Genomic DNA, 288,358 nt, shown 5'->3' on the forward strand with positions numbered 1-288,358 from the left:
TTATCTTGCTGTCAGACGGCCTTTTCAGATGGGAAATTGCTGTTAATGTAAGCCAAAAATCGTCATCTCTAAACCAACCAAACTCCATGTGTATAATCAGTTATTTTATGTTGAAGAACACAGGAGTTGTTTCTTTACCGCTGCTTCAACTGGTTAAATAGTTTGTGTTATTGTGTGACTTGTGGATTTTTGAAAGGATAGTTCAGATTCACCAAAGTCACACAATAACACAAACAAACTAACAGAATGAGGCAGCAACTCCTGTGTTCTGTGAAGTAAAATCGCTAATTTCACCAGTGGAGTTTGGTTCAATGGGAGAGAGCAATATTTGGCTTCGAGAATGAGAAGACACTGTCGGGTGGCAAAGTAAAGCAGTAAAAATATTCTAGGTGTAGTGTCTTAAAATCATTGTACTTATTTTTTTAGGTGGCTAAAATGTTTTGTTGTTGTCCCTGTCCTCCAGTTTTCTTTGCTTAGTTTGTGCGCTGGTGGTTCTGTGTGCTTCTCACAACTGAAGGCATGCCGACTGCCATCCACTGTAGATAGTACCCTAATTATCCATAAGTATCTTATACAAACCCACTTCAAATAATCTAGACTTTCTCTTTTACTCGCCAGCAGCCCAGATTGCCGAAAAATCCACAATGAGGACACCAGTAGAAAAAACACAAAAAAAACCATCACCCAGGTTAATACACTCATGCACACACAAGCACAAAAATCTGTTTAAGCAGAACCCGTTTCATTTCATATCTCACTGATTAAATTAGCAATAAACTGACTAATTGGTGGCTCCACCTTGTGTCTGATAGGTACAGCTGGCCTGACGAAGCCTGATGGCAGTGATCGCTGTAGAAAAAGTGGAAAATCTGAGCACAGAGGAAAACTTTTTCATACTCACTTTTTTTCTTTTTCAGTGATGGATGTCACATAATTATCTTTCCGTAAAACACTGATTTTCATGATGGCTTTACAAAGAAATGTAGTTTATTGTGTGTTGAATAAAATCCACTCAGGGGCTATAAATCTTCTGCCAAACCGTCGTACCCAAAAGCATCACTCCTGCACCATCAGCGTGATGTTTTAATGAATTTCTTGCCTCTTTGCTCGTCCCCTCCGGATGTTTACACTATGTTTCGTAGTTCTGACAAAAGATTTAATTAGTAAATACCTCATCAGTCTGTCCAGCAAACTTTAAAATATGCAGCTGACGGGCAGTGAAATGAATAACTTACAGGCTCTGACTGTGTCCCCCAGTGGTCGGAGCCCTCAACATTTTACCTTCTGCCAGGCGTCACTGCGAGCGCCACCATCTGCTGCTCCAGGTGGGGGCGATCATGTGCGTACAAGGTGGCCGTCTTATCACCCTAACGACCTTTACACCCTGCAACACACACACACACACACACACACACACACACACACACACACACACACACACACACACACACACACACAAGCAAATGCACACTTAAAAACGGCAGTCCTGGAGATGAGGCGGGGAAATATTCAGCGTCCTCACTGGCCGGTTAACGATCCTGCGATGAAACTCAGAGCTCGTTAACTTGTCCATTAATTAACATGTTTTAATTGCTGCGGTGATGCATGGCGGCGCCACACACCTTTAAGGCAGGCCTGCCCTTTGAGATGATTAATCTTCAGGAGAACATTCATCCATTAGTTTAAGTTGCCATACAGCACGTTTTTCCCCATGAGTCATCTGTCACTCACCGAGGCTGTTGATGTTGCTTCAAATTGCCGTCTTTTTGTATCGGGAGTGTTATGTTTTTTTTTCCATCCATCACATTCACAGGAGGAAATCTCGGCTCTATTCTCATCCAGTTTTTGTACAATGAGACATTATAGCAGGCGCAAAGTGGTATTGATTAAATGCTACCTTTACTTCCCAGCATTTTGGAATCATTATCCGCCAGCACAGTGTTTAGAGGTGGCGTCTTTTGTGTGGAGAATTTCGAGGGATTTCATCTTCCAATAGTCAATGTTCTTATGAGAAAGTTTTAACCAATAGAACTGTGCAGCTTCGGTTCATCTCCAGCCGCTGTGACTGTGTGTGATTATTATTATTACTGACTGTGCCCAGTCAAATTGGATTGTACTTATTTCCAGGGACAAACAGATCTTTCAAAGTTTGTTTCCCCGTCTTCATCTTTCCCTTCTTTCTCCTTGTTTCTGCCTTGCCTTTGACACAGTCCTCCTTCCTCACTTCTGCTTTTACCTCCGACCCATCTGATCATCCGACTGCTTGTATTTTAATATTTCATTTCATTTCAACAGCCTCAAAGTCATTTTGATGCTACACTGACTTATAATGGTGCCTCTGTCATTCTCTGTACCCAATATACCATAACATTAATATCTGAAAATGTGCACAAGGTTTTCTGGCAATAAGTCTCACTCCACCAACTATGTCACTGATTCTGATGTCAGATGATTTTATATGAAAAGTAGTTTTCCTGCTGGGCCTCGACTCTGATTTACAGTTTCCTGCTGGAGAATAAAGTAACTGTAATTGTAAGTTAGCCGCTGCTAACTGTAGCTTCAGTTAGCTCAGTTAGCCAGTGGAGCTCAGAGGACCATGGGAATGTCCAAACAATAGCTGCTTTAATGCACATTTTGAAATATATTAAAATGCTTATGGAATCAGTTTCAGAAAAAAAGTTTGACCCTTGCTTGAGCTGTTTTTTTTTTTTTGCCTTTTTGTGAAAAAGAGTTAACGTGCTTAAAGGACCAGTGTGCAGGATTCTGGGGCTTCAAGCAGCGAGCTTGTAGATTTCAAACATGTCATGAGTCCCTTACCTGTTCGTAGCATGTAGGTGAACCTAAAGTTACTGTGAAACCTGCACAAAACACAAACAGTCATATGTAAAGGCAGTGTTGGATTTGTCCATTCTGGGATTCTGTAGAAACACGGTGGTGCAACATCACAGCCTCTCTGGAAGACGACCTGCTGTAGATATAAAGGGCTCATTTATCTGGTTACTGTTCTTATTATCTGGTGAATATACACAAAAGAAAACATAATTATGAACATTACATTTCATTTCTGCTGTATTCTTATTTATCTGTCTAGCTAATGGAATGGAAATACTTTTTTTAAGAATAAGTTCTGATGTAGGGAGCCCTTAACTCATATGACTGACCTGTTTCCACTCTGTGAGAAGAAGGAGAATCAGTTTCCGCTGTCATGAATAAAGCTGACATGAAAGAATAATTACAGTGCAACACAACTGAGAAAAAAATCCTGAAGACCTGTCTTCATTTTCTCTTGTAGATGTCCAAGGTGACTTTTTTTTTACCTCCTTTTCTTTGAGGTTTTGTTTCTGGGTTTGTGAACTCTAATTCTTCTTCTCTGTTTTTTATAACCATGTGTAATACTCTGTTGACAAAACTAAGCCTTGCATGTCGCAGCTTATTCGCTCCAAACATGTTGATGGATGCCTAATTTGTGATTCTTCTTTTCTTTTTTAAGTTCGCTTCGCTTCAGATTTGCTTGACAATTACATGAAAACACGGCTACTGACACTCACACAGACACAAGCCTCACATTATGATAAATTATATTCCTATTTTAAAATGCATATATTCATGTTTATAAAATCATGACTGACATACAGAACCGTTTATTCTCTTTTTACCTACTTTTCTTTCTCATTTATTTACACACATGCACGCACACACACACACACACACAATCCCATTTTCACCCCCCTCCATCATCCTCATTGCTGCTCGTCTCCTCTTCTCTCTCTGATGCAGTCGGGCTCAGAGGGGGAGCTGGATCTCCTGCAGACTGTCATCAGCCAAGCCCTCACCTACACACACACACACACACACACACACACACAAGTTTATACAAATACGCACACAGACAACCATGGATGAGCCCACACACACACACACACACACACACACACACACACACACACACACACACACACACACACACACACAGTGTCCCTCTCTTGCCCTCCTGCAGATGCCAGCATTAGGCAGCCAGCTCTGACTTTATTACCACACCATGAGATCAGATTAAAGGATGTTTATTGTCCTTCTCTCTTCAAGGTCCTGAAAGTCCCGATCTCAGTTTGACTTTGCCGTCTGAAGCGTTGCATACTTTAAACATCACTTACGGATGAAAATGAAGCGGTTCCTCATAATAAAGACCTCGCAATGGCAGACACACCTCACTCGTCTCCGTCTGGAGAGGCTCAGTGGGCGTCTGTTCGGGACAGAACTCATTTCAAGGAACACACGATTGAGACATCAGCATGAGCCCTTCTGTGTGACTGGACAAATGCCTGCTCACTGGACTGTCATCGGTCTTTGAACTAAAAAGTTTGTGGACAATCATTCGAACAACAGGTAGAACCTGTCTGAGTCATTACAATAAAGCTTTTTCAGATATTTTAAAAACTTTTGCATATTTTCATTAATACTTTTGCCTATCATGTCGTGGTTGCTACTTCTCTTTTTCTAGAAGACTATTTCCTGTGTTGGAAGGTTCCTGAAGCGCGGGGTTGAATGTCGTGACTCACATGTTCTAATCAGATAAGTCAGTGTGGTCTGATGTTCTTTGAACTGCACTGATTCAAGGTTCAGCTCCTGCTGTTCCACCTACAGTTGTTTCTTTTTATGGGGGAAATAAGCATCAGAACTCCATCCATCTAACAGGGAAATTTACCTAAACCTGGTAAACCTAAACCAAAGTGTTTGTTTCCCAGCTGAAAATACCATACTGTCTTCTGACGAGTATGTCAGGGAGGCAGAGATGCTTTGGTTGCTATGATCTGAAACATCCATGGAAGTAATGGTTAATTTATGTGTTGCAAATACCCAATTTTGCAGATAGTTGTGTGTACCTACAACTACTGAATTTAAAGATGTCGGCACAAGATAGAATACTTGTCCTGCCTCTAACACACTGTGATTGGACACCTGGGTAAAAAGTGCCAGAGCTTTAGCCAAACTTAAACTTTTTTAACCCTTGGCGACCAGAAAACATGAAGGGACTTGCTCTTATAGGCAAAATTCAGCAATTGCTTATCCCCCTTTTTCAACCACAAGCAAGTCAGACATGTTTTTCACCTGTATGTCTCACGCAACAGAAAAACCTTAATTTTTGTCAGTGCAGCTGTTTGCATCCCAGCTGTGTCTGATGGGCGTAAACAGGAGCTGAAGCTTTTATTCAGACTTCAAGTTTATTTTCCTAACAATACGTGAGCCCAGTAAAAAGGCGCTGAAAACTTTATCCACATTTTGTAATCTAGGCAGAGCAGACTGTGCTCCACACCCCGAGATCAGCTCAGTCTGATCTGGTTTAATCCCACAGATTCTCCCTTCACTTTACCCAGCAGCTGGTGAGCAAGACATGGAAAGTTCCTGGACTTTATCTGCAGTATTTGTTTGGACAAACTGTACATTTACTGCCAGTAGCAGCTTCACGGCTAAACTTTAATCCCTCTGCTCTGATCTCCAGTACCAGTTTGCTCTGAGCACAGCCACCTGCACTCTTTTTTTCTTCATCTTGTACATATAATAGAGAAATACTCAACAGTAAAATGCAATTACATTTATTACTCAGTCAAAAAGAGGCCCCTACATCAAAATCTCGCAATACAACCTTATGTAATGATAAATAAATCCCCAGTCTATGGTTCACTGGTGGGCCATAACGGGGCAAAAACTGTTGTCAGGTAAGAAGAATTATGGTATATTAGAGCTTAGGTTTTATTTTCATCAGGTGAGGTAACGTTGTGCTCACCAGTGTAATTGCTGCGATCACAGAATGAAAATAGGGGCAACAAACTCAGACTCAGTCAGATAATCATAGAGGTTAAACAAACCTCCAGGTCAATGAAATTTATTTGGAAGAGAGAGCAAAGGCAAATGGTAAAATTACAACCCACACCGTCTTAAATGAAAAACCAGAAATAAACAGTCATTTTCCTTTAACCTTTCTTTTCTTTGAGTCTGAGTATCTCTCTCTGTGTTTGTGTATGACTCAGCTGAGTCAACTCGGATGGATGCAGCAGGGAAAAATAAAAATAAGTCTAAAGCAAGCTGGTAAAACCACACAGTCAGTTTGTGAATATAACATTTGCAGTTGTTTAAAAAAAAAAAAGTATATATTTTTGATATGAAAATATAAGTTTTTCTTTCCTGTTTTCTTTAGTAGGTGAAATTATGATACTGCAGGAACACACACACACACACACACACACACACACACACACACACACACACACACACACACACACACACACACACACACACACACACACACACAGCCTCTGACACACACTCGAGTTGTCGTCTGGCCTGTGGAGCTGCAGCAGCGCTCATCTGGATCGTGGCATTTCCCATCCCATTCTATCCTCATTGTAACAAACCTGAGTCCCGCTCAGTCCGCTCCATTGGATTTCTGTCCATTCCACTTTGCTGTCTCTCCCGCAGTCCGGTCCACGCCGTCCAGCCCAGAGTTAAAAAAGAGGCGCGACAGCTGGCCAGTAATTACACTGCTGGCCCCAGTAATGTGATTTATTAGGTCAAGCTGCAGCAGTGAATAAGTCACTCAGGCAGGTAGTCAGAATGAATTCTCCTCCCTCCTCCTCCTCTGACTGGAAAAATCACTGCAGCTGGCACCCTCTAGTGGAGGGAACACAGCAGTGCAAATACTGGTCATAGTCAAAAAATATACTTCATCTGCTGCCTTTATCTGAGAGATTACCTTTGATGTAAGGTGATGAAGCTTATTGATCACTGATCTGAGCAAGTAAGATGAGTTCTTACAGCATAAAGACTGTAAGACTCATCAGGGGAATAGATTGCATGACAGGAGATTCAAAATAAGGAATCAAAACCAGAACAAAAGATCTTACAGATGTCACTATCCTCACACTGATTTGGTTCATGTTTGAGTTTTTATACCAGATGAATGCTTTTTTTTCCCCTGACACTCTCAAGAACTTTCTCTGAATCCAGAACTAGCAGAACCAGACAAGATCGGCTCCTTTTTTTTTTGTTTTGTTGTCACAGAAAAAAAAAAAAAAAACAAAAAAAAAACACTAAAAGTTCTCAACTCAGGGAGGATGAATACAATTCCTTTGAATCAAAAAATTGTGATTTTGTCAGTGAAAACAAAGTAAAATTGTGAAATTCTCCCTCAAAAGTTGTAAAGCATCAATGCTCAGTGTTTTTCTGAGAGTTAGAAATAATAAACAATAACCAGGAAGCCCTGAAATGCACTGCAAGAAAAATAAATCATGGCCGGACAGTTCTACAGCGAGATGGTGAACTGATTGATATGAAAATTTTTGTTGAATAACTTGCAACTGGAATTAATTGCAATGGTCTAATTTCATGCCCACATTAGCTATGTTTCTATCAACGCACTTTGAATATGTGCACCAGAAACGGTTGATGGAAATGGTGAAATTTGAAAAAAAAACAAAAAAACATTTAACTCTCTCTCGCTCTAATAATCACAGAATGGTAGTGGATGGAAACAAGCATTCATCTGTATTTTCTTGCCAGTTTACTTGAAATTCTGCTAAAATTTGTTACATATTTTGATGAAAATATGCTCACTGTTTGGTGTACTTAGTGAGGTGCTTTGGTAAATCCTAATGCTACAGTGTGAAAATTGTGCTTCCAGCTGTGCGGCAACAGTTTGTATTAGAGACGTTATTATTTGTAACAGTATTTGTTCAACCAACAAATGTCATGCATTGTTGTGCTTTATGAAAATTGAAGCTGATTTATTATTGGCATCGGATTAATGATGAAAAATGTCGATGAAATGTCCTCATCCTCTGACTATATTTTTCATATCTCTCTATTTTTTTATTTTTATTTTTAACTAAACTGAGTTACCACCTCACTTTTAACTGAGTAGAACTTCAACCAAACCTGAAAAGTCGAGCCCGAAAAGGCCCAAGCCCTTCAAAATTCTGTCCAAAGATGACCTGAACCCATTCCTCATTAGCATAATTTCAGCCCAAGCCTTATTTTTCTTAGGAAGCTTCCCTCTATGTACCAAACAGTAGGAACTGGCATGGACAGGGACAACACATGGGGGGAATTTGAATTTGCAAACTCCAATATCCCTCAATAACTGAAGGATATTCAGTTCAAGTGTTTGACCCTTTCCTGTTAAACATCATGCACACAAAGACAGCTACAAGTTCAGTGTGGAAGAACTCGACAAGTCTCTGCCCTGAATCAGCTTTGGATTAATGCTCTTTTGATTGAATGGGAGCAAATCTCTGCAGCCAACTTCCAACATCTGGTGGGAAACCAGAAGGATGAAGAATTACAGCTGCAGATGAATGTTTATGGTGATACTTTCTGCCTCCATATTTTTCTTTTTTTGTTTCACTGTACCCCGCTGCCTCTCAATCATCACATGCTCATTTCACGTTGCCTCGCTGTAATTAGAGATGGATCATTCATGGTACATTTGCGGTACCACACAGGCCACCGCACCCCATCAGCTGCATGATACTTCAATCAATGTTAAATCAGCTCATAGCTTTCGCAGCAGCAGGAAGGGTCGGAGGTCAGAATGAGCCCGGCGCAATATAAGGTTTTCAATCATACCTGTGTGCGTGTGTATGATGAAGATAAGTATGACACATGAAAGACTATTATTCATGTGAGTGTGCATGCAGAAGTGTGTCATGAACAGGGTTTCAATTACAGGCATGTCGGTGTGTGTTGGGGCCTGTCACATGAAGGTTTTGATCATATATGTGTGGGTGTGTGTCTGCAGGTTTGTGCGTTAAAAAGAGTCTGTCACTAGATGCTCTTTTTCATTTTGTCGCCAGGAGGCCGGCGAGGAGCTGATGGGGAGCGTGAACTCCACCCAGGCTGCCCTCCTCTGGTCAGTGGGAGGATTATTATCTGCTCTGCCCAGTTAAAAGGGGAAATGTGAGGTCTTTATTGCACCATAGCTCATAATGACCACAATATTATATCTGCAGCGGGCTTGATAGGTTTATCGATCAATTCACATGATTCAGTGGATGCTGTGAGTACTGGCTTCCAAACTGCAGAGTTGGTTAAATTGTCCACGTTGGAATAAAAATAAATCTGGTGTCATGAAATTTATTTACAGTTTATTCTGATTGAATGTCTGCTTTAATGGGATTCATTTTATACAAGACAATCACATAACATCATCTAATATTAATTTATCAGTTTGTATGTTTTAATGTTGTGAACTTTTTACGTACAGATATCCTTTACAAAACTTCCGTGAATTACTTGCACTGGTTCCCACTGTATTTAAGGATTGATTTGAAAGAAAGAACTTTTAACCCTGTGAAGCCTGACACATCAAAAAACTGCTAGATTATTTATTTATTTATTTATTATTTTTTGTATTGGACCTGGCAAAATAAAGAAAGTCCATAAACTTTACATATTTTTTTTTCTATTTATGAATTTATGAAAACAAAACAAAAACAAATATTGCTCAGTTTGGCTTTACTTTTCAAACAGGAGCCTATGTACTTCACCTTGTGGTCAACAAAAACTATAATAATACAATTTGAACGGGTCAATATAACATACAAATTATGATTGCTAAGGAATTGTTTTAGTGAAAATAAAAAAAAAACAAAGTATTAGTAAGAGCTCACTTGCAAATAATTGCTTGCAACATCCAAATAATTAAAATGAGAGCAGGCTGCATATATACACACATAAATATCTCAATTTCCACTCTAAATTTATCTTAAGATATTTCATTCTTTAATTAAAAAGTGTATTTGAGATTGTGGTAGGAATAATGCAGATTGCATCATGAAATTTATTAGAATGATGATTGATTTCCTTATTTGACACACATTTTCAACAAGATTTTATTATAAAATAGGCACAAAATATGAATAATAAATATTCATATTTAAATATTATCAATAATAGAACTTATTCTTACTGTAACATTTTCAAAAGATTTCCTGCCAAAAACTTGAAAATGATTAGGTTAGTTATAAACTAAGATATCAATGCAGTTAAAAGTTTGGGATCAGCTTTTATGATTCTTTGTCATATTTTAATTCTTTACACTCTCTTTTTTTAATCAGAAACTCTTGCACAAATGAGAAAATTAGCAGCTCAGCCTTTATTTTAACTATGTGCAAAAGCTATGGAATACAACCGAAGCTATAAGAGATGCAAGATTTGTGAACATTTTTAAAAAGTCAGTTGAAAACCTGTTTATCCAACATTGTCTTTAGCTAACTGCAGCTCTTTAATTTGACATTTTATGTCTTCATTTGTTCTTAGCATACATGCCTTTATCTTTTCTTGTCCATTTTGTTTGTTATTCATTTGATTGCTGGGTTTTATTGTGCAGTTCTGTTAGTTGTTAATTGTCTCTTCACTTTATGCATTGGCTTTGGACTCAAAACCCAGACTCAAGGACAGAGCAGGTGAGGAAAAATTTAAGGCAGAGGTTAGCGGCACACAGACAATCAGTAAAAGCAAACAAAAAACAAAAGTGAAGGAGCAGACACGTTTGAAAAATAAAAGCAAGAGCAGAGGCTGGACCACTGTGTGCAAGAGGACACAAAACACGAGCAAGGAGCCTATTTATCCTGAGAGACTAATGAGAGAATGAAGAGCAGGTGTGCAGGTGTGTGTGTGGGCGTGAGGCGCAGGTGACTGGAGGAGGTGGAGTCACACTGAGGGCTGCAGCTGGACTGACTGAGTGACAGGATCTGAAATGACAGAAGAAGTGTTGCTTAAAAGACAAACATCACAATATAACACTTAATAAAACTACAGTAAAAGAACTATTTGATAGAATAAGAATATAACAATCATCATGACAAGCCTACAATTCAAGATTATAGTACATACCTATTTTTCTTTACTATTTTCACCCATTAAGATTCAAGTTTTACGAACAGTGAGACAGATTAAAGTTTTAAGTTTTTTTTTGCTCAGTGAACACTGTCCGTGTCTCACTATAAAATAAATGTCATAAATTTAAAAAAGTGTTTCTCTGTACCTTTTAACTCATTCAACTTTTAACTAACCAACTTTTCCTCTATCAGATAATTTCATTTTGACCACCTGCCACGGTAGCAAAATCTAAAATATTGATGTGGTGAAATGAGCACAAAGTTTTTAAAAGTTGGAAACAAACTTATTCATTTCAAAGAAAAGATAATGCAGTAAAGATCTGTTTCTCAGGTAACAAATTTTATTCCAATGTCGATTTGCAGCCATTAGATTTGTTTTTCCTCAATTATTTGTTTTATTTGTTTTTAATAGATGAAAGCATAACAGATTAATAATTGATGTTAGAAAAATGAAAATGTAATTATGTGTATGTGTTTTAAGTGCAGGACATAAAAGACTGAGATGGAACAACTGTTCAGTTTCTCTTTGAACTTTCATATTTTGTTGATTTTGGAGTCCCCTGTGGACAGCAAAATATAATGTCTAAATAAAATCGTAAAATATCTAAATAAAAAACTCCTCCTGCTTATTTTTTTAACTGGCTAACATCCTACTGACTGTGGGAAAATTGCAAACACAGTCAATTTCATCTGATTTCAACGAGACGCTGATCTGGTGGCAGACATTGAACGTAACTACAGAAAAATAGCCGACCTTCTCACGGATGGTCTCGTAAACTTATATAGAAGCATCAGTAATAAACTGAGACAGTTTCATATCCAGTTAGAAACTCCCTGTAGTGGCTTTTATGCAAAATTTAGATGCTCAAATATGGTTAACAGTCTGTTCTTTATCCACGCATGTAAATAATATTTACATTTTGAATTTGAATTTGAGCGAGGTGTGTGCGCTGTGTTGATGCTGTTGCAGGCCAGAGTTGTTGCATAGTTTTGTAGTTACTTGAGCCTCACTGTCGACGATCTTGTGATGTGTGTGCAAAGATTTCATTCAGTTGCATTTATGAAATTTTGTAGACTGTGCATTCTGTGATGTCAGTTGTTAAAAAATGTTATGAAATATTACGTACACTGCTTTTAGAACTAAATAAATTATTATTGTGACAGTTACAAACAATGTTGAGGCTACAGTCAAGTGTGCTTGTGTGCAAAGTGAATACATGCACACTAAATACAAAAAATCAATTTACTTTGAGGCCAAAGCAGCTCAGATCATGACATTAAAGATGCTAAAAGTGTTTCTGCAGAGAGATAGCTGTTTATTGAGTTTCAGCTATCAACTATGCGTTTATTCAGTCAATCCAGCAGTCAGTCCATCAATCATACAGACAGAGTCATTTATTAAGTCACCAAAACAGATATAAGCCATCTAGTTCCTGCCTAAAGTGCACTTGGCCAGCAGCCTGCAGACACACGAGGCTTTTGCACATTTTCATTAATGAGACATCCAAGTTTAAAAGCTCTCCAACTTTGGACAGCCAACATTTTAATAATGTACGAGGAAAATGAGTGCCTCTTCAGAGGTGAGTCCCCACATCTGTACTCTCACGCTGAATGCCAAGTGACAGAGAAAAAAAAAAGGTGGGAAGGAAGAAGTCGAGGGGAGTGCAGATTAATTTACTCTCAGAGTGCTCACTTGTTTCATCCTAACAAGTTCCCGCATTAAAGGAATTATCGCCTTCACAGGATTCCTGACACAAAGTGAAGCTCGCTTTTTTTGAGGAAGGGAACACGGCAAGAACGCGGAGTAACTGACGAAGTTTGCAACTTTTGTTCCAAAATGAGCGATCCACTATCAACGAATGTAACACCTGCAGCCGCTGTCATGAAAATCAGACTTGTCGGAGTCGTCTCAAGATGTTTGCTGAATAAATATTTTAAACACTTTGCTGTCTCAGATTTACACCACAGGTTTTGTGCCAGACTTCAGGAAACTTCAGGAAGAATTTACTCAAACTATTTTCAATTAAGAACTCCAAATAACATTTTCTCACTCATAAGAAACTCGCTTACCATGAAATAGGGATATATAAACTTTTACTAGGCTTCAGTTTACAATGTTTAATGTTGCAAATACTTGCATACTTGCTCAAAATGAATGCTGAATTTGCAGTTTATGGACAGTGACAGAAAGAGTCCAAATGATCCACAAATGATTTAAAATGAGAACTGACAGCAAAAGATATACAATTGCAAGAAAAAGAAAGAAAAGCAACATAAGGATCATGAAAGGTAGGGCAGAAACAAACATATAAGGTCAGTGCATGAAAGAGTTTTGAGACACTAATTCAAATAATTCTCCAACAAACACAGACAAGCAGGATTTTGAAGAAAACAGATTTTTCTTTGGTTTGCCATGGCTGACTGTCCTTGTTTGGAGTTGGATGGTCAGATTCAACATGTTCAGTCTGTGTTTGTTCATATTTGATGAAGCTTGATCAGCTTTCAAACAGACACTCACCCTCACAGTACACATGATGCATCTGAAACCTGTCTGAAATGAAAAGGACAGGCTCTGGAAGGTCCTGGAATTTTACATGAAGATTAATCAAGAGTTGTTTATTCATATTGCCTGCATGCCAATTTGCTTTCCAGTTGGACTGTGATCTGATTAAACTGGCCTAATTGGTGGTCACCTGTTGCCAAAAGCCTCAAAGTCAACATTTGTTAGTCCGCTGCAGAGATGCATGCTCCTGTAATTAGTATACTGATGTCTTAAATGTGGTGCAACCTTTTCAAACAGCCTGTGATAGGGGAGAGCTGAGACAAAAGTTTAGAGTAACCGTATTTCATTGTGAGCAACATGTACATGTCCCCTACCAATACCAAATGTTTCTGAAAAGCTTGGATAAATGAGTTGGATGCAGTCAGACTTGGAATTTGGTGTTGTGCATTGTTATTTCCCCCCCTCTCTGGCAGGACAAAAGTAATCCAACAACAACAAAAGTTTTAAAAAAGTAAGTGATGATACTGCATGGATGTTTCTGAGCTCCTGCTCAGAAATCAGGCAACAGGCTGAAAAATCAAATCTGAGGCGTCAACATGAAGGACTGTCTGTTGGATACAAGCACAGAATGATCACACAGATTTAGACTTTATTGTACCCAAAGGGAAATTCCTTTCCATAGCAACAGACAACAAACAACACACACACACAACGTATGAAAGACAACAGTATTCACTCAAGTTCAGTGAGGCCTGTTATTTAGGGCAGCTATGGCTGCAGGGTTCAGGCTTTTCCCAAAGTGAACCCTTCTGCACCTCGGTGCTCTCTACCATCGCCCAGAGGGGAGCGGGGTAAGATGTTGATTGAGTGTAATGTCCTTTGCTGTTGTGGTTACAATGCGGGTGGTGGCCCTGTTGTTTAGTGCTGCAAGGCTTGAGTGTCATCCTGGTAGCGGTATCAGTTATGCATGTGAGTTTTGCCTGATTAGTAACTGATAGGAGGAGGTGGGGGGGGGGGCACATTTCGTGCCCTTTCATGGTCCTCAGAGGATCAGTCCTAAACTAAGATGGTGAACATTGTAGACATTTAATACCTACAGGGCATCAGCATATTAGCATGCTACCATTAGCATTTAACTCAAAGCAACACAGTGTTAATGGTAAGCTACATTTGTTAAGTAGCGTTAAGAAGCGATGCTGAATATTTGAAATGCTTTCAATAATAATTTTTCTCAGTGTTGATACTCTGGTACCAGCTGTGCTTTCTCACTCTCTCTTCTCTCCATCAGCGAGTTGACACACACACCCCTGCAGTTCCCACATAACCCCGCCTCCTCTCACGTGCTCAGAGTGCTGTCTTCCTCTTGGTGCTCATCTTATTTGCTCCAATTGAATATCCGATGTCACGTTATAGCCTTGTTATATTATCTTTAAATAAAATCTAAAATTTTATGCCCTCAATTCTGAGATCCTTTTTTCCCCCCATACTATCAAAAACTGTATCAAATATTGATATTTTATCATATATTATCATTTTGGTTGACGTTACGCATGACATGAAAACACTGCAGACCAGAGTAGCGTTTCGTAGTGAGAGTGTGGTCGAGTGAACGGCAGAGAGTGAGCATGAATGCAGTGGTACAGAGGAAAAAGTGAGCTGTGATGATCAGCTCCACCTACACTGAAGAGGACCTATCAGCATTTGTCTTGTTCTTGTGCCATTAATTAACTTGTAAGCCCTCAGATTTACCCCACGATCCCTTGGAGGCCCCAGTTTGGGAACCCCTACTTTACACAAGGTTGCACAATAAAAATGATTTTATTCCTCATTTTTAGGCTCTGTCTTAAGGGAGAAGTCACATCAGGGATAAATGGAATTAAAGATGTCAAACAGGCCTTGTGATCGACCTAACCCATTACGTCTCTGTTCCTCAGCCTACTGAGACCTCTCAGGGGCTAACTAGGTAATTATACGGTCTTTTGAGACAGTCAGATTCAATATTTTATCATTTTCTGGTAAAACACCAAATACTTCGCAGCCACTCAACATACCCTGATAATTATCCAAAGGAAACCACCTGTGAAAGTGAAAATTGCTCTTTTATTCACCACTTTTGCCTCCAGAAGTACAATGTGCTTCATTTTTGAAGCAGAAGCCAAACATGTTAATAACCCATGTCTAAAATGAAAACTCAGAAAACTGACTCTACTAAAACTCACTCTAAGTTGAGATTTGACTGAGTGCTAATCAAACTGTTCATATTGGATGAAAGGCTTTATTGTTATTAGTGCAGAGGTTATCAATTATTAACCGTTCTCTCAAGAGTCTGCAGACTGCAATTTGAATCAATAAAAAATCATTATTTTAGCTTATTTCTCAGAGAGCGGCCGGAAAATAGGATTGAATCAGTGCAATCAGCTGATCTATGAAAGAAAAAGCTCCCTGCAGCAGGCTGACAGTGTTACACTGTTATTAGACTCAGGTAGAGGCTGCACAGACTAATGCACTCTCCAGACATCATTAGTATTATCAGGAGAGGTCAGCCATTTGGTTTGGGTCACGCACATTAAAAATTACAAACTGTCATGCAGGTGATAAAATAATTCACTGGATGGACGCAGTAATCCAGGGACGAGAGGTCACTAACCTTTTTAAATTATATGACTTGTGTAATCAGGCGAGGTGTTCAAGTGCATGAAATACCAGATGTTCATCTGGCCGGAACCAAAAGGTCACCAGTGAAACAAAATACATTAGGCAGCACACTACAAATTTTATCTGAGTATAAATCAGTGATATAATGTACATATTTGTGGGTTTTTGGAGGCAGTAAACAATAATCAAAAGACCTCAGTTACTAGAATGAGTGTCATGACAGGGTTAAAGGTTAAAACAGAGGGGTTCCCTGTTGACTTCAACCACATCAGACCTCAGGAGCTTCTCCTAATCACAGCCTCTTTCAGCAACCTGCAGCGAGAGGACGAGGAGGACTTGAGAGGAGGAAGCTCCTGCAAATCCAGGATATCAAACATGTCGGCCAGCGGTAGGTCCTGCGTCGGAGGAGGGGGAGATGCAAGGCTGCAGTCCAGTGCTCTGCTTGACGTGGAGTTGAACACACCGGAGCCTCCACTCGACCTCCTGCTGACAAGTGACCGTTGCTCCCGTGAGGAACCACAGATATTCAGGCTGGGCTGAAACAGCGCCAGGTTCTGGAACTCCTGAGATGATGGAGCCAAGCCACAGAAAAGAGGGATTGTTGCCCATTAGTGGAAAACAAGATTAGCAGGGCTGCTGCTGGTCATTTCGGTGCCCTGTGCACATTGCTTGGTCACAAATCCTTCCAAAATATCACATGAAGACACGAAGACCTTAAGTAACACCATGGAAAAAAAATTGTTGCTACCACTGTTCTGGTGGATTGTGGAGAGACCCCTTAGTGTCAATAGGCAAGCAACCCATCCTCTGACTGCTCTGGGTCTTTGTAGTTTGTGGTTGTGAAGTTTCATGAGACTGTGATTATCCTAGGGGTCACTCTTCTATACAGAGAGGTCAAAAAACGCTCTCACTACAATGAAATGCCTACTTTAAGGACTAACATCATCATGCATGTATACAACTGGGCTCAGTCCACAAGACTTTCAGCTTTCCAGTCCAGAGTTGGCAAAAAATAACACATTTATACTGCATGCAAAAAACCTTGCTGTACAGGTTCAAGTGGGCGTATCTCTAAAGGAGAGAAGATATTTTCATTCAGCTATCTTGAGATGAGACCCCAAAACATCCATGCCAGTTTTTACCTCGCCAGACTTTAGTCTACCTTTTGAGCTCCTTTCTGACAAGCTGTCATGTCACTGTACCAACAGAATGACTAAAACATAATATAATAATAACAGAAATTTGGGACTTAAAAACTGGATAAAAAAGTCTGACTGTTTCTGACAGCACCTCTGGCAGACAAACACAACCCTGACACATGCGCAACAATTTACTCTTCTTGTAAAACACAACTCTTGTCCAGTACACTGCTCTGCTTTGTTCAACATCAAGTTTCCTTACATACAGTTCATTTTTTGGTAGGGACAGTTGAAGAGATGACAGGAAAGGCGGGTACAGAGAGACGGGATGACACACAGCATATACAGTTCATTGATTACTTAATTATTACTTGACTAATTTTTCAAAACAAAGAAACAAACTTTGTATTCTCTCAGCCATTTTTAAAGCTTATTTTCCAGAAGACAATTTACTCTAATCTCTTTCGTGTCTTTATATTTGTGACTAATTTGAAAGTCAGTGTGGTTGATGTTAACACATCCAGCCCTTAACTAAATTTCAAATTATTTTCATGGAGATCCTGTTTGTTTGGAACGAATATAACCCAGCGGCCCCTACAACAGCTGTTTCAAGTCTTCATTTAACCCCCGCAGACTCAAAGAAATTCAGCATCTCCCTCTTGAATAACAACATCTCTGAATCGCCCATTTTCCCAACACACACTGTCTCATTTCCTTCATGTCTAAAGGAAGAAACTGGTTGATTTCCATTTGTTTTTGTCTTGGTGTTTTTCTTCATATCCTTTTCCATGTGAACACGTTAACAACTACAGTGCAGCATTTTGTGTCGTACAGAAGAAATCACTCCTTTCACTTGTATGACACAGCCTTTGCCAATATATCTATTTATATATGATATTAAATAGCAGTGAAACATTCCTGCAGGTGTATCAGAGATCTGAAACATCAACAATAAATATCCTTTGTGTCAGATGCTATGAAAGGTATTCAACATCCCAGAAGAATGTTTTTCTTGACCCACACACTTATTTGAACATAATAATTCCTGGAATACATTTAACACACAGTGCAGCGGTGCGTTCAAGATGTCAGTTTTCATTTCACATCTTTTCTCAGCTCTGGACATCTATACCCCCCCAGGCACCACCAGAAAACTCACTATTTACAGAATGACAACACCTTTATTTGACCACATACCTCTCCTTGCTCAGTGTTTGATTTATGATCTCTTCTGCTTATCGTCAGGCAGCTTCCCCATCATGAGGTCCCGTCATCCCCTTCGCCATGTGTCACTGGGTATTGTGCTCCGGCGCTGTATCGCTGACATGTCTCTGCTCCACTGTCACTTGCACTTGGCAAGTCAAGTCTTGCTTTGATTGCTGGTTGTTCAGCGCTCAGAGGAGTGAGTGGTGTGACATCAAAGACTGCGAGTCACTCTTTTGCAAGATGATTTGATAGCTATCATTTTCAGGTGGGAAAAATACCGAAAGTGGCAAGGAAATGAAAGTTTAAATTGAATTGCATTGAAGAATTGGAACACACTGCTGAATGTGTATTCAGCACCAGTGAAAGAAGCTGGGCTGCTTGTTCCAATCCAAAATTAAAGAATGCAAAAGGAAAAAATGGAAAAACTGATTAATTTTAATCAGAAAATATACTACCTCATATTTTTTTTAACAATATTTGGTAGGAAAATGTTCCACCAAACTCCACATAAATTGTTTAGCAGCATGTGTCATTTAGTTCTCAGACAAATGTTGTCAAATTGGTACGCTCCATTTCCATCCTCAGTCAGACATTGCCTTCACACAACCAATTTCAATTTTATTTTCCCTGACTAATCACTGGAAACAACCGCACCCGCCTGAATCTAATCTGTGTGTAACTATGCCAACACAGCCAGCTGTTTTTTCCAGGGTTTTAAGAGATGCGTTAAGTAAAGATAAATTCTTTTTGTGGTAAAGATTCTGTTACTGCACTGCCTTTTTCAGAGACATACTTTAGTGTCCTGTTTAGCAATAACGTGAGAAAGGTTCTGACCAAACGGCCGCCATTTTGTGCCCTGCTTGGAAATGAACCAACCGCCTCTACATCACATTTTATTTCATTTGCTGGCAGCGCTTGTCAGCAGCTTGTAAATGGTTGACAATGCTTAACAACAGCTTGACAAAAGCCTGACAAAAGCTTGAAAATGCTTGACAACAGTTTGTGAATGCTTAACATGAACTTTATTGTTATTAATTCTCCTTGGCTCCCCCTTGGTTCCTTGGTTCCTAGGTTGAAAACATTTGACACTACCTGGCAAAAGCTTGAGAACACTTTTCAAAAGCTTGACAACAGCTTGACAAAACTTGACAACAGCTTGACAAAACTTGACAACAGCTTGGCAATGTTTGACAACAGCTTTACAACACTTGACAACAGCTTGACAGCAACTCTACAATACTTGACAACAGCTTTACAATGCTTGACAATGCTTAACAGCATTTGTAAACAGCTTTACAACACTTTGACACTTTGATGCTTGACAATGACATTATTCCTGCCCTTGGTGCTGATTGGAACGATCATTTTTAAACTGAGAAACTCTTGAACTCCAGAATCAGTCAGTTTGGTTGAGTTTGCAGATTCAAAGGTCTGCATCCAGGTAAGTGACTTAAGCCAATAAAATAAAATAAATTATCTTTATTGCCTATTTTAAGCATTATACTGTTCAGAAATCTGAGTTTTAGATCTTTAGACCATTTGAAGTCCTAAATGTTGTCTTCAGAGAGGCCTGAGTTGGACTTGTTTGACGGCGTCTGCGGTGCTGTTTAACGTTCAGCTCAGGCTCCGGTTGAGGGAGTTTCCATAGAGACTAATAGAAAAAATAAAGATGAAAATCCAATGAGGCTGAAAGAGAGCATCTAACCCATCTCATTCCCTGAATCGTAACCTTTTCACTCTCCCTCTCATTCCTTCTTTCATCTCATACAGTCTGCTTTGCTAAATTCATCTCTGTGGCAGACCTACTGCACCCACTGACCCCTCAACATCTCATCTCCTCTATTGCAATAATATAATAATATAGTACATTTTAGAGATTTTGCCCTTTTTTCATGCTGAAAACTGCAGTGAGAAGCACTTTACTTCCATAAATCATTACGTATTTGCCCAGCCAGTCTAACTCAGTTTTACATTTATGTGACACTGGGTCAAGCTGACCGCCAGAAATCATATAAACTTTCATATCTGAGAGGAAAAACACAAAACAACTTCAATGTTTACCCAAACAGCACTAAATATTACACCAGTGCTACCTAGATAGTGAATTGATAAAAGACAAAGGGCTCCTAATTTGCTAAGTCACATTCACTTCAATGTTTACAAGTTAAAGAGGTCACCAGGACAAGTAGTTATTTAGAAAAATTAGAAATTAATTCGATATCACTGTTAACCTTTCCTATGGTGTCCTGGAAATATTTTATTATACATTTTTTTTAGACTTACTGTCATTTTTGATTAATCTGCTGGTCAACAAGTTTATGTCTCACACTTTGAAAACCAGATAACTATAAAACACACTTTGGTGGTACAAAAGTTTCTTTCTTGTTCGGGGGTCCGGCTGCTCGACCAGACTGCAAGACGTTCGCCACATTTTCGTCTCTCACTGCCACATCTCTTAGATTGAGACAAAACACCTCAAGTTGGCGAGGAATCCACATCAGCACCTGTCATGGCGGGTTCAAGTGGTTCAAAGACGTGTCTTATGTCAGAAAGTCTCCACCCACAAGAGCAAAGTTTCAGAACTAATCTCAGGTACACTGGGCAGGTTCCTGCAGGGTGTAAAAAGGAAAAACTGTCAATTCTGCGGTTTGTTGCTTCGTTGCACAAAATACTACAAACAAAGTGTTAAAAAGTAAAAGGAGAGATTTCTTTGCTTGGCCCGACAATAAGGTGAAACTGTGCTGGTGGTGTACGGTAGTTACGACGGGTCCCACAGTAAGCTGTTATAACGGGCCCTGTTACACCCTAGTTACTTGCTGTGAAGCGTGGGTTGCATGCACACACAAAGACACACATATTTTACAGTCGAATGAGCTACTTAGGCGTGGAGGGAAGGACAGGTTGTGACTGACAAGACCCAAACAGAAAGCGAATGTGTGTGTCTGCGTCACTGCTTTCAAAAGTTGTCTGTTTCTGCCTGTGCAGACACAAGAAATATGGAATCTCAAATGCAATAGCGCTTCGAAAATGCTACAATTGCGTGAACGCTAGGCATAAATTTAGCAAAAGTTATGCATTTTATTGTGGATGTAGCCATATTCGGTGGGTTGTCAGTCAGAACTAATAAGACTTTACTTTGTACCATAAACAAACAAACAAAAAAAAATAATTTTACGTTCCTGTGGATTCAAGGCCTGCAGAATCAATGACATCTTTTAAATCAGTTCTCAAAACTTATCTTAAAAAAGCCTTTTCTTAACTCTTGCACACCATGAAAATAAAGTAACTGCATACCAATGCAAACACAAGCGAGAAACAGTCAGAACAGACTGAGTTGTGGATGCAGGGGATGTAGTCTTTTAATCTTTTGTGTTCAGTTCAATGGTGCATTTTTAAGTTAAACCCTGAAACGCAGTGCAGATGTCTGATTCCAAATCTTTTCTCCTAAAACAAAGAATGCCGACTTATGACAAGTCTATGCATTATGATTTCTACAGGTCTGAAAATGTAAAAATTAACCAGTTAATATAATAGAATTATATTAAAATATAATTGTGTGTATTAAATGTTTCTTTCTGATTTTTTATCCTGTTAATCATTTCATGACCTGCCACTTTCAAGGGAAACCACAGGTTTTGTTAACAAAAAAGAGCTTTAACTCTATGAGAGAATCTCTAGATGATGGTTATTCACTTGATGATCAAATATTGCCACAACTGATGGGAATGGAAAGTAAAAAATATCAGATCCAGGTTGAGAAAGATTTGATCTTTCCATCTATTTCGTCATTAAATAGACACAAACACGGGCTACTTTCAAAGTCAGAGTTGACATCTCAATTCTAGTTAAGTATAAAGAAATGAAATACTGTGAGACAAAACAGACAAAGACATCAGGGGAAAGATGAGAGGAAGGGCAAAGATAAGGACAAATAGCGGGAAAAAGGGCTTTAAACAGTGATGAGGAGAAAATACACGTCTTTATCTATCAGTCCTTACCTTTTTCTTTCTCTCTGCCTCGTCTTTCCTCTCACTTTGCCTCAGCCTATCTGTCTATCAGCCATTTCTCACAATCAAAAACATCTCTTCTCACTTCCCTCTGACTCTCCGGGTCTATCTTGGTCTCTTTATTTCTGTCGTTCCCTTTTCTCCCATCGCTCTCCGTCGATCTATCTTGCCGAGCCTGTCTCCGTCTCTCTGCCTCTGCCTCGGCCTGATTCTCTCTCCACTTTGTCTACCCGCGATAAAAACAAAGAACGGCATGTTTTCTTTGTGTTTGATTCTTCTCTATATGGCACCAAATCATATCCAAAGAATACATAAATATACCTTTGCCAGGAATACGATCTCAAAATAGGATTCACACTCTCACAGAAAACAGTGCAGCACAGTAGTTGTCATCTGTTTTTAGTTGCATTTGTTGGCAGGTAGAGACGCAGCTGCAGGAGTCTCAGAGAGTATGTGACAAGACTGACAATCATATTTTACAATGAGATAAATATAACCATTGTCACATCTAGTATACAGTATGTGTTGGGGAAAATTTGGGCAGAAGCCGTTTTGAGAGGTAGTTATACTAACATTTTTTTTTTAAGCAGAACTAAAGAGCTACACAGATTTTTCCAGGAGGAGTTTGTGTTTTTTTTGTGATTCATGAAAAAGTTGCTTTGTGATCTCAACAAAACATTTTGTCCTCTTGTTGAAACTGCAGGATGATTGTGAACAGAATACATTTTCATCTCAAACACTTTCTCATAATCACGTATTTATTTTTTTGATCAGACGAGAAAAAAAAGACAGCTGCTTTCTGTGATCACCACAAAACAAAATAATTACATTTATGTCCTTCAGCTTCAGTGGGTAGAATATGAAACCGTTTAAAAGAATTTATTACCAAGTTAGTAACTGCTTAACTTTTTAGAGGAGAAACTACTGTAAATTTCAAAGCAAAAGGATGAGATCCAATCAATCTGGTGTCTGTGATGTTGAAAGGAGAAAACAAATGGGTGATGCCTGTTTTGAGCCAATGAGTTTGGCATTTTGGTCGCTGCCATCCTAGTTTTATGGAGCCAGAAATGACCATATTTGGTCATGATTCAACATGCAGCACAAACACAATGAGAAAGTTCGTTCTAGATCTGTGGTAAAATGGTTAAATGATATTTTGTTAAAAACAAAATTACAAATGTGTTCAAATCAAGCACAATTATGGCAACCCCAATTCTAAAAATGAGACACTATGAAAAACAAACTTAAATATTGTTTTTGTAAATATGTACTCACTCTGAATTTGATGTCTGCAGCAAGTTTCAAAGAAGTAGGTTCAAAGGCAACAAAAGACTGGAAAAGTTGTGGATTTGAAAGTTTGAAAGTTTTTGGTAGGTATGAAAGGTGCATCCTTGAAAGGTGGGTGTGTTAGTGGCCATGACATGGGTAACTGTCACATCTGTCACATCAGGATTTGCGTATCATTGCATTCTGTTTTTATTTACATCTTCCACAGCATCCCAACTTTTTTTTTGGAGTTGAGGTTGTATTTCTTTCTTGCCTTTTGTCTTTTTCTCTGAGTTCATTGCCGGGCTACTTCACCAAATGTATTCTTTTGCCTCCACCTTTTGAGATTTGCACAAACTCAATAAATAAGTTTTTATTTTTGCCTCTGCAGCAGCCTGAGCTTTAAGATATTCTTGTATATCTGAAAATTTCATGACCAAGAGAACATGAAGGTCAAACTGAGGACCAACTTCACGAGGGAGAAATTGTATCTGACCACTTGTAATACGGACATCTTAATTAGTATGATGAACCATAACTCATCTATTTTTAATATTTTAGTTCTAATTTACTATTCATGCACATGAGCACCTGTGGAACTGTAAAGGTTTCACAATCTTGCAATGACAAGAAATTAAATCTGGACCAAGCAGCGGGGCTACATGTGAGTTATGGTTTTTAATGAAACAGTAACAACGTCATCATAAAAAGTGGCGTCTTGGGTTTAATTTATCACTTAATATCACTTTGAATATATTTAAGGTAAAAATCAAAGGCAGAATTAGGCAGAATTCCAACAGTTAAAAGCAATAGGAGGTAACAGGGATCCAGAAAATCTACGATTTTTATTATTAACTCCTACTGAAGTGTATGCATGTAGGGAATATTTTATATAATATATTTATTAGATTTAGTTTGGCTACCATTGCCACTGAAATTTTTTTGGACCTTCAGCAACGTTATTTTCATCCCTAAACTCAGCAGAAAGTTTTACCTAAACTTATACGCCCTTCAAAGCTTCTTTTGTCTCAGACATTTCAAGGTTTCTTAAATTATTGTGACGACTACTTTCTTTCCAAGTAAGGTCAAATGTCTTCTTCAGCAAAATCATGGCAGAATATTGAATTTTAGAGACAGTCTGTGCCAGACACCCTGGTGTTCAGTTGACTGCTATCACGTGGTAATTATTTCTGGAAATTGGGTCCAACAAAAATGAACTTTCCTGAAAGGCTTCTTCAGTCTTTTCTTCCCTCATCTCATCCAGCTTTCCACCGCTCTCACCAGTCCTATGCTCTCAGGTTTCATCACTGATATTGACTTCCAGGTATGTAACATCAAGTAAAGTCTAAACACCCAAAGCGTTCCTGAGCTTCTCCTCAACTGTCAGGACAGCAAACAACCTGACATCAGTTTCCCAGAAAGTAGGACGCAGTGGAGGGACAGAAAAGGGATTTTTCTTTTTTTTTTTTTTTTTTTGAGCTTTTAGACACGCCCAATGGGTCTCATTTGTCAACTTGATCTTGCTCGTTTCCACTGAGTATAAAATGTGGTTGTAGTACCGACTCGCTCTGCATTTGTCAACCGTGTGACAGCGACAGGTTTGGGAGTTTGGCACCAAAATGAGACATGAGGTATTTCAAACAATCCCGTCTGACTTTGAGGGTTTATTCTGGTTCTTTTTAAAGAATCATCATGGTAAAGTCCTCTACTTCACTTCACAGGCAACTCATGACAAAGAAGCTGTATTCAAAACCTTTTTTCAGTTTGGAATATCAACATCGTTGACTGATCTTCATTAGGACAGATACAGTAGGAATAGACTGATTACAGCTAAAACTCTGTGTAGACGCCTCACATTTATTGACTATTGAATGATAATCCTCAATGATTTCTTTGTGGCTCATATCATATTTTTAAATACACTGCCTGGCAAAAATCACACACTAATATTTTGTTGGATTGCCTTTAGCTTTGATTACGGCATGCATTGTTTCAATAAGCCTTTGCAATGAAACATGCATTAATGCATTAATTTCTGTCTGCAGATCTAAAAGTCTTCTTCAGCACATCTCAAAGATTCTCAGTGGGGTTCAGGTCTGGACTCTGTGGTGGACAATCCATGTGTGAAAATCACATGTCTCATGCTCCCTGAACCACTCTTTCACAATGAATCCTGGCATTGTCATCTTGGAATAGGCCTGGGGAAGAAAAAAAACATTGATAGAAAAACCTGCTCTTTCAGGTAGTGAGCTGACCTCATTTTTTGGACACATAACGTTGCAGAACCTCGACCTGAGCGACTGAAGCAACCCCAGGTCATAACACTGCCCCCACAGGCTTGTACTGTATGCACCAGGTATGATGGGAGCATCACTTCATCCACCTCTCTTCTTACCCTGGAACAGGGTGAATCTGGACTCATCAGACCACATGACCTTTTCCCATCGCCCCAGAGTCCAATCTTTATGCTCCCGAACAAACCGAAGCCTTTTGTTCTGATCAGCCTCACTGATAAGTGGTTTTCTTAAGGCTACACAGCTGTTTAGTCCCAATCTGTTGAGTTCGCTTCACATTTTGTGTGTTGAGATGCTCTTACCTTCACTATTAAACATAGCCATGAGTGCTACTGTTGATTTTTTACAATTTGATTTCACCAAATATTTAAGCCATAGTCCAACGAAAGATAATCAACTAAAATAAACTGATCTGTGCAACAGGTGAATTTAGTCTGACTATCTGTTATATCTCAGCTATAGTCAAAGTCTATCTGTGTGAAACCTGCCCCACATGACAATGATGGTTCAGGTCATATATACGTTGTTTTGGGAATCTTTGGCAAATCATCTATTCTATCATTTAGGTATGAGGATGTCTTTTACTTTCTCTTGTTTTGTGGGTCTTGTAATGAGGTGAGATTGTTATCTCATTGTTGTCCTGTATGCTCTGAAGAACAGTTCAAACCTTGTCAGCAGCTTTATCAGTTTGTTAGTTGTAAATGAAATGTACCGCTTCAACACTTAAGGTGATATTTCAAAAAAAAAAAAAAAAAAAAAAAAGACAGAACTGTAATTACGTGCAGGAGGATCATACTCATAAATTAATATTAGAATGCATTTCAATAATTAACATGTCTGACTTTGGCAGCACCGTTTTCTTGATGCTTTCCAGGGCCTGAAAACTTCTCACACAGTTGTTTGCTCTACAGGATCAATGTTCTGCTCTGCACTCACCTTTAGGGGAAATGCAAAGCATAAATAATTTGTGCAGTTATATTACTGAGCAAAATAACATTAAAATAAAGTACTTCAAAATAAAATAGGGTGAAAAAACCCACATTCAGCTCTGTAAAAACTGAATTTATTGATCCCTGTAGGGAAACTGGGTAACTGTAAATTTAAGATGATGTCTGGAGAGCAAGAGAAATGCAATATTTTAGCATTAGCAGCCGTATGAAACCTTTCTAAAGGCAAACTGTTTCAAGTTGAGAATGTAAACTCACTGTGTCTTAAACTAGTTCAAACACTTCCAGTATGTTTTATATATTATGTTCTGAACATGACAGATCATTGTGAAAATAACCTGCAGACCTTTAGCAAAGATAAAGCTGAAACAAAAATCTCTATTCCACTGCCTGAGCATATCCTGCTTGATAAATTAGATTTAATATTGTGGACTGCTTGTTCGCAGTGACGGAATAACAACACAAACAAAACCAAACACAAATGCTGTAAGATGCATTTTAGATGAGTATGTGAATGTTAGCACAGGCGGTGGAAAACAAGGTGTGCTGCAATAAATCAACTGATATCATAAAATGCCACATGTTAAACTGTAAAACACAAGTTATGTTAAGGAATAAAACTTCTGTACTCCCTTAAATTTCAGTTCATAAGGTGAGTACAGGCTTGTGAACATCTGTTATTTAAGTATGGTTAAGTTTAGGCACAATTCAGATATGAGACAGAATAATTGGAGCCTAAATTTAATGGGCAGCCAGCATCGAGGAGCTTAAATTGAGTTGTAATGTGATCCAGTGATGTGTTCTGTCTTCAATAAGTTCTTACCACGTTTCTGGACAGAAAGAAAAAAGGTCCGATCAGGTTCACTGAGGGTCAATAATTACTCTTTCTGTTCCCTTGAAAATTGAACTAATGAGCTTCCACGAGAAGACAAGATTTGAATGTCAGAGATGAGGATGAAAGACAGAAGAGAACAATTTGAATGCATTTCTCATCTGAGGCAATGCCAACTGTCTTCTGCATCAAAGAAGAAGTGGAAAAAGAGGATAAAAGGGAAGAGCATCTCTGTTTAATCAGTCTGGGGAACCGCTGGAATATTTCCTGCCGTTTTTCCAGTTCTGACAATTAGAGGGGAAACTGACTGTTGCACTAATCCAGAGGTTGTGTGGCAGTGTGACACGTTCAAAGACTGCGTTTCAGTATTAATGACTGACTTGAAAGGTAAATCTGACACCTGCAAGGTCAATTCAGACTTAAAATCCAAATAGCCGTTGCACTCAGATCTAAAAGCTCTAAATTCACTTTGACAATGGCTCCCATTCTCTTAAAGGAAACTACAAACCTTGTACAGGTAACACCCTCTGATGTACCTGCTTTTAACTACGTGATTGTGGCTAAAGCCGCTCGGCCGCACTGAGTGGATCCACGTGTGTGTTGTGGTGTTCAATACGCAGACTAATCCGACTGAGCAAGTCATTAAAAGTTCTTATCATCACTTTCTCTCAGGATGAGAGAAACATATTTGCGTCTATCATGTGGACCTTGATTTAAGGGCCAGACAGACCGTCTATGTGGCCGTTTTTTCTGCCGTAATCGCCTGAAAGTTCTCAAGGAAGATAATTTGTTTTCAGTGAAAGATGATTAGGCCATAATCTGCCCCATAGTGGATAGACATTTTTATCCTCCAGATATATGAAAAGTATGCAAACAAGTACATGAACAATGATGCTGTTGTTGCAGTATATCAGAAACTTGCAGACTTGTGGATATCTCTTTTAAAGGAAAAGTTGAAAAATAAGTTTATTTTCCTTTTCCCAAGAATTGGAAGGGAAAACCATGTCTGTGTATTCATTATGGAGCTGAAACTCAAAGCTAATTAGCTTAGCTTGGCATAAAAACTAGAGGCAGAGGGAAACAGCTAGTTTAAAAAAATCTACCAGCACCTGTCCAGGTGGCAATATGTTTTTTTCCAGGATGGCAAGGGCCCCATTCTACCACCTACCTATAACCAACACAACCAAATGGTCCAAACCAACGGAGGCAAAGACTACAAACCAATCAGAGTCAGAGTAGGGAAGGTAATGACTTGCCATCCTGGGGGGAAAAAACACAAGCTCTGGGATCTTGGTGTGGCAGTGGGTTGCCAGGCAACCAGCTAAGAGACCAGGAAGTCACTGCAAACTGCCAAGCAAACTTCAGAGCTTGTTGTTTTTAAATTTGTGTTTGATCAAACAAGATACAACATGTTAAGAAGTTAACTTTTTTAACTTAGAGAATGACTAGCTATTCTCCTCTGCTTTCAGTCTTCATGCTATGCTAAGCTAAGCTAAGCTAAGCTAATATACTCTTAGCTCCATTGTTAATGCACTGACATGAGAGTGGTGGCATATTTCCAAACAAACAAATTTTGTTTAACTGATTTTACATTTACTGAATTTTCATTTTTGGGTGAACAAACTTTTAAGTTTTTTTTTTAAGATATGTACATGATATATACAAGTTTTAGTTAAAACAAATACATGTCATGTAAGGTTATGCATATGAATCTTTTATATGTAAAACATTTCTGGTCCAAATATGAATAAAATCAGATTTTCTTGCAGGGCCCTTTTACCACTCCCAAAATGATGAGTTAATGAAAAACATAAAACATCCTGTGGCTCTTGTCACCTCTAACAACAGACTCCCACCCCAAAGACTTGTTCCAGTTAAATTTTCTATAAGTTGTGCAGTCCTCTGAGCAAAATTTTCAACTTTACTTTTTTCCTTCACTGCGCTCCTTGTTGTATATGTAATCAGTTGATCCTTTTTTGCTTCTTTGTTTACTCGATCAAAGTGTGAGCTTTTTTATATATTAATTAATTAAATGTATAGTTGCCTGCTGTATGATGAGTTAATATTCAGTGCAATCCTGTTTATATGAATTCACTTTTTGCTAAAATTCGTCCAGTTTAACCCCAATGTTTTTTATCTCGCAAATCACCAAAACTAACTGTGTAACTTTGAATCCGGTGGGATTTTGAGTTGTGTGAGTGTCACTATAAAATTATGAAACAGCATTATTGCCAGATTGTTTATGATGAGGCAATCATGTGTCATGAAGTGCCAAAAGTCAACCAATCAGGACACCAGGTGATTTCACTGATTAACGCATCATCAACCAGACAGGAAGAAGTAATCAGTGAAATCAGCACCTGGTGTGTGCGCGTCGGAATGAGAACCTGCAGAAAGTGTGTGCAGACACACTGATGTCGCCGTGTTCTCTTCTGATTTTATGGAAATCTGACAGACAAATAAACCTCTTCATTATGTGTGTGCGTGATGCAACGCGCCTTCAAAAAGATGTCGGGGCTGTGGAAGTCTTCCAGCGTGTCCCGAGGCTTATGGAACGCAGCGGAGAGGCGTCCTCCGAGTCATCGCCGCTTATCCTCCTGTTACCTGTGTTGCCCCTGGATACGGGGGCGATCTCTTTTCTTCTCCTCCCATCATGCCCTGCCTTGTATTCCAGGCACGCAGGAGTGTGTGTGTGTGTGTGTGTGTGTGTTTGTGTGTGGCAGTCAAGGGCGTGCACACACAAACACAGCGAGTGGAGAGTGGCATACAGACACACACACACGTTTAAACACACACACTCACCTGAACACATAAGACAGACACTCACATAAAGTGAATGAATATACTGAATCAACACACACACACACACACACACACACACACACACACACACACAGACTGTCAGGTTGTTGCATCAGAACAGACTCCCCCTCGTGTGACTCATGCCAATGAAGTTAACTCCATTCAGATGAAGAAAATGTGTGTGTGTGTGTGTGTGTGTGTGTACAGTACAGCTCTATCTGTGAAAGCCCAGAACATGAATTCTTAATAAGAACATGTGTGTGAAGGGCTGGATTGTGGTTGATATCACAAACCGCAGGGAATGAGTGTGCACATTAGCATGCACTCATTTCTGTGTGTGTGTGTGTGTGTGTGTGTGTGCGCGCGCGTGTGTGTGTGCATGAGACTAAGTTAAAAGCAGAGAGCAGCAACACGAATGTGAGCGAACAGATCATAGACATCACAGATTTAGATGGCAGGATGTGAGGATGTGTGTCAGAAGGATTAAAAGCAAACAGCACAGTTAGATCTCATTATTTTTTCTTTTTATTTGAAACAAACATAATTGTGAATTGATTGTTGTTTTTTTTCCTGTTGCTTAAAGTGATTGAAAATGGAATGAAAAATCAATAAGAAAAGAAAATGAAAATGGACAGAAAAACTCTTTAACTTCAACCATTTGTTTTGTTCCTCTGGCTCAAATTCAAAAGTGCATTAGCATTTTCTCAGTTTTTCTCTTCACTTTATATCACCAGAGGGATTTTCAAAGATATCAACTTCTTAAGACTCTTTGTTGTTTGGTGATCGGGCAACATTAAATCTGCAGAAACAAAATCCCTTTTCTTTTTTTTGTCAACTTGAGGGCAGGGGAACAAGCTGCGAGGACAACAACTTTTAAGTTGGTGTGAAAACACTTGAATTTTTAAACGTCCAGAAGCCACAGTATCTTCCCTTTGGAGTCACATTTCTGACCTCCTGGTGAGTCCAAATCCATTATTCAATCTCTTTTAGCTTTGTTTTTGGTCTCCACAAACTCCTGAGGGAGATAAATGGCTGTTTAGCTGTTATACGTTTGCTGGTTAAATGCTAACTTTGTCAGTCTGCTGTTTTGTGCTGAGCAAAGAGTGTACAGTGTACACAGATTTTCACTCGAAGAAAACTAAAAGAGATTAAAACAGTTTTTTTTTTTTTTGGTACCAGGCTGTAAGGAGCAGCTTCGTTTGGCTCTCCACAGGTCCACCCACAACCCACCTCTTTACCACATTTTGGAATAGCCAGGAGTCAGCTGAGTCGGGCACTGCCAAGATGGCAACGGTTGGTGAAATCACACTGAACTTCACATCTCATCAGAGAGACTGCATCCATATTTTATACCATCTACACTCCTTTCTGACTGTCAACAGAAACTGATCATCTATAAATTTCATTAAGTTGAATTCACAGCAAAGCTGTTGACTGTGAGTCTATGTTGTCTATCAGCTTTTTCCAGCTCTTTAATGAAGCTAAGCATAAACAGAGTTAAATATTTAAACCCAAGACTCCATACTTTCCAATAAAAGTGTTCTCAATATCTTTTGCATCATTTTATGCACATTTCTCTCATTCATCCCGACTCGTTTGGTAGCTTTTGAAACTTTGGGATCTTTTCTTATAATTGAAAAGACATGGTTTTGGGGATTTTAGACGACATTTGGCTGCACAGCATGAATTTAATGGCCACCAGCGAGTCAGTGAGTGTTAAGAGATTAAAAAAAAAATATGGCCATTAATCTGTGAAAAAAGGTAAACTCTGCAGCACAGTCAAATGTTGTACAATGTTAAAGAAGAAGCATTGACTGTGTCATCATGGCTGCCTGTGAGGATGTGCAAAGAAAAAAAACAACTATAGATTACGAATGGGAACATTTAATGAGATGACAACATTTCCAAACAGCTGGCAACACAGTGGTGTTCTAATGCAACATATGCTGTTTCCATCAAACAGATAATCAAAGTGTTTGCTGTTATTATGATTGCACCTATTGAGAGAAGATGGCAGTTTATGAAGCCCTTTGGCGGCGTTAAGGAAGATGCATATGAAAGAAAGGAGACCGGGTAAAGACTGATTTTTAAGTGTGTGTGTGTGCACGGGTGAGGAATTGTACAGTAATAGTGGGAGCATCGACTGTGTGTGACATTTAAATAATCCTCACGAGTGTTCGTGGGGACGTGCGAAGAAAAACAGCCCAATAGATTATGAATATACCAACATTTAATGAGATGACTGCATTTCCAAACAGCTGGCATCACGCCGTGGCATTCTAATGTAACATATGCTTTTGCCATCAAACAGATAATAAGTGTGTGCTGTTATTCTGGTTGCACCTATTAAGGGAGGATAGCAGTTTATTAAGCCCTTTAGGGCTGCAGGATGAAGACAGATTTTTTTAAAGGAGCTCCATGTAGTGTTTTAATACCAATTAATCGTTATGACAATAATTATGGGGTTAGTATGATTAAAGAGGGCGCATAAAACTATCATTACAAACACTATTTGCCTCTAGCGACCACTATATTTACAGCACAAACATTGTACTAGTCTACCATTTAAAGGTTAGGCCCGTCATTATGTTTTTCTCTTTTCTTTTTTGTTTGTTTTTGAGGTTTTCATATGCTGGTAATGTTGCTTGTGTCCTCAAATGGGAAGTGTTAACATTTAGCATATTTTTCCAAATCCCTTCTGAAAAACATTTTGGCTTGTCACCCTTGTCAGCAGAAAAGAATGCAGATGAAGTCACCCTTCAATAACCGAGAAGCAAAAAGGCAGCATGAACTGCTAGCTTCATTATGTCGACATTGATTATGACCAATCGGTAAGATTTTCTAGCGATCTAAAATTCATTTTCCGTCATGCAGTTGCATAATTTTATATGCTAATGTCTTCCCCCTTATCTAATTCTTCCCATCAAATGTTCTTAAGATATTTTTGAAAAAACAATATTAAAAACATACATGCAGGAAATAAGACAAAAACAAACCAAAATAAATGTTCAGACTGTCAATGAGCAACATAAATTACAGGCAGCAACAGGCTTATTTAATCCTACTCCTATTATATTAACCCAATAACCTAAATTGATCATATATTCCCACTCCATCCAGCCCTCTTTATACTTCATCAACACCACTTCAACATGAAGAATTTCTTTGTCCATTTATTTGAAGTGTCTGATATTTTTACTCTCCCCACAAATTGATTTGCACATGCTTTTAAGATTCTCAAATTATACCTCCTCTCTCTGTCCATAAACATATGACCAAAAACATCCATCTGTATTTGGCTGAAATTTGCATTATTACAGGCACTGTGCACATGAAGAAAATGTCTTTAGCTACGTATTTTTGCAGCTTGTTCTCATTCAAAGGTCTTCAGTTTTTTTGTCACACTTATCAGTTATCTACAGTTTTAAATTATACAATCTAATCTTCTGTCATCAGAACAGACAGGCTGTCTGTGTGGCTATTTTCTCCCTTTCACATTACAGGTACACTATAGGTAATACACATTAGGCAATATGTTCTCTGGGACATTTCTGCAACCACAACAACTGCAGAAAACAATGAAATGTGGTGTTTCCAGACATGCAATAATAACTCAGTCTCAAATCAAACCTAAACACATAACTAGCTAATCAGCAAGGGTTTAACTAAACAGCCTAGAATGAACAAGCAAGATAGTAGCAGTGCTGCAGAAACAACATAAAAAGGAATATATTTGCCATCTAACTATCATTAATAAATGAAGTTCTGTAATACTCTCGGGCATATATTAATATAAAACTTGACTGAGAGAAAATGCTGAACTGCACTCCAGCTCAGCTATGCATTGATCATATTTTCAAAGGCTTTGTTTTATTATTGGTGAATGTTGTGTTTGTTTTTTTTAAACAACCCAAAAAAGAAGACAAATATTTTATCATTAGAAATGTATTAATAATGTTGGCAAAAGTGAATTCACAAATAGGGAATCATTTTTTTGTTGGTTTTTTTTGGTTGTTGTTTTTTAGGAAATAGAACAATATATTGAACTTCTTTCTTTTTCTACAAACAAAAAGGCTGCTAAAACTGTTAATTTAAGTCTACACTGTCCCATGTAAACTCAATGTTTGCTAATAAAGAGTTAAAGAAAAGAGAAAATAAATTGTCAGTAGGGATTATTAGGAGAGGGAACACCACACAGTGTATTTATCTATTTTTGCTGCCAAAGTTCATTCATTATAAAGCCTTTATTAACATAAACCTTTATAAATGTTACCTGCAGTAGCATCCATCTCAATGATATAATCCTGCTGATTAACATGATGGCGCTAATGTTGCAGGTCCAGGTCAGATGTGCGTGTGTGTGCACATGCATGTGTCCCCTCAGAGAACTGAACCTGAACACACCACACACAGCTGTAAATCAACGTGACCCAGAGCTTTCACGTATAAATCACACACACACACACTCCTGCTAATGTATGATGCTTTGAGAGGTATTTCATACATCACGTTAGTGCGCGCCTGTGTATATGTGTGTGTGAGGCCATTTCTTCCTCTGAACGACTGTCTACCTGATCATTCTTCACTTTAATTTACTCTGTGATCACCGACCCTCCTGGCACTGACGGCTGATGGGAAAAACGTCCTCTTTATGAGCGAGTGTGCATGTGGTGCAAATAGCTGGTGAACAAGGTCAGTACGGGAATGTCACGCATCTTTGGAGCTGCTTTGTGCACAGGGGCATTGTCATGTTGAAAGAGGAAGGGTACTTCAGAGTTGGAAAGTCATTGTTGTCTGAAATATTATTGTATGCTGTAGCATTAAAGGGATAGTTTGGATTTTTTGGACTGGAGTTGACTGAGGTACTTAAACCATATTCAGTGTATTACCTACAGGAAATGGTGAACAGCCATTTGCCAGTTGATTCCACCAAGCATAACACATCTGCACCACGAGTCTGATCCATCTTCTGCATGGCTGCAAGCCTCACCACCATTGTTTTAGAAGCATTTCAGTAGCGGAGTGTTTTGCCTGCTTGATTATTTTTACTTGCTCAGATTTTGTTGATTAGGTTTTCTTTCCTTGGTCTTTGTTCTTCTACCATGGATAAGCAGGCTATAAAGTTAAATAGTTTCTTCTCTGTCTGTCTTTGTGATCATGAGCGTGATCGTGTGTCTGACTTCCTACCCGTTCGATCTGCTCTGTGCTCGTGGACGCGGCATCCGTGAAAAGTAGACTTGGCACGTATCTGAAGCGGAGCGGAGAGCAACGCACCAAAACAAAATGAGCTGCAGGAGCAGACAGGGACAGATGGGGACAGTAGGAAACCAGATGTTTAATTGACATCTATAAAGAGTCGACTGGGAAAAAAAACTCATAAAAATGTGGACACTTTTCAGTTGTTGTTTTGAAATGTAAACGCTGACATCAGAAGCACGCCCGACCACAGACCAACCAGTCAAATATAGCCGACGTAGGTGATGACAACAGACGTAGGTATGATGTGTTAAGGTCTTCAGTCTGTTTGGATAATTGTAATGTGAAACCAAAAACTAACTTAACAAAACTGAAACGGTGTCTCAAAAAATGGACCTCGGTTGGTGTGGACTTCTAGGTGTGAAAACACCCTCAGACACTTAAAAAAAGTCATATGTTCAATATCATTTTAATGTACACCATTTTCAGGATATTATACCTTACCAGTTACCCTTGTGTCAAACAACTTTTTTTGATGGGAAACCGTATAACAATCTCTCAAAAACAAATAGACTCCTTTGACAAAAGCAATAATTTTACCTCGCAGACCACAGAAGTTGCTGGCTTAACGTTTTCTTGACTGGTTAGTTAATTTGCTTTATTGTCTGACTTTTGTGCTTTAAAGAGTTACTTTAGATTCACCAAAGTCACTCACTGACAAAAACTAACCCACGGGTTCTCAAAGTTTTGATGACTGAGTTTTAGTCAGATTAGGGAGCCAGCAGATGACTGAGGGTGATTGTGATTGATCTCCTAATGGAGTTTAACATTAAATTCTTTGAGCACAAAAATTCACCTCATTTTATTTTCAAATGGTGGCTTTTCTATTTTACTTTCACATTAAACTGCAGAGTCACACTGATGAACTGATGACACAGTGTAATTCCTGCCACATTAACGAGGTGCCACTAGTTGCCATGCAACCAGCATCCTTCTCCTTTCATTCCTAACCTGGCAGACACTTGTTTTAAAATAGAGAAAGTATTGAAATGGAATGAATGTCATGTTTGAGGCTAGCACAAAACGTTTCTGAGGGCAGCTGTTGGCCTGTGGGCCGCAGTTTGAAGACCCCTGAACTCACAGATCAAGGCAGTGATGGACGAGCAACTCCCATCTTCTGCAAGATAAAATTGCTGCTTTTGTCAAAAGAGTCTAGTGGCTTTAGAGAGAAGGACATTGGTTACAAAGAGGCAAAGACCCTCCCCTTCAGGTGGACCGCCATGGGACATACATACATTTTTTATTTACTTATGCTTTCCCCGATTTGTTAATTCTAAATTCATATTTAAAATGTATTTAAACCCTTTGGTTATATTGTTTTACAACATTATGTAGAAAGGGCTTTAATAGATAAATAATTGATGTTGAATATGAGACTAGGTTGCACTCAGACTGTGGTGCCCGAAGGACCAAAAAACAAAAAAAAAAAACCATCAACACCAGAAATCTTTCCAGAAATCATGACCAAGTTATACTCAAGACAATCCACAAACCAGTTTCATGCAGGAACTACTTTCTCTCTATTAGAAAGAAAGTAGTTCCAGAAGATTTTACCATAGAAAGAAAGTAGTTCCATATGACACTGGTCACATGGTCTGTGGATTATATTGAATAACTGGATCATGATTTCTGCAAAAAGACGACAGTGTTGAGTTTTTCTTTTTTTTTCTTTTTTGTTGCTTTGAGGACCACAAGCTGCTGTAGTTTCATTATATTTGAGAGAAGGCAAACATCTCTATGGGAGCAATATCTCCAAAACACGGCAGCCCACAGCAAAACAATCTAAATGGATACATAGCACTACAGGGAAGAGAAAAAATATGGATACATTTTTGGATTTTGGGGTGAACAGTGTCTATTAAAAGGTGTATGACTTTATTTTGCACATTGCAATATGCTGCACATTCATTGTCAGACTGTTTGCACTCACATAAAACTGTACAGCTTCTTCATCTATATAAACACACTTAAAATAATATTTTTAGTACTATGTTTGTTATTATGCAGCAACACGTCACAGCAAACTCCTTGTAAGTGAAAACCTACTTGGCGATAAAAACTTTGTTTCTTTTTCACTCAGATGCAGCGGTGCTTTGAGCTAGATGCTAACAGCAGTATGCTAACATGCTCACAGTGACATTAGCTAAGATGCTAATGTTGAGTTGAATGAAGAGCAACTCCACAAAGGACAAAAACATAGCTGCACAGCCTTTTATGTAACATCAAAAACGGGGGTGCAGTTTTTTTGAACAGGTGACCACATCCATCCATCCATCCATCCATCCATCCATCTTAGTTTAACATTTTTTGCATGCTAATGCTAACATGTCGATGTTTAGCAGGTATACTGTTTAACATATTCATCATCTCACACATTTATTTCAACAGGCAAAAGCTGCATTGCATTACAGCTGTGACTTGGCCACCGAAGCTGATCGCAGCCATTCTGAACAATGCTTTCGATTCCACCAGAACTTCAACTTCAAATAAGCGCCCGGCTGCAGATCAAGGAACTGCAAAGAAAATTTAGTCGGTTTTCAAAATAAGACATCCTATGCAGACTTGCGATCATTTTGCTGCTGTTTATGCTCCCTTAACTCCTGTGTTGTACAAAAATAAAACATGAAAACGGCTAAGAGGCTGAACACATTTATAGGCACTGAATCTACTGAGGTCTCTCTGACATAAAGGGTTTATTTGATGACAAAAAGGTTACAGATACACGGTGTAAATTCTATGTATGGGTGTGTATTCTTCGTCACTAAACATTTGCTAAGGTCAGCAGGGAACACATTATCACATGGTGGCATTTAATGTATGTGCAGTATAAATGATTGTCACACCATGTCCATTAAGCAGTTTAACACCAGATCGAGCTGCGTCGTAAACGTGACTCTGAGTGCTTCTGGGGAAAAAGCTCCATCCTGAAGAACTGTAGCCCTGACATTTTACTGCCCTTCACATAAGAATGTAGTGAGTGCAGCTGCTTTTATCACACACATGTACGCAGGTATAAACCCCAGGAGAGACGTTACAGGAGACATTAATCAAAGAGCACACACACATGCACGACAGCAGAAATACAGTGAGTTGCTTTGTGGTAAAAGCTCATTTAGAGTCGACACGTTTGAACTCCTGAACCTGCCGACTAATTATAGGACTGTAAACCGGCAGGCAGAGTAAGTGTTAGAAGGTAATTCCTACTGTGTAAGAGGAGAAAGTGTGTGTGTGCGGCTGATTGTGTGGCCGTAGGACGTTGAATTGAAGGAGAAAGAAAAGTGCGTGTGTGTGTGAGATTTATCCATATCTGCCGTGTTCCTAATACAGGCGGCACTCAGTGGTGGCCTATTGTTGGCAGAAATGACAACCGGCTCTATCTTGCCCCGCAGACAGAACGAGAACTGAACACTGTCTCCTCGCTTTCTTTCCTTCCTCCCACCTTTCTCTTCTTTTCTCCTTTCAGTCCTTATTCTATCAGAATCGCTCTCTTTAACCGGCTTTTCCCCTCCACTCTCCACCCCCTCTCTCTGTCACTTTCTCTCTCTTCTTTACTACATCTTACTTTCACTTTCTTGCCTTTTGTCCCATTTTTCCCCCTATTTATTCTGTCTTATTTAACAGCCAGAGCCTTATCTTTCCTTTCTTTTTCCTCCTGATTTTTAGCCTTATCATCATTTACCTAGCACTATATATCTTTTTGGGACAGAGTAATGGTTAATTTAGCTCCTTAGCTGTTTGTAATCTTGGATTTTAATGACATCAAGTCAACTTCTAACACAGACTGGGGCCACAACACAAAAATGTCTCATTAACCCTCTACGGTACAGTGTTGCCTTCAGGCACCATGCCCATTTTTGGCCTCACACACTCACATCAGTACAGTACATCCTTAATTATGGTGCAACGCTTAAAAAAAAAGAGAGCAGTGTTTCAGTTAGTCACTTGACTCTCTGGAGGTCATGTCGAATCCTTTTTCTCCGCCTTCCTTGCATGGTTCAGCTCCCTCATCTCTCATAATAAAAGTGGTCTGAAAGGGTCTTTTTTTTGTCATTTTACAATCTGGAAAAAATTATTCACATTAAAAGATGGAGTACCATGACAACCACTGCAGGGGGTGTGGCCTCGTGGCTCTGTAGTGTGTGAGATATCAGAGCCAGCGCTGTCAAAGCTAACCAGCCATGAGCAGCCGCTAAAAGACTTTGACAGTCACTATAAAGCGCATCCAGGCCCTTTGTAAAAAAATTCTGTGTGGTAGGTTATCTGCATTAAAGCTGAGTGAACTGTTAAAGGCACAGAGTGTCAGTACAGAGCTGTAGCCACCGCTGTGAAGTTAGCTTGAAGTTGGATATTCCAGAAGAATTCACTGAACCTGTCTGTTGAACATCCAACTCAGAACTAACTTCACCACAGTGCCATAGCCCTACTGTTTATCACTGAATCATCCATTGAGGGAGAGGATGCAGTCCGGTGGAGCTTCTACAGCTGTCAAAAGCATCCAAATTCAAAAATACTGAGTAGAGGATTAACAAAAAACAGTCTAATTTGGTTGGTGAGGAAAGCTGCCATCACATGCGTCACCTGCCGCCAGATAAAAAGTCAATTGCAATAGTTCGGTTTCAACCAGTGGAGGGCAGTTGCTGTGCATTTTTACAACACGATACAAAGAATTCAAATACTTTGCATTAAAATGTCAAGATCTGGACCTGAATCAATCAACAACACTAAACACCTATATGTGTATTACAGCTGAAAGAAAGTCTTCTGGGGGTTCAGCTAATCTTTAATTAATGGAAAACTGTTCAAGTGTAAATGTTTCCTTGACACAACACTGTACCATTATGGATTCCCACCATGACATTTTGATTTTGTGTGTTTAGGGTGCAAAGTGCATTGATAGCTATTTATTTTAACTCATAAGCAGTGAACCAAAGACAGCAGCAACACAACAACAAAAGGTGACAACATTGTCTGTCAGGAAAGACACACCAGGAAACAGAAAACAAGCATTTAACTGTGACACAAATCATCAACTGAAATGTGACCCACCGTCTTGTTTGAGGTATGATGATGATTTGGTTTGATTTGATGATTTGAGTTTTAATGTAAAGTTTGCTGAAATAGTGTTGCATGTAACATCCAGATAAACCAACTTATGAAAAGACTTTTTTTTTTCATTTCTTACTGGCATCATTTTAAACTGGTGAGGCATGTGAAGATTTTGCATTGAACTGTAATTAATTTTATTCAAATTATAAACAACAATGGCCTTTTTTCATTCATTTCTACTATGGTACAATGTTGCTTTAAGGTAATGCACCCTTAAATGTATTCCTGAAAATGTCTTTTAATTATGTTTACTTGGTCTATTTTAGCATCATAAGCCAATTTTCTACTTTTTTGTAAATGTCAGTGAATAACCTCAGTCACCAACTAATTTAGGGATGACTTGTTCCTTAGGTACGAAACTGTGAAAAGTGACAAAAAGTACGTCATTCACTTTTTGTCAGCTTTTATTTTAGACCCCATCTACAGAGTTGCGAAGTTGGAGGAGCTATTTCAGGCAATAAATGTCCAACTCATTTAGACAATATTATGTGACTCACACTTGGAGCACTTCTGAAGCTTTCAAACAGCATTAAACTCTCCTGGTTGAATCATCAGTACAAAAGATGAAAGACATGTTCTAACACAAATGGTTTTTCTACATTCAAGATAGAAAATTACTGTAAATTCGTTGATAAAAAAAAAAAAGTCACAGGTGCAAGGCTAGATAAAAAGTTAACATCGACTCCCAAGGTACCTTTTTGGTCAGAAACAATCACAGGACTTGAAATTCTTTTCTTTGTGCTGCAGCAGAAACAAATATTATGTTGTGAATTCACTATAACCCTGATTTTTTCCTCTGTCTGGTTTCTTCACCATTGCAACAATGGGGGCTGCCACTCATGGGTATTATAGTTTTTACAGCAAACAGAAAATCCTCAACTCTCAGAAACCAGGTTGAAATAATTAAAACCAGTAGCCAGAAAGCTCAGGGGTTGGTACATAATCCAGGACACTGCATTAAAACAGAAAATTTTGAAATGGAAATTTAGAGTGGTGAAAAACACTTCCAGAACCAGTGGCTCTTCCCAATTTGCAACTCTTTGAGTTCTTATAGTCACACCAGCATTTATTGTTGTGATTGTTTTGACCAGAACTCATGTAATCACCACTACTATTGTACCTTTGACCTGTTTTAGTCTTGACAGTCCTTACCTTTGAAGGAACTGACCCTTCGCTAAGTCCCACCTCCAAATAGCAACTGTCCAATCATAGCTTATCAACCGTAACTAGAGCTGTCAAGCTTTGCTTTTGTCTATGTTGAAGGTGTGCAGGAGGCTCTGAAATTAGCGGTACTCTGCATTTCATGAGTCTGGAGTAACTTTACCTCCAGACAAACTTGTTAGATCCCACTGCATCTGCATTTGTTCTGTGGGGGTTTGAGGAGGAGGATGTGGGCCGATGCAGAATCAAAGTGGGTCGACAATGATGCATCTGTCTCTGGATCACTGTCTCAGGTCTAAGCCGGGTTAGCTTAGCGCTTATCCTGACTGTCTTCCCCGAATGTGGTCCGGCTTGTCTGGCTGGGTGACCCGTCTCAAAGTCTGATGCACTAATCGAGTCCCTGCGCTTCCTTTTCCCACGTTAATGAGTGTGTTTCTGTCATCTATCATCTAGACATACCTGCTGTCTTTCACCATCCAAGCAATGTTTGCTGAGATGTAAGCTAGCTTTAGCCTCAGTCTTTTAGCATTAATGTTATATCATGTATGCAGCTGTCAGGTAACTTTACATTGACAATTTCATAGGGTTCTTGTTTTAAAATGTGTCAGATGGAAACATTAAAATGTCCGCTGGAGACAGACTTTTTGGCCAAGTCAAGGAGTTAGCATTAGCTTACATCAGCCAGCTTCACCTATAAAATCTGCTTGTGAGTCATTATTTTAGCTGACAAAATCCACCGTCATCAGCTAGAAATGAGAAGCTGCTTTTGTTTACATCTCTAAGGAATCAAAGACCTCGTGTTTCAACAATTACTCCCAATTTCAATGTTGAATTTGCCACCGTTATCACCATAAACAGCATAAATGCTGTGCCAGAATGGAGAGTTTGGCAGGCTTAGCAATAGTAACTATGGAGGGCTGGGCTTAGCGAAGGGTCGATTCAGAATCAAAAACTTCCACAAATGCTTCATGCCATGGTTTGCATGCAGTCATGAGACAGTGCTGACGGTGCAAATATGTTTGCTTGAATTAATTTTGAAAACATTTTGGCACTTTCTGGTGCGCCTGTGCATTTTAGTGCATTTCTTTAACAAACCCCAATTCCAAAAAAGTTGTGACGTTGTGAATAATGCAAATAAAAAATCGATTTCAATGATTTGGAAATCTTTTTTAACCTCTATTTTGCTGAAAACTGTAAAAAGACAAGATATTTAATGTTAAAACGTCAAAACAGAAACTGTCTTATTTCATTTCCTACCATTATGGTACAATGTTACTTTAAGGAAACACACGGGCAGTAAATGTCCAATTCATTTAGACAATATTATGTGACTCTGTGTTGTTAATGCTGCTTTCAAACAGCATTAAACTCTCCTGGTTGAATCATCAGTACAAAAGATGAAAGACATGTTCTAACATAAATGGTTTTTCTATATTCAAAATATCAGATTCTTTGATAGAAAAGTCAAGAGGTACAAGGCTAGATAAAAAGTTAACATTGACTCCAAAGGTAACTTTTGGTCAGAAACAATCATAGGACTTGAAATTATTTTCTTTGTGCTGCAAAGAAATAAATAAATAATATGTTGTGAATTCACTGTAACTCTGATTTGTTCCTCTGTCTGGTTTCTTCACCACTGCAACAACAGGGGCTGCCACTCATGGCTGACTGACAGAAAATCATTATTTCTCAGAAACCAGGTTGAAACAATTAAAATTGGTAGCCAGAGCACAAAGCTCAAGGGTTGCGAGTAAGTAGAAAAAAGAACCAGAACCATTGGCTCTTCCCAATTTGCAACTCTTGTAGTACTTATAGTCACACCAGCACATACTGCAGTTCATTTTGACCAGAATTAATGTAATCAGCACTGTGAGTGGATTTGGTCAATAAATGTATTTATGTAAACCTTTCATAGAGCTAAACTTCGGTAAACTTTGACCCGTAAAGTTGTACCTTTGACCAGCTGCAGTCTTGACAGTCCTGAGTCGAAAAGCTCCACAAAGGGGAGTCAGCAACATGTTCCAAAGAAGTTGGGGCAGGGACACCAAAACTGGGAAAGTTGCAGAATACTCAAAAAATGCTTAAAACTTAGGACTTGCTTAAGAAAGTTAAGACTCTACCGTGCAAAAACAAAGCCATATATCATCAACACCCACAAATGCAGCAGACTTCTATGGGGCCCAAGCTCATCTGAGATGGACTGACGCAAAGTGCCACAACACTGCAGTTCGGTCAGTCTGATGAATCCCCCATTCAGTTTGTTTTTTAAAATCGTGGACGTCATGTCCTTCAGGTTAAAGGAGAAAAGGACCATCCAGATTGTTACTAGCAAGTTTAAAAGTCAGCATCTGTGATGATATGGGTGTGTGTTAGTACTCGTGGCATCATGGGGAACTGTCACATCTATGAAGGCTCCAATAATGCTGAAAGGTTTTGGAGCGACATACACTGCCATCCAGACAACGTCTTTTTCAGTGACCCCCCCCCTCTAAGTCTGGGTACGAGACTGACCTGCCTGCAGTCCAGACCTGTCTTCATTTGAAAATGTGTGGTGCATTATGAAGCACACACACACAAAAAAAAAACAAAGACCTCGGACTGTTGGGCATCTTAAGTGGTATATCAAGCAAGAATGAGAAAGAATTTCACTTTCAAAACTTCAACAATTGTGTCTTCAGTTGTCAAACACTGACTGAGCGTTGTTAAAAGAAAAGGTGATGTAACACGGTGGTAAACATGCTGCTGTACCAACTTCTTTGGAACATTTTGCAGGGATCACATTCAGAATAGGCGTATATTTACAAAAGACAATGAAGTTTATCAGTTCGAACAAATATGTTATGTTTGTACTGTATATTCTATATTGTACTGTAAATATTTGAGAATCATTGCACTCTGTTTTTATTTGTTTTACACAATGTCCCATCTTTTTTTGGAATTGGAGTTTGTAATTTTTTTTCTCTCTTTTTTAATCTTACATCACTTTATTTGATCAAGTATGTTATCTTATTCCTACTGGCACCACATCTCCATGGTACATAGGAACATGCATCTTAGGGCCTTCGCACACACCTGAACCAAGGTCTCAACTGGTTTTACACTGAAACTAGCAAACGCACTAAGAGAAACTACATCCTGTCGTCACCACCCATATGAGCTGCATCTCCTGATATTTTCAGCTGATTTTCTAGTAAACAGGCATCTTATTTTGGTGTGTTGTCAAGTCAGTTTTAATGTAACAATCAAACAAATGGTGTTAATATTTCTTCACCCACTCACTCAATGAGAAAATAAAACTCATTTGTTTCAGTTCTTTATTAAAATCATCTTTTTATTTCTGTCCTGCTTGCAGTACAGCACAGTATTGTCATCCTCCTCACTGGTAGCAGATGTGGCTGAAGCAGAATGGTGGCAGCATCTTACCACCCCTACCTGTGTATGTATGTGTTTGCGCGTGTGCATGTGATCAGTGAGTCTGTGTGTGTGTGTGTGTGTGTGTGTGTGTGAGGTGCTGACAATAAAGTGAAGCACAGCTAGCCATCATCTTGTACAGTCGGTCAATACAGCAGTATTAATACAAGGCCTTGAGACATTGTTCAGAGGTGTACAGGCAGAAAACTGTGAATGTGTTTCCACTGGAGGCTAAAATTGGGCTCGCCAGGGCTCAGGGCCAGTAAACGCTTCATATAATTTTAAACGCAGTGTTGAAAATTGATTTACCTTCGACCATACTGACTTACATTAATATAGCATAAGCAGGTAAAAGAGGACATTGGCCAGGAGGACTGGGTTGGATCTCCAATCTCAGGCAGTGTTGTTTCCAGCTTCTACTCAATCAAGCATGCAGGATCATTGTCGTCCTTTCTTGGTGGCAAAAAGTGGGGGTACTGACATTTGCTTGGAGATGTGGTTATCAAAAGAAAGCCCATTTTTGGCCTTGGTGGAAACCACACTAGCGAGCAGATTTAGCCTTGCCCCTGACATGTGTCATATTAGCTTTACCAGTTTTGTAAAATTAAGAAAGAAACAGTGTGTTTGTTGTGTATAATTATTTTTTTTCTCTTTTTGTTTTACAGCACAGCAGCTTGGCAGAAACAACACACTATGTACGTATATCAAAGTCATATATACCGTATAGGTTGGTTGGCAGGGGTAGCTGTGCATGTTTTTGTATAGTAATACAGCTACTGAGAGATGCAAAAAAAAAGCCTGTGCTGCTCGCTACATTGTGTTTCAAAGAGGTCACCTTACTCTACACTGCGGTATAAACTCCAGGGTCCGACATGAACCTGAAACAGGGCCGAGAACGTGACCCCCTACACAAGTGAGAGTTGTGGTAAAAGCTGCTGTATCCATAAAAGGTTTAATTAGTCATTAATCTGTAGCCCAAACCAAAAATAAAGGCCCCTCTGGGTAGACAAACACACGCCGCCACTGCTACAGTGACACGGTCATAAGACACTCGCACACCCCTCACATTGTCACTTTGTTGAAATCTTAGCGTTAGCTATAGTAGATAGCTAATGGAGGCGGATGGTTGGTCTTAAGTGAGCAAAAACACAGTTACATACTGGTCTCTGTTTTCGCTGGGGGGGTGGGGAGCTGGGCAGGAGGTTCGAGACAAGGAGAGACAGACAAACGGACAAAAAGACATATTCATTGAGATAAATAGCGAAAATTTAGTAGACAAACTTATATAACATAGATCTTAGCGCCTTGAAATATACTATCATATATATTTAGATATGCTATTTTTTAGATGAAATAAATATATCCACAGATACTCTTCTTTTTTAAAAACAGACCAGCTTTACAATAGCAGACACGCACCAACACAATGGATAGACATGAGGAAAAAGAGGCGAGGGGAGAGAAGGAAAGATCGGTGGCTCATTTCTCTGATGAAACACCCAAGCTTTGTGTTCACACCGCTAGCAGCTGCTGTGCTGCACTAATGTACCTGTTTACGCTAGCTCACTGACGCTCACACAGTAAGACGAATGAGTCCGAACAGAGTCCAAATAGTTCAACTGTAGCCGAGTTTTCAATGGAAAAAGTAATTTTTTTCTTATGTGAAAGAAACCGTTTGTATTCGGGGCAACAGACCTCAGTTGCTCGCGGTGTGAATGCACAGAAACATGTCACACTTAGTCCACGCTTTTCCTGGTTTCATTGAAACTTGTATAAGCTGTTGATTGCTGATTGTAATAAGCAAAACACTGAACTGCCTTTAACTTGGCTTAATACAGTCAATCTCTTTTGGAGAAAGTAAATTTGAACAAAATAACTTTCCTGTTTTCTGTGAATATGAGGGAATAAGTGTTTTTTAACACATAATACTTATATTATTGTTGGAATGAAATTGGAATGAGAAACAATATCCCCAAATATCAAGATGCTAAACAACAATTTTCTCTAACGCTACCCACCGCCACAAATATATATATATGATATATATATTTATATAGTTTTTTTTCTTAATGAAAGGCAAACAAACTCTACACAACAAGTTCATGTTAAAAACTTAAATTCTCTTTTTGTTTTCTTCAGCTGAAGTAAATTATGGCTCAGATGCAGTTCCAGGCAAACAACAAGAGCTGACCAGACTGTTATGGGGAACATGGCTCAGGCATTGCGACCGACTGAGCAAAACACAAACGGTGCTGTGCCAGCGGCTCTTGCCTCTTCACTACAACTCCACTGATGTCCAGCGTCCTGATGCTAAATTCTAACGTTGATGGATTTAACTAGCTACTCTAGCTAAGTGCTTGACATCTGAGTGTAACTGCTGGTGTCAGCTCGGTCATGGATTAAAAAGCTATAGCTCTTGGTTACACATTTACAAGGTGAGAAATACCTTTAAAAAAAAAAAAACAAGATTACACAGGAGGTGCTACTGTGTCTTTCATACAACGTAACTCAGATCAAGCAATTCTTCCAAACTTCTTCTTCTAGCTAGCATCCAACATAGGCACAGTCTCTTTGACATCAAAACGGCACTCGCACTAGATTTGGCACCAATCAAAATCCTCCCCATCTGATCACTCTGTCTTGTAGGATGAGGGTAACCCCAGACGTGTTCATTAAAATATATACCTTCATTCTCATACTTACACAAAACATATGGCAGGAGCAATTAGCATAAGGCTATATGTATTTATTTCCCTGCATCGATCTTTCACCTTGTCTAACAAAACTATGTAGCTCCACCTAGCATGTTAGACATATCTCCTGCTTAATGGCAAGCAAACCTGGGTTGATTAGGTTTAGTTTTGCACGTTTGCTGTATTCTACTTTTGGCACGCATTGTATCACTTCAGAAAATAGAAATTTTAAACTGTAAGATCTGCAGATCTGATCCTTAAGCGGCGACTGTGCACTTACCCTGCAAGGGTAGCATCCGGCTACATCTGAGGTCAAGACTTTTCATATCTCTTCACTTAGTCAGACATGCTAACCGTCAGAAATGCTACAGTTTCCATCCCCAAGTGTCTTAATTGGTGTTGCAGCACACTTGTCGGCGGCTGACTTTACATTCAGTCGAATACAGGAAGGGAAAAGACACTGCCTCCTTTGTCGTAGTTAGGTAGTTGAGAGAATGTTTCATGTGCAGCTTGAGTAGAATGGCACAGTGCTTACATTGTATTAGACTTAATACATGTTTTTGATATATATAACACCAATAATAACAACAAGAACAACTACAACACAGAAGTAAAATAAAGGATTCAAAGTATAAAATCGTAACATGAACAGGTGAACATGGTGAATAATGTATTGCTCAAGAAAGAGAATAAATGAACTGACTGTATGCAAGTGTTTGTGTGCACCTTTGTTGGTAAGCATGTGTGTGTGTGTGTGTGTGTGTGTATTTGCATGTGCACATATTTGGGAGATGATGGAATACTCTGCAAGATAAAAGGAAACACAGCAGCTAACGTTGTACAGATTGATGTCGAGCTCTACTTAAGTTTGGCACTCAGCTTTTCATTAAGCCAGTAGAATATCAGTCACAGTTGACTTACCCTGTTGTCAAGAATACAAACACAGAAAAGCACAGACACACAGAATAATCACATCAAGGAGAGGAGCCAAGAGGGGAGGACAGGAGAGGAGATGAAGAGGGAAGGTTGAGAAGAAGAAGGAGACGTGAGAATAAGGAAAGGGGAAAAGGGAAAGGGGGTAAAGCAGAGAAAAATAGAAAGAGAAAATAAGGGGGTAGAGAAGAGAGAAAAAAAGAGGAAAAATAGGGGTAAACCAAAGATAAGACAACAAGAGAGGGTGCATGGATAACACAGAGGAGACAAGGTGGTTATCACTCTCCTCTCCCTCCAAACAAGAAGGTACTGATCATACACAACAAACGTGCCTCGGGAGGGCGTCACAGTTCTGCGGGGGTGTAAACAGTTTGTTAAGGAAAAAGGAAAGAAGGGGTAAGCGATTTGTTTAAGGGAAAAAAATAAGAACACTGTTCTGTGTTAAAGGCTTCTGAGAGCAGCAGGCATACAGTACTACAAAGTTCCTGAGCCCTCAGTAAGCATTAAGAATCATCTGAATACAAACTACTGCTCTGCTTCAACATCCAAAGCCCTTTACTGTCTCTAGCAAAGGAGTCTCCTTCAGTTGTATCACTTTTAATGTCTGATTTGCTTTTAGTGTATTGGTTAACCCAGTTCAGAATGCAAGTTGTTGCTGTGGTTGTAGTCTTTCACATACTGAGAGGAATGAAAGGAAACCAACAGTAAGCACAAGATTGCTCCTGTTTTCCTTTGACCTACCCATTTGGGTTTGTTTGGCTTTCTGGTTTGTTTGTTTGTTTGTTTGTTTGTGCAGAACTTTAGGAAAGGGCTCAGTGCGTGTACTGTACTGACTTGGCTGTGCAGCCATGCTGGCTGCCAGGCAGATTCAGATCCAGATCACCTGCTTAGGGTCAGCCTTGCAGGGCTCTCTTATGACTTTTGATACCTTGTTGAACTTCAGACTTCACTCTCCACACTGGAGAAATGGGCCGAGCCCCTTCTCGAGCAAAGGCTCTTGGCTTTGAGGGGTAAGTGAGGAGACTGAGGAAACCTCTGGGGCTGAGGTACAGAGCGCAATCTCTGGTACTGTAGTTTAGCACTTGCCGAAGCCATGGAGGAGGGCTGGGGTGCCCCCGGGGTGGATGAGACCACAGAGGGAGAGGACACAGAAGAGGAAGAGGTAGGGGGAGGAACGTGGATAGGATGAGATGAGGACGGAGGAGCAGGAAGGGCAGGGAGCGGGGGTGGCAAATTAGGTATGAGGGTTGGAGGCGGGGATGTTTGCCGTCCTCGATCTCGATCCCTATCTGTTCTCTGTGTCCGCTGCTGGATACTGAGGTTTGACTGGCTGCCAGATTTGGATGGATTTTGTGATCGATCAGGTTTGGAGGAGGATGAGGAGTCATGTTTGGGCTTAAGGGGACCACCAAAACTCTGGCAGTGTTGGTACAACTCTTCCTGGCTTCGGGAGGTTATTCGGGCCCATTTGGAGGAGTGGGAGTGTGGATGGTGTCTGGGTGAATGGCACGAGGAACAAGCCGTGTGCCCTCTTCCTTTGTCCTTCGACTTGCGTTTGCTCTTCTTCTCATCCTGTATGTGGAGTTTGTCCACTGACCAGTATCGTCGAGGAGGTGGTGGCGTGAGAGGAGGCGGGGGCCAGTGTGATCCTGATCCCCATCCTCGTTCTCCTTCTCCTCTTCCACCACCACCACCTCCACTAGACCCCCATCCACTTTCTGCTGTCCCCCACCTGTCCCCCCGCTCCAGGAACAGGTCATCTCTACTGTTGATGCTGCCGGCTTTATCCCGGGAGGGGTAGGTGCTGAAAAACCAGCCTCCGCCTCCAATTCCTCCTACTGCCCTGCCTTCATGATCCTCCCAGTACCTCTCAAACTTCCCAAACTCTCCTGAAGAACCATCATCATCAGAATATATTCCGACTACCTTATCACGTTCCCGCTCCTCATCGGACATTGTCCTTCCTCCCCGCCTCTTTCCACGCTCCGCTTTCCTTCTCTCAAGCTCAGAATCTTCATCCTCACGCTCCACTTCAGACTCCCACTCGTGGAAGGACAACCCCTCCTTGGAGTGCATCTCACCTCTCCCGTTCCGGCCCAGTAAAGGCCTCCTCTCTCCTTCCATTCCTACAGCATCCCTGTCGGAACTTTTACTCTTCCTCCTTTTAGAGGAGACAGGCAACAAGGGCAGAAAGGCAGATGGAATGGTGTCGGAGGATGGGTTGCCCCCTCCCCAGAACTTGACAGATGAAGAAGGCTTACTGCTCGAGCTCTGATAGTGCTTGCTGTTCCTTCGTCTGTGGTGTCTTTCTTTCCCTCTGCTGTCTTCCCCATCATCTCTCTCTTTATCTTCTCTTTCCTTCCTGTCGTCATCGCCTGGGATGTTCCATCCATAGCTTCTGATTGAGCTCTCACTCTTTTTCCTAAAAGACTCCCGTCGCAGGGGTGGGTATGATGTGTAGTCTGGTGTCCCTGACTTGAGTTCCTCTCTTTTTTCAGCATCTCCTCCCTCCTGCTCTGATCTCTTCCGCTCTCTCTTCCTTATCTTATCCTCTTTCTTCCTCTTCTTCTTTGTTTTGCGGCGCTTTCGCTCCCTTTCTCTCTCCCTCTCTTCCCTCTTCTTCTTCTTTCGGCCCTTCTTCCTCCTTTTCCTCTCACGCTCCCTCTCCTTGTTGTGCCTCTTTTCTTCTCTACCCACTCCTCCATCCCGGGTCGTCGTTCCTCCCCTCCCTCGCTCTCTGTCGCCCCACGATGCCCACCACTCTTGTAACTGGGCCAGCTGGCTGCCTGTTCTCTCTCTGCCATAATCTCTCTGAGGCCGTGGCTTTCGGGGTGGGATTGGTGGAGGTGGCGGGCTGCACGGCAGTGAGCGTGACGACATGCGACGCGATCGAATCTTTCTCCGCGACCCCAGGAGGAGGCTGGACTCCTCTGTAAGTAGATCTGAGTCATAATCGTCATCCACCATAAAGTCCCGGTCGCCTGGGCGGTATCGGAAACTCAGCGAGGAGTTGTAGGAGCTGTCACTCGAGCAAGAGGAGGGGGAATTTGACCTAGAGAGTGAGACAGAGGATGAAGAAGAAGATGTGGACGATGTAGAGGAAGAGGAGGAGGACGAGGCACTGGAGCAGGAGGAGTAGAAACGGCATGGTGAGGAGGGAGTGGTAGGGGTGTGTGTTGGGGAGGAGAGGGGGACAGGCAGAGGAGGAGGTGGAGGAGGACGTCGTCCTCTCCTTCCACCTCCATCACTTGCTCCATACCTTCCACCTCCTCGCCTCCCCAGAGGGAGTATATTCTCATAGAGGGGGCCTCCTGAGCCTTTTCTCCTTGCTTGAACAAGGCTTCCTCGTCGCCAGAAAGGAGGCCTTCGCGGGGAGGATGGGAGAGGTGGAGGTGGCTTGGAGATTAAGTGCCCCGGGCCTTGTTGGGGACCTTTGGGAGGCAGGCGTGGCATACCTGAGGCTTTAGGGCCTCGAGGATTAGCTTTGGGAGTCTGCTGGGTGCCCCCTGCCTGTTGGTCGGAGGTAGCTCCTAGCCCCTCTGGATCTATAGGACCATAGTAGCGCTTATATTCATCTAGCCCTGTGTCACCTGCTGCCCCTGCTCCACCTGCAACACTTCCTTGCAGATTCCAGTGCTGTCCAAGGTTCTGCTGATACTGCTGCTGGGCCTGGATTTCAGTGATCCCTCCTGCTATCCCCCCAACACCCACTCCTCCACTACTGCCTGTGCTGAGGACTTTCTCTGGCTTTGGCCTGTTCCAGCGATCGACCACAGCAAGTCTGCGGTCATGCCGCGGCAAGAAGGTGGAGCAAGGCATGGGGCCTTCCAGCAAGGGGCTGTTTGAAGGTCCCAGAGCCATTGCTGAGTGTCCTGTGGTTGGTGGCGATCCGGGTAGCATGGTGGTATAGGTCTGCCCCTGCTGCTGTTGTGGGTGGTGCTTCTGTTGCTGTTGTTGCTGCACCATGGCAATGGCAGTGGTGTTATTTATTGTGGCTGTAACAAGGTGCTGTTGAGGTGCCGTAGGCATGCTGGTCATTGTGTGATACTGGGGCAAAGAGCTTTTGCTTCCTCCTGGTGCTGTCTCATCCTCAAACTGGCAGCAACTGTACATCCCCTGGGTAGAGAGATAAAAGAAAGATTGTAATTAGACCAGCAGGCTGCCAAGTATGATAAGGAGGAACTGTGTGCGTGTGTGTATGTGTGAAAGACACGGACACAGAAAGAAGCCGACATCCCCAATCTTGAAAAGGAAACCTATAGAGCAGTTTTGATCTGATACTAACACAAACCAGATGAAAGCTATCCTTATAAAATTGCTAATGTATAAAATGCAGGGCATTGTTCCAATCTTTATCAGTTTTTGCCAAAAAAATACCCAGATCTTTTCAGTGATTTTGCAAACACACAGTTTAGAGTAAAAACAAGGTCTTCTCCTCAGAGTAACAGGACAGAAAAAGTTAGTAAAAAGAGTTGAGAGAAAACACAAATAAGCTTCTAATTATGTGCCAAACTCCCTCAGAGTTCCTCTGAGTAAGTGACAAAAGAATAATTAACAGTATGTTTGAGTTGCAAGTAGTATTTTAAAAATCTGGATTTCCCTACATGTTAAAAAGATAAACTTTAGGTCTGATACCTTCTGGTTGATTGGTCAGTTGGTCGATTGGTTGGTCGTTATGCTCTTGTCTAACTGGCCTCATTTGATGTTCTGTGACATTCATTCACTGTATTTATTTGCTCTTGTCAAGGGTTTAAGCTGAGCCAGGTCATACAAACAATTATGGCAATCATATCACATCCACACAGGGGTGAAAGTATACAGCTTTTACAAAAACAAACAAACAAACAAACCAATTTTTTTTAACACATTGTAAACAGATGACAACAGACAGAATTCGGAAAATGTTCAGGTATCCGAACATGTCTATGATTACATGTTTGGTTTTGTTTTTCAACCAACATTTATTCTACTAAAAAATAAATGTTGCCTGATTTAAATCTCCTCTAGTATCACCATGATCTCATCCTCCAAAAAGTTTGCTTTTCTCAAGGCCATTCCTGACTAAACCCTCATTTGTGCTGCAGTAAGGAGAAATCACTACTTGCAAGGAAGGTGCTGTCAATTTAAAATTAATTTGAGATTTATAGATCACAGGTCCATAGGTCACAAGTTACAAATGGGTTTCTAAGACACTGCTTCAGCAGGTTTTTTTAATGCTCATGACTGCAATTACATTGTTGGAAATGATCTTAAGACTAAGTTTAAGTAAAAATCTAAAGCATTTTTATAAATGAGGCCCTAGTCGCCCTAGCTCTAGTCGCTGGCCTTAAAACATATGTTAGAAAAAGACATGAATGCTAAACTGAAGAAATTCTGTTCAACAGCTACTGTAAATACGATGACAAGTTGCTGCATCAAGAGAGGCTTTACATTTGTCTGTATTTACCCTCTATACACCATCTTCTCCTTCATCTTTATTCAGTGCATTGCATAACCACTGACTGTGTAACTTTGTCGGCTCAAAACGTTTCACAGAAACATTTTGAAAAAAAGAAATAAACCTATCTTTATTCTCTCTCTCAGAACGCTGGGAAATCGCTCTAGGTGGTTTCGCTCTACCTCAGGTTTCTCTGTGTCACTGCATCTTGAATAAAGTCAGACTACAGGGAGCACTGACCATTAAATATTGATGAGAGAAACTTTGGACTGTGTTTGCCATGCTTCTTGGAGTGTCAGTTTTCACACCATCAAACCAAACAAAGCTTTCAGCAAACAAAGTATCACTCAGCTGGTAACAGGAGAGGGTTTTCTCCAAAAACACTTTGAAAAATAATTGTAGCGCGAGGTATGCACAAGGAGTATATGGCTTCTGAAGAGGAGTCAAAACAGTGGGGGAGAGAAAAGCAACAGAACCTATTTTGTCATTGTGCAAATAAAACAACTGGTGACAGATGCTGTATTTTAAGAGAAGCACCTTTCCTCTCAGCTGCCACATTGGTCACTTAACTGAAACCAAACAAACTTCAATGTCTGATCGGACTGACTTTCCCAGCGCACATATGAAATAATAATTAATGATCTTAACTGAAGAAGAATTTTCTCCCATCACACAAGGTTAAAGATTTTAGTTGTGACCAAAAACAGACTCCTCTGGTGTTCATGGAGTTTCCCAAAACCCAAATTTTCCAAGTGATCTGCTGCAGTAAGATTATTTTTTATAAAAAGTCAACTTTTTGGCAGAATCTTCTATAAATGAGTGTCTGTCTATATCTTGAACTAGAAGAGGTCAGTCAGCAGGGTGCAGATTCCCACCAGGCAACAGATGGTGAAGCACCTACTGCAATGCCACCACAAATGCTTGATGCAGCCAGCAGATTTGCAAAGTTCAGCCAACAACATGACCCCCACATAAATTGTTCTGAGATGAAAAAAGACAGAACCAGTTCAGAAGAATGAGAGCTCAGCTATTAAAGGTATTAAGTGTATTTCTTTTTACCTAAATGGACGTTATCTCTAAATTTGAATGATTCCAGTGAATAATTTTCAGTGAGAAACATGCTGTCTCCAATTAGAGACTATTTTTTAACAGAGGAGTACAGAGGTGATACTGATACTCAGTATATGGGCTGCACACTCTACCAACTAAGCTGTACAGACGCCTCAAGTAAGATTTTAATGGCCTCAAAAATCAGAATCCAGTTCTTAAAACTTTAGGATAGACCACAGTGAGACCACACTGTTCCTCTCTGGTGTTCATGGAGTTAAATAATTACCCAAAAGCCTTATGGCCTCAGGGCAGTTGGACTATTTCAAATCCAACAGATTTCCAGTAGAAATCAACTTGTGTAACGGTTCTTCTCGAAATGATTGTTTGTGTCTTGAAATATTGAGAACTCGATAGGCACATACCTCCATCAAGGCCAATACCCATCTCACAATGTTAAAGAATGTTGGGTTCTTCCTTGGCCCAAAATTTCATTAAAATCATGGCAGTAGTCTCTTCTGTAATCCTACTAACAAATAGACAAACAATCTGAACCAAAAACATAACTTTGTTGGTAGAGGGCCCATTGCACAACAATCATAAAATGAAAAAAAAAGAGCTCAAAATGCCTTGAGAGGGAGATTGCTGTAGCGAAGAAAAGGTTGAAAATGGACGTGAGCCCAAACCATCCGATGCAGAAGGAACGACTGTTTATCTCATGTCAAGATTTTGTTTCCAGTAGTTGGTTCCGACTGGGACATATCAGGACAGAGACTCTCATTTTCACAATGTCTCAGAGCTGGTATTTGTTACCACTTGACTTTAAATAAGATCACTCTCACTTGGTTTTAATGAACTGCTCAGCATCTCAGCAGCAACAATGTTTGATATGAATAAAACATGAAATACAAGTAAATTACTCGCTCCTTGTGGCATCTTTTAAAATTTTAAACCCCAAGCAGAATCAGTCAGTTATAAAATCGTGTCAGATGAACAAATCTATCTCCACTCTGCCCGGCTGCTCTTTCTCCCCCACCAACCCTTGTATATTTACACCTTACTGATAGATAGATGGGACTCAATTAGCAGTACTGAGGAGAGCCATGTAAATCACAAAGACTCTATTATTCTTCATAGGTGGAGATGATTCATAATATCCATCGATATCTGTCACATCTTAATGACTAAATGTGTGGGGCCTCCTGTAAATCTCCGTTCCCCACCGGGACACAGATCTGATGGAGGGACTGTAATAATGGCCCTTCCGGACACATGAATCAGCAGTCCCAGCGGCAGAAATGCTATCACAGTCCCCAGAGCACGGGGCGCAGCACACTGTGAAATTGAAACTTGGGTGAGTCACTGATTGGGTTAAAGCAAGCCACAGAGGGCAGCTGCAGAGGCTTTAAAGCAAGCACAGCATATAGCTTGGGAGATAGAAGCTAACTGGTCTTGGGAGTGCCCTTTGCATGGAATTGATGTTTTTATTCTTAGAATGAGGAACGCTACAGATAAGAGTAAGTTTGCTCATGCGAGGAAATATGCAGGTACACTCTGAATGTATGAAGAGCGGTGAAATTGCAGTCCAAAGGGGTTTAGAGGGAAGCCTGCCAGCCATATCTGGATATCAGAGACTACAGGGGACACAATGGGTTTTCACCCACATGCTCCACATAGATTACCCATAAAACAGTGGCGTTTGTTCAGAAAATGGCACTGCAGCCTTACATCAGTACATAACACCTAGAAATCCTCAATGTGACACATGCTTATGAACTTCACGTATATTCACATGCACACCTCAGGTCTGAGCATAAAGGAGAACATTACTGTTGAACAGTAGATGTTATAGGATGATGTGATAGTGGATTTTTGATAGATGTTTGTGAAAGTCTTTGTTAGCTATGCTCTATATTATTTGAGGATTTCTTATTTTTTGTGAATCTAATAACTGATTGTCTTCATCTCATGTCAAAGAAAAGTAGTGAGTCAGGTTTCATTTATTTAACAAATGTTTGCTGGTTTGGTTGAGGTATTCAAACCGGATCACCGTGGTTTATCGATAAAGAGCAATAAGTTTCCTGAAGATATGAGGTTGTGGCTGATGACTGCTTTAAGCGCAGAGATCTCATGTGAGAGAGGAGGGTTAGAGTCTCCTCCCAGGAGACTAGGATGTGAGTCTAGTGTGAAATTAGAATATGGTGGTAATTTAACTTTTAGACCTTGACTTTTCTTTTCAATACCATTTTTTATTATTCTTTTCTTTTTTCAGATTTTCAGTTACAGTTTAGTTATGTTTAAGGAACAAAACTTCTTGGTTTAGGCAACAAAATTTCTTAGTTAGAATTAGGAAGCAAAACTACTTGGGTAGGTTTAAGAAAAGGTCGTGTTTGCTGTTGGTCTCGGACACATGCCAGGCTATATACACCCACATGTAAATAGCCACATTGGCTAATCCACCCCGGGTGCTAATAGCATCTGCCTTAAAGACTTTGTCTCTGTGGGTTCGATAGTTGGCTAACATGAGATCTATATCAAGGTTACCATGCACTTTTTGTCATAATCTTTACTGCTGGTTCACATGGTTTGCAATGCTTCACAGCTTCTTTTGCTCAAAATTATCAAACAGTTCATCATGAATGATGTACCTGCATCTGTGTGTAGCTTTGTCGTAAAGACAAAGCAACACAGAGAGGCAAAACAGTTTGTGTTTTCCACAGATTGTTAAGAGAATGCCGTAAACCTGCCTTCTCTTTAATGGCCACTTCACTGGTTGCAAAAAGTAGACCTATTTTACAGAGGTCTATGAGAAAATGACCCACTTCTCACTTGATTTAATCAGTTTACTCAGGAGTTGATGCACTAGTTTAAAGTCTTCTTCAATAGAGCATAAAGCTCATTTTGTAAATTATGGTCGCTTTTAGGGTTAGACGATAAGGCAGGATATGATTTGGGGCGGGGCTACCTTGGGATTGACAAGTCACTTCCACAGCAACCTCTAAAATTGCTACCCCATTGCCCTCCCCAGCTCCACCCTCACATCTAAATATGTCCATATATGGCTCCAAAAAAAACAAAAAACAAAACCAAAATGGCGATGACCATAATTCCAGACTCGAGTTTATTAATTGGTCTGTGTTGAGCTTAACTTTTAGGCCTGTGAAGAGCTGTAACAATGCTCGCTATGTTCTTACATGTCGATACATCCCTACAGCAGAATGACACCTTGATTACTATTATGTTAATGTGTCCTTTTGTGATCAATGAATAAATGTCATTTAATTGGTCTTACAAGCATGCTGTTAATTAGAAAAGATTTTTTCCCACTTCATGCTACATGCACAATGACAATGCTGGCGGTCTTACCATTACTTAAACTCTCCTTTCCCCTTTTCCTCTTTGCCTTATTCCTTGTGTTTTAATTGATAATTTTGATAACTTGTACTCAAATTCATGTGTAAAAGAAATATTTCAGTTTTTTGCAGGTAAAATTATGGTTTTGATTTAGTGACTTGAGATGTCTCCTCATATGTTGGAAGCATAAAGTCAGAAGTAAGAGTTGTAATGTTACTTCCTGTTCTTTCCTTTTACAGTGCAATTAGAGCACTCTTCCGCTGTGCATAAATTAGCCATTTTCTCCGCCGTGTCGGGCAGGAGGAGGCAATAAATCACAATCTTTTGTCGTCATTCCAACATGATGGCGTTACTCTTAAAACCAGTGGTACTTACACACCGGGCATTCCATCACAGCATCGTCTGACAAACAAGAATATCTCCCCAGTGAAGCTTGTTTTCCACTTCAACGGTCTCACCTCCCCTCCACCTCGCCTCCGTCCTCCCTCCTCCTATCTGTCTCTGTCATTTCTCTCCCTCCTTCACCTCCTTCCGCCCCCCCCCCCAACACCTGTTATACTCCACTACCTCTGCCATCCAAACCCACAGCTGTCTCCTTATCACAAAGTTTCCCTCCCCTACCTTCCTACTTCTCCTTACTCTCCCTCCCCAATCACAGCATTCATCTTTTTCTCATTCCTTTCTTGATAATTCCTCCTCTTTCCTCTGAAACCTCCCCCTGTTTCACCTTCAACCCCTGTAAGTCTGTATCAAGAACCGTACTAAATATTTCCAGCACCCCAAGCTGCATTGGGTCTAAAAGCAAATAACTGTGTGACAGCTAAGTGATCAGTCAGTCCTGGACCCTTTGGCCTTGTCTTGGTGTGATGCCAAGGATAGATACCATTGATGTTGCTGTTTTTGGCTCTATCTCCTTGTCCCCTGCTAAGTGCCAGAAACAAGCACCAATATTGAGTGTCACCTGCTTTTGTGCTATCCAAATCTTGATTTTATCTAAAACTCAGTTCATCAACCTTCCTATATCTCTATTTTCCTGTGTGAACTGCCCCTCTTTCTTGCAATCAGTAGGATATCCTCATTTTAGTTTTTAATTCAGTTCCATACAGGAACAGGAGATCCTGAACACTTCTACACCTTCAGTCTAACAAACCATCTGCTCCTGCAGAAATTGTTTACAGATGCTTCTCAAATGCTGTATTATGAATCTGCAGGTTATTCCACTGATTGGTTCATGGATCCCTTTCAGGTTGAGGGAGTGCAAATCACTGAGATCAGCTGCTGTAGTGTTTGGTTGAAATTAAAATTTAAAAACTCTCACGATTTAGAGTTTACTTCCTCTAGTTCTCTCACCACCTGGAGGAACTTTTGAATTGCTTTATATCTTGTGTAGATAAATTATATTTGTGCTTTGTGTTGTTCTGTCTTGAAGATAAATGCACCCAACATAAAGAACTGGACTCCACTTTAGAAGGTGGTGTGATGTGAATTTTAGACAATGGTTAAACACAAGAATCCTTTATTCCAAGTGATGTATGTTCTTATTTTAAACCTTGGATCCAACCCAACGAGAAATGGCTTCACAAACTTAAGCTTGTGAGACAGTACTCATGCTTTACTTGTGGGGATGCACAATATTATCAGCCTGTCATCTGTTTTTCTGCCCTATAACTGGCTAAACTGAGGCTTTAATTATTGCCATGTGAAGTAAGACATTTGAAAGGCATGAGATGGAAAATGTCAGCATATTGGATATCGGTTATTGGATTGATTGATTAAAAATCAATATTGTGCATTAACATTTACAAGAACATTCTCTGATACCTCCTCACCTCATCGCTTTGTTCAATACTATTAATAACAGTTTCTTTTAGAGAGAACAGTTCAGAGAAATACATCTTGTGGTGCACCCCAAGGTGCGTTTCAGGTCCCCATACTTTTCTGACTGGAGATGCTGCGATTAACATCATAGGGTTGTTATCAGTTTCTGATGTTATGCAGATGACACACGATTCTACATTTTGACTTGATAGCCTTCGATTGCATGCTACGTTTGGATGGATACATTTTTTTCAAATTGATAAGAAAAAACAGAGGTGGTTTTAGGGAAAGACCAAATTATTGTAGAAGTGAGAACCTCATTTGAAAGTCTTGTTTTTGTTTATTACATCATTTTTAATGTTTCAAGCTTTGCTTTTACCATATTTACTTCAGTCTTTTATTAAAGAAAAGATGAAGTAGCATTTTCAGGGCATCTATCTTGCATATTGTGATGCATTTTCAAGTCAAATGGGAAATGCAGGCAGACATAGCTTTGGGAGGAGTTTGATTTGAAAATGGGCGTGTCTGTGTATTGAATCTTCTGCGCTGCTAAGTTTGATTGGGTGAATGCCACATTATTATTGGTTGAAATAGGTTGGATCAAGCCTCCTAAGCACATGCCATATTGTGTTTTATAGGAAGAAATGAAGATATGATTGGATTTTGATGTGAGAATACAAACAACTTGATTTTTTTTCTTCATTGTTTTGACATATATTTTGACAATAGGTGCCAAATGTGACTGAAGATGAGAATTAAAGGGGTTAAAAATGTTTGTTTTTTTTTTACTTTAAGCACATTGTATTGCACCTACATGCATGAAACCTCTTGTGGTTGTTTAGATCATAAATCTAGAAACACGTTTTGCCTATTTTATTCTTTGTAATCCGAATGTGAGCCAATAAACCAGGTTGCTTGTTGAGGTGTATGGTGGTCTTTGCTGCCTTCACCCACCCTGCTGAGAGCCAGGAGGAAGTCCATCCCGCCAGATCGCTTCACACAGTGCCGCAGTTTCCAGTACACCAGATGCTCCCATGCAAATACCAGGAGGCTGAGGCCCATGGCCACCAGCAGCATGTAGAAGACCCCGGCCATGTTGTCTATGTCCAGCTTACTGCTCATCACCTGCAGGGGAGAGCGGATAGATGGGGGAAGACAGGAGGGAAGGAGAGTAATGGGAAAGATTATAGGAGGTGAGAGCAAAGAGACAAGACGAGGAAAAGGAAGCGGGGAAGTAAAAGACAGAAGAGGTAAACGGAAAGCATATGAGACGGGAGGGGCAGAGATGAGACAGGAGAGTGTATTTATTACTAACGAGGGCCAATTTGTCTCCCAGACAGCAGATAAAAAGTTAATTACAACCAGCAGTACAACAGAGAATCCTTTGCTGTCACTGGATGTCAGAGCACCCATCTGTGATATTTTAGAGCCCCTGCACTCAGAACAGTGATGCGAAGACCAAAACATGTCAGTCACCGCAAAATATCTGGCTCACATCAAACAAAAAGCTTTTCAGGCAATTTAATTTATTCACTTTCAACATTAATAGCTCTCATCTGCAGCCAGGCTTGAATCAATAATTATTATTGCTTTAGATCAAGGCTTTTGGTTCTCCTGAGGGCACTTGCTACCAATACGTCTGCGGACATCCATTCTGAGGTGTTTACCCCTCAAGTTTGTTTTGTTGTCCAAGTGACAACAATATAATTTGAACTTGCAGGCTATAACACCAAATAACCGCACACACACCCCTGAAATTGAGAGTCTCTGCCCTCCTCTATAAGACCTGTAGTGCAATTTTGTTAGGTGTGTGATTGTCATCTAAACCAGATACACAAAACAATCACAGAATGCAGGGTGGCATCTGATGGGCAGCAGCTACTTCTGTTTGGAAATCTGAGAAATACAAAATGAACTGATGGCGAGCAGGAGTGTGGATGAGTAATCATATAGAACAACAGCAAATCTCAAATCTGGAGAAATGACTGCTATTGATTACATGTAACTACTGATTACAAGCTGTGGTTTACAACCCGAGTGCAGAGAATCAGAAACATCGAGTACATTTAAGACTGGAAAAATCATCGTTTTCCACACTGTCAATGTCAGCTTGACAATTATCAGAAAGGGTTTTGTGTCGATAAGTTGTCAGACAAGTTCACTCTTGTCAAAATAAATGCACAACTAAGGTGACTGAACTGCAAAAATACTATAACTTTAAACCTGAATATCAGTTTTTCTCTTAAAATCTTTGATGTGACAACACATCTCACTCCCAGCTCGTCAAATATGGGAGGCTGGTCAGTGGCCCTACGCTTCGTACTATGATGCTCTACAGTTTTGGACATGCATGGCTCTGCAGTCAAGTTAGCAATAATAAATATGCAACGTCTAGTCAGACTTTCAAAATAAAGTTTGTTGAGAATTATAATAAACCTGTGCCTAGTGTTGTGAAATGGTTGCAGTATTGTTAGCTTTAGGAAAAGTTCATGGTTTGGGTTAAAATAAGTTGTTGTCTTCTCCTGGTTTTTAAGGCTGCATTACAGTAAAGTGATGTAATTTTCTGAACTTACCACACTGTTCTAGTTGTATTATTATTTGCCTCAACTCACATTGTTATTATATCCACATTACTGATGATTATTTACTAAAAATATTGGGGTATTTGATCTGGTCAATATTGCAGCCCTACGTTACATTAAGTATGTCAGTTTAAAAAAATGCCAGACCCAATATCCTGAGTTAAAGTCCTGTTTTTGTTTGACCCATCCACCCCCCTCCTCCATACACGGACTTTTTACCCATGGACTCCTCCATCAGTCAGAGACCAGAAACTAGTTTGTGTGAATTACAGCAACAGAATAAAACAGATAGAAGCTGACAAAAATGCACAGGAATAATATTTCAATGAGGAATTATGAAAAATGGTAATCATAAGTATATTTTTATATTGGCTGGAGCAAAACAAATCCTTGTGACAACATGTGCTGGTGAGAGAGTGTGAAACAAATGGTCGGCAAACAAGTTTGAGCTCTTGTTTTCCGCAAACAACGCAGCAGCATGACAGGCTGTAAACTTTACAAACCGAGTCTCAAAATCACCGCAAACCCCAAAACTAACTGTGACGGAAGAGGAGGAGGATGGGAAGAAAACGGGGAGCAGATGACGCGCTGTCAGCCGCTGCAGCCACCCCGGCGCGCCACAGAGCTTGCAGGGTAGGTGACACGCTGAAGTGGCTGACGGCACGTCACCTGCGCTGCACACTCCGCGGTGCGCTGGGATTCTCTACCTGAACGCTTTAACTTTCTCTGTGGACTGTGTGGAAATCAGATGCCTGACTTCAGAGACGAACTGAAGAAAAGAAGCGAATCATAAAAACTTCGCACTCAACAGCCAAATTTGTTTGGACTGACAAAATCAAAATCACCTAACTTTGACAGCACATCACGTTAGAGGGCTGCCTACTTCGTCATTGTTTGAAGTGTAGAGCCACTGACCAAGCTGCTGTATTTGACATCTTTCTCTACTTTTTTTTTCATATTATTCAGAGTGAACACAGCTAAATAACACGATGATGATAACTTGAGTCTGGTTTCAGATTATTTGCCAGCAGGAAAACCAGCCAAAACGCTTGAACAGTCAACTATCTAACACTTAATTTCTTACTGACTATCTGACCAGGATTCAGATTAGACAACATTTAGTTTATTCTGAAAACGGCGCCGAGGCTGACTGACTGTGGGCCCGGCTGATGGAGGAAAGCAGAGAAAAGTATAAGATATCATACCTCGATCTTATCGTTGTGGCAGATACCCGACAGCCAGAGACGCTCCAGCATATCAATCTCATCTGCAGGAGAAAAGATGGAGGGAGAACAAGATTCAGATTTAGATCAACTTTATTATCCCACACAGAGAAATTCATTTGGTACAGCACTTCAGACATAAAATCCACAGTAAAAACAATCAGAAACACAATAAAGCCACAAAATAACCAGAATAAAACATAGTTTTTTTCATATTCAAAAGCAACAAAGCCAAACAAAAACAGTCAGTCCAAATTAGTAAAATCAATTTTGATATAAAAGTGCAAAAGTGAAAGTGACCAGCTAAGGTCCTGCATGTTATATAAGCTGATGGCATGAGGAATAAAAGAGTTCTTATGTTCTTGTTTTGAGCTTTTCTTTCTCTTTCCCCAGGTCAAGTTGCTGCTGAATTTGGAGTGAAGAGGATGGGCGCAAAATTGTTACTAGTGTTTGGAGGATGAGTTTGGTGTGAAGGCTGGTGGCTGTTTCTTGGTCAATGCCTATAATTTTTCCTGCTGTCCTGATTTGTAGTGGCAGCCTCGCTCGGTCCCCTTTACTTACGTTACCAAACACACAGATAAGAGAATGAAAGAGAGAAGCTGAAAGAAGATGAAATAACAAGATAAGACATAGGGAAGATTTATATGGTTCACAGGAGAGCGCACAAGACCAAAGAAAGATGAGGAATTATAAGGAAGGGAGAAAGACAATATAGGAGAAGGAGGTAAAACAGTACAGCTCTGAAGGAGACAATAAAAGAGAAAAATTTTAAAAAGGGGATTACAGCCCCTTTGTTATGAGAGCGAGGTGTCTGATCCCCCGAGGGAGAAGAAAGGAGTGAAAGAAGAAAAGCTGAGGAGGTAAGAAGAGAAGAAGGATGGATTCTATTGCTTTACGCAAAAAAATGAGAGGGACACATGATGAAATGCGGCAAGACGGAGAGAAATGAGAGGAGACAGTGAGACCTTGTTTGTATGATGTTAAAAAACAGAAGAGAAATGAGATTGGTGCAAATTGGAGCAAACCAAGGAACATAAAGATAAGATATAATTATATATTGTGCACGCATAATTAAATTAAAGTGCAGGGTATCAGTTTACATTAAGGTTCAAGGTTTAAGGTCACCATAAGCTTTGACCTCTGACGTCCAAAATCTAACCAGTTCACCCTTGATTCCAAATGTAGGCATGAACCAAGTTTGAAGAAATTCCCTCAAGGCATTCTTGAGATATCAAGTTCAAAAGAACAGGATGTATATGGCCATAAAAACAGAAGTTGTGTTTTTTTCCAAAATGATGAATCATCTTTCAGCATGCAGTCATGAATGTGCACAAACATCTTTTGCTGATTGGTCCAGTAGTATTCGAGATTAGCTGTGGATAAGCTGCAGGTCAATGATCACGCACGCACACACTCACACATGCACTCACACACATGCAAGTGATCGCATATTCCCCTCCAGGCAGGGATAAAAATGCACTACAGAATTATTGTCATGTATGTCTCATAGTTTATACGTTCATCCTATTCTGCTCTGAATTTAATTAATCTTATCTTCTATGTGTTTAGCATGAAAGGGAAATTGGTCTCCCGTCATTGTGCAACCCTGTGTTGTATAACAGTAAATAAATGAACTTGATAACTCAAGAGGAACACAGTCTTAATGGAAAATGAAGAATTAGAACACCAGGTAGAGGCAAAAGAAACGGGAGAGGAGAAGGTTGCATAATAAAGAATTAGAGGCCATTTGCAGGGAGAGTCATGAGATTGAAAAGAGAGACTGGGAATTACAGGCAGCAACTGGATGTGAGAGAAGCCCTTTGAAGCAGGTTGTGAAATGGCCTGGCATCTGAGGCGGCACAGTGAGGGCAGAGCGTCGCGACACACCACGGGAGATGAAAGGCCCGGGGAACACGCACAAACATTACACTTTGCGCTCAAACTGTCAGAATCACGCACACGCAACTGATACACACTCTGAGCTCCAGCGTAATGGGACTCTCAGCGCTGGCCATTAATGCATTAATCAAAAAGAATGAGGCAGTGGGAAGGGAAAGCAGGATCAAATGTACAGAGACTTATGTAGACAGATGTGCACCGACCCTGTTGCAGAGGACTTTAAACACTAGCACACACACACACACACACACACACACACACACTGCTATGCACACACTCTGAAGATGTCAAAGGAAGTTCCAATTCCCAGTGCTCACAGTTACAATATTAATTGACCTCTGGGTTAATTAACGCCGTCTGGAAACCCCTCCGTAAAGCCCCGCCGCATGGATTAGACCACCAAGACTCGGCCATGTTGACTGAAATGTCAAATCCGCTCAAACAAAACACAAATCTCACTCCAACATGAATCACTGCATGCCACATCTCACTCGCTCAACAGTCATGTGTGGGAATTCAAACGTTCCTTGACAGCTGAATTATACCAGGGCTCAACTGGATCAACCCTGCCTCCTCGGTAAAGATCACCCCGCTCCCAGCGCAGACCCCGACAATAGACGTTAAATACGCATGTTCATTCTGTGTGCGGCTCACTGCCATAATCTAATTCATCGAGTTTCAATGAGCGGCTCGGTTGATTTCTCTCTCCCTGTCCGGCTTTCCGCCTCCCGCCCTTTATCTCCCTGTAAATACGTTAATCACGGCAGTCAGCAGCGCATAAAGCTGCTCTTTGGGAGAAATCTTCCTCACAAAGAGCTGACAGACAGGCCGAGTTTCAGCTGTATCCTCTCTCACCTGCTCCGAGGAGGAAAATGCCACGGAGTGAAGAGGGGAAATCGTCAGCGCAAATGAAAGGAGCAGACGTGCAAATACAGACGGGGGAAAAGCCAACACTTACAATTAAATTCATATTTCATTCTGTTGATTTATGACAGTTTAGTATTGATTTGGGATTTCGTTTTATTCGGTTCTATTCTAAGCGAGAGAATGTGCCTGTCTCCCTTTAAGAGCTCTACATCGGTCAGCAGTGAGGATTTAAGGCCCCCAATCCTCAGTCCTCACAGTGGTATTATAAATAACATCTCCTTTATCCAATCTGTGCAGAAAAAGCAGAGTGGAAAAGGGTATTATGATCTATTATGAGCAGTTTTACACATGTGATTTCACATGGAATTCCTCCACATGCTGATAAACAGGCACCAGACGACTAAAGCGCTTTAACTGGCTCCTTTCAGGGCAAAGTAGCCATTTTTGTACAGAAAACAGCATCCGTAGTTCATTGGTTCGTTTTTTAACCAATGCATACACATCTCTTTTTATGAAGGTCACTGTGGACGGTTTGGATTGAAAAACTGTATGACTGTAAAACCACAGACGGCCTTTCAAGTCTGCTCTTGCACCAACAGTCAATATTGGCTTCTTTCGACCTTCGCCATGATCTTTACCTGACATAAACTAAGATATTTTAGTTGACTAAACTTAACTGAAGTCTAACCACGGAAAACACCAGTGAGCCATTTAATGAGCAGTACTGTGAAGGTGTGCACAGGTTTAACTGGGCCTTTAAGCTGCTGATATTTCAGAGCCACGATTGAGCCGTGGATTCTAACTTGCACGAACCTCAGTCAGATTAAGGATCATAAAGGAATCAGGCAGACTAGACTAACAGATTCAACTGAACAACCCCTCTCTTGAGGATGGGAGCTTAACAAGGGGGACTGCATCCTCCTTCATATAATACGACATGACACGAGGTGATGCCATGTCGAGGTCCTGCATCACATTAATGACCTGCTCACTGTACATTATTCCCTAGATATAATAATAAAATGATCTCCTTAAAACTACCAAGAATAGAATAAGGTAGGAATTAAGGTGCAAAGCAATGACTCAAAATGACTCACTGATAAATAAATTTGATTCAAAAGCACAACCCTTTGATATTTAATCAGCAAATAAAAGAGAGCCCTGGGCTAATTCTGCATTTAACAAGACAAAGACAGACTCATGAAGCACCAACCAGCCTGTCAGTGTCCATTTTGCCCTCATTGTGATTAAGACTCTAAGATACCTGTATTTCTTCACTTGCAATGTGTTCCCAAACAGACTTAATTCAGGCCATTCTTGGTCAGAAGCCAGCCCAGTGCATGAGCGTAAAGGCTGACTAAAACAACAAGAGCAACATCATCATTCATCATCAGCGAAAAAAAGACATCATCTTGTTGTCACTGCAAAAGTTTGGGTTGTCGTCTCAATTTCAATTAAATAATATAAGTTCCAAATATTTGCTATCAAGCAAGAAACATGATCTACAAATATTAGTAATGATTGGATACAAGCTTTTATAATACTGAAGAATGTTTTCTGTATAATGGAAATGGAAACTAATCAAATAAAGTGGTTTGCTCTGGTCCAATGTCCCTTTTCAAAGTTTTTCAGTTTAATATTTTGTGTAGTTTTTTACCTGTCATATTTAGATTGGATTACATTTTACTCTCAGTCACACACTGAAGAGCAGCAAAATTCAGTACATGAATAACTGTGGATGAAGCAAAATTTGACTTTGCAGGGAGAGAAATATTGTACAGGACAGAAAAACACAGCAAATCGTTTAAAGTTATTGTGACAGCTTTTTTTGTGAGTGACAGAAGTAAATTATTTGTTGCTCCTGCCGCCGTGTCATTGCATAGTCCCCCTATCTCTTAAAAGAAATTGTTTTGTGAAAACCGAGAGTGTTTTTTTGTCAGCCGATCCAAAAAAGCACCAATAATAATTGGACAACAAACCGGAGAGAAAGCACATGTTTTCAGGGTGGCAGAGACGCGAGAGGTGATGGTGTTGCATGTGTGTGGGAGGCGGTGAAGTCTAATTAATCTCAAAGGACACAGATCCCTAAAAATATTAATCTTTTCAAGGGTACTTCTGCAAGGCACTTGGAGTTATGAGGGTTATCAAACTTCAAACAAGCCAGTGCCAGAATATTTTGTCCAACCGCCAGAACAATTTTAACTTTAACAACCGTCCCATGTTTTATTCCACCCTCTCTTCTTCCAATAAAAATGCACTCCGGGGCAACTGGAGTCGACCAGGGCGACAAAACATTGACGACCTATTGGAATCATTTTTTCTCAAAGGAACATTTGTGTCAAATGAGCCAGAGGAGGTTAATATTTTAAAGGTCTTTACTGTATAAGATAATGTACAAATCTTGGTCACACTTTTGGTTTAGAAATACACTAGTAAAAAGCCGTACTTTGTATTGTTGGTGGTAGAAATAGGAGTAGAACAAGGAAGCTCCTTATTCTGGGAAAATGCAGGACAGGATGTGTCTAAAGTATCAAAAATGAAAATGTCATTGCACAACTGTTTCACACACACATAAAGACAGGTCCAGGTGCCAAGTTTCTGAACCTTGGTCTGAATAGTAGGATGTCCTTAGGAACAGGCACACACACACATACGGTTTGGAGATGTTTTGTCCACTCTGTGAGGTATAAAAACCTCTGAAGACAAAGGTGGAGTTTGAGCTTGTTGTATTGTGAACCTGTGATTGTAAAGTCTGTAATAAATCTCCCGAAGGCTGCAACCAAGTGTCTGTCTTTCTCAAATTTACCTCCAACAGTATCAATTAGACAAAAACTACAAATAATATGTTGTCTATTAGACGATAAACAAACATAGTCTAATTAAACACGATACACCTTAAGTATGCTGTAATTAGAAATTGCATATAATGCCATAAAATTTAAAACTATGTTATATAGACTTTAGATAGACTTCAACGTCTATTGGTCTCTCTAGTACAGTTTTAAACTGGTTCAAATCGTCTTACTGATAGAGAATTTTTATGAAGGCATGGATAAATTTTAATTGAACAGCTATAAAATGGACTGTGATGTTCCTCAAGGCTCAGTTCTGGAGTCCGACACTTTTTTACAGTTAAAAGCAGCCACTTTAAGACATCATCAGGAGGCAGACAGCTTTATATCGCCATGTCTCCTTATGACTCAGGGCTAATTAATGGCATTTTAAACTGTATTTTAGATATCAAATCCATGATGGCAAAGAATTTTCTTTAAGTCAATCAGGACAAAACTGAAGTCTTAGCTATCACTTCTGAAACTCAGAGAGAGGAATGGAATACAAAACTGCAAGCAGTGGCAAGAAGCAAAAAACCTCAGGCTTATATTTGATATTGAACTTAGTTTTGAGCCACACATCAGAAATTTAACTAAAACATTTTTTTTCATCTTCTTAAGAATATTGCCAGAGTGCAACTATTTCTCTCTCAACCAATACAGAGACTCTGACTCTGTGACTCATGGTTTTATTGTGTGAATAATATTTAACATTTTGTTTGTATGAAAAGTGCTTCATAAAATAAGTGTGACTGATTGATTTGCAGTATGTTACTATCTGATCCAGTAACGTTAAGCTATTGTCCACTGCATCTTTATTTATTATTGTCTGACCTGTATTTAACTTTATTAGAGGGTAATTTGGGACAAATTACAACAGAACTGTGCTGTAAACTAAACCTCATTATTTCTTCTTTCTTTACTTAGTGTGCCGTAAATGTGACTGAAATCTTCATACGATTTTGTGTCTGAGTATAACGAAAAGACAAAATAATGACATGTCAAGCTCTAGGAGTCTTTAAAGGGGAAATTTCTGCCATTCCTAGTGTTTATTAGTTCATTTATTTGTTTTTTGATGTTGATCCCAAATGATCTGTGGATTTGTTTGACTGTGGAACTAAACTAAACATAAAAACAAAATAGAAAGATCAGAGAAATATCCTTTGCTTTATTCTCAGTCTATAAAATTAAAATCAACATCTGGGTCCCTAAAGACTCAAATCCATCTGAACAAAAAAAGAATGCGAAGAAAAAAAGAAATCAATTTCCCGAGGGTGTAGTATGCTGCCACAGTACGTTCCACCCTTGGTGCATTCACAGTCTTTTTTATCATTCTTTTGTGTGCGATGTGTTTTATGGGCTTTGCTCAGTCAGCATGAATCATTGTGAGTGACACAAAGGAGTAGTGGAGTGGAGGCGAACTTTGGATTCGCTCTGCTGTGGGATTTGAGCCCAGGTGCAACATCAGCAGTTGTATCCTTACATATTCCTGCATCTCGGTCCTTTGCACCGTCACTTTGAAGAGGGTTTATTTCTTGGAAGTCTGTCGGATCCAAGTGGGACTTGACATGCAGCTGCCTCATCTTCAAAAGGTTTCCTTTATCAAAAGCTCTGCCGTAAATCTGCTTTCTAACCGGGGCTCTACTTAATGTTTTGGCAAATGGGGGGTCAGCAGCACTCCAGAAACACAGTTCAACAGGTAGTAATGACTATTACAGCCGTTAACTGAAGGAAAACATGACTGCATACAAATAGCTCGACTTTATACTTAGAAACAGTGTGCAGCATGTTCGCCAAAGTCCAGTTCTGTGTGCAGGTGATATGCTAACGCTTCCCATTAACTTCTGTGTGGAGCAGATGCAACCAAATACCATGCATAAAAAATGCATGCATATGTCAGGAGAAACAAAGACTGGTTTAGGGCAGAGGTTGTGGCTGATGGATGGGTGAAACAAACAAAATTTTTACTGGTTAGCAACCAAAAGTCAATGGAGACCTTTCTTTTTACATACTATAAGTTAACAGACATAAACGTATGACAAATACTAACAAAGAGAAAGCCTTGTGTTCATCAACAAATTAAAACGTGACCAGATGGTATGTACTAAAATATAAAAATAAGCTTTCAAAGACTGAAAAAAACAGGCCTATATTAGAGACAGGCCTTTATTCCTTAAGTCCCAGTTTTCTCTGTATGTATGGTTATGGTTTAAAAATATTTAGGAATAAACAGCATGTCTACATTTTGAAGAATCTCTCCTCTATTAGTTTTATTTTTTTTATATCAACAGTTGTGCAGATGTCTCATTTTAAGGAAAAAAACCCCTCAGTTTCACAGTTTCCAGTCTGATTCTCAGTATCCACGTGCCATCAGTCTCTTGTGCTCACCACCCCTGGGAGCCGCTGTCGCTGCCGCCACTGAGGCATTTTCCACCTCGACTCTCGAGCTCACTAATTGCGAACGAGCTAAATTGCTCCCTAGAGGAGCCAATTTGGTGACTGACCAGTCGTGCTAAAAAAAGAAACGACGATGCTCCAACAAAGAGATTTATTATGAGGAACAATTACAGGACCTGTTGAAGGCCACAGTGCATGTGCTGTGGAGAATGAATTCACGTGATGTCTTTGGGACTCGGCGTCGAGTTACTGCATGGAGCACAGAGAGCACGATTAGACTAAACAGTGTTAACAAAATGTGTAAAACACAATTTACAGCAGGTCCTTCACTGACAAATAATTTGATAATTGAATTTGGGGTTATTACATGGAACATGGAGTGAATTCACACATACAGATAAATGGTCAGAACATTATCTCAGTTTCTGATTACTGTTTTCTGTCTGTACAGGTGTGTTTTTGATGTTTTTGTCCACTTTCTCTCCACTCCACTGTCATTTCTGCTCTTTAATGTGTATCTTCACTGTTCAGAATGAACCAGCATTGCTTCATGGCTGCCCAAAGTTTGCAGTATTTCTGTCAACCTTATCAATGTCAGAATTGAAGTTTTATACCAGTGTGTAGTTTATCACACTCAATAATCCACATACATTCATTTTAAATCTTTTACTTCCTTTTCAGTGTCTTAATTTAAGTCGTCTGGCAGATGAAAATATAAACCGCCAAAATGCCTGGTGGGAAATAGACCTAATCTATCCCAAATCTAAGTGAACTGCTTGTGATTATTTTCTATTCAGTATTAAAGTTTGCTGCAGGCTGCACATAGAGCTGCATTAAACAGTGACTTGCAAGAATGATATGTCATTCAGTACATGTCTGGCTGAGCGTCACTATCCACAGGACCGAAAGGAGCGTTGAGGGATTTCATTCTGGCATTTTAAATTAGCATTTGACCTTTGGTTTTGTCATATATGGTCACATGTCTTATGTATCCAGATGAGGAAAGGACAAAGATGGTGTTGTGCTGTGAGGGCCACAGGAATGGCACTTTTTTTTTCTTGCAGTAAGGAAATATAGACACTTCTCAGTTCGTATAATCCATATTTTTAAGAGCTTAAAGATCAAATAATCACTCCAGTCCAGTTTTTGCAGTGACAGTCATGTTTTTCCAGGTGATGAGAAAAGTGTGACGCAGATTTGCAGATGCAGCTGACAGACAGACAGACAGACAGACAGACAGACAGACTTTCATGACATGTTTTGGAAGTTATAACAATAATGGAAGAAATTCACTTGGCTGTTTTGTTGATTGTAATGTATACTGTTTTTCTGACAGAGATCAGATATTGAAAGCTTTCACATTTCATTCGTGTGTGTATTAAAGCAGGAATGAATTCAGTCTCAGTGTTTTTTTATTGAATTCAGAGTCATCACTGTTTTTACCGTTATTGAGCGCTGACACCAGTGGAAGCTAAAGAGCTCCAGCCATTATAAAAAACATAAAAAAGAGTTCTTACTCTAATATGGAGAGTCCTTCTGACTACTTCAAACCAAATTACTGGAACCTATCGAGGTCACTGTGTAAAAGTTATTCGCCTCGTCTCTCAGCTGCGCGAGTCTCCTGTCCTATTCATAAAGTGCTTCTGGCATGAATGGAGCAGAGTGAATATTGGAAAAACATTTCAGTCAATCAGAAAAAAAAAAAGAAACCAGAATATTAAATATTGCTTTAGACGTGGGCTCCAACAGCAGGACAAGAAATTAAATGCTTTAATAACATAACATCTATTTCTGTCTTCATTTTATTCCTGCTGATGTTTTTCACCTTGAAAGCAGTAATTTGTACATATTTTTGAGTTATTTACTTTTTGTATCTTATTTTGACATATTTTTGAAGTTTGCATGTACAAAAATAATTCAGTTCTTTTGATCCACAGTTTCCTTTCTGTGAATCCAATAATTTTGATTAAGCTTCTCTCAGCTGGCGTAATTGCAAGCAAGTTGGATGAAGCTCAGCTGTCTGTGGGATTTGTTAAATACATATACAGGTGCTGTTAGAAGAGACTGTTCAAAGGATTCAAGTTATTCCTGTCTCATTCGCGCTTCCATTCTATCGGTCTCTTTTCAGCCTCCTCTCCCAGATCCTCACATGCATCAGAAGCAGGTGTGTGAGGTGCTGAGAGACCATGATTGACACAAACAGGCATAAACAGACTGGTTAACAATGCCATCCAGATAATTGTGCTATTAAAGGTACCAGAAGGAGCAGTGAGCACCTCCACACATCCTTCTTTCCTCACATCTGTCTCTGTCATACCTCCAGCTCTTTGTGTTTTCCTCTCCTCTTCCTTCCATTCTTACTCTCTATACAGCCGTCGGCGGCCGGTATGGGCCCAAAAATAAGATTTACATATGTAATTATGCCTCTTTGAAATGTGGATTTTATCACCAGAAGGCAGTAACCCCCCCCCCGTTTCTTGACACACAGTTCAGCCACAAGGTCTACCGCATCCGGCCCAGCATCCCTCTACAAGGAGCTGGCTCATCCTCCCCACATCCACCTGGGTCTCAGCCACACGCTCTGGTTCCACCTCAAGACACGTATGTTCATCTATTTCTTCCATTATTAGTCTTTCTCTCTTTCTTCCACAAGAACCAAGGGGGGCAATGCGCCAAAGCTCGCCAAGACATTTCCCCTGACCCTGAATCTCGACCCGCAGGCTCCTAGCCGCTCAGCCCTGCAACTGACCTCCCTTCCCCTCGAACCCCATCATCCCTGTCCCCCTCGACCCATGAGTCCCATCCCTTCCGTCCCGTGTGGTCTTGTTTGCAAACTGGTGAAGACAGTCAAAAGTAAGTCTGGGATTCAGCATCTAAGTTTTTCAGATGATGGATTATAAATAACATGCACTCCGAAGACTATTATATCCTCCTCCAATCAAAGAAACTCATTCTTTTGGACTCATCAACTGTATTTTCTGCTTCTTCTAAATATAATGAATGATATAAAATGCCAAAAAACAAAAAAATACCAAAGATTTTTACTGCAGTAACATGCACGCTTAAAATGAAGCTAAAATCTGATGTAAAATGTCATAAATGATAATGATTTTAATGATCCAAATAATCTTGAACTGTTTAGTGAAATATTTTGACAAGCAGTTTGAAATGTGAAGTTGAAGTTCAACTGATGTGTTGACAGGAGTCATGAGGTGGGGAAAAAATGAGGCGTGGAGGTGAAACATAAGACCTCAGAGGAACTTTTAAATATATTCCACAGCTTTAAAAAAAACAAGAAGAGTCAAAAACTGACACAAGTGATTTCTCTCAAATAGAAGGTGACTTGTGCAAAAAACAACAAATAAGCCCAATTAATTCAGAGCGAGTCAGGATGGATGTGTGTAATCAAAGACGTGAGACACAGAAGGTGTGATATGATCCGAGTGTGTGAACAAAGAGAAAATGAGTGTATGTGTAAGTGTGTAGATCACACTTCCCTTCCTCTTACTTTCTGCTCCCTCCCCTTTAACCTTCTGTATTGATCTTGGTCTCTCCCTTCCCTCACACCTCCCTCTTTCTTTCCTCCACTGACTGTCACCCATCCCATCGCACACACACCCCTCCTCCTCCAGCAGCTTTATACCTCATCATAGAACAGTTATTAGTTTCAGCTTGGTCTTTTTGTGAAATGAACACGTAAGCTAAATTAAATTATTCCCCCACTTAGATAGCTTTACTCGAAAAAAAAAAAGGAGGAGAAGAAGAAAAGAACAAAAAGGTAATACTTTGATAATGAAATAGCAAAAAAAAACAAAAACAGTCCCACTGCTGTAACAGAATGAATAGGTGCCTTCCAAATTAGCCTTTGTAAATGTTCCACAAATGGCTTGTATTATTTTCTGATTCTAAAAAAATCAACGCTCACAGGACAGGAGCTGCAGTTCCCATCCGTCGCTCCATCAGTCGATCCGTTCTGCACTCTAAAAGCCTGAATGTAGTCAGCTACTGCACAGATGCTCCTACATGCATGTCAACACGGCCGTGAACATCTGGACTGCATGCGGCCAGTCTTCTCTGACCTTTGCAGTCTTGGATAGATTACTATTTGTACTGTTAAGTTCCGCTTTGTCACATATTTTGTTTGTCTGAATCTGGTCCCCCTTCCTCCCCTTCATCATATCCAGTAACAAGTCGAGTTCATCTGAAGTCCACTCCTCATCAGATTTTTAAAATCCTCTTCATCTCATCACTGCCAGTGTTAGACTCAACAGGAGGTTTCCTGTTCTACTCCTAATCTTCATCACCCCCTCAAAATATACATATACATAATACACCCCACGATGGGGTCTAATTATCAAGGATTCACATTTCTCATCTTTTTGTGAACATGTCAAATAAAAATATTTCTTCTCTCAGAATAAAGCCTCTCCTGATTGCAATGTATGTAATAACACCACAGCAATTCTGATTTTTTTTTTTTTGCAGAGGGAGTGCATTCATTAACTGCAGGACCGCAGGATCCCGCTGCTCTGTTTCTGATGACGACAGTCCCAAAACAGCAGTGTAGAGCACAGTGACTGACAGGCAGATTGGTGTTTTTACTAACTTTCAATGTAGCATAAAAAACTGATTTATTATTTTATTAACCATGAAGAAAGTTTTAATTTTCAAGACTTATGTCTAAAATCTTCCAATGTTGTTTTACGTACATTGGCCTAATAACTAGCGACCTTTTCAAGGAGCAAATAGTTGACATATTGATGAATTCTGCTCTGTGAGGTTCAACCTCAATTCCCAAAAAAGTTTGGATCTCATGTAAAACATCAATAAAAACAGGATGCAATGATTTGCTAATACTTTTTGACTTGCAATCTCAATTGAATACAGTGCAAAGACAAGATATTTCATGTTCAAACTGATAAAACGTTTGAAAATATACACTCTGAATTTAATGCCTGCAACATGTCTCAAAAAAGTGGGGACAGGGGCAACAAAAGATTGGAAAATGCTCAAAAAACACCTTTTTGGAACATTCAACAGGTAAACAGGTGAATTTCAACATCTGCAATCTATAATAGAATTAAAAAAAAAATCAGAGAATCCAGAGAAATCTCTGCACATAAGGGATGAGGAAAACCAACACTGAATGTCTGTGACCTTTGACCCCTCAGGCAGAACTGCATTAAAAACCCACATCATTGTATAAAGGATACTACATGGGCTCAGGAACACTTTGGAAAACCCATTTTTTCTGCTTCTACAAATGCAAGTTAAGACTCTACCATGCAAAGACAAAGACATACATCAACAACATCCAGAAACGCTGCAGACTTGTCTGGACCCGAACTCATCTGAGATGGACTGACGCAAAGTGGTCCACATTTCAGATTGTCTTCACAAATCACTGACATCCTGTCTTCCAGGCTAAAGAGGAAAAGGACCATCCAGATTGTTCCCAGCCATCTGTTACCAAAATACGACAGCAGAGACTCTGGACTGTTGAACACCTGGAGTCGTGCATCAAGCAAGAATGAGAAAGAATTTCACTTTCAAAACTTCAACAATTAGTGTCCTCGGTTCCCAAACACCGACTGAGTGTTGTTAAAAGAAAAGGTGATGTAACACCGTGGTAAACATGCTCCCGTCTTCACTTCTTTGGAACATGTTGCAGGCATCAAATTCAGAATGAGTGCATATTCACAAAAAACAATAAATATCTTGTCTTTGTATTGTATTCAACCTCCACCCTTCTGTCTTACCGTCTCCAACCAGCTGCAGCAGAGCCAGGTCTAATGGCCGTTTCCAGCGGGAGTTCTTGTGCAGGGCGATGCCGTAGCCCGTAGTGGCAAAAACCTTACCAGAGCCGATGGTCATCACCTTGTGGAATAAAACACAGACGTGTAAGCACCCATACATCAACGCGTACGTGCACACAAACACATGAATCCCTCGACTGACTTCAAACAGGCCAACAGCGATGAAAAATGAAAATGAACTTAATTTCTGCTGTAATATTTTATGCCTGCTGTCACTGTCGTATACATGCAAAACAGCTGTCTAATATCGACATCCTGGAAAATCCCAGAGCCGGAGCACAGGATATTGTTTCAGTGGAGGAATTAATATAGATCCACATCAGTTGTAATAATTACTGCAGCAGTGGTTGCTGTATGAGGCTGCTGGGAGCTCCGGCCTCCCACAGACCTTATTACAAATGATCACTGGGTAGGATTTTCATTCTCGCTGTGGGAGCTGTATCAAATCCAAACTTATAAATAAATCAACACTGGTGCTGTCCAAAAATGACAATATTAACTAGCTACAGGCCGCGAGGGACAAATATAAATGCATCGGATGGGTTTGATTTGTTTAATGCAGATGTAGAAGTGCTCATTTGGCATGCTTATTGTGGTCGTGTTCCCGTTGGTCCTTCCACAAGAAGAGGCTGGTGTTCTTGTAGTTTTGTAGCTCTCGGTCGCTGCAGGGTACAGGGACTCCAGCAATAGCCGCCACTATGTATGAGCATGTCAGTGTGCAGAGCTGTGAAATGACAGAGATCTATTTCTTACCTTGCAGCCCTCGTCCTTTCTGGCCATATAGTTCAGCACCGCAGCGTCATAAATGAAGGCATCCAGTTTCCTGCAGGGAAGGAAGGATGGAGGGAGGAAAATTACGACAGAGAAATGGAATTCGCTGACCTGGAGCCAAATGACAACAGAGGAAGTTCAACTGTAGTGAACAAAACGACAGAGGTGATGGATAAACCTGAGCTGAGACAATGACGGCCTGAAAAGAGAACCGAAAGCAGAAGAGCTTCTTTCTCAGCGCTGTTTTCATCATAGCGGAGACAGAGATGTGAATTCTGCTGCGACAACAGCCTCAGTAGACTAGAATACAATGCAGCAGCAGCAGGGGAGGCTGTGATGCAAAAAAGCTGTGATTCTCACTTTGGCTAAGCTGGAAAAATTAAAACTTATAAGAGCGCTAAAAAAGTTTTTATCTGGTTATGAAATACTTGAAAGTGTTATGACTTGTCCCTGAATCAATTTCTCTGCAAAATCACATTTACAGCACACAGGAAGAGCTCATACTGTATGTTTTACATTTTCCCGGGCAACGTTTTGCAGTGACGAGTATGTTGGCCAGTCAAAAGGAAGCAGGATGAGCTTTTTCTTTGTAGACATTATATTTTGTAGTTAGGGAAACAGAAAAAGAAAGGATAGATGACACTCGGCTTGTGGTGTTGTGCACCATTTGAAAAAATCAACAGCCATGTCTTTTTTTCCAGAAATCATGTCTCGGTTACCCAAGACTTTGTTGTGAGCAGTTCCATTTGTTTTCTACCAAACTACGACCGCCAACCATGTCACCGCGCAAATGTGAGCAGGAGAGGCTTGAGCATGTACCGGTGTGGGGTGTAACCTCACCACGAGCACCACAAGCTGAGTGTCATCTAGTTCCGTTACATTGGAGAGAAATGGAAACTCACACCGAAACAATCTAGATGGAAAAATAGCACCACAGACCAGAGGAAACTGAACTGTCCCTTTAAAAATTATTTAAGAGCAATCTGTAAAACATTAACACAGTATAACACAGTCTTATTATTGTGATACAAAAACCTGTAAAAGATCATTTTGCATTTGAAGTTCAAATCTTAAACTCATTACTACAACCTGCAGGCCGACATTAAAGAATTTCCCACTCAGCCACTTGAATTTACCATCTGTGCAATGTGGCATTAAGCATGTGGCATGTTTGCTAAATGAGCTGACTGCAACACTCTCGAAATCATTAATGATGTAACAATTAGCTCATTAATCCATCAGTTTTTGCTTAAATCGTGTCTCAGATGTGAGGATTTGGAGCTTTTCATTGTTTCATATCGTCGTAAAGTGAATTTATTTGGATTTTTAGCCCGTTGGTCCATCAAAAATAAGCAACCTGAAGACTACAAAATCATAAAATGGCCAGGATATGTCATCAGAGATTAAGGAAACATGACAAGAGAGCCAGCATGTTTTGGTTTTTTGTTTGGAAGTTTCATTTGAAGTTATTCATTTGGAGTTAAAATTAATGCCGACTGTTGCTGAATAAGTTACTGTCCATTTATGAGTCACAAGAAATCATTAATAATCATTTAGAAGGAGCAGATATAATACTTATATATATATACTTATATACTTTATATAAAACTTGCTATTTAGACTGCAGAATTCAGTTTTGAACTCTAGGGTGTTTCTTTCATTTTTGGCTCTGGAAAATGGTGATGGATATTTTTCACTATTTTCTGATTCTACTGACAAAACAACTAAGTATCTCATTTTAAAAAATAAGACCATAATGGAAAAATATAATTAGCTGTATCCATTGAAATCACTCGCTGAAGCAGAGGCAGAAAATTCAGGTTGAGGAAAAGTGAGTTCACACCAAAAGTAAGCTGAAAGACTTCATCATCAAATAATGTTCTGAATGTAACAGCTCAGCTCACACTCATGATGAATATCTGAGGATCTGAGGATGAATTTGTAGCTACACCTGCTCCTCCACTTCACATTCATTTATATTCACACTTGGGAGGCTGCTCTGTACAACCAAAGTCTTCCCAGAAAAAGAGGAGGAGGAGGAGGAGGCGGAGGAGGAGGAGGAGGGGGAAGAGGACAGGATGACTGTTCTGAAGGATGGAAGATTGAAAAGAGGTGAAGAAGAGGTTAGAGGGTGCAGGAGGGGAGGAGGTGGGCCACAGGAGAAGCAGAGGGGTTAGAGATAATGTTTGCAGCGCGGGAAGGAAGTGCAAAGCAGAAGGCGAAGGAGCTGATGAGCTCAGAGCAAGGAGTTAATGAGGGAGGAGGAAAAGGCCAAAGAGGAGACAGAAAAAGGATTAAGGAGAGAAAGACAGAGAGACAGAGATGGAGAGGTAATGTTCGGTGGCTCGACAGCCAAATCAAACAGGAATCTCTGTGCCGCTTTGCTTTGACGGAGTAAACTAATGTTTCCTTGTGTAAATAATGTCGGGATGAGAGGTGGAGAGAAGGGCGTCGACAGACAGCGATAATGAGGAGGAGACGGAGGAGTTGAAATGAGATAAAAAGAAGTAGAAACTGATGTAAGAGGAACAAGGAGAATGAGTAAGGATGATAAAAAGGAATGCATCATGGGAGCTTTAATAACACGGTACGTCAAACCTGCTAAAGACTGCGGCCGCTGCTTGTCTGGATGCCAGAGTGGTAGTGTGCGTGCGTGCGTGCGTGTGCGTGCGCACATTTGCTTGTCCCATTAAACATCTGAACCCTCATCTGCATCAGCTAACATCGCCCCCCTCAGCCCCCTCCTCTTCCTCACCTCCCTCTCCATCCCACTTCAAATACGATGAGCAAGTGTATATTTTATGGCAAGTGCTTTGTGTACTTTGTGGCCCCACAGGCGGATAATAAACCCCCTCCTCGTTGAAGACAAGCGGCGCCTGAGTGGCAGCCGATGCTGAGATGGCGGGATTTTCCCCCTGCACTGCGGTTGCTGCTGCTAGCATGTATTATTTAAAAGTACAGTTTTTTTCCCCCCACTCCTCTTCTCTCGCCTCGTTTGCCAGCCGTGATCCTAATGGGGCTGCACAGGTTACAACATTTAGCCGGGGCTCCAGGGGCGAGGTAGATCAATGTGCTAACAGGTGGAGAAAGACAAGAGGGTCCTGTAATTGAAGCGAGGCGTGGATGACAACGTTGCCTCGAGTCAGGAATGAAAAATACATTTTAAAAAAAAGCAGAGGAGAAAGGGTGGTAACTGTTTGAGCTGATGTCAAAAAGGTGCAGCCCTGACTTGTGAATTACAGGAGAAATGTACCAGAAAGTGGAGTTTTTTTAAACCAAAGTGGATGACAGTAGAAGTATATTCTTGCTAACAAGATTTCTGTGGAAACAGCCTCCAGTCAGTGTCTGACTTCTTTTACTACATGGGTAATCCACAGTGTTTTTGGAGCATTTTTGACATCTGTTCTATGTGATATGTCTCTATTTATATATATGTTTCAAACCACATCAACTCCAAGAGATATATCTGCTCTTTACTCTAAATCTATTATTCTGTCTTGTGTGCTTAGAGAGTTATAATCTCTACAGGCTGCTGTGTGGAAACGCAGCCCATTGGTGGACTGTGAAAGTTCTGCAAGAGGTCATGAAAAATAAATAATTCAAATGCTTTTAATCAGTACTAATCAAACAAAACCATTAAATTTTAATTATGTGTTATTCTTCATTAATCTGACCTACTTTAACAGGTGTTAAACTGTCTTTGGTGACCTCAATTTAGCACCAGAATGTATTTTATATCTCTTGGTCTCATGCGTAGATCAGAGCTGTGATTAAAGGTTTGGGCTGCAGAAGATATTCAGATTTTAAATTGGGCTGTGGCATTTTTAAGTTTGGGAATGGCTCTGCTACTGCCTGTATGTATAGAATCACAGATGGCTGACAGAATGTGTCATATACCATTTTAACACCAAAACTAAAACCGCTAAAAATAGATAATCCCTTTTTGTTTTGTTTTTATTTTTGATGTGCAACGGAAAACCTTCTGTCTGTTCAGATGTTTTTGAAACGCTCTCGCTGTTTTTGTAGCTTCTAAGTGAATCTCTGTGGTTTGAAGTTTAGTTTCTCTCCAGTGTCTCTTTTTGTACTTTCAGGTTATTTTACTGTTTCATGTTCACTTTCAGCTGTTGGAGTTGTGTTAAGTTACTGCTGATGAAAGCCCAACTTTTTCCTGATTTTGCTGCTTCATAATAAAAGCTTATTCACCATTTTACAGCTGCTGCACTGAAGATGTAGCATGTATCAGTTATATACAGCAACGCACACCTTCAAGCAACTAAACTCTATTGTGCAAACTGAGTCGAGTCAAGCAGCACGTGTATGAAAAAGGATGATATGTGATCACTGCGAAGTCATTTGACCTGGGAATAAATACCCTTTCATACTGAAGACAAAAGCCAGATGTAAGTGGACATTAGTGGGCGTTTTCTCCAGTGGAAAAATGGACTTTAGTAAGCTGCTGTTCCACCATGAGCCTCCAGAACAGCTTCATTGCTTCTCGATAGAGAGCAGTGAGTCTATGGAACTCGAGCAGCAGCTATTATCGTCTTAGATGAAATGTTTCATGATAGGAGAAAGGCGACGGCTCAGAGTATCACTGTATTGATTTGCAGTGACCGTTCTCTCAGACTATGCCAGCAAAACATCTCACACTGAAGGATCTCCTTGGTATCTTTCTCTGCTCTTTTCTTGCATGGATTCGTCACCCCTCGACATATCTATAATGATCTCAGACGGCCTCCACTTTCACTGTGAGCATGTAATGTGTAGAAATACTTAAAAAAATATTATTTTTTTCCTCTTGAATTTCTGATATCAGACAGCCTGCGGAGTGACAGCATAATTGGAGACTGGAGCTGATGTACACTAATGCACCGATGTTTGGTTTCAGTGTGTTTGTGAGCTTCAAGTCGATTGTGGAAAAAGCGTGGATGCTACAAAGGGTAGTGCAGAACTGTTGTTGTGGTTGTATTTGTTATAGTGTTGGCTGAGTGAAGATTCATATTTCTGTTCAAATATGCTGAATCCATTTGTATTTGACTTGTTATTAGGGTAAATGCCAATAAATAACTTTTCTAATTAATCTAGGTTGCTGTATGTAGACAGCAACTAACAGTTCCAACCCAGTGTCATATAAAAAATCATGTGAATAAAAAATTGGTATGCAATGTGTGAATTAATAAGGAGTTATCAACCACACATTTGCTTTCATCTGCCATGTTTGTGCAAAATGATTTCAAAAGACAACAACTCTGCAAGTCGCAAAACCTTCGTCGGCTTTCTGAACTGCTGCTCCAACTTCATTCACGTGAATTTTCCCAGTCAGGAATTCATTTTTACGATTATTCTGATACCATATGAAATAGTGATAAGATCATTATTATGCCATTTCCGATCCTGAAATGTATTATTTCAGATATCACACATAAGTACAATTTAATTTACTTTGTATTTTTTTCATCCAATTGTCAAAAATCTAAATATACAGCACTTGATGAACTGTCTTTATTATACTGCATATTCTTCATCAATTTTAGAAATGATGTTTGTTCTCAGGGAACTCGTGACAGAACTGTTCCCTCTGGCCCTGCATACCCACACAGGTACAGCGTCTTAAAGAGTCATGGGGAGTCAGATCATTGTCAGACCAAACTGACTCACCCAGTGACTCACCCCCTTCACTTCATGCATATTCAATCTGATTGAACTCTGACAAATCAAACCAAGAAATTATCCAATGTCCAGCTGGTTTGAGAGAGACAGTGGGAGTGATGTCTCATTCAGGAATTACTGTTTGTTTATATTCTTGTTTTTTTAATTGCATGGTGAAATAACACGAGCAGCAGAGATTTAGAGATTCTGAAATGAATGCAAGGACAGCGACAGAGGTTACTGAAAGTAAAATCTTAAAACCGACAGATTTATGGACTCCTGTTGTTCGCATCCTGACCACGACAGCTCCTTTGGTTTATGTTTACAAATGACGCACACCGTTTGCTTTTAGCCAAATCATGCAAGGCAGTTTGGTCTGACTGCGTCATCAGAGAAGTGCCAAACAGTCTGACAAGAGGCAAGGAGATTAAGTGAAAACACCTAATAACCTTTCTTTTATGTATCACTACTTCCCCGTTCCCCCTGTCCCCTCTTATATCTTTTCCTTACCCAGTCTTGAGGTTGTCAATGGCTTCCTCCACACCCTTCTGGTTGTTGCGGATCATGTACTGGTGCATATTGGGATAGTTGGAGCGGATGTTCTCCTCCGTACTGCCGTTCGGCACCGTGCCAAATCGCAGCGGTGGGTACTGCTCCGTCGGTTGCTGGAACTGTACAAGGAGAGGAGGTGGGCGGAGATAAAAGCGACAGAGGGAAAGAAGAAAGTGGAAGAGACGTAGACGGAAAAGAGGGAAAGAAAGTGATCTGTGCCGCAGGACGAACTGCTACGAAGATTCAAAGTCTTCACTTTCAAAGAACGGCCTCAGTGCTACAGTTTTCTGAAGAGCTGAGGTGGTAGACTAATAAAAACGATGAGGTTTAAAGTGTCAGAGCAGCGTGATACAGTTTTGTGGGTTCTGCTGAAGCTGCACTGAGAAATAAAAGGAGGCAACAGGGAGAGGGAACATTTTGAAGGAGCACATAATATTTTACTCCGTAACTCAAGATATTCTGAAGCTGCCACCTCTTCTGGGAAAAAACAAGAAACAAAACAACCTTTGTAGGATGCTCCTATTTTCTGTTCTCTCTCTCATCTGTTTCTGTTAACAAAAGCCTGTCATTTCACATTATGTAAAATTACACGTCATTCTGAAGCTTTGCTAAGCTAAATTTCTTTGCTCATCTATTCAGCCCATCTGGTCATCCACCTGTTCATGCATCCACCCATCAGTCACCCTCCTCCATCCATCCCTCCCAGGACGTACCTTCTTATCTGACAGCCCTGACACCGTGTCGATGTACTCCTCCTGGATCATGAAGGCAGCCAGGTTGGCAGTGTAGGAGGCCAGGAAGATGACAGCGAAGAAGGCCCACACCAGCACCTGACGGAGGAAAGCGGTGGAGTTAGATCAATCAGGGATGAATCTGACAGGTGTGGAAGTATTTTAAGGCTCCAGTGACACTGTTTACACTTCTTGGCATTTCATAGCTAAACCCACAGCTGATGCTCTGTCTTGCCTGGAAGGTAGGGAAGGAAGGTAGATTTGTCAGCGTGATACTTCACCGTTCAAAAAAACGTCACTGCACCTCAGTATCCGCTCTTTTCTTACTTAAACTTTAAGGGCCAATGTGTAAGATTTAGCCTTTTATATCTACAGAGGGTGCAGGTTCTCTACCATGGTTGCACCTCCATGTTTCTACAAAAGTGCAGAGTTGACAAGTCAAACACGAGCTCTAGAGAGGGCCTTTTGGGTTTGTCTGTAATTTTTCTGCTATCATACCTTCTCCTACATGCTTGGAAGGGGAGGATGAGGTGACAGTAATTCAGTTGGTTGCAATCTACAACCTCACCACTAGATGTCACCAACTCCTACAAACTAAGTTTGTAAAAATGTTAATGTGACACCTTGTAGAGTGCTGCTAAGAAATCCCCTTCTTCTTTCACTCCCATGAAAACATTATATATCATTATCTAAAATAATAACAAAAACACTCGAAGCTGGTTTGCTTACCATTAAGACTGGAAAACAATGGGTAGACAGCTACCTGTCCAAAGAGGATGTCCACCATCACCTCATCACTATTAACAAGGCATAAAAACAGTGGCAGATGAAGGTGGTCATGAGCCTCTCGACTACCCTCTGAGTGGGTTCTCCTTTACTCATCATGCTTTATCAAAAAAAAAGTTATTTAGTGCCAAACAGGTCTCCAAGGTGTCCAATGAATCTGAAGCCTCTATGAGCTGCATTGAAAGCAGTGATGAATACATTCCATCAAAAGAGTCCATACGTGGAAGCAGTTCAGAGGAATCTGACAATCTTATAAGCAATGTTCTGGTGGTGAAACAGAGGAAAAAGTCGCAGAGGACTCATAGAAGAAAGATGTTGCCCAGCCGTTCTACAGAGGAAGGTGACAGGAGAGCAAAAGTTAGAACATATGACACATGACCCATGCACTGCCATAAAATGGCCAGGCACTCATAGGATCCTCAACACCCAAGAGAAGAAGGGAAACTGAGTCTGACATTGAGCTTTAAGCAGGGCCCCGAAGATTCAATGGAGGACAGTGGACTTCTGATGAGCCCAGTAGTGCTGAACCTGCTACCACAGGGTCGTCAAGATCTAACGAAAGTCAGCAACCTGATACTAACAGTAGCGACTGTGAAACAGGACCCTCAACACTGAAGAGAAGCCAGGAAACTGTTGAGTCTGACAATGATGGCCTTAAATGAGAAACCTCAAAGAGGAGGAGCTGGTGCAGAGGACACTCATGACCTTCACTGAATCTGGTAAAGGACCAGGAAAGACAGAGTGTGTTTCCTGCATCAAGGCTTCGCTGGAAGTACTTCAAACAAGAAGCTGTACAGCAGTAAAGTTCTATATTAAAAACATTCAGCTGTTCAGCGTGAAAGTGCAGAAAGAAGGTACTGAAAAAGACTTTGCTCTTGCTCTTCTTGCTCTTACTTGTGTTTATCCATGCAATGTTCTTTGCATTTGTTGTGACTGTTTGATTATATTGAAGACACACGTTGCTTTTTTGCACCCTCAGCGATGTTGCTAATGGAGCTACGCAAAACAGGACTTTTATAATAACTTACCAGCTGTTTTCCACAAATACGGAAATGAAGGCGAAACAGAAGCAGCGGCCAGAGCCAACAGCCTCAAAGAAGCAAAATATGGCGGCAAGCAGCAGTGATGGAGAAGAACTCCCTGCTCACAGGCAGGAAAAGGTCCAAGGCAGGGCAGGAGCACAAGCGACAGGAGGAGAGGTGGAAGCAAATCCAGCACCAGTTTTCCCAGCTCCAACATGATGTACAACAGGACCACCAAGATCTACAGCAGCTGATGGAAGGTTTAACAGCTGATCCACAACCTCTATAGAGCTTAGAGCCGAGCCATCTCACAGCCCAGCAATCCAAGACCAGCCAGGGGTCGATCTGTTGCAACCGGCTAATGAAGGACACCATTCCTGCCTGAGGTTTTCTGGTTGGAAAAGCCCGAAAATGCAATCCTACATTGAGTGTGAGGACATCTTTTTTTTGTCTTGGACAACCTTTGAGTCTGTCTCCTACTTCTCCCTCTGGCTACAGTTATCTCACACAGCATTTTTACATTGTGATATTGCCTCTAAAAGTAGCAGATCTAAATACAATTTCCACTACTGGATAACACCAGCTGACCCACATTACTGTAGCAAATATAAAAGACATGAAGACATTCAGCTGTTCGGAAGTGCTTCTTTTATTGCTACAAGACGCTGCGCTGTTGACATTCAGCCAGGAAGCAGTGAGAGATGTGGATTAGTCTTAGCACTAAATTTGCACTTGCAGTTGGTGATGAACGGGGCTATTTGCTTCCACAGTACTCTGTGTTTATGCCAAAAGTTAATTTGCATAATTTTCTTAATGAATATAATGAAAAATGTACACTCACTGCTCTGGCATCGAAGGCATGATTTTAAGAAGACGTTCTCAGTGTGAATGGGGATTTTAAGTGTTTTGTTCAATGATGCTCCAGCAGGAGGATTCGTCCCAACAGAAGGGTTGAAGGACAGACTCCTTCCTACAATGACCCACTGGAGAGTTTTATGACCCTCGGGTCAATGTAAAACTTATTAAAACTTAATGTTTAATATCAATAATACATAGTTGTCAATTATCCATCCAGTGCATGCTGGGATAGGCACTGATGACAATGAATAGGCTTGAGAAAGTATCAATCATTAAAGGTAAAAATGATCTTCTTATGATAGTATCCAAATCAATCTGCAACTGTTGTCAGAGCAAACTTTTCAACTCTTTGGTGCATTTTTAAATCTTGGTGGGCTGTGGGACCAGCTCTACCTGCAAGGTGATGTGCAACAAACCTACAGTTCAACTAAAACTACAACATGTGCAGAAAAAAGAACTACAACTCTCCTCTTTGACCCCCTTTTGTAAAGCCCGTTGAGCAGCTAACAAGCTCTTGAGATGATTGGGTTTATTGTGCAAAGCACTCAGGCTGACAGTCAGAGGGGAAAAAAGACACCTCAAGTTTTTAACCTCCTGTGGCTCTTTACTCTGGAGCAGAGGGGGCAAGCCTTTGACTGATTTTTCTTTTCATGTCGTGAGGGCAGAGGGTAACAGCGGGTATTAAAAAGACCACCGCTGTGAAACAACTGAATGAACACTCTCAAACTGATTGCACCGGCTAATAAAGCTCACAGGTTTCAGTTTTGTTCTTGAAAATGCAAATTAGGGATGTGCCACTGTGTGGGGGGAAAAAACAGAAATAATAAAGTCAGATTAAAGTTGTAAATGGAGCAGTCCCAGGTCTTCAAATACCAACATCCTGGCACATCCCTCGGCATCTCATAGAGACGGACAAGGTGCATCTGAGCATCTGTAAGCAACAGGTTTTCAGTTGCTTAAGTGTAAACCTGTAAATCTGTGTCAGGTGAGTGAGGATAGAGAGTAAGGAAGTCCAAATATGGAGGAGGTGGGGTAGTTGAGGGGGTAGAAATACAGAATTTTACGTAACACTTAAAATAAATTTTGCTATTACATAAAATGACATTGCAATTAAACATATTATATTTCATAGAACATTTACATGCTAAATCTAAAGTAAAACTAAAAAATAATTACTTAGCAGTAATTTTATTCATTTGTAAAGATGATTCTCAAAAAACATTGATATAATTCATTTTGGGAGCATAAATCTAAAAGGAAATGCAGTAAAAGTGCATGGAGGATAAAAGCATGAGCTTGTGAAATGCTGTGTTGGGCCAACACCAAACGAAATTGGGTGGCTCTGCTCCTAAACTAACCAAGTAAATTCTAGTGTCCAAACATATTAAAACTGCGACCGTCTCAAAGGATTTCTGCAGATGGTAAAGGGAACCTTGTGCATCAGCATGAGATGTCAAGAATGTGAGAAACATGTCTGTTTGACAACCTGGGATAACAATGAGTTGTGGGGTTTTTTTTTGTTTTTTTGTTTGTTTTTTTTACCAGTCAATATACTTTTTAACCACTGAACTAATTTATAAACCACTCAGACAGTCAGATACTTAATTTACTAAACTGAAAACTAAATCTAATGGACTACTAATGCTGAAAGTAGGAATTGGGATTAGATTGACTGATTAAAAACAAGGCTGCATTGTGCTCATGCTCATGGAGAAAAGTATAAAACGACTATTCCGTAGGATGTGTTGGCATTAAGCTGTCAGACTGTTAGCAACTGAATACTGCTTGTCTCACCCTCCCCTTCCAAAAGTGAAGAACTTACGATGGTTGACAAAAACTTAAAAGGCCGTATCTAGAGCCAGTGTTTGGTTTGTTCATTCTGGGCTAGAAAGGTGGCGATGCAACATACTGGACTCCATGAAAGAGGATCTGTGGAATGGCATTTAAGGTAACAAAAACACAGTGATTCTTATTGTCACATAATTATACACCAATGGAAACATACTTATGAATATTATACTTCATTTCTGGCATGTTATGCCAGTAAATCCCCTTAAGTCTTAGACACTGGACCTTTACATTGTGCCGAAACAAAGGTCATTATATAAAAATTGAAAATCTCAAACTAATAGATGGCGAGATGTCAGTTCAGCTACAAATCTTCAAATAAATGGCTTTTAGGTTTTGAGTATTCATCCAATTACCAAATAAATTAAATAAATAACTACTGCATCAGCCTGTGCGCCTCTAACAAGTGTCAGGTTAGGGATAACAACTTGTAGAGTTGAATGGCAACTACTGGCACTTTGGGTGTGACTGTTGCAGGGATTACGTTCTGTCATCATCGCTGGTGCTGTTATCCGGTGGACAATTTGGCAGTTTTATTACTGAAGTATAATGAAAAACCCACCATTGAACAAATGTTTTATGGTTGAGGATAAAAAAGGAGAAAGGAAAAATTGATCTACTCTTACTTTACTCGAACCTCTAGGACAATAAAAATGAGGTTTTTTAAAAAATGTGCTCAAGGAATTCATGTTAAACACCATTATGAGGACAATCACAAATCTTATGACAGGTTCATGGTTTCTCCTGTGCACTAAGTCATCAAACTTTGAGAACCCCTGATCTGATCAATCAGTCCACGAGTCAGTCAGAGTGATCACCATGATCTTGCTGGTGGTTCCTCTGGGGTTCTCCACAGGCACGGAGTTGTTGAAGACCAGCGCCCACAGCAGCCAGACGGACTTCCCAATGGTGAATTTAGATCCACCTGACTCTGAGAGACGGAGAGACAGAGAGTTACAGTGTGAAATATTAAGATTAAGAGCACTTCACACACAGGTGCTGAGTGATAACAGCCTCGGTCGGAGGCTTGTTAGCATCAAATCTTAAGTTAGAAAATGAGTACATGCAGCGCCACACTTAGAGTATATTTGAAGACAAACACAGTAAAATAGACTACATGGCAATCTAGACAAAAGTATGTGGACACCCAAGTTATGTGACTTTGCATGATTGGTGAATATGTCACTCATAAAAGCAGATTGTTGCCTATGGTTTATAACAGCCTCCGGTCTTCTGGTTTCAAACTCTCAGAGTCTCCTGCAGGGTTTTACTCCCATTAGTGCGTCAAATGGACAATAAGTTTTGGCTCACAGTTGGTGTTTCAGTTCATCCGAAAGGGAAACAGACATGTTATAATCCAAATAGCGAGAGGGAGCCACAGCCTATATATTAAATACATTGAAATCCTATTATAGCGGTAGTTCACCCAAAAATGAAATTTCACTTCATATCTACTCACCCCTGTGCTGATGTGAGGATGGGTGAAGATCTCCAGTTCACAAAACGCTCCCGGAGCTTCAGCGGAAAACAGCGTTGCAGCCTAATCCAGTACAATTGAAGTGAATGGTGACCAGTTTTAAAATAAAAAAAGAACACAATAAAAAACACAAAATGTCTCCATACTGCTCATGTGGTGCAATCCAAATGTCTGTAAGCCGTGACATTAAAATTTAACCCAAAAAGATGCCATTTATACCATGTTTTTAGCTTAAATGTCAACTGTAGCCTCTCAGACCTGATCCGTGTGCACATTCCTGGAGCAGGTACACAAGCTCTTGCCCAAGTGGCGCGGCTGCAGCAAAGAAATAATGTTACTCTTTTAAGTCAAAGTCCTTGGATGTTTTCTTCTTTGTTGAAAGTTTGCACAGTCAACTATATGCATAACAAGTCACAATTTCTGAGCAGATCTCTCTCTGTTGTCTGAGTCCCTTCTAGGTAGCATGTAAACACAGACGTGAAAGTATCGTGAGATCTCGTATATCTCATGTCGCGCTGCTTGTTTTCCGCTGAAGCTCCGGGATCATTTTGTGAACTGGAGATCTTCACCCATCCTCACATCAGCCCAGGGGTGAGTGGCTTTTGAGTGAAATTCCATTTTTGGGTGAACTATCGCTTTAAATATACGATTGTGAGTTGCTTCCCCGGGCTCTCTCTTGACTCGAGGAAGCTCGTGCTGGCTGCAGGAACACTGCAGGAGTGCAAGACGAGTGAAACAATGTAAATTAACGATAACAAGCGAGGACGAGTCCTACACCATAATCACTGATCAGCTGATTTGATCAGCTGTTTATAACTGTCAATTGCCTGTCAATGTAAAGTTATCTTGAAAACAAAAGCCAACTGCTCCGAGGATACACACAGTTTGAGTTCAGTGATTGCCTGCCTGACTGCCTGCCAAACTTCATTAACATATTGCTCATTTAACTGTTATAAACATTTACTCCCTTGAAAAGATTATTAATGGTTTCTTATGACTCACAAACAAATACTGACTCATTCAGCAGACATTTGGCATTAATTTGAACTTTAATAAATGTGAAACGGACACTGTGGCTGTAGCATTTCCTTGATCTCAGAGGACACACCATGATCATTTTATGATTTACTGCAGTGAATGTATTACAGATTTCTCCTTTTAAGAAAGTCGATTTAATCAAAAATTTAATCAGATGACTCATTTTACTCAAACTGAGGAATTTGTTTAAGGATTCTTTCATTTTGTCTGTTCAAGTGAGATGTCATAAAATATGACATTTGAAGCTCAAAAAAAAACCCCTCAATATAAGCTTCAACTGTAAAAACTGACATTTGGTACAGCCCCATCTGAAATATTATTGTATGCTTGAGCAATAAAGTTTCCTTTAAATTGAACAACTGAAAAAGACAGTGCAGCTGGCAAAAGCTTGTGAACAGTCATGCCCACATTTTGGCCACATGGGTTTATCATGATGTTGGGTTGCAGAGATTGTGGGGACAAACTGCCCTACAGTGATCTAAGAACTGTCTGATGTTCAAAGTTTAAAAAGGGAAGATAAGATGAGGTCTGGGAAAGACCTATATGGAGTTATTAAAGATTAAACCTGGCACCTTGTGTTGAGTACAGAATCTTCAAACTGTGAGGGGGGGATAAGGATGAGAGACAAAAATTGAACAGATAGAGGAATGTAGCCGGCTCTTCGAGATGAAAGCTGCTGGTACATTTCTCACTGAAAGCAAGTCATCACACTCTGAAGGTATAGATGGGATGGTGGTGGTGGAGTGGAGAGAGAATATGAGACTTTGAACACTTTTACTGAGTTGCCAACTTTTCTGCAGCGAGAGGGCACTTAAACTGAATGTATCAATGAAAAGATGGAGAGAAAAAAGGGGAAGAGAGGAATCTATTAAAGGCAACAGCAGACTTAATTTAGCTTGACAGAAAAATGAAACATAAAACTTTGAAAGCTGAATTAAAGTTGAAAGGAAGTTTCCCACTTCCTTTATCCATTTTCCCACTTACTGTAATTCTGGTGGTATCCTAAGACACAGTTCTGTTTGGTGGGTCACTACTGCTCCACTATTTCTTTAGTAGAAAACACAATTTGTCATTCTGCTTTGAAAACCACAAATTAAATCACCTCCATTGTATCGGGGTAGAAAGTCTGAGATAGATATCTCAAAACATGACAAGTTCTCGTTTGAATGATTAAAATGACTTTTAAAGGCATTTAATAATCTCACGAAAAGTGCTTATTAAGTGATTATATATGCACATATTTACAAATTCATTGCAAAAGTCAGTACAAAATTACAGTCCGCCCTCCATGAAGGAGGATTGTAATCTCTTCACACTACTTTTATTTAAAGCAGCGATGCACACTAACGTGGCACCAGGGTTGGACAGTAATGGATTACATGTAACCAGGAGACAAAACATAATCATCCTTGATTATATGAGAAGAAAATGTTTGATCAGATTACAGTTACACTGTCAGTGATTACATGATTACATTTTTTTTTATCAGACCTTTAAAATATCGTAATTTTAAAATTCTAAAACAATTTTTTATGATTACCGATGCTCTACTAACTCAAGAAAAGTGCAAGAAAAAGAACCCTATATATGAAAATGCATTTTATTTGCCTTGAAAATATTTTGACATGTTTAAAAAAAATGTAATAACACTATTACTACCACTACTACTACTACAAATAATAATAGTAATAATAATAATACTGATAAGGAATTTTTGTGGAACTCAATTTTTTGTGGCTGCATCCATTTTACATTACTTTTTTACATTATTTTACAGTATTTTCAATTTTTTTTTAAATTTTTAAGTACTTTTTTACATTACTAATTGCCATGTAATTTGCATTCAGCGAACAAACAGCCCTCTAGGACATGATATGACAGCACAAAGATGACAGTTTAATTCTGCACATGTGACATGACTACATCTGCAGAGTGGAGGTTTTTTAAATGTGTCAGAAGTGGATAGCAAAGTTGTTATTTGCAGTGACCGCTCAGCGACGGTCACGCAAGCCCGTCATCCTGATCAACAAAATGCTTTTTAAAGCGTTCATCTGAATTTGAGAAGAACAAAGGGAAACAGGCGCCAGCGAAACAAAGCTGTCAGCGGTAGTTTTCTTAATTTGCCCAGTGAAGTGTACATTTTGAAAGGCATTGTATTTTTTATGTCTGCATCTTCCCGTGGGCCATCACAGTAAGAGTAGGCAGAATAATATGTTAATTCCTTGATGTTTTTTGCAATTTAGTGGAAAAAAATATGTGCATATATCATTATCAGAATCAGCCAAAAGTTGCAAAATAGTGGCTTTTCAGCAGAAATCCAATATCAAGCAGCTCTAATTGAAAGCCCATAATAAGATAAATGTCTTTTTACCATCTTAATAAGAAGGTTTAGACATCTGCTGGTAAATGCAACCTGGAGTCGTGTTTGAAATCTGGAAGGTGGACTTTTTGATCACTTGATCATATGCTGGTTTTCCGACGTATGTTTCAAATAAAATGAGACTAAACGATGCCTTTTAGCACAGAAGCAACCAGACCTGACAACCAATGATGAACAAACACCTACCTGTCACTCCAATTCAGCATAATTCCACTTGTGTCAGTTTATTAGAAAGTAATGAAAAACATTTCCAAATGATTATTTAAAATGAATGTAGCTGCACAGAGGAGCAGTCGGTAAACAGTAGGAATAAAAGATGAACTGACAAGTACTGTAAAAATGTCAAAATCAACCACCACCGCGCCGTCAGTGTTTGTTTCATTAAAAATAAATAGGCTGGATCGTGGGTGTGGAGTGATTGTTTTGACTCATGTGCAGACAAAAAAAGTGGGACGCTTTGCATAATTTGAGCAAACACCCTCCTCAAATCAGCCCCCCCTCGCTTACATAACTGATGAAGTGACAAGTTGGTAATAATGTCATGAAATGAGCAGTGGCGGCGGGGTTGATTGGCGTGCCGGCGCCAGAGTGACTCCGTCTCTTACTCTTGGCGCTCTGCAGGCTGCGGTTGTATCCCACGGGGCTGAAGAACTCGAAGATGAAGACGGTGACAGCCACCACCGACAGGCACATCACAAACATCATCACCCACACCGCCGGGCTGTAGGGCTCTGCAACACACACACACACATACAAATATCAGATAAAAGTTTCAGAAGTTTGCCTGTCATCTGTGAAGTAGCACTTTATCAAATGCACAACTGTCTGTCACAACTGGACTGTGGATAAAGAAACTGTGGCCTGAAACTAGAAGCTGAAAAACCCTCTGTCACACACGGTTAGACTAATTGTTTGGTGAAAGTCAAACCACAGTTTGCACTCTACTTCTTCCTAAAGGCCAATCATCATGGTGACTGCCTGTTACTGAGCTGTGTGTCTGTCTCTGCAGTGTTTACCATTTCTCCAAACTCCTGGAGGGGCTGTTATGTTGCTTAACAATGCCACCTTAGCTACAATACTAACGTTTCTAGCAGTAAATCACTGTTTCAGAGCCTCAAACAGTTTTTTGTACCAAACCTGACAGCTGCAGCTGCATGCTCATATTTTGCAAAGCAAATTTCTTTTTAGGCAGATGTTATTTACATCCAGGGTCAAATATCCAATGTGGCTATTTGCACCTGGGGTGGAATGACCAACTGTTACACTCATTAACATCCTGACATTGCCTCCACTGTAACCGTTTTCCCTGAGGGAGGAGCGATTTGATTTTCTCAAACCAAACACTGGAGCCTGACATCATTTTAAGTTGACACTGACTCGTTTCCATGCCAGCATACGTTTTTGCCCCCAGTCTTCCCCCAGTTCAGGTGATCACATGTGAAGGGAGGTTACGTTACTTTAGTCGACCATAAAGTGTGTAGATCAGCTGGGTTGTGTCTGTGGATTGACTGGAGAGGTGTGAGACGAGAGCCATCCTTCCAGGATTGGGACGGGACAGGAGTGAAAACTGACTCCTGTGTCATGCTCCAGTCCACACCGTGAAAAGCTGAAGTTATCTAGTTAGCAGCAACAAGTCAGGCTAAAGACAATTAAAACTGGACGTCTGTCAAACATGTTTCGTACTTTTTATTTAAAGTAAATTATTTAAATGGCAGCAAACAACACAGCCTTTCACTAACTGTTATGCTGCAGCCTGAGGTGACGCACAGCTTTACAGCCCTTGATAACAGCTTGACAACGGCCTTAATCCCAACCCTCATTGGCTAAACATTAGTCCTCTTGTGATACTAACTGACCAATTATTTTTTTTACCTGAGAAACCACTCTTACATGTTACAATGCCAGACCAGAGAATCAGTCAGCTCAGTGGAGTGGGCAGATTCCAAGGTCTGGATCCAGGCAGGGGTGTATACAGGCGAGCGTCCTTGTGTCCATAGCCACCAATGCTATTTGCAGCTGCACGGCAGAGACAAGGCATTATCTTTTCCTAAACCAATAAGTAGTTTTGTTTCCAACTGCAAATGGAATATAATCATTTTAAAAGACTGGAAAGGAGTCAACTAAGTCTAAAACTTCAAGTGATTTCACACTATGCTCAGATTTTAGTCCCACAAAAACCTCTAAACCACCACAACCTTTTATCTACAGAGACTTTGTCGCTCTTTATGGATAAACTAAGGGGTTGTAAATAGCAGAACAGCTTCTCACACCGGGTGCAAATAGACACTCTGTTGTTTTCTTTGTCTGTCTTGATATGAAGCCAATTTGTTATTGTGCAGTTCTGGGAATTCAGAAACAAGTAACACCTACTCTGCTCTGCAACATGGCACATGGGCCACACGATAATGGAGGAGGTTCACACAAAAGCTGTTTTTCTGCGATAATGTGAATTTGCCTTGCTGCCGCACAGCGAGCGGTTACCGTGCCGATTTGTTTTCATTGTAAATATAATGGCAGGCATGATGCTGAGGTCGACAGTGGCAGCAGTGGCAAAGAGAGGGAGGGGGATTCAAATGCAGAAAACTGGAAGCCTTGGTAGCAACAAATCGCTATATGAAAGCACCTTTAGTGCACAAAAACTGTGAAACCAATTTGTTTTTTAACATATTTCTTATAAAGCATACTCATTTTTGATCAGTGTGTTGGTGTGTTTAAAAGCCCCTAAAAACTTTCACTCAATAAACAATGATAAAAGTCCAAGTTTGGATAAATAGATCATTATTTGTTATTAACTGAGAATCTAGCACCCCTAAAATTCAGCTAATCAGCATCATCACGACTGTGTGGGTGTGTTTGGTCAGATTTGATTGACAGCTGCCCGACAACTTAAGCAAACAACCCCACAACTGTCATCACGGCCCCGCCCGCTTCAAATTAGTCGGGACAGGACTGACAAAACATTGCAGGAAGAAACGCTTCCTGCGAAATAACCCAAACTGCCCTGAGCGTGACAGAAGAATCATCAGCATCGCTCAGCATCACAAATATGTTTTTCAGGGCCTTTAAAATTATGAAACACAGTTCAGTTCAACTGTTAAATCACTCAGTGAAAACAAGCGTCCAAAAAACAATTAACTGCAGGTTTCCACAGCAACAGAACTTCCAGTTCTAACAGTTACTCATGAACTGCATATAACACTTGGCATTTTTATTGCTTCCTGTACTGTATTTACTTGACTGATTTCCCATTAAATATTATGCAATCAGTGTATTTTTTTGTTTTTGTTTGTAAGACCTATGGCAGATGAGCTACAGAGTTTAACTGGATCCATCAGTGTGAGGATAAACAGAGGCAATGAGACAGCAAAAAGAACACAGTGTTCAGCAGAGGGAGCCGAGGACGGACTATGAAAACAGGCTGGGCTGTTGATCACGCTGCATTTAGCTCAGATCTGATACATAGTAACTACAAGCTGCTGAATGACACAAACATTTCCTGTCTGTAGTCAGAGGTGAGACATGTCTCAGAGCACGAGGGGTCAGACAGTCTGATCATTAATTGTATTTGTGGCATTTGGTATTCTTTTGCACTTTAAATAGCGCAACATTTTGAGAGCTGTTTGCTTCTGTAATTTTATAACTGCAGTATATTGTGATGGGAGATGATCCAATGTGTTAAACAGGTGTGGATAATTATGTTTCATGTGGGGTGCAGAAGAGAAACTGTCCAAGCTGCCATGATCCAGACACAATTGTGATATGGTTCTAAAAATGGCCAAATCTGTAATAATGGACTAGTCTTTTGTTCTTTGGGCACATAGATGTCTATGAATTAATAACTGGGTGACACAGGCATGTACTTGGTCACCTTTTCTGAACTGACATTTGTTGGCGTATTTTTTGTTGGCAGGGTCCAAAATGTCTTTTTACAGCACAGCATGCACGGTGGACACAGGTTGTGAAGACAGGAGCAGCAACACTGAACTGAGCTAATTTAGTAGTAATTGCAATGTTTTTAAGGTCTCATGATGGCCTTGCAGGCTTGAGGGAACCCCGGATCTGGCCCCCGAGCCGGGTTAAGTATGTGCAACACATAGAACATTCTTGCTTGGTGTTTTGGGTATGCTGACCTAAAATAATATACCTACATATCAACTTTTATATCCTCTATATTTTATGTTTTTACTGTACTCAAGGCTGTATGTGATGAAGGCTGTAGGCTGTATGATCTCAGCTGCAAGGATCCCAAAGTGAGGCAAGGCAATCGGGAGACAGCACCTCAACATCTGGTAGTACACAGATCTGGATTTACATTTGTCAAGGATACAGAATGTAGCTTTGTATTTCTGTACAACATAGATAGATAGATTCTTTCTTGTCCTTTTTCAAGGAAATGTGTTACCACAGTCTATACACATACACAAAATTCTCTGATTTCAGCTTCTTTATTGCAAATATTCTGGGGTCTTCTTCGTACGATCCAGTGTTGAGGTGTGAGAGGTTGGGGGTGGGGAGACCAATCATTTTGGAGACGCTGTATGTAATCTGTATGAGTTTGTACCTACTGGAGATGGTTAATGTGGTGAATAAATGGGGGTATGATAGAAGAGGATGGGTTGAACTGTATTTTTTGTACAACAAAAGGTGGTGAGCAACAGAAAGTGTTTTAAGTTTACACAAACCCAGTTTTATCGTCCCGGTTGAGTCTGAGATATTTGAAGCACTCCGCCGTCTCAACAGAGCATCATCACTGATGCAGGTGGGGCTGTGGGTGGAGTCGTGGGCTGTGCTGCGTCTGCTGCAAGTGTTAATTAACAGCTCTTTTGTCTGCACAGACTTATGTGTATTATCTGGCAAAGGGCCTGGAGTGTCTCAGCTTCCATGCAACTACACACACACACACAAGCATTTATACACACACACATCTAGACTCATTCTCAGCTCATGTGGATTTATGCAAATACACCACACCCACACACAGACATTAACATATATGCACCTACACACTCTCCATTATAAACAGGGTTGGAATTCGTTTGTCTTTGCAGATTCAGGGTTTTACTCTGTCCACTCCGACCGTGACTCTGATCATACGTATGAATAAACCATCCTGAACTAAGAATCAACCTTCCTTTCAACAGTTTTACTTAAAAACTTAGGTAAGGCTTTGTTTGAAGGGGTATGTAAAAGACTGTCATAACCCTGTCATGGCTCTGAATATGAGTCTGTATGAATGTTTATGTTGACATATGAGACATGCAACATAAGTCCTTCATGAATAACTTCCTGGACTTTAAGTAAAGTGGTATCAGTTGGACTTTTCATAAATATGTTATTAATGTTATAAGGCCAACAGACAACAGAGTACAGTACCAAGGTGATTTAGCTTGACAGCAATTTCGCTAGTTTACTTATCCCTAAACTAAGCTAGTGGCTAGTTGCTGTTACTGTAGCTGGTGTTAGCTACGTAGCTATGTTAGTCCTGGAGCTAGCCACCTAATTAGGTGACTCAGCCCTGTTGTGCTAAGAGCCAATTCAAGCAAAAAAACCCGCCATGGTACTGTGTTCCCCGTTGTCAAACTGGCCACCGGTCAGTCTCAGAGGCTGTGTCCGGTTCTGGTCTGGTCGGTATCTCCAGTCCAGCTAGACTTGGCTAGACGCTGATGATGTTAACATGGTGGGGGAAAGTAAAGATGGGCATGTATGTTACAGAAGGAAGCAAGATTGTTCACTCTGGTTACTTCCTTCACCTTCAGAAAAAAAAAAAAATATTTTGGACAAGTAGTAACAGATGTCACCCAGAAGATTTTAAACTGTTAAAATAATTTTGTAATTCATTTTAAGGGGAGTAACAACTTCATTAAAACATTGTCAACCACTGGGATTGTACACTTGACAGCGATGTAAGTAATGGGTAAAATAAAGTAATGGATGTGTAACTATGGTCATAAAAGTGGTGGAAAAAGAGAAGCCCAGAACCAAGTTCTTATCCAGAAAGTCGGTGTTCCTGGACAGGGAAAGTTGTCATCCAGGTCCAATACCACTTCGATTACGCTACCACATCCTGGTCTTCGCAAGTTATGGAAGAAAAAACTTCAGGCCTCCCAAAATAGACTGATCAGAGTGGTCTTAGGTCTTGAGCCACAGGACACACAGCGAGGAACCAGCTCATGCAGCTAGACTGTCTCTGCAGGGAGTCCAGACTGACACAGTTAAAACTCTGTCAGGTTCAAAAAAGTGCAAACGGTGCAGTCCCCAATTACTTACCAAACTCAACTGACAGTTGTGTAGGCAGGGTTGTATGTAGCTCATTTAGTCATACAACTGTCTTTTTAAATGAACTTTCAAACAAGCAACATGACATGACAGTCTTATGCACATCCCACACCAACACTGATTTTAATTTTGCTTTGCAGAATAACTGTAATTCATTAACTGAGTGACACAGCAAATGACCACACTAAACTAGAGGTAAAAACCTTGTGGTGAAGACAGGAGGAAATTGTCTTTCCTCATCTTGCCCTTCCACAGAAATGGGTGCCAGGCTAACTGCCGGCTGAGGAAACGAGCCGATACATCGGAGATTTGCCAAATTAGTGAGGGATTCTCTATCGACACCGACAACAGCAACAGTGGCAGCTGTAATGCTAATCAAACGGCACCGGAGAGACGAGCTGAGCTGCTGGGTCGACTCATCAACACCTTTGTCTCTTAGTGTTACATCCAGGAAGAGAGGCTACATCGAACTCGACTGTGCGCTGACATACCGAGGAGCAACAAGCTCGGTTTACAACTATCAGGCTTTTAGCGGATGCTCCCCTGCAGAGAGCTGTACAGTGAGGGCGCAGGTGGAGAGGCTCGGGATTTATCCATTAAACTCACTGCCTGACAGGGTTAATATGCTTTTAAGGCTGAGCTGTCAAACTGTGTGCCATGAGGACTGAGAGGCTGCATGTTCTATTTCAATCTACTGTAAGTTTGTCGCAGTGGACGACGCCACATGTGCAGAAACCTGCGTCATTCTGTTCAAACGTCACTTGATTTTTATCTGTTTTTGATTGCTTTATCAGAAGATAGAAACAACAAATAAAAGAAATATTGTTTTTTCCAACATCTCTGGGTAGAGGAAGGAGAAGAAAAAGAATAATAAATATCATGATGAAAATTTATTGCTGTCCATCTGTTTTTCCTTAATATTTTTTAATAATGACAAAAAGTTATTTTAGTTTGAAAACCCTGATTTGTCAGGAGGTTTTATTAAAGACATTAATCATTTATGATTAATGTCATACTGGTATAAACAGAAACAAAAAAAGCTGAAAGTGGGAGAGGTGTTGAGATTTCAGCTGCAGTATTTAACTACATGTGCCTTTAATGTGTAAGGTTGTATTTTTGGGAACACACAACACATCTGGTATTCGAGCGCTGCTTGAATTGGACAATAAAGGTTTTTTGATTGTGGCTGATGTGGCCTGTTTCAGGTGACTGGCAACAGAAATTGCAATTCTTGTTCCATTTTCAAAACATGGTGGATTATTTTGCGCTCTCTGTATTGCAGTGTCATGCTAAGAACAAATATTGAATAGAAAAACTGGAAAGGCTCCTTCTTTGGGTACCAGACTGTTTCACAATATCAGCCGTCACAACTCATGAGCTCTAATGTCGACTTACAAAGTCATAAGTACCACATCAGTGGGCAGTTTGAGCAGAAACCCCTTAGAGTGATTTCATCTGTCCAGGTCAAACTGATCATTAAATGTCGATGATTATTACAACCAAATTTTTTTATCATTCTACATATTCTTTAGATGCAGTGTATGGTTTTGCTCCTCCACTTCAGAAGATGGTGGTAAAACTTATGGCTGGATTCATGAAAAGCTCAAGGTGGGGCTTTTCCACCAACATTTTCGGCTGCACAGTGTCAAACCACGCTGCTCTGATTTGCATTTCCATCAACACTTTTATCGTACTGAGCTGCACCCGAGACGGACCCACATCTCGCCGACCTGTGATGACCCTCCTTTGCTTCCCCTCAAACAAGCATGCATTGAGACTGAGTCTCTCTATGTTCAGTTCTCAGTACTTCTGTAGCTTCTAACTGAATCTCTGTGCTTTGAAAATAAGTTCTTCTCCTGTATCATGGTTTCTACTTTCAGGTATCTGCATTATTTTACCGTTTCATATTCGCTTTCAGCTGTGTAGGAGTCATGTTAAGTTACTGCTGATGAAACCACGAATGAAAACATCTCCTGAACGTGCTGCTTCATAATAAAAGCATTTAAATAACAAAACAACAGGGGACTTTTATTGTGAAGAATTAAAAAAAACAGCGTGTTTATCCCAGAGATGTATCTGAACGGTCTATCTACCACTTTACAGCCGCTTAACTCAAGCTTCATTGCGCTCGTCTTCAGTTAAAAGACACACCTTCAAGCGGGTAGCCCTGTTATAATGGAAATCCAAACTCCTGCTGTGCTGGGCTGACAGGCTGAGTCAAACCGAGTCAAACCAGGCCAGCTCATGTGTGTGGAAAAGGGGTATTACCTGCCAGGTACTGCAGTCAGAAACCACCAAACGCCAGAGCCATTGCCATAGCTAGCTCTTTAAGACTTTCTTTTTCTCGTCAAGATTTCAAAGTGAGCATAGCAACAGCATCAGGTAGCCAGCTGGAAGCAGATGGATTATCACAAGGCAAAGAGCAGTGTCAGACAACTAAAGGAGAAAAAAATAATTACTATAGTTACATCTTTTTTTCATTTGATATTTTGTATGAAAATACCCAAAATAAAGACTGTAAGTAGACTCCTTAACTGCTATAAGACAATTGTTTAAAAAGCATTTCTAGGAATACTTTTATTATTATAATAATAATAATAACGGCACTGAAAGCACCACAGTGTAAATTACCAATGTACTGTACTGTACAGTCCTATGCAGTCCACTAAAACACAGCAGTGTTTGACAAGATTTAATTTAACTTTATGCGCATAATGCATAAGGTTGAATTAAATCTTTTGTAATGTTTGTTCAACCATATTTATATGCGTGAGATGGGTTGTAATGTAGAAATGCCTCGGGCAAGTGCAGTCCAATAAAACATCGACACAAAGTACAGCCTCAACATGACCACCAGGTTAAATAAACAGTGTCTCACACAGTGGAAACACAATATAACACTGTCTGTCTCACAGGGATCTTGTATTTAACTGTATTAGTTTGCACAGAGACTTAAAACAACCCTGATTCAAAGAAAAAAAAAGTTGCCGTGTTAAACAAATAAAATAGAAAGTGATAATTTGCTAATCCTTTTTGACACATGCTCAACTGAAAATACCACAAAGACAATATATTTAATGTTTTACCTCATCAACATCATTGTTCAGTTTTATAATTATAGGCTTATTGTGAATTTGATGCCAGCGACATGTTTCAAAACAGGTTTGTACAGGGCAGATAAAAGAGGAGGAACTTTATCATGTTTATATTAAAGGGGCATCCTCGAAAGGCCTAACATATCCATATTTCAACTGTTACATTTAAATAAATTATATATTTTTTATTTGTTTATTTAATTGTTAGGCTATTCTCCTCTAATTCTACTTCAAACCTCATTCTCTATCAACTTTGCTTCAGAAATAAAAGGGTCACTGTCCTGAACACAGCAAAATAGAGTTATCCAATCAGATTTTTTTGTTGCTGTCTCTAGGCAGAGAAAGGTTAGAGCTAGCTCAAACATTGGTTAGGACTTCATCACTGGAACAGAAGGCCGCAGCCTTTGTTTGTGTTTGTTTAGAAAGTGACAGGTGAATTACCCGATCACATTTTGATTTACAGTGGGCAGGACCAAAAATAATCCTCTTATACCTTCTTGGAGGACAAAGACATCTTGCTTGAGACGAAGCAGTCGAGACCTACACTTTTGCTAGCTGGCTAAATTGATAGCGCTGCCTTTTTCACAGCGGACGTTTGACAGAGCATCTGGAAAGGACTGAAATATTACTCATCCCTGAGAGATACTTCTTTTTTAAAGTTCAGCACAGTGGACAGATTTATGTTGACAGACATATCACTGGAGATTTGTGTTATTACAGCTCTTAATGTCAAACACAAACTGAATTATAACTTATCCAAACAATAGTAACAGAGTAAATAGCAATTATCTAATGTTTAATACAAGTTTAAGTAAAGAAAAGTCTAGAAAAAACATTATTTATGAAGAAACTTGACTGCGCCAGTGTGGGAGTGCATGAAGTGGTTCAGTGTGTGAGGAAAGTTAACACTTTTGTGCCCTCTGCTTTGTTTTTATTAGTCATCAGACATCAGAAGCCGAGATATCGGACATGAGAGACTATTTTAATACATTTTTTATTAACTTTATGAGCTAAGTGTGGCTGGTTGTGTTTTCTTCTTGTGTTTTTGTGAGTTTAATGCCAAGCTTCTTTGACTTACTGCATTTGTTCAGTGTAGCCTGAGGGAGGTGATTTAAAAGTGATTTAAAAATTTGATTGCATTCTTTTGTCTGCTGTCTTTTTATTTTCCCAACCAGAGATTATGGCAGCCGAGTTCACAAAATGGCATAACATCAACCAGAGAGCAGTGAAAGCACCACCACAATCAGCAGCTTCGCGTGCGCGCGTTTACTTTTTTCCAAGGTCTTATTTTTCTAATTTACGTGATCATTTTCATTGAACATTAATTTCACTGAAAGTGCCCGGAGCGCTGGACACAACGCTGATTTATTGAATTTGTCTGCTCATTTTGATTGCGGTCCAATCAAAATTGCCTCAGCGGGGGAAGTGTGTAAATAATTACATGGTGCAGTGCAAACAATGAAGGTTGCGTTTGATTTATTTTCTTTTACTCCGACGAGTGAGGAGTGTGAAGCAGCCGCGTGTTGTTTTCAAAGCACTGTCAGCCTTGAGTTAAGATCTGAGGAGCTTCATTGTTTTATTTCACATTTATCTCCTCTCTCAGTGAGTTTGTGTTTGGTTTCCAGCAGCCATATATCCAGTTTGGACAACGGAAGTCTATTTTTAATCAGGCAAAGTCGAGAGAAGACATATGCTCTTTGTCAAAGATGCCCTCTTTAAAATTCACACCCAGGAGCTGCCAGGTACAACCACAGCCTGACACTGGTGCCGGTGGTGGAGGACCCACTGGAGCAGACGGGGGTTGAGGTCGGGGTTAATGAGGTTTACCTGCCCTTCCTCAAGGGCATTTAAGCGGCGGTTGCTAAGTAAAGCGACAGCATTACTTATTCATTTTGCTTGCCAACATGTTCCCAACAGGTCCGGAGATTCAAACCGGTGACCCAGAAAAGTCGACTCGTGTTCGTGAGTCCCTTTAAGGGGAAGGATAACAAACCATGAACCTGAGTGCAGGTTTAGTTGATCTCTGTTAATGAAAACCAGAGCAGCAGAGGACACATTATTTCACTACATTTACATGAACATAATAATATGATTATGGACAGTAATTGCATTGAGGTTCACTCCGATTAAGACATTTACACTGAGATATTAATATTTTCCTTATGGAACAACTGACAGGCAGAATATTTCCATACATACAGTCTCCCTCCTCTCTCTGTCATGATGCTTACATTGTATGCATGCTGAGTGCAAATTATACAAATATTATGTGCATACATTATGTAATCTAATGCACACCTGGAAGACAAAAGTTGTTTGATTTTTTACAGCGCAGCACTGTTAGAGTGATCAGACAAACAGGAACATCGTTGAATCACCAAATCTTTTCTGATTAACTTGACATAAATATACATGTTTTATCTGTCAAAGTTAATTTATAGTATTTCTGCCACCGTACATCGTGTATAAACCGTATGACTCTAAAAGTCGACTGTTTCCGCCTGGACGACAGTACAGCTCCATCAAATGTCGTTTTGTGACACAGAAGAAAGCTGCTCGTTCCCGCTGTATCAGTTCTCCTTAATCCATCCATGATCTCACCTCCTCATTGAAAGGAGAGAAATTGGGAATACTCAGAGAAAGAATTTTAGAAAGAAAGAAGAATTCCAGTTTCTTAAAAAAGTTTTAAAGAAAGGGACATTTTTTTTCTAAGAAGAGCCTCACTAACATCACCTACAGTTAAACACTGTAAAATATGCAGCAGGCAAAGTTAGCAAATGTTACTCATAAGTCATCTGCAGAGAAAAAAATGTCCTTATTATTCTGTTATTTTTATTATTTAAAAGTCACCAGAATGCAGCAAACAAAGTCCATGAAACATTTTGGTGGGGAACAGGACCCCCAGACTCCCTGTTTTTTATGTACTGCACAGACTTAAGTCAAATCTAGTTTTTAAAGAACCATGATCAGCATATTCGCAGACTTCCCAGCATGCATTGTTTGAGAATTAAAACTCTCCTGAGCCCCTTCTTTTACTTTGGAGAAAACATATGATGAAAGTGTCTCTTCTACACTTTAAGATAAATCATAGTTGTTTTTTTACACAATAATGAAAACAGTGCAAACCACGATGCAGCTCGATGCCCTGACACTTAGAATTTGATAAATTCATGGGGAACAGTTTCAAATATTGTCTTTGTGTCAGCGCTGAAACAAATTAGGTCCAACAGGAGCAGCTGCAGCTGGAAGTTCTTTGTGTGAAATGAAGAACTGACATTTTTAAATGGAGAAAAGTAAAAAGAAATCGAATTGTTTGTAATGTTCATCACTGTTACTGAAAAGATGTTGGTTCTTAATACTTACTTACTTACTTACTTAATAACTAACTTATTTAACATGTTTTCTCAAGTACAACTGAATTAATATAAATTCATCTGACAAGAAAAGTTTATTTGTTACTTAACTTTTTGAGGCAGCTCAGGCACTAACTTTTAAAAGTAAAATAATATTTTATTTCATACAGAGGCATTTACCCAGAGAAGTTTTGTTTGTATCATGTTGTAGAAAGAAAGGTTTAAATGTCAAAACAATGGCAGAGAGAGTGAAGCATCTTATCAGTGGATCTTTGGACTGGTTGTAAGGCAGTTGGACTACCATGTCAAGTGAAAAATGTGGCGAAAACTGATAGAGGCACAGTCAGATTGAGCAGTTTACACGGATAAAAATGCCCTTCAAATGTGAATGTGACTATAAATGTAATCTCAGGTCAGTGACACACACTGAGACTATAAGAATATATGAGCTTATGACGTTTAATGCAGGCTTCACTTTACTCACAGCATTGCCTTAATTTTATTATGAGTGAATTATTTATATGCCTCTAAGCAAAGCCACTGTCTTTCCACCAGAGTTGCTCCTACTGTTTTCAGAGCTGGGCGCAAAATGCTACACTAAGCACTTAATAAAATACACTTGTCAGGGGGATGAATAGCTCATAAAGTTACTGTCACTTAATCAAAATGTGATAACCGTGTTAGTCATGCTTACCGTGAGACGGTGTTCATTTTCAGTCATTAATATGGTTTTTAATCCCAAACAGAGGATGATCACAGCAGCTGACGGTTTGAAAGATCTGAATGTGGTTATATCTTATGACGACAGGATAATTAGTCAGCAAAGGTGGCGTAAATTTGAGTCCATAAACAATGTTTTCACAAGCTGATTAAACCTCCATGGCTGGTTACATTCTGTCCCTGTCTTGTCCATCCTAATTGGAGGATTACTCTGTAAATATCCTCTAGTGGTCTGATGGCTTTACTCACTTAAGCCCAAGATGATTATTAGCTGGAGACCTTTAGTAATTTGTAGTAACTGCAAAGGTTGTCTGTGATCTTAATCCCAATGCAAATTGCCAATGTTAATAAAAAGCCACAAGATGAGGTGGCCATCTTGTTTTTCTTTTTGCAACCAGAGCATGGGTGGTACTGACGAAAGCATGGATCTGGTGGTTGACGTACTACGACTTGGGCGGTGTTTGGTTTGGGATCATCTGCTCAGCAGGAAATAAAGGCAGACTGCCTGCCTGGTTATAATCTTTTTGGTATTACAACAAAACAGTCACTGAAAAATGTTTCTAAAAGAATTTCAAGTGCGAAATAGCTGCTCCACCTTGGCTCCCTGATTTTGCTGATGTTGAGCAGTAGGTTGTTTTCTGTTCACCAGGACCCTTGAATGAACAGGGTGAGATTACAAATCTGAACCGTCCAATGACAGTCACCTAACTTCTGAACAACCACGTGTTGTGTAGCGAACACAGAGCACTGTTTTATGTATTTTAGCTGCTCTTCACTGCCTGCTTTGTACTGCTAGAATCCCAAATTTCAATTTCATGTAATCTAATGAAGAACAAGGTATTTGTTTATCTTATCTTCTTAGCAGCCAATGAGAGGAGAGATGACAGTGATACAGGGCAGAGCGACATGATTCTGTGTCTGCTTCCTTTGTTGCTCTGATTAGATTCATGTTGAATCACATCGGTTCCTGTGAGATTAGAGGTCCTGTAGAATAATCTGTTGTTTCTTTGATCCTTCATTTGCAAGGTGACTTTATTAAGACCAAATTTGTTTTTACGGTCGCAGCGTTACAAGAGCTGACACGCCGCCAGATGATGACATGAGGGAATGAGGGGAGAAGGTAATAATCATAACAATGCAAAACACAATAAAAGGTGATGGGCAAAAAGCATATGAGTTTATTAAGTGGAATAAATGTAGTCTGGCACATTTAGTTTTTAAAATAGGAGAAAGATGCAATCATAAAATTGTTGTGATATGCAGTGTTCTCAATATTCAGCAGGATTTTGACTTGTTTGAATTTTCTCCAAGAGTAAAGGAACAGATCAAGCAGATAAAATGCCAATCAGGCTCTAATTAAGTTTAAAGCAGACAGAAAACAGACTGGATTTGATTAACATCATCAATAACAACTATTATTTTGCCATAAAATGCAACAAGGGGGAAAAAAAGCAGTCAGACAAAAAATGCACTTAGTTTTTTTGTCAGACTCACCCAACAGGACTTTTTCCTGGGCGACATTTTAACACGTCACAATGCAAGAAGCATGTGTGTCAGTAATAAAATGAGGCTGAATTTAATGTAGCTGCTTCAGTTTCAGGTCATTGCATCGTTCATTCTGGCTCACTGTCATGACTTATTGTTAATGTTAATGTTATTCACAAGACCTGTGCTTTTCAGACTATGAAAACAGCTGTTTACAGCCAAATGTAGCTCAGATTTGAACTCAATCTAAAGAAAATCGGATAATGCATGCTTCCTTCCACTACCAGTGTGTGATTATTAAGAGTTGGCTTGCAGGTGGTGGTGCTAAGTCAGTCAGATGCCTCTTATTTCCTTGCTAGTTTCTCTGGATGGAGTGAGGAGTGATCTCTGAGGAGCAATGAGCAAGGATTGTACATTGTATAGGACTTTATCAAGTGTATCACTATCAAGTTTTGTACTTTATTTCTTTTCTGATTCACCATCCAGTCAAAACATTTGCAGTTAATCTGTGGATCAGTCAGGACAGTTCATAAAAATTAACTTAATGTTAACAGCAGATGGGCTGCAAGTGGAGGCGTCTCCCCATTGAGTGAGAAGCTGTGCGCATTAATGCACTGTAGGCGCAGCGTCTGTGGAAGCTTCTCTAATCATTTAAGTAAATCTTAAAAAAAAACTCAGACATCAGCACAACACACAATAAAGAAATCACTTGGCGGCTCTGTTCTGACTGTGTGGCTTGTCTTCACATAAGTGAAGACACAAACTCCATCAAAGCAGCTATTAAAGCCTACTGACAGCTGATCCAGCTGTGATCCTCATTTCCTCTCTTTTCGGATGGTGTCCTGGTGGGAGGGACTAAGACTCGAGGAAAAGACACAAGTGAGGGAAAAGTGGGTGTCATTAAGAGACTCGGGATGTCGACACCGACATTTTTCAAGCCCCTTGGTGACTTCCACAGACCCACAAGGTACCCTTTAGCGCCTGTGTGAGCCGCGCTGGGCTTTCAAGTTACTTCAAAGTAAAGCCGTCTGCCTCAGGTGATGTGGCACAAAGAGGAAGAAAGTTCACGTATGGAGGAGGAGGGGTGGACGGAGGGGTAAAACAAACACAGGACCAAACCAAAACATCTAATCATGTGATTTACATGATGTCACTTTCATCTTGAGACTTGCATCACATGACATAGTGTTTTAGAAAGTCTTTCTGCCAGGGCCTCATACAGCTGTTAAAGAGCACCTCGTGCATCAGTACGAGACGCCGCAGGACGTGACAAACATGTCAGCATTTGATGAGCTGGAATGAGAACAGTCTGGAAGAAGAGGGTGCAATGAGATGATGCCATTAAATGAGCACCAGTCAAGCCACATGTTTGTTTAGAGCAGTATTTCTCAAACTTTTAACACTACGTACCACTTGAGAAAATATTAAGCAGTCCAAGTACCACCCTCATGACCAACGTTAAAATACAGTAGCGTTTGCTTACCCAATTCAGCTGTGGACAGTTCATGCAGAGGCAGGTTTATTAATAATAATTCTCGCTCCAGCTGAATCCAAATTTGCGCTGACTTGATATCTCATATCTCCTTACTGATTTGCACTGTTTGGTGCAGAATGTGCTACTAAATATCCACTAGCAGTTGTGCATTTTGTGCTGAAAATATTCTGCTCATGATCTGCACTTCTCTTCATAATACTTGCAGTTTGGAGCCACTATGTTCACGCAGAGTTTTGAAGCATTCTTTTATATGCATCTTACCTCCTTTTACTATCTTGCTATCACAGTTTATCTTTAATTACCAGTAATCATGGCTGACGTATGCACACACTTTGTGCATGATTCTGACTGTGTAGCAGGTGGATATTAAAAAACAAAAATACAGGACATACAAATTTGATTTTAATTCTATATTTAATGCATTTTCATTTGAAATTTTGTAGCACTATATTTTTAAATTAACTTTATTTTTTTTTTAAATATTTCGGAAGTTCCTCCAAGTTCCAGTAGAGGGAGCTTGTGTATCACCAGTAGTACATACATGACAGTTTGTGGAGCGATAAGGAGACTGAAATGTTCCTAAACCCTTCTTTGATTTGATGTTTTATTTTTTTGTCACATTTCATGTACGTCAAGATAAACTGACTACATCTGTTTCCACTGGATTTTTTGCTTTTATCGATACGCCCAATTTCCCCCCTCAGCCAAGTGTAAAAACTTCTGTATCTCAAAATATTTTCCACTCAGGTTTCTTTATAGACAGATTGAAAGTGCTCATAAAAACAGGTGGATGGAGACCCACCTTTTGACTGCTGCCTATGCTGGCTACTTGTAAAAGGCTTAAAATATGTATTTCTAAACTGAACGCAGGTGAATTCAGAGGGTTCGCAGAAAGTCTTAAAAAACTATTGTTGAAGCACAAGTTAGTGGTTTGGCCAGCTGAGAGGTTTTCTGCGCTCTTTTGTTGGCTTTTATCTCTGAATTGCCAATATGAGTGACAGCCCTGCTACTGCAGTTCACCGTTCTCCCCAACACACACACACACTCTCTCTCCTTTTACTTCTCTTCTCTTGTTCAATTTTCACGTCCCTCTTTACTGGCTCCCATGACAGTTTAAGTGTTTGTTATCATCCAGGCTTAGACTTTCTGTCCTGCCTCGCTCTTCAGCTGCGTGGTCTGTCTGGGCCTGTGTGTTTCTAACAAGGCTTCTCTGTCTCTGTCTCGGCCTGTTTCTCATTCACTGAGTGTATCGAGGTGTTAAAGGGCCGACTGAGCCACAATCATGGCAGCTAATTTAAAAAGAGAGATGTGTTTCAATATAACTATTATGTTAAGAAACTTCTCACACTTTGTGTCCTCGTACCTTACATAAAAACACGCAACGTGCTGAATTAGTACTTTCAAAATTGTGGCTGACGCACAGACGCACTCACGAACGCACACCGAAGGTCGCGTGGCAAAGTACAAGGCTGGACATGGATAAAAATATCAGAGTGTCAGAGTTTGACATCTAAAAAAAAACCTTTGTAACAAGTGTCTTGACTGCAGAACACGAGCAAAGAGAGTCATCACAAAACTGTCCAAAAAAAATACGGTGTCACAGAATGTCGAGTTAGAAGACAGGGAGCCCAAAAAGACACTTAAATATTTAAACAGTCGCCGAAAATGTTTTCATGCTCCCAAAACTGACTGCTTCCAAGATCCTGACAGGAGAGTGTGTGACTGAAAATCAGAATGAGTCTGAATGAAGGAGCACTTGGTACCAGAGCTGCTTACAAACCATTAGGTTTTAGTTTGTCATGCTGACCAGATTGTATTTATGGTAAATAACTCTGTATATAAAAAATACATGAGAATACACTGGTGGACTCGAGGGGCTACTTTCGATGAGTAAAACTGTCTCCTCCACCTCACAAAACACTACCAGCTACAGATGCTTAGAAAGACAAAAAAAACAATGATGAAAATGTCACATTTCAGTGACAGAAACTTTGATGAAAATGTCTAGTAACCCTGGTTCTTGGGACCCACCGCCCTGCATGTTTTAGATGTTTCCCTTCTCCAACACACCTGGTTCGAATGGACAGGTCGTCATTCGAATCAGGTGTGTTGGAAGGGCGGTGTGCCTCCAGGACCAGGGTTGGGAAACAGTGACTAAAAACGTACATATATTTTCATTGGAGGACTAAGACTAAAACAAAATCAAATGCTTAAACTAACATTGCATCGATCATGCACCAGGCAACATCAGAAAATAACTGCACAAATGTAGGGACGCCTGGGAGCCACTTCAGGTAATCAACTCGAGCTATACCAGACACACCCTCCCAATATGGTGGTGTATTTAATGCAAAAAAAATTCCCAGCTCTCCCTCTGCAGATCAATGCCACCACTTCCTTGCATCAACATAGAGTCTGGTACCTCAGATCAGCCCACTTTAGTTTGCAATCTCTTATATGGGAGATCTACTTGTATATTGCAGTGGGTCTAATGAATAATTGAGTGAAGCTCAATTAGCAAATGCAACGCTGATACAAAAGAGTGTAACAGAGTAACCTTCGGTAACACGGCATGGAAACATATATATGTGCAAAAACAGCACATAGATGCAATGAATATCAGAAGGAAGTTCACAAAATGTGCAAATGCATGCTGATGCACAAACACATTTTGCAGGAGAGGGTGCAGCAAATATGTACCTGCTGCAGCCAACAGCACGATAACTAAATTCACCTGCATCAAACAGGATTTCCAGCAGACGTACACACAATAATGTGCACATATTACTAAAACATACACTCACCTGTATATGAAGAGGATTTTACAGTGGCATACAGGAAGACTCCGAGGCAACAGTACAATAAATTCATCAGTATCTCAGCGATGCAGGATTTACAGTTCAGATACACTAAACTCCACTGCACATTCACAAACTACACCACAAACAAGAGGAAAATTCAACTTCTAATGTTTAGAACAAAGCATAAAAGAACAGTTGACAGCAGCTTTGATGTCACATATAGCCAACACAGGAAGACCTTATAAACCTAGATTAGTCATAATATAGTCTTACCGTATGAAATACATTTTTTCCTGGCTCTGCTTTGAATGAAATTATCCACAACATCATCAAAGACCAACTATTGATCAGTTCGCCATGAGAGAAAGTTGCCTTGAGGCGCTTTTGTGTCATCTCAGTCCTCAGTTCATATTTAATAGAAAGTGATTGTCTGCTAGAAACTGATTGTTTCGCCCAGTTTATATAACGTTACTGTACGTCCAGGGCTGCTTTTATCTGGATCAAAGTCATGATGTGCAAATACATATAACTTTATAATCGCAATAGCAAAGTTTTCTCTGACCTTTTCTGCTCCAACTTTTCACTTTTTCTTTGCTCTTTCTGTCTGATTTTATTTGATTATTTCCCCTTCATCTCTGACCTGGATGGACTGATCCACTTGAAAGGGTGGGGGGAGGCGACGTTACGACTTCCTGAACCTGCCTCACAGTATAGGTAGCCTGTTTCAGCATGTTAACATGCATAAGGCTGACTAAAGGCGTTTTCACACCTGCCTTGTTTGGTATGGTTCAAACACACTGTGGTCCATTTGCCTGTTTAGTCCGGTTCGATAGGGCTGGTATGAAGGCTGTCAATCAAACTTTGGTGAGGACCAAAGAACCGGACTGGACCGGAGTCCACCTGAAAAGGTGGGTCTCGGTCCAGTTCTAAACGAACTCTGGTGTGGTTAATTTGTGATGTGAAAGCAAACAAGCCAAACACAGGATTTTATGATAAAGGATGTGATTTTGGCACGATTTCAAAAGCAAAACTGCAAATAAATCCATCAGCTGATCGTGTGGTAAGGAGGTGATCGTATAATTGATAAGACTAACATTCAATATTGATGAAATTCATGTAGTAACAGGCAAGTACTTAAGTGCACCTATTTTCTCTGGTTAACGGGCCAAAGCTGCCAAAAACTGCCAAAAACAGCTGTTTGTATCCTACTTTGTGTGCGTTGTCTGATTAAAAAGTGTGAGCGATCCCACAGTTATACGACTGTATGTCACACACATGAAAAAGTTGGGTGAAGGGCGGATGCCCTGTCCACCTCCCTCTCTCTTTCTCTCTGAACAGGGTAAAACAAAAATCCTGATGCTTTCTTCTTATTCTTTTCTTCTCTCCCAAAATGTCTGTAAACTAAATATATAAAGACCTGCAGTCAGGCTGTCAGACGCTGCGCTGTAGTGAGCTGTCTCTATGTGGACATTACGCTCATACGAGCCACAGCGGATTAGCAAGGTCCTGTAAGCTACACGACACCTCCTTTTCATTCTGTTTCTATCAGTCATTATTCATAACACGCCATGATTTGCTGGTTGTTAATTTGTGAGCTTAAATAAACATCTGAAGCATTAAAGTGCTGCGCAAACCTCTGTCACTCAGAATTTGATTTTCTCATGTGGTTCCTAATGATGCAATGATGACACAGGATGACAATCACCAAAACTGTCCAATCAAAGAGTTACCTGTCAGTCTGTAAAACTGCATGTTTCCTCCTCTTGGTTTGTTTGTAAGAAGTCAAGTTGAACACTAACCACACCAGGACTAAAACGTATCAATGTTTCTTATGTTTTCTGTTGGTCCGGTCCAAATTAACCGACCTACAGGTGTAAAAACGCCCATAAAGACGCTACGACATGCCTATATTTTTCTGTAGTTATTTTGCTGCTGACTGGGCTAATTAAGTTAAGTATATAACTGAAGGCTTTCAGCAGAATCCACTCCTCTGTCTTCAAGGCTTTCCTTTGTTCGTGATGCTTATGTGCAGCAAATCAATTCCTATGAAAATTTGAGCATCTTGGCAGGTATCCATTGATTAAACTGGCCTTGCTCGCTCTTGTTTTCTCGGTACCTTGCTTGTTTTTCTCACTCCTTTCCTCCTTTCCTTCCTCTCTTCCCCCTGGGAGGTTTTTCGGAGCCTCCTCCATCAGAAACAATTGTCCTGCTTGCTCGCTTGCCTCACTTCTTCTTTCTCACTTGATTGTTTGTTTCCCCTTTGACCTTTGTACTTCATATGTTTCTGTTGCCTTTTACCTCTCTCAAACCTTGCTTACCTTTTATTTTCCCTTCCTAACAACCCATCCACTCACCCTCTCTCTCTTTCACACACACACACACACACACACACACACAGACCCATCACATACACAACCACGCAGAGCTACAGTGTAGAGTCAGTGTTGGCCCCTGTGGTCCAGCGGTGCAATAAAACAGCCTTGGGAGCCCTGCGCCTCCGTCCAACCATGACGTGTTTCAGATTGTCTCCTAAATCTCCTCTGACAGATGGATAGATGTACTACTGCTGCTGTGTGAGTATGAAACAGATCCCTTAAGGAGTATGAGTACAAGATCAGGTCTATGAGCGGAGAACATAAGTTGACTGCTGAACTTCAACTCAAGGACTACATTTTATTGAAGAGGCAAAAATGCATCGGCTTTTGTTGTAGGAGGAGGTTCTGGATGTTAAGTGGTTGTTCCGAAAATAGTGCTTACATGAAATAATCTGTCCTCCACAAGGAAATCATTTTACCCACCTGAGTATGTTGACTTGCTCAAACTTGCTTTGTTAATTTGCTAATTTTTCCTTTCGTTTGATCCTGTTGTTTTGTGGTTGGAAAGTTGGAAACGTAGATTCTCTCTGCCAGTGTTTCTCAGTTTTTACACCACGTACCACCTCACAAATTATAGAGCTCTCCAAGTACCACCATACTGTTTTGCACCGCTTGGTGCTAGCAGGAGCTGTAGACACTTCCCTGATGCTTCTTAAGCAGCCAGTAGCACTTGGTGCGTAGCGCTTGGTTCACTGTCGTCCACTTCACCTTCAGCACAGCTGCTCCTGATTGGTATTTTTTCTTGGTAATAGTTCCCATTTGGAGCCACGATTGAAGCGTTCACTTTCAGTCTCGTTGTTTCACCTCCACTTACTATCTCGCCATCATAGTTTAGCTTGTAAGTACTCACAGGCTCATATTTAAACAAAAATACGGGAAAGACTAAACTAGGCTTTGTGCTGTTTCTGCGTCTGACTGGCTCAAAAATACTGACTCAGCACTTATTCTGTCTTCTGGGACGTGCCACTGGACAGTGCAGCTCGAACGCAACACAGCTGTGCCCAGTGGAATCAAGCAGATATTCGCTTTCTTGCAGAGAATTAGATGTAAAGATTAATACCATTGTCATGTCCGGTAAATATGACCAGTGGCTGGTTGGCTTTGACAACTTGTCGTTTTTACACTTAACCTTTGAACAGAGACACTGTAGCTGTTTCCACATCTTTTGGCTCTTTCTAATCTCCATATTTAACAAACATCAGTGTTTTCCAAAATGTGAAATTACTCTTTTAAAGGAAATCTAAACCCCAAAACCAAAAACATATTTTGTTTTGGTGTGAGTTGGTGAGAATAGAGATGTCCGCCTTCTCTCCAGTATAATGGAACTAGATGGCACTCTAAGAACCTTTTTTAAAAACTCAACAGAAATGTCTCTTTCCAGAAATCATGACCTGGAAACTCGAGATAATCCACCGACCTTGCTGGAAACAGATTCATGACGCCTACTGCTACTCATCTCAAATTCTAATTAGGTAACTGGAGTCATTTTACTTATATTTCCTCTCAGATTTTTTCACTGGTCTTTAGTGAATTTAATCTAAAGTAATGTTGCTTTAGCATCTTTGCAAAGTGGATGCTTTTATTCAGCTTTACGTGGCTTTTTTCCTGATTCTTTCTTTCTTTAAGTGAAGGTTACACATCGACAGTCTTATATATATATGTGTACTTGTGTCCTGTATATCCTTTTGTCAGTCTAGATCTATTCAGCACCCTCTTCATTTTTTAATTGACAGACTCTATAGTAACTGTATTTTCTTTAGAAAAGCAGATGAGTATAAAATAAATGCTACACATTGTTGAATAGGAGACATATTATTACAGCACTGTAGTCTGGTGGTGGTGGAAGGTTAATATCACTGAATTTTATAGCTTGAAAATTTCATTTCATCATAAACAGATTATCATTTGTAAGTGTAAGGTACAGAACATGCAATGAAACTTCATCTGTGAACATACCTTCATGGCAAAAGTCATTAACTACAGATAAAAATGAACGGACATTAATCGAGCAAATCGTGATAGTAAGCTGCTCCAATTTTAAACTCTGCAGATTTGACAGATTTCTTTTTGAGATTTTGAGGTGTTTGCAGGTCCTTGATTTACAAATCCAAATCTTAGAAGTTCAGAGAAGCAGTCAGAGTGTCCTGCAGCGGATTGTGCACTGTAGTTTATTTACACAAGCGGGTTTACAGCACAGATGGAGGGTTCAAAAAGAAGTCGCCTGAGACGCCACTCTGTGCTAACAAGGCATTTTGCTACGGGTTATCGTCTCATCTGGCCGGCACAATACAGAAACACACACACACACACACACACACACACACACACACACACACACACACGTGCACTCTCACACTGAGCACCATGTCAACCAGCCGCTGCTCAGATTAAAACATCTGAGAACGTCTGAAAATATCTGAAGCAGCCCTATCGCTCCCTCTATCAAAGCCACTCACCCTCTCGCTCAGTCTTTTGTGTTTGGTTTATATCGGTACACGACAAGACTCTCTGTGTCTTTGTTTTAATTTCTCTCTGCCTCCAGCTCTCTCCTTCTCTCATCTTTACATCTCTCCATGCTTGGAAACGTCTGGAATTAGTCTAAGAAGATTTGTAAATGAAGAGGTGTTATCTTAGCAGAGGCCAACTTTGTCTCAGATGTATACTTTATTTTTTTTTAAAAAAAGAACTGCCTCACTGCGGGAGTTCATTTGGATACTGAGAACATTAAATATAAAGTCTGGGTTGGAGGCTCCGCTTCATGATGTAAAGCCACGAGTGTGAAACTTTTCAAGTGCGAGACAAAAGTGTGTCAGGAAAGGCCTCTTACATAATTGAGGATCATGTACAACACACTGTACAGGGCCGTTGTTGTACACAACGGTTCCCCTTCAAAAACCTACTTTTTAAGATTAAATGAACATTAATCTGTAACACTGTTCATTAACAACTACTGAAGAGTCCAATGTGCGAACAAGGGAAGTGTGTACATTATCTCCACCCTTCCAAAAACGCACGTGTTACACATACCTGCTGACACATCTCATCTCACATCGCAAATCTCCTAGCGCCCTGCCATTTAGTTTTTTCTCCCAGCCCTCAGGCTTTCTTACAAATAATCGTCATAAATGGATCGATAAATTTTGTATGTTTGTCTCACAAAAGCCTGATTCGGGGTGCAAAAGCATTGCATTGCACTGGCAGTTCAATATTTTCCACCCTCAGTTGAAATCTGAGTAATAAAAATGCCGAGGGCAAGGTGCATCTCCATGCGCACCTCTGAAACAGCTGCGCAGTTCAATGTGACGACAACAGCTGATCAAACGGAAAGATTTACCTCAGGAAACGTCCAACATGTCTGGAAGGTTCAGTGCATCTAAACATGAACACAGATCTGCACCCAAAGACAGGTGAGTCCGATTTTCCATCAGGAAATAAAAAAATAAAGAAATAGTTTGGGTGATGATCACATAAAAGCTATTTTAGCAATAATTCTAATGTGAATCACCTCATACCTTACACTTTAATAATTTATGTTATAAACCAGTGTTTGCTCTGTGATCTGTTTCAAGGATATAAAGAAACTTGTAAAGAGATGAGCCCTGACGGACGTCTCCTTCATAAAATATACAGTTATAACCACAGGCACTGACTGGAGGGGGTCAAAAAAGTTTTTAACTCTTTATAAAGTTAAGGTGTGATGAGGGGAGGGGTAGGGATTAATATTTTCCAAAAATTACACATTTTGACCACATGACCACTTTAGTCTATCATGTGGTGTATTAATAATTATTACTGAGGCAGATAAATGTCATTTCAACATTAATCTACATTATAATGAACATAACACTCTGCAGGCTGCGTGCAGCTCAACCTTCGCTGCAGCTGCATGCGAGGATGAAATACCAAGTTCAGTCTGTGATCTGTCACTGACTCAACAGCCTCATGGAAGTGATATTTTACAATACTTCATATTTTAAACTAATGAAATCCGTTAAAACAACTCATTTGGTGTTTTTAAAGTCGTGATATTGAGCTGAAAGAGATTCCACATTTCGTTCGTGTTCAGAGGCTGCTGCAGACGGCTCCCACTGTGCGCGCTTCACTGTTCAACACAGTTGGCTTATTAAAGTTAATGATCACTCAAAGTTAAAAAAAACTCTAAAAAAGTTCTCACTCACTTTGTGTGAGGCTTTGGATGGATTCTTCAGGAGATTTTGGCGTCTTTCTTCAGTGAGGAGCGCTTCTTGTCACATCCAACTGCTGAAGGTAAATCTATCAGATGCTGCAGATGTGTTTTGGATAAAGTTTGAATTCAGTGTTCTTGAAACTTTGGGCTTCGCCTGGAATTTTGTCCGACATTTCAAATGTTGCAGCAAACCTCAGTCAAGCGGATTTTGTCCATCCAGCTTTATTTGCCAATTAAATTTATTAGTCTATGACTATTGTACTATTGTGGGTTGCTGCACCCCCAACTTCAACTTTTGGGGGGTGCATGTCTTCTGCCAGTGGTCTGAAGAGCAGGCACACTTTACTGCCATCAGATGGACCATGCTTCCTTTGCTGTAAAACTTGCTAAGTTACATTTTGCATGTCAAATAATTTGCAACAAACAGTTCTCTGTTAACCAGGAGGTGGGGAGGTTTATGACCTGTACTGCAGCCAGCCACCAGGTGGCGACCAAGATGATTTGGCTTCATTTTTGGTCATTGGACATTGCCAACTGATCGACTTCTCAATGTCCCTGCATTCCAAATCTCACTCTTCTGCCTTTCACCAATAGTTTGTACTGCAGCTGCCCTTTCAAACTATGTACTGTTGCATTATACATACAATTTGAACCCAGTACGTCCTTATAACATTTCTCCTTAAAACTCTAACCCTCTTGATCATACACTAAACACAAAGGATTGTGTGTTAGATTAGCCAGAAAAGCATTCTGGCTTGCATACTGCACAATGGGACCTGATGCAGTAGTACATCCTGGTATTTTTGGCATACTGAATCTGACACACTCTGTCTGGGGACATACTAAATCTTCTTCTGGCATACTAAATAGTATGGTAGTTGGGTACTGGCACAGCACAATAACTGAGCTCATTCAAACAAGATGGTTTCATTGTCAACAGTGTCGTCTAGAAAAACAATAAGTATTGTTACTTTGTGCAAGTCTACTGTGAACACAAAGAAGAAAAAAGACTGATATGAAGCTGCAGATGGCTGCAAGATACAGACAATATGTTCTGTCTGTTCAGTTCAGTTTTACATCACGGCACAATCTGTGATCACAACATGTAAAACACGACTCCAATAATATCAGAACAAGCTCATTTAGTTCCCATGGAGGAAATCAAACCGTGGACGACCAACATGTCCTCCGATCGTCCAACAGCCAGACCGCTGATTGTTCACACATTTAATCAGAAGCTACACTTCAAATGACGACCGATCTGCCAGAAGTTTGGTCCAATTGTTAATTTGGTTGGGGGCAACCAATTTCAGGGGTAAAATCAGGTTTAATCTGTACAGTGTTTGACCAGGTTTAGGCAGACACTGCGTTGTTTGAGAACACCCTACAGCTGTGTATTGTCAAAAAAGAGGTTATAATTCAATATATTGTGATATATTGTGATACTGTAAACAAGGTGATCTCTTGCTATTTTTAATATAATTTTAGGAAACCTGTCATAGTATAAGAACACAGCATCATATACATAAAACGTGAGTTTAAAAAGTTGACTTTTTTGTGTAATGTGAACAATGAAGACAGATAACAACTGACAACTAAACACAACACAAAATTAACCACTGCCACAAATCCTTAAACGTATCACAACATCGCAATACGGTATTAAATATTGAGATACTCAAGTGGATCAATATTTTCTTACACCCTTAAGCTTTGCTTTATCAGCTGTTTATATGTAGTCTGGGAAATGTTGGGTAATCACTTACAAATCAAAATAAATCAATAGTCCTTACAGAAGATAATTCATGAATAATCAGATCTGTTCAGTCATGAACATAGTCATGAATGATTGCCTCATTAAGACTAAAGACTTTAACCTTTACAGTCTTTGCTTCAGTAGAAACGCAACTTAGAGCTGCAACATTTTTTTTTCTCTGAGGGAGATATTGTTTTCAGATATTGACGTATAAGGGGTTGTGAACGTTTTTTCTCTTCCTGAGTTCAGGCCTGTTGTGCAGTTTTGTACTAAGATCCCTTCAGTTTTTGTAAGTTGGAAAATTTAGTAACATTTTCCACACCAACAGTAAAATAACAGCAGGTCACTACTCTGTGTTCTCCAACAGTATCTCTCAGTAACAGACAGCCACAACGTCACTTCAAGTTGATTCAGCAGGCCTTTGTGTTCTTTTTCCTGTAAAACTGTCTCTGATATGTAAGACTTATTCCATATATCACTTTGGATGAAGTAAGTTTTATATATATACATATTTATACCAAAACTTGAGAAACGTGAGAAAATAAGATCACAACAATGACAAAAATAAAACTTCTAAATTCCCCTTTGGTTTGATTCAAAAACACAAACAGAGTAAGTAGGACAGAGACAGAGAGCACAATATGAAAATAAACTAGCTGTAAAAAAAAAAAAAAAAAAAAGTAAATCATCTGAAATAAATACACCTTGATCTAAATCAAGAATATGGCCTTTGTGTTTTATATTGGAGATATTTAATTTACTGTATATTAAACCAAATATTGTGCTTTGTACTGTATATATACATTATGAGTTTATTTGTGTAGATGTGTGTGTCTACAGCTCCTCTTCCATCCACAGCTGACTATGGAGGGGGATTTCTCACTTCTTCCTTATGTAGTGATGTTTTTCGGGGAGCCTGACGTGAGTTGGCAGCGGTTGATATGTGTCTGTAAATCCTATTTTTTGGGGGGAACACAAATAAACTTTTTATACAAGATAATGGAGAATTTCCTCTGTTTTATAACTGTGCCTGAAGAATAAACACACATAAACACATATAATCCAGGGGGTTCAGGTTCAACAAACTCATAAGCTGAATGCAAAATGTCCGTTTTTGCTTTCGGCTTTTCGCTGAGCCGCCGCTGATTCCCCCTCAGTCACTAATCAAGCTGTTATGCAAATAAGCCTGACTTGAATTGACTCGACTTTATGTTCTTGTTTTGTTTGTAGAGAAAAATACTTTGAATAATCATGTGTGGTTTTCTCCAGTCAGTTATGTCATTTTAAAGCAAAGCTGGCGTAACTGTCTGACAAGTCTTTGTTACGACAACCTGACATTAACTGAGACAACACAACCTGTTAGCACCTTTATTATGACAACTTGACATTAGCCAGACAATATAAACTGTCATAATCATGCAATAGCAGGCCTAATTATCAAACTTAAAGAAACTATTTAGTTTTACGTGTTTAAACGACTTTATATTGAGACAATTATAACTTGGTTTATATCAAGTTGTAACTCAAACAATGTCAGCTTTGTATCAACATTCATAAAGACTCTTTCACGTTCATGTCATGTCATGTCATTCTTATGCACACCCCCTTGAATAACATGTTACCACAGATTTTGTCACCACACCACATATGTGCTGTATCTACTCAGACAGTTACCCAGGTTCGAGTCCGTACCTGTAATCATGTACTTCATAAAATGGCGCAGTGTGAATGTAACTCAAGTCAGCGACTCACCGAGGAAAGCAGAAGGTGATACGGTGCCGTTGCTGCGAGAAACCATGACACTGATGCCAGTCTCCACGAATGGAACGGAGAACTCCACGACCTCTGACCTCTCTTCGTTTATGGTGAGAGAACCGATGGCCATGTCAGCCCTGCTGGATACCACCTGCAAAACAGGACGCCTGAAGTTAGGATGATTTTGTGGTTCTCAGAGAGCTCAAAATAAATAAATTTTAAAAAATTAAAAATTAATAGGATATTTTTAGCAAACGAGAATATTTAAATTAGATCTCATGAGTTGCTTTTGTTGTCATGCATTGACTTTCTCTTATTTCTCTTGTGTGACTCCCTTTCATTTAATTACTGAAAAACATCATAACCTTTGTGAACTCCACACCCTCCTGCAAGGCACTACCTCAAGACTGCGCTGTGCAGAGAAGTACAGAGCACAGAGAGTGTCTTTGAAAAGAAAAATCCAAAGCGCTCCTCCTCAGTGATGCTTGAAAAAGAAAAAAAAAATACTTCACAGGCTTTGTCAATGAACTGGATGCAAATTCAAGTGTGTTTGAGTTTTCTTTTGTCTCGGCGTGCGGCGTGTAACCGGGCCGTGTTCCTCCTCAGAGCTCTTCTGACAACGGTAAATGAGGCTCAGGTGGTCAGGAGGTGAGGAAGCGAGGGGATTCGCAGCTCTGTCGTGTTTCACCTGGCAGGAAACAGAGGTTACTTGACTGCAGTCGAGGGACTGTGGAGGTTAGAGAAGCTGGCTGCAGACCAAAAGTTCATTAGTCTGAGTCCTGGCCGTGCCCCAAAACTCTGTGAAGACAAAAGGCTCTGCGGTCCCTCATCCACACACCACAGAGACGCCTTTCATCAAGCTCTTAAAGTCACACTCCTTTATGTCCTCATTCTCTGTTGACATCTTAAGTGTTAAGCAGTCATCGATTCATTGTTGTGTTGATGTACCACACTTCCCAGTTATCATCTGTCAATCAAACAACAGTGGCAGCGTGCTGATGTCTTTATCTTTGATTTTTTTTTCTGTTGATGCAATTTGGGATTCTGTAGGTGCCACTTTTTTTCTTTGTTCAGCCACGAAGGCTTCGCCGCTCTTGCCGGACAGCCAAAGTAATCCCAGAGTGGGCACTCAAGCTAGATGTGTCTGTAATATGGCTGTAGTGATAGCAGGACAAAACGGTGCAGACAATCTTAGACGGCAGAGATTGTGCATAAAAAGTTAGAAAAATTACATAACTTCAGTCCTCTCTATCTGCCCACTGCAACTGCAATATGGCCAAGTGCGATAATCTGAAATGCAGGAGCTTCAGGTAACATGTGTCACAGTATACCATAATAACTGAAACACACACACGTTGCAGAAACGTCGAGACATAAGGGAACATGCTTGTTTGGTACCAACCCAAGCAAAAATCGCATTGCATTGCAATTAGGGGTGTTGCGATTCACGACTTGATTTTAAGGTCACAATTCAATTAAATTTTTCCTTTAAAAGTTTTTTCCAGCACTGATGGTTATGCCATGGCAAGTCTAAAGAGAAGCTACATGGTGTCACGTGTGCTATAACCATCTTTGTTTGTTTGTTTGTTTATTTTGCAATGTCATACCACAGCATAAAGTTATGTAAAATTGTGTGCAGTTGTGGGAAAAGCTACTTACCACTACTTAAAGTTACTTATGTTACCCGCAGAAACATTGGCTAGATAACCATAGCAATGTTGGAGAATCAAAGAATTAGATATTAGATCTCCAACTCCATCAGTAGAAAGTGCAGCTGCTAACAACCAGTAAGCTACGCTAAAGTGTTGTTTTTTCCCAGACACGTCAGATGCACACATGAAGGTGGGGGTGGAGAAAAAAAAAATTGATTGAAGATATGAAATTGTGGAGCCCCTAACTGCAATCAAAATAACTCACACTACGTATGTACGTATATACTTGCAACGACTGTTCAACAATTTGTATATGTCTCACGCTGTTGCAAAAACAACCCACCAATCACAGCTTCGTAGGCTGACGTGAGAATGGTGACATAATCTGGCGTCATAACTAGCTAGCTACCTGGCAGCATCCATGACAAATAACGACAGCAATGGTGATGGATGTCATTGTGTGTTTTAATATAACTGCACAGCAACTACTGTTAAGATGAAGGAAAAATAAGTGCTTTGGCGTAAAATAAGTATGCACTGTAATGTTTTTAAGACTTCTTACGTCATAAAAAGAGCCATTGTTGACTCTCATTGTTTTACATGGGACATGATTTCCTGTGTGAACGTTGTGTATTTGTTTGACCCATCCATCCATCCCCACCTTCTCAATATGTGGACTTTCTTGCTGTTTATACTAAGTTTCATGCTTCCCAGCAGATTAAAACATAACACTAGAGGAAGGCCTCTAGACACGATGCTGTTGGGATTCCTACAGCATCATTGTTTGAAACACAGGGCTACTGAACAAGCTGCCATATTTGAAGCATTGGGACTTATAACTGGTCTGGTTATTTTAGTTTAGTGATGCAGATAATGATGCATATTTTATAAGACTTTTGTGTGGTACATTTACATGTCTGGGAGTCACGTTACAGATCTCAGAGCTCTCAGTGCATGAAGCTGGAGAGGTTTTCTAATGAATTGATGCTTTGTAGTGCATTGCCATGAAATAACATAATTACATGATATAATTAAATATATGTTCACTGTGATGGATAACCTATATCAAGCAAGTTTCAAGTCTTTGCCCATCATATCATTAGTCATATCACAATTCATTACAATACCACACCATAATACAATCATGAAATTAATGGGAATTAATGGCTGGCTGAAAGGCAGCAGGAAGGAGACTGTTGTGGAAGAAAATTTGCTGCTGAAACAACATGTGTTCAGTCAACCTTCTCTAGATCGAAATGCAGGAAGAAACTTTTTGAGTTAAGTTTGTAAAATCAATAGTTTGTCTTTGGAGCCTTCAGAGACACTTCAAAGCACAAAGCTTCCACAAGAACGCGGTGACGCACAAGTTTTACACTCCTCATGCCGTGCGATTAGTTGCTTTTCTGCCTGTCAAGATCAATAAATCCGTGATAATTATTCCATTTAATTCAACTAGGTCATTTAGAAGATCTGAGTCTGAAAGCAACACCTGTGACACTCTTGTTCAGGAAGTGCTTCATCATTACACAGACTTCAGGGTGGGAACAAAAAATATTATAGCGGGATGATTCATCGTGCAGGATGAGAAAATGTTAAGGACGTAGGAAATTACTGCCTTATTGGGAGGCATTCATGTAAGGAAGAAGGACAAAGAGTGCAAGGCTGAATGACACTGTGAGAAATAGCAGAAATGATTGACCAAGCGTGGGCTTTCACTGGAGGGACAAGGACACAGAACAAGTCTGAGGGAGGCGGGCCCATTAGCCTTGGTGAGAGGTTACTTCGTCAGGATGAGAGAAGTTAATGGAAAAGAATGTTGAGGAAGTAAAGAGAGATCAAGATTTTAAAAATGGGGCATTTGTTTATATATTCACAACAAAAATATTTGGTTTGCATTAAAAACAATTACTGCTGCAGGAAGCGGGAGACAACAAGGACAGAACAGACGGATGTGAGATACAACATTTTTCACACGGACTCAGCTGTCCCTGTGCACACATGTTCGTCTGTCGCCATAATTAAGCAACTTAATGAGTTACTGACAGAAGCTGGGCAGGAGGCAGCTGGGGACAGAGAGACAGACAGAGAGAGACCACCTGCATCAACAGCGACATCACGACTGTTAGCAAATACTGAGACTGTCAGCGTTGACACACAGATCTGCATACACACACACGGTTTCACACACTCAGGGGCCCAGTCTCATGACAAAGCGTGTAGCAGGCCGATCCGCTGGAGGATATGGTGTCAGTCACACGTTTTGGCTCATCTCGGCGTTAAAAGTAAACCCGTGTATTAGGGTGCAGTGCCAGCAGGGGGCGATAATGACAACGGCAAAATCTGAAATGATTCGTAGCGAGGTTTATGTTGAAAGTCTAACCGCACAGGGATTACTGCTGACTTGACTGTGGAACGCTTTTGCATTGCCTCACTCTTAGAAATAAAGGTTCCAAAAGAATTCCTCCTGAATGTTCTACCCAGAAACATTTGCCTCTGAAGAACCATTTTTTGAAGAAAAAAGAAAAAGTCAAGGGTCCTCTGTTACACTAAAGGTTCTATTAAGAACCCTCTTCATTCAGAAGAAAGATTTGGAAGAAAGATTTATTGTTGAAATCCTTAAAACTCTTTTGTCACAGGTTCATCAAGGGTTCTTCATACCAGAATATAAAAGGGTTATTGGTAGAACCCCTGGGTGGGTTCCTGTGAGCCCCCTTAGAATGTGGACAGTTTCTTAAATGTTGCGGTGCAACACGGCGGCCTCTGTGGAAGAGAACCCACTTCCTCTGTAGATATAAAGGACTCATTTTCAGGTAATTATACACTAATGAAAAAGTCTGTTGATAAATCCACGAAAATCTAACACACTGGACCTTTTACCTCAAAACTAAGTCTGAAACCTTGAACCTATGAGAAGTAAGCACCAACACCACCTTGATCTCCAAAAATATCTTCATTTTTATAAAGGTCTAATACTGAAACTGGTCCTCACAAAGACAGAAGTACAAGACCACGGACACACATACACACACACACACACACACACACACTGTGATAATTTGCATCCCCTGTCTAACCCTGTGTTAAACCAACTTCATTAATCCAGCCACCAGAGGGGGATTGGCATCATGGAAACAGCAGTGTATCTGCCAACACACACACACACACACACACACACACACACACACACACACACACACACACACCAACACACACACACACACACACACACAGTGATGTACAAACAGTCTCGCAGCCTGTGTTGTCCCCCTCTCTCTCTCAGTTTCTCCAGCACTAATCTTTCTGACAGCCTCCCTCCATATTTCCTCCCTTCTTCTTCGATTCGGGCCCAATCCTCTCTCGCTGGGTCGCGTTTTAAAGGATTTGAGGCAGGATAAAAAGAATTTCACGGGAGCCCTCGAATCAAACCCCCTTTTTGTAAACACAACAAAAGGGGAGGAAAAAAACAGAATGAGAGAAAACGATGATGCTACTGTACAGGAAAAATGGAGAATTAAAAACATAGCTACAATATCTCTGGGAGACACACACAAAAAAGGGTCATGGTGTGTTTGTGGTCTGAACTTCAGAATAAACTCCCAGAGGGAATGCAGACTGAGCTGTGTCTTCTTTTATGTCCCAGCTGAAAACAGTTTTATCAACTTACATTTAATCTCTCACCCATTTTGCTGTCACTGTGTGTGATGTTCATTTGTTTGCTGTGAGTTCTCTATTTCTTATTAATGTTTCATGATTGACAGTTTTTTGTATGTTTAGTCTTTTTGTGTAACTTTACATAAGTCGCTTAACATTTGGGGAAATGTGATTATTTGCTTGCTTTTGCTGTGTGTGATGCTTGATGACAGTCTTTGGGTTTTTGTGTGTTCAGTATGGAAGAGGAGCCAGGATGAGCTTATCCTCGCTTAAAGGTGCTATATGTAGGAATTTAATTTCAAAACATTCAACAGCTAACTAGAATTATCGACAGAATCTAGAGAAATAATTTTTTTGGTCTCTATGTACTGTGTTGCAGTGATGTCTACTGAAGTTAACATGCTAACTTTCAGTCTGCCCTGTCTCGCTCTGTTGTGGTTTGGTTCCTGTCACCCCAGGGTTGACCCTGCCAGGACCCCTATTCATTTTCCTCCAGAGATGGACGCTGACTGATATCTGACCTCCATCTCGCTTCTCTCCCACTCTCCTGCCATGCCGTCATCAGCCCTGGAGTCCAGGGTCGCCTCAGTACTGAATTCCCTGTTGTCAAACTGACCTACGTTGGTCTTGGAGACCATGGTCACTGGGAGCCTGGCACCAGTACCCGGCTGTTAGCTCAGCTTGGGGACTGATGCCCAATCTGGTGCTACTCCCTACTATTCCCTGCTGGGTCCTCCCTCCTCTAGACCTGGAATATGCTTCCTCTCACTGGTCCAAAACCCCTCTGCTAGCAGTGGAAACACCAACACTCCAGGCAGAGTCAGCTAATAGGAGCCCTGGCTGCATGGCTAACAGAGCTAACTAGCAACTTGACTTTCTGGTAATTTTCTTATTTGTTTGACGTATGAATTCAGCAGGTGGCCAGAATTTTTTTATTTATATAATTGGACAAAGTTCTCCACTCTTTCCAGTTTTGCTAAGCTAGGTTACACACATGGCTCCAGCTCCATATTTAACCCACAGATTTAAAATTTGCTACTTAATGTAAAGACTGATGTTGACCTTATTACTCATGCTCCAAAAGAAAGCAAATACATTTGCAACATTTCTTTAAGAAAACAGGAAAACATCAATTATTGGGTCAATATGCGGCTTAAAATCTGAACACTTCAAACAGAGTTTGAATTCTTTTATCACAGAAATAATGCACCACCAGTAAGATAACCCATTTAACTTTGTGGTGTTATTTTCCTATATATGGACACCTGTCGTGTTTTGTCTTTAATTCTGATAATTCAGATTAAACTTCAAAGGTTTAAAAGTGTTGACATCAGCCTCAAAGTTGATTTAAAGTTGCTTTTTGTGGCGACTGTCACTCAACATAGTGGAGTGCAAAATTACTGACTCACTGGCATGAATCCTGTTATTATTAAAAAAAAACGTGCAAACTATCTTCAGAACAGAACAAACATGTTGGGGATTGGGAGCAATGCAACCTGGACCAGGATTCATGGAAAAAGTTGTAGAGTTCTTGAAGACATTTTGCCTCTTGTCCAAGAAGCTTTTTCAGTTCTGGCTGACTATTTGTGGGGTTATTAACTCCTTGAGTGGCATGTGACTCATGTACCCACCCTTCCACTGAGTGAACCGTTAGGGTCACCTGAGTGAAGGTGTGAATAAGAGTTGTTATGGTCACTTGTGAGTCGTTGACTCACTCTGCCGTCATGTGAGTCACTAGTGTCACATGATTGTAGGTGGGTGTTCAACTGACTGAGGAGTGATCTTAAGACTGCATTGGATGTGGCGGACAGATTGTGTCCCTCTGTTGAGGGACGGTCGTATCAGGTTAACAAAAATGGCTTCTTTTACTCCTCTCTCAAACCATCATTCCTCCCTGGCCAAAATGGATGGTTGGATAGATGGATGGAACTTATCACTCAACATGCTGTATTCTATATATTTTTATTTTCACTGAACTGGAGCGTTCACCAGCAAGCCAGTTTTGCATGAATAAAACATGTACATGTACTGAAATATCAAAACGAACATTAAAATCCTCACCTCTCCCACCATGCCGTTCCACTCCCCGTCAATGTTCTTTCCATGCCTCCCATTGGTCACCAGGTAAAGGTCGTAGGTGAAACCCACAATTTTTGCCAGCCGCTTGAGGACGTCGATGCAGAACCCTTTACAGCAGTGCTTCATGGGCCCGGTGCCATCCACGACCAAACTGAAGAGATGATGTGAGAACAGACAGATAGGTGAGACAGTGAACACGCTTTTAATGCGTTTTATCGAGGACGCTTTGACCTGGATGGGCTGCTCGGCTGAGAGGAGTGCTAAGGGAGTGGGAAAACGAACAGACGAGTACCGAGGAGACAAGAAAAGAACACAACCGGGGAAAACAAGGACAGTATGAATTCATGGCGAGGGACTGTAAAAGGATCGATGCTGACAGTTTGGGCTGTTGTGTTTGGAGAGGTAATGCTTGACAGGTCAGGGAGCTCCAGAGGGAAAGTGCTGCATTATTACTCCACTTTGCGCTCTTGGATGCCGTCTAAATTAGAAAAAATTCTGCATGGGCCTCTGATGGCCTTTTTTCCTGTGAGGATTCGTCCTGTGAACACTTCATCCTGTCAGCCTCATGAGCAGGTCACACGTACAGGAGTCCAAGGGCGTTCAGATCAGTATCAGTCAAGTGGCTGCAGTGTTCTCCATCAGCTGTCCGTTCCAAGTGCCCAGTTGAGGGTCACTGACACACGTAGCTATGACAACCTCTTGGCTCTGTTACCTAGCAACATAACTTCCACTTTTGACAAATTGTTTTTTTTTTTTTTTTAACTACAATTCCAAGTAATGTTTTATGAGTGGGACACCTGACCCCTTGGTGCTTATTAAACATTTTCATTTAGTTGTAAAACTGTTGTTTTTTTTTTTTTTGTTTTTTTTTACAAATGAAGTCTGGTCTTCCATTAGCAAAAAAAGCAAATTATATAAATTGTGTTTTTGTCCCGGCTTCAAGTGCTACAGTAAATGGACACATAATGTCACATTGTTCACCACAGAAAAGATGAAAACAGGTAAGTAACGAAACTGACATCATTTTAAGTGATTAACAGACTTTGGTCAGGGAAAGCATAAACTTTTAGCCAGTTTTTAGCTCATTGCTAAGTCTGTCTGTCCACTGTTTGGTGCAGAGCAGTTAGCATTCAGTGAGTTAAGAGTTTCAGTGGAAACACTGACATGTACAGTTCATGATGATTTCACTATGAGCAACTCCTTTTACATATAAAAGACATACAAAGTAGGGATGCTCCTCTTGGCTAATTCCCCTCTCAGGACTAAATTTAGACTAGTTGACTAGGCATTTCTTAGTTTGACAGTTTGATCCGAGTTTCCGGACTGTTGGAAATAGTTGTGTCAAGAAGAGAACCCTAGATGTGTTAAACCCTCACGACATAACTAATGTTAAAATGGTTAATGAGTACATTTTGTTCTTTTTTGTGATTTACAGAATTCATGTTTGCACAATGTTTGGATTTTGCATATGATGGATATATTTGCATATTTTTTTTTCAAGTTGAGGGCCTCAGTAAGTTTTGTGTTATTGAATGATAACTGTTACATAAACATAACTGTTTCAGATGAAATACTGTCACATGTATGTTGTGGTCCTCATCAAAAGTGCTAAATATTTACAGTAACAGGTAGTTACATTTAAGTGCGGGGTCGCGCTCCAATAATTTACAGGCACGTTTATTTTAAGCATCGAGCAAACAAATCATGACCTTGGTGGTGATGACAGGAGAAAATAAAAGCATTTTTCCACTCACTGCACTGCAACGACATCACAGGAAATAAGCCATGACAGGTTAAAAAAAAAAAAACACTGGACAGGAAATCAATTAATAACTGAAGACAGAAAATATATTTAAAAAATACCAAAAAAAAAGAAGGATGAGCATGTTAGGAAAAGCACAGGGTCAAAGTAGGTTGATTAACAGGAGAGCAAAATTCTGTCTCAGCCAATAAAATTGATGGAGGATGAACTTGTTATCAGCCTATTGGCCAGGTCATGTGCTGGCAGGAAGGAAGCTTATCTGGGATAAACCAGGAGCCCAGAGCGTGTGCACACACACACCACCACACACACTCTCTCTCTCTCTTTCTCTCTCTCTCTCTCTTTTTCTCTCCTTCTCTCCCCGACTTACTTTTCCATCATCAGTACATGAAATGAAATGGGAGAAAAACTATAAAAAATATAAATACTTCTGCATATTATATATGATATGCACAAGATATAAAAACATACAAGTTCTCTTCTCAGTAATGAATCAGTATGATGCTATCGTTATCTTTTATCATTATGTAGGGGAGACTGAGTAGTTTGTGGCACTGGGTCAGCTGTAACACTGTCAGTTTGACCGATTAGAAAAATGCTCTGTTGATGTCATCAATATGGTTCACTCTCATTTCCTTCTTCAGCTCACAGGAGAAGTGGCATGCATCTGTGAGCAACACACAAGATTTTATGACCTGAAAACAGGTATGAGAGTAACATTTTTTTATCAAAATAATTTTTCACCAAGCATTTATTGTACTGTACAATAGTTTGACTTATATAACATAAAGTAGCAGTTTCTCTAGTTTAATTTGATGCTTTGCATTAGTGTGACCTTAAGGCTCACATGCTAACACAGTTAGCTATGTAACAGCTGCACAGGGTAGGGACAGCTGTCACGGTTAGAATTTCTGCATTGTTTATTCAAAATTGTTAATTCTTTTTTTCTTTAATTGGATAGCCAGCCCCAGCTAGTGTTACAGCTCACCCCTGTTGTGGGGGAGGTGGTAACATGGGAAGTCTTTGTACTTCACATTAACTCACATAATCTGTGTTTCTTTAGTAGACGTCCAAGTGAGTTTTATTTGTAGCAGACAAACATGGCCACTGTGTATCAAAGTTTGAGAGATCTAGCGATGGACCGCAGAGTTACTGATGCTGAGAAGAAAAGTGTTACAAACATCCCTGGTCTCCCCTACATACAGTACAGCGTGACTCACTGTAAACTGGACTGAGCGATTCCACATGTGCTGTTGATCCCCTGCTCCATGATTAAAACTCTATTGATTTTCTAAGTTATAATTCATGGATTGATTAAAAGAAAATTACTTTGCTGTGAGGTTTGAAGTTCCTATTATGGTTTTAATGAGCTGCTATGAGCTGTAACATGCTTTTAGGTGGTCCCACATAACTCTTAATGTATCTATATAGCCGCTGTGAGGAAACTTAATTTTCTCCCTGGGATAATTAGGTTATTTTGTGATGTTTTAATCTATTGATCCCAGCAGGGAAGTCTTTCTGTAAGCCTATACCTCCCTGCACCCAGCACCTGCAGATGGTAAAGATTTACTGTCTTGTTCATGGATGCTTGGCCAGACGTTTCAATTTCACAAGGGATCAGAGCCTGGAAACTTCTGGTTTCAGGATGGTCTCTAACCACTTTCTGAAACTGCTTTTCTACTTTCCACCGAGGTTTATAGGCTGATAAGGATTTAAAGGAGAAACCACTGGGAGACATCGAGATTAGAAATCACTTGTTATATACTAAACTGACTCCTGGTGTGTATAAAACAGTATCAGCCCATTTTCAGATTGAAAAATGTGACACCTATATTATCTCGTTTGTCTCCGTTTATGGCTGTAATAAACTGCAGGTCAGCCTGACCACACACTTCCTTTGCTGAGTTACAAAATGATGTTTCAGCTCCATTCACACTTACTTTTATTGCAATATTGTTTTTTGCTTTTCTCTTATTTTTGCTTTTGTAATGCTGAATGAATTTAAACCCTTCATCATCGTCGCCCAGTGAGTCAGATTAAACCAGAAAATGGACAGTACACCGCTGCGGTGATGAAAGGACTGTGCAGTGACATTTTGCTTTAATAGCTCTAATGGGTGGTTTGGTTGGTGTAATCCAAGTCTCCTGAAGCATTACGTTCACTTGCACACACACACCCTCACACCACACACACCAGACGATGTTCATGCGTGCATGAATGTAGCTCTGAGCTAAGGAAGATTCAGGCTGAAAACTTGGTGCAAATGACGTCTTTCAAGTCAGCTTGGCACGTTGGCACTTTGGGAGACTTGGATTACACCAGACAAGCAGTATGGAGGCCTTTTTTTGTTTTTTCCATTTGAAAACTGGGAGATTCTGCAACACTGGTTTCCTGTGAAACTCCAGCAGTGTTTTGTGGACTAAAAAAAACTAAACCTGACCTTCAATCAGCATGAGGGGAGTAGATAATGACTGAATTTTAATTTCTGGGTGCACCATCCCTTTCGCATAAATAGCTTTTTTTGATTTCACATGGGACATAAACCCCATACGAGGATCTTCTCACGCTTAAAAGCCATCTGTGTCTCATACAGCTGCTACAAGGTACCAAATGCACCTGTATGAGTCACAGAGGGCGTCACAAAAAAATGGTATTTGATGGCTTAAGAATGAGAACAGGCTGGACCGAAAAAATGTCAAATGGAAAAGTACACATCAGCCACTGAGAAATGAACATTGCAGAGTCAGGATAGAATGACAAGCAAAACCAATGTAGCAGTGAAAAAACTGATGTGTTTCCTTCAGAAATGACGGCTGTGTTTCATGTCCTGTAGCTGTGGTGTGTTACCTGGTGTTGACGGGCATTCGACAGGGTACAGAGTCCCGGATGCATGAGCTGGTGCCCGGGTCGGCCGGTTCCACGATGACAAAGGGCCTCTCTTCCAAAGTGACCACTCGGAGGTGCTGGGCGTCGTCCAGAGGCTTCAGAAAGGAGCCGTAACGAGACCAGGGATGGTAACGAAGCCGCAGGTGGCCGTTCTCCCACCAGCCGACCTGCACGGGCACAAACGCACACAGACAAACACAGAGGTTCAGGTCTTCCTCTCTTGGGCAACAGCGGCTCAGAACAGACCGCTGATCACCTTTCTAGAAGTAACATTTGGCAGTTTTAATTAATCTCCAGTCATTTCACCCATGACACATCTGATCAATTTTGTGTTTTAGCCCGGATAATGCCATCTCATTAGAGTTAACTATCTAATATGACAGCTACTCTACCTTGCTATGAACACATCTGAACCCAGTAAGACGACATTCAGTGGATTTGCTGGATAAAACATTTTACAGCATCTGGTACAAAACCAGACTGAGCTTATACGACCTTTGCTTCACCAAAATTTGAAGGAGTGCACATCAGTGTTTAGTTAGGACCTGGAACATACTATTGTCATGTAAAGTCTGTTAAAACAACAGTTATGTGTGAATTAGATATCTAAAAATCTCTAAACTTTCAACCACAATCAACCCGGGTTTAAAGCTGACACCTGCAAATCATCATGAAAATACATCAAAAATGGTTTTCACAGTAGCAGTTTCACTTTAAATTGATTTGTGTCCAGGATTACCGATCCATCATTTCAGTGGTTTTGCCGAAAGACCACTGGGGAACATGGGACATCCTTGTGCTCCATTTGAACTGCTGCACACCATTCACCTTCTCTCACCATGTCTTTTGTATCCATTGTGTTGTTTAATGATGGAAAAAGTCTGTATTAGATGCCTAAAATGATCCCACTGTGGCATTATTCTTAGTTGGGTCCTCATTCAGGATCATGTCAGTCTAGTAATTTAACAATCTTGGAATCCATCGGCTATCATCTGACAACGATTTAGCCACAGGGTGCAGCGGCAAGCGTTTCAAGGCTTCCTGCGTAGCCAGATATCAGTTATACAGACTTCCAGGCAAAGACTTCCTCTTTCGTGCACTGGTCATTATTTACAATCAATTTGCAATTTAAGACATGAGAATGGAGTTGGAGGTTAATCTCTATAAATGGATATCTGCAAAGGAATGCAGACAAATTAAAAAAAGATAATGAAAAGCTAAATCATCATCAGAGGCTAACTGATGGATTCCCATATTACATTTCGATCAGTTCGTTCCACCTTTGTTGCTCTCCACATGAACTGTTTACCTGCTTGCAAACAAACCCTGTTCAATACCAGTTTGACTAGAGACAGGAAACAGAACATTTCAGAAAGTGATAATAACTAAGCTGTCAGTTATTTTTAATTTTATTCTACTCTTACTTTGAATGTGAGCGTATTTTTTTTTTGTGTCCTTTGATAAACTGGCGACTTCTCCAGGGTTTATCCCACCTCTGGCCCAGTGTCAGCTGGGATCACCTCCAGCTCCTCACCCTCCAGAAAATGATAAATAATGGATGGATGGGTTCCTGGACAGCAGGGCTCAAGGCACGACATCACGTAATAACAGGTACCTGACAACTCTGATCATATCTTATCTCTTTTCCTGCAGTTATGTTTCAAAACATTGAGCTTCGGAGGACAGTCTGAGGCGTGAAGGAGATGTAAGCGCGTAGAGTGTCTTCACGTAATGAACATTTAATGTTAGATGAGCTCAGGGTTTTCATGCTGCAGTGTGATATTTTGGAGAAGAGACCGATGTGACAGTGCAGACAGTGTCACAGTGACTTATAAGCCCATACAAATCTGTTCACATCGGCAGAAGGTGATGCTGGATGCATGTTCAGCCACAGCACAGCAATGTGTCAGGTACTTTTTTTTTTCTTGTTACCATATATTTACATGTTATTTGCATACAAACACTTTTCCTGTGGATCTCCCTGATGGAGCCAGGCGTGGCGGTAGGGATTTGTGAAATAACATGCAAAGCCTCTTTGAACACACACATACACAAGTTGTGTCGCTTGTGAAGAATTGTTCAAAGACCCACCTAAACCTTATCCATAATTGCTGCACGCATTCCCCAAATGACAGAAGTCTAATCTCTCTCGTAGCACGTCTCAAACCTAAAGCAAATGGTTAACCTTGCGGGGAGCAGATTTTTTAAAATAAAGCAATGTAACACTCACCTTGAACACTGATTCTGACTTTATCTCTAAAACCAGGATTCAAACCTGAACAGGTGGCCGTTCTCCCGCCAGCTAACCTGGACAGTTAACCCTGTGGGGACCAGGACTGGGCAGAAAGAATATGAGCCTATACAGAGTCTGTACGAGCAGGCAGTCATGAAACAAGCGACAAAAAACATTGAAGACAGTCCAATCCCTTCTTCCCTTAATACAGACCTCTGCTATCACTTGTTGCAGCCTCCATCAAGCTGCTGAACTCTAATGCTAAACCTTAGTGCAATACAGCAATGTACAATAAATGTACAAGCACTTTTTTGCATTTTAATTTATGTCATTGTGTTTTCAATGTGAAATGCATAGTCGGATATCTCCTTCATTTTTTTTATGATGTTTTATGTGAAGCAGCTGCCTAGCTTTGTATCAAATATTTATGTTTCTGTGATGTTTTTATCATATTTTATGTGAAGCAGTGGAATGTAGCACTGTCCAAACAGTGTGACTGTGGGACAAATTTCTCTTTGGGGACAATAAAGTTTACTCAAACTTTTTGTTTATGCATAAAGTTCTTTAGGTTTTAAACAAGTCATTTAGTATACTGACCAGGGTTGCACCATTAAAACTTAAGCAATCTTATCTAGTTAAGATGTTATGTGAAAATTGGTTGCATCTGATCAAAGTAAATCAACAAAATGAAAGTCTCTGTAAAAGGGCCAAACAAACTTTTGTTGAAGATGGTATGACTTTGTTTTATTTATATAACCATACATGGAAAAATATATGAATTTGTGAATAAGAAGGATCGGCATATTGCGACTTTTTCTTTGCATTTTTCAGCACAAAAAATGTTCTGTTGTCATTTCCTACTGGTGTTCACTTTTTATAGCCAGAACACCAGTAATAGGTTAGACTGACTCGTCATTCAGTCCACTCAGGAGAATCCATACCCAGCAAGCATATGGTGTAATTTCCCGGTCTCAGCTAATTATTTAGTCTGGCTATGTGTAATGCTATCATAGGCTAGACAGGTTTTTCCCACTTAGCTTGCCAGGTATGTGATGTACAAACTCTCCCAGTTAGCACCAACTGGGATTTCAATACTTATTTCTTGTTGAGAACCAGTTAATACTCTGTCTGAACATCGAACCTCTTTTCATCCTCTTTTCAACAGGCTAAAATGTGGTTCTGGCTTTCAACTGAGAAATTTGGACGTAGTTTCCTAGTGTCGTTCCAAAGTGACGGGAGGCTGTTATTTACACATTGTAGAGGAGGAAAAATGTCACTGAGAAGCACAGTTTAATAGCCATCTAACTGATGGCAAGGCGTGAATTAAACTTTCACTGGCAGCACAAAATCTGCCAAGTTTTAGCCTACAGATCAGGTCTGCACATAGATGGACACTAGAAAAAAATAGCTTGCTGGGTAACGTGCCTTTAAAATAGCTAGTATGTCTTATCGACTTAGAGAAAATGCATTTAATTTATGGGATGCTGTACAGTGAGCAGGTGATTATTGCAAAATAAACCCCATCAGGTTGATGCAGGATCCCGACAAGAAGCATCCAGATTATTGATGAGTATTTGATAAACCGTTTTATCAGGTATGTCGACTGTACACACATTTTTTAAACAAGCAACAACGACACAACACGACAAATACAAGCACTCACACACACACACAAAAGAGCAGGTGAGAGCATAATACTTAATAATACACTTTCCCAGCAGAGCTCCATACACTCACAGACACATGCACACAAATCACAAGAGCGCAAAATGCTACACAAACTGAAAGACATAACCAGTCACAAAAACAGAAATAGGTGTGCCAGCACACATCCACATTGTTATTCATAATTATTCATTTTGGCCACTTTAACGACATTAACACGAGGACCAGATGCAAACAAGAGAGTAAATATGTAAATAGCAAATTTGCAGCACCTGGCACTTTGGACCACTGTATCTTTAATGCACTTTCTCTTTCTGTATTTTTCACTGTTTCTGCTCGTCTCATTCACGCTCTCTGCTGCATAAATAATAATAGCCAGAGCCAATATTTCATTATATAACAACATGATAATTTGCTCTTTTATGCTCATTTGTCCTCCAGTTCACCCCTCTAACATGTTTTGCATTAAGTGAAGTAAATGCTTTCTGCTGCTCTTTATACACAGAAAAAGACATTTATATGCACTTACACACACACGCACAAACACACACACACACACACACACACACACACACACACACACACGGCCCAGACAGGGGCTGGATCCCCGGACTGCCAGCCCAGCAGAAGGCAGGGATACAGAATGATTTGGTATTTTGCGATTCTCAGTTACCATGGCGCTCAGAAAAAACTTTTTTTTTTTTTATCAAAATGTTATGACAACAGTGACAACAGTAACATTTTATCCCACCTAAAATAAGAAAAATGTAAATAATATTCGCATATTAGAAACAGCAAAGACTCTTTAAAATATTTACTGACAGACAAAATGTTGCAGTTAAAAAAAAAAGGTACAAACAGACACACACACACACACAGATTTACTGCAATCTCTTGAAGAAATACAGCTGAGTCATCTTCAGTTTTAGTCTCTCTGTGTCTTTGACATTTCCATTACAATCAATAATCTGAGGTGCACTGCTCAGAGGATTTGATAGTTTTTGGAGGAATCAATAAGTCAATGTGTGTTGCTTCTAAAATCAATACTGAAGAACTTTTGCTGTCATTGTTCCCAAGATACTCTGCAGGATCAATAATCTGATCTGCAACCCACATCTTCCTCCTCTCAATAATTTGACATTAATTATCCCAAATACCAATAACTGTATTATAGAATCTTTAGGATTTGATGGGAATATTTGATTTTCTGTATGTTTTTCTTTGTGTTCAGTCACCGTGGCTGCGATGGGTCACTGTAACGCAGCTCCGTTTCTCTTTATTAAGAACAAATCAGCACCGCTGCTGCTGCAAAGGTAAAACTCATCGCCACCCGAGCACCAGAGGACCTTTTCATACAAAGACCAAACACTCAGTGATGAGAGCAGCAATTGTGAAAATAAACACGTTCTGTTCTAGGAATAGGCTGACTCACTGGTACAATGTTCTTTTTTCAAGGTGACAAAAACATTCATTCATCACAAAATGTAAAAAATAAATAAACAGAAATTGGGTTTAAGTGTAATTTTCAAAGTCTGGTCCTGTTAGGGACACCTTGTTTTGTTGTAATTGCAAAAATTACATTTTCACTTTCAGGACTTCTGGATCCCCTTTAGTTAAAGGTCATGCCACCAATTTTACACATATCATTTTACAGTATTCATCATAGAGATTATTTAGCCTTAGAAAATGTTTGTAAAGCATCAGTCCCTCCAGGAAGCTGCAATGTTGCAATCGCTACAATTCAACCGATCCCCATGAATGCTGTGTGACTTTGCAAATTTGCCACAACTTTCCTGCAAATTTATTTCCATTCTGTTCTGTTCCACCAAACATAGCAGCCCCCCCGCGCAAACTGTTGTTTTGTCTTATTATTCATTATTTTTTTGTATTCATATTTTTTCAGTTTTGTCACAGGTACTGCAAAGAGCGCAGCATTTGTCACTGTTATTATTTATATACATTCTGTGCGCTTTGATTTGATTATTTTGTTTTGACTGAGTTTCATTGCCAAAAAGATTCTGCTTCTTTGTGAAAACCCCCCAGTGCACTTTTTCATTTAGAAATAAAGAAGATTTTTATTATTTTTTGTGATTTTGAGCCTTTTTGGAAAGGTTAGCTTGAATACTCAGAATGAATTATACAGAAAAAAAAATTGCAACTTTCCTTTGCAATTTTTAATTGGTCCCACAATTTCATTGCAAAAAATGCCAAAAAAGCCTTCCAACAGAAACTGCAATTTTTTTTAAAGAAAGCTGCAGTGAAATCAGGCAGTTCAACAATCCCAAAAAAGGCCAAGAACATCCTGGAGGGACTGAAATATGACCATTGGAGAGTAACAGCAACAGATGCACTGGACATTAAAGGGACAGTTCACCCTAAAATCAAAACTAGATATTTTTCCTCTGGCCTGTAGTGCTGTTTGTCCATCTGGTCTGAGATTGATGGTGCTGAGATTTGAAAAGCTCAAAAACTTGCTGTGAGAAGTTTCATAAGCAGTTTCTAGTTCAATTATATTTGAGAGAAGACAGACATCTCCAGATATCTCCAAAACTCAGCAACTCACACCAAAATTATCTAGCTGGATAAATGGGACTACAGGCCAGAGAAAAATTATGTCCCTTTAACTTGCATAACTTAACATATGAAAGTTACGTAACTTAATGTACTTAACTAACATAGCAATTTTAACCCAAACCATGAACTTTTATTCAACCTAAGTAGTTGCCTAAATCTTAAAACGTGTCTCTAACACAAGTCTAACAGGACGTTGCATATTTATTACTGCTAACTTGACTGTGGAGCCTTGTGTGTGCAAGGCTGACGCTAGAGGGGTACGTACAGTTCGAAATGCCGCTGACACAGCCAAGAGAGAGAACATGCTGAATGATGTCACTGGGGTCGCCTCAAATGCAACTGGCAACATGTTTACCAAACAGGAAGGGCCTAATGACAGAGGCTTTCAGTTGCATTATGGGAATATAGTATCAAGTGTTTTCATTCAGGGATTAATATCAGGGTTTGTTGTCCTCTGCTGCTTTGATTTTGACAATATTTCCCCTTTTTCTGTCTCTCATGTCCTCCAACGTTATCAAAATGCAAAACTAATCTTGTGGAGTGGCCCTTTAAATAGATCATGAGGATCGCCTGCTGGAGGAGGACGTTAGTTAGACTATTGAGCAGTCTTATTTATTTTTTTTGTTGTTTGTTTTTTTAGTTAAATAAATTAGAGAGTATTCAGTACTGAGGGACTGGGATTTGGACTGATTCACCATATTATTGTCTATTCGGCTGATTTACTGTGCTTATTTTTTGCCTTCTTTAACCCTGTAACCTTCAGCACAGAGTATAAAGTTTTTATTATTGTCGAATGTTTTGCTGTCTGGACTTCCTGTCTGCTTCCATCCTTTTCAGTTGTGTCATTATTTATTTTGCTCAGACACAGATTGTCTTGCTTCTATTCCGTTCAAGGCTCTGTACACACCAACACAACTAATATTCAACCTTGTTTTTTATTTTTGTTTTTTTTTCCCTGAATGCTAAAAAGTTACCGCGCTCACTCCAGTATTGAAATGTCAGAGGGAGAATGACTCAGGAGTCGCAGCCCAAAAAATCGTCCAACAGAGAGAATGAAGACAGAAAGTCCTCACCTGTGATAATTACTGTGGGACTGGCCGACATTTCGTAGACGGGGAAAAGTCAGTAGGTGTGCGTTTATCCATGTGACTCCTGCCAGCAGTGGATTCATTACTACTTTTAAGAGATTTCTGGCTCAGTTTTCACTCTGCGGGTCCATTCTGTGAGTGCAAAACAGCTGTGAATTGTAGCAAACAACCGAAGTACAAAATTGGCAAAATTGCTTCTAAACTAGCAGCAGAAACGGAAAACCTCAGAAAGCACGACAAATAATGTCTTCAGGTGAATCGGGGCAAATAAAACTTTGAGCCATAGTTTGATTTAATTCAATATGTGAAACACTCTGACTTCAAAAGGTTGTTCCTCACACCATGATCAGGACGTCCACGTAGTCTGGCTCAAATAATGGCCATTGTATTTTTAATACTCAATAAATATGAAAATATGAGTTCAATGAACAGCGAAGCCTGTACACTTTAAAACCTAAGGTCACACCCTTCTTGGCTGCAGCTCAGTATTTATTCTGAAAAGTGAAGCAAAGGGTAGAGATTTTGACAAATTAACATACTTCAAAATGCTGCATTATGGGATTAACTTTAGCTCATTTAACACCAATTTAAAAAAAAAAATCCTGCCAACACTGCAGCTCTAATAATGTGATGGAATTAAAAGATAAGCTGCTCAATTTAATTCAATATATGTTTAATATACAGTGTGTCTCAGATAATGTCTGATCTCTGCTGATTGTGTGTGTGATCATTGGTCATTGTGAGAATTATCACGCCTCCTCATCAATCTTCTACTCTTATTCTCACCTTTCTTGGTCTATGTGATGTTTTGATATTTTACAAATGGAACGAAAAAGTTGGGTTACAATCTTCAAAGAGAATCACATGAAGGGGAAGTAAAGCAGTGTCAGTTTTGCACATACAGGACGCAGTGCTCAAATTACCAAAAGTAAATATAGACTTTCAAAATAAAGGCATGGAAACTACTGAGGTAGGTTTAGGACAAGTTTGTGGTTTGGCTTCAAATAAGTATGTTTAAGTAACTTCACATACAAAATGTTTTGGTTTCACATGGGACATGAAGGACAGTCTCGTGTTTGTTTGATCCATCTTTCCAGCAGAACATGGACTTTCTCACTCTTTATACTTCGTTTCATGACTTTGATGACACATTAAAATATAGCACTAGAGGGGCAACTACAGAAATGACAACAGACGCTGGAAGTAGGGGTACTGAGGGATGGCTGCAGTACCCCCTACCATGTTGTATAATAAAAACATCAGTTCATAAAAAGGTTCTAATAACGTCCTCCTGTCTTACTTTGCTTTACATGTGTAGTACATTGATATTTGTGGCAGGAAAGAGGTTCAACCTTGTTTTTTATCCATTAATTGTTGATATGTAGGCCAACAGTTTGTGAAGTGATGCATCTCGCAGTGGGTCAGAGCTTTTCAATGACATGTTTTAGAGAGTAAAGTGAGTCATTTCAAGTGTCCCACTCAATAAAAACATAACCAAAGACATCGGGACACTGATCCCCCTTTCAGACGGACCAGTTCAATTCAGCCAGAAACAGCTAAAGTACAGAAGGTAACTGCAATTACTGCCGCTGTGCACTGACACTTACAGGTCGATTATTCAATAAGATGTATGATTTTGTTGGATCTCATGTTTCTGAAATATATCTGGTAATTAGAGGTGGCTCTGAAATGTAGATGTTTAGGAGAGTGTTAATTCAATAATGCATTGACCAAGCTGCCATATTTGAAAGAACAGGATGTCTTCCATCTGAAACTCTAGTTGTTTTTAAAGTTCATTTTAAAGCATCCCTCCCTTGTGAAATGCCTGCTGAATTATTGTAATCGATGAACAACTCCATCAAACTCTCCCTGAAGACACGCTGTGATTATTCTGTGTTGTGAGGCTGTAAAACTCTTATTGCGCCTTAAAACTGAATGGAAATGGGATTCTCCCTTGTGTGGTTAGGATTCCAGCTCTCCTGTCATGTTGATTAAAAAGGCACGGCAGCTTCCTTGTCTAATTCGCTCATTGATCCGGTCTATACTTCCCAGTTTGTGCTTCGGCTCAAAGAACAATCAAAATGCAAGATGACTTGCTGTATTGTTGCATCATATAACACCTAACTTCATAAAACTCACAGATGTCACACAGGAGATGTTCAAAAGCTTGTATGAAAGGAGGCTCGGTTGGCAGCAAAACAACAAAAATCAACACACAAAACGACCACATAATCTGATCTGTACGGAAGCAAATATACACCTAATAATTTAACAACATAATTTGATGCAGAAAAAAATTGATGAGGAACATCACTTGAGAGCAGGCAAGAAATTTCATGGTTGTGTCTCGTCAATCTGGCCTTGATGCCAGAACAGTTTATTTTTCAGCATGCATTTTGTTTATTGGGTGAAGTGAACATATGCAGCACGCATAACGTAGGGAATTCACCTCTTGCACACGTCTCCCAGCTGAGAATCGAGAGGACGGATGGAGGTGGTAGGGGCGGACGAATATATTTCCAATGGATGGATGGACTGATGATCGCTGGTTGGAAAAGTTTGACATATCACCCAGCCTTAGTCGATGTGATATAAACCTTTTTTTGATCACGAAGCTTGACATTACTCTACAATTCTGTGGTTGGCACTGCAGACTGGAGTTTACAGTGCCAACCACAGTGATAAATGGTTAGATGTGCATTAAATACGCTCGTCTCTTCTTCAGTACTCTACTGGACATGCTGTCTCTCACTATGGAAGGCCATTACTGCCAATGTGATGAAAAGAAAAAAAAATCCAGTAAATCATAATGACAAACTGTCTCGAAAGAGTGACTTATTATCTCAAAATAATGAGAAAATCTCTGATTGTTATTCAATGTTTAATTTTTAGACACTAAGATACTAACTCATATATCATTAACTATTCAGTATGTCCTTATATAGACTGACTGACTGTGTGAAAACTTGAGTTGATAATAAACCTGTAAAAATAATTCCTGTCACGTGTTTTATTGTATTTTCTTTTTGCCAGAAAAAGTGTGGATATTTTCATGATATACAAAGTTGCTAACAGGTTTATGCAATCAATAATTTTGAGTCTATATTTGGTCTATGTATGTTTGTTTACCATGTGCTGGGTACTCCAGCAGGTTAGGATGGCTAGATTTCTCCCAAAACCTGAGTTCAAAAAAATGTTATTTGCCTAAAAGCTGGACCAAATATTAATCTCTGTGAAATAGACATAGACTGTGGGACTCCTGATAAATACAGTCCCATATCGCCTTATGAGCTCCACAGCCATAACCGCTTGTTCAGCTGCCCTAAGGTTGCTGTGCTCTGCAAATATGCTGCATGATTCAGTTCAGGAGAGGTTAATTCAGCAAATATACGGCTGGGAAATGGGGATGTTCAGACAAATGAGGTTGGAGAGAACCGCTGGGCAGTTAGGGTCAAGTGCCGGTCTCTCAAGGGAGACGTATCGACACAGTATGTCCTTTGCTTGGCCATTATCCATCAGATCAAAGCTTTCGTACAGCATTCACATCAAGAGAGTCTGGTATAAGGCTGAGAAGCAACCTCTGGGACTGGAAAATGAAGCTAACGCTGAAATACTATAAACTGCAGTTCCTCAAATGGCCACTTGAGGCTGACTCCAAAAGCAAGTCAATCCCCATAGACCTCTATAATAAAATTACAAACCTTACAGCAGAAATAAACATGTTAATAGTCTGGAACAAAAAATGGTCTCGGTCTCTGTAGCTTATTACCCTGTTTATGACAACTGTAGACTGGTGATTTTTTATATAACTCACCCATTAAAAATAATAATAAATAAATTATTTAGCCACTTAATTTGACCTGCCTCAGCTCCACCAACGCTCCACCTCTTAATTCATTTTTGTCCTAAACAGACAAGAAATTAGATGACATATTGGACTCAAATTCAGTGTGATATTTGAACTATTTTTTCTTTTTAAGAAAAGGTTGAAACTGTAGTCCATCATAATGCACCTGCATCAATTCAAAGGTTCAAACAAGATTAATTTATGTTCCTGAACTTGTGTGGGTTACTTGTGCCCACAATTTTCTTTTTAATTTTCTTTTTCTTTTTTAATTTTTAATTCTTTTCTGGTATTTGTCTCATGTTTAGAAACCTGCAAACAAAAGTGCTAATTGAAAGACCTCTTTCATAGCTGTTCAAGTTGTTTTAAACCTGACTTATTTTGGGGGAAGCCAAAATATACATGGCAACAATGACCTGTGGCTTCTTTAGACATCTAGTAACCATGGAGCAGCATTACCGTGAATTTGTAGTTGTGTTTGAAGTTGTGTTTTTGTCTAAATCCATCATTCACTGCCCTTTTAGCTTGTTTTTTTTCTCTCCACTAACTCATGAAGGAAACATCTGACTCCTTAGCTGCTAAAAACTCCACTATATTAGCCAGCTAGTTGCTAACTTCATCCGTCTGTCATTTGGTGCTGCACAAGTAGCATCCCAGATGGTTCTTAGAGCTTCTAGCTGAGATCTATTTCATTCTGCCCCTGAAAACGTTTACATGCACAAAATATTTTGGTTTTTGAACCTTACTCCAATATTCTCATGTGCATGAAGGCGTGTATGTCAAAAAATCTGTTGATATCCAAGTCTTTTATCATACTTGAAAGTAGGTGTTTCCTCTTATGACCAGAAATGTGAATTTTTCTTCTTGCAAACTGTTGCAAAGCTTATTGGAAACAGGCAAGAGGCCATGTGTTGCGATTTGTGGTAAATAATATACATATAGATTATACGTAGCAGCTTTAAGTGTGCTTTGTGTTTTCCCTGAGCAGTCGACCCAGATCCAAAAGTTTGGTTCAGTAATTTCCAGACAGCAATCATAAATACTGTAAAATCACTAAATATTATAAAACTCTGAGGAGGTATTTCTTCTTTGAAACATGACACAAGTATACCGATGATTTCCTCCTCGACTCACCTGAACATCAGATATAAAAGAGCTGCACAGGAGTCATCTTTATAGAGCAGCGGTGCACGGTGAACCCTTATCTGTCAGTTTTTCTGCCTGCTGTAGCCAATTTTTCTTCCTCTATCTTTTCCAAACACCCAGAGGAGATAGGTTACTGTCTTGTACTCCACAAGACAGTAACCTATCTCCCCTGTCAGTATCTCAACCTCCTTTCAGTAAAAATTCAATACAGTAATGGCAGAATGTATCAGAAAAGAGCAGAAAACGGTACTATGATTCCAACAGATGGGGTACTACTTCAATTTGCTGCGTCTTGCACCCAGTACTGTTGTAACTCTGTGCACTTCTGTAAGGTTAACTACTGACAGAAAAAAAAAAAAAACAGACGGTATGTGTTCAAAAAACCAAGGACACAGTGAGGCACAAAAGACATAAAAACATGAAGAAAATGTCTGACACTCCAAAAATAAATGCCCCTTGTTCCGCAATCAAATGATAAGAGGCAGCGCTTTTATTTTTCATGAGTGCTGCCCATTTGTCAGGTTTTAAACTAAGTATTGTCACTAACTTTAATATTTCCCTGATCGGAATCTTGCTCTGAGGCTTGTTATCTTCTGCAAAACAAGATTGGGGTCAATTTCAGATCAGAGCATGCATGATGTATAAAATTCTGCAAACCCCTCCATTCAGTCGAAGGTTTTTTATATGCAAATTGCCAACAGTAAGTCAGAATTTTGTAGAAAGTCCAGAGGGAGAAACATTATGCAAGCGTTCACAAGTTAATGCATCCTATCATGAATGCTGACAACTGAAAAATGGGGATTTAGAGGCCATTTCAGATCAAAGATTCACCATGTGACACTGAGAGGGATTGAAACTGGTGACAAAAGAATTGCAAAATGAGACTCCACAACTGACCGATTTGACATCAAAAGTGTTCAGCAAAATATTCTGTCATGCTACAATGACAATATCCAGCATTTTTAACAAAACCGGTTGTTAATATTATGCAGTTTAAGACACTGCAACTTATGAGATCATGCAATACGTTCCAAAGAAAGTGTCATCAAAGTTTTGCTTTTTTTTTTTAGCATTTAATTTAAAAAGTGGAATAAAACATTGTGTCCATTTGTGATTTTTCATCTTATTCTAAAAGCATTAGCATCAATCTCAGCTACATATCTGTCTAAAACAGCCTCCACTATTGTGGAAATGCTTGTCACAAAATTTGTGGGACTTGACTGCAGGGGTTTGCTCCCACATGAGCATTAGTGAGGTCTAACACTGATGTTGGGTGATAATTAGTTTCACATAGCCAGACCTACAGCACTCCATCAGCACTGGAGAGAGGAATCCATTATCATTCTGGAATGGGGGAAAAAAAAAACGACTTGTTTGTAGTTCTTTAACACAACCACAATCACCTTGGGCAGAATAAAGCCCAGGATGCAGAGACAGTGCTGCTGTAAAATAATGTTTTCCTCGTTAAAAAAATGGGCGTCCAGGTCGTGTGTGCAACCAGCTTATTTAGAACCCATATTTACCTTTTTTGAACTTGTTACAGGTACCAATATATAGTCTATATTTATAGTTTAGTTTAAAAAAAAAATAAAGTTGATCAGTTATAATGTTTCAGATTTTGTCTTTGTACTAATTTCAACTGAATACGGGTTGAAAAATATTTGCATTTCATTTTTATTTGGATTTACAAAGCATCCCCACATTTTTGGAACTGGGGTTGTACAACGTGAAGCACATGTTCAGTGTCACATTTATGTCACATGACTGCAAATACTCTTCACCGATCATATATGTCGTTTTGAGAACCACTGCTAGTTAACCTACTTTGTCGTTCGGGGGTTAGGGTGTGTTAGACCTTGGCTTTGTGTCTCGAGGTACCGTCATGTTGAAACAGGAAATCGTGTTGTGTTGACTGTTGCAAGGCTGGAAGAAAATTGTTGTCTTAAATATTGTTGTATGAACTATCCCAGACCATGAAAAAACAAGCGGACAATAGCGTCCACATACCTTTGGCCACATTGCATATGTTGTGGCTCATCCTGCTGAGGCAGGTTTAAAGCACACTGAAATCCTGCTTAGAAAAACTTCTGACGCAAATTGAGTTTACTTATTCCTTAAATCCTACTTAATGCACTCTAATCTGAATCCTTTATCCATCCCTCTCTTGCAGAGCCAAGCTGAAGTGCGGTATAGCAGTGCACCTTTAGGAGGAACTTCAGCTTTGACAGGAAGGTGAAGAACTACAGAACCGCTCGCACTGATGCTGCACAGTTACAACAACTTTTTTTCTTTCTTTCTTCAAAGGTCGAATGTTCCTTTTTGGTTATCATCCTTGCAATGAGAGAGGCCTTGAGTCTGCACTCGCCGGTAAACATATTGAGTCATGAAAGGTCAGGAGCAAATGGAACACAGCGGGATAGAACAAAAAGGTTTACTTGTTTTTCTCAGGTCGAAGGGAGTCATGAGGAATTGGAAGTGCCCTCTGAGGGCACACCTTGGATTTGGTGCTATTACTGTACTACAATTGTTACACATGGCCCCTGACGGAGAGGATATTGGACTGTGAGTTAGTGCCGGCTAACAAGGCTGATAAACCCATATGAAAGAGTCGAGGGTAGAAGAAGAGATGAGGAGGAACGGAGGGGGCTGAGGGGAGATCTAATTAGATCTGGGGGAGAGACAGAAGCAGTGAGACAGCAGAGAGGTGAAACTGAGCACTGATGAGTTAGCATGTTTGATGGGCTGTGAAATTGCGGTTAACCCGTCTAGCCGACATGCTACGATAATTAGTGCCAACCTACACAGCTGTGTACTCACCTCCTCCCAGCCTCTCCCATTGGTGTAGGAGATGACATCCAGCAGCGGATTGGACAGGTAGCCGTCACTGTTGAAGGAATAGTCCCGCCCACCAATGGAAATATTGGTGAAGTACCTGTGAGAGGAGACAGGAGAGTAGAAAGGTGAAAAAAGGATGTTATTTTTCTACTCTACGACATGGATTCCACATGTCGGTATGTCGGTATCACAGTGTGGTTATTAAGGCGCCATGGCTTGTAAAGGTAGTCTTATGTCACCTGTGGAAGACCAAACTACAGTGGTTGTAGTCTGACTCAATGGATGCACACCGCTGATATAAGTCCTGCCATTGGTTGCTTGCTCCAAGCGGTGTCCGCATCTATTTTTTCAGAGTCCCTGGGAAAATTAGCGCCTAAATGTCAGGATGGGATTTATTCTGTTTTTGTTTCGACCTTATGAGCGACATATCAGTTCAGTTCAGTTTTTTAATCCACTGTACTGTGGTCTGATAACCTATCATTACTCCAAACGGTGCAAACAGCAGTTAATGGGCCCAACATCAGCACTATTTTCACTTGACTGATCAAACCTGAGCAACAGTGCAACAATTAAGAGGTCCAGGACCACAGCAGTGTGTTATACCAACATCACGTTGGCCTGCATAATGAATTTAATGTAATGCACATGAAGGTACACAGATGATTATAGGGACCATTTTATTATTACCTCAAAGTCAAGTGAGGTCATTTGTTGCACAAGCTGTTAACAGACCTTCTTCACTGCAGCTACATTGATATGAAAATGAAAGGTAAACACAGGTGTTACTAATTATACTAATTTTTGTCCCGTCCCATTTAGTGTAGCAGAGCCTTTCCAGTGAACCAACATGTGTAATTGCAGCACCCTGACCTGAATGTTACTGAACCTTAATTAACCTATTATTTCATGTCACGGCTGCAATAAATTAATATTTTTCAGTGTTGTGTTTACACAGAAGAATTGAATAAAGGTGCAGTAGGATTCAAAGCTGAGCCTGAATATCTGAGTCTAAAATGTCCTACAAAAGCCACCGTACTTCAGAGGATAAACCCCGTCTGGTTTGACAAAGTTAGCATGTCATGACTCAGCTGGCTGATTTTCATGATAACCTCTGAGCACATTCATGCTCCCAAAGCAATAAGCTCTTTCAGTATTAATGACATGATGTCCTTTCACTATGTCACCCTCAGGACAACCGTTGTTACTGCTAAGGGTACACAAGTATTTGAAACAAGAAACTCAACATACAACACTTCCTAAGTCCCGCCCCTTTTCAGTCTGAGCTCCAATGACAGTTGACTAAGCCTGGTACTAGCTCAACTTTCTCCTTCCCTGTTTCCTGTACTCGGATATGTCATGTGCTACGCTCATCTATGTTGAAAAGAAAAGCAAATTTTGAAGAGGGTTAAATGATGTTGCCGGGGGACCTGTAAAAGATGCCTATATTCACATTTCAAATTTGCTTTGTTAGTTAATGGTTAGCTTGCTAGTTAGCTAGAGTTTTGCTAATATCAGCTTGATTGTAAGCTAGCATTTTGCTAACATTAGCTAAATTAAGATGTGGCTTTACATGTCGCTTTTGCAGAAAAAGGAAAAAGTTAACTGGGGTATGACATTTACCCAGCTGTTATTGGAGCACAGAGCAAAAAGGGGCGGGACTTAGGAAGGGTTGATTGAAAGGATGATGTTTCAACACACAACCATAATACTTTTAATATACACCATACTATCTAAAAACATTATATGTTTCTAAAAAGTGCACCACAGAAAAGACATGAAGCTTTTTGTTTACTTTCAGGAAAAAAAAGACAAACAAAATGAGAAAAGAAAAGCTCAGGAAAACAAGAAAAGAAAAGCAGGTAAGGTAATGAAAGCTGTGGAGACAGAGATGAGCCCTTAACTGTGGGAAATCAACATCACAGACTAAAGACAAAACACATTTATGTTGATATAAGAGGAAATCTGAGAACGCAAGGTGTAGAGAATGTCAGGCGGGAGAACTGAAGAACTGATGGGAGGTGACGCAGGGAGGGAGAGACGAGATAAAGAACAGAATTTGCTAAAATGTATCCCCATCTCCACCTGCATCCTCGTGTCACACAACAGCAGGAGGTTTGCTGAGAAGAAAAATACGGGGGAGAAAAGCTGAGAGAGAGTAAACACTGGAGGACTAACACTTTAGAGTACTTTTATTACCAGGAAAGACAAAAGCAAAAAGCATCGGTGTGAAGCAGATAGTGCGAAAGAGAAAGAAGGAGAAAGAGCTTCACTTTGATGTCTTTTAATGAAATATCTACCTTAAAAGCATCTGGAGAAAAGCACATCAAAGCATCCTAATGAAACCATCCCGCACACTCCAAAAGACACAGGCGAGAGCGCTGAAAGAAAACCTCAACAACATCTCAAATAACACTTAATCAACTGTAATAAGTCTTCAAAAACTGCACACTAATAACTACAGTGACTACAGCAGCCTATTCTTTATTCTAAAGCTAGTAAAGTATCAGATTTTCATATGAAAAAGATACAGTAAAGTTATTTTATATTGTGTATCTTTAACTTTGGTAAAAGTAGCAATACAACAGATTAAAAATACTTTGTTCCAAGTGAAAGCCATGCATTCACAATCTTACTTAAGTAAGTACAAAAGTATGAGCGTTAAAATATACTTAAAGTACAAAAAGGAAAATACTCATTACTCATTTCAGAATAATATATACTACATTACTGGATTCTAATTATTGCTACGTTCATGTTTTCATCACTTTAAATGCTGCAGCTACTTTCAACTCCTTTATATTTGGTATCAATAATCTGAAAAAGTGTAATATTGGCTTGCAAAATGTCGCAGAGTTTAAGTGTAAATCAGCATAAAATGGAAAAAGCAAGAAAAACCACACAACAATCATTTGGAAAATCACCAGCAGCACCTCTCACCACCCTCTCAGACCTTTACAGCCACGCAGAGAAAAGAAATCCAGATTCCATCAAAGAGCCCTCAACACTCATTTCAGACACTATCAGAACTTACAAAAACTCTTTCATTCCCACCGCAATATCTGCTTTAAACAAGTCCAAATGGACTGCCACTAAGTTCTGCACACCTGCTCTTACTTATTTTTTTGTTGTTGTTGTGTTTCAGTGCAGCTTCAGTGTGAGTCTTTCATGGGTGGATGCTTTTATGTTGTGTTTATGTTCTCAGCGCCCAACCTGAGCCCACTCTGTTAAAGACTAGGGCTGGGTTAAAAACACTGATTAATCGATTCCAATCAATGTTCCTTTGCATGGTCCAGTATTGATTCCTAAAAGTCCAAAACTGATCTTTTAATCCTGCAGATGTTTGGTACACCCTGCACTTAAAGGGATACTTCACCCCAAAATGAAAATTTAGTCATTATCTATTCACCCTCATGCAGATTGAGGGTCGAGTTTATTTTGTTAGTCTGCAAAACACTGCTGGAGCTTCACAGGAAAACAGTGTTCACAAATGAAATCAAATAACACCATGACACATGGCGTAATGTTAACAGCTGCAGTGCAGATGTTACTTTTAACATGAAGGTGATAAAAAATATTTAGAAAATCATTTATTGACGACTACTATAGTACAAACAAACACATTTCCATGTGTTGATGCTAATGTATCATGGTTGGGTGCAGACAGAAAGGTAAGAGGATGGTGCCGCTGCAGGAGGAGGACAGAGCACTCGGTGCTTCTCTTCATGTGCTCTTGCAGAGCAGTCCAGAGCTTAAAGAGAAGCTCTGTCTCTGTCTAAAACACTCCCACACTTTGGACGCAGCGTGTTCTCTGGGTGAACCCACGCTCTGACCAGGCAGAACGGTGAAAAAGCAGAAAAGCCTGCTGTCATAACTGTGTCCTGGTGCATCACAATAACCCACTGATCCCTCTGCACTGAAGTATTTACTGTGTCTTCTGCATGTCTTTATTGTCTCAACACCATGTCCAATCCAATCTGACAGCAGGAGTTGTGTCATTCAGCCAGAGTTCAGATTTAATCCTAGACTGCCTGATTTTTAACGGAGCTACTGTGTCTAAAACGGATTGGCAGGTGGAATGAAACCAGGAGCTGAACTCCTCCGTGTCTCTGTCCAAACACTCAGTGACACAGTTATAAGACCTGAACAGCAGTGGAAGAGTTAATAATGCGACAGGCGAGGTTTAACTGGATTACAGACAAGAGCAACTTCAAATAATACAAACATATGATCAGAAAGTGTTAAAAACAGGCAAACCAAAAGATAAAACAAGATCAAGTGTGTGTCCGCGGGGAGGTAAAGGTTCAGTGAAAGATCTGGACTCACCAACACTCAGGTCCAGGTCTCAATCACACACAGTCCAATTCTCGGGACGTGAAGAAGAAATCCTTAAGAGCAAAAGTTTTATTCGCTAGTGATCTAGATTTTATCAGGCCAATCCTGACGGGAACCGGTGGCTCCGCGGCATCAGCTGTCCAGGGAGGCCGACTCAGAGGCCGCAGGTTGCACCGATTCACTCCACGCCGGCGGGGACCGGGAGAGCAGGTGCCGCGCGGCTGGAACATCTCATACTGGCCGACAACAGGTACCAGCCAGGAGTCGACAGAGTCCAGCGGGCGCCGAGAAGTAAAGATGCGGGGCATCGCTCCAAACGGGGACCAGGAAGCCGCAGAAAGACGCACCATGCAGGCCTTCAGCCTCACCAGCTGACCGCTGCGTTTACGTCGGCGGTGGGGGTGCTTACGCCAGAGAGGTGGAGCTGGGGCCCCTGATAAAAACGGGGGCAAAGTTTTATGTCCAGCATCATCCAACTTCACCAGATCTTGGGTAGAAAGTTGAAGATCCATCAGTGTTTGACGATGGTACACCAGTAGAAAGCTGACATTACCAGTAAGTGACAGAAACAGCACAAACACACACAATGCTGGCCACACATACACACACGGTCACCATCTTGAATTAATAATAAAGGTGCAAATTCTTTAACAGTCTCTCCTTGAAGGCATTAATTGTTTTTTTGCATACTGTTGTACACAAGGAAAGTGATGGAATTAGTTTGGAAGAATGAAAAAAAAGGAGAGCTTGAGAGATGATTTGAGCACCGCAAATCAAGGGGCATTTAGTTCCATTATATTAGAGAGGCTGGCATCTCTACTGCACTACAGGCTAGGGGAAAAATATGTATTTTTGACTTTGTTGTGAACTGTCCCTTTAAAGTGTTTGAGTCCATACTGCAGCGGACAGGGTCAGCTCCAGTCTGGGCCCTCTGCTGGATGCCATCGATCTACTAATTTATGTAGATAAATTAATGAAATGGTTCTCTCGTCTTCAGAATCTTTGTTTTTCTGGTGACAGCAGCAGCTTGTTGCTCATATGACTGTGATGTCATTAATCATTCATGACAATTGAGCAGCGTTCCAAAATACACAACACGTCAGTGCAGCATTTTTCCAATACTACCAAGTCAGCTCTCCTCAGCATTTTTGCCTTCGAGTCTGAAGTCGAGTCTCGCAGCACACAGACAGCTTAGCTTGTTCATATTAAAGCAGAAATCTGCACTATAGCCTATTTACTGTAATAAGTCAGAAAAAATGACCCCGATATGTCATCAGAGATCAAGGAAACATGTTATGTTGATTTACACACTTCACTGACACCAATGCTACAGCCTGACTGACCAGCTGATTCCACTGTGCCACAGTCCTCCGCACGGCTGCAAGCCCCACCAGCAAGAAGCGTTTCAGCAGCGGAGCGTTTTGCCCACCTGATTATGTTTACCTGCTCAGATTTGGTTGATTTGGTCCTCTTTACTTGCTCTTAGGGCTTCTACCACGGATAAGCAGGCTACATGTTGAAATAGTTTCTTTTCTGTCTGTCTTCATGATCGTGAGTTTGCACAGGGTCTTTTATTTTGCAAATTAACTGGATTCTCCCACCAACTCTTAATGTACAGTGTATGGTTCTAACTCGCTATTTGGACTGCTGTACTCATTTTTGCCTGCATATTGCTCCTTTAACTGTTACTATAATGGTTAATTTTTGAGACAAACAGAACAGGATTAGGAATTCAGGGCAACTGCTTGCAATTTTGGGATTGTCATGAATATTTCAGGACATCTGGTCACCCTAGTGGCCGGACAGTAGGCATGTCTGCACGACATAAAACAAATCCACTGTGTTTATCATTACAAGCTCGGCCCACAGTCCGTCGTGGTTCAGCATAGAAATTCTTTGGTCAAAGTGAAAAACAGCCTCCAGTCATATGTTCACTTCAAGTTATGTATCAAATGCAGTGGGCAGAAGGAATAACAAAAAACAGCATTAGAAAGCAGCTTACTAAAGCTAGAAATCAGGATATTATATGCATATCCCTACTATAATAGGGTGCTTTCTAATAATAAGAGTATGAGCTTATCCCTGCTATTGTAAATGAAATATGATGTTTAGTATAAAAATACATTTCAGTATTCTGAATATTTCCATTTCAGGCGTTGAGCAGCAGCTTTTCTCCAGAAAGACTTAGAGTCAGAGTGTGAAATGAGATTCAGCTCCTATAGGTGCAGCTGACTGAAAAGTCACACTCTTTACTGCACAGTTGATTCACTTTGGCTGTAGATCCCAAAGGGAGACTGTTGGGCTCACTTTGAATTTAAAATAAATGGTCAGTTCGCTAATTGGTTGGGAGAAACGAGACTTTCCTGGAAGGATGCTAATGTGGTCCTGGAGTGTGTGTGAGACAGAGTGCACAGCATCGTTGATATTCAGTAGATTCAGGTAGACTTGAAAAGCTGCTGCTGCTGCCGCTTGTCATTACAAACAAACAATAATATCAAGCCAACATTCAGAGGCTGAATAGATGCTGAAATTGCAGCTTGCACTCTGCAAAACATACAAATAGAGCATCAACAGGAAAGTTGAACCTGAAATGCTTTCCAGGTTTTTATTAATATACATTTCAACCCCAACATGTCATCATACCGTGGCTCTCAGTTTTTCATCAACCTGCTTTAACCCAGCATCCATCAGCGTAATGACAAACACCACAGCAGCCGTTATGTCTGAGTAATATCAGAATATAAGTGTGAGTGTAATCATGTTGGCCCGCAGCAGCTGAAATAAAAAAATCCAGCCAGAGCTCATTCAGCACGTCAGCTACGGATGTAACCTCGCACCGTCTCTGAGGACACTTTGACAAAAAGGTGCTCGCCGTCTGTGCCTCTCAATTCATGTCCACCTATGTCGTGACTGCAGAGTGTTTGGCCTCCCTGCTATGGGTTTTGTAAGAGGAGGCCTCTAACCTGCCGCTGCACCCACGAGCACCTGATGTTGCCTGACATGTGGGAGGTCCCTGAGGACGTTTTTTTTTTACCTGGTTTAAACTCAGCAAAGAGGAAAGAAAAAATATTAGCCTTGAGGCTCAGAGTGGCAGAAGAGTCTCCATCCCTTCTGCCGGGCAGCGCCAATCTGCCCCCCCCCCCTTATTTCCTCTCACCTCCCTCCTCTCCCTTGTCTCTGCCTGCTCCTTCCACCCTACCATCTCAAATTCTCTTGATTTTCCCAGGCGGAAGGTACAGTACAGTACAGGGGAGCAGCCAAGCAGAGGCAACAGCAGCGAGGAAGTGGAAAAGAAACAGCGGGAAAAGGGGGAGGAGGCAGGGAGAGAGCAAAAGAGCAAAAAAAAAAAAGAAAAAGGAGGTGGAGGAGAGAGACAGCCAAACACACAGGGAGAATAAGAGGAAGAGACAGCGAAAGGAAAAATACAAAAGTGGGAGACAGATGCAGACGGGGAGAGAGTATGCGATACAGAGAACGAGAGAGGCAGAGGATGCTGCATGGCACAGAAACACGAGCTGCTTCACTGAGAGGGGAGGCATCAAACAGGTCCGCTACAGACACAATCCAACCGCTGCTGCATGCACATGAGGGAAAAACCCAACTAATACATGTCACAGTGTGTTTAACATGTTAAACAGCGACCAGTATGATCATACTCACGTTAAATCACTTATATAGTCATTATAAACACACAGGATCAACAGCCTTTATTCAGCATGTTGCTTTAATAGACTCTGAGGGAAATTAACGGAGTTGCTTTACAGCAAAAGACACTCTGGGACAGATTTAAAAATACAATAGCTGCAGTTTTCATTAAATTTGTTGCTGCAATCTGTGAGGTGGATCCTCTTTGAGATCACTAGGCTCAGTAAAGAAATAATAACAAAATGATCTTGATTATACTGAAAAAATTTTTTTCAGATTTTCCTACACACTTAGAAGTGGAGATGGAAGTGAGACGTAGTCAGCTGGCTGCAGTCTGTAACCTCACAGCTACGAAAATAGACACTGGTCCTTGAAGAGACTTTGGGGGGAAATTGACCAAATTCTGGAACAGATTTCTTTGAGTTTGTGGCTCCAGTCTGTGCAGAAATTTCTTTGAGATCACTAAACTCAGAAAAGGAATAACACCATGATCTTGATTACAAAATATTCACTTCAGCCAACTTCATCTGAGAAATACTGTTAGTATTACTCTAAATGTTATTCATGAAATTAGAGAGAGACAGACAGACGGAGCAGATGGAAGTGGAGACGGTGTTGATCTGGATGTTAATACTGGGGAAAATGCAGCCAAATACACACAGAAACCTTTTAACGTTCCAGTGTGTATAATCTGGGGAGATCTATTGGCAAAATGTGGCAGAAATTTAATATAATATCCATATACTGTATTGAGTTTTTGGCTCTAATCTGTGGTGGAATTTCTATGAGATTATAAAGCTCAGAAACGAAATGACAACATTGTGATATTGATGATAAAATGATTTACTTTGGCCAACTACAGCTGAGAAAAAAAACTGATAGTATTACTCCAAATATTACTCATGATATTATTCAGACAGATGGAGCAGAAGGGAGTGGAGATGGCGTCAATACGAATGTTAATACTGAGATGAACGCGGCCAAACACACATGGAAATGTCTTGACAAAACAATTCAATTTTTAGATCCAGCCTGAGGTGATTTTAGAGTTCATTTATGGTCAAGTTAAGTAATCACTGTATTGATGATAAATACTGAGACTGAATACTGATAAACGGGTGCAAAATCTTCAGTAAATCTGTTCCTCTGTTTCACTTTGCAGGTAATACACACCTGTCATTAAATACAAAGCCACAACTCCATGATGCATTTAGTCATCAACAACACAACACAAGCAATAGCGCTGGTTTTGCAACAGGAAGCAGCAGGGTTCATGGGAGATGAGGTGCATTTTCAAGATTTTTGAAAGGTTTAAAAATGAGAATAAAAGGAGGCGTTTGCATGTTTGGTGCGTCTGTGTTCAGTGTTGCTGTTGCGATCTTCGTTATTGACGTTTTTCATTGAAAGCTGTCATGTGTTTTTTTTTTTTTTCCTACCACGCCACCCACTTGTTAATCAAACAATGTCTGAGTGCTTAAAGTTCCTTGGATGTTTTTATTATCGACAAGTTCTGAGTTCCTGTATGTTGCGGTCTTTGTGTTCTGCTGTCACTTTTCATACCAGCCAGTTTTTCTCCCACTTTTCTTAATTAAATTTTGAGTCAAACATATTCACTCTTCCAAGAATGTCCCTGACAGCACTGAATGACTTTACGCTTATGTTATAGTCTATTTTCAACTTCTGAAAACAGCCTTTAAACAGTGGTTACAGCCTTTTGGCAGAGAGAAGCTGTGTTTGAACAGGTTTATATGAGAGACAGGCCTTACTCTCTGAATTCCCCCAATCCCTAGTTAATGCAAACTCAAACCCTCCTCCATATGTTTACCTGTTGGAATAGCTGGTATAATGTGTACAGATAATATAGACTTCCACGGCACGTAGTCAGTGCAAGTATGATAAGCCTCTGTTGTTGTACTGATTCCTGTGGAAGTGTTGTGAGCTGTGTGTTGTTGCACACTACACATTTGTTTGTTTGCGCTGACCGTGCCCCTGGCCACTATTTGAGCACAGGCCTCTATGAGATTTTTCATTTTACTGCATGGAGTTGAGATTCAAAAGAAAAATCTTAACATATTTATCCTGGTAAATCTGTGCCGACCCCAGTTTGCTGGTTCTTTATCCGTGCACTGTAGAACCAGAATAAGGGTTATTGGCCAAGTATGTGAACACACACAGGGAATTTGACTCTAATCTTGCTTTGCTTTCAAAGTACTTATACAGAAATAAACACAAACATCTAAGAAAAAGGAAGCTGAACAAATGAAGGCAAAGAGGTTTCCACATATGGGAAAAATTAGGTGTATAAATATATATGTTTTAAAAAGCATCAACAACCAGCAACGTAAATAAAAGCTGTACAAGTCAAGTGTTGCTCCAAATGAATAAATATTGAATGAACAGATGTACACGGAGTGGATGATTATGGAGCGTACATGTGCATACAGTATATACGGTGCACAGGATTATACTGACATAAATACATGACGATAATGGGACGATAATGGAAGTAAGCGGATGTTTATCTTTATTCAGTTGGTGTCCATGCCCCTACCAATCCTCTCTTATTTGTTTTTCAACAGCATGGTGCAGGCTGTTGTGTAAATGTTGGAATAATTATCCTTTAATTCATGAATGAAGATGTTCCAATCGACATCACTGGCTTTCATGTCTGCAGCCCCTCATCTAACAGATGGCAGTGGTGTGAAATAAACCACGTGACATGGGAGTTTTTAGTCTTCTTCAATCTGCAGGAAACACAAGACGCTAGTCTGAAAATCTGCCCGAGTTTCAGTTTCAATTTGCTATTTTTTCACAGATGTACCTGTTTCTCTAGCTGTGGCACGGGTTGGATTTAAGACGTCATCCACTTTCTTAAATCCTGCCTACAAATTGGAGATGTGAGCAGAAATGAAGAGGTCTAATTTTTAAAATAGAAGACTTTTCCCAGGAACAATCTTTTAGACACTGTATGCTTCCAACAACAGGGTTTTCACGAGCTGTATAAAGGTCAAACCCACTCTTTTGGCCTTCATCAGTCATTAAAAAAAACTGGAAATGATTTTTGTGAAAATGTCACAGATTATTACTTCAAATTTCACCTGTAAACCAGCAGGTAGAACCCTGAGTGGGCAGAGAATAGAGGGAGGAACGAGTGAGAGAGGACTAGAAATACAGTGTGAAAGAGTGAGAGAAAGAGAGCGTGAAGCAGGAGGTTGAGCGTGCCTCTGTGGGAGGTGCTCCTCTCTGTCTGTATTAGCCGAGACACAGCCTGATTTAATCAATGAATTCATTACGGGGACACGTGGCAGCCGTGCATCAAACAGAGGCGGGGGAAGAAAAGTTCCCTCTGGAATTAGTACCTGTTTTATTGCTTTATAGACTGTGGAAGGAGACGAGAGAAGAGACAGAGATGAAAAATAGATAAAGAGAATTACAGGTGAAGAAGGAGAGATAAAGGAACAGAAAGGAAGAGGAAGGCCAACAGAGAGGATTTAAACCAGAGAGAGTCAGAACTGGCCAGACTGAGCAGGTTTGAAAGCATCGATTCGGGGATACAATTGAGGGTAAAACTCAGCTCACCCCAGTTAATCCACCTTTTCATTCACAGGAATAAAGTTTACCCAGACCTCCATCTGTTCGAGCTCACAGAGGCCTGGTGCAAATCTTGTCACAAAAACCTGGGATAACAAGTTCTGTGGAAGTCTGGAGGTGGTCGTTTCACTCACTTTGATGCTACACAGCTGGAAATAACACATCTGGTTGAGTGAACAACGTCCTTTTAGTGTTTAATTCTCTAAAGTATAACAACCACCCATTTTGTCTTCGCCAGAGGTGGGAGGTAGTCGCGCATATGCAAGTCACAAGCGAGGGTAATGTCTTAAAGGGATAGTTCACTCAAAATGTCTCCATGCTTTTGGTTGTTTTTTTGTTTTTTTTAACACTGGTCACTTCACTTAAATTTCTGGGAGATTCTGCAACAGTTTTCCTGTGAAGCTCCAGCAGAGTGATCAGTAAACCTGACTTTCAATCAGCATGAGGGCGAGTAGATAATGACGGTGAGAATCCAGCAAGTCAAGTCCACATGAACACAGGTGTTTTTAAAAAACACGCTTTAAATCTAAGACCACCCATCTGTCCACATTAACACACATGAAAATTCACGTACATGGCGGGGCAGCTCATGATGGTGTCAGCGGTGGCTGTTGGTTCTGTTGTCCTTTTGTGTCTTTCGACATGCAGATAATGTAACATCCTTTCCATTGATGCACAAACTGAAATACTCCACAATCATAACATAGACTACATGTTCATATTTGCCTGTGATGCTTATAGCCCACGTACACATATCCTTCAGTTGGGCTTTTCTTTAAATTGCACAGATATATTGTTTTGCGTTATTACTGAACCAATTTGCAATATGTTTGTATCAAACTGCACCACTAAATGCGAACAGAAACACAATTTAGTTAGCAAGGCTATTGCTAAATATTACAATAACAACACAATAACCAAACCTATCATATTCTAGCAAACTATGATACATCAAAACAAATCTGTTATTGAAAATAACATCCATGAAACATGAACTTTAGTCACACAACACTTGAACAAAAGAAAGTTTCCTCTTTCTGTCCATGTAGTTTGTGGTGAACTGTTAGGGGTTGCTTTAGTTTGATGTGAAGTTTGGGTCGAAGTTTACAAGAAAATATTCTATAAAGTTGCCAGATGGTGACTGAAACAATTTGCCCTCATTATGTTAGTCCAGGTTTTTCAGAGTCACTCAGGTAATACAACATGCATCCACAGGGATCATTTATGTTGGTGCGCCTTCCCTGTGGACGAAAGGCTCAGACACAGAAAAATTAGCATTTTTAAAAATACCGGGGTATGAGAGAACAGAGCAGTCAAGTCAAAATTCTGTTGATCAAACCCATTTCAAAGTTAAATGATCTAAATCAGTCAAAAGATAAAAAGTCTAACCCAAGTCTAACACAGCTTAATGTATTATTTTTGGAAAAGCCCTCTTGGTGAAATCTGCCTCACGTGTTGGCCTCTGCTGCCTGCTGCATTGTAGTAGGTTGCCAGGTTTGCACACAGAAAGAAAACAAGAAAGAAATAGTATCTGCAAGATACACAGCCCTGATGTATTTTCACCTTTTCATTCCATTCAAGTTGCTTCTGTCCACATGATGAACGCGAGTGTAATATTAACTCTTGTTTATTTCTGTTTTGGTCTCCACCATCTGTGGGATTATCAGAGCTTGTTTGCTGACAACTACTGCCTGCTGCTGCTGCTGCAGGAAACAAGATAGAAGCCCTGAGAGTGACCCATAAATGTCTCATAAAAACAAAACTATGAACTAAAAGAGGCTAAAATGCTCAGTGCAACTGCAGAGTTTTTGATTATTAGGTTCAATTAACTGTGTAAAATTTCCTCTTTTTGAAGATGACCTGATGGATGCTTAAGATGATGATAGCCAGCTGGTCGGTCAGTCAGTTTCTAGCCTCAGTGTTTCTCACCAAGCAGAATTTCCCACTCAGTAATAAGCCTGTTATTTGACCTAACTGCTTTGCCATTGGTCAGCTCTCCTCTCTGTTGTGTTTTTTTTTTTCTTCTTTTGACCAGTCACACTGAATACCATCTGAGCCTGAGAACTACAAGCGTGTGGAGCTGTCAGCAGATGCTTCAAACGGCACTACAGCAACAAAGAGGCTGCTGCTTTTGTTGTTCAAGCGACAGATTGACAGATTTCTTGAGCTGACAGCGAATCAGTCCTGTATCATTCGCTCAGTTTCAAATAAAAACAAACTGAGCCGGGCATTTTAATTGATTTTTTTTTTTTTTGCTTCTGCGCTGATGATTATCGATGAGAGCCAGCCATGCTGAGCCTGTATGTTGGCAAAACTGTTGGTTGGCCATCATTTTATTAGCTCTCATTAATGTGCATGAACAGAAACAAATATAAACAAATAAAAATAGCAGCCTCTTCAATGTCCTGCAGCATGGTTAATGATATTTAATATTTAATCTGGTGTCTGGAGGCGTAAAACACATGACTGCTGGTCACATGTTGGTTACATTTCTACAAGATTTTGTGAGTTCATCCGTGAATTTATTAAGTGCAAAACAGGCTGAAAAAAAAGCTTTTCCATTACCTTTTGTCATAAATTGAAATGTTCATGAATCCTAAAAGCTCTGAAGAATCTACCCTAAGCAGCCGATAAGGACAAAATGATTAAGTGTATTTTCCATTTCTATTAACATTCCATTCTAGAAAGATTCTCTGATGGAAACGCTGCAGCAGAGAAATCTGGACTCAGCTGCTCATACAGAATCTGGCTGGTACAGTAGAGACAGACAGATAAAAAGATCCATTCAGGCAGAGAGGAGAGGAGAGGTGTGTGTGTGTGTGTGTGTGTGTGTGTGTCTGTGAGTGCCTGCCTGCCTGTCTGTCCGATATGGAGTGTGTACTAATGGTTTACAATCCTGCTTTAATAAGCTCCAAAGATCTCACCGGCTGATGTGTGTGTGTGTGTGTGTGTGTGTGTGTGTGTGTGTTTTTCCATCAGTGGAAACATTCGTCCTCTTTGCCGCCTCATGCAGGAACGCTTTCTGTGTAACCATGACAACTTCTTCAAAAGTAAAAAGGGGGAGAGATAGAGAGATGGGGAGTTATAGAGAACACGATGAAAAGAGCGACAGCGATAGAGAAAGAGAGAGCGATGGACAAGTTAGTTTGACTGATCAAGAGCCATTTCATGCTCCATATAATCAAAGTCGAGGATTTGTCAGCATTTATTCTCCATCTCTCTTCATCTTTCTATCCTCTTACCTGTCACCCTCACTGTTTTTGTGCAGGAATGTTGATGTTGCATTAAAGATAAAAAACAAATAGAGTGAATAAAGAGGCTTGGAGGAGTAACAGATCCCATGCAACAGGATGACATAATTAGGATACAAAACAAGGTAAATGTACTCCATTATAGTTACAAAAAAAGACAGATTACAATTTCAAAATACTTATAAAAAGAATGATAAACCAGTGCACACAAATTACAACACTTCGTCTCACAGCACCACTCTGGTCTCAGTGAAACCAGCTAATCTGACCACTTTGATTTATCATCATGGCCTCCAGTGAAAAATGTTTCACTGAGTGGAAATTTCAGTTATTTTGTCTTTAAATCAGAAAACAGCAACATTGCAGTACACTGCAGGTTCTGCCTGCAACAGTGAAAATACTGTCATCATCCAAGAATGTAACGTCTAATTTACATAAACATTTACAGGTAAGACCAGCTGATAACGTTAGCTAGAACAACTGCTAATGTCAGTGACACAGACCAGCCGCTAATTTTAAACATAGAACAGTCACTGACATTAGCCACACAGGAATCCAGTAAGCTAGCTAAACTGTCAGTACTGCTGCTGCTGACTGAGAAATATTTTCAGACTTTTCAGAAATATTTTGGGACTGTGGGTGGTGATGCTGTTGACCAGGATGGAGTGTGGATGAAAACACAAGCTCCAGAATAAGTTGATATCCTTTTACTTGTAGTTTGTTAAGTATGCTATTCATACTTCACAAGTACATTTAAAATCAGATAATTAAAACTATTAATCTAAATGTGCATTCATGCATAACAAAGCAAACAACTGAACAAACATTAAGAAACCTGTAATGAAAAGTCCAAAACTAACGGGAAGTAATCAAGTTACATAAATTTAATATTGTGATATTTGATTAGGTTACTGACTACATTAATTAGTGAATGTATCAGAAATATTTTTTGAAAGTAATTCTCCCAACCTTGTGAATAAATAATCACAAGATGGCGACTCAGACGGTACAGTGAGCACCAACCTGTAGCAAAGGTCATATCAAGAATCAAGATTAATTTCTGTTCAGGAAATATAAGAAATACAAGGGTTGTTTAAATGTTAAATAATGAACTTTATCATTTTGTGTCTAAATGCAAAATATAATATTCATTCTTTAATTATTTTATTATTCTACCTATCTCATCAGGGGTTATTGATGGAAAAGTGCAGTTCATATAAGGTTAATGTTCTTTGTACTTTGTGCTTGTTAAAATAAAGCAATATAAAACATAAAATGCAATAACTTTGACCATGAATATGACTATTCAACATTTTATCAAGGCGAAACCAAGGCGCAGGGTGAAATTAAAGACCCCCTATCACCAAAGTCAGGAAAGGATACAAGTTCTAATGTGAGCGACTGGAAAATAGATCTCATTTAACAGGGTAATAAAAGTCTTGTTTTCCAGTTGGAACATTCATGATGTTCCATACTGTTAGCAATCATGGCATATGAGTAGTTTCCCAGTCAAAAGCACAGCGCAATAAAAGGCATTGTTTAGCTTGATGATGTGTGACAGTGTGTCTGTTCACTCAGTAAGAAACCACAGTCCAATATTCCTCCCTGCAATAAGAAAATGTCATTTGGTCGTGTATACTAAGTTGAACAATAGTCGTTGCCAGGAATCTTAGAGACAAATATGAGGCCAGACAAGAATGTGCATATTGAACAGAAGCTAAAATGATTGGTTGATTATTCAATAGTTGATCAACTGAAAAACATCTTAAATAGTTAGATAATTAATCATTTTATGTCCTTTAAAAAAATAAGAACGCTGCTTTTCTCCGTTTTATATTATTGTGAGTGAAATGTCTTTTTGTTTTGGACTATTGGTGGGCCAAAACCTGCCACAAAAAAAATATATATATTCTTCATTCTGCAAATACTGCTAGAATTTTGACCTCCTCAGATTTTTTTTCCCCCTTCTCCATGCACCTTGGACGGCAGGTGAAATTTTGACAGAAATCATTAGGCAGAAATGTCAGAGTACATTTGGAGATCAATTTATTGGGTTCTGCAAAATAGTGACTGACATTTTTCACAATTGTTTGACATTTTATTAGAAAAAAGGAGCCACGAAACTGTGGAGCTTCAGCTTTATACTGGATGATTCTGCAAAAAACCCCGGATTACCTTGAGTAACGAAAATGATCTCTTTCTTTTCTCTGAATACTCTGAACTACAAAGACAGAGCGTTTCCTGCCTCACAGTAAAAGCATGTGTAAAGTGGAAAGCTTTTAACAAAGGAGAGAGGCAGCAGGAAGTGATCACTAATTTTACATAATATTTTAATTAAATCAAAACCGTTACGGTCAGAAATATTTCTGCAACAGCCATTCAGTGTGGTTGAATTGAGCAATTACTTTTGGATAAACTAGGTTTCATTGGTAGTGGCAGAGTCAGCTCCAACTCTTCCGTGTTGTAAACAACTTTACCGAGCCCTGCTGTGGTGTGGATAACTACTCACACTGTGCGCAGCATGACACCAGATCACGCTTGTAATTGTTATTGACAGATTTCTTTATTAAAACGTCAGTGTGATAGGCCGCTCTACAAACAGATACATCAGTTGCTTTTCTGACAAAGTAGCTGCTTTGTGTTTTCGGTAGTTTTTAACCGCTCCTGCTGTTACCGTGGTTACCATGGATGTCACCAAATCAAGCAGGACTGAAATCAAAGGAATACGACTTTAGCACAACAAATACAGCCTTGATACTGTGTATTCTTTAGACTTAATTGCCCTACGCTCCTCTAGCTATTTTGCAAAATTAAACAAAATTTTGGGGGGGGGTCTTATATTTTCTTGATGGAGTCTGAAAAGTCGTGTTTTCAGCCTGCGCCTGTGCTGCCCTGACTCCACCACTGCGAGGCCAGGACAGTGGAAAACCTTGACAAAGATAACTGAAAACAGTAGACCAAAAGGAGAACAACGGGGCAGACATGTGGGTTCTCTCTTTGTCGTTGGATTTCAGGACATATGACGCTGCTTCACGCAAGAACTGCTCTTTGTACTGTATACCTTTGCACCGTTGCTGTCAAGTTCCCAACTCGTCAAATATGGCAGCTTAGTCAGTGACCTTTGCTTCAAATTATGACACTGTATCTTCCCCTATGGCATCAGTTTTGCATGTGCAGGGCTCCACGACTAAGCAATAATACAGATGCATGTCCGGGTAGAATTTCAGTATAAAGGCACAAAAATAATTTGGTAGGTTTAGTCAACAAAACTACTTCATAAGGTTTATTTTGTAAGTGTTAGAAAAAGATTATTCTTTCTTAGCTGTGCCAAGTCTGCCTGAGCTGATCGTGGCCGTTCTGATTCAACCAGCAGCGCCACATCCCGGTCTATTTGTGACGGATGCTGCAGCCATCGAGCGGGCAGGAATCCAGACGCAGAAAAACAATAGAGAATCCAGTCAGTTTTCAAAATAAAAGACCCTGTGCATAAAGATGAACATGACAGCATAGACAGCGAAGAAAGAGGACCAAATCAGCAAAATCTGAGCAGGTCAACAAAATCAGGCGAGCGAAACACTGCTGGAGGGACATGCACTGATGTGAAGAATGGATCAAAACCGTGGCCGTGGCCAAAGACGTGCCGTGCCCAGTGGAATCAACGGGTTAGTCACTGTTGTCATGTTGGACAACGACATGTTCTCACTCCCAACTTGTCAAATATGGCAGCTTGGTCCTTATGCTTCAAACTATGAGGCTCTATTTAATATGCAACTGCTGGGTAGAATTTCAAAATAAAGGTAAAAACAAAACTACTTCATTCGGTTTAGGAAACACAGTTACTGCATAGGTTTATGAAAAGCTCAAGCTTTGGGTTAAAATAAGAACGCTACTCGTGTAAGTTCATGTACGTAAGACTTACATCACTTGTGTACATCAGTTAGTTACATTATGTCTTAAAAAGAAATCTATCCTCCCGGGGACATGAACCTCGTCTCCTGGGTGAAAATCCTCTGGTTTTTTTTCCATCCACCACCTCCTCCAAACACAGACTTTCTCGCTCTTTTAAACTACGTCACCTGACTTTGATGGACATTGAAACATAACAAAAGAGTGACGCCTCCGGAAAATGATTCTACAAGAGCACCTACAGCGTCTCACTCTGAAGCATAAGGGCACTGCTGTATAACCTGCTTCATCTGATGTGTCGGGAGTGAAAAAGGCCTGTGGGCAACATTCAGGCGAGAACTTTTGGTGTTTTAATGTTGCTTTGACCAGACGTAGGTGCCCCTCAGTGATGGCACGAGTGTTCAGCTGTCTGTGTGATCAGGTCTTGTGGACAAAGCTAAATAACAACAGTGCCCGTAGCCCAGGTGCCCTCAGGTAAATAATCACCAGCTGCCACAGTTACATGCTGTAGGCTATTTATGTCCAAATAACAACAAACTTTTTGATGAATTTTGTCCATTGGTGTCCAGCACGTCTGGTTACGTTCTTTTAGGTTCTAAGTAATTTTGTTGGAATTGATATTTATGCTAATTTGACGTTGCCCTTATGCTCTTTGGTGTTATAGCGGGTGTAATGGATGTTTACGCAACACACTCTCCATTTCTCCTGCTCCCTCCCTCGGTGTTACTTCGATGCAGGAGCTGATTCAGCTTCACATTTTTAAATTTTCCCCCATTTCCCTTCATTTGCAAGGGCGCTGACCCATTAGAGAGTTAAATAAGTAGCTGGATGAATGAATGAATGAATAAATAAATAAATAAAAGACCTCCACAGGAAGTACTCCGTGGGGGTTTTGTTCTCTCCCTCCCTCACACTCTTACCTTCTCTTATTGACTGAGATGATTCATAGTTCATCACTTTCCATGACAGAGGCCTGGAACTCACCAGCAGAGCCGTCTCTGCTCTTACACTGTGAAGTATAATGTTTGTATCTCATGCTATTGAGAACACACACACACACACACACACAATGTTTGAGAGAGAGGGAGGCCTTTGGCTGAATCACACAACACAAATGAAAGGCTTGTAAGCATGAACAGCGGAGGGAGGGGGCAGCCTGACAGAGATGTAAAGGCTATCATGACTCCTGTGTGACTCATAGATCTGCAGTGAAGGAGCACAGAGTCTGTTCTGTGTGATTTAACTGGGCTACATGCGCATCTTTAATATTCATAAATCGTCACAAGATCCACTGTGAGACATTTTACGATTTCATCGAGAGGACTGTCAGTCTGCAGACGCCTCGAGTGCTGCATTTTGAAGAGCGCCACTGGGGGAAGATTTGAGGAGACATTTGTTTGAAGGCCGCAGGCAGTGCTGGGCAAGTTCACGCTTGTTCACAAGAGTGAGCTCAAAGTCCAGTTTACACGGATTAACATTTCACAATCCCAACAGTCCACAATCCCAAAAAAATGAACTAGGTCACTGTTTTGTTTTTTTTAAATGAGTTGCTGAGCTATTATTTTTCAATGAAACTGCCTTCTGATCTGAATCTGATATCTGAATATCTGCTGATGTTGATAACAAACCAGTACCAATGTTCTTTTTTCTTGATGTTTATAATAATTTTAATTATTATAATTATTAGAAGTTGTAGTAGTAGTAGAGGTAGTAGTAGTAAGATTACATAAGACTGAAACTAAACTTATGTCTGGAAAACTTGTGTAGTTTGTGTAATGTAACTCATGTAATAGCATCTGTCAACCATTGTGGTGCACTGCAGGATTCTGCCTTGTGACAGTCACATATGCAGCTGATTTCATAATTGCTAATTGCACAGTTCCCCACAATGCATTGCTGAGATATGTTCCAAATTACAAATGTTAGTGTTTGTAATGTGTTTGTTCAGAACTTGGTGGTTTGTTTGTTGGTGAATGTCATTTTTGTGATGTGATGATTTCAAGTGAGGTGGCTAGAACACTTCTTTACTTACACTCACACACATGAATTGCATCTAAATATCTTATTGATACTGTCTTTGAGACTTTTTATTTTTATTGGACCTGATGGATCGAATTCTGACAATAATAAGTGTTTGCAAACTTGTGTGTATTTATTGTTACCCAGCTGTTTTTTTTGAGCTTGTTATGCTCATTCTTCAAGGTGCCTCATACACACTGCAAAACATTCACCACCTCAGTAAACAACACAATGCTGCAGTTATTTATTGTTGTCCTGCGCTGTTGTTGTATCCTGCACTGTTTTGCTGTTTCCTTTACAGTGTTATTTGTATTGTTTGTCATGTAAGTTGTACCACAGCTGAGAGACCAGCATAAAAGATGTTCATCATACTGTATACCTGAGTGTTAGTATAATAACAATGAATTAAAATTGAACTGAATGATGTAGAGTATGTTTTCAGTGGTCGTGAATGACTTTCAGTCAGTTAGTGTCATGAGTAATACAGGCCCAAACAACAGCAATCACTTAAAAGGGTAAATTAATTCTTTCTATTTCTATTATTTTTCTGTTTAAACAATTCTGATCCTCATGATTGCGACTGTTAGAAGTTAGGCTACGTTATTTTACTGCTCGTTGTTTCCTCGGTCGATACAGCCTGTCCTAAAGCCATTCAGTCTCTAAATAACACATTATGATTCCTTCAGGCTGTAAGCACTGAAGCAGTTGAAGTCCAGTCAAAAACATAAACAAACATCCACATCTGTTCAGTTTCTCACAGTAAGGCTTCAGTAAGGCAGTAATTGTCAACATGGGTGCAGAAACAGAGTCGGGGTGTCCATCAAAGACAGAAAAGTGTGTTTTGTTGCTCTATCATTTGCTGCTATAGTTCAGCAAACCTCATCAATTAAAATTAAAGAAACATTTTCTATACTTGCTCTTCTCACTATATAGGTGCAAACAACATGTTCAAGGACTTCTCGCTGATTCTGAAGGTGTTGATTGGTGAAATCCATCTCATTTTTCAGTCTTGATCTCATCAAGTCAAAAACAGCCTCTGCTGTATTACCACAAGCCTCCACGACTTTCTATTCATTGGAGAAAGAGCTCTGAGTCATATTGATGGGAAAAAAAGACAAGCCTTCGAGGCTATCCATTCATGTTCCTTCTACACAAATGATCAGCCCAATATCACACCAAAGTGTGTAGGACTTTGTTCAGACTGGAAGAAAATCTAATATGTTTGCAAAGTCAGATCTATAACCACTGTTATTTGCCAGTGATCAGATCAGATTAGTTTGTCCAGACATCACTGACCTACCCTCGTGGGTTGCTGTGGTAATGACGTAGGCATCAGTAACTACGCACAGCGGTGATGTGACGCAGAAGCATGACAAATCGAGAGAGCCTGTACAGAAACCTCCTCTCAGAGTGCAAGCAACGTTTATTTCAGCACCTGTCCACAGACTGTTGGCAGCTCAGAACATCCGTCACTCTGGATTTGACATCATCGTTGTGTGTCATGTTATGAGTGATGCAAAAGACACTTTGAAATCTGATTTGAGCATCCAAAGCATCCAGACTAACAGCTAAATTAAACCAGGCACTGCGCGGCGCTGAATTACGGCCACGCCGAGCTGATCTCTGCCGTTCTACACAATGCTTGTGATTCCAGGTGCACCTCAGCGCGTCCCACAAGCTCCACTTCAAATATGCGCCAAATATATTTTTGACAGGTGTGCTGTCAATTAGCACACAGCATGTGGAGCAGACAGGAAGTTAAGCACAAAAAAGTAGAGAGAAGCCCAACAAATTTCAAAATAAGAGAACCTGTGCAAACTCACAATCATAAAGATAGATGAGAAACTATGTAGTTTGCGTATCCATGGTAGGAACACAGAGAGCAAGGAAAGAATCAACAAATCAACAAAATGTTAGCAAGTAACCCTGATCAGTTGCTGCTGTTGGGGGCTGCAGACGTGTGGGGGATGGATCAGAACTATGGTTCTGACAAGCCGTGGAATCAACCAGCAAGTCACAACTGTAGATATCAGGCTGGAATCATATTTCAAAACATCTCAAAATGTGGGTTAGAATCAATTGGCAAAAATCACATTTCATGTGTTTTTTTTTTTTACTTTCTAAAATCAATCTGGATACCATGTGGATGTGCCAAAAATGGATTTGGGCTGACAGTCTGAACAAGGCCTAATGACCTGCAGGGCCATCATTGGAGTGTCACATTTTGCCTCGCCTCGCGTGAAAAATACATGTGTGTATGAAGATACACTGTCATCAGGGGGTGATAATGACCAACAGAGAGTATGGTTTGTTTCCCACGTGAAACAAATACTTAACGCTGATAGTTTTAAACAGTGCTGGGCTGTTACTGTTACTGCAATTTAGTAATTAGTTGCAGGTACTGTGAAGTTACTGCTTTCAAAAAGTAATTAAATAACTTTACCAAGTATACATTACATTAGTTACTTGGGACAGTAAGTTTTGCAACGAATCTAAAATGTCTGTTTTAATTCTCTTCTTAATGCAGACACAACTATGTTATTTTATTGTAGCTATATTATTTTAGTGTCATCATATTATTTTAGTGACGGCTATCTAATTTTTTTATCTATTATTGCACCCATTATCCATAATAAGAGTTAATAGTCCTGGCCACCAAAGGGGAGCAACTAGTGTCTATCTGCAAGCCACACTTTTATTGCCGATGGGCGAGTCAGTACAATTTAGTTGAAGTAGACCCACAGGAAGCTGGATATGTTCATCAAGTGCTGCTGCAGTAGTTAATAAATAATTATAAGCTGAAGAGTTTATACTGTGATGAGAAATAAGCTCACACTGGTTGAACTGTCTCGCGCCACCGTAAAATGAGATGACGTTAGATTATGCTGCGTTTGTCTGATGTCCTCTGCAGGTGTCCACTGTTTTCAGGTATGAAGCATAAAAGTTTCAGTAATTCGTTACTGAAAAAAGTAGTTTTGGTGCTGTAACCTAATCAAAATGTGCCACCTGAATTTTTTCTCAGCAAGCTTTATTTTTAAAAGTATAACTGAACGTTGCATCATTGCTAATTTGACATCTGTACACTTACACTTAAGGCTAAACATGACATTGTCACGGTGGACGGGCAGGTCTACTACACACTTTACCGTGATTCTGGGTTAAAATGATGCATGGGTGTATCTTGTGAACCCATGAGAGTCGGGCACTGAGGGTGTGTGACACCGAAATGAAATCAATAAGATCAAAGATGTACAGCTCGCAGCCGCAGGCGTCACTGTCTCATGAAAGAGGAGGAGGAGGAGCACAGAAGAAGCAGCGCTGAAGATATTAAAGGGAGAAAATAAAAGAGAGAATAGAGAGATGTGATAAAACAAAATAAGATGTTGAATGAAAGGAATGTGCCCTTGGTCTCTGGTCTGTAGCAGAATAATTATTTCATGCTTTGGATTGAAGAAGAGATGGGAGGATAAAAAAAGAAAAAAAATCCTGCTGACAAATAAGAAATTATTCATCCAGTCAGAGCTTTGATTCCTCTGTGGAGCAAAGGCAAAAGTATTTGGCTTTTTCAAACAGGATGAAAAAGGGCAGTGTATCAATAGAAACACTCAGTTTGGCGTGCTCTGTTATAATTTTGATTTCAACCTCAAATTGTCTTTTCTCTTGCTCACTTCCTTTTCCTCCTTCTGTCTCTGCACCTCTTATTTTTATCAAATTTCCCCTCTCTCCTCCCCAGCACTCAATCTGCCTCTTTCCTTGCTTTTTCGGTCCTCATTGAATCTCTGTATTTCTCTTTGCCCTCTTTTCTCTATCCCGGTCTATCAATCTCCCTCCTTCTCCCCGTCTTTCGTTCCGTCTCTCCCTCGTCCCAGCAGGGTTGTCATGGTGATGTGTGCTGCTTGGCATTACATGTGTTTTCATTAACACTGTACATGGACGGGGCTGAACCACACAGCAAGGCAGCAGAGGCAGGATGTTTGAGCGCAGCTCCAGCATAACAGGGACACCAGAAAAAGAAAGATGTAGAAAAGGAAGGAAATCAAGTAGATTAAGGAAGAGTAACATACAGGAGAGGATGCAGTTGTGAAAGAGATAAAACACTTTTGCAAGTCATGACGTCAAACACCTCTAGTTGCATGGTTATCTGGCAAAAACAGAGGATTAGAAAAGTGTGTGACATCATGTTCGGGCTGAATATTGTGATCCTATGTGTTATAAATATTCCACCTGCAGTGTTCAAGTGCATCACCAGCTGTGACAACCGACAGGCAAATAATCTTAAGAGCCTCCAGGACTCACATATTTTGCTGATAGCATCTGAGGAAGTCCTCATTAACTGAGAAGCTGCAACAAAAATGTCACTTTAAGATATGATCAATGTAAGGGAATGACAAAGAGGATTGAATACTTATGACAGCGAAATACCACAGTAGGAAGGATAAGGAACACTTTATAATGTCATGCAAATGGTAATTGATATTTTTCTACAAACGATGGATGTTAACTGCTGAATGAAGCAGATACCTAACGGTTAACGATGTGGTATGGTACCCACCTGCCAATCAAAGCAGGCCTGCACTTATTATGCATAATGTCAAGCCTTCATATGACCCCCACATCCAAAAAAATTGAGACATTGTGTAAAAGATAAATAAAAACAGAATGCAATGATTTGCAAATACTTTTCTACTTGTATTCAACTGAATGGAGCACAAAGACGAGACAGTCTGAACATTAAATATCTGCATTCTATTTTATTAATATTTTAAACAATAACCAACTTTTTTTGGAGTTGGGGTTATATTTAGTTTGCCGACGTCCTTTCTCACTCTCCGACCTATCCTTTGTTTTCCCGGATGTTATAACATCTAATGGTTAGCGCGAAACGCACCATTACCTAACAGTTTTCTCTGGGTTTGACCGTTGCTGGAAATTATTTGGTATAATGTACAGAACTTAACAAAATATATAACATAGATCTTGTGTTTTTAGACTTCGGAAAATTGGACATTTTAATATGGAGGTCTGTGGCAGTTTTTCAGCATCTTTCAGTGTATTTGTTTTCAGTTGTTACAGCTCACAAACTCTCACCATTCTCATCTGTACTGTTTTCAGACGCAGCCAGGCGCTGAGCACTATACCTATCCAGCTCCATATGGCTAAGTGACAAAGTTAGCCAATGGAAACAATGGAGCGTTTAGCAGGTAAATAGCCACATATTTCTTTTAGGAGTTGGAGACACAAACTCAACTCCAAATGAATAACAATGCTGTATCTGCTGGATGTGAAAATAGGAAACTGTTGGCAAACATATTCACCATATCTACTTAAAAGTTGAAAATAATTGTGTTTACAACTTGTTGCATTTTTATGTAAATGGGATGGTTAAAAAGCCACTAAAAAAGAAAGTAGTAATTTGATGTCAGGGGATACACATATTCTAGCAAGATAAGTTTCTGTTTAAGCAGCTCATTATTTTTATTAGCTACGTGTCTCATTTCAGTTTTTTAACTGACAGGACGAAATGCGTGAACATCAGAACGTTTGGCTAAATAACCTGTAAGAAAATGTCAAATACAGGCTGGGTAATAACTTCATTTTTAATGAATCTAATCACCAAGAGAAAAAAAACAAAATGAAATAATGGTTGTAAAAATGTCTTAATCAGTCAGATCCTGCATAATTTCCCCATCACTTGGGGAGGAGAGATGGAACAAGTGATATAGAAAGTCTGTCAGGAAGAGGGGGGCGGAGCGGGTGAGAGCAAGGAAGGTGAAGAAATAACACAAGATGACCACAAGTAGACACTGAGGTGAAGAGATGGAGGAAAACAAGGGGAGGAAGAAAGAAAAGTAGGGAAGCGAAGGACGAGGAGAGCTGAGGGCGAAGAGAGATGAAACAGACGCTGAAGAGGAAGCGTGAAAATGAAAAGACAGACAGACAAAGGAAACAAGCAGTGATGGAGAGACGGGAGGAGTGGAGAGACAATTAAAGAGGGAGAGGAAGAGGATGGTGAAGGGAGAAGGGAGGAGGAAAGAACAAGGAGGGGAGGGTGAAGGGGAGAGAGTAACTTTTTCAACATCAAACAGCATCGAGAGGAATTTAATGTTCCTTTTACAGCTCCATTTGCATGTTTATAAGCAGGAGTGGCAGCTCTTGTATTAGACACACATGCACACACACACACACACACACACACACACACACTCATATTAGCACTTCACTCCCATCATGGCACTGATGTGACTGCCTTCATTAGCACTGATAGGACAGGTCGCAGCAAGGATGCCGGAGGAGTGTGTGCATGTGTGAGAGTGCGTGTGTGTGTCTTTCACAGAGTTGACAGCTTTCACAGCGACGGCAGCGGAAGTCACAGAGCCCGAGGAGATCGGCTCGCAGTCACTGACAACCGGCAATTTAGCATGCGGCAAATGCAGCGAGTCGGCCGCACATCGGGCGCACATGCTCTCTGCTCTCCAGCTGCAGCGAGCGGGTGAATCCGAGAGCGCGCCGCGACCCCTCGCTGATTAAATAACGTCCCGGGTAATGTGATTGTTCACGACTCCCCGTGGAGGAGGTGCATTCGTGTTCTTCCTCCTCCACAGGCAGGTCAGAGTCACCTGCGCACGGCATGAGGTTGTGGAAATGTTGTGAAGTGAACGCAAGGAGCTGTGATCCTTTGGTTTGACAGTCAAAGTGGAAAGTAAATGTTTTAAAAAAAATATAGACGGCAGGCAAAGGAATGGCTGGATTAATCTGTGAGGGGATCTCAGGGCAAATCTCCTTCAGCTCAAGTGGGGTAAGCAACAAAAGCAACTTTTAAAGTTTCAGTGGGCAAGATTTATGACGAGCTATTGGCAGAATATGTGAGAAACCGAATATAACATTAAGTTTGTTTCTGTTAGTGTATAATCACCTGAAAATAAAAACTGTTGTGTTTTCACTTCCTTACAATGAGCCGTTTATATCTACACACAGTGCAGATCCTCTTCTGTGAAATGCACCTTCTTGCTGTCTTGCTTTTGTGCAAAGCAAACACTGATGCTCGATACGGCCTTTCACGTTTTGCAAAAGTTTCACGGACACCGTAGGGTCTCTCACACACATGGAAGGGGAGAGCGAGAGGACGTGTTTGCAATCCGCAAGCTCACCACTTGCAGATTCACATTCTACCTCAGCATCTCATCACAGTTACATCAAAAGATGGACAACACTATGATGACCTCAGAAATGTCTGGGTGCCACCTCATCGCTGGCATCCCAACCAGGGCCACAAGAAACTTTTCAAAGTTCCACTTGTCACAAAATCCTCCACACTGGTCTTTTAAGAAGATATAAAATCAAATCAAATCAAAGAGCTGTGCACCATATGATCAATACTGGGTTTAAAGCTCAGAGGCATCATCATTTCCATTTTCTTCCACTTATCTGGGGTCGGGTCACGGCGGCAGCGTGGTATTCCAGATGTCCCAAAGCATTCCCAGTCCAGATGGGAGATGTAATCCCTTCAGCGAGCTCTGGGACTCCCCCGAGGGCTTTTCCAGTAGGATGTGCCCGGGAAACCTCCAAAGGGAGGCTTCCAGGAGGGATCCAAATCAGATGCCCCAACCACCTCGGTTGGCTTCTTTCAGATATTAAATATTGGGTAGTGTTACTAAAAGTTACTAATTACTAAAAGTAACTTGTTGCAGTACTATTGTGTTACCAAAAAAGAAAACCACTTTGCAGCTCCTTCTATGTGGTGGTAAGATTTTCCTGACAATCTGACAGTGAACTCAGCGGAGGCATATTACACAGCTGCCTCTATAGCAACAATAAAACACAGGGTCATGAATAATGCAGTCATGTTTCACACATCAAATCATATTTCATCATGCAACTAATCAACCAGTGAGCTTCTCAAAGCACATGCCTACATAGAAACTGCAAAAGTGCACAGGCTTTTCAAATCACTCACCTTGCCAATGTTCTCTCTACTCTTTTATAATGCCAGAGAAGTTTTTCAAAACGTGTGCTGGATAGTTAGTTCTTCTGACAGGAAAGCTGAAGGCTAAAAAGCCTCTCCACAGGCCCACTGAATGGTGTAGAAGTATTGACTTGAAGAAAGGTTTGATCATGGGGAATCTGTTCAATAAATCCATCTCGGGACCCGACCGCTCCACGATTTCAGTTTCAGCCGAGATCCCAGGCTGTCTGTCCACTCAAATACAGCAAAGTCAACCTCAGAGTCTCCTTCAGTGGCAGGTAGAAGGGGCAGTACTTCTTTCATTGGTGGAAAAAAAAATCTAACAGTAGATCGCTGGATGCTTGAATTGCAAAACTACAACAAAAGTACTCTAATGAGTTACTTTTTATTACTCCCAACATTGGTTATGACTCCACCCAAACATCATTTTTTAACAAGAAATGCATTGCATCAAATAAATAATGTGTAGTCTTGTGGGCTTTCATTTATTGCTTGTGCAACTTTTGTTTTGTGCATAAAATTTTACTTTCTTTCATTCAGAACTCCTGAACATCAGTTTGGAGATGCTTTGAGCCACGCTAGGAACATGCACACACATTCATATGCAGTCCTCAAGTCAGCCAACCAGTCTGAGTAATCCACAACACAAACACGACCAAAGTTTCTTTACTTGCTTTAGTAAATCAGCGTTGGGTATTCAGCTGGGAAACAGTCCTGCACAAACAGCCAGCATTGCGACAAAAGTTGAGTGTGTGTCAACATTTTTAACAAAGCCAACTGTGTTGACACAGCAGTCCGATTTAAACGAACGAAGGGGCTGCATTTTTAATGCGGTGCTGTTGTGCGTCTGAGCGTGAGCGTAGACAAGTGTTGGCTAACATAAAGAGGTGAAAATGTCCTGTGAAAATGCACCGCACTTCCCTGAAATACTCTGAATCAAACAGTATGAAGAAATGTGTGTTTCTCTTGTCACACATTTTGTCAAGAAAAAAAAACACTTTTGCTGCATAAAAAGGAAAATACGACAAGGAAACTAACAAGGTACTGAGAGTGAATTTATTATTTTTCATAAAGTGGAAATATTAAATGTTGTGTCACTGTGAATCCGCCTTTTAGAGTAGAAAAGTGGCGCGTATTCCAGTGGAAATATGGCAGATCATTACTTTCACACAACATTTTACCGAATGTTTGCAAGACTGTCTAACCCTGAAACTAAAACGGACATATAATGTCGCCACAGATACGTGCTTTTTGCATCCTCTTGTTTGCATGTTGATGTGCTCGCTGTCACCTGAAGAGCAGAGCACACTGCAGACAGAGCGCGATCAACTGATTAAGCTCCCAGAGCATGTAGTGTGTATGTAGTGTGTGTGATGTATCTATGTCTTAACCTGTCAGTGTATTGACATATTCATTCCTTTGTTAGTGTGTGAAGGAGCATAAATCTTTGACTTTTCCTGTCTCTTTCAATACTTCCACTTCTCTTGTTCTCTTGATCCCACTTTCCTTCCTTCCTTTACTTCCTTTCTTCCTGCCTGCCACCACGCATTATGCGTCCGAATCCAATTATCCAATTTACATGCAAAACGACGCATCAGATGCCTTTGTGACCGCATGGCCCCCGGGGGAGCCGAGATGGGAGACAAAGATGGGCAGGAGAGCAGAGCAGAGAAGTAGATGGATGGAAGGAGCGCTAGATAGAGTGAAAGGGGGGGGGGGGCTTCATTTAATAAGCGAGGGGGGGGATGAAAAATGAGAGGGACGAAGAAGTAGAGGAAAGAGCGGGACGGGGAGGGGGCAGATTTGTATATGAATGACGGAAATGGAGATGGAGGGAAGGGAGCGTCGGAGAGAAATTGATGGAGAATGACAGACTGATAGGCGAACTGAAAGACAAATAACCAGTTAACTGACTGAGCTAATGGATGATTGAATGAATGAATCAATCAAACAATGAATTCAACCAATCAATCAATCTGTTGGATATTCTGGTCCCATAAAAACAGGCTTTCTACCAAGGGTAATTGTAGAGGTCTGGGAACGGCACCATCACTAAAAAGAAGTCCAGTCAGACAGGTTTCAAACAAATCCCCAGGTTACTCCGATTTATTTAGAAAAGGAGATGAAGGTAAAGGGTAAATGTGTTGTGCAAAGAGGGATTGGGAGCAGGAGAACCCCCGATGGCCCGGACAGCTGATTGGCCTGGACGTTTCGAACCAGTGTAGGTCTGTGATGGTGACGAGTTTTTCTTACAAAGCAATAAAGCAACATACTGAAGCATAGTTATCACCCAAATTGTAACATATATTTTTAAGATGTATGAGAGACATCGATCAAGAGAAGGATGGGGCCCCTGGAAACTGCTTAAGGGGCCCACAATTTTCCATCTGAGTCCATCTGAGTATAATTTTGTCACGACTTTTAGAAACAACATCCAAAGCTATAAAAATAAGACCCACAAGATCCTTGCAAGTCACATTTTCACATACAAGCACAGTTTTCTTCTGGGCTTTGTTTTGCTCTCCCACTCTTTTTCTACAGTACCTATGTATTTTAATGAAACTCTATCCATAAATCAAATGTAAATTTGTCTTTCTTTCTACCCAGTTCATGATTTACTCATCAAAGCTGCTACAAGGAACTTCATATCTTGATTTTGGAGGCTTCTGTGGACAAAAGCCATAGTGTTTTCACTGTAATAACCAGAAAATATTACATCGACTGGCCACTGAAGATCCACCTGACACAAAGTGACTTCAAACTGTTTAATGCACATCTACAAGTTGGTTATCCCACGGTCATTTGCAGACAGTAATGAAATAAAAGCATTTTCTGTGAAAGTTTTGCACTCAAAATCAAAAGATATGAAGCAAGAGCAAAGATTTCCGTCCCTTTTATAACCAAACTTAGCTGGCATGCCACAGTTGATAATAACTAACACCGCTTCCTAACTGGAAGTGATGTAAGCGAAGAACTGTCCACATCTGGCGCACATCACAAGTGCACTTGAGATTCCTCTCGCTGTAGTTCAGCACATTGGCTGTCTGAGTTATTTATTCATAACTCATGTAATTTTCTTAAGTCAGCCTTGTTTCTACTTGGAAGACAGTTTATTTACTTGTAACGCCAAAGTTCCCTTTTTTCCTTCTAAACCCTCGTCCTTTTTGAGGATATTCCAGTAAAAAGGCAGCTGTGGATCATACTAAAGGCGCCGCCTTTAATATCGATTTTAACCAGATAAAATCGGTTGTAGGCGCGTGAAACTCTGCTAAAACAGAGCCTTGGCGAGCGAGTTTTCAAGGGTCGCTCGGCCTGTTCGCTGACGCACAGAGCAGGTTAGGGCGTCCTCATTTAATAATTAATTAATGAAGTAATCAGCTGTTCACACGCTCGCTATGGTTACAAGTTGGGTAGAGGATAAATTTTAAACAATGATTAAACTTGAGCCAAACTATGTGTATGTTAAACCGATTTAATGCACACCTGCCGGCCAATCAGAAAAGAGTATTAACCCAAACCATGGTATTAACTGTAATAGCCAGTCTTCTCACTGATGGTCTTGTTTGTCTGTGTAAATCATATATCATTAATAAACTCAGACTGTTTTATGACCAGTTAAAAACTCCTTGTGGTAACTAAACTGTTCATTAAATGATGTGTTCAGATTCTGCAGGAGCCTGACTGACTATAATACTCACATGCTTATCTGTACATTAAAAGTTATTGGTGGCTGCAGCATTCCTTCTTTCCATACCGGCTGTGAAGAAGCACTTCTGACAATAGCAATGCCATGCAAGAGCCTTTTTCAAAGTTCTTTTTCTAACAAAATCCTCTCTTAACCCCCCGCCCCCAGCAGGAAAACACTTTCTAGGGAATCCAAAAAAGTGAATTTCATTATGAAAGCAGTGTAACTTTGGAAAAAAAACTATTTGGCCGACTCCTGAAGCCTTGCAGTAGTTTTGGCCGAACTTTTAAATAGGCTTCATTTTATGCATGGAACAAGGATTTTGTTCCCCATGTCTTACACTGGAGCCATGCTGAAAACCTCACCTCACAGCCAGTATGAAGAGCAAGAACGATGTAGGGAAAGGGAATGAGATTAGATTTATTGAACGGTGGAAAAACACCACATAAAAGACTCCAAAGAAGAGAAGAGCAGGAGAGGCAAAATGAAGCCAGAACAAGGATGTGCTTTTATATGAGAATGAGTAACTAGTAGGCATCTGTGCTGATTATGCATGTTAATCTGTGTTGTTTCTGTGTATCAGGGCCATAAATTAAAAAATGTTCACTCAAAGTAAACAAAAAAAAAATGCCTTGAAAGTGAAGGCCCTAAAATTAAAATAACAGCAATCAAAACAACCTTTAAAACAAAACGGTAATTTCTATGATTTCTAACAACTTTTCACACATATTGCTGTCAGTGCTGAGAGAAATACTGGACAAAAGAAGAACGGTTGACACATTTATCTTGAAAGCTCGTCGCAAAATTGGTCAGAGTGGATGACGGGGAGAAAAACATTAGAGCGGCCATTACCCCGGGCAGAACCATTAACAGAGCCTTGGCATAATTAGGCAGTAAAGTCGGCCCTCCTTTTTAAAACCCCCAAAGCACATATTATACCAGACTCATTCTAAGCCTACCCTCCCATTGGCTCTTACCGTCTCAATAAATTACCCTGATTGTTGAGGACACGAGTCATGTAACTTTAACTCGTCTCCCGGGGACGCACCTCATGTATGTTTAAGGCGGGAGGCACAACATGACGGGTCAGCGCCGACAGCCAGAGAGATAGACGGAGGGAGACGCAAGATGCTCATCCAAGACATCAACCGTAAATGTTTTCAGTGTCAGCTCCTCAGAATCACACGTTTTGCACCAACGCTAAACAACCGCACGGGCGAGAATCAGAGACGGCAACAACAGACAGACACAGAGAGACGACACAGAGAGACGCAGCAGAAACCTCAGGAGAGCAGAGAGCCTGGAAACATGCTGAACAGAGTTAAGGGCTGAAACACTGGAGACCTTGTTACTCTACTCTCTTGCTGTTACAGCGACGCCGTTTAAGCTTTCTCAGACTTCATGCACTGAAATGAACAAGCTCAGACCTGTACTGTCTGTCCTTTCATATTCCAACCTGCACGGTAAAAGCTGTATTCCATTAAAAGTTGAAGTAATGCAAATGAATCTCAGCTTTGTGCTTCAGTGTCGGCACTCTACTTTTGGGTATCATAACCACTTTACACCCTGTTCCCTTAACCTGCTATTCTAATTTCAGTAAAAGCACAACAGTCTGGTTTCTCTTATTTTGCATCTGACATAATGACATCCACGTCTTTGACAGAGTTTTTCCCACTGCAGTAGAGCTGCCATTTTCATTTGGTGATTCAGAAAGAAGAAGATAAAACTATATTTTGTCATCAAATAATATATTATGTTAGATATGTGGGCAACCTGACTTAAACTGTTAAACTGTGTAACTAATCTAACTATTTCATTAAGTGAGGCTGACATTAAGTCACATGAATGTCAGTAATTATATTAATTATACTCAAATTAAAATAATACATTAAGGTTACTGTAAAAATACTTTTCCTAAAGTCACACTATTAATGAGGAATATTTTACTTTTGGGTAAAGCAAATAATTCAGTTGGAATAATATAAACTTTTAAGTTGACTTGCCTTAAATCTAAGTTCTATTAATGCAAATTGTTACATTGAAAATAATAAGATGATTAAGTTCACACGGCTTAAAGCACTTGTGTTTGTATAACTTGCTAACTTGATTTGAAAAAACTTAAGTCATTTTCGTACTACCAGTATTTTTTTAAAAGTTGGTTCAATAATTCTCTTTTTTTTCAGTGCGGGAAAGTAAACTGAGAATAACACTCTTGAATAAAGGTGATAACCAGAACCATAACGAGTTCTTCAAATCATTTTTAAAATATTTCTGCATGGCATTATGAAAAACTTTCTCTGGGAATTAAAGGGCAAGGTCACATATTTTAATAAAATGAAAACACGGACATTTAAAAAAGAAAGAAAATCCTTGTATCTGTAGGTGAACCGTTCTTGTTCTTGTTATATGTAGAACCACCTGTGAAAGATTTCAACCAGAAACCACCTACGAGACGTGTAATTTTTTCAGCTTCATTTTTTGGTCAGTTCCTCTTTGTGCTACAGTAAATAGTTCATCGTAAGTCTTTACACCTCCGCTCGGTTCCTGGTTACTGACATCATGTCTGCACAGGTGGCACAGTGAAAACAACATGTTAGCAGAGCAGCAGCAGCAACAAATTCAATGTGTGTTTTGAGGCGAGACAGAGAGCGTGAACTGTGATCTTTCTCAGGAAATGCACTTACACTCTTCTGGACCTTTGTTCCTCATTAGCTACAACATGCTGCTGCCATTGTTGGTTTGTATTTCAATTTGTGTTCGTTCAACCGATTGACTGCGTTTTGGCCCTGGACCTGGTCCAATTATCCTTGGGTCGTTTTGTGGACCAGTTTTAAATTCAGGTAACTTTCAGAACCTTTTAATGTTGTTAAAATGTCAAAAAATAACGAGACCTATGTCATATATTTTGTTGAATCTTTCCAACAAAATTCATTCCAGAGAAATGTGTCATTATATTCAGGCAGCAGTGTGTTTCAGTCGTTTATCTGTCAATGGTATCATCCCCTTTATATCATCCAGTTGCTAGATCCCAACAAGCAAAGTCAGGATAAAGACAGGGTGACCAGATCCCAACAAACCAATGTGGGAAGACAATTATATTTGTGTGGGACATGTTGCCTATGCTGAGAGATTGTATAAATTTAGATTTTAGCAATTAAACATTTCTTTTCTGCCCCTTAGCTCATTTCCTTGCTTTGTCATCTGTTTGACTGAGTAGCACAAAACAGACAATAGATATTTAGTTTTCCAGTCTTTGTTGTAGCTGAATTTTGTTTTCATTTTGTTAATTTCCATCGGGTTCCACCTAAATGTGCATAGCTTGTGACTCTGTGGTAACCCACAATTTTCCCTGTTGGGCATAGAGTAGCAAAAACAGTGACAGGTTAACCTGCACTTGACCCATGTGTACACAGTTTGACATCAGACACAGCCCGGTGATGACAGCCTTCCCTGCTTCATTCACAACCGCTGGATAACAGCCAGATTTTAGAAGAGCGTCTGTCCTGCAGTGGTTTGACTCTTGAAAACCAGAGCCGATCAAAATGTGGGACGTGGGTTCAACGGAGGGTATGAACCTGACTGACGACTGAGTGGCAGTGTTAGCTTTCAGCTTGAACACCACGAAAACTAATCCATCTAAAATGAGAAAGAGCTGTTGTTCCATTTACTGAACAAATAAATTCTTCTATTCTAAAATCTTTTGACAAACTGCCAAAAGCTAAAGCAAAAGAAAAGAGAAGCAAATGGATGGACTTGTGGATTTGTGGATTTGTGGTTGCCATTTTGTGTCAAATATGTTACCTGAAGTTATAAACAGCATTGACCTATGTTGCTTGTGAATTAAATGCTCAGCATCTTTCATTTATATTCCGTGCAACAACAACAACTCATCATCAACTCTGCTGCATGCAAACATGGCTCTCCAATCATATAATAAAATAAAAATATCTTTTGTTGTCCTTGTCACTGACACAAACAAATCCCACCTGGAAGTAACATTATGACCAAACGACCACTTTTGTTTGCCCTTTTTGCTTTGTGTATAAGTGAGGTGCATATAAATGTTGACTCCTGGCAACATATCAGTGTCCATGGATCACTGTGTCTTCGGTACACTGTAAATATCCTTTTCGAGTTCAACTGCCTTTAATTTAATCAGATAATCAATTGTTTTGCTCCTGGTTTTCCCCGAATAATAGGATGTTTTGCCACTCAGTGTGATTGAGGGGGCGTGTCCCAGTGGGACAGCGACATAAGAGCATCCACTCATATGTATACACATGGGACGAAGGTGAGGAAGAGTGAGGACAGAAGATGGCAATACATCACCTGAGTCGCATCAGTTAGATTTTCTTTGCCAATGGTGGTTGTTTAACAATGAAGACAACAACTCCCATGATCCCACACTACAAGACATAATCAAAGTCCCTCTTTTGTTCTTGTGTTGATTGAGAGATCCATAGTGACAGAAGTTACATAATGTGCATTTAAAGTATTGCTTTCCACAAGTCTGCTTTGGATCAGGCCCAAAATTTTATGAAAATAATATACACTGTCAAACTGAAGAGGACTAATTTCCATCTGTTGTGTCTCACTTTAAAAAAATAAACTACAAAATAAAAATAAAAATAAAACTACATGTCTTATAACACTGATGGAACTACATGTTACAACATGTTAGGAGAGGTGTGTGTGTGTGTGTGTGTGTGTGTGTGTGTGTGTGTGTGTGTGTGTGTGTGTGTGTGTGATGCATGTGTAACGTATGTGTGAGAGAGAAGGAACACAAGCTCATACCAGACCAGGAAACACGACAGATGGGAGGGTGACAAGCAGACATGTTGATGAGCAACGAGGGAAGGTGCGAAAAGAAGAGAGCGTGAAAAGAGACAGACGATAAGAAGTCCTGTGACCGGACGTGGAGTCCTGACACTCCTTCATCATTCTTCCCGTCATTTAAGAGGCAGCTGAATGAAAAATAACTTCAAAGCATTTCAACCTAGTAAATGTACGCTATAAAAAATAAAGTTAGGGAAACTTATTTCAAGGTAATTGTCTTCACTAAATATCTGAGTTTTGAATCAAATTCAACAACTACAAGAACAGTCTCAATTTAATACTGATCCCTCTGTATAGGATCAGCTATTTCTGTACAGTTATTCTTAATGGGGTCAGATTCCCTGTGAAATCATGAAATGACATGAACCTGTGCTTACATTTTCTCAGCCAAAGTTACAGAGATTAGTACATAAAAATAAGAAGGAGGAGGCTTTTATTTTGATAATTTTATTTTTGATGATGTGGGCTACAGTTATTAAGGTGGAAACATTCCTGCTTTTGTCCACAGGGGCCTCCAAAATCAACAAAATATCAAAGTTCCTTGTAGCAGCTTTAAAGTTTATAATAAACTAAAGTTTCCCAACCTACAGTCTTTTGTTGAGATGATTCAAAAAGGAAACTTGAATCTTTGAGTTTTAGAAACAAAAAAAAAGATTTTCAAATATTGTGGCATAGATTCGGAAAGTAACCAAGAGTTTTCAGGAGTAGAAATAGTTTTTGAATGTGTTACAAGTTAGAAAGACTGTTGAATGCAACAATAATTTTGGAGTAGGAAGTTACAAAACTGACAAAACCTACTGTTCATTTTTTTTTTTTTTTTTTGTAAGTAAGGTCCCGTGAGACACACCGGAAGGGGAGGGACTTCAACTTTCTATTTCTAAGAGTTTGAGTTTGACTTAAAACTCAAAAACTTTGGTGACGCTAGTTGCCTTAAGTTTTCTTAGCTTTTTTATTTTATTTGTTTTTTTGACAGCAATCACACTTAACACTTAACATAATTAACATTTTGTTTTAACACAATCACAAGTCTCCAGCTCCCTTAAGAATTAACTGATCTAATCTTCTCTGTGAGCTGAGTCAGTGTCAGGGACTGAAATGTTGGCAAAAATTATAGCTATACATGTTTCACACCTATATTCTCAGATGGATTTTTATTGTTTACAGGCGATAAATATCACCGCTAGCTGTTAGCACTGTGGGTTTAAGTGTTGCATGAATATTTAATGTGGTTCCAACTGAGAAGGATTATGCTACATCTCTGTACACACTGAACGGCTGCAGTCAATGTAAGCAAAAGCTCCCCTGCTGCGTGATGGCATCATGAAAATGTTAACAGAGTGGAGGGATTTGGGAGATAAAAATCTCAATAAAGGACAAAGTTTTGCAGTTTGTGAAGTTTTAGAGGGCTCAGGGGGGAGAAGTGTGGAGGTTTTTTCTGGCTGTCCTGAATGAATTTGGCTGTTGAAGATGACCGTGGTGGTGGTTATTAAAGAAGTGAGACAGAGAGAGCAGCCGGTGTGACACTCCTCCACTCCAGATGAGCAGTCGGCCTCCCTGAGGGTTTGAGGTGACTGTCTGAGCTTCGGTCTGACTCTCCTCCTCCACTGTCTCTGTCCCTCCTGCCTTATCTTCTTCTTGTTCTTCTGTCTCCTTTTCCCTCTTTTTCTGTCTGCATCTCGCTCTTTCTCCTCTCCTGCTCCTCTGTTTCCATCGTTTCCTGTTTCCTTATCCTCATTTCCTCATTTTCTTGCCCCATCCTTTTTCTACTCCTCTGTTCTGTCTCGTTGGGTTTTTACATTAAGCTTTATCATCTGAATGGGAAATATAATAATATGCAATATTCTAATTAACAATTAATAATAACATATTCTTTCTTCTCTGCATCTTTTGTCCTACATTCTATATTGTTTCTATATTTGAGCTAATGCTTCAATCTGGAGAGAATTCTGTGCAATTTTAAAACACAAATAAAGAAAAGACTTTCTTTTTTCTAATTCCTGTAATTAGATGGAGCTACATCCTGGTTGTATGCTGGTCCTTTTTCTTCTTTCTGTCTGATATGTCTCCCCACACCCTCTCTGTCTGTCCACACTTGTGTGTTTAACATATTCACTTACAATGCACTCCATGCTTCAGTCGTCTGAAGGCATTAAATCCTCCTTAAATCCTGCTCCCGTCTGCATGTCTGATGAATGAACTGGCTCTAATCGTTCAAATCAGGATGTGACTGTGGCTCTGTCACCTGGATTCTGGTGTTTTGTTCAGCATGTCTTCCTTCACAACAAGGAGTCTGTGATGTTATCCTGAAGTGGTTAAAGGGTTTTTATGTTTTTCATTTGGACCATTTTCAAGTTTAGGAGATTAAGGCTGAGACAATTAACCAGTTGAGGCCTTGCATAAAACAGTGCAAAGGGGCTACATTGTTCAGGTGAGACAATGAAATCCAGAAAGTCAAGGTAAGGTGGAGATATGCTTGCTTTCAATTACGTGCTTATGCATGACGTCTACCTTGCGTATCCTGCATCAATTTGGAGCATCGGTTTTACGTGTCCCTGGAAATTAATGCTGTCTGCAAGATGCAGTGCACATATGACTGATAGGGGGCAGTGTAGCAGCAGAATGCAGTGACAGGGTCAGGGGTCAGGAGATGCCGGTACACAATGACAAACAAATGCAGGTGTGTGACACGGTCATTGCAGCACCAGACGACGTGCTGTCAACAGTGCATATTTTTGTATCTTTGCTGCATCAACTGAAAATCTGCTGCTGCTATTTTGTTTTTTTCACAGTGGCTGAAGTTGGTCTTAACATGGCCTTAAGCTGTTTGGTCTAAGTGGATGACTATAAAGTGTGAAAAGGTTGCAATATTGATCCCATCAAGAATCACCAACGCTGCAGGTTTTCAGTTGTCTGGGTCCAGACCTTTGAATCTGCCCACGCCGTCAAGTTGACCGATTCACCTGACACCGTGACACGAAACAGCGGTTTCACGTCTGAAAAAGCAGTCAATCCAACAAACCCTGCAGGGGGACGTCGCACGGCTGTAACGCGACGCAGCCGTGCCTGGTGGAATCAAGCCATCACAAATTAACAATTCAGTCTGATATCAGAGGAGCTTTGTAGACACAGACCAGACTGGTTTAGGCTCAGCACAAAATGCATTAAGCATAACAAATATAAGATATAATATTATGTCAGGACTGTGCATCTGTCAGGTTGTTCTGGGGTTCTTCTACTAACAAGCAGCCAAACACTAATTAACGCAGTTTAAAGCTTTGGTTGGCTAATTTTCAGTGGAGCAGTTTGGTTTAAAGAAAACTCTTCTGGGTAGACTCACCTCTTATGAACAGAAACTTCACAAACCCCTTTGGTGGGATAATCTTCTTTTTGCTGTCGATTTTAATGCTCAGAGTTTCACCAAAATATGGCTAAATGCACAACAACTGTGTTGCATCATCACTCTCCCATCGGCCAAAGCTCCACAAGAAAAAAATACAGCAAAGTTGCCAAAAAAAAAAAAAAAGATACTTAAGAACATACGAAGAATACAGATAGACTTTTTGGAAGCAGATTTTACTGCAGGAGTGCTGTGAGAGGCTGCTAATGATATTTTGACACTTCCTTTCCCATCATCATGAAAATGTGTCACCACTGGAATCTACTGTAACTGAGCGAATTCAAGCTGCCTTTTTAATATTGTTGGTGCTCTTCATCCACAGCTAAACAGTCTCAGCCGATCTCACTCCAAATGTGGCTGGGATGTGGGCTCGTGTCCCGTCTGAAACCAAGAGTCGACGCCAACTTCTTTTAAAAGCACAAAATGTAAGATCAGCAGCGAGGGGTGTTTCTCATATCAGAACAAAAACAGACATAGTTTGATGGAATCATGAAGTAATGTGGGATCGTGGGAGTTGTTGTCTCATTCAGCGATCTCCTTCCTCACCCTCAGACGTATTTGATGTATACTGTGTTCAGTTATAACCACTAGCAGCTAGCTGACAACGGCTAGCAGGAAACCCACCATGACTCTAAAAAAACTACAGATTTCTCTGGTTTGACCATTGCAGGAAATTTCTGGGATATGCAACTTCACAACTCAATATAATATATATATCTAGCAACTTTTGCATATTTTCATATGGAAATGATTCATGTTATAGTTTTATCTTACATGAAATACCTAAGGTACATATGAAGGTTCTGTTACATGTGTTAATCTCTTTAACTCTGCAGGGCCGCCTAGAGGCTGTGGTATTTTAAAGTTACAGTGAAGATACTGTTAACATAAGAAACCAGATGACTTAAGGCATCCATTGGTACCAACCAACGTTATGTAAGTTTGTTTGGAAGGAGGTTAAATAACGCTCCAAACTCAGGCCAACTTTAGGCAAAGGGCAACTTGAAATCTCACCTCAAGATTTCTTTAAGAAAATGCAATTCTTGCAATGCAATCTCCAAATATCAACAGTTCTCAGCATACATTTTTCTATGGTATTTTGCACAAAATCCGTGTCAGAAATGCAACAATTCATTAGACATGATAGAGCATGGGAATGACCATAATAAAATTCTAACATAATGTCCCAAGCTCATATAAACTCTTAACTTTCAGCATTTGAATAGGTGCTTAAAGAATCATCTCAAAATAACCTTCAGGTTCCCAGCCTTGAGCTATCTCACCCTGAAAATCCCTGTCCCCTTCTAAAAATGACAAAAATTGGTCTATGATTGGGAGGAGTGGCGAACATATTTATTTAAAACCAAATCTTGAGCTAAACCTCACAAAGTAACTCTTGTGCCTTTATTTTGAAAGTCTACCCACACATTAAATATATTAATTTTTGCATAATGTGCATCTAAAAAGCTTTATCTTTTAAAACAATCTCATCTCATCGTCTCATCTCGTTTTTGCGTGTTTTGTGCAACGTTTCAGTGTGTTGAGTTATATTTGAATGTAGCTGCTCTGAGATCTGTGTTCGGTTGTGCTGCACATGTTAATTGATTTCATTGCATCGGCTCACATTGTGGTGCTCTGCTGCTGTTGTTTGTAATCCGATTGCTGCAAAATGATTTTCAAGCAGACAGCCAAATCGCCATCATCATCATCATCATCACCATCATCGTTATCGCTGCCTCTGTCTCCTGTCATCTCCATCTTCCATTTAGTCTATCTCTCTCCATCCTCTCAGCTCTCCTCCTGCTCTGCCTGCCAATCCTCCATCTCACACATTTCCTGCCTTCTCAGTCGACTCACACACTCTCCGTTCCCTCCTTTTCCTCTGTCTGTGCATCCTGACATTTGTGCTGCCAGGGCCTGTAGACGTGAGCAGCTGGTTGTTCAGTGGATTTTGGGGGATTTTTGGGTGAATGCAGCCGTGCAGCTACGCCAGTGTTTTATGTGTTTGTTAAACACACATCTGTCTCAGCTGTCAGAGAGCACAAAGAGCAGAGAGAGTGACTAATGGAGATCATTAGGAAGCAAAACAGCTCTAAAATATGAATTGTCTCCTCTGACTTTTCCTGTGTGTGGACGTTGTTTTCAAATCTCTTGAGAATGAAAGATGATACACTAAATGATGTCTGTGTGAGGCTGCTCAACTTAACTTTCCATCTTAGTGTAAAAGATTTATGTGCTGTAACGTCTCATCTCATATTGCAGTCTCAATATTGCAGAAACATGAAGTCCATGAATCCATAAGATAATGAATAATATCAACTTTGTTTTAATGTCTTCTAATGATTAATTATTGAGGGTAGATTTGCTGAGCATGCATTCGCTCTGCTTCCCACTCATTCAGTGCTGTTCATTCAAACAGAGGAGCACGTTTGGCAAGTGTGCAGCACCATTTTACTAAAGTGTAAAAGCGGATGTCATGGATTTGAAAGGCATCACTACTGAAACACTACCTCGCATTCAAACCTCAGTTGTTCAAAAACACAGAGCTGCATGGGAGCCACTTTTTAGCTGGATTTTCACAACAGGTAATGACATTAACCATGTGGGGAGTTTTATTCCCATAATAACAAGCTTTGTGTGAGCTCAAAAACAAAACCAGGTTAAAATCTTTGAAATTAAACTCTTTGACAACATTATTTAAAAGGATTACACCACTGTCTCGAGTATCAAAGCCTGTAGGGCTTAAAGGATGGCTCTCAGAACAAGGTATCATTCTTCCTCTTGGAGGACAGCAGCTGCAGCTTAACTTTGATTCAGAGCGGGTACAATGGAGTCCAATCATACGCCAGAGTCACAGGCCAAAACATTAACGACAACTTCTCAAACCATCCCTGCAACATAATCCACTTCACTACTGTTGCTTCAGCCCAGTGTCCCTATTGTAACATCCATACTAGATGATTTCACACATCATGATTTACATTTACAGTCAAACTTTCCCCGTTTCTCCCCTGTTTCCCCGTTGCTACTGGAAACAACAACAACCTCTGAGCTAGCAACCTACGTGATGAAACTGGCAAGTTGGTCACTAACAGTATGAGTGTAAACAAGCCATTTTAATGCCAGGGCTTGACCCCTTTGTGCAAATGTTTGAGGAATCTGCTAGGTCATCATCGTACGGTGTATTTGTAGGCTCTTTGCTGAAATACAGTACATTACCTCCCATTTGTTGTGACTGTGTGGACTTGTATGATGCCACAACAAGCTAGGGAAAACCATGTCCACATGTGTGGAATGCATCCAAATCAGACTCCAGAACTAATAGTCTGTGTCCGTGGTATCTGCAGCTCTCTGTGTATGCATCTGTTAGGTTGCAGGTGTGTTCAGTTCAAATGAAGATTAGTTGACATCCATAAAGCAAGAATTTTAAAAATGTTAAACAAAAAAATCAAATATAATATGGTGTTTTGCAGAATAGTCTGGTAATAGTCTTGGAAAATCAGGATTTAGAACAAAACCCAATGCCAACAGCAGCAGGGTTACCCTCCTGACACAGTCAACTCAACTTCTAGGCTTGTAAAATATCTCTGCAAAGGTTTGCTTACCCCTTTGTAGAGGACTCCAGTGGTAATCCAGAGCTACAGCAGGAAATGTGCCAAAACATCCAGAGACCAAATACCATCTCCACAGTTGAATCCACTTCTGGTTAGTGTGTTTCAAACAATGTTTCCAGCAGAGGGTCAAGAAAGGTGATGGCATGATGTGCTGTGTTGTGGAGGAGCTATGAGTGTCTGAAACATACAGATCAACCAACTGAATTGACAGAATAACCAGATTGACACTTTAACACTTTGTGCTCTTTGGGTGGATCAGATATCTGATATCTAAAGCCAAGTGGAGATGCATCAAGAAGCATTAGAGCTAGATTGGCATCTCAAACCCCCTCCCGAGGCGCCACTAAAGCTGGTTGTTGAAAAGGTACCAATACAACCATCTTTTCAAGCTGCATCTTTACTTCTCTCAAGTGTAACTACGCAGCCTCCGGACGTAGCCACTTAGAGGATGATAATGACACTGAGATGACACTGGATTTTCCATCCCACTCTGTCACACATAAGCAACAGAACGAAAGCAGCTCCAGTGATTTTAACACTTGCAGTTAAACAGAAGGTGTATCGAGCTGCTGTAGCATTTATCTGAGTCCTGATCGGTCCAAACAGCAGCGAGTGGGCGCTCAGGATAGTGAACAAAGCTTTTGTCTCACTCAGAGTTCATCTAAACAATTCATCCAGATGTTTGTTGGCTTGTGAGCTTAACTGTTTATCAAACAGCTTCAGTTGCACTTCTACCCCTCTGGACTGTAATAGGCTCAAAAGGCAAACTAAACTGATAGATTCATGACACCTGAAAAGATGTGCATGGATTTTTTCAGCTTTATTGCTGAAACATATTTCATCTTTGACAGAAATACTCTCATTGGCACTGGAAAAGGAAGAGTGGGGTTTAGATTTAAAAGCAGCCAACCTTGAGACGACACCATGTGACCATCCCAGACTGTGGGAATAAGTGCCATGCTAACCCAGCTTGGACTTTGGGTTGCTCCTGGCTAATGTCCAGCTGGGAAAATGACACATATTAAATAGGACTAAGGTTGACCAAGCAACAGGAAATCAAAGACTGTTTGTCCACATCTAAGTTCAGACCAAACATTCACAATGAGACAAGCTGAAACTTGCAACTACTTGCAATGAGATGTTATGCAATGGTCTGAAAACTGGTTACACCAATGCGACTAGACGTGACGGTGTATTATCTTCATCACAACGACTCTCTGTGCTTCAGTTTTAACTGCCAGCTGTTCAGGGTTTTTGTAGCTGGATATAATTTGTAGCATCTGCAAATATAAATGAGCACAGTGATAGAGTTACTTGCTACAGCTGCATGTCTAAAAATCAGCAAAAACCTGAAATGTGGGTGCAGAGTGAGCGTGGCTGACAGGAGAGAGAGACAGACAGAGACATGTCGTGTTTAGAAGGGAACCCCAGATCCATGAAAAACCTTCAGTGATCATTTTAATCCAAACAATCTTGCCCTAACCATAATCAAGTCTGTCCCAAAGCTACCAAAATTTTAACCACACTGTTGTCATATATTATTTTGCACAAGGTGCACAATGCAGGAACAATGCATACAAATCTCATGAGCGTTTCGCAAATCAAGGGTTCCCTTCTTGACACGGCCAAGCGACGAAGGGAGCAGCTGTGAGCGATCAGGCAAGTGAGTGCTGGTAGCATACCGCCGGACAATCAGAGAAATAAAACCTTATTTTCTGGCTGTTTCACAGCAGTTATGTTCTCTGCGCAAATAAACACACCCCCAGACCACTGTACAACTCCCGATTCTGCCTGAAGCCTTGTCTCATATAGACACAGCTGTTCCTCACACAAAATGATGAGGTGATCCTATCTTTTCTCCGTCCAAAACTTTGTCAGTCCTGACAGTTTACTGACTTTGCTAAAAGCCGATCAGCTGATTAAACGACAGGCATTCCAAAACCGGGCGCTGGTGACTGACAAGCTGAGTCATGACATCATGATGACATGAGCTGGTTTGAGTCGAGGTGAGACGGGCGAGTTCACGCTGCTGCAACTCCTCCCTGCAACGTCCTAAAACGGTTTCGTCACAAATCGTGAATCTGGTCTTTACAGAGACCTGCTCCACCACAACATCCCAGATCAATTAGTCGCACTCCAGGGATGATTTTACAGGATGCAACATGCAGGATGACGACAGGAGAATCCTGTTAAGATTGATAATGCTTCGTACAAAAACACAGTCACAGTTCATGGACAATTTCCCAGATTTTGAGTTATTTTAATAATTTAATTATCATCTCTATCTTGCTGTGGTGTTTATCCAAGTGTAAATTTTAAAAAAAGCCCCATAGAATTACTTGATAGGATTTATGTGTATATGTATATGTGAACTTAATTCACAAGTTTAATGTGTGTTTATCATGAAGGGACTACATGTGCAATCCAATAATAATGACAAATAAATAACCTTGATAAAATGAAATACAAATGCATCACATCGCATCTGGATTCATCCAGACTTTTAAAATGATGAGTGGAACCTTTAATACTCTAAAAGTTGTTTTTCAGTGGAGTATTCATGAATTATTCTAAACTCAGAGGCTCCCTGAGTTCCCAAAATAAAGCTGTTTACACGTGAATGAGGCCACACAATTGTTAAAAACACCAACAGGTTGAGTTTTATTTCTGTGTCAGCTGCACTTCAGTCAGAACGGAGCCATTTTAGCAAAGGTGTTCATCTCCCTCGAGAGTAAAACCCTTCACGTGTTACAGGTGTCATTCATGCTGCTGTAGCGAGGACTATCACTGCCACTCGATGAGACTCCCACGAGCCCCGGCGCCTGTCAGCGTGACAGACAGCCCTGCTGCTGATTGAGAGCATTCAAAAGCCAGATTCTGAAGGGCATGAAATGTTTTGCCGAGTTGAAAATGAACCTCCTCACTTCATTAAAGAGCGCAGGCAGGCAACCTGCGGTAACCATCCATCTGCAGTTGTTGTCTGTGCAGAGAAGATTTCTCTGACACTGTCATCAATCTGTCATATCTGCACCAATCTGTTATTTTTCTGGTGTTAACTGTTGTAATTTAGCTTTTTTGTTGTGCCTGCTCTCCCTCAACCTGCCTCATCTGCATCTATTTCAGGGGGAACTTTGCTACATTTCACAGAATGTCTTTCATCTCGCTAACAATTAGACGAAACAGGTGCAAACATCTAGTTTTCTCACCTAACGTTAAAGGGAGATTATGCAACTTTTTGTAAGAAGCAATAAAAAAGCTCTTCCTCAGTGGTTTAAATGGGGCAGCCTTACTGTGGTATGGTATGACCAGAAGCTTATGATGGCTAATGTGGCGGTAGAAGAGTTCACTGACTTTATGACTCTTCTCTACGTGTGCTACTGTTAAATATACATAATGGAAATTTTCACATTAAACCAGTAGTAAAAGAAGTAGTTTGAGAGTGTTGTGAAGTAGTTTGGTATCATGGGAGTTGTTGTTTTCACTTTTAAACCACCATAACTGACGAAAATCTATCTGACATGATCCAGCAGAATTCTTGCTCATGGATGAGGTCATTTTAAACCTTTATTCACTTTACTTTTAGTAACTTTCACCAACTTTGCTAACTCTTATATCCAACGTATCCCATGTTTTCCCATAAGTTGTAGCAACTATTGGCTGGTAAGAAATGTGCTGTTATCATGACTAAATTATGTATTTTATCTGGGTTTGACCAGTGTTGGAAACATATGGGATAACGTGAACAACTATCTCAACAACACTACATATGTTACATAGTACAGCTTTAAGGAAAGCACAGACTGGATGCAATGATGTATGTCATGTCAACAGGTTCTATTAATTCTCTATGGAGTATCTGTATTTGCATAAACACGACTCAATCTTCACTTCATGCAAATATGTCCGACTCGCGCAATATATCAGAATCACAAAACTCAGATCAAACTGTACGACCAGGCAGTCTTGATGAAATATGGATCAAGATTCTGTTACTGCATTCCATATTTCTTGTCTCAGATGTTGAAAGAAACACATTTTAGAGCACTGCTTACCTAGTGTGCGACCAGGCTGCCATTTTTTCGTTTTTTTGGAAATGGATGAGCCGAAGCCGAGCACTGCTCAACTCACAGTATATGTCACCCACCAGCTGGAGTGTTAAGTGGTCCAGAGCGACCAGATCCTCACCGGAGACTGACTGTCTGCACTTTTACTGTTCCTTTTAGAAACTGCCTCATGTCACTATTCAGAAAAGTCATATGAGCTCACTTTAAGCATTACACTCATAGTCACACTGAGCTATAGCTACCCTTAAAAAAAGATCATTAAATTAATGAATTAAGATTAAAAAGGGGGTCACATCTGTCTAAGTGTGTTCAGACTCAACATAAAGCCAATTTTAAAGAGGAGTATGACTGCACTGTCAGTGTGTAGAGCTGTCACACAAGGATACACACATTAATAAATTAGAGGTTCACAAGGTTTTGATGACTGAGTGCCGATGCAGAGAGCCAGCATATAATTGTGGGCCGCGCAGGAAAACCCATGAACTCATTGTATGATTTGTGATTGGTCTCTGTGGCATTTAACATTAAATCTCTTGAGCATCAAATTCACCTGTTCGCCGAAAAGGCAAATCCCTTCATCTGCCCCCTAAAGTCCAACAAAGTAAGCATCAATCTGTTTTTCCTGAAACCCCCTTTCTTTCACAACCATACAGAGATTTTCCACTGCGGGTTCTTCCATCTCACTTCCACATTTAACTGCTGAGTTTTTACGAAATAAAGCACTAGCATTTATGGCAGAAAATAATCTGTTTGACACTCACAGGGCGCTGCTAGTTGCCATGCAACCAGTAGCTTTTTACAAGTTGACATTCTGATCATGACAAACAGTCATGAAATATCCTGTTAAATGTCGGACAGGCCCAGTCAACTAGAGGCCCGCGGGCTGGTTACAGTTCTTTTGAAGTTTTTTAAGGCCCGCAAGAGCAAATGCCTGCAAAACAGAATGGCATGTGGGTGATATAATCGTTGAAAAAGTATTTTGAGACATCTGAACCATAGACTGGATAATCTAAACCAATATGTTGTTGGTTTCATCTCTGTGAAGCACTTATGTGCTGGGATTGACTGCAACAGGATTACACCTGCTCTGCACCTGCCATTTGCTCAGTCAGGTCTCACATTGCATTCCAGGCTGGTGGGCCACAGAGAAATGCATGTTAGCTAGGCTAACAACAGGCTTCAAAATATCTCTCAAAGCTAAATTGCTTCTGAAAATCACCAATTCTGTACTGGAATGGACTGACAAGTATTTATTTTCTTTGCCAGCCGTGACAAGTAGACAACCCGATGCCTTGGAGGAATGTTTTCACGTTATACTATAAGTTATTTGTATCCATCAATTGACAAAATATTCAGTGAGGCCCATGAGCCCCCAGTGATCTTCCTATTTGGATGCTGAATAGCTCTGATGATACTGAAAGTGAAAGTACTGAAATATACAATGCATGTATTTCCTGTCATGTTGAGGGGCCACGCAAAATGTTTTTGGTGGATCATTATTGTCCCGAAAGCTGCTGCTTTCACATCATCTGTATTTAGTTCATATAAACTAGTCAATCCATAACATTTCCAAGGCATATACCAACAATACTGAGGCAAAACAGCTTCTGAATCACGTCCCCAGATATTCATCATGCTGCTGCACATAACCAAACAGAAAGTTACCAATTTCAGCTTCACCTGTTTCCTTTAAAATGCTAATTAAAATCCTGCATAATGCCTTGCTATTGTTTTCACACCTATTTGTCCTGGGAGTTTGCTTTTTTTTCCCTTCCAGCAACACACAGCCTGAGAGCCAACACAGCAGCAGTCCTCTCGTAGCTGTTCAAATGAAGCAGTGAGGGATTCAGTGCCTTGCTCCAGGGCATTGTGACATTATTCGTTGAGATCACGGTTACTCATTCACTTGTGCTTCTGTGTCCTGATAAAGAGCTTTTTTTCCCCTGAATGTTGAATAAATGGAACACAATGTACAAACCGCCCGTCATGCACATACTCTGCATCTCTCCTGCAGACAATTCATTTGAGTGTTATTCAGTACATCCTGCATTAGGAAATTCGAACACAAATCTCAAGAGCCAGTCTAGCAGCGGGTTACCAGACAGCTCCTGTAGCCCTGACAGCTGAAAAGAGAGAGGAACCTGACTTCTCCCAACAGATCCCAGAGGGGATTGTGCCAAAGAGCAGCAGCAGTCAATCAAGCATGCAGTTAAAAGTTGGACTTCTGCTATCCTACTCCTCTGCTCAGTGTCCCTCCACATATTTAAAGTTCCCCCTGAGTAAGAGGGGCAACTTGTCTAAAATGTAAATATAAAGCTTGGATGTTTTGGAGATGCTGTACCTAAATATGAAAAATATCTGGAGGTAAAATTTGTGTTTTTATTTATGAGTTTTCTGGGATGACATGACAAAATGTCTGTTACACAACTGTAAAATGTCGTGTCTGCATTTTCAGACAGACATATAGAGACCCGCAAAAGTACTCAAACTCTGTGCTAGTTCCTGCTACTATAGGCATCTCCAGGACCACGTTTTGTCATGATGACACGCACAGTCTCATAAGTTGTAAAACGAAAATCAGATCAAATCGTAGGTTTTGGAGAATCGTGACACCCCTGCTTGTGAAAGGTTAGGTTCGGCCTGGTCTTCGGTCTTTGAAGGAGGCACTTTTGTGGGTCACATCTGCTTTCAAAAGTAGTGGGCACTGGATTTTGTACACAGTTTTCATTGCGAAAAAATTCAAAAAACAGCACACACATCCGAGGACGAAATACAAATACAAAAGTATGACATTAAGTCCACACATCAGAAGCTGCTCCTTAAAGCGTTTTTCATCAGACATGTCTGATGATTTTTTCATCGCAGTTTGTTAAAACATTTTGCAAAACCTATTGACATCTACTTGCTTTTGTGCATCAGTGGTGGAAAGAAGTGATGTATAAGCAATAACCATGATTTTCCAATATCACTTTCATTGCACGAATACTCAGACAACTGCATTAATTCACTGATACAGTAGAAACTGGCACCGGCCCTTGCACAGGGCATAAAGGCACCACAGTGTTGGTCTATGCTGAATGTGACCCTGAACAGTGTTGCTTAGCTGCAGAATCAATAAGCTGTCAGTGTCATGGTTTTTCATTATAAAATATGCAGAAGTTTAAAGTAAAGCCAAGGCAAAAAAAAAGAACATTTGTTTGACCTCTTGGTTGTAATCAGTCCTGGAAATTTGTGGCATTAACGAGTACAAAAGCAGGGAGGTTTCCATCACCAGCCACCATGTGGAGTCTCACCTGTAAAACATCACTCTAGAAACCAACCAGCTGTTTTCAGGCCAGAATGACTCAGCTCTCTGGCTTTGCTCTGAATGTGGAAGCTTCATTAAAGCCGCCTGCCACTATTTACTTTTCCACGCTGCTCTGCTGTTTGCTCGCTCGCTCTGCCGCGTGTCCGAAGCTGGTGTGAATGACATCGAAATTCAAAGTCACCCTCCATCACCCCATCTCACCTGATTCTGTCTGGCACTCTGTGGGTCTGGTTGCCGTCGCTCTGGCAGTTGCCGGCGTACTGCGCCCGGCTGTTGGCCCCCTGGTCCCTCCGCAGTGCCATCGCCCCGTGGGTGAGCACAGAGACGCCTTTGGCAATGCGCCTGCAGGATTAGGGAGAGAACAATGTGAGAAGGAGACAGCGGGACATTTTCAAAGGCCTTTTCCGATACTGCTGAGGTCCGGGGAAATACAGAAGAGAGAGCCTGTCTGGGTGGAAGGCAGTTGTCACCGCTTGAATAAGTGCAGACCTCGTGACAATGAAAATGCAACAAAGCTCAAACTTAATAGCACTGAACTCATGTGGAAAAATGAATGGAACCCTGCTCCATACCTTAAAGCTGAACTGCACAAAAATTTAAAGAACTCCCATCTTGGCGGTTTAAATTATGTGTGACTTCGACAAAATGAAAAGTAATTACATCTCCACTGACTGAAACACTGTAGAATTGCCCAATTTCTACAAATGAGGTTCTGGTGTTGGGCACGTGCGCTTCTCTGCACACGGAAAGTGACGAATCAAGACTAAAGAAGAAAATCCAAACTGCCTCCTCATCAGCTCAAAACTCAACTCATCAGCGGTAGATTTTTTTTCTTCTCCTCTTGACTTTTTTTTGTTATAAATCAGAGACCAGCTGAGTTTGAGTGTGCTGTCGGGATTTCTGAGTGTTAAAGGGATACTCCAACAGTTTGGGAAATACCTTTCTTTTTTTTCGCTGCTGTGCTGGGAGTTTGACTTGATTTCTGCGATCTGTGGTCAGTAGAGAAGCCTATGCACCCGTAAAAGGGTTCTTGTGATGCTACCATATCTTGATTAATGATGGAGCCTGATACTGACGTCCTTGCATACAGAATTTGTCATTTGGGAAGTGAACTTGAACTTGAACTCCATTTGATTGATTGATTGAAAACAGCAACACTGTAGAGAAACTAAACTTCAAACCACATTAGCTGCTAAAGAACTGAGAGCTGAACACACACACGCTCTTTTAGAAATGTCTGTCTCTCTGCTCTCCTGCACAGACAAGAGCTGAGTATCTTAACACTCACTTGTTGAAATGGGGAAAAAAGGAGGGTCGTCACGGGTTGGCTGCAGTCAGCGAGGTGTCTCCACAGGCCGCTCGAAGGCGGGTCGGGAGCACTTTGGCCCTGCTCCAGAGTAAGTCCTTCTCGGGCGTGACTGGTGTATCTCACACACATGCTAAAGAGTACCATGTGTGTCCGTGTGAGACACCGAGGGATGTGACAAAGCGTCGGTATTTGAAGGGCTGTAACTAGTTGTTCTATGTTGGTTTTGTTTAGGACACAACAAACTTTTTTGCTGTTTAATTTGACAGACTTTGTGCACAATTACTTTGGGTGAGAATGAACAAATCAGTTTATCGTTACATTGCTCATAATGTGATGATTTAAAGGCTGTAATTCTAAATTGGATTATTCATAAAACAGGTTAAATTTTAGCGAGGGAACCTTTTTTCTGGCAGATTTTATCTACAGAGCTTGGGACAGAATACAGAGTTGCATTATAATTATAAGTATGTGTAAAGAGTGTTCTTTTATAGTATTTTTGGTGTCCATGTGGGCTTGGTACAGTACTTGTTTGTGCGTGATGCAATAAATAACATAACTAACTATAGCAAGTCTTTAGAAATGGTTAGAAAGGCCACCTTCTACACCTGTACTCATATGATTGGATGTTACTCATCAGCTGGTTGCTGAGCAGCTGATAAATGAGTGAACTGATGGTGAGAGACAGCTGGCGCCTGTAAGCTAATGTAAGCACGACTTCAGCGCCACGCTGAATATCCAGTTTCTAAATGTATTTATGTGTCAAGCGTCCTCCATTCCAATATATAAATATTACTCCACTCTCTCGCTTTCTGTCTCAGGACAATTAAATAATAGATCAGACTCTGATCTGCAGGACGCTTTCACCGAGGCGAGAGACTATTTAAGCTACTGCACTGCTTTTTAATATGGCTGTAAAGTCAACACTGATTTGTGACGCGCAGCATAAAAACAACTCCAAACGCTTCTCACATCTGATTTTACATGTTGCTAAGATTTATTATGTAAAATAAACATTTAAGACCAACAATAGGTTCTTGCTATAGTCCTGATGATAAAGCCTGCTCAAGCGGGACAGGAAACTATCTAATCCATCTATCTAATGATTCTGAACCATAAAGCATTTCAATGCACTCTTGCTTCCATAATTCAGTGCATTACCACGTCAAACAAACTGGCTGGACGGGACACAGGCGTGAGGAGGGACTGCCGAAGAGAGTTCAAAAGTTCAAAAGTCCTCTGCACATGAATTCGAGGTGTCACAAATCCTCTTCACAGGGAATCAGTTCACTGTCACGGTGTCTTGAGGAGAGGAATCTTGCACCATGTTGCTACCACTGTTAATTTGAAAGTTGTGATTCTGCCGGTAGCCTACTGTACATGCTCTGGTGAGTGTTGTACATAAAATATGCTGCTCTCCAGGAGGCAGAAGTCGAGCTGAGACATAAATGAGAATTTCCTCTTGCATGTTCTGATTAGCTGGATCAGTTAAGAGGGTTGAATTTAATTTCATATGTGACTTAAAAGAGCTGTTGGTTGTGCAGTGGGGTAAGAGTCTGCCATTTCTTTAATATGTTAACAAAACCTACTGGTCCACAACGTAAGCCTCATTTTTTAATATGTAGAAAAGCTCTCTGGAGGATCTATTAGCAGCAGCAGCCATAAACACTGCAGCAGAGAGCACACAGGGATTACTATGTCAGATTCGTCTGAAATGCTTAATTGTAGGAATTTGGAGGACACAGTTGTTCTTTGCACCCCACAGTGTCCAATAATCATTGTGCACCGGTCAATTGTGTAATGGTGCATTCAGGTGATCCTCCTCAACTCATTAAGCTGGGAAGCATCACATGACCAGGTAATGTTTACCTTCAGTCACTGATAAAGATTTCACATTAGATACACAAATGAAAACTCACTGCAAAGGGTAGGAAAAACATTTTACATCCCTCACTAAAGTAAAATCTGCAGTGCAAGACAGTAAAAATGCTCCATTACAAGTAAAAGTCCTGCCCTTCTCTATTTCATTGGCCAGCACCAGGTGGTTACTGTCAGAACTTCAGAATGGCGAACTCTGATCGGCAGAGCAAAATCTTTGTCAGTCATATGGGCGCCAACTGTTGCATACCCTCGCCGTTGTGGTCGAGACTCCTTCCCGTCTGCCGCCATCCCCTCATTAAGTGACTGGAGGCGTTCAGTTGCCGTGCTGCGGAGTGAAAAGGCCTTTAGATGGAAATACTCCAGTGAAGTGTCAAAAAAGCACTTGAATCATACTGTACATGCACTGAGTTATTTTCCACTATAAGACAGGTGTTAATAAACCCAAGCCCAGCATAAAGACTAACTTAAAAATAAAATATATGTATGGATATATTATCCATACAGTTACTGACTTTAAAGTTAGGTGTCATGGAAGCCATGTATCACTAGCTGCTATGTTTATTTACTTAGAACTGGTCTTAAAACGTCCATGAATTTGACCTTTTCCTCCAAGGACCAGAATGTTGTAAATATAATAAACAGAGCTGAGTGATTGACAGTTTGCAGTATCTTTGTTTTTGATCCGACACACCTGTCCATAAGACTCTCCAATGTGCAAGAAGTTTGTATTAATTCTTTCCTGCTGGTGTGTCTTTACACACCATAAGTTCTGGTCTGAGTGAGGCTAAACATTTTCATTTGGGAACGAGGCTCAGTCTGACAGCCAGGTCTTCAGAAGGACCCATCTGGGTTTGTCACATCCCTCTAAGTATCCAGCCTCAGTCTTGGGACACACCATCTGTGTTTCACAATGAACCGTGACGTTCTGCCTGGTAGTGACAAGTGTGCTGCTCATTTAGGGCTTTCTTTCTAGTCCGGACACTAATGTCACAAGCAAAGAAATCAGATGCATTCAAAACGCTGCATCTCAGTGGATTCAGGATGACCGGTGGACAACGAGGGTTTAAGAAAACACGGATAAGGATGTGGCAAAGTGATATGTGGGATATCCACAAACTCGGTGGACATTTTATAACTCAAAATGTAGGACACCAAGTTACATTTAGTTCTATATTGATTAACTGTACAAGTGTTTTGTCTAAAACATGTATAAAAACAGTACAAAAACCACAAAATCCCTTACCAGGTTGGATTTCTGTTGCAATAAAATTCAACAATATCTACCATACAAAATGTTGACTTTTGCCCTACATTATTTAACAGCCTTCATAAAGTGTAAAAAACTCTTTCTAACCTGCCACCTTCTGTTTCCTGACATGACTGAGGAGGATTTAACAGTAAAAATCAATAAAGAATTCTACCTTTCACCTGGATTCACTTGGTCAGTCTATTTAGATTAGATTAGATGAAAATTTAATGATCCCTGTGGTGAAATCAGGTCACCCGTGCAGCAGTGAATACATCACGGACGGAGCGGGTGGTCGTAAAATTTTACTGTGTTTCTCTGTGTGTTACGGCAGGAGAAAACGTGGAGGTGTGCAAAGCATGTGTGTGTGTGTGTGTGTGTGTGTTGGGGATGAAATAGAGAATGTGTATTTTCTCACTGATCCTCATGTATTTTTTAAATCATAGGTTGGATTTTCAGCAGCTTCAAGGCTCAGCACTGCAGAACTCACTTATACTGAGAGAAAAGAAGCTAAAATACTTGAAGTAGATTTTCAGCAACAGTAATAACCGCACAACATATTGTACACTTTACATAGCACCAGAGAACGATGCGAAACCCCTCTTTAGCTGTAAGAACAGTGAACGATTTTAAAAATGAGCAGCATCACATGTTCAGAATCATCAAGGTCCATTTTCTCATTTAATTTCAGAAGAACAAAGGGTTCACTGACTGGCTATCTGCAGGTCTCAGAGAGACAAACACTGCTATTTGGACATTTATCTAAGACCACTGAAAATTAAAAAAGAATACATTTTTAACTGATCATAGCCATGAATGTCATGAGAGTGGGTAGCGCTGTAAAAAAAAAAAAAAAGCAAAAAGGACATTAATTTTTAAAGCAAGGCTGTTATTTTTGAGATAATGAATACCACGGTCTTCCTTTAACAAATGAAAAGTTGGGTCTCAAGTCAATAGAAAGCACTCTTGGTCAGTTCATACCTTGAGGGGTTTTGTTGATACAGCCTTGGGTCTGCTAATGTTAGGTGATGTCTGCAAACTTCTTCGAACAAAAAAATTGAACATGGTGTTCATTTTTGAGCTTTGAGGGGACATACATGTTGGCCGTGCAGTACGGCAGATAGATTTTCATCACAAATACCAATCAATAAATGTTGTTGCATTGAAGACCTCACTGCACCTGGTACTAACCTGCAATCAGATTCTAGATATCTGAAAATGACATCCGATCATGAGCCTTTGCATTTCTACTCAGATTGGGATCAATATCAAAATTAGGTACTAAGCAGGATATATGAAGGGAACTGATGCTGCTCTTTGGGCTTTACATGTTTTTTATAGCCAAGCAAGGTGCTTACCACAGCTTTTTATTGGCCAAACTTGACAAACTGCTTTTACGATGGGCTGAGATCTGATCACAACACCTTACACTCTAATGCATGCTTTTATACTTTGCCACTCTTCTTTATAGGACATCGTTACAGATCAAATATCAATACCAGGTGTAATTTGGTCAGTTAATCAATTGGTTGGTCAATATGCTCCTCTCCAACAAATTCTCACTGGTCAGACAGCTGCTGCCGTTGCTTTCAAGAGGACACCATACTGGTGTATGCTTTGCATGTAATGGCTGTATAACAAATGGCAAGGAAGCCTTTTTAACACGTGGTTAATGTTGTGATGTTGCAGTTGCTGTTTGGTTAGGTTTAGGCATCAAAACTCCTGGGGCAGGTTCAGTAAAAGACCATATGTATGTTAATTTACATATATAACCTGACATAAATGAAGCCACCAGGTGAAGATCTCATGACGCAAGTTGTGTGCTACATGTGACATTTTGTTCTGTAAAACTTATAATAATGTTTTGGTTTCACATTGGACATGAACGCTGGTCTCCTGTGTTAGTTTGAGCCGTCCATCCACCTCACCTCCATATGCAGCCTTCTCCTTCCTTTGTACGATGTTGAAAGCCTTTCAGTCAAATTTCAGTTGACCACAGTCCTAATTAAATCAATTAATTTGCCAGTTTGATTACTGTAAAATCCACTTGTACCTGCAGCGTTTAAGTCTGTTTTTTCCTTTTCTGTTTAGTAACTCAAATAAAGGTGTACTGTGTGATGTGATTTGATGTGTACTGGTCAAACAAGCTCTGTGTGAGTCCTTCAGGAACTTCAAGCATGCTCTGTTCATACCTTCGTGGCTCGTCTCTCCAGCCCTGCGGCCGGATGGCGAACAAGGCCTTGGGCAGCCCCTCCAGGCCCAAGCCGGACAGGGCCGGTCCCACAGCGAACCACATATGACTGGGCCCGGCCTGACCCGCCGCCCAGGCCGCCCGGAAAACCAGCTCGGCCTCCTCCAGAGAGCAGTACAGCAGACGGACCTGCAGGAGGACGAGGACGAGAATGAGGGGGAGATTAAAGAAATGGACGGTGGGAGGCAGAAGCGCACAGAGACGTTATTATCTGCATCTGTATTCAGATAGAAGACCAAAAGTGGGCGTAGTTTAAACCAGAAGTCATGTTAAACCTTCCAAATGTTGTATTGTAATTCTCATTGGTGATTAAACTGTTCTGCCTTCAAAGCATCATCTTGATTTAAAATTGGAATATAAAGAATTCTGAAATATATTTCCACATCCTCATGATATACTTTTCATTTCTGTGACATTATTTCTGCTTTCCCAAATAAAGTATTTGGATTTGGGTGCATCGCTAGTGGGAACAAGGGAGTAGGAAGTAATTAGTAGAAAAGGAAACAAAGAAGAGGGGAGAAGTTAGAAGGGATAGGAGGAAAGTGGTATGAAAGAGAGTAGAGAGATGAAAGGAGGAATAGATGACAAGATGAGGTGGATTATGTTTAAAAAGTATGATGAAAATAGGAAAGGGGGAGGAAAACTACAAAATAAAAGAGACAGGAAGAAGAGGAATAGACAGATGATTGAGAGGTAATAGAGAAATGTGTAATTAAAGAGGAAGGATGTAAGAAACAAGAGTAAATTTAAGATTGAGGAAGAAAAATATTAGAGGTGGGTGGAGAGACGACAGGAAATATATACGATTACAAAGAAGAGAGGAGAAATTGGAGGACAGATGCAAAAGAGATAAGGCCAAGAATACAGGGAGAGATGGGAAATGGAAAAGAGGAATAAGAAGACAATAAAGAGGAAAACTAGGAGGGGTGAGGAGAGAAAGGGAAGAAGTGATATAGCATGGATGAAAAAGAATTGCAGAAAAAGAAAGGAAGGATGGATGCGGAGAACAAACGAGGCAAAAAGTGAATTTCCATCCCATTTTTCATCAGCCCCGGCTCTTGCCTCTTGGTCCCTTAATGTTCTTTCATGATTCCTTTACAATTATGGATTATACTCATTAATACATCAAAACACTTGGTGCACTTATATATTAATGCTTCTCTATATTTATTTATTTTCAACACACTGAGCTGCACTTGAAAAATGGTGCCTCTTGGTCCACTTGCATTTCCCCTTCATACATTATTAAAGAGGGGGAATTGAATGGGGAGGGGGCGCGATATTAAAAAGACAAAGTGAATAAAAAAATGTGAAACTAGAAGAGGGTGAGAGGAAAAGGATGTGTGAGTGCTGCAGTGTGTGTGAGTGTGTGTGCGAGGCTGAGGGTACTTCAGATGATTACTCAGAGGAAGCACTTGAGGAAAATTTGCGCCACAGTTTTGCAAGACAATCGCAGAGGTTATAAAACTGAAATTAATCAAACCAAAATGTGAAACGGTTTACTGACACACGCTGATGGCGGCAGGCATGTGGTATCCTGTCACATGATGCACATTCACCGCCGTTACCCACGTCAGAGAGAACAGCGAGATGACGCCGATCCCTCCTACTCAGCCGACAGCAGATGGAATCGGGGTCGGCATGCGGTCCAAGCTAATGCTCAATCCCTGTCAGTCCCATCCTCAGAGCAGTCAGGGTATATTTAGACCTCTTTGCATATAGTGATGGCATTTCTTGAGCTTGAAGTTTGTCATTCTATATGTGTGATATAAAGAGGATCGCGTCTGTCAAAGCGTCCTCCCCCTCTCATCTCTCCTTGGAAGATGGAGTCGAGTCCCCTGCGTTCTGTCGTTCCTCAGTGATTTGTTATAATTTTGTGCCATCAATCACTTCGTTAGTGCAGGTGTCTCATTTTTCAAACGCTGGACATCTCATTTTGGAAGAAAACATTTCATTTAGATCCTGGTGGGTCTTCATATTTTATCGTGACAGAGCTTAATCGCGTCAACATCCAGGTTCAAATGAAGGAAGTCTTCTTCCAAAATGGTTCAAAAACATCTTTTAAGAAAGAGCTAGGATTTGATTTAATTTTGTGCCACTATATTTTGTGTTGCAGTAGAAATTTGAACTTCACAGTGGAACACTTCCTTTTTTACCCTTGACAGCACAGTCTGCAAGCCAAATGGCTACTGAATGTTCAAATTTAAATAGCTATTCAATAAATAACCACTGTTTCTTCTGGATATATTAACCTGCATTTGGCTCTTGGCTGCTAGTTTTGTGCCCCACTTACTTTTTTTTTTTTGTCAGCATGAAAGGTTCACTTCTAAATCTTACCTCAGGTAAAAGTAATAAGTGCTCAGTACAACAATTGTGAAAATACAAAAATCACTCATAGTAGCAATTTGACAGAGTGAGAGTTTTCTCTATGGAGAGCTTTAGCATCTTTCAGTTCATTGTTTTAGTTTTACGCTTTGTAGATTTACTGTGTGGTTTACTTTCACCACTCTCATTGATTTTGTTTTTGGTGTGCAAGCTCTGATAAAGGTTTTACTTAGGTCACCAAATAAATAGAAGACTATGGAACAAACTGCTAATTTAAGATGTACATCTGCAGACTGCGGTACACAAAATACATTCAAAATGTGTTTATAGTTTTATTGATGAGATGAAATAAAAACAATGAGATGATCTGTTAACTCAGGCTAAATGCTTTTATTTCTACAGTATTTAAAGTGTATACTGTATATTTTCAATAATACACACCAGGATTGTATGAGATGATATTGAAATGGTGAAATGGCAGGAGCATTAATTTATATACATATTAACTCTTCCCGAGATCAACTGATAAAGCCAGCTGTGAACTGGGATTCGATGCTTCGTTGTTTTCAAAAACGTGGGTCCCCAGAAAAACAGTTTGGTAAACAGACTGAACTAAACTGGTGAATATAGGAGCATTTATCAGCTATATTTTTCTCAGGAGTTGGTGGAATCCAAACCAGAGCTGAAACAGAGTAAATATTGGGCTTAAATTTGCCAGGTGGCCTGAAACACAACTCAAAATGAATGCTAATGTTGTACCGTGTCTGCTGGATGTGTAAATAAACAGCTGTTTGCTAACGTATTTGCCTTTAGAAGTTGATAACATATCAGTATTTGCTGTGCTGCCCCAATATCAATTATTGCTGCTTTAACTAAAGTGCCTTTCACTCATATATTCTATCCTTGAAATGTTTAGGAGCATTTCCTGCGTGGTGGTCTTGCAATACCAGATGATCGGAGGTCTCCGATCGTCTGGGGATTTCTAAATGCAAAATAGTTGCTTGAATGGCAGCGAGAGCAGCTGCTAACAAACATTTTTTTCAAGGGCACGCCTTACGGGAGATGAAGCTCTGCCGCCATTCCCCTCAATAGCGAGCACACAACTTTGGCGCGTCTTCGCCTTAAAGACTTCTGATTGGTTCGGCAATGCAAGGGTTCTTCTCTTCTAAACTCTCAAATTGTTTTAGCGATGACAGCTGGGAGACTATCCTCTGTATTTAAGGAGCAAAGCATTAAAGGGCTGATTCTACCTTCATGGAGTCACATGTAAATGGAGGCAGCTAACCTGAAAATGCTAGTGTGGCTGACTTGTGAATGAAGATAGTCACACTGTAGGGAAAAGCACATATAGAATTACATCCACTTGATGAAAGACACCTTGAGAGGAAGAAGGTGAACCGATCACAAAGACTCTTCACAACACATGACTCCAGATATCTAATGCTCTTTTAATGTATCAAATATATGTTTCTGACTCACAAACCTGTTATAGTTCTCACTGCATTACAAGGCAGCCACACAAAAACAGCTCCTCAGCCACCGTGTTCCTTGGCCTTGCCCCATCATCTTCTCCTTATGTTGTGTTTTATGGCGGTTGGCATCCGTAAGCGTTGCATTACAGCCATCTGCTTGTCTGTCCCCAGCCCCATTTATTCCTGCATTGTCACGACATGTGTGAAAATGTGCAAGGTTGAGATGTTCCTGAACGTAGCTGCCTGAGTGAACAGTGAAAATCACGAGCGGCGCTTAAAGGTTATCCCAGTAATTTACACAGAACTATGTGTGAAGGAGGCTTAAAACTACACTTTGATGTCAAAGCCTGAATGAAAAAGTAAAAAATAGCATCACACAAGTAGTTTCTGTTGCTGCACTGCTTGATTTGTCATGCATTTGTTCTCCTGTAATGATAAACTTAAGTGATTCAGACATGTAGAGGGAAAACAACACGCCTGCGATCTTGCTTACCAGTCACAACACCGAGATGGGGATCATCAGCTGATGCCTGCGGTATGCTAATTGGTGAAGGCAAGCTTTGAAGTAAAATAAATGGCCCATGCAGCACTACAGCCTCCCCAGTGCCTCTAAGATTATGCATAAAAGACACGTAAGATTAATAATTTTGCATTAGCTGCAAGAGAAAGTTGTCAGGTTGGCCAGGCATATTTATGTTTTGCGAGGGGAAGAGGAAGTCTTTGGGGGCACCGAGGGCTAATTTTAATTTCAGGTGTAAATGAAATACAGATTGTTCGCATCCAGACGCCGCTTGTGAGACATGTTAATGCACGATGAGAGAGGGAGGGCCGGAAGAAAGGAGAGGATGAGAGAGGAGCAGAGATGGTGAGATAGAGGGAGCGGTAAAGAAAAATCTCAGTGGGGAACGGTTCTCTCTGTCTGAATTATACTCACATCACAGCACAGACGAGGCTGAACCAAATTTAATCAATGATTCCAACATCAAGAGGGTGCATGTGTGTGCATGCGTGTTTGAGGAGAGGATTTCAGCATACACCCACAGTCCAATTCACAAATATCATTCACCACCAAATCTGCTCTATAATACTACTATAGATACATTACGAGACAGTTCCCTTTGGTTTTCCATCAAAGGCCTGAGCATCATGGGAGGATTATGCAGAAATTGGCATGCAACCCTGCTAGAAGCATTTTGAAATGGAACAGTGACAAGGTGTGCGCAACATTACACAATAGTGAAAAAAACAGGCAAATTGCCTGGACAATGCACTGTGGAGATAATTGGCTGCAGAGCCGCACTCCTGAAACCTGGGGAAACAACACAACCGAAGTCTGTGAAATCTAAACTTTTCTCTTAACTTTTCTCAAGGGTATAAAATAACTCTCTAGATTTTGAATGTGCTCAACAGGACTCAAAAACAACAGGCTACATCTTATCTGTCTTAATCCTCTCCAGGTTTCTTTTGCTCTTGTCTTTTCCCTGCAGTTTTCTTTCCACTTAAAGGCTGGAAAGTGCCTCTCCATCTGAAATTTCTTTGCTTGGCTGTTTTCTTTTATAGTTGCACAGATTTTGACCAGAGATGGGACAAAGTCATTCTTTTGCAAGTCACATACAAGTCTGTAATCTTTACACTCAAGTTCCAAGTCAAGACAGGCAAGTCTCAAGTCAAGTAGTTTTGAGTTTCCAGTCTTAAGCAAGGCATAATGTAACAGTGAGTTTCCAGCCTCACTGATTAACAAAGTTACTTAGCAAATAAGCTAATGTTAGCTAAGCATTAGCTCGCTTAATGAAGCTTAGCGTAAGTTCACTCGGAGGAATATCTTTACACCTCATTCATTCACAGCTCTCTCTCTCTTACTCTAATTCCTGCTTATTCTCAATCAGATGATTATGGGCGTTCTCTTGTCATTTAACCAACCAGATTTAGCCATCAGCCAATCATGTCATTGCCGACAAACTTTAAAATATGTTCTCCTGTCTGCGTTGTCAGCTGTCATTTCAGTGTGGAATCATCGCGTCCCTCCTCCACCCTACAGTTCTTCATATCCAGAGTCCAGGTTGAGCTCATCAGAAGTCCAGTCCTCATCACTGGACTAGAGTCCAGACTCCTTTGGGGGGGGTTCCTACATTAATCGCGGCTTCACTACCCACATGATAACGTCAAGATGGGATGCACAATGCAACTCCCGATTGAACTGTTAAAATTAGCCTCAACCGTTCTTCCAAAGTCAGCCCATCCTCTCCAGAAAAAAACAAGCTTCTAGGTCGATTGTGCAAGCAGCTTATTTCGATTCATGTTTCCATTTATTGTTAGATGACGAAATCTAGTGGGTGTAGAAAGTATGACAGGCTGAGTGTAAAGAGTGAGAGAGTCTGCATATGGAGGAGGTGGGTGTACGGTTGGTTCAAATAAAGATAGGACTTTCACCCAGCAGGCTGCGGTCCCACTTCCGTCATGTGACATATTTAACCCAAACCACATTTTTTTTGAAAACCTAACCAAGTACTGTTTAAGAATACCTAAAAACCTACATGTAGTGTCAACATAAGTTATGTCAAGTGGCTTATGTAACATAAATGTCTGTCTCTGCCAGTACCCTCCAGCAGTAGTATATGTCATTTTGGGAGCGACTGGCAAACCACTGATTCTATCTTGTAGCTCTGAGGATGTGTCGTTAACTTTAGTTCTTCAATATTCTTTCCTGTAACTTGATTGGATGCCGTTGGATTAGTTCAAACAAACTGGATCTGGGGAATTAAGAGTCTACTTGCAGGGAATGAAAAGCATTTACGCTAAATCCAAAAATGAAGGGAATGAATTGATTTGTGACACACTTTAAGTAAACTTTTTAATCTTTGAGCTTGGGTGAAGGTATCAAGTATTTCCAAGTCAAAACGCTCAAGTCCAAGTGAAGTCACAAGTCACTGGTGTCAAAGTCCAAGTCGAATTTTTTGATTTTGTCATTTCCAGTCTAAAGTCATCACATTTGTGACCAAGTCCAAGTCGCGGGACTCGAGGTCACGCTTTTGGCTGTAAAATTAAGTGCCAGTTTTGACTCTCATGGAATGCAAAGGAAAATGCACCAGCAAAAGAAGAAACCTGGAAACACACATTTAATAAAACTTCATCTGAAGCAGCATCAGTGATGATGGGGGTAAAGCAAGGTCACCTGTCAGTTTAGCTGTCCTGTAATATATTTCCTTCCCTTGGATTCAAAATTGAAGACAGACTATTCATTTAAACTGACTTTGACAAAATATTCTATGCAAAATTATAGAATCAATCATGATGGAGTCTGACAGGTGTCACACTAGTTTTGTACAGATGAAAGTAGGTGCTGTCTTATCATTATTATTATTATTATTATTATTATTAGGACAAGGTGAAAATGATAGAACTTTATTTATTTTAGCTCACTTGACAGAGAATGAAATATTACTCTGCACATTGTCCCCTAAAATGAACACTGACAAGGATCTGCAGATTTACAACAAACTTATATTTAGACTGTTTACAGTCACATATAGTTTGCAAGTGTTGTAAATTGCTTTCATGACTGAATGATAACATTATCATTAGGATGTTCAATGTATGTTTGAATTAGTGGATAAAAAAATAAAGGAACAGTATTGCTAAAGCTGACATTAAAATGGTTTCTTTTGAAAAAGAAAGTAAAATAATAATAATGACTGTTAACACATGTTTAAAACTGTTGTGGTGATGCAGTTAAAGGGTGTGTTGGTATGTAACAGACTTTTGCATTGGATGCTCTAATATTTTCTCACTAAAGTCTGCTAGCTCATTGATCTTCTCTCCTCCGAAGCAGATTGAGAAGCACTGGAACGTACTTCATGACACAGTAGCAGAGCAGATCGATTTCTGGATCACACGAGAATCGAGTGAGGAGGCAAAAAATTAAGGCCAATGAGTCAGACACATGCACTTAAGGCAACCAAGCACACTGGTTGTACAATACAGAGGCAATAAGCTATTTTTTCAAGGACATGTGCTCATATATTATTGTTAAAATGCCAAATTGAGATGGATGACATTGACCCTGAACCTGAGGAACACAATACCCAGAGGGCAACATCTCAGTGGAAAAAAAAAACAAGACTACATTATTGGAGACTGTCCAAAACCTTGTCCTGTGCATGACTGCCCGCTGTTTGCAATTGCTAGTGTGCAAGTGGACATTTTAGTGGGAAGAATTTAATAATAGCTCAGCAGCCGCAGCAGTTCTCAGCTGACAAATGAATTTTAGCACCAGCATGTTGAGGTCGCTTGAAGTACCACCTGACATTTCCAGTACACCTTTGACAACAGTCAGGGTTTGAAATAGAAGATCTGACACCTGTAGCCGGCTTAAGGTTTTAAAACAACCTTTAAAACTGCAGGCGGAAACATCAAGTACACAGAATAATGTCGCTGTCTCTTTGGTGCCATTTTTTTTTTTGCCGTTAATGTCGGTGTCACAGCAGATTTAGATTTGAACTAGACTAAAAGGCTGTCCACACAGAGAACAATAAAACAGAGTAATGATAACGATGTGAGTGTTCACACTGATGAATGATAACTTTCTGTAAACGCTCCAGCTGTGTCGTCTGCTTAGGAGAATTGATATTGATGACTGTTACTGCTGAAAAGAAAAAAAGGCCAGAAGGATATGGGTTCACTAAATTCAGATAAGAGGAGTTAGGAGATTGCAACACTCTGTCACAAGAGTTGTTGTCTTTGGAAGACAAATTTCATTCATAAACTTTCGTATAAGGATATATTTAATCAGCATGGAGGACCTCAGTCAGGACAAAACAAACTTCAGAGACTTCAAAACTTCCAAAAGAACCATTTGGCAGTACGTCTCAGCTAAAATTACATTTTTATGTGCAACTTGCAGCCTCATATTATATAAGTGATTAATAAGTTCTGGGTTACACCCTTTAAGTTTGGGTGGATTTTGATAGTTCCTATTGTTTATCAAATGGGACGCTGTTGTTTGCTGTAGTTGTCATTATAGTTAAGGTATTGGCACTGCCGTCTACTTGAGTTGGAATGATTTTTTTAAACAATATATCTATCATTATCATTATTGTCATAGTTATATAATCTTGCTTGTTAGTAGATGTGTCCTACATTTATGCTGATTGACTTTTCCACCAAATGTTCGCACTTAATTTTTAACTTTTATTGATGGAATAAAATCTCACACTTAAAGGTTCTACTAAGATCTGCTAAATAGTTCTTTGAGTCATGCCTGAAGTAATTTTATTTTTCAATGTATAACTGTGTGTGTTTCTTTTTACCACAGACCGACAGATCATCAGACCAGCAGACTGACATTTCCATTCCTGCAGCCGTCCCTCAAGCATCAAACTATAAATTAAGAAATCTCCGTCTGTCTGTCCGTATATGTCCTTTGCATATCTCAAGAACCGCTCATCTGATCTACTTCACTCTCAGCGGGTGTATTGCCGGGGACGTGCAGAGTCAAATTCGGTGCAGTTTGTACCCACGACACGTTCAGTGCTAATATACTTTGAATAAAGCGGCGAACAGCACTCTGTGCAGCCGCTGAGGCGAGCATGTCTTCACCTACGTCTGCAGCGAGTCTCCACAGGCCACGAAGGAATCCTTGTCTGTCTGTACCATCTATGTATGTATGTGTGTGTGTGTGTATGACACATCCCGAGAACTGTTCATCCGATCGACGTCACACTTGCTGTATTGCTGAAGAACCATGGGAGTGTGGTGACGAGTGTGTCACACCATGGTTCTTAACAATACTGCAAGCAGCAATCCCGGGCACCAAGCAATTGATCTCTTCTGAACAAGCGCTGCACTATAGTGGCTAGAAAGGCATCTCTTCAGATATGCTGCACCTGTACAGACTCATCATCTCAAAAAAGACATCTAACCGCATAAATCTCCACAACTGAAGCCCGGCCGAGAGTCGATTCACTCTCACTATTCTCCGTTTCATATCACTTTCATTACATTACATCATGTTCACTCTGGCCCTTTTGCTTTTGGCCCATTCTCCTCATCTTGCTTTCTTTCTTTCTCCCTTTCATGGACTTCATTTTGACAAAGGTCATTTGGGCTGACAACCGTAAAATGATGAGAGCAAGGAATGAATGAGAATATAAAGGGTACAGTGTGAAAGAGAGAGACGTGAAGCAGAGAGACGGAGGAGATATTGTTCACGGACAAAGATGAGGGGTGTGGAGAAGGAAGAAAAGGGATCCTCTTGCACCCAGAAACACCTTCCTCTCTGTCGGGCGTGTTAGACCACAGCTCAGGTCGGGTCAGATAACCGTCCATTCTGCTTTTACTGTCCATGTCTTCTGGACTTTGTTGTGTGGCTGCAGCTTTTATGTTCACCAGCAATTCTACAGATAAAAAGTCTCCTGATTTCTAACCCTTTATGTTGTTTAAGGTTAGAAAAAGTTTGCTCTCAATGGATCACTGTACAATCTGCTTTCTGAAGTCTGTTTCATTTTAAAGCAACACTTTTAGGCTTCTAATCAAGACCCTGGAGCTTTTAATATCTAGCTTAAAATAAGTTATTGGGGTGGGATACTTCTCCATGTGAAGGCAGTGAAAAACTGAAAATACTGTCAACTAGCAGTGAGGTGTATCCATGAGGGGTCTTTAAATGGGAAACTAGTGTATCAGCAGTATGCTACCACAGGGACACAGGCGAATATAAAACTCTACAAACAGAACCAACCAGACTGTGCTCACAAAAGTAGTCTTCTTTCTTTCTCTCTCTTGTGGAAATTCTTCTTTTCCTTCTACTGTAAACACTGACATCAGTAACCTTAAAAACCCTTTCCTTCTCTACTGTGACTGGTTGCATTGTGAAAACTGATGTGAAATTGTGTGTTAAAACCTCTCAGATAAAGCTGAGCTGATTTACTGCGACAAAGGGCATGTGTGAATGCGGACAGAAGGGTCGATGATGTGATATAAGCTTTCTTTGATCATGATGCTTTATGTTATTCTACAGTTCTGTGGAAACACAGGAGAGGGAGGAGGGAGCGCTTGTTTTGTGTGAGTTTTGTGAGGCGTCCAGCGAGAGTGGTGCAGACAGAGGCAGGAGGAGAGAGAAAACGAAGGAAAGTTACACTATATTGATGCCAAAAAAGTAACATATGTGCATCCTGATGAGATGCATCGATACGCTAGTGCTGCATCGATTTGTTTCCGACTCATGTTCAGCTTTTTATTGATACAGGCCGTCTGAACCGATGCATTTCTATCTTACACATTAAAGTCTAATGCATTGGATGCATGAGTGAATCGTTGCACCCCTGGCTATTTGAATATAGTTTAATATTGTGCAGAAACTCGGTTTTCTTCATTTCAGTGTTGAAATCAAGTTGGCAGTATCGAAAAAAGCCCTAACTAACTCAATGTTTTGAGATAAGTAAGTATTTTTTTTTAGAGAATTCTGCATTATTTTAATAAAGTTTATCATTATTGCTGTGGTCTTAAAATTATTATTTTATTTGATGGTCTTGCAGGCCTGCAAAAAATTGTCAACACCAAAGACCAATTGTCTTGCCCCTAAAATTCTGTAATTCCTGGCCTGGTGATGAGTAAGTTTTCACTAATTTCACTAATGTGAATTAGACTCATTTACAGTCAATCTGGAATCATTTTCTTAATTCATTTTCAATTTCCAAGGGACTGTGTCAATGGGTGCAGACCATTGATGTATTAGAGTGAAGTAAAACATTACGCAGTACACTTCAAATAAATTTTTCCAAAAGATGGTTTCTGTCATTTTTGGTGGTTCTTATCACGCTGATGTTTTTTCAAATGGTTCTTTTTCTCATCAGCTTGGATTTGATGAGTTATTTGATGCTATAAAAATGGGGTAAGGGTTTCAATTCATGATTGACATCAGAGCTCTGCTCGTGATTGAGTTGGCCAGCTGTATGGGCAGGAACTGGAAACTGAGGCTTTAGCTCCAAATGACAGACCTGCACAAGAAAGCAGTTCTTGTATCTGTGATATTTTATCTTCTGTTTTGTACACTGGGGCAGCAGCGTCCATCTTCATTTATGTCACTGGTGCAGATGAAAATGCCTCTGGATGAAAGTTGGGGTAGTTCTTGGTCCATTTTCAAGCAGGAAAAAATGTGTGTCTGGTCTGGCCTGGATGTGTGACTTTGTAAATGTGAACCCATGACTCTCATCTGTCAGTCATCGTTTCAAAACCGCCCCGTATTAAATAGGTAATCTAAAGATCCAAGAAATCTCTGTGAACAGATTTATCTGCCAGAGCAAATGAAACATGAGCTCGCAGATTTGTCTGGTTCCCAGGCTCCCGCTGAAGTGGCCCTCAGCGAAGTCTTGAACGCTAAGTTTTTCAGATCGAGAGATGCTCAGAGCAGAGTTGCATCAGTTAAAACGATGCAGTTACACTACAAAGCTCCCAGGTGCATGTGGTAGTGTGCGTGGGTGTCTAAGTGTGTAAGTGGTCCCCCAGGAAGTCAGCATAAATGAATAGCGTGTCCTCAGTCAACCTCGCCGAAATAAAGCTTTTTATTGTAAGCCAGGGGCCAGCTTGAAATGGTGAGTTCTTATAGCTTCCCTCTAAACCTTTCCTCTGGTTAAAACGCCTCAAGAAGCAACTTATAATGTCATAACCGCAGGTGCAAAGAGAGCACTGCAAATATATTGATCTGACAAAGTTGATTAACCTGGTATTGATTTTTTCAGAGTCCAGGTGAAATTAAATTTCATGTTTTTTCTGCTACAGAGCAGAGGAAAACTCCAAAGGGAAAGATTTATTTCCTATAATGTTTGGTTTCATGTATTTGCTTTGATCTGTCTTTCATTGCTGATGGTGACTCTGACTGAACAGTCTGACAATTCAGAGACTAATTTTAAGACCATACTGTATGTAACTTCTTTTCCAATACACAAGCATGAAGTAATGTATTATGCTACACCTTGGAAAGATACCAAGCAAAAGTGTACTACTAATGTAAATTTGCAAGCTAGATGGCAAAATAGCTGACTACAGCTATTGAACAGCTTGAAAAAACATACTTTCTTTTGGACTTTGAAAAAGATTTGAAGAAACTTGCACTCTTGTGCTGGGTTTATTTTTTCCCTCTCTAGGTGTTCAACCAAGAGTGAACAAGTTTTGACTTTCAAGGTGAAGCTATAACAACTGAAAGCACACAGGTCACAGGTAACAATGGAGCTAAGGATCTTTTGTAAACTCAGAATTGCCCGCATCCACCGACTACTTCTTTGAGGCTTGTGGATCCTTTACAGATGCTGGTTAGATGAGCTTCAGGCCACAGAAGGTCATTTCAAGGTAGATCACAAGAAAAGGTACTGCTGAAACTGATTTCTCAGAATAAATATTAAATATTAAAGCTTTTGTAAAAAATTAATGATAAGATTTGATATAAGAGAAATTATTTTTAAATTTTACAGCAGGAAATAGCAACAAAGTGACATTTGTGTTTCATTGCCTCACCTGGGCTTCGTTGTCTTTGAGCAGCCGCTTGGTTCGGGCCCCGCCAGGGTCGTCTGTCACGTTAAGAATCACCACACTCTTCTTCTCCCAGCCAATGAACGAACCGTCCGTCATTCCCTCCACCATAGCCAGGAAGTCCTCGTAGCCGTGGTGACGGGTGGTCACGACGGAGAAGGCAGTCCAGTCATACTCTTCAAGCACCTCGAAGATGACCTCGAGCTGGAGTGAGGTGGAGCAGGTGAACTGGAGGTAGATGGAACCACTTTCCTGAAAGCAGGGAGAGAGAAATGAACCCATGAGAATATTCGGGCATCAAGGCAGGGAGTTATAGCCACTTAATATATGTTACAGTTTATAAAACCCACAAGGAAGACTGATAACAAATCACTGTTATCAGTTCTGACAGCTCAGGCTTGTTGCTCCATTGGACCTATTTTTAGCAATGCTGCCACATTCTGAGATATCAGCAATTGCTATGATGGGCTTAAAGTTATCACAAGTGACATCAGGATCCATAAAAATAAAACTTAAAGTTGTAATAAACTATAGTTTTCTTTTAAAAACATTATTCTGGGATAGGCAAACTCCAGTTGCATGAAAGTCAGACACTACATGCATATCTGTGAGCCCTTAAACAGTGTGAAAAAGCATGCAGAGTGTAACGGTTGAAATGTTCCTTTATGACATACTCTGTGTCTAGATATGGGGGAAGCAACATCTTCAGACAGTGCCGTGTTTTTCTTGAGTTATTTGGTTGATACTCATGCTATGGATGTTACAATTCAGGAATTGCCAGGGTTGGACCGAAATGCAGACCACGCAGAGAGAGAGGAGCAGTTCAAAAGATATTTAATAAACAAAAGGACCAACAAGAGCTTACACAAATAATGCAAGAGAGTCCTCAATCTCGACAGGGAAAAAAAAAAAATCCATACAAGGGAGAACCAAAAGTCACGAGAAAACAGAATCCAAAGAACACACGAGGAAAAGCCAAAACAAACGAGTGAGTATGAACCAACAACCAAGGAGAAAAAGACACAGGGTTAAATACACTAGGGAGAGGGAGGAGAACAAGACACAGGTGAGGGCAGTGAAGGACAGGTGAAAATGATCAGTGATCAAAAAAGAGCGGGAAAAGAGACAAAGACAGGAAGTAAAGGCTAAACACATGAGGGAGAACCAAGGCTACCAAAATAAAACAGGAAATCACCAACAAAAACCAAAACCATGACAAATGACAAACACCTGTTGCTGGTCTCCTGTTACTTTTGCCTCTCAACTCATGTGTAATATTTAAGTAACTTGCAAGTGCAAGTTACCCTCTTACAAACAATTTCATGACAAAATGGCTGCTGTGGAAAAGGTCTGTTGAGCGAGGGAGTCTATGGGGAGTGTAACAGGTTGCTACAAGGCGAGGATCACATGAGCCAGTTAGCACTGAAGCTAGCAAACTAATCTGTTCACACATTTGCCGATATAAAATTATATTATAGAGAACACTGACTGTGGGTTTACGTATTTCTGTTATGTCACAATGGACAAAGTTCAAATGAAACTTGTTACTACAGTCACATTGAGCTGTGGACGCTTCATTACTGATTAAACCAACCAGAAGTTCTGATCTGGTGGTCAGACCCATCAAAGAAAGGGGGGAAAAAATCAGTAACAATTTTATAACAGGGTAATGAAAATGTTTTATATTACAGGGAAAACATAGTTTTCAAAATTGTTTTAAATGAACTAGAAGTTCAGGCCTAAGTAACAATTCATAATGGATGTATATTTTGGAGAGAAGTTGCACAGTTTGAATCACAATTTCTCTTAACCAAACAGAAGTAAAGGGCAGCATGTTAATCAGTAAGCATTAGGACTACTGTGGTTTTCTGTCTGCTGGAGGGAGTTTTACTCTTTTCCAAGGACAGTTATGTACTGGTATATTTTACTTCACTGTTTACCTCCATAAAGGAAGACAAAGCTACCATAAAGTAGCCTCCTGAGAAAAGTGTGATCCCCCTACTGGAGCTCCAGGCACTAACATCAGATCAACATGTCACCCTAAGTCAGTAAAAACTAAGGGTCACACTGGCCAAATAAGTAACAGTGACCTGCTCATTGTACATTATTCTACTTATTATATGGTTATGTACCAACAAAAATCAATAATGTGACACAAAATATTATTTAAGATATCCTTCCAATGACAGTTTGAGTGTGAGACACTTAATTTCATGCATCCTAGTGATTTTTTCATGCAACATTTTGTGTTTTTTTTTTTTAAGTTTTGAAGTCCTATTCTACTCTCAACATGAATGTAAAAGAAATAAAGAGTCCATAAGAATATTCTTAATATCCACATTGAACCTGAACCCTATTTTAAATCTGCAGGGAACCTCAGAATTCACAGCTGACATTTTGGAAGAAGAAGGAGGTTCTCACGTCCTACATTATGCATCCCTTTGACAATAAAACATACTTGATAAAAATACTCCATAAGAATCAAAAAGCAAAGCTGGCTAAATTACATTAAGGATTAAAACATACGCTTACAGACAGGCAAAATGTTTGGTCGGTCAAAATAGCCTCTGTCTGTGTTCTCTGCCTGAATACTCTACGGCAAATCATACAGTTTGCCTTGTATGTTTCCACTGACAGGACTGATCCATTTCTGGATCTGTATTTGGACAGCATTTTTCTTTTTATACTCGGGCTTGAGCTGGAGGTATTTGTCGACATTTTTAAAAAAAAGTCTTCGTAACCAGGGCTACAATGACACTGAGTGACAGAAAACTGATTTAATACTTCTGCTATATGTCTCATGAGTATCTGAGTAGTGAGTGAAAATGTGTATGTGTCTGGGTACCTGGGCAGCAGTAGTATGCCCTTGTATTTTGTCTCAGCATGAGATTTGAGGTATGTGCATGACTAATTTGCAGAGTTTTATCACCATAAGCTAATGTTTTGCACATATGACCTATTGAATGTTTTCAATTATTGTTCTTTGTAGTGTATAATGTCTGATTTTGGTTTTATTATTTCTCATGTAATTCCAAACATATGAACTCACTGTGTATGCATTAGAGAAGGTTGTGCATGAAAATAAAGAACAAATTGTGCTTCATATTGATTCAGTAAGGCACAGTGCATTTTATTCTTCTATACAGGACAATCCCATATTATATGGGACAAGTGGCAAATAGCAAACATAAAATATTCTTATCTGCAAATGGAATATTTTTGATCTGGAAATTAATTATCTGTCATGACCAGGCACTTAACTTTCTGTCTTACTATTTACACAACTTCCTGCACTGGCACTTAACACTGGCGTTTGGTGTAAATTACACACTCCCTAACTGCTCAGAGACGGGTGGATGCATACTGTAAGTCTCCCAATTATGTTCCAGTGTGAGTGTCTCCATACAGTAGCAGTCTGAGCCAGTTCTCTTCCAGTTCAGCCCTTTTCTTTGGCTGGCTGACTGACTTCAGTTTCAGTGAGAGGGAAACACTCAGAGGAATAACACAGTCTGTCTGTCAAAAAAGTCCTTGGCTTCTGAACGAGGCTTTCAGTGTCAATGAAAGAAACAATGATCGCCTTCCTCTCTGCTGCTCCAGTCGTATTTAATCTGGATAGATGAGCCGCTCACTGTCTGAAAGAGAAATTCATTTCTTGTGGCCTTTCTTCTATTGTAATTTTCTTAAAACTAGAACAAAAGAAGAGGACGTAATAATCTATATAGGTTGAGAACTGGGATGAATGTGAGCTTAAATACTGAAATAAAGCACAGGATTTATCATGACTGTGCAAAGCTTATATATGCACTTTTCTGACATTGTCCAAAGTTTTCAGCAGTGTTGTTAAAAATTAATAATTCAGCTCAGTCTGAACATAAAACAAAGAAGCAGTGAAAATGTATTTAAATTAATGATCAAGAGGAAACTTCAGGGAGTATCACGCTGTCTTCCCATGTCGACGGGGCTCACCTCAGGTTATGCTGCGCTGAACTGGGTCAAATATCAAACCAGCATCAGCCTGATTTATGATGTAAGCTTGTCTGCTTTTCTAACCCAGCTTAGAGTGGAGTGCACAGGGAACGTGCTGGGAGCAAGTGGGGCTGGTTGTAGCACAGGCTGAAACATAAAACAAAAATGTCCCTTTGGAAGCTGGAACTAAAATAAAATACTAACACCCGTGTCATGTGAGCACTCAGCAGAAACAACGAATGACTGACGTTTCGCGTCCCAAGTCAGAGATTCAGAAGCGCTGCTGATGAGCGTGTATCAGGAAACATGCGTGACTCAGCATCCCAAAGGCAATTAAGAGCTGCTTAGAATTCAATTGTACAAATATTTCCCAAATGCAGCCGCAACCTCGGAGGCAATGTGCCCACTTCCTGTGTTAAACCCAGATGGGTACGGTCACAAAACTGTAGTGTTTCCAGCTACATTTGACTCACACACAGTAGAAAATTCAAGAAATATGCCAAATCCCAGTACAATATTATTAACTGTCAATTAAATTTAATTAATTTGCATCTGCTAAGTGCTAAATTACCTAGTAGTTAGCCAAGCTATCTTTCCTAGCTCAAACTAACTAGCTAACTAACTTAACTAGGTTTTTGTAAGAGCCGCTTGGGTAGCCTTCCAAAAATACAACTGCCAGAGGTGTAAACTACTGTTCAGAAGTTTGGAATCACTTGTTATATGTTTTTTCTTGCTACCCCTCACCACAAATAACCTTCAATTTTGAATTCATGTTCCAGTCTATAAAAGCATAAATGACCCCTTGATTATTATTTAACCACAACAGCCATTGAGGACTCAGGCTGTCTGAGGGGCAGGGGCAACAAAATAAAGAAGAAGGGCCCCAGTTGTTTGCAGTTGGGCACAAGTGTGCCTATATTTATTATAGATGAAAACTGTACATTCACATCTGTAAAACTATTAGCTATTTAACCATTTAGAGGCATGAAGGGCACCATAGCAGAAACTTGGTCAAGTTCTGTCCTCTGGAAAGCAACCTAAAGGGCACTTCACCACATTTTCTACACTGGAAAGGTACATTTGGTCACCCAGCTGTCTGAATATAATCAATACGAAATCAATACGACTGTATGTCTTTAATAAACGTGCTCAATGCCGGCAACATAACTAACAATAACAATTGAACCACACCAAGCAGGCACTTCACCGCATTTTCCCCACCGGGAGGCACCCTAGAGGGCGCTTTATCATGTCTGGTCTACAATAGGGGCAACACGACTGTCAAATTCCACTTCTGCACTCGACACTGAAACAGGAACCTGTTCCCATTTAATTCTGCACAGATCGTTAACTCCTCCTCACACCCCTCACCGTCTCGTAATGATGCAAAAAGTACTCGTTATAGCAGCTGCAGATGCTGCCAGAAAGCCTTTTTAACATGTGAAACAGTTGAGTAGGTTTCAGCACCAATAATCCTTGGTTAGTTTTAGGAAAAGACCATGCTTTAGCTTGAAATAAGCACATTATGCTACGTACATCAAGTGACTTCAGTGAAGCAAATAAGTCACATGACACAAGTCACGTGACATGTAATGTTATGTTTGTTTGTAACTTAAGACTTCATGTAATGTTTTGGTTTCACAGGGTAAAAGCTGCTTGGTGAAAGTCTTGTGTTTGTGGAGTAGTCCTCTGAACCATCTGACCATACCAATGCAAGGAATGCAATTCCAAACTTTTCAACAGTAACACTGGCAAAATAGTTAACTGGCTTATTCTGAGTTCAATAAAAAATACCTATGAATCAGTGAAGTTATTTGAGTTTTGTCTCTAGAGCGGTTTCTCCTCAGTGATTGTGGAAAATTTAAGCACAACCTCTGTAAAGGCAGGGGCTCATAGAGTTGTAGAAATGTAATCAAAGGGACATTACTGAGTCTAACAAGAGCAAAACCAGCTCTGCAGCTCCCACCGTGAACAGAGCCGTCACTGATAATGAATATTTTCAGCTGCTGTGACAGTTTTACTGCCTAGTTGAGTGTGTTACATCAACTGTTACTGCAGCTGATGTTACAGTTACGCGGAAATCACATTAACCACATCATACTGTCAAGATGAGCCACTTAAAACAAATTGGCCCACTTATTAAACATCACACCTGTCACGCTAAACTGCTTTGCTTTGCTTGATCTACTTATCACTAATGACTGTCAGCAAAACATTACCTTTTGTCACACACAGATTAACCAGTTGAAGAGCTGATACCCATTAATTAGTCTGTAACAGTGAACAAGCCAGCATCATTTAAAACGAGATGACACAGCAGTCATGGTGATTAACTCAATTGTGAGTTTGACACTAAAATTCTGCTTTTTGTCCATTTGAAAAGCGAAAATGATCGGCACATGGGCACTGATGTAATTGCTACTACACTTTTTGCCTGTTGTATGATTTGCAGTACAATGGGCCACTGCAATAATCACCCAGTGTGCACTAAAACTGCCCAGCACATGCTGCACTCAGTGAAGTGTCATTTTGATGCTGATGAGCTTAGCAGCAGTGACAGAACTAGAGCAATTCTGACAAAAATTAAATTTTCCTCTTCTCCATTACCGCTTACTGATGAGGCCAGAGCAGCATGTTTTCTGAGATGTTTAGCAATATCCTACAAGGGGCATAAGTCTGAAAGAAATTATGGATTCTTCACTGAGCTCCGTTTTCTGGTTCCAAAACTATGAGGTACGGCCTTCTGTGACAGAAACATCAATACTGCTCACAGGCCGAAGGTATTTGTCACATCCAGAGCTGAAATGTACATTTTTGTGAAGAGTAATGTCTCATAAAAGGAGCCTTGCTTCAAGTCTGTGCCAGCAGATGAGAACCTAATGTGGTGTAAAGAAGCGAGGCCAAACAGTTTGGAATAACTTCTGCTTGTTTTCTACTGCTGGCACCCTCGCCAAATGTGTTTATACAAAATCATAGTTTGCCTCAAAATCTATACGGAGAACAACAACCTCTGTCCTTAGACCCTTGTGGGGGGGTGGGGGTCCTTTTCTTACTAAAGAGGAAAAGGATCATCCAGATTACTTCCAGTGCTAACTTCAAATGCCGGCATCTGTGATGGTATGGGGTTGTGTTAATTCTGATGGCAATGATAACTGTCACATCTGTCAAGGCCCCATTAATGCTGAAAAGTACATACAGGTTTTGGAGCAACATATGCTGCCATCCAGACTGCGTCCTCTTCAGAAACATCGTTGCTTGTTTCAGCAAGACGATGCCTAGACACATTCTGCTTGTGTCCCAGCAGCGTGGCTTCAGGTACCAGACTGATCTGTCTCCAGACCTGTAATGTGTGGTGCAAACATTGTAGAGTGCTAATGGATTGTGGCCTTTGAGATTCATGTGTGGCATTATTTCCCATAATGCACTACTGAGACTAAGTTTGCTATCTCATGTTCTAAAACATAAATGTGACCTTTTTTAGTGTTTGTCAGGTGTTGATGGAGGGTACCTGTGAGAAGGGCTATGCAACCCTCATTTCGTGGTGGAGAAAGCTGCGTTTTGCATTTTAGCAACAGAAGTATGGCGGACCACAACAGCTTGTCGGTGTTCGCCACAAAACACAAGCAGTTTTGATCACATCCTCTGAAACGGTCACAATCCCTTATATCGACCAGTAGAATATCGATTCTGAAGTATCATATACTCAACAAACGGACATTTTGGTGATTTTGGTGCTGGTAAAATGTTTAATTCAACCTTTGCAGCTTGATAACTCGTCTGGATGACTGGGGCAGACCACTACTTTTGATGACATCAGCTGTAGAAGGGTCTATACTTCTAATCTCTGATCAGAACAGCAGAGGTCAGGAGGTAAAGCCATTTCTTCCATTATTTCTTACAGTGTGTTTGATCCTCAAAGCCACACAGAGTCCTTGCTTTAGTCCAAATGAAATTATGAGTCCATGATGCAATGACGAGTAATGCATTATTACCTGTGGCTCTCGTCCAAGGCTGGCCCCTCCCCCTACGGCAACCACGGGAACCCCCGTCTGGGCGGAGACAAACTCCAGCATGGGGGCCAGAGGGGCGCGGTTCGGCGGCGGCGGTCTCTCCTCCTCGAACACCAAACCCTGGAAGTAAAACAGATTGTACAGTGAAACAAAGCACATCAGACAAAAGGCGTTACATCAGCCTCATTGAGACACAATTTCATAAGCTCCTCATCAGACTTTCATTCATCAAAGCTGCAGTTTCTTTTATTCTTACGCGCCCTGAGAATAAATTAAAAGGAGAACAAGTGAGCAAAATACATTAGAACAATGTGTATGTTCACACGCTACTCGAGATAACAGCTCATACTCTGGTAAAGCCTTTATTTTCTTACCCTGCCAACAAATATCTAGAAGAAACTGAATCTTTCTGAAGAGTTTTAGAGGTTTAATGAAGTAATGAAACAACTGTTCGAGGCTTTTAAAAACGGGACTCTTGTGCTGCTCTGATTGGCAATCAATGTTCACAGAGATAAAAATCGGAGTTAAGTCCCCGCAGTGGACTGGCATCCTGTCAGGAGGAGAGTGTGTGTTGTAGCTGTGCAGCTTAAGCTGCTTTACACCACCGAAACAACAGATAAGCTCCTGGCTTATGGGCCACCTCAGCTCCTACACGGGCTTACTAACAGGCGTGGCTGCTGGAGACATGCTGCTGCAAACAAGCCATGTTTTGTACGAACAGTTTGGTAATCAGGATTTTGTTGTGATTGCCTTTCAAGAAGGAAGTGTCGGTGGTAATAAATTCTGGGTAACTGCATGAAGTTCCTGCAATTGCCATTACTTTCTGTGATGATGCGAGGAGGAGCGATGGTGATTTGAGGCTGGCTTGATGACTTAACGCTTGTTTTCCTGTAGCCATTCAGGAAAGCAAATTGAACTTAAGTGTAGCTGACAGCCCAATTCTCACAGGGAAGCATTTGATATGCAAATAGGCTTCAGACAGGAGCTGGAAATACGATAGCAAGTGTTACTTAAAAGAGTTAATATCATACTTGATCTAAGATGTTTATATCAAGACCTTTTCCACTGTTCTGACATGAAAACAAACAGAGAGATAGACAGCTAGACAGAGATTTGATAAATGCATGCATAATGTAGACGTTTCACAGAAAAATGGATGAACGGATGAATATATGAATGAGTAATGAATGAAGAGTGGTGTGTTTTGTTACCTCTGTCGGTGTGATCAAAAGCAGCACCCAGAGGTGAGGCTCAGATCTGCTCCAATCCACAAGTGCTCTACTATGAATGAGTGAGCGAAAAGATGAATAAAACTGCACAATGAAAATGAACATGAATGAGTTTAACACATCTGAATGAACAAAAAAAGCAAACCATGGCAACAACAATGCGTTAATGGTCTGACACGGGAAATGTATTTCTTAGTTTGAAAGGTTTGACTCTCTGACTTTAAGGGGTCAGTACATTTCAAACAAGGTCTGAAACACACGTCTTCATCCTGAGCTGTTCGCTACAGGATGTTCAGTTTGGTATGTGACTTCCTTGGCTCTTTGCACCCTGTGACCCAAACAATTACTGTCAGAATAGTCTTTATAAAACTCAGAGCAGCGGTCATTGATTATGATTGCAAAATACTTGTGGATGGCGTATAATTTTCTGCATTTAAACGCAGATAAGACTGATTATTGACCCCTGATAACTTTCAACCGTCAAACAGGCAAAACGTCGGTACCCTATCCTCATTTTTGACCAAACCATGAGTTTACATTAGGACAGTGACTCAATTATGCTTCTTTCATTGAAGAAAAATAGCCAAAGTTAAGTCAAGAAATAAAACAGAGAGGCTAATACTTCATCTCGTCATGTTTAGATTTCTGTAATTCTACAGATTTTCACGTATCACACCGATTTTAAACTTGTTGCACTGTCTTCCTGTTAATTTTAGAACTCATTTTAAAATCTCGGTGCTCACTTATAGAGGCCCACATGGCCACGGTACATTATGACCTCCTGCACCCCCACACTTAAACCCGAGCTCGTAGGTCCTCCACTTAGGGTCTTCTAATTGTTCCTTGGACACATTTCAAGACTGAAGGAAATTGTTCTTTCAACTGGCAGCCTCTAATCTTTGGAATAGTTTAACAATAACCCTGAGATCTGTGGTCTCTGTTAAACCTTTTAAACAGCAGCCTGTTCAAACTGCTCTCCCGGGATATTTTATCTGGGGTTTTTTTTTTTTTTTTTTTTTCTACTTGATTTAACTTCTTTGACTGTGAAGCGCTTTGTGACTGGTCGGTAAAAGGTGCTTGTATTGTTTGCAGTATTGCTGCACAGAATGTCAGAATTTGTTGTGAATTTGAATTCTGATTTACCTTGCAGGCTCAGTGTGGATGAAAAAGAAACGATTCATGCTGAAATGAATGGCCTCAATGATTAAATTGAGCAGGGAAAGTCAAGAAACAAAGCTCGGTCTGTGGTCAGAAGTACACAAATATGCCGGTGAAAGAATTAAAGAGAGACTATGGGAATTTGCTTTAGCAGCCAGGGAACCCACTGTGTCCTGTCGCTTTGTTGGAGAAAATCCTCTTGTTGCTACTGTGCAATCCACCAGCCTTTTCTTCCATCCAAAGCTGACAAAGTACACCAACGATCTTTGGAAAATCAATGATTCAACTTAAGTTAGCTCGCACAGAGAAGTCAAATCAGTGATGATGCATAAATGTGAATCATCCCTGCAATACTGGTCAACGTAAGGTCAAGGTATAGTTTATTATCCCACAAGGAGTAAATCATGTGGTCATACACATTTCATTTAAATCACAGAAGTACTATACTTTACTGTCTCCTGGTTAGTTACAGTGAAAATAGACAATGAGCGATGGATTGGATGAAAACCGTATGCCGACGTTGTTCAACTGAAGTCAGTAAGTTTGTGGACACACCTCAAACATGCTGAGTCATTAAGAATGTGTTGATTAGTGGATGGAGACGGAAACAAAGTGGACGTAAAGTTATTCTCCCCAGAGCATTCAGACAGCCTCTGACTGCAGATTCAGACTGTGCCAAAGCAATAACTGACACTATAGGAGTGTTTATCGCTGTGGATATGTGACCACACTCAGTCAGAGAGAATACAGGATTTTGTTTGGTAAGTCAGTCTGTTTAAATGACTGCAGCCTGCAGGAATAATGAATTATCATTACTGACATTTGTGTTACTTATTTTTATTTATGTTTTTACCTAAAAATATGCCAGTATGCGAGTGCCTTAACTGTTACAGTAAAGATTGGGGACATTTTGCCACTATTATTTTCCAAATAAATATATATATATATACATATATATATATATATACATATGTAGGCTATCTGTGCTGGGTCACCCACAAAAGAGTCGTGTAACGGGTAAAAAGCATGCAAGCATAAAATTTCTCTCTGGAGAAATCAGAAATGAAAATGACTCTACAGTATTTTTGACATTTAAATCTGCTAATCAAGTCTAATAAGCTGCTGGGATTTTATTATGAAAGCTTAAGACACAACGTTTGACACATCCTGCCATTGTCTGATCTGATAGTGATGTAAGCTGTCTGACAGTCTAAAATTGATGACATCAAGGCAAAATTAGCCAGTGGAAAATATCAAATTCTGCGGAACACATCATTGAAGGCCAAGTTGGGTGTTTGTGATCACAGACTGTAAGAATAACGCTGTCAGTTGCTCTGTAAAAACTTTCAAAAAGTTTAAAGCTGTTGATATTCGCAAGTTGTGACTGAGAAAACACATCAGCAGCTGCAGAAGCGCGGGTGCACAAGTGAGTGAGTTGTGTGTGTTTAACCACTGGTGCCGGTCGGGTTGTGGGACTTTTATTCACAGTTCCAGCGGGTCGGTTCTGTGCAGTGCCACAACTTTTTGGAAGACTGGATCCATGCAGAAATCTGCTGCTTCTTGTTATTTTTTTAAGTTTGGCATATTTTTTTAGATGTTTTGACATCTATTGGGTTTTTTTTTAAAAATGTTGATCATTGTCTGCTCTGTTACAAACTTTGAAGAAATGTACCATTAAGTTTATGGGGGTGGGGTTTGTGTCAGGTGGGTGGTGTTTGTTTTGTGTACCTGCAGTGGTGTGGTGGCCAGCAGCTCACACAGCTGCAGCAGCAGGCTGCCCGGGCTGCTCTCGTTCACGGCCAGGTAGATGACGTTGGCCTGACCGGACGGCGTCATCACCGTCTCCCCCACGAGCGCAGCCAGCGACAGGGATGACGAGGAGGAGGAGGAAAAGGAGGCCATCACAGGTGCTCCTTCCAACAAAGCTGTATCCGTTACTCCCTTTCCTCCTCCTCCTCCTCCTCCTCCCGGACCGTTACCGAGCCCCGGTCCCGGCTCGCCGACCCCCGCGCCTCCCACCACCGCCGTCTCCGGGAGCAGGGAGGAGCCCGAGTGGACCACGGCGATGTTGACGCCACCCGAGTCCCTCTCTCTCTCCCGGGGCCGGAGCAGCAGGGGGGGCGAGGGGCGCGCGGGCCCCGTGCAGGCCAGGACAGCCAATAGCAGTGAGAGGGTGGGCCTTGGGGCCACCATGGGGTAAAGGGAGGGCCAGTGGCAGCTGTCGGATGGGGTTTGGCAGGTGAGGCCAGGTGAGATTGAGGGATTTTGGGGTAGTGGGTGACGTCTGTCGGGGGGGAGGGAGGGAGGAGAGGGGCTCACAGTACTTCACCTGATGAGGACAGGAGACCCTGGAGAGGAGACACAGAGGAGAGGATAATTTAACAACCAAGTTATCATTCTGCTTTCGTATTTCTTCTCTAAACACAAGACATCTTTTTGTTTCATAAATGTGTGTAAGTGTTGGGAGTGCGACGGATGATTCATACAGTCGTTATAAAACACAATTCTCCAGCTAACAATGTAAATAATTGACTCCTCGTCCTCGTATTTATTGCTCCTGCTCAGACATCACACAAGTCTGCAAGCGTAATTCTGTTTACATTCCTAACAATTAAATCCTGCTGGCATTTAGAATAAATAGGACATCAATAAAAGTTAACAGATAAGGATTTGTCAGAGTGCAGAAAAGAACTGCAGAGTGATTACTGTTTACCAACAAAGACGTGGTCTCAATCAAAGTGAGGATCTTGCGGATTAGTACTTTAAATACATTGATGATATTGTAAATACAAGATGGGCCTGAAATCTGAAAAACAGCTTTTATTTCTGCAGTTTTACCTGGATAACAATTCAACTCCAGAAAAATCCCAGAAAATAAAAGTCTTGTGTGAGTCTGCAGGCCAATAAGAAAACAGTAGGGTGCCAAGAAGGGACCAATTAATGGCCGTTTTTCCCATAAGAACTTTCATTGCAATTTCAACTTAAAGCAGTGATAACATATGGTTGTTTGTCAGGAAATAAAACTTAGCTAAATATGGTTTCGTATACTGCAGTGTGCCAAGTGAATAAGATACAGTGTTTAAGAGATTTATTGTCATTTGCACAGGAAAGGGACAGAACAGGTACGTACATCTCGAGTCAACTTCGTACAAACTTGCAAAACAAATAGGTAGAGAAAAGTAATTAAAAGAGCAGCAAAAATAAATATACACCATATACAAAAAGTCCACTTTTTACACACTGTTGTGCATGAACAAATTCACGCACATTTGGTGAACAGTAAGCAGACCATATCTGTTTTTTACGCTACCCGACACGCCCAGCATGACTACTGCAACTGGCAATTCAGTCACAGCCACTGGTAGTTAAAGGCAGTTCTACTATAAACCTTTACTGCACCTTTTTCTGCACAGTACGGCACATTATTTTACTTATAAAACATATACTCACAATGGTGTTCCTTTGCTTTTACTGTTTAAATAATAGTAGTAGTATTAGTATGGCATTCAGACACAGCATGAGGTTCAAGCTGAAAAACTCAAAGGAGAAAAAAAAGCCCAGTCTGCAGGCCAGGCCATTTCCTCTGAGAGTTAAAGATCAGAACAGTTGTTTTCATTTCTAGCAAATGTAGGTTTTTCCACAGTCCAGCACAGACTGAGGTCTGAGTCGAGGCAGGTCGGTGTGCGGATGGGCCCAAAGGAACAGGCAGGAGCAGGACCACGGAGAATAAAACTGTGAGAACAAGCAGAATAAAGAAGCAGCAAAAGTCCTGCAGGTGACGAAGGGATAGGGCAAGAAGCTGAGGGGTGGATGGAGGGGTGGATTCAGCTGCAGTGGGAGGAGGACAGATGCGGTGTGTGTTTGTAAGGGAGAGCAAAAGGGTACGAGTTGAGACCTGCATGTGGATGAGAGTGAGATGGAAGTAGAAAAGAGGGTGTAGAGAAGTGTTAGTGTGCAAAAGAGAACAAGCAGTGTGCCTAAACAATAAGCGAAAGTAAATAATGACTCTAATGGAAAGCAATCTGTGCGCAATTTGACAAAATGGTCAATTCCAAATGTCAAAACTGAGCTTAAGATGCACAGAAAATAAAATCATGATGACGTGGTTTCAGCTACAAAATCTCCTCGCAGATGCCCTTCGGCTCCTGTGGGAAAATCACAGCATCATTCTTCATTTCATTCCCAGTGCTGGATGCTTGTAATGACGATGTAACTGCACGCATTTTAAAGTCATTGTAGTTATAGTCTAAGCTAAACGTGTAGAATGTCACTGTTAAAACCTCTGACGTTTTTTGATTATTTGATTTAAAAGTTGCATTACAACACTAAGGAGTTAGTAGTCAGGTTTATATTGAAATACAGGCTGCAAATTTTAACCAAATTTCAAGTGAATGCTTAAGTCAATTTATCAAGTCAAGTCAATTTCATTTATACAGCACTCAGTCATAACGGAAGTTATCTCAGGGGCTTTTCATATAAAGCAGCTCTAGACTGTATCCTTTATAATATTATTCAAACAGAACCAACAGTCCCCACTATGAGCAAGCACTTGGCAACAGCATGAGGAAAAACTCCCTTTTAACCTCAAGCAGAACATCTGCCACAACACCTTAAGTTGGGACGCTACCGTGATGTGATTATTAAGTATTGGTTTATCAAGATAAGCAGCAGGTGGCACACATTCTCCATTCGGAAAACCATTTTAATATAGTAGAGGAAAAGGCCGAAATAGAAAGATATGCCATTCAAACCTCCATCAGTGGAAAACCATGTGGGAAAAAATGATGAAAATATGACGTTTCTGTTACATTAGAAAGTTACATTAGATCAGTAGTACGCATAGATGTATTAGCCATGTAGCCATGGGAGCAATGAGGAGACTGTAAGAGCACAAACAGCGGATCAGTCATATAAGTTAAATGCTCAGTACATCACAGCTTATTTTAAAAAAGTTTCTTTTTCCCATTAAGCAAATTAACTTGGCAAAACGCACCTCAAGTCAGCGTAAAAACTTTTTTGCAAAATTGAGGAAGTCACCCTTTTTGAATGCTATACTTAAATATGTGCATATGTATATGTATGTATGTATATGTAGGTATTATGACTAAAGTGTATAATTTGTCTGTTCTTAGTTTGATTGCACACCCACTGCTGTCAACCAGCGGCACTAATTAATTTTGCAAATTGAAAAGTCTGAACATTGTTGTGGTATTGAAAATGAAAACTCTCTCACCTCAAACTTTCAAACAAATGAATTTCTATTTTGCAACTGTATCACCAGTAGGTGTAAAACAACATTTAATCAGTCAATATGCTGATGATGGAGTCTTTTAATTTCCTAAACACTTTTTTAATCTATTAGTGCCAACAATACTATGTAATGTTCAAGTGAACTCCTGGATGTGTAGAGAAGAAAGATCACAGCCGTGACCGAACACAACAACTACAATCTCATAGAGTGGGAGATGGGTGGTAATGAGGAGTTTTGGAATTTGCCAAATCAAAATTTCCATCTGCACTGTTCCTGAGACCCCTGCTGAGCAGACCACAGGCTCCGAAAAGACCCCAGCAGGAGACACAGAAACCAGACCACCAAACAAGAATACCAGTCGGTTTGTTACAGGATGATCCACATTGGACTTGATAGAACTGACTGTCCCTGCAGAGATCACACCACCGTGTGAAATAAAGGCAGAGGACATGATCTGCCTGTACTTCACACGATGGTGTGATCTCTGTGGTCTGCAGAGGCTTCTATATGAACACTCATTCATTTACTGTATTTGTATACCCATATATATGTGAACATATGCATGTACATGCATATATTTATCAAGTCTACACAAGATGTGTGAAACTGAATTAACAGTGTTTATTATTCATTCATTAAGATTCATATAATGTATGTGGTATAATTTTGAAGCAGAGAGGGCCGTGGTTTTAAATATTGAATTTTGAATATTGAACAGTAATTCAGTATCCTTTGTTTTGTAGTAAATTTTAAAGTATATGTTCTGATTTTTGGATCTGATTTATACTTATTATCTGTGTACTCATCTCTTATACCCTGAGTGCACCTCTACATCACTTCAGCACAGTCAGAAGTTTTTCACTAGCTGGTGTTAAGTTACTCTGAGTGGGCAACCTGACCAGGACCATATCTGTTTTTGGAAGCTCCAGTACCCTTAAGGGTTACAGGCTTTCACACATCTGGGAGCTGCCAAGCACTTACACGAACACCTATTGACTGCTAACAGCTCGGGGTTAAGTGTCTTGCTTGGGAGCACCTCAACAGATGTTGCTGAGGGAGAGGGAAGAGTGTTTTATCCACGCTTAAATGTTATCGTAGTTTGACAACATTGTATAAGTAGCTGAAGATGAAGACACCATCCTGCAGCTTTATTAAAGTATCCTTGTCTCAAGTCACCACTAACTGGCACTAAATTTGTCCTTCTTCATGATCAACATATCAGAGGTTCGATCAGGATTAACAGCCAACAAAGATGAACTGGGTCAACAGATACACCTCAACTAACCTAACAGTATCAAATCGCTGGGGCAGAAAATATCTCAAATATTATATCCAGTATCCAAGTATTAAAGCTGAAACCATCAGTATGTTGCTGCCCTTCATGGCAGGAACTTGTCATCAAAATGATGTAGAGAGATACCACTTAGGTCAGCAAATTTAAGTCAAGAAACTGCTGACTGTACACTTACATTTGACACATTAACCTTTAATCTAACGCCTTGCTCAAATCCCTTTTTTTGACATATCTAGGTTGTATCCCGATCAATTTTAGAAAATCTGGCCAACAAAAAGCCACATGAAATGTGATTTTAGCAAACTGGATCCAAGCCACATTCGGAGGTCATTAAAAATCTGATCCCAATTGGATTTCTACAGCGATGAGATTTTAAAGTGTCTTTTGCATCACTCACAGTGTGACACACAGTGACTACATTATATCTGGATGGAAGTGCATCATAGTGGCTGAGCAGAATCCATGCTGCTGCTAGCTGAGTGGTATCAAGAACAACACGGGGAGCAACAGTCCAAAGCCAGACGTTGAAAGAAATAGTCTGCTGGTACTTTGGGAGGAGGCTTCTGTACAAGCACAGCTGGAAGGAACCTGAAACTGTCCTGATTACCAAAGCAACACATGCAGATACGTTGGTGATGTCTCACACACAAACCTGATTTGATCACTAGAAAATAACAGTGTGGACAGTCTGTTCTGAAGATCTGGTTTGAGACATAAATCCGATTTGCTTGCAGTCTGAATAAAGCCTCAGTTACATGAACTATCAAAATCTTTATGCGTAGGAGGGATGGGGTTCCCACGGGGATGGTGGACGGAGCTGCAGCAAAAATCGCTGGGCATGTGTCAGGCTATAACTGCCAGGCTGTTCACTTGCATGTATATGACTGGACGTTGCTAGTCAGCTGATAGCCACACAGCTGGAAAAAGAGACAGTGATTGAAAAGCATGAATGAAAACAGCTGATGCAAGAACAAGTTCACTGCTCTGCTAGAGCTACTGTCTGCCCCCTTTGTGATTTCTCTTGTCTTGTCAGCTACTATTTAGTGAACTCACAGACACAATCTGACCACACGCTTTGAGGGACTTATTTCATCCTTCAACACACAATATTCCAGCACAAGGCTTATATAAAAACTGACTGATGTCATGTCATAGTATGTGTTAGAAAAGATTCAGTAGCTGCAAAACCATAACGACCAGCATTATCAAAAAACAATGTTTACACACACGCGTAACACAGCTGTCAAGTTTATTGCAAGATATTTTATCTTAACAGCTCGTTCATTAGCTGTCCCAAAGAGGCTCTTTGTCTCTGAATCTCTTATCTCTTCTTGTATTATTTCTACTGTGCGAAGGCTTCTTGTTCAAAAACCTTTTCCACAGTTGACAGAAACTATTAAACGGAAATTGCTCAGTGTGCCAAGCAAAGAATCATAGAGTGCCAAAACACATCAACAAGAAACTTAACCAAATATTAACCTACCAATCTTAGTGTTTAAGAACTTTTTACAGATGACATGTGGTATTATCATGGCATGAGTATTATCATGAAGGTGCAAATTAAAAGATTGTACATATGAGCTTTAAGATACATGAACACACATTTAGAAAACTAATATAAGGACCTCGAAATCCAAAACCCTCGTGACCCATGTCCTAGAGGTTGCTAACCAAAACTTGTCATTCCAAAAAAGTTGTGATGCTTTGTGAAATATATATAAAAACAGTGCAAAAACAAGATATTTGACCCTCAAATTGATAAACTTTATTCCTTTTGTAACTATAGAAGAATTTGATGCCTGCAACAGGTTTCAAAAATGTTGGAACAGAAGCAACAAAAAATTTAGAAAGTTGGGGAATGCTCAATAATCTATGTGAAAATAGATTTTCTGACTGATAGGAAATAAGAGCAGAATAGTCCCAGTTGTATCTTTAATAGAAAAATTCACCCTCAGATCCTTTTACACTTTCAAATACCGTCAGTCTCATATTGTCAATACTTTCCTGAAATTTAGTGTTGTAATTTCCAGTTTGAGTGTACCCACTTACCCCCAAAATAACCTCATCTCAGTTAGTGATTTCATCAGTTACCCAGAAATGTTTTCCAGAAAAAAGGTGTAAATAAAAATAGAGAGATGATGATGCAGTAAGAGCATGACAGCACTGTGGTTTATTACTGTTGAGAGAGAAATTGGGAACTCTGTCGCTGAGGTAAAAACCTGACTCTGATACAATACTGTCAGTGATGGAAAAGGCAGAAATGTGGAGGATCATGGAAATAAATTACAGCTTCAGAAGGAACCATGTGTTGTTCTCAAGTGGATGAAAAAACAGAGGCAGGAGTGAGTCAGCGCTCATTGTTAATGAAGGTACAATATGGAAAAGGTGGAAATCTATGATGTTCAGCTGCAGCTCAGCAAAGAGTACACTGTGTTCATCGCTGTGGACTATTTTACCACAATCTCCAACAGAATATTTGTCTCTTGAAAACATTTGAAAGAATACATTACCTTATTTCAAGTAGGTTATGTCTTATTTCACCATTTTAATTCTGCTTAATTCTCCGTCATAGTGCTTACTCACAAACTACTCTAATCGGCTCACTTTGCTTTTCCCCACACACACACCTACTCGTCTGTAACTGCACACACACACACGCCAGCTTCTCCACCTCCTTCTGTTTCTCTCTCCCTGTACGTGTCTGCTCTGCTGATCTCTCTGTCAGCAGTTTGTTTTATAAAGTCACCCAAAAAGCACAAGGATTTTCTCACCAAAGATTTTCCTTTTTCACAGCAGCGTGTGAGATCCGTGTGGAAGAGGCTTACTGTTAATGACACTGCTTAGCGGGTCCCAAAGCGTGGGCTGCAGCCCACCAGGCCCCGCAGGTGGGCCTTGGGAGGTCATGAACAGTAATAAATAAAACCTTTTTTTAATTTTCAGTTTTATAAGCTTGAAGTTACAAGGATCAACCGCTTGCATGTATTAAAAAGCTTGGGAAAGAATCATTCTCATCCTATTCCTAAAAAAAAGTTTTGAAAAACTATGGTAATTAATTTTTTTAATTTATACCGTACCTTGGCTTTGCTTCCAGATCACAACCTGAGGCTGGTGGTGATTGCACATTGAAATCATGATGGGGAAAAAAGACATTTTCTCTAAATGAGAAACTTCTCCTAAACGCTTTTCACAAACCGACAAGATGCAGCAGTTCCTCAGACTACCTTGTGCTGCTGGTGATGGAGACAGAAAACAAAATCGTACAGAGAAAACACCTTTGGTTGAAGCTCAGTCACATGATCCCCACCAGTTTAATTGTTTTATATTGAAGTACTAATGATAATTTTAGTAATTTTCAGTTCAGTTATAATAATCATTAGGTATTACAGCATTTGTGGTGACCTGTTGCAATTAACACCAGAATGTATCTTATTATATCTCGTCATTTGTATATAATTAGCTCAGTGTGTTGATCTGAGTTGTGATTAAAGGTTTGGAAAGGCTGCAGAAGATTTTCAGATTTCAAATTGGGTCGTGGTATTCTTAAGTTTGGGAATGGCTGCCGTAGCAACCAAAGTTGTACCGAATGAACTTGCATATGCTTTAACAAAAAAGCGTCTTGTGATGTTTATCACAATAAAGGGGTTACAGTTCAACTGGGATATGTTGTGATAGTGTAAGCAAGACAACTGTGTTTTTTACATACACATGTATACAATTCTGCTCTAACGTTGTACCATTTTGTAATATATTTAAGTAGAATTTACATGTTTCTATTTTCGTGATTCTCTATGACTATATATATTTGCTATTCTTGAATGGGAGCATCTTTAACGTGAACAATTTCCCACCGGGGATCAATAAAGTATGTCCGATTCTGATTCTGAAGACAAACACAAACACAAATTAACCACTGCCTGAATTCTTTGTATGTATCAGGGTATCACGATAGCGTTTTTGAGAATTGATACAGACATACAAAATATAATACTGCAGCAGGTCTCACTCCCAAATCGTGACATACATATGATTTGTCATCGCCCCTGAGGAACTCATACAGACGGAGACGGTACCCGTCTTCTGCTGAAAGTGATGCACCAGGCTTTCAAGTGACTTCAATGAAAACCCATCTGCAGCTGTTTAAGACGCCCCGGGCTGTTGATGCAGTGTAAAGAGGGAGAAGGTCCAGACATGGAGGAGGTTGGGTGGATGGATGCCTTAAAGAAACACTTCAGTGATGTTACATGACATGCGTAATTATGGTAACCCCGAACATGGTCTTATCCTAAATCTAGCCAAGTAGTTTTTGTGCATAAACCAAAGCAAACTAACCATTTCGTAATGCTAATCATGTGTTAACAAGGCTTTCTGGCTGTGACAGATACAGCTGCTAAAGTCCCTGGTAAGTGAAGAGTTGGGATGGTAATGCATCGAATTCTTCTTACACTTTTATTCTCTATGTTTCTCTGCAGAACATGTGCAATGCACCCTTCTTGTAACAGCAGAATTAAGAGCTGCGGATGTCATCGTTCTCTCGGACAGGTGTAAAAAGAAGAATCAGCAGCCAAAGTTGTGCATTTCTTTAAAGGACATTCCACGAATAAATTTTTTTTCACAGAATAATATGAAAGTAAAACTTATTTAATGTTTCGACTCCACATGGTATTCTACCATTGTCATTGTGTGTACAGGGCTGCTGAATGAAAAATACTGCAAAACAAGCAACATTTTCTTTGTAAAAAACTGAACTGGTGGCATGGAAAAAGGAGAAAACAGCATTTTCCATCTTGCAGTCTTGACCTATTTACAGGATGTCACAGCTCTTCTAATGCAGACAGAGAAAAGTGCACAGTACAATACATTCCTCTATGTGGCCGTTTCAAAATACTCTCCATCCCAGCATTACATTGGATTTTCTTTCCCATCTGGATTAGCTTTTCATAAACTAATAAATGGCTGATTGAAGCCAGAGAACATGTGTTTGCTATGTAAGCAGAGCTCTTCCATGTGAAACAAACTTGCATAGCATACATAATATTCTCAAGTACGTGATCACTCAAAAATGATCCAAGAATTCCCAGAAGCAGCCATAGGCTTTTGGCTCAGGCTTGAAAGGTGCAATTGAAGCATTAACTCGCTTGAAGATCAAAAACGAGAAACAATCCGCAACAATTCCCACAGCTGCTTCACCGGTCAGTTTACTGATGCTGAGGAATATGGATGGATGGATTTCTTACTGTTCAACTATCAGGTTGCTGAATTTCTCATCAGCTCGGTGAAGTTTGGAGAGACTGTTTGAAGAGATAAGTTTTGGATTATCAGAGGACTGGGTGTTGCACCAAGGCTAGCAAAAAATGCACTTTAAAGATTCTCCCCCAATTCAGCACAACATACTTTAATATTATGAAACAGACTCCAGACTTCAGACTGATGGTCAACAATGTAAAACCTTATCTGCATGACTGTCTGAAGGCATGCAAACCCTGGTGTTTCTTCGCTAGAACATTAACACCTCGCAGGTTAGTATATTTCTGTTCCGTTTTTTTCTTAAAGCTGCAGTAGGCAACAATTGAACATACAGAATCCAGACCTTCAATCTAATAAGCCCCTCCCACCAAACCCAGAAGCACAAAGACCCTGGTTAATCTCGCTGTGACTCGCCTTGCCAAAGATTCCCCTCCAGAGCTCTGCAGCCCCGGGGCAGAACAACCCGGGCTTTAGAGGCAGCTGCAACGCCGTCTAACTGCAGGATGAGAGTCTAGTACACGACATACACCTCTGACCCCCCATCAAAAGTTATTCCCGACTGTTTATTATCATGCTTTGTACTGGATACCAGTGCAGGCAAAAGAGGTTTAGGAAGTTTTAGGATCTTCCACTACTGAATCAGAGTTTCACCAGCTGCGCCCGCATCTGTATTTCTCTCTGAAATGACCTGTGATTGGCCAGAGTCTCTTTCATCACAAGCTAGATTTTCTAAAGCCTGAAAACAGAAGCAAGAGGAGGTACAGAAGTCTAGTTTTCTTTCAGGCCACTTAAATTACATTACACTAAAGGGTAATTATAGACTAAAACTATCACAGCTTTAATTTAGTCTATTAAGTAATATTTGTTCATAAAGTGTGTCTGTCCACATACCTTTGTGTTCTTTTGTTATGGGATGTTTTTTGTGATTTTTATTAGACTCTTCAAGCTTGAGGGAAGTCATTATGCTTCAGCATCTGTTATTTTATAGTGTTTCCAATGTTTTAGCAGCCTTTTGCGCAAAAGACTTCCGAGTTTCAACATGATATTGCTCCTGTAACATTATGCTTGATTTCATGTGAGGAATAAAAATCAAGCACAGACTGCTCTTATTGGCAGAACTGGAAAGCATTCTTCGAGTTCAATCGTCTCTTTGTGGACAAATTGCAGAAAAGCATTGCAAGAGATTACAAATGTTGCAGGAAATTTTTAATCTGATGCACTTGATGGTTTGTTACAGACAACCATCTGGGAAGCTGTCCTTGGAAACTGTTTGGAAAAGCGCAGGCACTTTCAAAAAAATACTTGGCAGGTGATTGAAGGAACCATCTGGCTAACCTCAACCAATCAAATCAAAGAACATAGTCAACATCTTTTTCAGTGCCATTTTTTGGTCTTCTTTCCGTGAATAAATACTCTCCGGTTCTGATATAACTGATGCTACAGCAGTATCCACGATGACCTCTTTAGGAGCCACTGTTGTGTTTTTTGTTGTCGGCACACCTAAACCACTCCTGTAGCTGCCAGTTCCTAATAGGATACTGATTGGTCCAAACCACGGCGGTTTCGCCACAAGATGATTAACCTGGCAAGATGGATTCTTGTGATCTTGACATCTTCCAAATTCAGCTGCCTCACAAGGTAAAGCACTAAAGTTGTAAAGCAGCAATTATTCTAAACCACATGCACCCTACTGCTCCCAAATGCTTAACTGTAAACCTATCAAATGAGTCGGAAACTATGGGTACAATAAGAAAACTCAGGAACTTCATATTTGGCAAAAAAAACATGAGAAAGTACACTGTATCTAAACAAAAGGACAGCATTAATGATGGTACAATAATTGGAAAGAAAAATAAATTGCAAGGTAATAAAGTTTGCACCAGTGTTTTCATATGATCAGTGTCAGAGTCACTATGGATGAAAATGTAATGAGGGCTGAAGGGTGCACAGAAAGCCTGTGTGTGAATCATACCTGTTATGCTACATACCCTTAATACCAGCCATTAGTCATGTTGTTGGCCTTGGCTGTACGCTCTGTGCAGGCTCAAGCTGTTGACACTCATCAGCCTTGGATACATAGAGAATGCGAAGCAGTCTGAGGGCTGCAGGGCTGCCAAACAGTAGAGCCAGACAGCTGGCAAGGTACTGGCACGCTCTCAGCCTTCAGTGGTTGGATGTCCATTTGCGGGAAATGGTAAAATGCTGCAACCGAGACAGTCCAGATATTATTTAAATGTTTGCCTGTGTGCTGGGTGCAGAGAGGCCTTTTAGATCACACACTGCACCACACGTGAAGAGAGCCATGGCTGCCGAAAATTCACTTGTGCTCAGTTTATTTTTTTTATGATTTTCTTATAATTTAAAGTTTTCTTCAACATTACGGAAAACTTGCATGTTTCATAACCACCAGAATCCTCTAAGAAAGGAATGGGTTTTGTAAAAAAAAAATACTTCTTTGCAGATATTTTCAGATCAATAATGATAAAGGTTGCTTATTATCTTTTTCTCCAATCTTCAAACATGTTCTAGTTGTTATATTTTCTTCAAAATCTTTCTTCTGCAGTGACCCACTTTCCCATCAGCATCATTAAAACCTCATCTTGTTTTATGTCGTCTTATCTTTTCACAGGACAAGATTATCTTCTCTGTATTGATTAAAGTTAACATGTGTACCGCGGAGCGTTTGTGCAGTGAGAAGAGCCGAACTATTGAAGAAATTTTCTCCCTCTTTGCAGCCTGTTTTCACTGTTCCACCTGCCTTCAAACTGACAGCAAGTGATCAGTGCATTTTCACTCTTCTCTTTCTTTGTCTTTCTTTTAGTCAAGGTTGATTTAGTCACACTGAAGTTGCACATGATAAACAATTGGGTTTCAGTAACACAATTCCCAGCGATGACACAGGTACTGACCACTTAGGACTGGAAACACACCTCAAGAAAGTCAAATGGTGTATCTGTGAGCTGCGTCATACTGTTAAACTACAAAGAACACTAAAGAAGACAGCCAACAACATCAAACTGAACTGTTATTCTTCCGATAACCCATACACAGTACCTACATGAATCATTTCCTGTTGATGATGGTACAGGTTCCCCTTTAGTGTCACATGCAGGGATTTGCAGTAGTAGAATTTAGTAGAATTTCAAAATAAAGGCACAAAGACTACTTGGTCAGGTTTGGACAACAAAAAGGCTGTGGTTTTGCTTAAAATAAGTGTGTTAGTTTCATAAACCGAGGTACATAACATAACTTAAAAATGTTACATAAGTTAGAGGGCAGTCAACAATGACTATTTGTTTCACATGGAACAGAAATGCAAGTGTCCTGGGTTCAGGCTCAGTGTTTGTTTGGAAGAGTTGAAGTGGATGGATGAGTCAAATGTGGACTTTCTTGCTTTTTGCACTACATCACCTGACTTCAACGGCACATCAGAACACGACGCTAGAGGGGCACCTCTAGAAATGAATCATAGAGGCTCCAACCAAGCTGCTGTATTTGATGCACTGGGAGTGAGACTTGGCTGTATATGAAGGTGTATGGCGCCACACAGCTAAAATGCTATGATAGCATCTCCTGTAAAGGACAGTTTGCCACTGTCAACATCGTTGGCTAATATTCAACGGGGTGAAAAAAAATTGATTTAAAAAAAAAAAACACTTTATACACCAGTCATTCTAAAGGTAGAATCAGTAGAATTTGAATGTTGTAGAATGTTGCATATTATGCCTTAAAAATTGAAATGGGATCGTTGAGTTCAACTGGTATGAGGTTTAGGATCTGGGCTGGCGGACTGGACATTTAATGGGCCTTAATCAAAACCAGCACGGAAAATCAGAGATGAACAGCTGTGGTGGTAGAGAATGTGTCAAAACCTGCATGCAAATTAAGTTGTTGTTGGAAAAACAAAATGCATCCTACACAAACACCCTCCGGAGGGATGAGAAACAAGAAACACTGTGAAAGCGGCTGCTCGCGGGGTAGATGCTGGAGCATATTGTGAGTTTAGCACGTTGCAGTGCTGCTGAGAGATGGATTTTTTTCCGCGCTTGTGTGAAGGCTGCTAATGCATGATTGATCATCAATCAGTATTCTGCTGCCTGAGACGCAGGGGGATGCACCAGACCTGGAGCATTTGAAACATCTGCAACTGTGAAGCAAATACCAACTCCTCTGTAGAAACTGTCAAACCACATACATTTAAACGCCTCAAATCCACTGTATAAACAGCATAACAGCTGCGCCCAAACAAAGCTTTACAGGTGCACGTGTATGCATGGTCGCTTCTTTTCTGCTCTTACATGTGACGTGGTGTGTGTGGTTATTCAAGAGTGTGCATGTGGGTAAAGTGATTTGCGGGGCTAAAAGGAAGTAATGGCCGCCATCAAACAGTCTCTCAGCAACAACAACAAGGTTTATAGATGGAGAGGGAAAAGAGAGAGAAATAGGTAATAGATAGATACACTCTCAGAAATAAGGGTTCCAAAAGGGATCTTCACAAAGGGCTGATTTGCTTCTGAGGAACCCTTTTTTGAAAACCAGGTTTGTCGGATTATTTGTAAGACTGAAGCTTCCAGTAAGAGTCTTTTTCATCCAAAGAACCCTTTTAGAGTGGTTCATATAAGGTTTGTCAAGGACCTTTTGTAGCATTATGTTAAAGGATTCTCAGTGGAACATCTGAGTGGGTTCTAGATGGACATAAAAAGGTTCTCTGCAGAACCCCGTCTGTGTGTCCTCAATACCTTTGGAATGTAAAAATGTTTTTGGTCAAACCCCCTTGGTTGGTTCCAAATAAAATCCATAGACAATAAAAATGTTCTTACCGGGTTCTGAATAAAACTCTTGGAATATAAAATGGTTCCCTGTAGAGCACACTCAGATATGTTCTTGATAAACCCTTGGAATATAAAAACATTATAGGTAGAATCAGCCTTGGTGGGTTCTAGATTAAACCCTTGGAGTATAAAAAGGTTCTCAATAGAGTCCTCTGGATGGATTCTTGCTGGCACCCTATAGAAGGTGGAAAGATTCTTGATAGAACCTCCAGAGAGGATTCTAGGTGGAACCATTACACCATAGAAGAGTTCTATTTAGAACTTCTCATAGTGGGTTCTGAATGAAACCTCTCACAGATGGTTCTAGGTATAACCCTTTATGTTTGCCTCTAGGTAGGACTTTTGGAAAGGGTTCCAAGTGAGACCTTTATACAAGGTTCTACCAGGAACCAAAAAGGCTTCTCCTATGGGGACAAGCCAAAAAACCCTTTATGGTTCTAGTTATCACCTTTATTTGTAAGTGTGTAGACAGCAGGGAGAACAAGTGTGATGAAGACATGTAGAAATGTGGTGGCAGAGATATCTCTGCAGATGGGGGGAGGCGGAGGGGGGGCGGGTGAGGAGGGAGCGGTCGGGAGTCTACACTCCGATCAATCAACATCAATTTAGTTCAGCTTATCCACAAAGCCGGGTACAGTACACGTCCTCAGGAGCTCTGAGCCTCCCGCTCGGAGGGCAGAGTGAGCGTGGCCGCTCCCCTGCGTATTAATTACATCTACTTATGTTGCCCAGGAGTTCCATGTTACTGTAGGTTTTTCTGCATTAATATGTTTTTTTATGGGACCTGCTGCTCTTGTGCTGATACTGCAGCCCGTCCTCCTGCTCCCGCTGCGTCCTGCAACCATATGAATTAACTCTGTTCTGCCTGCATTTCTTTAGGCGAGTCGTGATGGATTTCGAAGGATAGTTCATGCTACAGAGAAAATGAAGCTCTGATGTTTATTGTAAAGTTACAACTTTTTATTTTGCTGACATTTCTTTGTTGATCTTTGCAAAGCTGTAGCTAGGAGGCATTTCACAGCAAGGGCATAGAATTACACCAGAGACGTACTTGCTTTTAACTACACATACACACCCTTACACATCCATATGCATCATGGCCGTCTTGTGAATTCTACCTCCATTTGGAGCGATGTTTGTGCACGTCATTAACATTAAATTAATGCTATGCTAACAGCAAGTATATCTCCAGCCTGCTGAATTGTCCCGAGCAATAATTTTGATCAAATATTAAAATATAATAACTGTTTCAACATGCATGGATTCACTAACTCAAGTTTGAATACAAGGAAAGCATAATTTTAAACTACTTTAAGTACATGTAATTCTAAAGTCAAGAAGAAATAAAGAATGACTTTTTAACCCTATAGGATCACATTTCCAGTAGGCTTGTGCAATATCTTTTTTTCATACCTTTATTCCTTCCTGACACTTTGCTGGGTTGTGTGATCTTATGGTGGCATTTGTGTAAAACTTGTTGTTGTACTACAGTATTTGTAGTACTTTTGGAAAACAACACACAGTTGCTCTGCTTTGGTATTGAGAAGCTGCAGCCATTACTCACTGACAAACTCAAACCTAAACTGTACATTTACTGCCAGACAGACAAGTTCATTGCTCACCTGTACCTTCGCTGTGGGGTGCATTCACACAGATATTATTCTATTTATCTAATATGTGTTTGTTAATGGCGGGTTATTTGTAGAGAATTCTTGCCACTTCACAGGTTCTTTAATCCCTTTACAGAAATATCCCTAACTGAAATACAAAGTGCCCATACAATTCGTTCCATTTTAGTCGCTTAATTAAGTAATCTGGGCTCAAAAAGTGAACAATCAAAGATGAGTAGTCTATTTTGACATATCTCAAATATGATTAAAATTAAAATTTCAACAAACAGGTGTGAATAAATAAAAGGCACGCATTTAAAGTACTTTTAAGTGACTCTATATGTAATTATACTTTCTTTAAAAGTCAAAGGAAAGTGAAAAAAGCTTCTTTAACCCTTTTAGATCACATCCCTGGTCACTGTTGTCCATCAGTGTCTACTTAGTGAGATTCAAAGGACTTGTGTTAATTATAGACGCAAAACAATGTGTTTTTAAGTTTTGAGCTGCCGCCCTGCAGCTCCAAGCTGGAAGACATATTGTCCCTCCTCCTACAGTGACATGAAATATCCGCCCGCCTTTGTACCACAGATGTTTTATCATGAGGATGTTTTCTTCATCATAACACACCCCTATCTCCAAGAAATTAAATGGGCTATATATACTACAATAGTGACTTTAATTGGCAATTATGTTTTGAGAAAAAACATAATTGCTGCCTGGATTATGTTCCCTGGTTCATTTTTTCCTTTTCTTTTTCTTTTTTTCGAGTGAAGGAAGTGCTACATTTATGAACCACAAGCTATTCCTGGGAAGGAGGTCGAGATTGATGGTGGGCGTTACAAAACACAAGACCTCAGGGACTTTGGTTCTCAACCCAAGTCATTTTGTGTGGTTAGTTTTAGGCAACAGAAGCATTTCAATTAAAATTGGGCTTTTGGTAATATTCAAATGTAATAAAGTAAACATTTCTTGCATATGCACCATTTCCTGTCAATACCTCGTGTTCAGGTACACAAAGGTGCCCAGTTTGATTGAAGCAGGGGTAACAGAGATAATGTCACACTTCCAAAGAAACAGAGATATTAATATAATCCACTGTGTGACATAATACACAAAATCCTTCTAATTGTCAGCCTGATTTCAGTCATAAAATCATCAAATCATAATTTAGTTGCTTTTTGTAAGTTGAACTGTGCTAATGATATGGTCTGATATCGATCACAGACCCCTGGATCAAATCAAATCGAAATCATATCCTGGTAGACTTTGTAAAATCAGCAAATATTGTATTGTTGTCCAGAGAATCAATATGATATTGTATTGTGATGAAACTTGTAATTTACACCCCAGGTAACCGCTATCAGAGTCTGTCATTTCATTCTGACACACTATAATAATGAATGGAAACCAGAAATAAATATGAAAATTTACACCTGTATAATCTTTAGTTTTCACCTGACATCATACTTTCCCGAGTGAGCACATTAATTCAGATCTGTGTTGGGTAGAGAGTGCTTCTTATTGATTCTTTTAGATGTTTTATTTAGCCGAGCAAAAAATGCAGATATACGGTTTTTGCATAGATTCTAACATGCTGCTTAGATAAATAAATTACACGATTACAGGTTCAGCACAAATTGCAGCGGGGAGAGTGAAAATGGTGGCATATGCCTTTAAAGAACCCTGCATGCGAGGACTGAATTGTGTTTTTTCATTATCAATCAATGAACCCGCTGCTCCACAATGTGCTTCCTGCCTACCCTCATCTCTCTCCGTCTCCATTTTTTCCTTCCCGTCGTTTCCTCTCTCTTTTTTCTTTCCAACCTCGATTTTCTAACCTCTCGTCTTTCTTTTTTTCTCCTCCTCTCCGCTCCTTCCTCCTCCTTCTTCCTCCCCTCTCCTCCTCTTCCTCTCCTGTGGGCCATCAGAATTCATTACAGGCTGAGCTGATTCATGGCTCAGTCCCACATCATTGGAGAGCATGGAGGCATGCCTATAAATCTGCGGCTACACGCTACTGCACTCACTCACACACACACACACACACACACACACACACACACACACACACACACACACACACCATATCACACAAAATACACTGCATGCATACATAGCATATCAAAGACATGGATAAATGAACATAGTGCACGAAGCAGAGCATGAACGCGGACACACACTAACACACACACACACACCACCATGCAATTACAGGCACACATCACACAGACACATGTAGAAAGCCTTCAGCAGCACACACACACAGCGTCCACCCTGTGAACCATCATTACAGACAGCAACCTGCTGTGTGTCCTGTTCTATACGTTTGCAGCAAATGACTCCCGGCTTCATAACAAGCACGGGGGGTGCTGACGGTCCCTTAACTGTACAGACACTCTGCAAATAATGACTTTTCTCTGTGCGTGTTTGTGTGTTTGTGCACCGTTATGTATGTAGGACTAAGAGGGAGATCAAGGGTGTCTTTTTAAGAAATCAGCTGCTTCGTTTTTCCACCATCAAGGTCTCGTTTATCAGCTGCTCAGCGAACAGCTGACGAGTAACATGCAGTCATATTGGTACAGGTGTAAAAGAAAGCGTGTGTGACCTGACGATTCTCGCTATTACTCTCATTGCAACACAATTTGCTGCTGTAGCTCCTCCACCTCCTCCTGTGTTGGGGCTTTGGATGCTGGTCTGTAGATCTGATGCACGTTTGTTAATGAGGGATTATTTCTAAGAGAATTCTCGCAACTGCTCAGATTCTTTGAGGCGACCTCTGATGTCAGCTCAAAGGGTCAATTCCTTTACAAACACGTCTCTGACTGAAATACAAAGTGCCCATACAATTGATCCCATATACCATCATATCATCACATCATCAGTGACTGTACTTGAGTTCCAGGCTCTGTGGAGCAGTTTTTTTTGTCAGTAAGGCTATTTGTCAATTGTCAGCTGTTAAATTAATCAGCAACTATTTTGATAATCGATCGATCTGCTTTAGTATCTTTTCAGAAAAATGCAACTTAAATATTAATGTTTTCTGGCTTCTTTACTTTTCTATGACAGCAAACTGAATATCTTTGGGTTGTGGACAAAATAAGACATTTGAGGACGTCCCCTTGGCCTTTTGGAAACACTGATTTCCCTTTTTCATATTTCTTTTGACATTTTATAGACCAACCAACCCCAACCACCTTCATGCCAATTGAAGGTTGGGTTTAGTGTTTTAGTCCACAAAACAGCACAACAACATGGTTTTTTCACCATTGGCTTAAATTGTTTGGGAGATTCTGCAATGCTATTTTACTTTGACCTCCCATCAGTGTTTTGTGGACTAAAAAACTAAACTCGACCTTCAGTCAGCGTGAGGGTGAGTAGATAATGACAGGAAGTTTCATTTTTGGTTGAACTATCCCTTTAATCAAGAAAATACGTTACAGAAAATAATGGGTAGTTGCAGCTCTATACTTAATTACGCTTTATTTTAGGTCAAATCTAGTGCAGTGATACACAGAGAGACTTCTTTACAGTCATAATAATATTACTTTTAATAAGAACAGTCACCAAAACTGTCCAGTGATTCAGTTAGATAGCTGCTCCAGTCCACATGACTAAAAGGTCTCAAAGGTGGATTTCTTGTTTTCAAGATTTTTTTTGGATTCACTGAAGTCACGGTTGCTTTGAAGAGAGAAATACTTTGTCCACTTTAAATGATGATATCAAGTACAGTTCATTTGTACTCAGGTATGGTATGCATCAGGTGTGAAAACCAACCATACCGAAACGTGACGTGAACTAATATTGGGATCTTGCGACTGCCTCATGATGCAAGGTACAGAACAACATTACTGATGTATGAATGGATCTTTTCCATAGCAACCATTTCAACATGAAACAGCAGGGTGTTATGAAAGATACGAATCAAGGTTACAGTACATTCTAGTCAAACAGAGTCAGGGTGCTACGTCACTGGATGCAGGAAGAACAACAGATTTTGCAGAATTAGAACTCAGCTTTGAATTCAGTTCAATTGAAAAGCTTTATTGGCATGATGTAACACTGCACATATTGCCAAAGCAAAGCATTTCTGAAAACTAAACACTTTGAAAACAGACTATAATAAATCACACTGCAAAACAAACTACAAACTAAACCAAACTAAAACAAAACAAGTATCATTAAATACACCAATAACCAGCGTGTAATGTAACTGTGTGTGTTCATGTCATAGAAATAATTACTTTTTGTTTAAAATCATAAAAATTTGCTGAATTTTCTCGGTCCATATAGCAGCACTGAGGACGTTTACCATCATTTCTGCCTGGACAGCCACATAAAATGTGGTGAATTTCCCCTTTAATGATATTAATCAAGGCTGCTGTGCATTTAGGTGCTCCAGTTCAACAGCCCTCATTATGTGCATGACTTACTGGAACACTTAAATGGAACTGAGCCATGTTTGATTGTATTAGTTCCACCTGTGCTTCTCCCGCTGTGCCGAGTCAAAATATCTGCCAGTGACGCAACATTTTTTTTTTATCATAAAACTCCAGGCCATATGATGAAAATGACCATTATCCATTTTCCACTGAAAGGTCACTCATTTGTCAGCGTGTAATGGAAGCGGCAGCATAACTCAAAACCATGTGTGCAGCTGGGTGTCAGGCTCTGAAGCCAATCATTCACCGGAGACAGGCAGATAATTTTAACATCCCCACTCTTGTCACTTACAGGTAAATTACAAGGATGCTGTACATTTGGGTTTGTGTTTTAAGATAGTACGTGTATGTGTGTGTGTGTGTGTGTGTGTGTGCATCCATCTCAGTGTGTGAATGAAAGATGTGCCAGGAAGTGAGCCAACTGAGGCCTTGACTGGGCGTGCAGGAACGTAAGGAGATGTAAACAGCACAAGTCAATGTATCATCCTCAAGTCACTGAGCTCGCCAAATGTCTCGCGCACACGCGCGCCTCTTAAACACTATCTACACACACGCGCTCCGTCTTCCCTTCCTCTCGCCTCCACTACCCTCCGTTACACAATCCCTCATTCAGTTCACTCTCTTTAATTAACCCCCCTCCTCCCCACATCCCCTCAGGCTCACACAAATGCACGCCAAGGCACCGAAATACACACATTTTCCTTACTAAATAGCACTTGCACTCATGCACACACACTCACACATACACAAACGCACACTACACTGCAAAATCTCACACATTTCTTTAGAAATTAGCATCACACTGCAAAAAGGGCAATTCCAACTAAAAATATCTTAATTTAGGGAGATTTAAATCTTGTTCTTTGTCTCATCCAACATAAATAATCATGTCAAGCATCTCAATCTTAAGGTAAATGGTCCTGATGTTTCTTAGTAATACATTCAATGTATTCACCAGATAGAAGACAAACAGAACATTGCTAAGAATTTTGTAGAATTGGTTGAAACTTCAAGGTTTGAATGAATTCAGAAGTCTCGCAGCCTGAGGATACTTGTGTTTGGCTTTTCAGTCAGCAGCAGGGTGAACGGGCCGTGGGTCGGGGTGGGTGTTGTCTATCAGCATCCTGTGGGCTCTGTGCAGGCACCTCACCTCCCAGGTATCACTGATGCTCGGCAGACGGGTACTGAGATGTTCTGAGCGGTTTTATTGACACGCCGCAGTCTTCCTGTCCTGGCAACCTGTGACCTTTCCGGTCAGAATGCTTTCTAAGAACTTGGCACAGGAACCATCCCCTGTTCGGTTTCCTTAAGAAATAGTTGTTTCTGAGTTTTCTTTACTAGGGTGGAGATGTGTGATGTCGTGACAGATTCTCAGTGTGACTATGTTCAGATTTACAAAATATTTGTTTTTATCCCTTATTCTGAAAAGAGAAAAATATTTCTACTAAGCTTTTTAGATACCTAATGGTAGTAAATATTCCTCTAATGGCAGCTGTTTTCCATTAGTGTTGACCATGCAAACACAGCCTGCCTCATTCGTTTGCGTAGATCAGACCACCTGTTGATATGAAAGTCTTTCATAATGTTAAAAAGTTGGCGTGTTTCTCATTCCAGAATTGGAATGAATTCCAATTATGGGGTTTGCATTTGTGCATGCATCTTGATTCCAAACTGTTGGCTCATCGGTTTGTTTGCAGCGCACAGAGCTGACAGGCAAGAGATAGTCTCGCATAGCCAGACCTCTCTCCACAGCGCTCAACGCTGGAGAAAGGTTTGGCTCGATGCATACACATTCTGCTACTGTTTGCATTTCTTTAAATCAATCACAAATGTCTTGGGCGGCGCCCAAACCCAGGATGTAGCGACGGTGCTGCTGCAAATAGTGTTGAGGGTGTAAAAACTCCAGCTGAGACACAAATTTGGATTGCGCTGTATAAATGTGCAAAGAATACCCCTAAAACCTGAGTTTGGCCTGATTCTTAATATCTAAAAAGAGTATGCTGTTTAGATTACCTGTATCAAATTCATAATATTGAGAATAATAGTGGAAAATGAACGCGCTTGTAAATGTAATCAGGGATGTTGATTCCCAGGAACCTAAAACTATTAACCTGCCTGTTCATTAAACCGCTCACAGTTCTGAGAAGAGTTCAAATTAGGCAAAATAAGTGAAAACACCTGTTCAGGTGCGACATTGGTGTGTGTAGGATTCTTAAGAGCAGATGAGGTTTCAATTTCTAGATAGTCGATAGTTGAGACACTCTATGCGGTGCAGTATTTCAACAAAAGACAGAATATGTCAGATTCCTGCACCAAGAAAAACTTAAAACTTAAAAAATTCTCAAAATAAAATCCGAATAATGAATGATAAACAAGTTGAAATTATCTTACTGCACAACATGGGGGATTTCCTGAAATGTAAGTTTCTGTAGAAGGTGCAGTACAGTATAAATTATACAGTAGACCCAGCAATAAGAAACACACAAGTATGGTGTGTACGTACACTGACTCACACAGACAATCCATAACTGTCACTCTCTCCCCAGATTGGCTCCTTTTTCCCAAACATCGCTTACTAATGTCACTGCTTTGAACCAGGAGGCTGCCTGACGTAATTCTCCGCCTCCCCCTCCTCTCAGATCACTCTCCTCTCTGACTCCCCAACCTCTCTCTTCTAGTTTTCCCTCTAATTTCATTTCCACATCCCTCCATCCCTGCTTCTTTTCAGCCTGTGTGGAGCCTTAAGAGTGAGGAAACAGATGGGGCAGAGGGATTAGGATGATGAAAACTGCTCATTTCAGGAATGAAGAGAGCTAACCCTCAACAGACGAGGAATAATACTCTGTAGATTTGGTTGAAATCTAACAAAAAACGGTTAACGTGTCCTGCGCCTGAGAGCAGGAGGGTGATTGAGAGAGGAAATCAGACTGATGGCGAGCATGTGCACATGGCTACATTTTCATTCACGCCTTTCTGTTGGGAGAGGGAGCGAGCCAGAGATCCAGAGAGAAAGAAAGAGAGACACTGGAGTAATAAACTACAGTGAGTGCACCGTATAATGAGCGGAGCAGCAGGGGTAGAGGAGTGAGATACAGGAAATGGAGAGCAGGGAAGAAAAAGGGGAGAAAAGAGATATTAAGGCGATGGAGGGAAAAAATAAATATTCCTGATATCTCTCGCTCAGGCTGCGCCAGGCGGCGGGGCCCGGAATGAGCCGAGGAGCGACTCCCGGTTTGTGAAACGCCGGCACATTATTCAGGCAGATATTAAAGGGCTCACACAGCCGTCGGCCATGATGGGAGGTGTGATGTGCGTGTGTGCGTTTGAGAGTGTGTGGAAGCAGGGGAGTTGTCATTCCTTCGCAGTGGAAAACACTGTTGACTGTTTCGCTAAATAGAAGCAATTTCAGAACAGAACATTTCATCCATAATGTTGAAGTATCAGTTATTGCAGGCATGTTGCTTTGTGATTATACTGCAGGAACACTGAGTCTCATTCTACATTAGGCAGCAAATAAGTATGGAAACAGCTCTGGAGACATCAGCATACCCATGCCCCTGCTCCCTTTTCTTTTCATCATACATCGTTTGCTTCCTAATGAGAGTCTTGTAGAGTCGAACGCCCCTCCCTTCATGTTTGAGCTGCACAACAGTTGATCTCATTGTAAATATTGCAATGCAAAATGCGTATAAGCCAACTTGTGCCTGAATGAGATACCAATCATCGCTGCCAACAGTGTGCGGTTGGCCATCATCACAAAAGCAAGTTAATTAGCCAGAACGACGATGATTAATGAATCGCCAGTATGGGCTTTCACAACCTGACCTTTTTATGTTCAGTTAGTTTCTATTTCTGTTAAAAAAAATACATTGGACCACCAGTTCCCACCATCCCTGCTGCAGTCACAAGAGGACCTGCAGACATCTCATGCAGCGGTGTAAATATTTCACTCTGTGCCCACTTTTACGGCACAGTAATTCTGTTGACCCTTCAAACCGCAGAGGTGCAGTAAATAATGAAAAACAAGCAGCGTGACTATCTTTGTAATCTTTGTTTACACCGCGGCCACAGAGGATACTCGTTTCTGTTTCGCTGCCAGGTGTCCACGAGAACCATGCATCACGACACATCGAACATTTTCAAAATCATTTTAAATCATTAAACTGCATGTAACCATAGCAACAGTGCTGATGCTTCACACAAAGTTAACTGGGGAAACTAACCCTGCTGTGGTTCAAACTGACAAAATTCACATTTTTAAACATTTGATAATGAAGTCACAATCATTTTTTTCTTTTGATAAATGGCCTTGAGTACAATAATGTCCTATGAGCTTTCAGGAAATCACAGACTCTCTTGAGGAAACTCCACTCTGCTTTTACCTGCATGTTCATTATTGTCTTATTTCAGGACTTATCATGTGTACATACATGGCAAACAGCTCTACCAACTGCAAACACCTGGCTGTCACCTGATCGATGAGCTGAGAGCCTCAGATTGGCTCTTAATTTTGATGACAAACATGTTGTATAAAACCCTAATTTTTGTGTAATTGTAATATTTAATGCTAGATATATTAGTCTAGAATGTAGACTACAGGCAGCCTACAAGTGATCAAACAGGATGTTAGTGTCACTTCCTGTTGACTTTTGTTGGGTCAAAAAAGCCTGTGTCACTAAAGGTTGATGTGGGGCTCTAGAAACCAAACAGGACTAGAAAATATCACCAAAGTCCTTCATAGACAATTCATCATAAATATGAAAATACCCCCACTGTAAAAGTTTAATTATTGTATTTCATTGTCACATATCATAAATCTTATTGATGTCCATCTGCAGCATGTCAGTGGCTGTTGGCTCAAAAAAAGGAAGTAGGTCAGCTAATCAATGCAGCAGCGTCCCTCAGGCCGATGAAAGCATGATAGATGTACCTGCCAAAATGCTGAAAATCCCAACATAAAGGGTTTTAGTAGGACGCTGGGTGAACACGAGCCACCCATATGGCTTCAGCGAGTCCTGACAGACGACATCAAGTCACTCTCCGGTGGTTGCCCTCAAAGCAGAGTGAGAAGGCTTTAATTCTCTTCAGGGAACCTGAGATATCACACAGAACACTGAATTAAACATGACAGGGACCCTATTTCCAGATTAAAAAAATCACCCTTTATTGATTGTCTACTAAAGAAGATTTTTTTTATGTTGATTAATTCTTTGAGATTATAATAATCCAGATTTATCTACTCTTTGACTCCTCTGATAAAGTCTGTTCATTTTTAGCAGTGGGGAAAATGGATATTTTGTTCCGGCTGCTCCTGACAAAAAGTTTGGCACAAGAACAACAGACTTTTAATGTCAGGACTCTCTCTTCATCCTGTTTTATGTTGGGGTTTTTTGAGGTAGTATCAAGGGCGAAGATCTCATCACAATTTAGAGGTGGGGCAGCTGGACTTTTGATTCTCGTTTGTGCTTATTACGTCACCTTGTACTTCAAGCCAGGTGAAGTAGAAAAAAGGGTCTGTTTCAGCTCTTCCTACATTTTCTTAAACCAAACTCCATTCTAAAAGTAGATGTTTTATAAAAGGACCATATTTTTCACAGAAACAGCTTGACCTGCACCGTCACTGAGACTCTGCTTCACTCTACAAGCACAGTGTGACTGTGCTACTACGACCTGCATCTACTAACCAACCAATAGGAATGCACGAACTTACTAGCATAGCTAGGGAGAGGGCAGGGAGTATTTGCATATTCATGAATCCTTTAATGCTAAATGAAAGTAAGGTGTAAAGCTAGATGTAAGCCATTTTATTATTATTACTATTATTATTATTATTTTGCGAAAAAAAACTGTTCTTGCAGAGTATTTTATATTGTTTAAAACATGACTGGAGGTGGGCTTTAATATAAAGTCTCAAGCTGAACTGAGTGTACTGAGTCATCAGCGTCACTGATCAAATCAGTGGGTATTTGTTCTCCTCACTGGTGACTAAAAGTCTCGTCATCAGCTCAGCTGTGACATACTGAGTGTTACTTCTGGGTTAAAAGCTTCCTGAAAAACTGCATAAGTCATAAGCACAAACGTAATGTGATCACTGTCGCAGGTGGGTGGTGCTGAGCTTTTGAAACCAACTTAAATCTTTAACAGCAAAATGTTTAGATTTAGTGAACCATCAGCTGATTCAGGTCCATATCTGTGTATTTATTGGATAACCAGTTCTTTGAAACCAGCTGTATAAATCCAGGTAGTTCACCATCTGGCACTCATCCAGAAAGTCATAAAAAAGTGATTGGTTTGAGATCTCTCTGGATTCAGAAGCATTTTGAAGGGTTTTAACTTGTTCTTTAACCTAAGTAACAGAACTAATATGGACCTGGTTTTGCAATTAACTGAACAGAGTAGTAGAATAGAAACAGCAAACTTACTTCAGACAGTCAGAAGCAGTGTTTTAATGTCATGTTATCATGAATAATGAAACAGTCACTTTCTGATGTGTGAGCTGATGAATGTGTTTGAAAAGCTTAACTCAAACATCCGTGGCCACAAAACACAAAAGCCTGGTTTGTCCATTCTGTGTTACTGTAGAAACATGATGGTGCAACATGGCAGCTGCCATAGTAGAGGAACCCTCTGTAGATATCAACAGCTCATTCCAAGGTAAAGAAAGCACAATATTTCTTATTTTCATGTAATTTTGAACAAATGAAAACTGGGCATTGCATCCTTTTCTCCCATCGTCAGCCAATAGATCCCCATAAGTCTGACACACAGGTCCTTAAAAATAGACAAGCTTGATTCAAAACTTTTAGAAGAATTATCATTTCCACTAGTGATAGACACACATGGAATGAAAGAGCTTGACAGAAACCTTAAATTTTACATGTCTTTAAAGGTAAATTCTGTTGTTTTTAAACCTGATTATTTTGGGGGTCTACATAACTACAAAGGGTTTTGGACTCATACAGTAGATCACCTCAGCTGGCAACCGTGAAGTGGGCAAATAGCATCAAAGCTTCTTTTTTTTTTTCCACTGACAGACTCAGGTTATTATTCTAAATGTCTGGAAATATTATAGAAAGGATCCCTGCAGAGACAGACCTTTTCTGACAGCCCTTTACGGCGGGGAACACTCTTTTCAAAGCCACCAGACTACTTTGATAAAAAACAGTCATTCTGACTCGCAGAACACAAGATTTGCTGGTTTACTGCTGCTGCTGTCAATCAGTTAGTTTGTTAGTTATAGTCACCTATTAGTCATTTAGAGCCCAAAATATGTAAAAGAAAATATGGCCTAAGTTTACTGTAAAAATGCTGTAATCACCCTAAGAGAGTTAAAAATATTTAAATATATATATAGGAAAAAGAAAACTGATGATGACAGCGAAGATGATGAGGCATGTTTAGGAAAAGTGGGTACCAAAGAAAAACACCTTTATCACTTCACTGCTCCTGGAAAGCATTTAATGTGTCCTTTAAAGCAATGTCAGCAGTGGAAATCGACTGTGGATCTATGACCTTCCTTTCCAATTTGCCAACCTACCACACATGCTGATTCACTCCACCGTTCTACCTTCCCTGCCGCTCTGCAGCGCGCCACAAAAAAACAAAAAAAACAAAAAGAAAACAAAAACAGCCACCAGTTACTCGTCTCCTGCTGGCTGTCAACTGCTATCCATCGCGCCTTTACTGTGAGGTTTCCCCCTGACTTGCTGGCATGATGAGACACTGCAAGTGAGTGTGAGTGTGTTTGCGAGAAAGTGCATCCTTGCTCCCAGGCTGGTGTGTGTGTGTGTAAGTGTGAAGTTTCTGCATTAGGCTGTGGGTTGTGTTTCTCTGTGAGAGCCGAGATCAGCGCCTGCAGTGAATCCTGTGTGCACGATCTGCGCTCGTGACTTCTTCTTGAGCTTCTTGAGTTTTGACTGGAACGAGTTCGCAGCAGCTGATCGGGGAGCTGACTGCCGGCCCCACAGGGCTGCTGTGCACAGGTCAGGAGCTGTACCGCAAACATGCAGCCACACAAACACACACATTTGCATTGTTGCACCTGTTAAGGACGTAATTAACTGCATTCATTGTCTAACCTGTGACCACAAAGACTGCAGTCCCATATTTACCATTTATTCCTGATTATAATATTTGAATAAGGCTTAAATCCCCTTAACTGGATTAAAACAGAGGTGCTTTGTTTGCCTAAGAGCAGCTCTGCAGAAAAAAAGCAAGTCAGTGAAGTAAGCATAAAACCGTCTAGTCCTATAAAAGCAGAGGCTAAATCCATCATTCCTTAGTGCACCATCTAGTGGGCCACCGAGTCGGGCTGGGCAATGTGACTTTGTGTGTCCACCAGCAGAAATTTGGCAATATCGTTTCCACCGCATGAGCTATTCTCTGTTTATTCATCTGCCTCGCAAGGTTTGGGCAGCAGAACATTCTCATGAAAGAGCAACAGTTGTTGGCGGTAATGCACATCTAATAGAGGCAGATATTTACACGTACATGTATTTACAAGTACAAGACAAGAACACAAGTAAAATGAACTGATCAGGGGGATACATTTAAAAATACAATTAGAGGACAAAAGTTGGATTTGGGACGCAATTTGAAATAGCATTGCTGATGCATCAGAAAAACCCAAACCATCAGTCTGTACATTTGAAATTTTGTCATAGAGCATATCTAACACTGAGAATTAGTTATCAAATGCGACTGGTCCCTGACCCATACTGCTCTTTCTGCTCCCACAGAACTGTTGGTTCCTTCATTCATGTTGTACGGGCATGTCCGGTGATTGTAGATTTATGGGGGAAAGGTTGTTGATACCCTTGTAGGATCGTGGTACTATCACCAATGGGCCCTGCTGTACATCTTCTAAAGGACCATTCCCACCTTTCCCTTAAGGAAAAAGCACACAGTCTGGCTGGTGGGCCTAACTGTGACAAGAAAATTGTAGTCAGCGCTGGAAACCTACTCACAATATTTCAAATATTGATGGGCTCCAGAGCTTTTTGGACTGGAACTATCATCAGCAACAATTAATGATCCAGGACCAAACACAATCTTAATGTGGACTCATCTGATGCCCGACTTGAAAGATCTTCTGTCTAAGTAGGACGGCTCTGATCATCTATCCTGTTGGTTGGTGGAGGGGAGGTAGGTGGAGAAGGGGCGGGAGGGGATAGGGAAGGGGGTCAAGGGTTGGGGAAGGAATAAATGAAAAGTAAGGAAAGGAATGATAAAAAAAAAGTACATTTTGAAACATGGGTAAATCTTCAAGTTTTGATGTAATCTTTGGATGAAAAGGGTTTTTAATCAAACCCTTAGTCTTAAAAAGAACCCTTCATGAACCTTTTCTTTAAAAAGGGAGTTCTTCAAAGGCAAATGGCTCTGTGTGGAACCCCAGCCCTTCAGGAAGAACCATTTCAGAACCCTTATTCTTAAGAGCTCATACGTGAAGGGGTACATTCGGCCCGACCTGATTCTCAGAACGTACAGTGATGCATATGTTGGTGCATATGTGAAAACGGCTTCAGTCAGACCCATTCAGCATAGAGGCATAGCAATGTGTGTCCATCCCAGTTCCACACTCGCTTCGAAATATGGTCAGTTTGGTTCCAAAAGAACAAGATGGTGAAGGCCACAGTGCCAAGCTCAACTCTCTTTCCACAAGTGGTCTATGAATCGCTCTTTGTCTGCTGTTCTCCCTGGAATATTTTTTCCTGGGAGAGTCCTCAGAGCAGCTGATGCTGAAGGCCACACAGTGTTTTGGGTCAGAAAGGCATGTAAACCTTTCCACAGTGATAAGGAGTCCTCTAATCCCCTACCCTCTTAACAATATGTTGAAGAAAAACTCTGCCCCCTACAGAATGCATACCGCCTGCAGGTGTTCTGGGCTCATCCAAACAAGAGGAGACACTCTGTGAGACCCAGAACATGCTGCCCCATGCTAACCCCTGAGCTAATTTGTAGGCAAATTGGTGATTCAACAAGCCCCTGACCATCACCTGGTGAAGAAAATGACCCTGATACATGTCTACAGGAGTGACCTGCAGCACCGTGGGTAAAACTACAGGGACAACCGCAACAGCAGCTCTTTTTCAACAACAGTACATTAACTGGAAGATACACATGAAAATGATCTTTGTGACTTGACAAAATACTGCAATATGTTGTACAATTTATCAGCTGAATGTGCACATTTTGGGTTCTTTGATCTGGGATTGACTTTCAGGGTTCCAGGGATTTTATTGGAGTCACACAGTGACAAACTTCTTGACAAAATGGATTTCTCTCAGGGAAGCATTAAAAGAAAGAATAATGTTAAAAGAAAACCTTCACTAATGGTTATTTAATCTTAATGTATACTGTGCAGAGTAGATTGGTTTAACAAAAATGATCCTTTACAACAACACACACAAAGTCAAACGAGACAGAGCCTTTAATAGAGCACTGTAATGAGCAGTATAAAAGTTAAAGGCTTAATTACAGATTATAGGCAGTTAGAGGAGAATTATTGAGGACAGTTTTAAAGGGATAGTTCATATCATTTGCATGAGGTTAGGGTTAGGGTTAACCAAACTCTATAGAGGAAATCAGCAATTTTGACAATTCTGACAGAACACAAGAGTTGCTGGACTACCGCTGCCTCAATCTGTTAGATTGTTTGTAATATTGTGTGACTTTAGTGAATCCAAATTAACCTTTTAAAACACCAAATTTACACACTAACACAAAATAACTAACCAGCATCTTCCATGTTCTACAAGGTGAAATTACAGATTTCACCTATAAAGTTTGGTTGGTTTGGAGAAATTGATATTTGGCTTATGATCACTGTTTTCCATCAGAAAAGGCTGTAAAGTAGTAAAAATGTTCTAAATATAGGGTACACTTAAACTGATATTTGTTTTGGGTAGAACTTTTTTAAGTGGCCAAAGTACCTTTTGTTTCTGCCCTGTCCACTAGCTAGCTTCTGTGCTGATACTCCTGTCAGCTTCTCTTAATTTAGGACATGTGGACCATGATCTACTGTAGGTAATACACTGACTATCAATAAGAACCTCATACAACCCCACTTCTTCAGGTTTTTGGAGACTGCAGACAAAAGCTTCCAGATCAGAGGCAAATCTGCATTTTTATCGCACTTGGAAATCAGTGCTCAATCACCACATGTGAACTTTTTAAAGATGGATCTAAGAGCTTACGGTTCCCTTGCAGACACTTAAAAGAAATAAAGCAGCTTTGATATCTGGTCATAGGGAGCTATGTAACAAGTTACAGTCAATGAGATTAGACTCAGGCTGGGAGAGAAGAGAAGTTGAGGGAGAGATGGAGGAGCACCTGAGCAGCAACAAGAAAAACCCAAAAAATGAGAAAAAGTAGTCTGAAGAGCAGACAGACTTGTCAAGGATTCCTCACGTGAAAGATCTTGTAACGTTGGAGCCCCTGTTACTGATCAGTCAAATATGAATGTACAAAGTGTGCAAACGACTTCAGGATTCACAATTAAAAGACAGAAAGTTGACAGTTATAAACAGCGGATCAACCTATAGTGGAGATATGTTGTTATACTGACCTTTCTGAAAAATGACCTTGCTATGTAAACCTTTGTAGGTTGAGAGAGAGAAAGACATCCAAGCCTTAATCTAGGGGTTCACAAACTTTCTCATGCCAAGAACTTAACAACTTAACAAGAGCTTAAACCCGGTGACTTTTTTTTTATTTTTTATGTTTGATGATATCAATCAATGCACAAACTGGGATCACTGTATATTGCAATCAATCAAAACAGCCAACCCTATTTTTTCTTTTGTTGTTTCAGCTTCCAAGATCAGTCACAAGTATTTAAACATTCCATCCCTGTTGCAGTTTTAAAAACTCTAGCCTATGTCACTGTGTTTGAAAAACCCTGGGGGAAAAAAACAGAAGATGGAACTGGCATTTAACCAAAAATTTAATCCAATCTGGCTTTAAAGATATTTTTAAAAAACCTGAATTTTCCACTGTAGATGTCAGGACGAACCAAATTGGCCTAACTTCCTCATTATGCCCTGATTGTCTCCAAACTGATTCTCGTTGGGATATAAATACTCACACAGCACCCACAGTTTCAGATTTTACAATTACCCTTTTGGTGATGATGCTCAGCGTCTCCTCATCTCTGCCAGGCTGCCAGTGACAGCTGAGATATCTTGCCAATATCTTGCCAGCTGTCTGGCTCCAGGCTCTGGCAGCCTGCGGTCCGAGTTTATGAATACATTCTGGGTTGATGAATACCAACATTATACATTCCATTTGTCACAGCGCTGTAGAACTGATTTGTGAAAATGCAAAGTGTACGTTTAGTTAGCATAATTGGTAATTGCGGAATTCTGCCTCATAGAAATATTAAATGCTATTTCACTTGATTCACAGCTGCTGTGGTTAAAAAAACAGCGAAGATGTTAATATTAGCATAACGTATTAATGTTGGCTAATTCAGAGATGACTAATCACATCAGTTAATACAAATGTTCACAGTGTGTTCAGTCTTGTGAAGCTTGAGGTTCTGTAGCCAATAATCAGCTGCTCCCTGCAGGCCCGATCAGTGTGAAAACCAGCTGGTGATCTGACAGTTGATCAGAAAGGGCTTTGATTACATGTCAAGCTCTGGCTGGTGTTGGTGATTGCAATCAGGTGCGTGACTGGAAGGTTGCGGGTTCAAATCCCAGAAATCTCCAGATCCATGTTTTCACAAGCAGATTCACAGGGATGCATTTAGATTGGAAGTTGGGAAAACTGACTCAGACCTATCAACTTCAAACTCACAGCACAGCAAAGCAATTACCTATCATCATCTTATAATGTTAGTGGGGCGTCAGGGGAGGTCAGTCAGATTCTTTTGCCTTTGCCGGCTCTGACCACTCCTCTGCCTCTGCTGACCTCAAATTTCAGCATTTCCCGTCAGAGCTGCAGCCACTTGCTTTTACCTGAGAGAGACTAAAAAAGTTCAGACCGTTTCTCTCGCTGGACGACACCGAGAGACTACTGCATGCTTTTATCACAATCAGGCTGAATTATAGGAATGTGAAAACACAGTGTCACTCAGCCTAGCTCGTCCACAACGCTGCTGTGAGAGATTTACCAGACTCAGGGTCAATCATCTAAATCAATTATGTAGAAGTATAAACAAAGGTTAACACACAAAAATCCATTAGAATCATCATGCACTTTAAATATGCACACACACACACACACACACACACACACACACACACACAGAGTCACTTGCTATCAGTTAAAAGAAAAAAAAACATAATTCTTCAGCACAAACCAGCAATTTAAATATAATGTCAGAGCTCTCTGTCAAAAACAAGCCGCGCAAACCATGACTCCGCAGTCTTTGCACTGCCTCCCCCCTGAATTTATTAATACACTCCATTTGCTCAGAAATAAGCTGGCGCACAATTGAATTTCCAAACAGAATGTAAACAAACTACAGCAGTTTGCTTACTGCTCCCAGCTAAACAGAGACAGCAGGTGGAAAATATTACAGTACGGTGTGTGTGTGAGTGTGTGTTACTTATTTGGGTATTTAGCTCAGTCACCTGTTTCCTGCATGTTAACTTGGGACTTGATCCCTAAAACATTGTTTAGTTTATTCACAAACGGCGTATATTTCAGCATTACTGTGCAGAATGATTTGATTTGGCACCAGAAGACATACTTAAAATGCAAATACTTTACAGTGAAGTAGGAGATGTCTTTGTTCAGCAGGATATACATTATTGTTCAAAGCAGACTATTTCTATATGCTTTAATACATGTCTGGAGGGGACGTTTAAGATTTTCCCTCTAAGGTTCCCATTATGCTTTTGTAAACAGAAAGTACAATGTTGCCATTAGAGACAGTTAGTTACAGCATCGTTTCTTTAGGCTATTTTTCTTAACATTTTGGAGAATCGTGCTGCATGCACAGTAGTACTTTAACAATAGATATACAAATGCAACAATCACTGGATTAATTTTAATTCTAAACATTAATATTATCATAATTATATGATGACGGTAAGAAGTATTTTTGTATTAAAACTGAATGGACATTCATCTGTGATGTTCACTGGTAATACTGATGTCACTACACTGTGGTAAGTTGCACTGACTCCACCAGTTTGTGTATTAATATACTCAGATTTTCATGAGTTATAAGTTTGAGAGGAAAGTGTGCAATTTTTGACTTTGATTGCATTAATCTGATTCAAAGTGTGAAGGAATTTTAGTTTTCAGTGACCATGCATTGAAGCAGGTATAAGTTTTATGTAGGGCTGATATGATCCATTATTTACATCAATTTTAAGCAGGCCTGCGGTGTGTCTTGGTCGTGGCCCAGTCCAAACTGATCACCAGTGGCACCCACATGTTTAAGCTAACCTTAGCTGAATGGATGTCACACTTTGCCCTCAGTTAATACCCTCCACCCCCAGTCACAGGTGGTGCTGGACTTGTTGCAGATGCATCTTCCACTCTGATATCTTTGTTTTTTTCAAATACCTGAATATAAGGGCCCTGGGATCTATCATCTTTTTCGTTTCTCTCTTCTTTACCGAACACCTGACTTTTGATCATAGGCCATTTTGAAAGTTTACCGGAGGGAGCGAAGGGCTGACTAGATGTTAAATTTTTGACATTACAGTAGTGTGACAGACCTAACCATCTTTGGGACGAAAGGTAAAATTGTTTTTGACCGCTTTGTCAAAGAAGTTATGTCACTCACAAATGCTTTTCACAAATATGCATTTTTGACAGATTATTTAAAGGTGCAAGCGTGTTTTTGGGATGTCCCTATATCTTACAGTGTCTTACATTTTTGTTTTCAAAATGTTTATTTTAAAGACAAATAATCCTACCAATCACAACACAGCGAGGCACTATACAAATATAATATAAAGTTTAGTTATTAGTTTTTAATAGTTTATTCTTTAAGTCCTCAATAGCTGGTTCAAATTAAGGTCCCTCATCTCACTGGACAGATAGCCAATCAGACTTGTGGATAATACTTTGCCCCTCCTCTGAAAACACCCTGTTAGTCAAACAAAGTGTTTCAAGACATCACCTTGGGCTCTGGGAAAATAATTGCAATTTCACTATTTTCTGAAATTTAATTAACTAAACAATTAATGGAAAAGATGAACCACAGATTAATCAATAATAAAAACATTTGTTGTGGCCCTGGTTTCATGCTTTAGTAGTTCTTCCCTGCATGCCTCAGTAGCTCCTGGGGGCATCAAACCCATGCTGTTCTGGTTACAGAACCGTCTCTGTGACCACCAGTCCGTGCTGCTCCCCAAATATTGACTGCTGCATGGATTTGCTCATGAGCACTGTGTGGCCTGAGTTAATCTGCTCAGTATCAGCCCACTGTTTGCATATGAGCTCCAGCAACCTGGCAGCGACGACGACTAAGTTAACAAAGCCGCCGCTGCAGAGTCATGTAGTCACACAAACACCTGCAAGATGCCCCAACAAAGAGCAGGAAAACCTCCGCACTGCAAACAGGTTCGTGGCTGCATTTCACTTTAACAAGCCACCACACAGGTTCATGCTTCTGACGGCTACACCACTGTCTCCCGAATGCATCCACGCACACACACTCTCACACACACACACACAAATGTGATAGTCCAAGATCCCCTGGAGGACCACTGCCCAGCCATAAACCAAACACACACCTCAGCAGCAGAATGGATTACGGCTTAGCAAGCAGCCTGGCCGTCCATACCATACGCTGAGGCAGCTGTTTCTCGATCTCCATGCATGAGTGTGTGTGTGTTGGGATTTACGACAGTGAAAAACCATAAGTGAGGCTTTATGGTATTGACAAAACAATAAAATGTGTGTGAGTGTGTGCGTGGAAATGTCTGCAGCGGGCTGAAGGAGGGGGCTCCCGTTTGCAGCGATCGTACAGAAATCGATAACTCCCTCTACCCTTGACCCCTATTACATATCAAGTGATGGTTCAAAGAAATGTGGACACCCTGTAGGAGATGTGCAGAAAATCAATTTCCATTTTGCCAATTGATTCATATCGACACTTGAATAAAACACCGTAAACATGGAGAAGAACTGACAAGAACAAGAGGAAGAGGAAGAACAAAAGCTGCTGACACTTGATGCACTGAATAAACAACTCCACTGTCTCGTGGACTCTTGTTATCTGAAATTATTTTTTCCTAATTTTCATTCAAATCACTTTTCGGGATAGTCTCATTTGAACTGCAGCTAAAAATCTTGGAAACCAGCCTCCAGGCCATAACAGATTTATCATTTTCTGCATTTGTTTATTGGCAAGGGATGAGGGGATCGGCTGTTATTTGGGAAACTGATCTTGCGTGACAGTTCAATATTAAATCCTCTGAGAGGCACATTATTTTTATGGTTGGTTTGGCTGCTGGAGTGAAAGTTGACTAAACGCACAAGACTTACTGAGTTTTGTTACAGCGGAAGGGATCAAGGCACCTTAAGGAAGAGAGTTCACCGCACCCACAGGGAGATAATCTGACCGGATCGGCTGAAAAATGCCCAGAAATCCCACAGCTCTGTGCTCTAAGTCTCTAGAAATCTGATTGGTATGTTTACTGTAATGTCCTATTGGTCTTTTCTTTTTTTAAAGTCTGTAGTTTTCCACTTGAGCCTAAAACCCCTGAGGAGTCTTCAAAATGTGAAACCCTCCAGATGGATTTTAAAAGACAGAACAGCTTGCATTATTCCTTTGGGTAAATTCTGTGTAATATCCAAAAACAATTATCAAAGCTCATAAATTTTCAAATGTGCCTAAATGACTGATCCATTGCCTTCAAATGCACCTGTAGAGTTTTTACAAATCAACTTATTATTTGCTAGCGGCAACACCTGTAAATCTATCATCTGCAATATTTAGGTGAGAATTCCCAATTATCATTTGTTTTGAGTATTTTAGATATTTCCATTACTCACTGAGCAAAGGAGGTCAATGTGACATAATGTTCAGATACTTTCAGCATTGTTACAACACTGTTTTACAGCTTTTTCTGCTGCCTACAATATTAACAACACGGTAAATGCATGGTTTGGTCTTTTCTACCATGATATCACCCACTGGCTTGTGGACTGTTGTTTTGAAGCCTTTAATTTGGCATTGTGGCCATCACCATTTTTTTGGAAGCAGAAGTGACCATATTTGGACAAGAGGGTGGAGCTGGGGAGGATACGCATTGCTATGCCTCTGTCCTGAATGGTTCTGACTGAGAACCCAGCGACATGCTGTGGTAGCGACTTGTCAATCACAAAGTACCCAAACTAAAGCATACCCAGCTGTACAGCCAGTTTACAAAATGAACATCACACTGTACTGAAAAAGACTTGAAAATAATGATTGAGACCACAAATTTATTAGAAAACTGTTTACTGAGGGCATAAATCAAATAAGGTGAAGGGTCATTTTCTCATAGGCTTGCATACAAACAGACTTATTTTTGCATTCACCCCCTGCTGTCAGTGTAGAAGTTAGGCCACTCCCACCTCTACGCCTTCTTACGCCAGTTGGCATAAACAGTTAATCAACTGTCGTTTGGATCGTGACCAACCTTTCCACCGAATCTTGTGAGTCTGTGGATTTATTTGGAAGGCTTTTTGCAATAGGCCACTCCCATTACCACGCCCCCTTTTATCCAATTGGCATGAACACAAACACACTTGACCTACAGGCCAAATTTCAGCCTCCCAGGGTGAAAACTGTGGCTGCCAAAGGGTGAAAAAATGTTGCTGCCCAACCAACCTAGAGGGTCGTGGGTCGCAGCTAAAAATTAAAACCATCCTTAATTCTGACTGAACCCTTTGATGCTACAACAAGAAATGTCGATAACAGTCACTTCAAACTGAGACTTCAGATGGTTTCTGAGCCACCCTGACACCTATTGGCCCCTGGGCCTCCATCTGTGCTTGTGGTCCTCCAAAGTGAGAGGAGTTTGCCAAAACAAACCACCGTCCTTCAGTTTCTTTCAGCTAAGAAACGGTACAGTCAAGATCAAGAATGGACTTTCCTGCTTTACTTCCTCATTAAGGAGTGTGAATCTTATAAAATGGATAACAGTATAAGGAATTGCCATCAGCCAACAGAAACTCAGAAGCTTGTGGTGCCTTCAAGAGCTCAGAGTAAAGTCGGCTCTTGTATTGTTTCTAAAACTGTCAGAACCCATGAAAGTAACTTATTATTTTCTTTTTCAAATTTGTTTTGTTCTCTTCTTTTGTAACCTTTTTTGTTCCCAGCACGACTTTAAAATTAAGTCTCCGATTTTAAAAGAAAACTACAAAGCAGTGTCAGTGTTTATTATCAGTCACATAGCCAGAGTGTTCAAAGAATAATGTGAGATCAGTTTCCAAGTCATAAATCATACAACTTAGTTGAAAATAGAGCCGTTCAAGCATTCTTCACCAGGGATTGGTGATAGGCATCTCAGCACTTTCTGTAAAGGTTTTAAAAACTACAGCTTGTAAAACATGATGGTTTAACAGGGTCTGAAGATGGATTTTTCTTGTCTTTCCAATACATCAGTCTGTTAAACCAAGCTGGAATTAGAATAATATCCCCACTGAGGGGGACCAGATCAAATACTTATTTGTCAAAAAGTCAAGTAATGACTCTAAATTCTTCCTGTGACTTCTTTTGTTTCAGTGGACAGAGTAATTAACCATCGCCGCCGCTGCGTTTGTGCTCAAATTATTGTTTGGATAATGACAGGCTTTCTGGTGAAGCAATGAAGACAAGTAAGGCACTGATCCGCTTTTCTAAATGTACAACTTGGCTGTCTTTACGGGAATCAATAAACATGGCTGAGTGGAATTGAGCATTTCAGCGCTGATAAATCTGAACGTTAGCCAACAACTGTCTGCTCAGATATCTCAAACTGTCCTGGTGTAAACACAATATTCTCCTCTGTCCCTCAGTGGTCATCTTTGGAGAGGATATTAATCCTCGTAATCCTTAACTTAACATGTAGAGACACTGATAAATGAACAAGCTGTCCTTTACAAATCCCTGATCTCGCCAAAGTCTTCAGAGGCAGACCCAAATGCAGTGTTACAGTTAACATACAAATTAGTACCCAATCAGTCTGTTGTAAATATTCACTAAATTTTGCAGAAGAAACTTCAGACCTCTGGACTTTGATCCATAGGTTTTTCTTGCCGTGCACATTTGCCACTGATGTTTCAGGTGTGCTGACTTCTCGTGTCCAAATCAGCTTGTTTTTGGCCTCTGGGGTGCAGCAGAAAAAAGATGCAAACAAAACATTTACATATTTTTTATCACCTTTGCCACCAATATCACTTTTAAATTGATAGTGCCAACTTGTTAATAAACATATGCTTATTTACTCATCAACATGATGCATGTAAAACCAAGATTCACTCTCATTTAGCTCTGTTTTTGGTCTCCACCAGCTCCTAAGGGAAATATTTAGCCGCTAAATGATCCACTGTGTTCACCAGCTAGTTTCTAACTGTGCCTGTCTGCTGTCTGGTGCCGAGCAGGTGGTATACAGTGGAGCTTTAGAGCTTTTTCACTAAAAAACATCTGCCTGCTGCAGCCAAAAATGACGGCGTGAGAGTGGCCCAGAGCAGTAAAGTTGCGGGCCAGAAACAATGAGTTGAAACTCATTATAAAGCTCTGTAAAGCTGAGGGGAGCTGCAGAGGTGATAATTCTCTCTGGTTTCATCACCACAAGTGACCTGTTTCACATTGTCACAGTGTTTTCACATATTGTTTGTAGCTGCTTTAAATTGAAGATAAAATGTATTGGAGAAATGTACAGTTAAATGTATTGCTTTATGTCTACCCTTACTTTTCCAAGATGATTTCACAAATTGGGCTTCATAATCTTTGCAACATGTTTTCCTGGTTGTGCCGTTTTCCTTTGTGTGTATTATAATTTGCACAGTTGTTAAAACGTCTAGCAGAGACTGGTGTTTATAGGGCCTCTACTCACCAAAGTAATTAAATAAGCCTGCAGTTTGTTCAGGCTAATTGAACTAACTCTTAAGCTACCGTAACAGACAAAAGACAGCACAGATTACTGTGTCACAGCAACCTGCTGTGGGCTTATATGTGCATATATCAAACTTAGAGTTTGACTTTGAACAATAATGAGGAGAATACCAACTTTCCATCTTTTTCAGATGTATCTATTTAGTTTTTAGCACAAGTGCCATCCAAAATGACCTGACCTGACTTTTCTGAGTATTTTCTGATCTGCCAAGCTACGGTTAAAGCTTGGTTAATTGCAGGTAAGTCAAACTAATTGGTTAAGGTTAAGAAATCATTGTCTTTGTGGTTAAAAGAAACCTGAGCTGGAACATAAAAACAGTCTCCTGTGTCAAATAACATGCTTTGTAGGTGTACAAAACATGATTCAGCACTGAAGACCTGTCTCAAACTCTTACAGAAGTGTTTGTAGCAGTAACAACAGACTCATTCCTGACTAAATGCACACAGTACACATTGACAGGTATGCACCAGGCTTTTTAAGTGACTTCCGTACAAACCTATCTAAGGCACACCAGGCTTTCAATGTGGTAAAAAGAGGAGCAACATCTGCAGGTGTGGTGGATGAATCGCTCAAACAAAAACAGAACTTTCACCCACAAGATAGGGATTTTGTGTCCCATGTGAGACCAAAACTTTATTAAAAGTTTTAAGGTTCATAAGGTTATGTGCATCATGTGACTTTCATCAAGCGAAGTAGTTGTTATGTCTGAACCTACCCAAACTGCTACTGTTTTACAGCGTTAACCACATGTTAAAAACAGATTTCTGGCCACGTCACGTACAGCCGCTAAAGGGTCTCTTGTACTTCAGTGTCAGATGCCGAGGGGCGTTGACAAATTGTCTGTGTGTGTCAAGCTGAGATGAGAAGAAGTTGGTAACTTCTGTCTTTACTACTGTCAGACAACACTCATTATTCACAGCCGGAGTCAAAAGAATGGAAACATGCTGTGGGTTATTTGAAGCATTTGAACAAATGACCGATTGTGTTGTTTTTCTTGTGGGAAGAGTCTTGAATTCTCGCAAGGATGTCCATCACAACACCATCCTTTATAATGACTCTAAACTGAGCTGCTTTCTTAGATAAATATCTCTTGTCAAAACAGAAACTTTTCCTTCAGAACGTCCATCTACATTTTAAAGGACTGCTCTTTTTTTCACAAGGAATGTGCTTGTCCTTCGGCGTCAGTGTGTTTGTGCGGGTGGTGCACAGGGCTGGGGCTGAGCCAGCTGTATCCTTGACCCTCCACTGCTGCATGGCTATCCATCTCTGTCTCTGCTTGCAGCAACGTCACTGCCAGACAGGCACCAGTCAGGAGGGCTACACTGTACGAACCCGCAAACACACATGGACACACTCCCACGCATTCATTATATATGCAAACACAAGAACATATACACAGCTAGCCTTTAGGAGAATTGCTATACTCCAGAAACAGCTGTCAAATGCTTTAATGCTCAGACAAACCCACACAGACACACATAATGCATAATGTGTGTCAAGCCCTTGCTGTTTGCAGATAAAAAAAAAAACCTAGAAGCCACATTTGACTCAGGGACGGATCTCCTTCCCGAGGCCAGTGGATATAGATAGTCAAAGGATGGAACAAAAAAGAGAATTGCTAAGATTTGGCCACCCCAAAGCTGCTGTCTAATGCCTGCCGCCCCGACTGCAGGCACTTAGACAGACAGACCCAGAGACACATGACGCCGGGGCCCGAACCGTCGCACCCAGACGCTGTGATTATATCCAGTATTTCTCCCAGCGAGCCTGTCGACACGCTGGCAGACGCTCTGCACTCGTCCAAAAGAGCAATAGGAGCTGTCTTCCCTGTCTCACTGCCTGCTTGACTGCTGATACACACACACACACTCACACAGAAATGCATGCATAGACTCAGGCAGCCATGGATGGCAGCATGAAGACACATTATAATGTGTGCACCCACACAGATACACATAAGTTAATGTCTACTAAAACATAATTACACAGATACAATCATTTAAGTGTAAAGACTCAGCAACAGTGTCATAAAATCAGCTTTCTGCAAATGCCATGGTAACAGAGAATACTGACTTGTGATTGGCTGCAGGGTACCAATTATTTTAATAAGACTGCATAGCTCTCTCAAAATAATACTCATACCTGCGAGGCTTCATCTCAGCTGTTACGAAGCTACTTCCTCTTCTACTTTAACATAATGGGCCTTATGCATGAATGGTTCCTACAAACAGATCAGATCTTAAATTGTGTGTTTTATTTAAGAACGTTTGTGGCATTCATCAATGTTTTTGTTCGTAGGTGAGAACAAAATTTAAAAGTGCCGCATGTCAGTCAGTACGTGCAAAAGCCAACTCACGTTTTGTGCTGTGAAATATTAATAATGATGAAGAAAACGTCATTTAGTTCATGAAAACACATCAGAAAAATGCTATACAACTATTTATTCATTTAATCATTTGAAATGTTTACACTTAAAGATGATCAGGTTACTGAAGCAGATTCTTCAAAACCTGTGTGCCGTTCTGGAGCTTCACCTTTGCAGTGTTCTCCTGCAGGATGTATGGAAACTCTGACTAAACACAAAGATGAACTGATGCCAGCGAAGTCAGAGTTGTACTAAGTCTGACACTTTACTGTCACACTACTGGTGAAAACTGCAATATATATTTTAACATGTCTAAAATCATATAAATCAACTTAAAATTTGCTTCTATGATGTTTACAGTAATTGTGGATTGCAGTGAGAGCATGTAGCATGTTTCTGAGGCAGGAGGGTAACTTAACAGGAAGTGACACAACAGGATTATGTTACAAAAAATGAAAAACTAATATACAATTTACAAATTAAACAACAGCAGCAAAGCAGTAACTTCCTTTTAATTTGTAACCAGAAATAATTATCAACAATGAGAGGAAAGTAAATGTTAAACGAAATTGCCTTTCAACTTATATCAGGAACAAAACAATATAATCCACCTCATCTGCAAGTTATCACCCCGACTGGTTTCAGGGAATAATAAAACGTCATGGACTGACATATTCCAGTCCACCGTTTGACCACTGTTAAAGCTGGATTACTGCCAAATGGAGGCATGCAGGGGCAGCTGTGGACACCACAGACACACCATAAACTCCCCAAACTTCTTCAATTAACACAAAAGTACATCCAGTTCCCACACACCACTGCTCAGCAGACCAGATAAATCCACTGTGCTCATGTGTGCATCGAGGCACCATCTCCACAGCCAGTTTGCTGCCTCAAAAGGTAAAAAGCCACTCAATAAACGTCCAAATTATGTGTGAAAAACAGAATCGTAAATGCATGGTGGCCCTCTGGCAGGGGGGGTTAGGAAAGCGCACAACCTGCTTCACCTTTGACAGAGAAATCTCTCGAAACCTCTGCAATCGTGCTCCTCCATATCTGTTAAAAGGTTTCTTCTTTTCTGTCCTTCTGTTTCTTCTTTCTTTTCTGAGTTTAACATTAACTGTCAGATATCAGCGTCTGGTGAGTTTGTGGTTTGCATACAACACTTAAGTGTTCTGCCTGTATGGATTTGTTGGGGCGTTTCCATATGCTAATTGTAAACTTCCTGGCATACACATCCAATTAAAGATAAAACGCAATTCATCAAAATACTCAGTTGGATAAGAACATACTTGGCTGTCAGCGCACAACTCTTAGTGCTGTGTTTAAGATTAAATATAAGAGAAAAGTAACAAAACATTCCTGCATGAGACCCAGTGACCCCATGTAAAGACCACAGACCTACTGCCCCAAAAATATATATCAGCAGTTCTTATATTTTGATGCCTGTACAGTGGTTGTGGCATAAAAAATCTAAAATCAGCCGCCACAGTAACAGAGATATTCCACCAACAAAAATTAAACCATAATTATCTCCACCAGCCTTTGTTTGTGCACATTGGTGTATGTATACTGAAGGACGTCTGTAAATCACAATTTTTGAACATAACTCAAGAATTCATTCACTAATTATTATTTGAAAAAGTCAAACAATTAAAATATCAGCAGTTCTGGAGACTAACTACTTCCAAATAACTAGCTACATGTAATTAAATGACAAAATAAATGTAATCATAATCTTTTACAGTGGAAAAATGTTTAAGTAAATCACAGTTGCTAATCAAAATGTTGCTGATTACAAAACAGTTACATTCACATACTTTTTAGGGTACCTGGTGGAGATCTGCACTAAGGGGCCTCTTCTGGTTTTGGAAAATACTGTCAGTCTCTCTAGATCGACCTTGATAGCGGGAAGACAAACAAATGCAGATTCCTAACAAGTGTGTGTTACCATATAATAAATTAATTCAAGACATTTAAATAAAGACTAAACTGCTTAAAGAAGTGTACAGGTGAGTCTCTTTGTCTTGGTGTTAATCTAAAATAATCAAATTGCATCTCGGTGGTTTTCCACTTCATGCAGCCTCTATTAAATATCCTGATCTGTGGAGTGCAGGAGATTAATTTATGGTACCCTCTCACATTCTCATATGGTCGGATTTCCCATTTGTGACACGGCAGCTCTCAGTAAAAATGATTTGTTAGTAGTAATATTGACATCATATCTGCAGCAGAACACCTTTCACTACATTTACAATGAACCCAAACTTCAATATTCTCTCTTTCCTTTTTCCTCCATCCTCCTCCTTCCATCTCTCTCTTTCTGAACAAAGGGAGAAAATCACACAGTCCGCTGGTTAGAACTCCTCTTTTCATCGGTTATCTATCTGCAAACTCTATGTAGACAGATTGGGCTGGCAGTAGCAGCACTGCAGTAGAGACGCTGTTTGGACAGGTAACAAGAAAAGCTTTCTGAACGTTCAGCAGTTCACTGGATCAGCAGTGCACCTCTGAAGCACAGCAAGGTACACAAGTAATGTAGTAAAATAATGAGTAAAAACTCACTACCTAAGTAACTTAACCAACACTTTTCGTGAAGGATAAGCCCGTGAGCTGAGAATTTAGTCGGATACAGATAGTTTGCAAACTGAAAGCTCCAAGTTGTACCATATTATGTACCACGTGTATTTTTCCAACGCCTACATGAATGGTTTGAGCTTCTCACAGGTGTGTAGAACTCAGGGGTCCTGTTCACTGTGCAGTAAGTTCAATGAATGATTCACTGAACATGCAAAATATTTGTGAACGACAAAGTATTAATACTGCTTTCAGAGTTACACTCGTCTCATAGCATCATTTGCTAAAGTGTGAAATCTTTTACTAACCTTTTATACCAGTTTACATTAATTTTGCGTATATCTGTCTGTGTTAGCAGTGACATCACTGTCAGACAGGCATCAGTCAGGAGGGATACTCTGCACAAACCCATGCAAACACATGAAGACACACTCCCACACATTTACTGTATGCAAACACATGAACATATACACAAATACTCCATAGGAGAATTGCTGCACTCCACAAAAAGACAGTCAAAGTATTAAAATACCTTTTCACACTAGCGTGTATTAACAGTCTTTACTGGCAGCAGCACAGCGAGTCCAACCACAGTAGATGTGCTGCTCTTAACACATGCTCATTATGCACATACAGAGCTCCAGAATTCATCAGGATTGTGTTCAGTCCTGTTTGTTTTACTCATCCCTCCATACATGGACCTTCTTGTTCTTGAAACCTGAGTTTACACTGACGTTGAAAGCTTGGTGCGTCTCATATAGACGTATTATGTGTCTGTATAAGACGCTGAGAGCTGTGATTAAATGCTGGGAATGAGAACAGGCTGTTTTGACAGAGCTTCAAGCTACAATGACAAGTGGTTTTCACTAAGAAACATACACACACCGCCAGATATGCTAAGAAAATATCTATGTAGCAATGCTGTAATAACATACAATCACAGTACACACTTGCATGCACTCACACACACCCACACAGCCTTTAAGACAGTAGAGAAGGACAGCCATCACTGTTGAGAGCAGGCAGAGAGGAAAACATGCCGTAATCCATCATCCACTTCCCTGACCCCCGAACGCCAACCGCCTCCTTCGGCCCCTCCTCCTTAATAATGCACCGCGGAAACTCCAAACCGGTCCCTCCCCCCCCACACACACAATCACATATAATATCACACATGGAAGGTCACACAGTGATTTAAACATCCAGCTCGACACACTCTGCCTCTCACACTGTTTTTAACTCACACACACTCACTCACACACACACACACACACACACACACACACACACACATACTCTCCAACAAACACCGAGAGATGGAATTCAATTTTGTCACAGCAAACTGCTTTTCACGGACATTCGCGGCCCCGCGTCTCCACCATAAATGGAAATTTCATGCGGTTAAAGAAGTCTTCCTCTGGTTTCAATGAGACACGTAATGACGTTTCTGACCCATTACAGACTTTTTTAAAACCTTCATTTATCCAGGAAGGTTGACAGAGAACAGATATGCCATCTCAGCAACTAACTGCCATCACTGAACACTGGAGCTTATGGAGTTTCACTGCATTGCTCAAGAGCACCTGAGCAGCTTTCGCCACGGGAGAAACAGCATTTTACTGTGATTTAATGACCAAAAATTTGCCAAACAATTGCCAAAATCAGATGACCTAAAAACTAAGCTGGGAAAATGACCTAAATCAGGAGCTTCCTGAAGAGAATTTGAAAAAAAAGACTCTTTGCATCATGGCACAGGAAACACAGTCACAACTCATTTTTCAAAAGATATTAAATAGATCCTACTTGACTTCTTCCAAACAGTGATATATGTGGGAGATGGAGCAGAAAGGTAGAAACTCTGGATGCGCATGCTATATGATTGTGATAAAACATAAAATATGTGGGATGATATTTTCTTTCTTGTATACATCTGATCAAAAATCCCACATTATATCTCTTGGGGGACAATGTTAACATGTCAAATTGTCCGAAATCACCACTTTTAAAGGCAGGATGGATCATGGACAGGTTTTCTTATAGAGCGGCTGAGAGGAAGCATCTATTGTTATTGCTGGACTTATTTTTATTTTATCTTTTTTCTTCAGCTGTTATAAAAAGGAAGGAGACTGGACAAACCCTGACAGAAAACATTATACAATCATTTTTGTAATAATGTAACCGTCAATTTATTGTAAGTGTCTGACCCAAAATAATAATAAAAAATATTCTGTGACTCTAAATTATAGCAGCCTAATACAAAATGTATTATAAACAGTCAAAGAGAGATGTGAAATATGTGTGAAGCTATGCTTCGGTACTTTACATTAATATCAAATCCATTCAGAAATATATTCAGAAACTGATACAGCTATAATTCAAACTAATAAGACACCTCATGTCACTTTTATTAAGATAAAACATGTTTCTTATTTTCTATTTATTTTTTGAGTAATATTTTCCAGCCACTTGACACTACAGGATGGCAACAACGGTCTGTCTGAAATATCTCTGCAGCTTTTGGATAAATTTCCATGAAATTTTGAACAGACACAGTCCTCAGCCCAGGGGCGTCACTAGACCTAATACTGTACTGGGGCACACCTGGGGCACAAAGAATTCATGAGAGCGCGCAAAGTGCGCAAGAAAAAAAACATATTCAGCACTTATTTATCATAAAAAAACATAAATAGTTCTTTAAACTATTCAATCATATCAGACTATGTTGTTGTCTAGATCTTTGATTAACCACCTGATATGTACTGCGGTAATGCATTTGGCCTACTTGTGCACTTTGCTCTAGACTTCTAAACCATTACTGATAAAAGCAAATAGGAAGAGCAATGAATCTTTTTGAAATATTTATTTCAGTAAACATCTGCAAATTGAACTTAATTAAACTTGAATGGTTTAAAAATTTGGCTCACGACTTGATGACAGGGAAAAATGTTTTTCTTCCTGAAGACAGCCCATTTGAGAAGCACTGCACCATCCATAGGCTTTATCTGTCAACTACCACAAGCTTACTCAAAATCATCATTGATGCAGAGGTCCTGAGCAGAACCAGCAGACCATAACCAACATTATGTTTCATGCTGATGAAACTCACTGGAAATTCCCCCCACAGCTCGTACAGCAAATTAATATGGTTGTCTTGATACCTGGAATAACGTTAGCTAACTTAGCATTAACTTAAGACAGACTTATGTTGCCTAGCTAGCTAGGATTTCACTTACCTCTCTCATTCCTCGCTGCTTTATCCCTGCTGCGGGCGAATAACTTTCTGATATCCATCTAGGAGTTACAGTTCGAGACAAATCAAAATCAAAATAATATATTTAACAAGTTGTTGTCGGCTAACGTTACCTACCTCACGCAGTGATTCTCATCGCCTGCCTCTCTCTCTCTCTCTCCCTCTCTCTCTCGCTCTCGCGACTTCGAGTTGACACGGAAGTGTTATCAGCCGAAGTCGCTACACGTGAATAAATTACCATATTAATTAGCCATGTGCGCATTGTTTATGTGGAGTGAATACAGTAGCAATGAATTACCATACTAAGTAGTATGTGCGCTGTAGTCTATGCTATGTAGACTTAAAACTCTGAAGTGATTTTTTTTATTGGTGAAATTTTTACTGGGGCACTGCAGATCAATACTGGGGCACGTTCCCCAGTGAAATCTGTCTGGACGCGGCTGTCTCAGCCCAAACAGCAGAGCAGTATCGAAATGTAAACTATAGATTTGTGGAAAAAAAAATAGGACACTCCCACTTTGGTTCCCAGGGAAAATCTGCAATATTTTTGGTTTCAGTTGGGAACCAAATTTTGGGAAGCGCGAAGCGTTCTGCTCTCAACTTTTTTTTTTTTTTTTTTTTTGCAAATGCACTCAAAACAAGAAGTTTAAGTACAGAAGAATGTAAATGGAGACACAACATGTGTGTGGTGCTAATTAGCAAGTGATAAAATGCTAAACTAGGATGATGAACATTGTAAACATTATACCTGCCAAACATCAGCATGTTACAACACAAGGCGAAGGAAACTACCATCACATGAGTCGTTGTTGGACTGTTGATGTGCAGATTGTCAACTCAATAAACCAGTTGCCTGCTGCACAAATCTCATACTTGTTTTCTCTTTTATTGAAATAGCAGCTTCATATTTTATGACAACAGATGGAGTGATTAAGGGAACAAACTCCTTCACTTGCAGGTTGCATGAAAGTAGAAAAATATCTATTTCTAGATTACCTGTATCACAAGCAACAAGCCACAGTGCCTGTGTGTTTTCACCACTGTGAAGCATTTACTCAGTCAGTGATAATTAACACATCGGCTTCGTCTCTTCAACCACTCAAAACATCCTGAGCTTGATTGCTTCCTATGCCAAAGTATCTTAAAGAAACAACTAATGAGCCTGTCAGAGCAGCTCCAAACACTGCTGATCTGTGCCTGTAGGCTAATTATAATGTACGGACAGTGAGGTGAAACACATCCTGAAACGTTAGAGGTGCCAATCAGCACGTGAACATCGACTGACAGAAGGTCAGAGGTTTTTCTTCTCTTGCTCTGCAGATCACAAGGTGAACGGTTTCAGGAAGCTGCGCGTGAATGTTTGCAAAGACCTCTTGACCGCGTCATCATGAATATTGATCGTGTTCAGCCTCCAATCATCCCGTCTTTGAGCATCTTTGCAGCTCAAGTCACTTTCACATTCAGCCGCTGTTCCACCTTCTTTAAAAATTACATCCCCTTCTTCTTCTATTCTTTATTCTACACTTGTAGTTACATCATGATCACTGCCTTATTGTCTGGACCTGCACTTATTAAACTGCAACAGATCCCCTCCAGACATATTTTAACATGTATATAAATTACTCTACTTTGAATTATAGTTTGTATCTGACATGTTCATTTTACAAAAGAAGCTGATAACTCTATGTGAAGGTGTGTGCATAATACATAAAGTAGTCTTTATGAATGTTTATGACATTATATTTGTCATTAAGTGTAATTCAGTCATGATGTCCTTTTTCTGGCAACGTTGAAATTGTTAAACTAGCTGACAAATATCTGTCCATCATCTACCTCTGTAAGCTAATTCATGTGGGCACTGTGCTGTCTTTATGACAGTCCACATGGTATTACTTTAGTTTAAGTCCAGGAAATTTTTCATGGGTTACAAAAGTATTTGACAGTGTAATGAAGCTTAATGATATCTTTATGACGAGTCCAAATGTACCATTTACTTGACTAAATATTCATGACACACTTGAAATGGTCTCACGATTGCCAATGTCAGTTTAACGTCATGTTTAAGTCTGTCATGTCAAGTTGTCATGATAGAGACATCTCAAACAATGTCACCTGTAACTGCCCCAATGACACTTAATGACAACTGTCATAAACATCCATACAAAGTCAGCTAAGTGAGATTTACTCCTCCTGCTTTATTAAAAATTCAGAATTTCTAAATGTACATCTGGACAGCAGGTGTTTAAACATTTTAACCAGGACTGCCTTCTTAAGTATTTGTGATGTCACAAATCATGCCTGTAGGCCCGCCCCCAAAAATGTGATTTTCATTGAGTGCAGAGAAATGTTCCACTTTCAGCAGGTAATTGTGAAAACATGCTTTGAGTGTCGAACTCTGCACATGCGTCCTTCTGCTTGAGTGAAGCTCAAACATTCAGCTGTAGAAACAAGAAGAACAACATATTTTTGAGTGGCAGGGAACTTTAATATTATTTCTTTTTGAGTATTGTTGGAGGCTACACTTTGTTAATTCCATTTCTACTAGAGATAATTAAGATTTCACACAAATAAAACATGAATTTTAAAATGAAATTATACAGACTTTTGAATATAAACTTTTCAAATAATTCCCTTCCCTGAATCAATTAAGTTTCTTATTGTGTGTAAGGCTTTTTTAAAAGAATGAACACTGGGGCAGACGTTCATTAAATCCTTGTGTCTTACTGTCTAAGCTGCTTTTGAATGTTACTCCTGCACTTGAAGAAATGAGCGAGTATCTTCAGCAACTGAACACATTTGGATGTCACAGATTAAGGTTTTGAAAAACTAATTATTTTTTATTTATGTAATCAAGCCTTTATCTGTAGATTCTTGAAAAAATTACCAGGTGTCTCAGACGAACAAGAAAGCAGACAACAAGGAAGCTCTGTCCTTGAAAGTAAAATGTTCATCCCTCTCTAACCTTATCACTGATGGAAATTACAGTGCCATGATACAAATGGGAGTCGTGTCTCAGTCGTGATTTGCTTCTGTAATGCCAGGGATCTGAAAGTGATTGGCTTCCAACTGCTAAAAACAAACCGATGGCTGCGTGCAACCCCTCCTGACAAGACCGCAGAACAAGACACTAAAACCAATCTGTGTTTTCCATTTCCAGACAACACCACTTGATTTATTAGCAGAGAAGAACTAGAGGCTGAAAATGCTCATTATTTGACAAGCAAACAGGCTTTTTCCACAAAGGATATGAGTGTAAATTAGAAATGTAATTTCT

General features: G+C 40.2%; 1 protein-coding gene across 1 annotated transcript; it reads right to left on the reverse strand.

Moving 5' to 3' along the window:
- Window positions 1-49,873: 49,873 nt before the first annotated feature.
- Window positions 49,874-236,513, reverse strand: grin2da (glutamate receptor, ionotropic, N-methyl D-aspartate 2D, a). Its single transcript, XM_084738944.1, has 18 exons — window positions 235,900-236,513; window positions 231,767-231,904; window positions 223,794-224,060; window positions 210,434-210,621; window positions 204,010-204,150; window positions 152,181-152,295; window positions 136,775-136,980; window positions 132,148-132,316; window positions 124,781-124,934; window positions 96,092-96,217; window positions 91,410-91,522; window positions 86,060-86,176; window positions 85,305-85,465; window positions 79,128-79,197; window positions 78,318-78,435; window positions 64,547-64,608; window positions 61,714-61,884; window positions 49,874-53,219 (listed from the first exon to the last, which is right to left on the reverse strand). The coding sequence occupies exons 1-18, from the start codon at window positions 236,362-236,364 to the stop codon at window positions 50,043-50,045; spliced, it is 5,958 nt and encodes a 1,985-aa protein (XP_084595070.1). The 5' UTR covers window positions 236,365-236,513; the 3' UTR covers window positions 49,874-50,042.
- Window positions 236,514-288,358: the final 51,845 nt, after the last annotated feature.

This window comes from Lutjanus erythropterus, chromosome 16 (genome assembly GCF_056507025.1).
Source record: "Lutjanus erythropterus isolate fLutEry1 chromosome 16, fLutEry1.hap2, whole genome shotgun sequence".
In the NCBI taxonomy this organism is placed as follows: Eukaryota; Metazoa; Chordata; class Actinopteri; order Lutjaniformes; family Lutjanidae; genus Lutjanus; species Lutjanus erythropterus.

Excerpts from the sequence above, each read along its gene's own strand:
- grin2da (XM_084738944.1), bottom strand. The coding sequence starts at position 236,364 with ATGGTGGCCCCAAGGCCCACCCTCTCACTGCTATTGGCTGTCCTGGCC. Across the intron at positions 231,905-235,899 it reads TGGCCACCACACCACTGCAG|GGTTTGGTGTTCGAGGAGGA; the intron begins GTACACAAAACA and ends TTTTACTTCCAG. Across the intron at positions 96,218-124,780 it reads ATCACCTTCTGCTTTCCTCG|AGCCCTACAGCCCGGCGGTG; the intron begins GTGAGTCGCTGA and ends TGTGTGTTGCAG.